The sequence below is a fragment of the Oncorhynchus mykiss genome, chromosome 20 (assembly GCF_057628025.1).
Source record: "Oncorhynchus mykiss isolate SJ-2025 chromosome 20, ASM5762802v1, whole genome shotgun sequence".
Taxonomy (NCBI): domain Eukaryota; kingdom Metazoa; phylum Chordata; class Actinopteri; order Salmoniformes; family Salmonidae; genus Oncorhynchus; species Oncorhynchus mykiss.
The window spans coordinates 37,959,917-38,184,946 of record NC_143041.1 but is presented as its reverse complement, the minus strand read 5'-3'; the positions used below and the strand labels follow the sequence as shown (position 1 = coordinate 38,184,946).

At 41.3% G+C, this 225,030-nt stretch overlaps 1 protein-coding gene and 1 long non-coding RNA gene across 2 annotated transcripts; both read right to left on the bottom strand.

Moving 5' to 3' along the window:
* Window positions 1-26,316: 26,316 nt before the first annotated feature.
* On the bottom strand, window positions 26,317-37,186 carry LOC149974590 (uncharacterized). Its single transcript, XR_016489246.1, has 3 exons — window positions 37,142-37,186; window positions 30,670-30,770; window positions 26,317-28,148 (listed from the first exon to the last, which is right to left on the bottom strand). It is a non-coding gene; the product is annotated as an uncharacterized LOC149974590 (long non-coding RNA).
* Window positions 37,187-38,146: 960 nt separating this feature from the next.
* On the bottom strand, window positions 38,147-149,572 carry LOC110499362 (KH domain-containing, RNA-binding, signal transduction-associated protein 2). The gene is made up of 10 exons (XM_036956221.2): window positions 149,191-149,572; window positions 128,748-128,875; window positions 95,520-95,636; window positions 70,625-70,771; window positions 61,758-61,888; window positions 59,313-59,511; window positions 43,768-43,850; window positions 42,264-42,322; window positions 39,106-39,189; window positions 38,147-39,011 (listed from the first exon to the last, which is right to left on the bottom strand). The coding sequence occupies exons 1-10, from the start codon at window positions 149,279-149,281 to the stop codon at window positions 38,986-38,988; spliced, it is 1,065 nt and encodes a 354-aa protein (XP_036812116.2). The 5' UTR covers window positions 149,282-149,572; the 3' UTR covers window positions 38,147-38,985.
* Window positions 149,573-225,030: the final 75,458 nt, after the last annotated feature.

Here is a 225,030-nt window from a genome sequence, read left to right as displayed (position 1 = left end):
ACACACAATTGGCCTAGCGTCGTCCGGGTTAGGGAGGGTTTGGCTGGTAGGGAAATCCTTGTCTCATCGCGCACCAGCGACTCCTGTGGCGAGCCGGGCGCAGTGCGCGCTAACCAAGGTTGCCAGGTGCACGGTGTTTCCTCCGACACATTGGTGCGGCTGGCCTCCGGGTTGGATGGCACTGTATTAAGAAGCAGTGCGGCTTGGTTGGGTTGTGTATCGGAGTACGCATGACTTTCAACCTTCGTCTCTCCCGAGCCCGTACGGGAGTTGTAGCGATGAGACAAGATAGTAGCTACTAAACAATTGGATACCACGAAATTGGGGAGAAAAGGGGTAAAAAAAACAATAAAAAAATAATTAAAAAAAAAATGTCTTGCCACAACCAGAAACCCTTTAATTTCCTTATGGCCATCTGTATCAGCGTAATAGTGGTGTGCGTTGGTCAGTCCTTGTGCGGGAAAGTTCTCTGTCTGGGAAAAGTGCATTAGTGGTATGTGGTTACTGGGAAACACTTTATTTGGAAAGTCCATCTGTAGATGCACTACAGACAATCTACATACTATCGGTAACATTTAAACTATCTACTAACCCTAACCCTTGCCCTAACCATAACTCTTATCCTTATCCTAAACCTAAACTTAACCCTAACCATAACCCTTATCCTAAACCTAAACTTAACCCTAACCCTAGCCCTAACCATAACCCTTATCCTAAACCTAAACTTAACCCTAACCCTAGCCCTAAACATAACCCTTATCCTAAACCTAAACTTAACCCTAACCATAATCCTTATTCTAAACCTAAACTTAACCCTAACCATAGCTCTAACTCTAATCTTTACCCTAACCATTATTCTAAACCTTACCCTAACTGTAACCTTAGCTAGCAGTTGCTTATGAACAAATAGTTTTTTGAAAGTGTGACCATCTGTAGAGAATCTACTATCCAAATGAAGTGTGACCTTGATTTCCTATTAAGCTTTGATGTTTCATGAAAATAAACCATGCAGGGATGACTTTAGCTATTTATAGCCAATAAAACCACTCATTCCAAGGCGCAGAAAACTCAGAGACATGTTGACAACTCCATGTGAGTCAAGTGTTCTCTGTTTAGTTATCAATAACTTGTACATACTTAATCCCATATAGCACATGATATTGTGAAAAAAAGCAGCCACATCCAAGCTTACGTTTAGAGTCACTGGGCCTGATTTCTAGTGTGAAGGGATTTTACAAACATCATTTATTTTGCTTTGATGTGTTTCTGTCACGCCTGCTCCTGCACTTCCCCTGGCGCTGGAGGGCGACAGGCTGTCCTGCATTACGCACTCCTGCCACCATCATTTACGCACACCTGCCTTCCCTCGTCACGCTCTTCAGCAATACTGGACTCACCTGGACTCACTCAATCACCTGTTTATTACCTCCCCTATATTTGTCAGTTCCCCAGCTATGTTCCCTGCTGCTGCATTGTTTGTCAGATGTCCGTGTTACCCGTGTGCTGACGCTGTTCCTGTCTTGTAACGAGGCTATATACAGGGGGTACCGGTACTGAATCAGTTTGCGGGGCTACAGGTTAGAGGTCATTTGTACATATAGTGACTTTTATCGTGTTTATCTTTACCTTTTCTGTACAGAAAGTTTATGCTATTATCACACATGACCTCCAAGCACTTTTGGACATCAGATCGACAGTTACTAACCTCGATGTCCACTTCAAATACGACTCCAACTTCTGACTAAGATGTTCCACTGTTCATACCGGACCATATTCCTATGTTCCATGAGCTACCAAAATGCCACATGCTTAGACACAGGAGACGAGGTGGAGTCCTGGTTAAGAGGCGAAGAGAAAATCGAATGGTGCTCCCCTCTGTTCTATTGGCAAATTTCCAGACACTTGAGAATAAGATGGATGTGCTTTGTTCGAGAGTCTTCTATCAGAGAGACTTGAAAAGCTGCCATATTGGCTAGATAATATTACTGGCTAGATAATGTTGCCATGCACGTAGTACTCTGTGGATTCTCAATGCAGCGGCATGAATGTACACCGGCTTTGGAGAAGTCGAAAGGATGTGGAGTGTATTTTTTTATCAGTAACAACTGGTGTGCTACTTCAAGTGTGAAGGAAATCTCAAGCTTTTGTTCACCTGAAATAGAATACCTTATGGTAAACTGCAGACCCTTTTATCTACCAAGAGAGTAATTAATTATCATGGCTGTCTACATCACTCACCAAACCAACACCATTCTGGCTGTCAACGAACTGTAAGGGGCCATAACCTGGGGAGACTTAAAACTCTCCTACATCACTTCTAACAACACATCTCCTGCGCCACTAGGGGCTTTAAAACTCTAGACTAGACCACTTTTATTCTACCTACATACATGCATACAAGGCCCTCCCTCATCCTCCCTTCGGCAAATCTGACCATGACTCCATTCTTCTAATTCTTGTTTACAAACAAAAGCTCAAACAGGAAGTACCTGTGATGCGCTCAATACAGAAGTGGTTTTATTTTCATAATTTAACCTTTATTTAACTGAATGAAGCAGATGCGAGGCTGTTTTGCTAGTACATGCTGGTATATAGCATACTAGAGCTACCACTTACAAAGAATGGGTCACGGACATGGACGCATACAAGAAAGCCTGCTACGACCTCCGACAAGACATCAAACATGCAAAAGGAGAACATAGGAGTAAGGTGGAATCCTACTACACCGACTTCGACACTTGTCGTTTGTGGCAGGACTTGCAGATGATAACAGACTACAAAGGGAAAACCAGCCATGAGTTGCCCAGCGATGCAGAACTCCAAACGAGCTAAATGCCTTTCATGCTCACTTCGAGGAATATAACACTGTGCCTTGCGTGAAAGCCCCTGTTTTTCCAGGTGACTGTGTGATCTCACTCTCCATGGCTGATGTGAGTAAAAAGTTTAAACAAACATTTTCAATCTGTATTTGTCCCAGTCTGTAATCCCAACATGTTTCAAGATGTTCAGCATTGTCCCTGTTCTGAAAAGCTTCAAGGTAAGCTGCCTATTAACTATTAACTATGACTATTAACCTGTAGCGCATCTGTAATTATGAAGTGCTTTCAAAGGATGGTCATGACACACATCAACACCCTCATATCAGACACCCTAAATCCACTCCAATTCACATACCGCCCCAACAGATCCACAGATGATGCAATCTCAATTGCACTTCACACTGCCCTCTCCCACCTGGACAAGAGGGGAAACAAACTATGTGAGAATTTTGTTCATAGACTACAACTCAGCGTTTAACACCGTAGTCCCCTCCAAACTCATCACCAAGCCAGGGACCCTGGGACTGAACCCCTCTTTCTGCAACTGGATCCTGGACTTCCTGATGGGCCAGCCCCAGGCGGTGAGGGTAGACAACAATACCGTAACGCTGACCCTCAACCCGGAGGCCCCGCAGGGGTGTGTGCTTAGTCCCCTCCTGTACTCCCTGTTCACTCTACGACTGTGTGGCCACACAGGACTCCAACACCATCATCAAGTGTGCTGATGACACAATGGATTGATGATGAGCTGAGTAATGTAATGATTCAACAATATAAAATGCCCAAAAACTTCCAGATAAATCTGGCACTCTGTTTGATAAGCAAAGCTATTGTAAATGTGACCAAGCTAAACAAAGGAAAGAAGGGATTCTATAAACAATATTTTGCATCTGCAAAGTGGTAGATATGTTGTGTAAATCAATTTTAATTCCAGGTTGTAAGGTAACAAAATAGGAAAAATGCCAAGGGGGTGAATGGTTTCGCTAGCCACTGTACCCTTATAAAATATTGTGTCATGAAGGAGAGGCAATGCATGTTTGAATTTCATCAAGTAGAAAGGGACGAGATAGAGAGGATGCTGCTGTCTCTTTCAGATGATAAGTCACCTGGTGCAATAATCTTGAGGCCAAATTGCTTGGAGTTACAGCTAACCAAATATCTACCCAAATCTCTCATATTTTTTATAAGTGCTTGATGTATGGGGTGTGCCTAGAAGTCTGGAAAGAGTCAAAGGTTATTCCACTACCTAAGAATACAATTCTGCATTCAGTGTTCGTCCTATAAGCTTGCTGCCTCTGTTAAGTAAATCTCTAAAGTTCTATTTTTGTTTAATCTGACCAGAGGACATTTCTCCAAAAAGTTTGATCTTTGTCCTCATGTTATGTCGATATAGGACTCGTTTTACTGTGGATATTGTTTTACCAGTTTCCTCCAGTATCTTCACAAGGTCCTTTGCTCTTGTTCTGGGATTGATTTGCACTTTTTGCCCCAAAGTACGTTCATCTCTAGGAGACAGAACGCGTCTCCTTCCTGAGCTGTATGACGGCTGCGTGGTCCCATGGTGTTTATACTTGCGTACTATTGTTTGTACAGATGAACGTGGTACCTTCAGGCGTTTGGATATTGCTCCCAAGGATGAACCAGACTTGTGGAGGTGTACAAATGTTTTTCTGAGGACATGGCTGATTTCTTTTGATTTTCTCATGATGTCAAGCAAAGAGGCACTAAGTTTGAAGGTAGGCCTTGAAATACATCCACAGATACACCTCCAATTGACTCAAATTATGTCAATTAGCCTATCAGAAGCTTCTAAAGCCATGACATAATTTTGGGGAATTTTCCAAGCTGTTTAAAGGCACAATCAACGTAGTAGTGTATGTAAAGTTCTGACCCACTGGAATTGTGATAAAGTGAATTATAGGTGAAATAATCTATTTGTGAACAATTGTTGGAAAAATGATGTGCCATGCACAAAGTAGATGTCCTAACCGACTTGCAAAACATAGTTTGTTAACAAGAAATTTGTGGGGTGGTTGAAAAACGAGTTTTATTGATTCCAACCTAAGTGTATGTAAACTTCCGACTTCAACTGTATGCTTGCTGATGATCCCCAATTGAATATGTCCATTAATAGAATGCATGTAGGTCAAGTGAAAACAACGAAACTACTAGGCATCATGTTGGATGCAGTTTACAGTGAAATGCTTACTTACAGGCTCTAACCAACACTGCAAAAAACGATTCACCTAATACCTTTTTTGCAGTGTTGGTTAGAGCCTGTAAGTAAGCATTTCACTGTAAGGTCTACACCTGTTATATTCGGCGTATGTGACAAATAAACTTTGATTTGATTAGATTTTTTTAAAATTTATTTAAAAATGTTTTTTAAATACATTTTACCCCCTTTTCTCCCCAATTTTGTGGTATCCAATTGTTAGTAGTTACTATCTTGTCTCATCGCTACAACTCCCGTACGGGCTTGGAGAGACGAATGTCGAAAGCCATGCGTCCTCCGAAACACAACCCAACCAATAGGTAAGTAAGGAAATAAAACAACAGTAAAAAGACCGTGAAAAAATACAGTAGTGAGGCTATGACAGTAGTGAGGCTACATACAGGCACCGGTTAGTTGGGCTGATTGAGGTAGTATGTAGATGTAGATATAGTTAAAGTGACTATGCATATATGATAAACCGAGAGTAGCAGCAGCGTAAAAGAGGGGTTGGGGGGGCACACAATGCAAATAGTCCGGGTATCCACTTGATTACCTGTTCAGGAATCTTATGGCTTGGGGGTAAAACTGTTGAGAAGCCTTTTTGTCCTGGACTTGGTACCACTTGCCATGTGGTAGTAGAGAGAACAGTCTATGACGGTGGTGGCTGGGGTCTTTGACAATTTTTAGGGCCTTCATCTGACACCGCCTGGAGGTCCTGGATGGCAGGCAGCTTTGCCCTAGTAATGTACTAGGCCGTGGGCACTACCCTCTGTTGTGTCTTGCGGTCAGAGGCCGAGCAATTTCCGAACCAGGCAACCATGCTCTCGATGTTGCAGCTGTAGAACCTTTTGAGGATCTGAGGACCCATGCCAAATCTTTTTAGTTTCCTGAGGGGGAATAGGCTTTGTTGTGCCCTCTTCATGACTGTCTTGGTGTGTTTGGACCGTTCTAGTTTGTTGTTGATATGGACACCAAGGAATTTGAAGCTCTCAACCTGCTCCACGACAGCCCCGTCATTGAAAATGAGGGTGCGCTTGATACTCCTTTTCCTGTAGTCCACAAGAATCTCCTTTGTCTTGGTTACGTTGAGGGATAGGTTGTTATTATGGCACCACCCGGCCAGGTCTCTGACCTCCTCCCTGTAGGCTGTCTCGCCATTGTCGGTGATCAGGCCTACCACTGTTATGTTGTCAGCAAACTTTGGAGTCATGCCTGACCATGCAGTCGTGGGTGAACAGGGAGTACAGGACGGGACTGAGCACACACCCCTGGGGAGCTCCAGTGTTGAGGATCAGCGTGGCAGATGTGTTGCTACCTACCCTCACCACCTGGGGGCGGCCCGTCAGGAAGTCCAGGATCCAGTTGCAGAGGTAGGTGTTTAGTCCCAGGATCCTTAGCTTAGTGATGAGCTATGAGAGTACAATGGTGTTGAACGCTGAGCTGTGGTGAATGAATAGCATTCTCACATAGGTGTTCCTTTTGTCCAGGTGGGAAAGGGCCGTGTGGAGTGCAATAGAGATTGCATCATCTGTGGATCTGTTTGGGCGGTATGCAAATTGGCGTGGGTCTAGGGTTTCTGGGATAATCAAAACACTTCATGGCTACGGACGTGAGTGCTACGGGTCTGTAGTCATTTAGGCAGGTTGCCTTCGTGTTCTTGGTCACAGGAACTATGGTTGTCAACTTGAAAGATGTTGATATTACAGACTCAATCAGGGACATGTTGAAAATATCAGTGAAGACACCTGCCAGTTGGTCAGCACATGCCCGGAGCAAACATCCTGGTAATCCGTCTGGCCCCGCAGCCTTGTGAATGTTGTCCTGTTTAAAGGTCTTACTCACATTGGCTACGGAGAGCGTGATCACACAGTCGTCCGGAACAGCTGATGCTCTCTTGCATGGCTCAGTGTTGCTTGCCTCGAAGCGAGCATGGAAGTGATTTAGCTCGTCTGATAGGCTTGTGTCACTGGGCAGCTCGCGGCTGTGCTTTCCTTTGTAGTCTGTAATAGTTTGCAAGCCCTGCCACATAAAACGAGCATGGGAGCCGGTGTAGTACGATTCAATCTCAGCCCTGTATTGACTCTTTGCCTGTTTGATGGAGGGCATAGCAGGATTTCTTATAAGCTTCCGGTTTAGAGTCCCTCACCTTGAAAGCGATAGCTCTACCCTCTAGGTCAGTGCGAATGTTGCCTGTAATCCATGGCTTCTGGTTGAGGTATATACGTACAGTCACTGTGGGGACGACGTCCTCGATGCACTTATTGATAAAGCTAGTGATTGACGTGGTGTACTCCTCAAAGTCATCGGAAGAATCCCAGAACATGTTCCAGTCTGTGATAGCATATAAGTCCTGTAGTTTTGTATCTGCATCATCTGACCACTTTTTTATAGACCGAGTCACTGGTGATTCCTGCTTTAATTTTTGCTTGTAAGCAGGAATCAGGAGGATAGAATTGTGGTCGGATTTACCAATTGGAGGGCGAGGGAGAGCTTTGTATGTGTCTCTGTGTGTGTAGTACAGGTGATCTATATTTTTTTTCTCTCTGGTAGCACATTTAACATGTTGATAGAAATGATGTAGAACTGATTTATGTTTCCCTGCATTAAAGTCTCTGGCCACTAGGAGCGCCGCCTCTGGGTGAGTGGCTTCCTGTTTGCTTATTTCATTATACAGCTGACTGAGTCCGGTCTTAGTGCCAGCATCTGTCTGTGGTGGTAAATAAACAGCCAAGAAAAGTGTAGCTGAAAACTCTCTAAGCAAGTAGTGTGGTCTGCAATTTATCAGAAGATACTCTACTTCATGTGAGCAAAATCTAGAGACTTCCTTAGATTTCGTGGAGCAGCTGTTGTTTACAAATATGCACAGACCGCCCCTCCTCGTCTGTTCTATCTTGCCGGTGCAGCAAATAAATGTGTTTCCTGTCAGGTATTTTAATTGTCTGTATTGTCTACTTGTTGAATGTTTGCGAAGTCTTGATTAGTGGTTGTTAGTAATATCGTGTTAATTGTGTTCGACCCCAGGAAGATTAGCTTGCGTTACGGCGTTAGCTAATGTGGATCCTAATAAAAAAAATACAAAATGACAACGGTGGTAGGCTTGATCACAGTCTTAGCAGTGTGGTGCCAGGACAACAACCTCTCACCTCAACATCAATAAGACCAATGAACTGATCGTGGACTATAAGAGAAAGAGGGGTGAGCACTCCCCCATCCACATCAACGTGGCTGTTGTGGAGCAGGTCGAGAGCTTCAAGTTCCTCCCTCAAGCGGCAGGGTAGAGTGTTGGACTAGTAACCGAAAGGTTGCAAGTTCATATCCCCAAGCTGACAAGGTACAAATTTGTCGTTCTGCCCCTGAATAGGCAGTTAACCCACTGTTCCTAGGCTGTCATTGAAAATAACAATTTGTTCTTAACTGACTTGCCTAGTAAAATAAAGACTGGAAAATAGTCAAATAAAGATACCCAACTATCTGCACTGACTCTATCTTGCACACTCACTTGACTATATATACTGTACAAACCATATACAGTACACACACTTTTACACTCATCATTTGCTGCTGCTCTGATCTTTACTTTACTCTTATTATTATCTATCCTGATGTCTAGTCACTTTACCCTGCCTTCATGTACATATCTACCTCAAATACCTTATTATTATCTATCCTGATGCCTAGTCACTTTATCCTGCCTTCATGTACATATCTACCTTAAATACCTTATTATTATCTATGCTGATGCCTAGTCACTTTACCCTGTGGATACATATCTACCTCAAATACCTTATTATTATATATCCTGATGCCTAGTCACTTTACCCTGCCTTCATGTACATATCTACCTCAAATACCTTATTATTATATATCCTGATGCCTAGTCACTTTACCCTGCCTTCATGTACATACCTACCTCAAATACCTTATTATTATCTATCCTGATGCCTAGTCACTTTACCCTGCCTTCATGTACATACCTACCTTAAATATCTTATTATTATCTATCCTGATGCCTAGTCACTTTATCCTGCCTTCATGTACATATCTACCTCAAATACCTTATTATTATATATCCTGATGCCTAGTCACTTTACCCTGCCTTCATGTACATACCTACCTCAAATACCTTATTATTATCTATCCTGATGCCTAGTCACTTTACCCTGCCTTCATGTACATACCTACCTTAAATATCTTATTATTATCTATCCTGATGCCTAGTCACTTTATCCTGCCTTCATGTACATACCTACCTTAAATACCTTGTTATTATATATCCTGATGCCTAGTCACTTTATCCTGCCTTCATGTACATATCTACCTCAAATACCTTATTATTATCTATCCTGATGCCTAGTCACTTTATCCTGCCTTCATGTACATATCTACCTTAAATACCTTATTATTATCTATGCTGATGCCTAGTCACTTTACCCTGTGGATACATATCTACCTCAAATACCTTATTATTATATATCCTGATGCCTAGTCACTTTACCCTGCCTTCATGTACATATCTACCTCAAATACCTTATTATTATTTATCCTGATGCCTAGTCACTTTACCCTGCCTTCATGTACATACCTACCTTAAATACCTTATTATTATCTATCCTGATGCCTAGTCACTTCATCCTGCCTTCATGTACATATCTACCTTAAATACCTTATTATTATCTATGCTGATGCCTAGTCACTTTACCCTGCCTTCATGTACATATCTACCTCAAATACCTTATTATTATCTATCCTGATGCCTAGTCACTTTATCCTGCCTTCATGTACATATCTACCTTAAATACCTTATTATTATCTATGCTGATGCCTAGTCACTTTACCCTGCCTTCATGTACATATCTACCTCAAATACCTTATTATTATATATCCTGATGCCTAGTCACTTTACCCTGCCTTCATGTACATATCTACCTTAAATACCTTATTATTATATATCCTGATGCCTAGTCACTTTATCCTGCCTTCATGTACATACCTACCTTAAATATCTTATTATTATCTATCCTGATGCCTAGTCACTTTATCCTGCCTTCATGTACATATCTACCTCAAATACCTTGTTATTATCTATCCTGTTGTTACTATTTTATTTCTATTTCTGAACTATGCATTGTGGGGAAGGGCTCGTAAGCAAGCATTTTAAGGTAAAGTCAACACCAGTTGTATTCGACCCATGTGACAAAATAAAAATTTTATTAGATTGTTATCATATAATAACACTCAACAGTTTATAACACCTGTATGAACTGCATTTATAGTTATATGACAGTAGTTTAGGTTGATTATAATTCAATTACAAAATGTATGATACCTTACTTTTATTTTCTTGTATAAGTAAAAGCAGGAAATGAATACCCTATTCCTCTACTGCCATTCAATCCAATGAAACTTGTTTTGGATTTCTCCCTGACCAAGATGGCTGCTTTTTTGAGCCTATTATGGATCTTTGAGGGTTTATGACATGTCCCCTCTAGTAATATAACAGGATCTCTATGGGAGTAATAGTCCAAACTAAGATAGTTAATTAACATGGGAACCCCTATGCAGGCAGATTGATTTGATTTTGTTTTAGTCTTATAAGTCACATTTCTCATAAACGTTGTTTGTTTTTAGTCAGGAGTCTGTCTGTTCAACATCTCCCTAGTATGATTAGAATACTGTGAGTGAGAAACATGAGTGAACCATGCCAGTGTTGTTATTGACCAGGGCTGTTACCAAGTCGTTAGATAATACCTGTTTATTGTTTACCTTACTTGAGTGGCTTTGGGGCCCCTGCTATGCCTACGACAAATTTTCTGATCTGTCTAGAATGAAAACATAAATAAATCACATTCATTTTTTAAAGACATTTTTACATCAGTAGTAGATACAATGTGCTTTACAGATAGATACCTAGCCTAAAACCCCAAAGAGCAAGCAACGCAGAGGCAGAAGCACAGAAAACATTGTTTTTCCTTCTCCTACATTTATATTTCTGTTTAGGGACAGATACGGTTGAAAAGTAGAAGCCCCCTTCAACCCTCACACAGCAGCAGTGGCAATTTCCATCATGTGGTTCATACAGTAGCTCCCTGTGCCATTCCCCAGGGAGCATGGCGTTATCACTTCTGACGGCCATATTCTCTGTCCTGTCTACAAGGGACTCCAGCAGCACTCAGTACAGAGAATTACGATGAGGAGCTTCCGTGGCTTAAGAAAACCCTCCCTCTCACAGTGTTTCCACAATGTTCCCTAGTCGTGTGGTTGTGTGCGGTTTGATGTCAGAGCTGTGGTATGCCTCGCACACATGTACAGCCTTCAACCAACATCTACATTGGAATTTAAAACAAACATCAAATATCAGAATACAAAACAGTCTCGGATGCTTTCAGACTCCCATTGGAGGATCCCCGGAACTTATTCTCAATTTATTGACTGTATCATTTGCAGTAGGTCAGGTCAGTGGAAAAAACAGCACACAGTTCCTGTGCACATTGCACTGCACTTCAGCACCAAATTCATGATTCAAATATGAATCAAAACTGTGTGTGACACCTGTGTCCAGTGGGAATATTAAGTACTGGCAAGAATACATCTCATACCAGAATGCTCTTGGGTATTGCAAAGGCTGCAATACTGAAACAAGAAGAGAACTCTTGGTAGACTATTAGTGTAACCTCTCACAGAGCTTAATTTCACTCATAGCAGTAATTGTCTTTTTGACATTGCGGGGTGGGAGAATCATTCAGCAATGTCAGGAAGACAAATCCATCCTTGCTGAACTGAACAAGAATATATTACCAATCAATTGAGCTTGGCTTCCCTTGTTGAATGTAATTTGTTAATTATTTCCCATAGCCAAGTTTCATGGAAGTCTCTAGATTATTACACTAGAAGTGCCCCATGAGGTACACAATTATTCCTCTCCGTTGGTGTTCTTGTCTCCTTCAAGAATGAAAAATCCTGTCATATATTTCATTTAGGTGATGGGCAAATTGGTCATATTTTGAGAGTGAAAGGAAACTGCAGGGAGACCAGCAGCAATTATCATCTGACTGATTCATTATAGGAACATGGGAAAATATTAGAGAAGTATGTCCCCCAGAGATGAACCTTACCAAACTCTCGGATTCTTCCCGGTCTGTATGACATAGTTCTTCTCAGTAGGTGGTGGTTTACTGTTCTGGAACCTCTCAGTAGGTGGTGGCTTACTGTTCTAGAACCTCTTAGTAGGTGGTGGTTTACTGTTCTGGAACCTCTCAATAGGTGGTGGCTTACTGTTTTAGAACCTCTCAGTATGGGCGGTTAACTGTTCTGGAACCTCTCAGTAGGTGGTGGTTTACTGTTCTAGAACCTCTCAGTAGGTGGTGGTTTACTGTTCTGGAACCTCTCAGTAGGTGGTGGCTTACTGTTCTAGAACCTCTTAGTAGGTGGTGGTTTACTGTTCTGGAACCTCTCAATAGGTGGTGGCTTACTGTTCTAGAACCTCTTAGTAGCTGGTGGTTTACTGTTCTGGAACCTCTCAATAGGTGGTGGCTTACTGTTTTAGAACCTCTCAGTAGGTGGTGGTTTACTGTTCTGGAACCTCTCAGTAGGTGGTGGTTTACTGTTCTGGAACCTCTCAGTAGGTGGTGGCTTACTGTTTTAGAACCTCTCAGTATGGGAGGTTTACTGTTCTGGAACCTCTCAGTAGGTGGTGGTTTACTGTTCTGGAACCTCTCAGTAGGTGGTGGCTTACTGTTTTAGAACCTCTCAGTATGGGAGGTTTACTGTTCTGGAACCTCTCAGTAGGTGGTGGTTTACTGTTCTGGAACATCTCAGTAGGTGGTGGCTTACTGTTCTAGAACCTCTCAGTAGGTGGTGGTTTACTGTTCTGGAACCTCTCAGTAGCTGGTGGTTTACTGTTCTGGAACCTCTCAGTAGCCAGTCGTTTACTGTTCTGGAACCTCTCAGTAGCCAGTCGTTTACTGTTCTGGAACCCACTGGTGTAGGAAGGAGAGATACTTAGAGAGAACTTTTGTCCTGATTCCAATATTTTAACAGCTGGTACAGAAGGGTTTGGAGGGATTTGTCAACCTGCAACTAGAACATTGTATGGACTGGGATTATTTCAATAGTAAAGTGACTGTTGTAGAATACCCCATGAGAGGAAACAGGGTCTGTCCAATAATCAGGCAGTCAACACGACATATTCTCTTTCACAGCCTATTAGTCTTTTGAAACCACTCAGGAATTTTGGCAGGGATATTACATTGAAGTCCGAGGACTGAGAAAGGTTGCTGGTGAGGAAAAAAATGCTCATTAGAAAATGTCAGTTCTTCTGTTCTGTTTGTAGTTCCCACACATTTATCTTTTGTTCTTTCCGAAGAAAATGAGGTGCAGTGTTTTCACTGGAGACAAAGCAAAGCACATGCAGCTCCAGAGGTTGCCACATTGATAAGGTGAGGTCAATGTAAGCTGGTAATCGACTTCAACAGCTTATAGCACTAACCCCTCTGGGCATTTCTAGCCCAGAAACAAAGCACTGCAAAGGAAGTAATAATCCAGTAATATGTGGACTGGGGCTGGGGACTGCCAATACCATGGCTGTTAATAGGAAAAAGGTTCTGAAGCTAAATAAGAATGTGAAAGTAGAATGTGGAGCGTTACAGTTTATTGACACTATGAATGATTGGATTTAAGACATTTCCAAAGTGCATGGGCATTACAGTACAAATTGAAATTTCCCCAAACAGCTTCCCAAATGTCATCAAGCCCAGTGTTAACTAGTCATCCCATGTTGTGAATGTAGAAACTACATAGTCGCTATGGTTCAATGCATTTTACTGGAGGTATCCAAACTGCTTGGACCCCACAATGAATGACCAATTAAAGTAAAATTCCACCTAAAAACATTTGGTATTTGTTTCATTAATCCATTGTTGAAGAATTCCCAACATGTTTTGCATGGACTATGTGTGGAGTACAGGGCCATGTGTGGTGTACTGTAAAAGCTTCAAAGCTCTATCCAAAAAATACAATGGCAGCAGCCTTAAGCGATCTGAGGCTCAAATCTACAGCATGTGCTGCGGTGTGATTAGTGCATTAGTAGTGGAGCCAGTCTCTTGTCTCATGTAGCCATACATCAAAGAGAAGGCTTCTAATGGACATGATCCCATTTGGAAATAGGTCAATCACTAAATTAATAATGTCCTCATTGCCATGTTGATTGCCTATGGACAGGGTGTACAGATAATCCTAATGCAGCATATTTACTGTTAGTGAAACAAAGGAAATTACACTGCTTGCTACAGATGTAGGATTTTATTTTGAGACAGTTTGCTACAGCAGGAAAATAATCCTGCAGAAACAGGAAATGTGAATTATTATGTTGATTATAATTAATGGAATTTTTTGGAAAGGGTTGATACATTTTTCATTAGTGCAAATCAAGTCTGTCATTTTAAAGTGGAAATTACAAACTTCAGAAGCCTTTTTAAACCTTGAATAGACTACAAGTTTGCATTTCCTGCTGTGCTCAGCAACAAAAGAGTGATCAACTTAAGACCTTACATCTGTTTATGTATGAGTGTGTGAAGTGAGACTGTCAGGCTGCAATTACTTCCATGGTTCAGTTGTAAAAATTTGCTGCTGGAGATGATAGTTATGGAGAAAATGTGAGATCACCGACTGATCATATTCATTGCAGTTGAGCTCCTGACACCGACACTGAATGTTTCAACAAGGTTAGGCAAGTTAAGAATCTAACAAACAGATTCACAATAGAGTCCTTGCTAATGTGCACATCTTGTCACCATAGAAGTAGGGGACATACTATCCCCCTGGCTAGTGTCCTGTTTTGAAAGGAGAAGACATCACTTTGATTCATTACAGTAAGACAACTGTCATGCGCTGGACATAGAGAGGCTTTTATTCTCTATTTTGGTTAGGCCAGGGTGTGACTAGGGTGGGCATTCTGTTATTTTTCTATGTTTTTGTATGTCGTTGGTTTTGGCCGGGTATGGTTCTCAATCAGGGACAGCTGTCTGTCGTTGTCTCTGATTGAGAACCATACTTAGGTAGCTCTTGCCCACATGGGTTTTGTGGGTAGTTGTTTCCTGTTTTGTGGTTTTTCACCTTACAGGACTGTTTCGTGTCATTCACTCTCTTTGTTGTTTTTTGTCATTCAGTGTTCAGTTAATTTTCTTAAATTTACGATGAACACTTACCACGCTGCACCTTGGTCCTCTTCTCCTTCTCCCGATGACAATCGTTACAACAACCTAGTATTTGACACTAGAGATATATATTACTGTAGTCACCTGTGTGATTTGACCAGTTTGTCAGTAAGTAATAGAACAACTGAATAAGTGAAAACGTCTTTGGAAGGGATGTTTCACACATCCGTCTTGGCATGACAGACTTGACTTGGATCAAATCCAACAATGGGGCTTCTTTTCTTCAACTGTGAGGGTTGAAATAAAAATCTCTCTATCGCAGATGTCTCTGTCTCGGAATCTGGTCTGTTACACCAAGGCCTGACAGTTGAGTTGTAATGTTAAAGAATTATAGTTGTTTAAACTCATTATTATTAATTAACTGAATTATAGTTGTTTAAACTCATTATTATTAATTAACTGAATTATAGTTGTTTAAACTCATTATTATTAATTAACTGAATTATAGTTGTTTAAACTCATTATTATTAATTAACTGAATTATAGTTGTTTAAACTCATTATTATTAATTAACTGAATTATAGTTGTTTAAACTCATTATTATTAATTAACTGAATTATAGTTGTTTAAACTCATTATTATTAATTAACTGAATTATAGTTGTTTAAACTCATTATTATTAATTAACTGGTTCCACAGCCGTTTTCAGTTTACTCAACTTTTTGGTTAAAGTGTTAACTGAACTAAAAATGTTTAGTTGGCCGAAAACGGCATTCCGAGAAAAAAGAGAAGCAGGAAGATTGGTATGCGGTGAACCAAGAGATTATGACTTCAGATCCCAGGTGAGGACATGTTGAATAATAATTACTGTGTAAATGCACATGCGTGATGTAATCATGTGTGAAATATGAACACTACCGTTTGGGGTCACTTAGAAATGTCCTTGTTTTTGAAAGAAAAGTACATTTCTTGTCCATTAAAATAACATAAAATTGATCAGAAATAGACATTGTAGACAGCGTAGACATTGTTAATGTTGTAAATGACTATTGTATCTGGAAACGGCTGATTGTTTATGGACTATCTACATAGGTGTACATAGGCCCATTATCAGCAACCATTCCTCCTGTGTTCCAATGGCATGTTGTGTCAGCTAATCCAAATACAAACCTTATAAAACATATAGGCCCATGGGCTAGGCTATATGAGGTGTGGGACTATGATTAGAAAAAGTAGAAACAGTTGCCTTATGCTGGGCATCATTCACAATTGTCACCCATCACACTATTCTTGATTTAATCTTGTCTTTACATATACTAAATTACATACGTGTGGAATTAGTTTTGATTTGGAATGGACCATTATCATGCACCTGGCTCAAAACAGGTGCAGTGGAAACAATACATGCCTTCTTAGAAATTAAATAGTTGGATGCTTTTCCCATGGTTCATTTTCATGCCAGGTAGGCTATGCCCCTTTTGTAAAGAGAATATGCTTAATATTAGGAAAGTTGAGAAATAAATATACTATGCCTATAGAAAGCTGATGGGATCCTCTTTTTAATAGAGGCCATCACTCTGTTTTCTCACGCAATTGCGTGTTGCGCAACATGAGCTCCTGGGCTGTCATGAGATGTTTGATTCAATTTTCGATAACATTTGCATTGATATCAGAGTGGTTAGAGGGACAATATAGTGCTGAGTACCAGGCAGTTAGCAAGTTTGGTAGGCTACTAATTCCGATCAGCAGCATTAGAGCTTGGAGAAGCCTAATTACCATTTCTAAACGGTCATGTGGAATTTGACAGCTGTCATGACTCATGACCGTTGGTGCAGCGGTAATACAGTCACCTTAACAACCCTAGGTGCAGTGGTGATTTTAGATTTATTTTTTATTTTTTATGCATGCCAGCAAAGCCACTACATAACACAACACATCACTAAACAATACATTAATTGGACTATAACAGTGACAAATGGTTCCCACAAACTGTTAGGGCCTACATAAAGCTGTCCCAACAGCAGAGTCCCAACAACAGTCCCAACATCTTACCACTGTTACACCTGGCTATCAGCAGAGCCTTGTCTGGCAGCGAAACAGTTCATTCAGCCTCATTTACTGACATTTAAAAAAACATATCTGGTATGGCTGACTTGCTTAAACGTGTGGTTTCTACTGACAATTGAGATGTACAAACTATAGCATAAGGGGACGACGAGCAAATATGAGGCAATCCATAGTTTTGATTAAGATATTAATCAGCGAGCTAGGACGGAAGTAGTCAATGTAACTATTTGTTCAGCCCTTTTTAAATTTACAGCGACAGAATTCAGAACATGGGCCGTTCTTACAGTGTTCTCCCTGCACACCAAGTCAGAACCATAGGATAAGTAAAGGGGGCATATAAGCAGACAATGAAAGCTCTTACAATGTTTGATGATGACATTTCTCTAAAACAGGCTGTAGGCTACATGTGGAAAAGGGACCAAATTATTAGGGTGATCCACATGGGCTACTAACAGCTTACTAAACAACATACACTTAGTATTACTTTCTTAGCTATAGTATATATATCTCCCTGGCATATTACATCATGTGTTATTTTATTTAATCTTTATTTAACTAGGCAAGTCAGTTAAGAACAAATTCTTATTAACAATGACGGCCTACCCCGGCCAAACCCTAACGATGCTGGGCCAATTCTGCACCACCCTATGGGACTCCCAATCACAGCCGTTTGTGATACAGCCTGGAATCAAACCAGGGTCTGTAGTGATGCCTCTAGCACTGAGATGCAGTGCCTTAGACCGCAGTGCCACTTGGGAGCAGAACATGAGCAGCAGCATACAAGACATTTTTGGACTCACCTTGTTGCGTTGTGCTCACTTGAACAGGAAGTTGGTGTGGCGGTCCTTTGTGGGAAAATTTTGTCATCAAACTTTGTCATCAAAATCTGTCATTCTCTGGATTTATGGTGCTTTCAAGGCAACTGGGAACTTGGAAAAAACAAGGTTGAATCATGACGTTAGAGATCTTCAAGTCGGAGCTCGAGAAAGAGGCCCGAGTTTCTGGCGTGGAATCCCGAGTTGGATGGCCGTTCAAAACACATTTTCCCAGTCATAGCTAGTTTTTTTCCGAGTTCCTAGTTGTCTGAATTCACTGATGTCTGAGATTTCCCAGTTACGAGTTTCCAGATGTTTTGAAAGCGGCTGAAGTCATGCTGGATTGACAGAGCGTTGAATGTTGAATGTTTATCCATATAAGCTTGGAAAAGAGACCGTTAAACCCAGACTTGGATCACACATCCACTCCACTGAACAGCAGAGTAGTGATTGCTTTGCAAAGCTTGCAGTTAGCCACTGATTCCTTCCAAACCACTCGTTGTTGAATTTGCAATTTCCAACTTGTTGTGTAATGTTTATGTCCAAAGGCTGATGAGCAGCAATACATTTTATCGATAATTTCTCCTCTTATGACAAGGATTGAAAAGCATTTGCCAGTAGATTGTTGACTTAATTCATGATGATGACTGCTAGCTAAGATTTTGAAAGTTGAAAGTATGATGTTGACATGATCAGTCCAATCAAAGCTACTGTAGATATAACATGATTTGATGTCATTTTATCTGTGGCCAATGACCTTGAGGCTTCTTGGGTGGGCACTTTGAATGTAACGCTATGGCAGCACCCAAGGGGCTTGAATTTTTGAGATCACCCTGTAGATTTTTTGGTGACGTAGTGTACAGTGATGAGTGACAGAACACAAAGCCAATCACGGTGCAACTAGAGAACATTACCAACCCCTATGCTCCATATTTTATCCTGACTGCCCCACCACCACAGAAAGCACTGAGCTAGGCTGAAACACCTACATTTTTAGAGCTGCCTTACTTAAGAAAGTAAAAAAGAGACCATGTTTGTATGCATCTTTATTGACTCAATTAAATACTGTAAACATTTGTTTGCATTGTTTGCGAACTGACATGTGACACGTATTAACGGCAAAATAACATGCGTAACAGGCATATATATATATATATATTTTTTAAACAGTTACGGCTCAAGGAGTGACCTGAATGATGGGTTGCCACTGTCTAGGTGTAACAACCTGATCAGTTTTGGGATTTGACAGCTCCAACCAGTTACACTTCTGACACGCCTAAACAAAAGCAATGATAAGCTATGCGTTTGTTGGCTACCGTGGGTTACTGCTGATCTGATTTAATCCTGACTTTAGTCATAATTTAGTACAATAACAAGTTGCTGAAGTGCACCCTGTAGAATTGAAAATGTCTTTATTGCTTGCTGCATTGTACACCATCAGCACTCGGCTCAATAACTGCCTTGCACAGCTTTTGTAGCTACTGTATCTGAGGCTAGTTCTTCTTGTCTTTTGCTCTCCTTGTGGAATAATTCAGTTGAAACCATGTCTTAATTTATGGATAAATTGCGGAATGTGAGCTAAGGGTGACTGGAGCGGTGCTGTGGTGGGCAGCAGAGCATGGGATGTCAACAGGGCATATGAGAGAGAATCCGTAATGATGACCAGCTGGTGAGAGCTGTCGTGAATCTCATTAAATAAATATTCTCCCTGCTCAGATGTGCCTCCATGGTGAAACTTGTGGAAGGAACCACGTGGAGATTTATACACTTATAATATCTGTGTGTAAATCACAGATGTTATTATTTTATAATATCTGTGAGTAACTGTGTTGAACAGCTTTTTGGTTTCAAGGTATGTGGTCGATATTCTGCATTTAGGCTGCATTTGTTGGTTTTAGATATACTGTACTTTGTCGTTTCAGGAAAGTAATCCCAATGTGAGACTGCAAAGGTGGATGTACCATCTGAAACGTAGCTTGTTTTGAGCTCCTCTTGTCTGTGGGGTGTAAAGGTATAGTGCTCAGCAACCTCCTCTGACATTCACACGGTATCGGACGTGATAGCCCAGCAGTTCATTGATCTTTTGTGACCTATTCAATCCTATTCATATCAGAATTGTTAATGAGAGGCATGTCTCATAAGTAATATGACAACGTCATGCTCTTGAACGCTCACCAGTTACGTGTACATGATAATACATACTGTTGGGTTTCTAATGAAAGTTTGAACATTTAGCAGACCCTCTTATCCAGAGCAACTTACGGGCGCAATTATAAGTGCCTTGCTCAAGGGCACATCTACATGTTTTTCACCTAGGGGTCAGCTCGGGGATTCGAACCAGAAACCTTTCAGTTTACTGGTCTTAACCACTAAGCTACCTGCTGCCCATTCCCATTTCCTGTGGTCTAGGTAGAACATCCATATATAACCGTCACAGGAGAAACATAGTAGTAGCCTGCGAATAACGCACGAGTAACACAAATAAATAACAATAGTAATGTGGTTGTGGAGGCGATACAAACTCTGCCAACAATACGAGTTGATTTCGCACACATTTTTCTGTTGCTGAACATTACTTTGGGCTGGAGTCTATCTCTGTAAGAGTGTGTATTTTTAGGATTCATTATATCTGTACCTGTGGCCAGCTGGTGTCAACATCACTGAGCTGTGTTTTGGCCTGGTGTATTCGAGAGAGAAGGTGCGGCGGGCTGAAAAAGAGACTGCCCGGGGGAAATGCAGCAAGGGCCATCTTGGAAAATGATGCAAGGCTGAGCTGGGTTGTCAGTTTGGGGATGGTGGTACGGAGGTGAAAACCAAAATCACCCAATTATCCCCGAAATTGAAAGATAAACCAGGCCTTCACACAGCCTACTGCAGGGATCATCAACTAGATTCAACCGCTGGACTATTTGTTCTTGAGTGGATGGTCAGCGGGCCAGAACATAATTACAAATCATTCGTAGACTGCAAATTGACTGCAAGAAGCCCAGACAGATATATTTGACTAAAACATAATATTTTAAACGCCTACATTTGTATGCGATCTCACATATCTCTCTCATATGTGTGGGAATACTTTGGAACATATTTCCAAAATTAAAATCACTTGGAGCTGATTTGCAGGAGTTTTTACACTTGTTTATGTCTAACAAATTAAAAAAAGTTGCTCAGAAAACTTGTGGGGCCAAATAAAATCACCTACATGCAATATTCGACCCATGGGCCGCCAGTTGGTGAACAGTGTTCTACTGTATGTTATACAGTATGGTTATGGTACTTGAAAGCACAGCTGTTGTGCTATATTCACTGTATTATTACTGTATTGCTGTATTACTGTATTGTCTTAAAAATGTATGTACATTCTGTGACCTAAATTATAGACCAATGTTTTTTTCTGCATTTGCCCTATGTAAATGTCCATAACTAATACAAGCCTATGTTTTTAGACTACATGAATGTCTTGAGATCACCTCAGAAGAATCCCATTGAGAAGTTTCTCCATTGGACCTGGCTGTATACTGTAATAGCACAAATAGCCAACATGTCAACACTCACTATCAATCAGCTCTGTGAAATATAGACCTGGTAAGCTGGAGAAGGGCAAGACCTGTGCAGAAGGTAACCTTCATCTGATGCACAGAGCCAGAGTAGCACAGAACTTCTTTGGAGCTGTCAGCTCACCTTGTAACACCCCAACATTATGTCACCCGTGCCTGGATCCCGGCCAGCCATCGAGAAGAGACGAAAAGTCATCAAAACGTGTCAAGTACTCCGCATACTCTGCAAACCCGCTTCATTACAAATTCTACATTGGGGAAGCGCTTTTTCAACTGGTGATGATCAGCGCTCCCTTCCATTCTGGCTCATCAAGCGTGAGCAACTATTTAAACAAAGCTAAGGTTTGCTCAGGTACCTGTCTCTACCAGGCAGGGGGAATTCACCGCTGCTGTGTGTTTCAACTGCGGCCCTGCACTGTTTTGCATCATTGAACATTTCTTCTGGAACATTTCTTCTGCATTTTCAATATTTAGATCAAGAGATATGAAGGCAGGTAAAATGTAGAGTCGGAGTGAATCAGCTTTTATTGAGGGAACATATCAATATCAAATAAAAGTCTAAATTATGAACGTCTTTATGGGAGATGTTCACAGTTGGCGGTTCATGGGGCGAATCTCTCCTTATAAAATGTGTAGCCTAAGTGAAATGGGATTCTGTTACGCAATTAGAATCCAGATCCTTATTATAGTTGTACACGTTGAATAGCATCAGTTTTCCTTATCCACAATTCCTGGTACTATTTCAAGGCTCACGTGGTAATCTTCATAAAAAATATATAGTCCTTGACAAGGTTAAATACTGTAATCAGAAGACATTGAAATAAACAGTCCGAATGATTTGTTCTGCTTGCATCAGGAGAGGGAAAAGGTGGTTATAGTACTATAGTACAGAACATGTCAAAACCCCTACGTGCCAGCTGTACCATCACTCCCTGGGTTGCTTGTTTTAAGGCTGAGGGTAGAACGGCCATGTGTTTAATGTATTTGACACCATTCCACCCATTCCGTCCAGCCATTACCACCAGCCCGTTCTCCCCAAACTCCTGTGGCCCAACCCCTTCAAATATATAAAAAAAAAAAACTAATTTGAGAAGTTGTGGGTGGGGGAAATTGCACATAAATATTCATTTTTGGGGTGATTAAACGTAGTTGTACGTAATCCCAACACTTTTTCACTAAAGCATATTTACCAGAAGTCTACTGGCACGCTCTGATAATAAAATAATGTGCATCACGAGAAAATACAGCTCTGGACAGTTAGTCTAGAGTGGTAAAGGTGCCAAATTCCTTTTATCTGTGGCGGTGGACTGTAAGTTTGAATCCCCCATGGGGCGCAAAATCTCTTTGAAACGTGGACTCACATTTATTGCGGTATTGTGTTGTGAAGAAAAGTGCAATCCTCACCTTGAAAATGAAATCCAAACCACACTGCAGTATTTACGAAGTAGTTGTTTTTTCCCCAATGGTCAAATGAACTCACAGATTGGTTTTGGGTACTGTATAAAACTCTACTAATAATACTAGGGTGACCACTCTCACAGATATGCTTTCACTTTTCAGAATTAGAATTGTGTGAGCAGGGGATGAATATTGTAAATAAAGACAACTGCCTCATGTGGGATTAGAACTCACAACCATGAGTTCATGAGCCAACCACTTTTGCAGCAGACTGCACCACCAATCAGTTATAGTAGATAGGGAAAACATAACAAAAAAATTCATGACCACCATTGTCATCTATTTCTTAGTTACAATGGATGTAGCTACAAATATAAATGTATAATCCTCATAGCCTACATGTTTATTTTCTTCGTAAAAACACGTGTATGAAACGGTAAGCCAAACATTTCAATTTGGTCATATGCGGAAATGTGCCTTACTGCCTTTTGTGTAACGTCAGTAGTCTGGTCAAGGACGCATATAAAAACATATTGGTACATCCCACTTACCAAGACCATTGCCAAATAAGGCATGCTGTCACCTGCTCCATAGTAAAGCCTTGAGGTGGTTCCACCCAGCACATAGAAGGGAGTGGATTGATATCGAACCCTTCCCTTGAAATTATGTAGAGCAGTGGTCACCAACCGGTCGATCGCGGTCGCTCTTCAAGGCATTCCTAGTCGATCACCAAACATTTCTGTAGAAAACCCAACGATAAAGTCTGTGATAAAGGCTTGCGTTCCTTTTTTAAATTTGTGTTGCGCTGTTGGCGGTAGGTGCACTTGATTCAGAAGCCCTGTACACCGGGTAGGCAGATTGAAAAGGTTCAAAATGGGAACATTTGTCTGAAAAGACAAATCCACCTACCAGGCACACCTGTAACTAAATGAGGTGTTCCTACTGCGCTGGCCAATCGGATAGCTCATATCACCATGCCTACAGCTTCCACAACCCCAGCCACAGCAAAGTTTGATAACTTTTAAAACCTTGACCAGAGAGGGATTGTCAAAGAATACAGCGAAGAACTGCTGTTTTTATGAGGGAGTTTCTACTCAGCACTGTCAACACTGTTTCTACTCAGCACTGTCAACACTGTTTCTACTCAGCACTGTCAACACTGTTTCTACTCAGCACCGTCAACACTGTTTCTACTCAGCACCGTCAACACTGTTTTTATTCAGCACTGTCAACACTGTTTCTACTCAGCACTGTCAACACTGTTTCTACTCAGGACCGTCAACACTGTTTCTACTCAGCACCGTCAACACTGTTTTTATTCAGCACTGTCAACACTGTTTCTACTCAGCACCGTCAACACTGTTTCTACTCAGCACCGTCAACACTGTTTCTACTCAGCACCGTCAACACTGTTTCTACTCAGCACCGTCAACACTGTTTTTATTCAGCACCGTCAACACTGTTTTTATTCAGCACCGTCAACACTGTTTTTATTCAGCACCGTCAACACTGTTTCTACTCAGCACCGTCAACACTGTTTTTATCAGCACTGTCAACACTGTTTTTATTCAGCACCGTCAACACTGTTTTTATTCAGCACCGTCAACACTGTTTTTATTCAGCACTGTCAACACTGTTTTTATTCAGCACTGTCAACACTGTTTTTATTCAGCACTGTCAACACTGTTTTTATTCAGCACTGTCAACACTGTTTTTATTCAGCACTGTCAACACTGTTTTTATTCAGTACTGTTAACACTGTTTTTATTTAGCACTGTCAACATTTTTTATTCAACACTGATTCTATTCAACACTATTACAAAACATAAAACACACTTCTCCCTACCTCCACTCACGCTGCAGCTGTATTGAATGAGTAGCCAAGTGTATCGACGGCCCCAAGTTTTTAAATTATTATTAGCAGCTCATCGTGTCTATTTTAATATCAAGGAATATTTCACTTTTTCATAGGAACAACATGGTCAGTCTCATAGGAGGAAAGGAAGGAGAGAGCAGGGACCGTAAGAGGCTTGCCCTCTGCTGCTCTCTCCCTCGCTTCGCTGAGACTAAATGCTGTGTTCAAAACAACTGGGAACTGGGAAATCTAAAAATCTCTGACTTCCGATTTCAGTGTGTTGAAGACAACTGGGAACTCGGGAAAAAAATGAGACCCGTCTGGGAAAAATATTTTTTTACGGTCATCCAATTTGGAATTTCTGAGTTCCCAGCATTACCATTAATCAGATGCTGATACAGATCAGTCCAGTAAAATAAAAAGGTAATTATTTAAATTATGCTCAGCTGTGCCTTGCAAGTGCTACAACAACTGATCTATTTTGTTATCAAAGCTTGAGTTTTGAAATATACGGTCTGAGAGGAACAATATTGTCAGGCCAGGCATATAGCCAACATGCTGTGGAAATGTACTAGGCCTACTGCCCAAACCTAATTTGTATTAGATTAATGTTACATTTGTTTAAGTCATGTTTAACTAAAACAAAACCTGAGTGATGGATCTCAGCTTGCTTTTTGACTGTGAAAGTGATCTTGACTCAGAAAAGGTTGGTGACCTCTACATCATGATTTCATTGGTAGTTGAACCACTAGGGGCCAAAAGAGATAGATGTACTACTAAAATACCAATATATATATATATATATATATATATTGCAACAAACTGTGAAAATGAAGACCGGAAATGATGTCTTTCATTATAACTAAGCCTAAGTTACTCTTTTAATCATGGCTTAGCATATGCAGATGTCCAGACGGCATCATTCTTTATCCCAAACACCCCCCACCCTGAGAGAGCAGTCTGAGGAATGTGCCATACTGTAGCTGGCCTCTGTCGTTTGCTCAATTTTGACTTTCCTGACAGGCCTCTACAGTAATGTGCCTGTGACATCTGGCCTGGGTGCCAGCGGTAGGCCCCGACTTTCCTAATGAATTAACACGCTCATGCTGGCACTACCAAGCACATCATTTATTAGCAGACCTGGCTGGAACACACCCAGGGGGCACTCTATTTGTTTATGACAACAGGCTCCAGGTGACAATACCTCTTAGCCTGTCCGGGATTCAAGGTCGCAGTGCTGTGCTGCCGTTTGGTATAAAGCAGGACAATATATTGCATTTTTGTTGTTGTTGAATATAGTTGCCAAGAGTGAGTTGACAATTAAGAGGCCATGTCAACGGTATTTGTCAACGGTATTTGAACAATGAGGATATCAGTTTCAACAACAATACATACTGTCTAACAAAAACAATTGCTCCTTGCAAATAAACAGAGGCAAATTCTGTAGGATAAAAAGTGATTTTAATGTAAATACACTAACATTGGCTGAATTATACATTTTGACCTATTGTGAAATGGCACTGCACACTTTTAACTGCACAGTTTTAGTTTACCTACGAACTTCATTACATACGAACCTCATCACATACGAACCTCATTACATACAATGTCAGCATTTAAGTGAAAGCAAATGTAGAATGTATTTGTCCTGTTTGTCCCCTCGTTCAACACAGTAGAATGGCAGCAGAGGAAATACAATACAGAAACAGCACGTATATTTCACTGCCTGCAGTGAGGGGAAATAGAAAGAAATATCTCAGTTCGAGCTACAGTTGAGTAAACATCTATTAGTCCTGAATGCTGTAATACATATTTGGGGGCTTTTGTGTAGAAAATGAAATTATAGACAGGATGCTTTAGCAATGATCTGCTCTCTGGGATGAAAAAGGTAGGAGAGGTGATACTGGTGAAACTACAGTATACTTACTATAGTACAACCCTGGTGAACGAGTGAAACCCTGGTGAACGAGTGAAACCCTGGTGAACGAGTGAAACCCTGGCGAACTGGAAAAACCCCTGCGAACTGGAAAAACCCCTGCGAACTGGGAAAACCCTGGCGAACTGGGAAAACCCCGGTGAACTGAGAAAACCCCGGTGAACCGAGAAAACCTCTTATATTGCTTCAAGGGAAGAGTATAAGTTCTGCTCAAATTTTCAGCTATAACAAAATGAAAACTACCAATCAAAACTACAGTATAAGCATGCAATGCAATGGAAATGAAGGTTGTATGGAAACACAACAAACTAGTATGGCACGGCTAACTTAATCACAATGATAAAATACATGCATGATAAAGTGTAGGCATTCATCTGGCCAAGTTGACTTGTTGACATGGACAGGGAAGATGCTACACATCCACAGAACCATTTGCACATCTGAAAAACAGGCAAGAGACAAAGCTTGACAATCTTCTTGATGGTGTTATTGTAGTCTTTGGATGAGTTAGAAAACATGGCTTTGTGGCTATTCTTTGCCATTTGAATTTGAAACTGCAATCAATTTGACACTGCAACAACTGAGTGCTGTAAGTTTGTGGATGTTCCTGAATAAATAAGACAGTTGTGGTGATGAGCAAAGGCTCACTGACTGCTGTCTGGTCTAGACACCTGTTCTCTTCTCCCCCTCGCCTCCCCATGCCAGTCAGCCAGTCTGTAAGGGCAGACGCTGATAGACGAGAAGCAAGTACAGGGAGTGAATATTTAGTAAATAACCGACATGAAACAAAACAAGGACAGCGTTTGGACAGGGGGAACAAAAACGACATTAGTGCTGCAACAGGGGATGAAACTGGGGAATAGACAGATATAGGGGAGGCAATCAATAAGTGATGGTCCAGGTGTGTCCAATGAAGCACTGATGTGTGTAACGATGATGACAGGTGTGGGTAATGATAGGCCGCCTGGCGCCAGAGAGCGCCAGAGAGGGGGAGCAGGAGCAGGCGTGACAGTAGCCCCCCCTCTAGGGGCGCCACCCGAGGCATGGGAACCCAACCAGCCGGCTGAGGCGTGGGAGCCTGACGAGACCTGGCTGAGGCGCGGGAGCCTGACGAGCCGGCTGAGGCGCGGGAGCTCGACGAGCCGGCTGAGGAATGACGTGGGATGGGAGCCTGCCGAGCCAACCGAGGCAAGAAAACCTCTCGAGCCAGCTAAGGCATGGAAGCCTGACGAGCCAGCTGAGGCACCCCCGGTTCCTTCGGAAGTGGCACTCGACGTCACCAAAAAAAAAGAATCTCTCTGATGTTGTGGTGTCAACATTCTGTGAGGACAGACGCTGGGAGACGAGAAGCAAATACAGGGAGTGAATATTCAATAAATAACCAACATGAAACACAACAAGGGGGACAGGGGGAACAATAACTACATTAATGCTGACATGGGGATGAAACTGAGGAATAGACAGATATAGGGGAGGCAATCAATAAGTGATGGAGTCCAGGTGAGTCCAATGAAGCGCTGATGCGCGTAACAGTGGTGACAGGTGTGCGTAATGATGGCCCTCGAGCGCCAGAGAGAGGGAGCGGGAGCAGGCGTGACACAGTCAGTCACTTGGCAGTGGTTGGCATGAGACACTTCCTTGCGTGCTGAGCCTATGCAGACACCATCCTTGCCATGCAATCGACCCAGATGCCAAGCTCATTTGTGAACTGGCAGGACTGGGGAGCTGTACACCTCAATAGGTTCAACAACAGTAATTCCGTTTTCTTTCTCTATCATGGAAATGATCAGGGAAAACAAACAGTGATGGAAAATGAAACCATTTCATGCATGGCCTGGGTAATGCGCTCAGCTGAAAACTCAACAACTGGTGTTGCTTATTAACTTGTGTGAGTGAATCTTTCCCTGGTAATACCCACTACATCTGCTCCAAATAATCTCTCTCTGCATGCCAAAATGGTGGAGAACATCCATATGCGCATTTGAGTACAATAAGGGTTAACTGCAGTGTTACTATGGTATATACTGTACTGCATTTTAACATAATAATGCAGAATATAACATGGGTTTACTTATTTGACTTATTTTACTGTGGTTAGTCTTGGACTGAAAGACTTGCAAGTGTCTTTGATTCCTTCCCAAATCCCCAGGTTGACTCTGCCAAGCCAAGTGCATTATGTCATGTTTGTGTTTGTGTGGGGAAAACAAGCCAGTGCCAATGCACTACAAACAGATGGTGTCATTGTATATCACTGTCAAATGTTTGGATTCTGTCAGCTTGGATTAATATAATTCATCTCCAATCATAAAGTACACCCCTCCTTTGTTCTCCTGTGCCGTCAACTCCTTTCCACTACCAACGGGGGATAATGATCCATTTGAACATTACACACACTCAGAAAAGTCAATAATTATTAGATTCATTTGAGGGACGTTAAAGGAATTAACATGCCATATCTGACCTGGTGACTCATCGCATTGCACCCCGGTACAATTATTCAACATTGGTCAATTTATAGGCGTATTCAATAATTTTCTACACAAAATAAATTGTGATCTGAGAAGCCTTGAAGCACCTCGGCTTCTGACAATGGCATACATCACATTTAACCGAACAGTGACTAATGCTATTGTCTTTGGGAATCCAACTCTGGTAATGACTCATTGGTAATCTGTATGTGAGACAACTCTGAACAATGGTACACACTTTAAGAAATGTACACCAACATTCATAACAGGCTGGGGGATTTGAGCCCTTGGCTTGTGTCAAGCTGGCAACACGCTTGTTATGAAAATGGATCTGAGAGTGGCTTTTGGCAAAGGCTACACGAATGGAACTGGCAGACGTCTTTCAGCCCAGCAACACAAATCAGTCCTTAGTCATAACGGCAAATAAACAGCCACCATGCAAATCTGGTCTGGGGCACTCCTAACAGGCTGCACCTGCTGAGAGCCAAGTGGCTCAGGCTCAGGGAGAAGAAGATGGCTTTCAAAGTCAAGGGCAAAGAGGAGGCCAGCTGTTCACAAAGACAATTTCAAGCTTTGCTGTAATAGAACACAACATTAGGCAACCATGTCTTGTTGCCTGTGGACCAGACTTGGTATTCATGATTTACCCATTTTATACCCCAAAATTGACAAGACAAATTGATTAAGATAAAATTGCAGATAGAGGGTATGATGAAAGAATTAAACTAAATGTTTGTTTGATTACAATCTACAAATGCCCCCCCCCCCCCCAACCCCACACACATACATACACAATTCATCATGAAAAAAAAATACTATTTAGGGAGTTATTCAAAAGCCTTTCAAAGTGGCCCAATTGTCCTTCAGCAGTTGTCCTTCAGCAAATCTTTTGATGTTACAAGAGTGTGGAAAGATAGGAAGTAAATCCCTCTCCACAGGCTAAATGTAACGGTTTCAAAAGCTTTTCAAAGTCAACAAAGAACCCACAACAGATGAATCAGTAGCCTTTTACTGAAACCTGAATATGTATTTGATTGTATGCACGTTATGTTTTCCACTCTTATATGTACCTATTCAACCCCTACTTGCTGGGAGACACAACTGCTGTGACATACACAGCCTTTTATTCGTGTTATAAAGATGTTTTGTAGCCCACGTACTTTTCAGATGTTGGATTGCAGCAGAAATATAAGTTATGGTTCAGAGCAGAAAGCTAGAAGCACTGGCTTCCTCTCCTAATGGCTGATAGGGTTCATTAACAAAAGGCTGTGCCCATTCTTTGGCAACGCAACCCCTATAGTTTGTCGAAAGGTTTCTTTGTAACAGGTATGGAGGACAAAATGTATTAATTTTACAGGAGGCGTGCAAGAAAGCTTCCAGATACTTACCATGCTCATTCGCACAAGGCTAATTTCTGGTTGTGCCCAGCACTTCAGATAGGCGGAGGCACTCTGCGGTCCCCAGGGAAGAGTTTACTGTGTTTTCCATACTGAGAGTTTTGAGAACAGGAAAGGAAACAGATGTGTAAATGGTATGGAAATATTAAAGGAAATAGAGAGAGGAAGAAGGGACATACCTAAGGAAATGTGGGAGACAAAGTGCTCAAGGCTTTTGTAAATGCAGCGATCTGAAATCTACTACTTCATGTGCTTCTTCAGAAGTGTGTTCATGTATCCCCTTGTGGTAAATGAGCAAATGTGCAATGGTGAATTCCCTTATGGTGAATTCCCTTATGGTGAATGAGCAAATGTGCAATGGTGAATTCCCTTATGGTGAATGAGCAAATGAGCATTTCCCCGAATCCCTTGAACTAACATTAATTGACTTATGAATGTAGTCAACCAAAGGCATAATTTATGGATGACAGTGGCAGCCTCCTCTTCCTTGGGAGCTGCTGCAGCTCCTCATCAGCTGATTGGTCTGTTTTTTATCCTGCCGTGTTAAAACTGAATTCAATTACAGGATCAGTAAGACACTTCTCTGGAACCGTGCTGCTCAACTAGAAACCTTTTAACACTCGATGAGGTGTTATATTTTCTATAAACAACGGTTTGATCTCTTGCATTATTTTTTTTTTTTACTGGAACCTGATATTAATCACAACTGTCTTTTATGAATTTGGCATCATACTGAAAATAATAAAGGATGTTAACTTATAGTCCAGATACATTAAGACATTTATAGCACAGTTTAGTGTTTCTTTATGGACTGTTTAAATTAAGCGAGCGTGTTTTCTGAGCCATGTTTTCACACAACTGTGTTATCTTGGCCAAAAAGAAAAGTCAATTCTCCTCAAGGTTTTAGTAATCCAGGCCTGTGTGTAGCTCCTTCATTGACTAACATGGCACTCGACAGAGAAGACAAATTAGATGCTCAGGAAATGGTTTTGGAAGTGTGGCTGTGACAAGGCTTTACTAGAAGCGTGACTGCAAGAGGAAAATGTTTCCACCTGTACGACACTGATTAGAGCAGACTGACAGTTTTATTTAGCAGACCCAAAGCCACGTGTATAGTACTGTATGTCAAACCTATCTGGTCCAAAATATATGTCCTATCCCTCTCTTGGCTCAATCAACTCCCAGCTTACAGGATCCGCAGACGTTGTATTCAGCCCAACTCAGGGTTAAATGTCGTCATTAGTAGAGTCTGTTGTCTATTAAATATTTTGTTAAAATGGACTGACATTTCAATGAACATCCTTTTGTGATAATAAATAGCAAGACTAGAGACCCCAGGGTTAACTAATCAAAATGGTCAAATTCATTTTTTATTGCATTTCATTTATTCCATAATAATGAGAACTGATGTACAAGGATTTAAGGTAATCTAATCACTTTAAAGGTAATGCTCTATAAAGACACAAGTGTGCTACGTTGTCTTGCCCTCTACACCAAGCACATGCCCGAAGCTACTGCAACATGCTTTAACAAAGTCTATGCAAGAGTAAATTATTCATGATCCTTCGCACCTGCAGTAATACACATTTAAACCAGATAGATGTTACATATTGAAGGATCTCATTTTCAGAGTTGAAGCCATAGCAACAGCTGGTTCACATCTTAATAATCAGCTCTGCAGATGAGGTTTGGTGTTAAATGAATGGCGAGTACAGTACTTTTGCAATCAATTCATAGAGAATAGTTTGCAGGAGGTTTATCTAATATCTAATTCAGATATGAATGAAAAATCTATTTAGTGGCTAGTCCTCATCAAGATCAGTCTGCCCACTACACCACCCCTGCTTCAGAAAGACAACAATGACAGGAAGCATCTGAGCTGGCCAGTGGCCACTCTCACTGCATCTCTTTAAATCTACAGGTAATGGACAAAATAATGGAAACACTAACACCTCAGTAAATGAGGATACAAAGGGATAGATTCTGTCAGATTCTGTCAGATCTGCACTAGCCGACACCCGCAGGTGAAACTGCATAAAAGCAGTCAGATCCACAAGCGGCACCCAGTATTATACCTAAAGCAGACATTGCCATTGGCTGTCTCATTAAGAGAAATCTAATACAGCTTTTTTTACAAGTTTGAACACTGAGTTGTAGGCTAGCCTAATCTACACCTCAATTAGGCTGATAGAAATCCTCATTATTTTGTTGAATGATTTTACATTTGAGTGTCATTATTTCTATATAGCAGACACGTTCTCATTCTGAATTTCTAACGCGAGTGGGACGGGTGTGGCTTCGTGACAATGACCACACGAGCAGCAGCTCACCGATGTGACATTTCTAACGCAGTTCCACCTCCGACACTGCCAAAACACCAGCTATGTGTGTGTCGGCTATAGCGGGTTAATGCCTGTGCTGATTGGATCTAGGCCAAAATATATGGAAAGCAGGTGCTTCCACAAAGGTATGGTTCATGAGTTAATAAAGCAATTAACATCCCAACATGTTTGGGGTCATGAATAAAAATACTAGGCAGGCCATTATTTTGGCTACCATGGCTATGCCCCCATAGGATGACGACGCCCCCATCCACAGGGCACGAGTGGTCACTGAATGGTTTGATGAGCATGAAAACGATGTAAACCACATGACACGGCAGCTTCAGTCACCAGATCTCAACCCAATTGAACACTTATGGGAGATTCCGGAGCAACACCCGAGACAGGGTTTTCCACCACCGTCAACAAAACACCAAATATTGGAATTTCTCATGGAAGAATGGTGTTGCGTCCCTCCAATAGAGTTGCAGACACTTGTAGAACCTATGCCAATGTGCATTGAAGCTGTTCTGGCTCGTGGTGGCTCAACACCTTATTAAGACACTTTATGTAAAGGTGTTTCCTTTATTTTGGCAGTTACCTGTACATTGTAAGAAAAGATCCCAGCTCAGCCCTTAAGGCATTTAAGATTAACACATTTATACTTCATGTTCCTTGTATGACCTCAGGTAAGACATATAATGGGATCCTACTCCAGAAAGGTATGGAAAGTGTTATGGGTGTATTATGTGAGTCACCAGATGTTAATAAATCCACTGGCATGCGCTCTAAACTGCAGGGGATTTAAGCCAAGCCAGCTGTCCCTCAGTACCGTGAAAACCCCCCAAAATAAAGTAGAGGTTAACAGCATGGAATTCATTCGGATGGAATGTCAATCTCAATAATTACCTTGCGTTCACATAGATAAACACCATTCTGTTTTTTAATCTCTTTGTTTAAGGGAGATTTGATGATAGTGACGCCAATCATGAGGAAATTAATGGTGAACAGAGAGCAGTTTAGCCACATATTAATGCAGAGGTTTGAGGGCAGAGAATCACTCTATCCCAGCTATTTTAGGGTAGAGATGCCTACATCTCTATTGTTTATGTTTGTGGTTTAATCTAGATTGAGGGTAGCCTCGTATTTACCAGACTAATTACCGATGGGACCCTGTTTTAAAATAGGCAACCAGTAGGCTACCATAAAAAAAAAATACCTAAAAAAATCTTCCACAATTCCTATGCTTAGTTAAGTGTTCTCTAACTAAGGGATTTTCAAACTTTTCTTGACCAGGGAACCCCGCCCAGACAAACCGGAGACCCAGGGATCCCCAATCATTATGTTAGGAAAAAACAATATTATCATCAGGTGAATGATAATGGCAAGTAGAAGTAAACAACATTTTAAAATTAAGATATTTGGTAGACAGTTAGTTGGAAGAGGAAGTATGAACTAAATAGTTTATTGCTGTAGCTCAAAATGTATCTTGGCGATGTAGAGAACATTTAGAAGTTTTGAAGCTCATTTCCAGCAATTCTACAGTTTGATGGAACAGAGAACATTTTGCAGTTTTAAAGCTAATTTCCTGCAATTCTACGCATTTTGTCATGGCTAATGCTGTGTTCCTCTTTATAACTTTATAACAAAATCATTGGGCATGTATGTGCCCTGAATGCCCATACATTTTTTGAGGGGAACTGTCTAGCTTTTATTTGATTGTTAGTTTTCAAGATGGTACTGTCAAAAAATATATGTAGTTCAATATAATGTCTGCATGCTTTCTATCTGGTTTTGGTCATTCAAGTTGACATTGAATCATTTTTTTCATCCCGAAAATTACCATTTAGACGGCCCGCCTAAGAATTTTCTATACAGAACAAAACTGTAATTTGCTCCAATTACTGTAATTTCCTCCACATTAAAGGGATAGTCTGAGATCTTGCCCTTTATCTACTTCCCAGAGTCGAATGAACCGGAACAGCTAGCATGATAAGTGTTCATGTAGAGTTCCAGTCATTGTGTTAAGCCTAACTGACATTGGCTGGGGAAACTAACTAACTTCCTTCATACTGGAGGACGTAGAGACATAAAAATGGTATCCACGATGGCATTCTGAAGCAGCTAGGAATATTCATGAAATAATACTTTTTCACATAAAAAAAATCCCAACAAATGTTTTTGCTAAAAATATAAACATTTGTGGACCCCCTGCAGTACCTCTAGGGGTCTGCGGACCCCAGTTTGAAAACCCCTGGTCTAACTAGATATTACTATTTTACTTTACCATTAGATTTGCCTTGCTAAAATAGCGAAGAAGGATGTATCATTTTTTATTGAACTGTCAGGCGTTCTCAGCATTGCAGTAGAAGGGTTCCATTAGAGCAGAGATACTCCCCAAAGACTGGCATTCGTGTGCAATTAATCTGTACATTCTACCCAGCAAGACTGCATCCTTCAGCACAGACTTTACCTTCGAGCATGTATCTGCTGCTATGCATTTCTGTTGAGTATATGATTCATTGTATTGTGTTACTCAAACATGCAGTTCTTCTACTTGCTTGATTTTTAAACCAAGTCTATCATTTAAAAGAAAGGAAAAACATTTTCTCCATTTGAGGGTTTTTGTCAAGGGAATGCTATGGTACTTAGCAATAGAAGCTGCAAATGTCCAACAGCAAGCTAGTCCTGTGTTTGCTAAGCATCATTACAGCAACCTATCTTGTTTTATTCAAATTGCAAAATGTTGTAGCTAAAAATGAACATTGTCATTGAGGTGTCATTACTATGGTAATGTTTATGGTAGGTGTAATTTTTCTTTTGTTATGTTAATGTGCCTTTTCATATTCTGAATGTGTGTGTATATTAGTTTATGTTAATGTACAATGTCATGTTTTGAATGTGTGTATTTTGCTATATTTCCAAAGGTACACAATGCAATGAGCAAATGCATTAAGATGAAAATCCCTGCAAAGCATTGTGCACAGAACAACAAACAGGGTCACAGTCTGCTTCCCCATCACATAATAGACAGATGGACCAGTCCCCTTCCAAGGAACAACAAGCTAGCGTTAGTATTCAGCACTGTTTACTTTGCACTATTGGAAATGTACATATTAATTGCTTTCTCCTTTTGTTGTGTTGAAGTAGCACTGCCCAGAACTCAATATCATGGTAGAATTAATCCTTTTAAGAAATCGGAGCAGCAACACCGAAGTTGCAGGTCTCTCAGGCTTGCTCTCTGTCTAACTAACATGTTTATTCTAGAGACAACTATCCCCTTCCCTTGGGCGAAGTGGGGACTGAAATAGGATGCTTGCCAAACAACTTCAAAGCTCTTTATCATGGCAAATTGCCTACTCATGCAACTACTGGACGCCAGAATACAATGTACTTTATATCTCTTCCTTTATAACGGTAGTTTAGTATTCATTAATCTAGCAAGAAGGCAATATTGTAATAATGTATTAGTGTTTCCCCTCCCTAGAGAGCTACGACCTTTGGCTTTCACCTGGAATTGTTTATTTATGTCAGAGAAAAAAAAACGTTTCAATGTATATGCTCTAGTACACAAAACAAGTAAAACAAACCATATAGAAATATGATGATATCAGCCTTGTCATACTTTATAATATGTCTATATATAGTTTCAGTTTTAGGGACATCTAAACAAAATATTTCACCTTCTTTATTACTTTACTCAAAATATCATGACGTGAGTGAATGTCCAAATGTGTGACATTTGTGAACATCTAAACATTTTGGCCATTTAAATCCTATCGACAATGGGAGACGTGCTGTGAAAAGGATGCTTTTTCTTGGCTCTACTGTGCTTTGTGTCTAAGTCAGGCTTCCACGCAAAATTACGTCTTTACTTATTTTAGGTTTCAATTATTATTTAATTGTATTGTTTATCGTAAAGCTATAAAAGTTATATATTTCCATTCGAGAGGAAATCTGGGGATGTCTGTGTCTTAAACGAGTCGATCTGCTGAGCTGTTTTTCTAAGGACCATGTATTCTGAGTTAAAAAAAACAGTGGGAAATGAATCAAATAAGTCATGTAAACATCTAATCAGTAATTACCAGTAAATCGAGTGCACAAAAAAATTGGGCACTGTAGTCTTAAGAGGTTCAACTTACCTCTCACACTCCCCTTATTGAACAGTTCACACAATATGTTACACCTGCAGGGGGAAAACAATGGGATTAAGATTGGACAAATCATTTCATACATTATCAAACATGATGAAATACAAATGTGTCAGACTATGGAAAATAGCAATTATTGGAACTACTTCCTGTTTGCATGCGATGCAACATTGTGGACTGTACACAGGATGTAAAGCCTACAGTATGTTACTGTCAAAAAAGTAAACCAATTCAGGGTAGGACAAACGCCATAGAATTATGACAATTTGATTTCAGAAGAACTACTGCATTGTTTTGTTTTCTGGTTATATGGTTCAAGTTTAGCTATTAATATTAGTTTTAGTGTCTTTTATGGATTGTTGTGTTATTTTCTTCATTTTGATCAGTCATTTTTGAAGTCTCTAGTTAACATGAATTAGTGGTTTTAGAGTGTCTATGCTCTTATTTGGGGGTTAGGAGAGACAGGTTTACTTTTTTAAGTGTAAGTAACTTTTATAATCATTTATAATTGGCAAACGCAACATTATAGTTATTATTAGGGTTACCTGCTTAAGGTTAAGTCATCCTTTGAGTCCCACGATCTACTCGCTTAATAAGCCCTCAGAATTCAGATCTCTAAATGGCCTTCAGCAGAGGTGATATTTAAAAGCACTGGAAATTACAGTACAAATGCAGCTTTCTAAGGTTGAATAACAAAAATGCAAAAGAGAGAGATAGCAGAGACACTGATGGATTGCTGATAAAAGACACGGCAATCTGAGTCCATCCCATTCATTCTTTCAGTGATGGCATAAGAGTGTGAATATCTACAATATTCACATACTGTATGTCGAGTACTGTATATGAGCCAAGTCCAAAAGGTTGAAGGCATTTAGACAATATTATGGTAGTATAGAGGGACTTTCTTACCTCTTTTATCGCCATATCATTCTCAGAGACATGCTAGTGCAAACAAGTCAATCAGAATTTGTGTTTAATAAGGTCAAACTTAGAAAATAGGTTAAAAATCCATTTATTAGTCTAAACATTATACATTTAATATGACTAACCAAGATTCAAGGAACAATTTATATCTTACTTTGAAATTATTTAACAAAAGATTCTTTATCGTGTTAATGCATGTTATCTTTACTGTTGCACAGAAATTACGAAAGACAAGTCTGGGAAAGTCTCGAAATGTCATTTTTTGTGGACTTTCTGTATAAAAAAAACCCAACATTTTTAGCAATGACCTGAAACCAAGCAGGCATTTAGTGCTCGAAACAAGTACTTCAAATGTTTCTGTTTTTACCCAAAAGTTTCAGCTTTATTAACAAATTATGGAAAAACAAATTTACCAATTTATGGCCACCTATTTAGAGAAGCTTACACATGGTGCTTTATGGTCTTTTTAATATACGTTTTTAGTTACAAATACAAGTTAAACACAGAACAGAGCACTTGTAGTAAGCTACAAACATAGCTGATTGCTTTCAACCCCAACACAAAACATTTAAATTAGTTTTACAAGATCAAATTCTAACATCATAACAAATGTTTAAAAATGATTTATAAACTTGGTTAACTTCACTCAATAGTAGCATCCTATTGTCACCCTGATGAAATCAAAGTTCACTAAGGGGTATCATGAAGCATCAAGTTCTGTGACAACTTCATGCTTTTCTTTTCTGAGGGACAAACAATTATGGACAACCAAGAACAACGTTACAATGTAGCTTATTGAAACACAAGTGTCTCTCTTTTGTTTTCTCTGCTCGTTGTTCTAAAAAAAGAGCCCACGTTATCAAGAACATCATAGAGACACTGTGTGGAAGGTTAAGGGTCATCTACTGTAGCTATGTGCTTCCTTTGTGGACAAATCCTGAGGGAGGAGAATGTAAAAAAACAACAAAAAAAACAATCGTAAGGTTGTCTTATGTCGGAGGTCACAGATGTGTAGCACCTTCAATATCTACCATAGGGATGTTCTCTGTAGCCCCCTCGTGAGAGCCTTGTTGTTGGGGCTTTGAGTGTCGGACGGGTTGTAGTCCACTCCTCTTCTGCAAGAGGTAGAGTTCAGACAACATTTACATAGTAAGATAAGAACCCAAACCAAGGTAAAAGTAAGGAACTACTATAATATTTTTGTTGGTACACTAAAGACAAACTCCAGTAGTTCAAAACAAACTAAGGGTTCAATCCAACCGGTCTGAGCAATGTTTTGTTTCCTACTGGCTGTATCTGCTACGTGTTTAATTGTGACTGGAAGTTTTGTTTCCTACTGGCTGTATCTGCTACGTGTTTAATTGTGACTGGAAGTTTTGTTTCCTACTGGCTGTATCTGCTACGTGTTTAATTGTGACTGGAAGTTTTGTTTCCTACTGGCTGTATCTGCTACGTGTTTAATTGTGACTGGAAGTTTTGTTTCCTACTGGCTGTATCTGCTACGTGTTTAATTGTGACCGGAAGTTTTGTTTCCTACTGGCTGTATCTGCTACGTGTTTAATTGTGACTGGAAGTTTTGTTTCCTACTGGCTGTATCTGCTACGTGTTTAATTGTGACTGGAAGTTTTGTTTCCTACTGGCTGTATCTGCTACGTGTTTAATTGTGACCGGAAGTTTTGTTTCCTACTGGCTGTATCTGCTACGTGTTTAATTGTGACTGGAAGTTTTGTTTCCTGAAGTGTAAGTAATAAAGCAGTTTGGACATTCCCCTGTAGAAACTGGCCTTGGTCTACGACCAACTCAATAATTCCCTCCAAAGACTTGCTTCGCTTCGTGCTCACTGTTCTTTCCACTTGAATGGTTAAGTATGCAGTGTCATACTCCTTTAATGATTAATTAGCATCTTCATAACAGCTGTGGTGTCATCATGCATCATGTGCTGGGGATCAAGGCTCCATGAAGCTCGCAGAACATAAAATACAGAGCAGTGTTCCCCTAGACACTCCTGTATGCCCTCATCCACATTTCATACCAAGTAATAAGACCAAGTCATTCTTTTTCTACGGGCAATACTGCGTCACATGAGACTATTACACGTTTAAGGCAATACCATGCAACTTGTTGTCACATGGGATCGGGCAACAGCTGCTGGGGGAGCTGGAAATGGATTACGCTAATACAGGCTATTCAAACCATAGAAAATCATTGTCATATCGCGGGCGTTAATCGTTCTAAACAAGGGCATGCATATCCATGGGAGCATTCTCAGGTCCTTGTTTTCTGCTGCCATTACCACTGGGGCTACTGTTCTCAGCACAGTAAATTAATGACATGAGCGTTCTGTCCTCTGTCGGCTGAAAACTGAGCTCTGGCTCATTCAGGATGTCGCTCCTTTTTTAGAATTATATAAAGAGCACAGTCTTTCTCTGTGCAGAGTGCTGGTTCCATGGCACAAAGTATTGATGGAGCAGAAAATCAAATAATTTCCCTTTTGGTTTTCGTTGTGTCCACACTTCAGCACCCTGGTGCACAAATCATGTTGCTGATAATGAATGACCATTCTGTAGCAGACCCACTGTGGAAACCAGTTTCAGTGGAGAGCAGAGGGCTCAGAGAACCAGCTTCAGTGGAGAGCAGAGGGCTCAGAGAACCAGCTTCAGTGGAGAGCAGAGGGCTCAGAGAACCAGCTTCAGTGGAGAGCAGAGGGCTCAGAGAACCAGCTTCACTGGAGAGCAGAGGGCTCAGAGAACCAGCTTCACTGGAGAGCAGAGGGCTCAGAGAACCAGCTTCAGTGGAGAGCAGAGGACTCAGAGAACCAGCTTCACTGGAGAGCAGAGGGCTCAGAGAACCAGCTTCAGTGGAGAGCAGAGGGCTCAGAGAACCAGCTTCAGTGGAGAGCAGAGGGCTCAGAGAACCAGCTTCAGTGGAGAGCAGAGGACTCAGAGAATCAGCTTCAGTGGAGAGCAGAGGGCTCAGAGAACAAGCTTCAGTGGAGAGCAGAGGGCTCAGAGAACAAGCTTCAGTGGAGAGCAGAGGGCTCAGAGAACAAGCTTCAGTGGAGATCAGAGGGCTCAGAGAACCAGCTTCACTGGAGAGCAGAGGACTCAGAGCCAAGAGAAGCAGCATCCCTGGTCCGGTATCCAATCTAATCCACAATGAGGGCACATGTTCAAAAAGCAGAACGCTGGCGGAACGTCCACCTCCATCTTTTCAATAGGCATCAGTCAGGCCTCTGGGCAATCACTGACACACCTTGTGCTGTGCTTCATCTCCAATCAAACCCTGACCTGTAGCTAGCTAGCCAAAAGGTACAATGGGCAATACATACAAACCCTGGCCTGTAGCTAGCTAGCCAAAATGTACATTGGGCAATACATACAAACGCTGATCCTTGAACCTGAATGACCAGGCCTAGGCCAAAACTATGGGGCATCTTTCTTTATCTCACATCTGTGAAACATTACCTCCTCTATGGAGAGTGATGGAGGAGCTGCCAGTACTCTCTAGTGAGGGCTCAGAGCCATGACTGTGTTTCATCAAAGCCTGGCAGGTAGTCCAATTTAAAGCCCACATGCAGTCTTTTTAATTTTAATTTTGAAATCTTCACTGTACTTGTAATAAATCACTGTGTGTGTTTATTTAATGAAAATAACTCCAAACATATTTTTATCCTTTATTTTCCTCCTTTTACCATTGAAAATGCTCAGTTGTGTGTGCGTGTTGACACACATTTAAATATATAGTATGTACATAAACAGCCCTGATAGGCCGATAGGACCGTCTAGATTCTAGAGCCTACTCGCTTATCCCCTTAAAAGTAGGAGGATACATATACAGATGAGGATGACTGGTCATTGGTCAGAATAATCAGATCAGATTGTGATGTCATGATGTGGGTAAAAATCTCTGAACACACTAAAATTCTAGGCATTTTATTTACACTAAAAGACCATTATCATAATTTCAGAGTGAAAATCAAGTTTGACTGCACTGCCTCTTTAAGGAAAGGAGAAGCTATAGAGGTTATATAATGGCGGTGGATTGAGGCCATGATAGCCTTGGTTTTAAAGAGCTCTCATCAATATTCAAGCTTTGGGAATAACACAGGGATATTGAGTCGGTTTGTGTCAATCATTTCAGGGCATTAGAACAGTATGAATAAAATAAGTAAAATGCGTTATGCTTTTACCATAATTGTTGTAGGCTTCGTCATTGGTTCCATGGCCATATTCGTAATATTCAGAAATGCTAAAATAGACACAAAAATCATTCAAAAACAATGTTGAGACCAAGAGGAGGATAATAACTTCCATTAGTCAAGCTCTTTACGAAGGGCAATGGGCCTGTCACTCATGCAGTACAGTTTATATTTAGTTGAGAACATCACAGAGAGGATGAGTCGTCATTATAAAACCACAACCAACTACACCACCCTCTTATGGCAGCCTCACAGTAAACCGTGCAGCGATGCCACCTCAAGATACTGTATTCCAAAATCGTTTTTGGATGAACTGCCATCCTGATTGGCTGTCTATTAACAATGGTACGGTTATTTAGAAGAGGGAAACTTGGGGCGCTGATACTATAGGGCTGATAAAAAATACTGGTTGTGTTAGTCCAATATTTACAGTTCGAAAAGAAATGAAAATAAATTCTCTGATTAAACAGACTGTACATAGTGTTCATTCTCTAATCACCATGAATGAGTTGCGCTGTAGAGTTCATTTGAAGTGATGTGTGAAGTACAGTATATGGATATACTATAAAAAATATATAAAGGAAACACATAGAGGTATAACTCTATGAATATGCAATAAGTTAAAAAGTGCTAAAAGTGCTAAAAGGGCTTATCTGAAACTGTCAAACTTCACCAAAAACCTTCTGAATAAGACAAAGTGGCGAGAGAGGGGACCTCGGGGAGAGGTTGTTTCACAGTAATATTGCAAATACTCCAGCTTAGAACAAAAATCAATATGTTGGGGAAGAGGATAGACAAAGACTGAGAAATTGACCATGTTCTAAATGAATGAGAATGGTCTGTGTACCCAGTATGTGCATGTGTATTCAACTGAGTTTCATACTTAATCAAAATACATTTGACCTTGCAATAAGAGGAATGCTTAAAGGAAAAATTCAGCTGTTTTTATATCAATATAAAATAATTTCTGTGTAACAATTAATACCTTACTGTAAAAAAACTAAAACAAATTCTCAAGCAATAATTTTGCAAGGACTGCATATGAGTGGTCTGAGATGGGAGGGAAAACAGAAAAATAGCTGTTATTGGCAGAGGTTTGGAACTCTCTTTCTTATTGGTCTATTAACCAATTTACCTCATGGATTTGTGTCTATTGTTTTGTATTGTTAAGTATTGCTGCACTGTTGGCGCGAGAAAAACACAAGCTCACACCTACGATAACATCTGCAAAATATATGTCCACGACCAATACATTTGGATTTGATGTCACCATAGAAAGCCAAAACACCCACCCATACAAACCTGCTGATTAGAAGGTCCTGTGTAGATTGCATTTTCAAACAGCAACTATCAGGAAATAACACTGATCCCATTTCTTCACACTTTTACTGAGTTAGTTTCATCAGTTGTTGTACAACATAATACAAGAGAAACATAATTTTGACTGCACTGGGCCTTTAAGTAAGCACAGCATGCCTTCTGTTCACTAACTCACCTCTTTGACTGATTGCTGTAGTTCTCCTCATAGGCATCATAACTCTGGTCATCATATTCACCGTCATATCCATCATCATAGCCCTGCGGGTCAAAGAAAAAGTAAGCATGCTACCTAAGAAAACTCTGACTATGTACAAGCAGCTTTTTTTCAAACCTATCAGGGAGTCTAATTGTTTAGGGTTGGGACATTTAAAAAAAAAAAAATCAATGCTTAATTACATTGGTAAAAGATCTCTGTTACACATAGAGCCCCTGAATGGGAGGGGTGACAACATTAAATCATGTCTAACACAGACTATTGATTAAGGTTTGCAGGGAAGCTGTCTTGCTAGCAGGGTGTACCAGACAATGTTCTCCTCTGACCGTGATCCAACACACATACAACCTTTACTATTGATCAATGACTATAGTAATGATCAACACAGAGAATAAAGGAACTTTTCCATAGACCTGCCGCACAATGAAGTACACAGTAATACTGAAGTAAAAATAACAATAAATATATATATATATACGGTACCAGTCAAACGTTTCAAGGGTTTTTCGTTTTTCTTTACTATTTTCTACACTGTAGAATAATAGTGAAGACATGAAATTATGAAATAACACATATTTCCATAGTCATGTAGTAACCCCAAAAAAGTGTTAGAAACATATTTTATATTTGAGATTCTTCAAAGTAGCCACCATTTGCCTTGATGACAGCTTTGAAAATTCATACAAAAAGGAGTATTTTACTGCCATTTCCTTCCTTACTATTTAGTTAAAGTCCACACTACAACACAGTCTATTCTCAGTTTTCCGTTTCTGTAGTTGTTGAAACAACACTTGTCATCCTTGAGTCATGATTGTGAAACACTTTCTTCAGACTCCACTGTCAAAAACACACACAATTCCCAGAGAGCGATTGTTTCAGCAACAGTCCTCTTATTTTAGGTCTAATATATATATATATATATATATATGATAATGTATGCCGTAAAGTCTACCTAGACACCGGGGAAGACCGTACAATAGGCCTACATTATCTCTTCCTTTAATGAGCCTGGCAGCAGTCAGTCGGTGTTCACATTATGACACGTCTGTTGAAGCAGACCCACAGGCTCCAGGCTGAGCGACTCATTTCAAAGCTGCTGTTTAATCCCCTCTGCTGTCACTGCCATGTGTATTTCTGGCCCTGCTATCTCCTCTGTCACATTTATGAAGATGAAGCCATTCTAATCGGATGGATCTTGCTTATTTAAAGCTTTTTGCTTGGTGTTCAAAGTGCCTAATTTATGTCAATCATCATCGTTCCGTAATCTCCCCGGTCTTCTAATCCTTGTACACTGGAAAAGTCTGACATTGCAAAACATAGTCTGCCATCACAGTAAAATAGTTCTCTTCCTTTTGGTCGATTTAGTAGCTTCAATATTCATCGAAGTTGGAGGATCTATTACAGTAGTTATAGATCTACTATAAATATAAGTATTTCAATTCAACTGATAATGATAAACACTTTGCATTCACAGCAAGTGTTTGTCACCGTCAGTACGAAGTTGAATCATAGAAAGTCATGAGCATCATCTCACTGTTGTAATAACCTATCAGAGCAAGTGTTTGCTGCTGCAATTATAATCCTCTTCTTCAATAATCTTCACCAAATATATTAATAACAATACTCTCCAACTACAGGGCATTCAGAAAGTTTTCACACACCTTGACTTTTTCCACATTTTGTTGTGTTACAGCCTGAATTTAAAATTGATTTTAAAAAAAAATGTTTTTTGTCAATTGGCCCCCTTAATGTCAAAGTGGAATTATGTTTTTCGATTTCCTTTAAAAACAAATTAAAAATGAAAAGCGGAAATGTCTTGAGTCAATAAGTATTCGATCCCTTTGTTATGGCAAGCCTAAATAAGTTCAGGAGTAAATACTTGCTTAACAAGTTGCATAATAAATGGCATGAACTCACTCTTCGTGCAATAATAGTATTTAACATGATGATGAATTTCAAACACAGTTTCAACCACAGGGTTGACCAGGGAGGTATACCAATGCCTCACAAAGAAGGGCACCTATTGGTAGATGGGTAAAAAATAAAAGCAGAGATTGAACATCCCTTTGGAGCATAAGCTGCTGTTTAATCCACTCTGCTGTCACTGCCATCTGTATTTTTTGAGCATGGTGAAGTTATTCATTACACTTTGGATGATGTATCAATACAGCCAGCCACTACAAAGATACAGGCGTCCTTCCTAACTCAGTTGACGGATGGGAAAGAAACCACTCAGGGATTTCCTCATGATGCCAATGGTGACTTTAAAACAGTTACAGAGTTTAATGGCTGTGATGGGAGACAACTGAGGATGGATCACCAACATTGTAGTTATTCCACAATAGTAACATCATTGTCAGAATGAAAAGAAAAGAAGCCTGTACAGAATAAAAAATATTCCAAAACATGCATCCTGTTTGCAACAAGGCACTAAAGTATGTTATGTCATGTTATGGGTATGCTTGTAATCGTTGAGGACTGGGGAGTTTTTCAGGATAAAAAATGAACGTAATGGAGCTAAGCATAGGCAAAATCCTAGATGAAAACCTGGTTCAGTCTGCTTTCCATCATACACTTGGAGATGAATTCATCTTTCAGCAGAACAAATAACATAAAACACAAGGCCAAATCTACATTAGAGTTGCTTACCAAGAGCTTGAAGAATTTTGAAAAGAATAATGGTTAAATGTTGCACAGTCCAGATGTGGAAAGCTCTTGGAGACTTACCCATAAAAGACACACAGCTGTAATCGCTGCCAAAGGTGCTTCTACAAAGTATTGACTCAGGGGTGTGAATACGTATATAAATGAGATATTTCTGTTTCATTTTCAATAAATTAGCAAACATTTCCAAAAACATTTTTGATTTTGATTTTGATTTGATTTTTTTCATTATGGGGTATTGTGTGTATTTAATCCTTCTTGAATTCAGGCTGTAACACAACAACATGTGGAATAAGTCGGCTTTATTGTTATGGAAACACCATTTCTGCCAAGACTTCCATGCTAGAATACTCAACAGCTGCCTATTGAGACAGTCATCATAAAACAAATGAAATAATTCCCTTCCCTCACAGCTGCTTGTAATAAATATGAAATAACATCCTCTATTTGGTGTTGTTGGCTTTGCCATTACTGTTATAAACCCATGCTAGAGAGGGGAAAAGTTGCCAATGAAGCTACAGACTACTGCGATACCGCCTGCCTCTTTTGTTGGCTCAAGCCGATTTAAATTCTGCTTTGGGCTCTTATGTGGCTTTATAAGAGTATGAACATGGATTTGACTTAATTAAAGTTAGGAATTGTGTCAGGGATTAAGTTGTTCAGGGGATCTTATGCCACTTCCTCTCTCTATGAGTCTTTTCCCATAATGACAGGGTCAGAGACCTACCTAGCTCACTAATTGACCGTTTTGTTAGCGCACCCGGCAGACAGAATACTCCACATCGCCTCGGCACTGTCCGCCGATGACATGTAAAACCAGTCAGTGGAGACAGACGTCCAGGATCATGTCAATTCTGCAATTACATATTACCGTAATTTCAAGGTTATCCTGTATCTGCGTTGTGAGAAGATGGAATGTAATTTTCCCTACATTCTCTAGACATCATGAGAGGTCCTATTTTTTTGGTGACAGATTATTTTCACTCAATACAAACAGTATATAATATAATACTTCTTTAGTTTGAACAAACTATTGTTGAAGTCTTTCAATGTACAAAAAACAATACAAAAATGAAACTGTGGCCTTATAAGTGAGCGTTTAACGCCACAATAGGATTTCAAAGATGAGATACGTTCTAGCAGCATTGATTGGATACTGTCCTGCTACAGTATATTGTGTCAATATCACTTATCTATAAAGTACATGTTTGTTTACAGAGCCCGGGATTTTCACCTCGCTGACCTTCACATGTCTTACAAGGCTCCGTGCATAATGGGTGCTGCGGTCGGCCGCGCCCTCTTGTTAATGAAACCTGATCCTTATATTTCAACACTCATTTGGAAAACCAATTAACGCTGGTGCTATTGAACAGGCCAGGAGGAAATAAATCAAGTATTAACACATGGACTGGAGAGTCCTGGCTCACTGTAATTAGGAGATAAAGGCCTTCAGCTCTATGCTTCATTATCAATTGACAACCTGCGCGTCCCCTGACAGTGACTGATCTGCACACGGGGCTGCCTCTGAATGCAGAGACCTGAAATGAGTGGTGGGTTCCTTTGTCTTTCTGCTGCAATCCAGTTTTTGTGGCTGCACGGACTTGATTTTACTCCTATGCATATTCAAGCGACACACTCCGCTTTACGCATTTCTCTTTTATTGCAGCATGTGAAAGACATAAAAAGGAAGTACTTCACAAGCTGTTATTCAGAGAGTTTTGAATCAAATTAGTAATATAAAGTAACACAATAACAAAGACTAAAACACCTTCTGAACTAAGGTCCTTAGAGAGGAGCATTCTCATAACCAAATAGGGTCATAACTGGTCTCATAGAAAAATTGGAATACGCTGCATTTGCATATTTGTTAGGTTTCTTTTGTAGTTTTCCAACTCTAAGGATGTTAGGAATCCCTTGGATTACAACTGATACCAAGGCTTTTGGGTATTCCGCTTAGTTCTAAGTCGGTATATAAAGTTATTAATCAATCTACCTGAGGTGTGTGTCTTACTTGTGTTTTATTAAACAGTGGAGTTGTGCATGGAGAATCACATTTCCATAATTAGTTCATCTCACAAATGGGAACTCAGCAGTGTAACCAAGCCTATTGTTAAAAAGCAATTACTCCAGATGTGCATGCCATCCTTAGGTAGCCCAAGAAAAGCTATTTTGTTCCATTTTGTCATGGATGGTGTTTCTAGAAGGCGAGCTGGATTTTTCCGTATGTAGAATAGTGAGCTTACAACATAGTGTGCATAAAAGAGCGACATCAATTCTGCCACCACATTTGAGAAATACACACATTAGAATCTCACGTATCTTAGAAAACCATTGAATAGATCGACAGATTATGCAATCTTTATTCCACACTGCGGTACCGGAGCCAAAAGGCTCTGGGACCAAAAGGCTCGTGAACAGCTTCTAACCCCAAGCCATACGACTAATGAACAGTTAAGCAAATGGCTACCTGGACTATTTGCATTGACCCCCTATCTTTTTCCCTGACTCTCCTGCACTAGCTCTATGCACACTCAATGGACTCTACCCACACATACTACACTGACACACATACTACACACACTACACACACTACACACACACACACACACACACACACACACACTCTGCTGCTACTCTGTTTATTATCTATCTGGATTGCCTTGTTACTTTTACCCCAACCTACATGTACATATTACCTCAATAACCTCAACACCTCGTACCCCTGCACATTGACTCTGTACTGGTACTCCTTGTATATACCCTCTTTATTGATATTTCATTGTTTTATCATATCCTTTTTTTGTGCAAATGTTTCTTACTTTTGAACTCTGCATTGTTTGGAAATGCTTGTAAGTAAAGATTTCACGGAATTTGTCGCATTTGACAACAACTATTTGATTTGATTTCGAGGAAAGAATCTGTGCCACTTCCACAGTGTGACCTTGTGCTATAATGTATTTATTCTGTTCTGGATAAATATATATTTTCTTCAAAGCCTCTCCAAGCCCTGCATTTAATTACATTTTGGCATCATGCCGTAGACCGCTGCAGTGCCTTAGACCGCTGCAGTGCCTTATCCCGCTGCACTGCCTTATCCCGCTGCACTGCCTTAGACCGCTGCACTGCCTTAGACCGCTGCACTGCCTTAGACCGCTGCCCTGCCTTAGACCGCTGCACTGCCTTAGACCGCTGCACTGCCTTAGACCGCTGCACTGCCTTAGACCGCTGCACTGCCTTAGACCGCTGCACTGCCTTAGACCGCTGCACTGCCTTAGACCGCTGCACTGCCTTAGACCGCTGCACTGCCTTAGACCGCTGCACTGCCTTAGACCGCTGCACTGCCTTAGACCGCTGCACTGCCTTAGACCGCTGCAGTGCCTTAGACCGCTGCAGTGCCTTAGACCGCTGCAGTGCCTTAGACCGCTGCAGTGCCTTAGACCGCTGCAGTGCCTTAGACCGCTGCAGTGCCTTAGACCGCTGCACTTCCTTAGACCGCTGCACTGCCTTAGACCGCTGCACTGCCTTAGACCGCTGCACTGCCTTAGACCGCTGCAGTGCCTTAGACCGCTGCAGTGCCTTAGACCGCTGCACTGCCTTAGACCGCTGCACTGCCTTAGACCGCTGCAGTGCCTTAGACCGCTGCAGTGCCTTAGACCGCTGCACTGCCTTAGACCGCTGCACTTCCTTAGACCGCTGCACTGCCTTAGACCGCTGCAGTGCCTTAGACCGCTGCAGTGCCTTAGACCGCTGCACTTCCTTAGACCGCTGCACTGCCTTAGACCGCTGCACTGCCTTAGACCGCTGCAGTGCCTTAGACCGCTGCACTGCCTTAGACCGCTGCACTGCCTTAGACCGCTGCACTGCCTTAGACCGCTGCACTGCCTTAGACCGCTGCACTGCCTTAGACCGCTGCAGTGCCTTAGACCGCTGCACTGCCTTAGACCGCTGCACTGCCTTAGACCGCTGCACTGCCTTAGACCGCTGCAGTGCCTTAGACCGCTGCACTGCCTTAGACCGCTGCACTGCCTTAGACCGCTGCACTGCCTTAGACCGCTGCACTGCCTTAGACCGCTGCACTGCCTTAGACCGCTGCACTGCCTTAGACCGCTGCACTGCCTTAGACCGCTGCACTGCCTTAGACCGCTGCACTGCCTTAGACCGCTGCACTGCCTTAGACCGCTGCACTGCCTTAGACCGCTGCACTGCCTTAGACCGCTGCACTGCCTTAGACCGCTGCAGTGCCTTAGACCGCTGCACTGCCTTAGACCGCTGCAGTGCCTTAGACCGCTGCACTGCCTTAGACCGCTGCACTGCCTTAGACCGCTGCACTGCCTTAGACCGCTGCACTGCCTTAGACCGCTGCAGTGCCTTAGACCACTGCACTGCCTTAGACCGCTGCACTGCCTTAGACCGCTGCACTGCCTTAGACCGCTGCAGTGCCTTAGACCGCTGCACTGCCTTAGACCGCTGCACTGCCTTAGACCGCTGCAGTGCCTTAGACCGCTGCACTGCCTTAGACCGCTGCACTGCCTTAGACCGCTGCACTGCCTTAGACCGCTGCAGTGCCTTAGACCGCTGCAGTGCCTTAGACCGCTGCACTTCCTTAGACCGCTGCAGTGCCTTAGACCGCTGCACTGCCTTAGACCGCTGCAGTGCCTTAGACCGCTGCACTGCCTTAGACCGCTGCAGTGCCTTAGACCGCTGCACTGCCTTAGACCGCTGCACTGCCTTAGACCGCTGCACCACTCGGGAGGCCCTCAACACGTTTTCTTTCATCCTTTTTCTTTCAGGTATATTATTTGTGGTCTAAGTGACAGAGTTTTAGATTTCGTTTATCAAGCACACATGAATCTATGGTGAGAGTACAGAACATTAAGAACATCTGCTCTTTCCATGACATAGACTGACCAGGTGAATCCAGGTGCAACTCAATATTAGGAAGGAGCTCTTAATGTTTTGAGCACTCAGTGTATGTTATACTTGTGGTCTTGGTTTGGGTCTTGGCTAAAGATCTTGGTCAAAAGTGTTAAGCTTAGCTTATGTCTGGATCAGACCTGGGTTCAAATACAGTTAAGTATTTCAATTAATTTCATACGTTTCAAAAATAATAATTTGGATAGTTTTTGCTTTGACAAAGTAATTGAACATTGGTTTAGGAAATCATTTGCAAAAGCATTGGCATGTATACTGAACAAAACTATGAACGCAAGATAATCCATCTACCTGACAGGTGTGGCATATTAAGAAGCTGATTAAACAGCATGATCATTATACAGGAGCACCTTGGGCTGGGGACAATAAAAGGCCACTCTAAAATGTGCTGTTTAGTCACACAACAATATGCCTGTAGCTTTGAGGGAGCGTGCAATTGGCATGCGGACTGCAGGAATGTCCACCAGAGCTGTCCAGAGAATTTAATTTAATTTCTCTACCACATTCAACGTTGTTTTAGAGAATTTGGCAGTACGTCCAATCAGCCTCACAACCGCAGACCAAGTGTAACCATTCCAGTCCAGGACCTCCACTTACGGCTTCTTCACCTGCGGGATCGTCTGAGACCAGTCACCCAGAAAGCTGATGAAAATGAGGAGTATTTCTATCTGTAATAAAGCTATTTTGTGGGGAAAAACAAATGATGTTGGCTGGGCCTGGCTCGCCAGTGGGTGGGCTTGGCTCCCCAGTGGGTGGGCTTGGCTCCCCAGTGGCTGGGCCTGGCTCCCCAGTGGGTGGGCCTGGCTCGCCAGTGGCTGGGCCTGGCTCCCCAGTGGCTGGGCTTAGCTCCCCAGTGGGTGGGCTTGGCTCCCCAGTGGCTAACCCTAACCCTAACCCTAACCCTAACCCATTTTTCAATTGACTGATTTCCTGATATGAACATTAACTCAGTAAAAACGTTGAACTTGTTGCATGTTGCATTAATATTTTTGTTCAGTATATTTGAAAGTACTCAAATACACAGACAAGTGCATTTTCAAATACAAATATTTCAATACTCCATGAATTTGAACCCCATTTTAAAATGGACTAATATTTGTGTATGAAAATACTTTCAAATACTTCAAATAGCAGTAGTTAATTTGGCCAAATGAAAAAGAAAAAAAAATACAGAAAATAAGTATTGAAAATGGTCTGGTCTGGGTCTCAAGAAGTCTGCTCTAGATCTTGTTGTATACTGGTACTGGTGTGGTTCTGGGTCTGGGTCTCAAGGGGTCTATTATGAAGCCCAAATCATGGAATCCTAATCGTAACACTGACCAAAAACTTTAGTGATGCTCTGAATTGTTTAGAAACAATTCTTTCGGCCACTGTCAGTTCTGCAATAGTTGGCAAGACAGTAAATTAGCTTGATGAAACAGCAAACTACCACATTAGCTCTGAAGTGAGTGAATTCACAAAATAGCTGGATCAATTTAGTCATTTTATGTTATTGTTTGGTTGAAAGTGGGAGTGGGTGACAGTGAAAGCAGGAAAATAACCCGGCTTCAGCTGTGCTGATCCACGGAAACAAATAGGATGTGTAAATGTTTATTCATATTCTGTTACGGCATAAGCCTGATAAATCTACAGGTTAGAAAAACAACAATTCGTATGCAGATCAATTATATAGACTGCAACTCGAGAATAGCACTGGAATACAAAGCACAACAATGAGGGAATATCTGTGCTGTCAAAACTAGTCAGGCATAGTAAAAATTGATTAATCTACTTGCGCGTCGACTCCCGGTGTCGACTCCCGGTGTCGACTCCGATTTCTGGGTGTCAAGCTTCGATTCCGCTAGATTCAGTATTTTCAACAGAGAAAACTAGCCAGGCATGTTGATGCGCTAGCTGAGTGGAACTGACCTTCCACAGAGTTGCATTATTTTCCAAAGAACGCATAGAACACCGAGTTGATTACCACTGAAAGAGCTAGAAAGTTTACTAGATAGCTACAGTAGTTTCTGTGGTAACCAAACATACTTGTTAGTTTTAGCTGATCAGTCCTAGCTTGCTTTTATGAAAATCGATTTCAACAATACCAATGTTTTCAATTGGACTTTTGCTTTAAAAAGCAGCTAAATCAAAACATAAGAACGTAAGAATGAACTATGTACAGTATATCAATTGAATGGTACAGTGCCGATATATTGTGCGTTATAAGGAAATAATGCGTGCTCTACAATGCCGTTCTAGTATTCAACAATGACATGGTATAAAGAGCAATAATAGTACCTTGAAATTCAACAACTCTCCTTCTCTCTCTGTAGCTATGCATTGCAGCTGTGAATCAATGCTATCCCTAACAGGTGCGATCATGGTCATTTTAACAGTATCAGTTTCATGAGGGAGACTGACAACTTGACAGAGACCATCAATCATAGCTTCCTCTGGAGAAATTCCCGTCATGCCACGATGAGCGTGCTCTGTGTTTGTCCTGTATATTCAATATTCAGCACATACAGTATGTCTTCACAAAGACAAATAGAAGAAAGTAGCGACAGCAAAAAGAACAAAAAACACTGACACTTGTTGTTGATTCCTCATGACCGTGACTATAATCTGCACTCGCACCAAGGAGAAGGAGGTAGTGTAACGCATCACAGCATCATGTATACTTCAGTGGGGAAAAAATACCTCGACCTTACAGAGAGAGGTCTGCCTACACTCTGGGAGGAACACTCGGAGAGAAAATTGAGTACTGGCGTAGAGGATAGAGCAAGGTGAGATTCATAGGGGGGCAAAATAGGAGGAAAACATTTTCAGGACAAACTCCTTCATTCTTTAATCCCCTGGTATCTGTCTCTGCGCTCCCATCGTCGCTCCCAACCCCCAATTACTGGGGAGAAAAATGTCCAGATTTTTGCCTCTCAAGAAATACACAGGCTCTCTGTCAGAACTCAATTCGGTTTTGGTAATGAGGCTGTGCTTGTGCATTTCCCCATGCAAACAGGCCAATCTGCCAATTGCCAGCGCACACAAGGGCTTTGAATAGCGGGAAAGCTCGGTGGAAATTGACTGGTAAAAATGTAGCTATTTTCATGAGGTCACAACTCAGTGTTCACCTTTAAAAGTCCCGAAATGGGAGGGATTTATTTTATATAACGTTTTAAAATGGTTCTTCATCTGTAAGCCACGTACTCATTATCATTATATTTTATAAAGCACATATTCTTTCTATTTAATCGAGTGGTAATGTGATTTTAGTTATATGAACTGAAAACAACTTGCCCACAACATTGAACTGTGTTTTTTTTAAAGTCTACCCTTTAAAGTCTATGCTTCATCGTTGTTTCATTCTAGTAAAAACAAACAACTATGTTTTAAGTGAGAAGTAGACACTGGTCTGAAGCCAAAAAAAAGGGAAATTCATGAGCACCACAATGCGTATTTCACCCATGCTCTACCAAGATTATCCAGCACCACAATGCGTATTTCACCCATGCTCTACCAAGATTATCCAGCACCACAATGCGTATTTCACCCATGCTCTACCAAGATTATCCAGCACCACAATGCGTATTTCACCCATGCTCTACCAAGATTATCCAGCACCACAATGCGTATTTCACCCATGCTCTACCAAGATTATCCAGCACCACAATGCGTATTTCACCCATGCTCTACCAAGATTATCCAGCACCACAATGCGTATTTCACCCATGCTCTACCAAGGTTTTCCAGCACTGCAATGCGTATTTCACCCATGCTCTACCAAGATTATCTAGCACCACAATGCGTATTTCACCCATGCTCTACCAAGATTCTCCAGCACCACAATGCGTATTTCACCCATGCTCTACCAAGATTATCCAGCACCACAATGCGTATTTCACCCATGCTCTACCAAGATTATCCAGCACCACAATGCGTATTTCACCCATGCTCTACCAAGATTTTCCAGCACACAGCTTTGACCTATGTATGTTGGTCTATTGTACTTCCAACAATGTGTAGGCAGGTTGCTTAGGACTCAAACGTTCTCAAGCAGCCTAATTCATACTCTTCATGGGGATAATGGACTTTACAGTGTCCTGCTATTAAAATAGTGTATATATCATTAGGCTGTATGTACTGTATTCTGTAGATGGAAACCTATTGTAAATGTGTATTATACAGCGTCATCATCTTTATTGCAATAAACAATACACGCATAACTTTAAGCTACATAGACATTTGACAGAGGTAATGAACTGTCCATTGTTCAGCACAGCAATTGATAAAACAGGAACATGTTTGAAAAACAAGTGATTCTGAGTTTATGTCAATATTACACAGGTAAGCTAATGGTTAGAGAAATAAGGAATGCAGACAGGCTCTATAGACCTCTATATCTACACTGGAAGCACGGCTCCATCCTGCAAAGTGGCACAGAACACCCTATGCCCTGCGTCCACTCCGGATGCACACCACACACCCTCTCTTGCGGCCTTCAAACTTCACCTGCTTTCAAATGAGTTACAACTCGGACCACATCCTGGTACCACACTCCGGTCTCCCCTCTTCCTGCCAATGTAGCCCTATCACAAAGTGAATGCACAAGCTGCATTTTGGATACCTTCAGGGACCAGCACCTGCAGTTTCTGGGAAGGGGCCTTTGCAGGTTCCCCCACACAATGTACCCATTTAGGATGGAAATGGAAATGTTGTTCCCCAAAACACATACTTTCACAATGTTCTGCTTGTGTCCAACATTGAAATAACTCCTCAAGTGGTCAAGATGGTCAACCCCGCCCATTTTCTTGTTTTAATCCATTACAAACTCTGGAACAGACATAAGCTCCTACCACTTTTAAAAACAACTCTAAAACCCCTGCCAGTGTCACATTAGGCCCAGTATGTGTGCTATGGTGAATGGTGGGACTTAGGGCAGACACACGCCATGGAAACGTGTGCTCTCCCTCTTCCTCTCCCTCTTCTTCCTCCTCTACCTCTGCTTTGTCCTCCTCTTCCTGCTCCTCATGTTCCTCTCCCTCCTCTTCACTCTCTATCTCCACTCTCCTCTCCTTCACTCTCCTCGTCCTCTCTCCTCTTCACTCTCCTCTTCCTCTCTACCTCCACGCTCCTCTCCTTATCCTCTCTCCTCTCCCTCTTCTTCACTCTCCTCTTCCTCTCTACCTCCTCTCCTCTCGTTATCCTCTCCTCTCCTCTCTCTCTCCCCTCTCCTCACACAACATCTCTATCCCCCCAATCATCTCTAACTCCTCTTCCTCCCTGCCTTTTGCTGCTGAGCTGTGGCTCTTCACATCACTTCCTTCTCTTTCACTGACCTAGAGAAACATAGTAACAGATGGACATCACTTCATTCTCTTTCACTGACCTAGAGGAACATAGTAACAGATGGACATCACTTCCCTCTCTTTCACTGACCTAGAGAAACATAGTAACAGATGGACATCACTTCATTCTCTTTCACTGACCTAGAGGAACATAGTAACAGATGGACATCACTTCCCTCTCTTTCACTGACCTAGAGGAACATAGTAACAGATGGACATCACTTCCCTCTCTTTCACTGACCTAGAGAAACATAGTAACAGATGGACATCACTTCATTCTCTTTCACTGACCTAGAGAAATAGAGTAACAGATGGACATCACTTCCCTCTCTTTCACTGACCTAGAGGAACATAGTAACAGATGGACATCACTTCCCTCTCTTTCACTGACCTAGAGGAATAGAGTAACAGATGGACATCACTTCCTTCTCTTTCACTGACCTAGAGAAATAGAGTAACAGATGGACATCACTTCCTTCTATTTCACTGACCTAGAGGAACATAGTAACATATGGACATCACTTCATTCTTTCACTGACCTAGAGGAACATAGTAACAGATGGAAATCACTTCCTTCTCTTTCACTGACCTAGAGGAATAGAGTAACAGATGGACATCACTTCCTTCTCTTTCACTGACCTAGAGGAACATAGTAACAGATGGAAATCACTTCCTTCTATTTCACTGACCTAGAGGAATAGAGTAACAGATGGACATCACTTCCTTCTCTTTCACTGACCTAGAGGAACATAGTAACAGATGGACATCACTTCCTTCTCTTTCACTGACCTAGAGGAATAGAGTAACAGATGGACATCACTTCCTTCTCTTTCACTGACCTAGAGGAACATAGTAACAGATGGAGAGGAGAGGAGCAACAAGTATTATACAATTGTAGTCAGGAACATCATCTCTCTCTCCTCTCACACAGTCTCTCTCTTCCTTCCCCTATTACTTTTTCTCAAAAACACATACACATCTCTTTCTAATCAGGGGTTTCCATAATAAATACACGACTCCCATTCCACACGTTCTCGTTCTCCCTCTCCCTCTCCCTCTCCCTCTCTCTCTCTCTCTCTCTTGCTCTCTCTCTCTCTCTCTCTTGCTCTCTCTCTCTTGCTCTCTCCCTTTCTCCCTCTCCATCTCTCTCTCCCCCTCTCCCTCTCTCCACTAATCAACTCTTGTTTTTTTGCCTGATAGACTAACTACAGGGTTCGCCAATGTTAGCTGATTAGTTACGAAACTGGGATTGTTTCCAAATAAATTGCATGGGTAGAAACAGGACAAAACAAGCAACTTGTTAGCTGGCTATGTAAACAAATATCCAACTCATCATATGAGCTCCACTGTGCAGGCATCTACTACCCTAACACGACAGCTAACGTGTCAACTAATAGGAAAATGAGGTAATGTATAGCCTATGAATATCTGCAGCTAGCGAACATGAAAAACCATAACCTCAGTCGAGCAGTGAATTTCAAGCACAAAGACAAGGGAGGTTCGCAAAGAAGGGCACTTATGAAATTGAAAATCCCTATGAGCATGGTGAAGTTATTAATTACACTTTGGATGGTGTATCAACACACCCAGTTACTACAAAGATACAGGGGTCCTTCCTAACTCAGTTGCTGGAGATGAAGGAATCCGCACAGGGATTTCACCATGAGGCCAATGGGGAGTTTAAAATAGTCACGAGTTTAACGGCTGTGATAGGAGATAACTGAGGATGTATCAACAACATTGTATTACTCCACAACACTAACATAAATGATTGAGTGAAAAGAAGGAAGCTTGTACAGCATAAAAATATTCCAAAACATGCATTCTGTTTGCAATAAGGCACTACAGTAATTCTGCAAAAAAAAGTGGCAAAGAAATGAACCTTTAATCCTATGTTTGGGGCATGTCCAACACAACACATCACTGGTAATATTTTCAAGCATGGTGGTGGCTGAATCATGTTATGGGTATGTTTGTCATAGGCATGGACTAGGGAGGTTTTTTTGGGATAAAAATAAATGGAATAGAGCTAAGCACAGGCAAAATCATTGAGGAACACTTGATTCAGTCTGCTTTCCACCAGACACTGGGAGAGGAATTCACCTTTCAGTTGGACAATCGCCTATAACACAAGGCCAAATCTACACTGGAGTCGCTTACCAAGAAGACAGTGAATGTTCCTGAGTGTCCGACTTACAGTTTTGATATAAATCTTCTTGAAAATCTATGGCAAGACCTGAAAATGGTTGTCTAGCAATGGTCAACAAACTATTTGACAGAGCTTGAAGAATTTTGAAAAGAATAACAGGCAACGCTGCACAATCCAGGTGTGGAAATCTCTTAGAGACTTACCCAGAAAGACACACAGCTGTAGTCATTGCCAAAGTTGATTTGAATATGTATTGACTCAAGGGGTTGAATACTTTTTTCATTAATATTTGATTGTTGTTGTTGTTGACAATTTAAAATGAAATCCATTTTAATTTCACTTTGTAAATGAAGAACATGTGGACAAAGTCAAGGGCTATGAATACTTTCTGAAGGCACTGTACATATTCAACATATAACATATAAGTGAGTCAGACTTACGTAGTCGTCGTATGATTCGTGTGTGATGGGTAACAGTGGGGGTCTGTACCCGGTGTTCCCTGGTGTTCCCCTGGCCCTGGGAGCAGGTACTCCTCTCGTTAATGTGGCTTGTGGCAGGACACTCCGCTTACCCACGGTTCCCCTGGGTACAGCTGCCCCCCTGACTGGTGGAGGGGGTGGGGCCACACCACCCCGTGCCCTGTTTAAAAAACAAAACATTGATGAGATCACAGCATGATATAACTTAGTCTGGCCATCTCGAACATTGATATTGTCCCTTGTGAGTTAAGGACATTTATATCATAGCATACTCTGAGTACTGTATGTTGAACAACATAGATAAAAAACATCACTATGGTATTGATCGCATCTCGAAAATATTATCCAATGTGGAAATGAAATGCTGCTTTCTTGATTTCAAACAACTATGTGCAAAAGTGGAATAGTAGCTGGTTTCAACACTTGTTTCTAATGTGGGCAGATATTATACAGACTGCCTCAGCTGGTGGTGGTCACAAGCTTAAGTGTTGTCAAGTGGAGGAGAAGCATAACATTTTCTGCTTGGACAGATACAGTCATAATGATGTTTGAAGAAGACAGTCATCATACCACTTTTCTCCCTGACACTGCACTGTTATTCCAAGGACCTGGGAAACCGGTTCTACCTGCATTTGTAGAGGATCCTCATGTCCATCTGTCTCACATACCGAAGCAGCCCTGGTAGCAGGTTGGCATTTATTGGGATGACTCATGTACTGGAGGCAGCCCTGGTAGCAGGTTGGCATTTATTGGAATGACTCATGTACTGGAGGCAGCCCTGGTAGCAGGTTGGCATTTATTGGGATGACTCATGTACTGAAGGCAGCCCTGGTAGCAGGTTGGCATTTATTGGGATGACTCATGTACTGGAGGCAGCCCTGATAGCAGGTTGGCATTTATTTGGATGACTCATGTACTGGAGGCAGCCCTGGTAGCAGGTTGGCATTTATTGGGATGACTCATGTACTGGAGGCAGCCCTGGTAGCAGGTTGGCATTTATTGGGATGACTCATGTACTGGAGGCAGCCCTGGTAGCAGGTTGGCATTTATTGGGATGACTCATGTACTGGAGGCAGCCCTGGCAGCAGGTTGGCATTTATTGGGATGACTCGTGTACTGGAGGCAGCTCTGCAGTGCAGTCAATAGCAGGCACAACCACAAAGTTATACAATCAGATTTTAAACCTAACCCTAACCTTAACCCTAACATTAGCCACACTGGTAACCCTAATGCCTAACCCCAACCTTAAATTAAGACCAAAAAGCAAATTTTTGTTTTGATAATTTAAAAAAACTTTAGCCAATTTTGACTTTGTAGTTGGCCCATCTGGCGGAAATTGCTCAGTTCTGCCTCCAGAACGTCAACCTGCGTCCTGGCAGGGAAATGACCCTCTGACTCCCTGTGCTTATCCCAGCAAGGGAGGCTATAATGTTTAGGGTTCACAAACAGCTATTTGACTGTGCACACAACTCGCAAATGGGCCCTGGTGTGTCTGAGCTGAAATTAGGGTGTTGGGAGACAGATGCTGAGGTGCTTTCTTCTTTACTGCCTAGAAGGGCCAGAGGAGCACCACAGGGAGTTCAGGGTGGACTTAAGGTCATAAAGCTGTCTACATCTGGAGAATATCCAGACATTTTAACACTAGCAAGACGGAGGAGGCAGAAGATACAGTCTTCTGGCACTGCAGATCCTTCACTAAAGCTAGCAGTCCTTTATGATCGGAAAATACAAAGACTCCAAGGAGAATCACAGCCACATTACCGATGCATATTTCTCATGGAGATTTAGAGTAATGGCTTATCGAGGAGGCATAAGGAGTGAATCAGGGGAGGGACATGGTGGTGATTCTAAATGGGCAGAATCAGAATCATATGAGAAGAGGGGCTGTGTTTAAGCTTCATTACCAGCTGAGGTAGAATAGTGCAAGTCATCACCGCACACTCAAAATCCGACTGTCACACTGAAGACATGGTCGGGGTAGATGTATAAAATATGAATTATGAGGTGTGTCATGTCTGAGATAAAAAAAAATAATATGACATTAATTATGAAAACGTTACATCATGAATAATTAACTATATGTGCTTGAAACAAATGACGAATCATTCATCAAATGGGGTATGAGTATTAAACGCAATGAAGCCAAGATATGATCGCAGTTAGAGTTCACATGGATACGAAACAAAACCACACACATGCACACGCGCACACACACACACACACACACACACACACACACACACACACACACACACACACACACACACACACACACACACACACACACACACACACACACACAAGCCCAATCAATGACCATTAATGAGTTGGGATGGAGACCAACAAACCAGCGGATCATAATCAACATGGCTCATCTTGGCAAATGGTAGAAATCTAAATACGTACCGTGTGTTTGTGGTGGAAGCCAGTCGTAAGCCCCGCCCACGTACAGTCCTCCCTCTGCTGGTGTCTTCTGATCCTCCGTTCAAGTAGGAGAGCTCCCTCAGCTGCTCCTGTCTGATCTCATCATTGTAGTCCTGTGGGAACAGAATACAACAGGCCTCACATTAAATAAAAGAGGACATTTGTCTTAGGACCGCAACAGATGCTCGCAACTGCGGCAAAGCTCTCCTAAATAAAGAATTATCCTGATATGCACAGGAAATTCATGATTTAGTTTAACACGGAATATTAATTTAGAGGATGTTCGAGTCAGAGTAGTGTAGAGGAACAAGTCTCAGTATGCCGACAGTTGTTAGAACATAGACGAGGGGAGAAGCAGGGATATATAGTCAGTCTCAAAAGATAACACCAGACTGTTCTCCATAACACATCCATACAGAAAAATGGAGTGGAAATTTAGTAACACTTTCAATGAGGCATAAACATATAGCTAATGCCTTATAAGTTAATGTATCTACCCCACTAGTCATTCAAGGTCCATGGCCTTTGTTAGCTACATCATGTCCAGCTTCTGTTCTTCCTCCCTCAAGTGGGCCACTGATCTATATTTATATATAATAATAATTATTGTTGTTATTATCATATAAAAGGGCTGAATGGGTAAAAAACAACTTTATTAGGCACTCAGCATCTGGGTTTCAAAACTCTGCAGGGTTTTCATCTCCCCAGTATTTTCAGAGAGTCACGTAAGGAACCAGGGAAAACAACTTCCAGTTCCACTAAGACAGAGTTGGGAGGCCATATTGAAAGCGGCAATAACATTGTCCTCGTGTAAATATCGCATTGTTGTGTCTTGATTCGTGTGTTCGTATGTGTGTATGTTTTTCCCAGCCAATTATTGAACATGACAAGGATCTGAATCACAGGCCAGATAACAGACTGGATCAAATATATTTTATTATCTTGTCAACGTGCTTAGATGGGCCTCATTTCTTCCAACCACTTATCCTCATCTTGTTTGCAAAGAAAGCTTGGCTAAAACAAATTTGAGAGGTGGCATTGAGCACAGAATTTAACCCCTACTTGGCTTAATCTGCCGATTGATGTGGATGGCACACATTTGATCTATTTAACTTACAATATCATGCATAAACAAATGTATTTTATACCACAAACATATAGCTTTTATGCTCATCATATGGCATGAGATAATTAAGGTGCATTATTTTCATATCTACTGTAACTTCAAGAAAGGGTACAAAAAGACATTGCTCACAAGCACCCCCGTTGATTCATAATATATACTGTAGATATATATATATATATTATTTATAAATAAAACACACTTAACCAGCATAGCTACCACAGCATTCTGCAGCGATACGCCATCACATCTAGTTTGCGCTTAATGGGACTATCATTTGTTTTTAAACAGGACAATGACCCAACATACCTCCAGGTTATGTAAGGGCTATTTTACCAAGAAGGAGAGTGATGGAGTAATGCCTCAGATGACCTGGCCTCCACAATCCCCCGACCTCAACCCAGTTGAGGTGGTTTGGGATGAGTTGGACTGCAGAGTGAAGGAAAAGCAGCCAACAAGTGCTCAGCATACATGGGAACTGCTTCAAGACTGTTGGAAAAGCATTCCAGGTGAAGCTGGTTGAGTGAATGCCAAGAGTGTGTAAAGCTGTCATCAAGGCAAAGGGTGGCTACTTTGAAGAATCTCAAATATAAATATATTTGGATTTGTTTAATACTTATTTGGTTACTACGTGATCCCATATGTGTTATTTCATAGTTTTGATGTCTTCACTATTATTCTACAATGTAGAAAATAGTAAAAATAAAGAAAAACCTTTGAATGAGTAGGTGTATCTAAAACTTTGGACAGGTACCCTATAACAGTGCCTACGAGAAAGTATTCAGACCCCTTGACTTTTTCCACATTTTGTTACATTACAGGCATGTTCTAAAATGGATTTTAAAAAAAAAGCCTTAGCAAACTACACACAATACCACATAATGACAAAGTGAAAACAGACTTAAGTTTTTATGCAAATGTCTTACAAATAAAAAACAGAAATACATTATTTACTTAATTAAGTATTCAGACCCTTTGCTATGAGACTCGAAATTGAGCTCAGATGCATCCTGTTTCCATTGATCATCCTTGAGATGTTTTTACAACTTGGAGTCCACCTGTAGTCAATTCAATTGATATGACATGATTTGGAAAGGCACACAGCTGTCTATGTAAGGTCCCACAGTTGACAGTGCATGTCCGAGCAAAAACCATCCAATCAAAGTTCATTTGTCACGTGCGCCGAGTACAACAGGTGTAGGTAGACCTTACAGGGAAATGCTTACTTACAGGCTCTAACCAATAGTGCAAAAAAGGTATTAGGTGAACGATAGGTAAGTAAAGAAATAAAAACAACAGTAAAAAGACAGTGAAAAATAACAACAGTGAGGCTGTATACAGTAGCGAGGCTATAAAAGTAGCGTACAGACACAGGTTAGTCGGGCTGATTGAGGTAGTATGTACATGTAGATATGAATCTACATGTAGATTCGACCATGCCTTGAGGTCGACAGAATTTTTCATAGAGCTCAGAGACAGGATTGTGTTGAGGCACAGATCTGGGGAAGGTTACCAAAACATGGAAGAAGTTTGGAACCACCAAGACTCTTCATAGAGCTGTCCGCCGGCAAAAACTGAGCAATCGGGGGAGAATGACCTTGGTCAGGGAGGTGAACAAGAACCCAATGGTCACTGACAGAGCTCTGGAGTTCCTCTGTGGACATGGGAGAACATTCCAGAAGGACAACCATCTCTGCAGCACTCCACCAATCAGTACTTCATGGTAGAGTGGCCAGACGGAAGCCACTTCTCATCAAAAGGCACATGAAAGCCCGCTTGGAGTTTGCCAAAAGCCTGGCACTATCCCTACGGTGAAGCATGGTGGTAGCAGCATCATGCTGTGGGGATGTTTTTCAGCGGCAGGGACTGGGAGACTAGTCAGGATTGAGGGAAAGATGAATGGAGCAAAGTACAGAGAGATCCTTGATGAAAACCTCCTCCAGAGCGCTCAGGACCTCAGACTGGTGTGAAGGTTCACCTTGCAACAGAACAATGACCCTAAGCACACAGCCAAGACAATGCAGGTGTGGCTTTGGGACAGTCTCTGAATTTCCTTGAGTGGCCCAGCCAGAGCCCGGACTTGAACCCGATCTAACATCTCTGGAGAGACCTGAAAATATTTGTGCAGCAACGCTCCCCATCCAACCTGACAGAGCTTGAGAGGATCTGCAGAGAAGAATGGGAGACACTCTCCAAATACAGGTGTGCCAAGCTTGTAGCGTTACACCCAAGAAGACTCATGGCTATAATTGCTCCAAAGGTGCTTCAACAAAGTACTGAGTAAAGGGTCTGAATACTTATGTACATTTGATATTTCAGATTATTCTACAATGTAGAAAATAGTCAAAATAAATGAGCAAACATTTCTAAAAACCTGTTTTTGCATTGGTATTGTAATGTCATTATGGGGTATTGTAATGTCATTATGGGGTATTGTAATGTCATTATGGGGTATTGTAATGTCATTATGGGGTATTGTAATGTCATTATGGGGTATTGTAATGTCATTATGGGGTATTGTAATGTCATTATGGGGTATTGTAATGTCATTATGGGGTATTGTAATGTCATTATGGGGTATTGTAATGTCATTATGGGGTATTGTAATGTCATTATGGGGTATTGTAATGTCATTATGGGGTATTGTAATGTCATTATGGGGTATTGTAATGTCATTATGGGGTATTGTAATGTCATTATGGGGTATTGTAATGTCATTATGGGGTATTTGTGTGTAGATTGATGAGGGGGGGGGGAATGACAAAATATGGGTCTGAACACTTTTCAAAGGCACTGTATATAATTACATACATATATTCCAGGTTTGTATCAGCTGAGGCATAAATGTAGCATAACAGATGCATTAGACAGACTTGAATGATTACCACTTAAAGCAACTGGGACAAGACAGGTTTTCTGTAGGGGCTCTGTCTCCTTCTCCCTAAAGACCCATCTACCCTGGTTGTAGGCTAATTTAAAAGCAGATCTTGAGTGATGTATGATGTATTTATTCATTCTGATGGTATGGAAAAAAAAGCCCTGTGGTGGTGGTATGGAAAGGAGCCCTGTGGTGGTGGTATAGAAAGGAGCCCTGTGGTGGTGGTGGTATCGAAAGGAGCCCTGTGGTGGTGGTATGGTATTCTATTTAGTCGGTGGGTGTACAACAGAGCACACAGCAGAGAGACTGCACAGAATTCAGATCACTTATGGACACTGAAAAGGAAACGCTAACATCGTCCCACAGACCAAGTTTGCGATGTCAATGAGATTTACTCATTCATGTCTTTCCTTTTAAACAGTGATACATTGCATGTAAAATGTTTGCATTACCTGATTGACAGTGACTTGTGTACAAACAGACGTAATCGAAATGGCGGTATTCTAGCGAGTGAATGAAGTAAATTCAAAGTCTGTTTTGCTCTGCAAAACAGCAAGCAATGTCTTGAATAGCTTCAAGTTAAATCATTGTATTGCATTTGCACCAGTTTGCCCATAGCCAACGCTTGATGGGGTTAAATTGGTTCGGGAAATAAATATATTTGGCGATGAATAGATGTAATGGCCAGCCTGATGGGATCACTAGAGAGGCTGTTGGATGGTCAGGCTAATTAGCCTCCGAATGAAAACTGGTGGCAAAATGCGTTCAACTGAACCAGGAGGCGACAACTTGGAGAAAACACTGTGATTAAGCTCCGGTTGTAAGAATATTTCCAGAGAAGATAATGAAACACTGGCAGAAAAAAAGAGGCTCAATTCCCCACTATAATATGACAACCAAAATACCTGATAAAACAATATCATTTAAAAACATTCAGAAGATTTTTCATCCATTGTTTCACTTTTAGATAATAGTGGGGGTAATATTCCAGTATAAACGAAGGGGAATCAGACATTGCAGTGAAATACAGTATTTCAGCATTCTTACATTGGGGGTTGGTGGGTTGTGGTGTACAGCACCCTGTTAACCAGCGAGAGCGTCTCTACTGCCAGTCGCCTCCCTAACAACTCTTCTGTGGTCCATACTGTTGATGACTGAGACAGTGCAGATACACCTGCTATGCTGAACAGAAATATAAACGCAACATGTAAAGTGTTGGTCCAATGTTTCATGAGTTGAAATTAAAGATCCCAGAAATGTTCCATACACAAAAAGCTGATTTATTTCATTTTGTGCACAAATGTGTTTAAATCCCTGTTTGTGAGCATTTCTCCTTTGCCAAGATAATCCATCCACCTGACAGGTGTGGCATATCAAGAAGCTGATTAAACAGCATGATCTGTACACAGGTGCACCTTGTGTTGGTGACAATTAAAGGACACTAAAATGTGCAGTTTTGTCACAACACAATGCCACAGATGTCTGAAGTTTTGGGGGAGCATGCAATTGGCATGCTGACTGCAGGAATGTCCACCAGAGCTGTTGCCAGAGAATTGAATGTCCATTTATCTACCTTAAGCCTCCTCCAACGTCGTTTAGATAATTTGGCACTATGTCCAGGACCTCCACACCGGCTTATTCACCTGTGGGATCGTCTGAGACCAGCCACCTGGAGAGCTGATTGAACCGAGGAGTATTTCCATCTGTAATAAAGCCCGTTTGTGGGGGGGGGGGGGGGGGGTTAATTCTGATTGGCTGGGCCAGGCTCCCAGTGGGTGGGTTTATGCCCTCCCAAGCCCACCCATGGCTGCGCCCCTAGATTAGAGCTTAATGCAGTTATTTGAATTGACTGATTTTCTTATATGTACTATAACTCAGCAAAATTGAAATTGTTGCGTTTATATTTTTGTTCAGTATATTTTAATGCTATATATTTTGCTGCATGAATCACTACTCTCCTGGTACTAGGGGGCAGTATGTGAATCACTACTCTCCTGGTACCAGGGGGAAGTATGTGGTCCAAGTCCCAACTCCTCACACACAGTGAATGGTATTTTCACAGATGTCGCATGCCCCTATTGGGGAAAACCCTCTGTCTGACTACCATGACATTTTGTTTGCTTGCAAGGCAAGTTTTGGAAGAAGTCCATTGATTCTAACCTGCCAGATGAATACAGAGAATAACAGGATGGGTGGGCATGCCAAGGAAAATGCCAATCGTTGGATTGGCTACTTTGGTCCTCCTCCATACATCATTTGAACAAAAAAATCCTCCTCCTCCAACCAGGTTGCATTTAGGTGAGTTAATCATCAGGCTCTGGAACCTTGTATGACTGCAAGTCTCTATGTAGGAGATAAAAGACTGGGAAAAAATACATCCCCAAATATATTTTCATTCTAACCTAGCCAAAGCTGTAATATTTCAGGGGCAATGTTCCCTCTATTTTCTTTTCGGCACTGAGCAAATTTCAGTTCTGCTGAGAGCAAACTTGAACATTGTGAAAACTCTGTGGAACTTCCGGCGCACGTTTACTGTTAACACTGAGGCTGTATCCACTTTAAGTTACAGTTTTAGGCCCTGTGGCTATTTGATCATAATGTAGGCCTACCAGAATGGCCTACCATCAAAAACAATGGAGAAAATGCATCCCATAACATTTTAACATGGGAATAGCTGTTCTATCATTCAGCCTACAGTAGCAGCCAATGTGTGGTGTTCAATGTAAGACTTCTGAAAAAGACATGCATGGCTTGACATGAACCTGTTTATCCATGAGGTGACTGAAAATGTTGTTGTGTTGTTTGATGCAAGAAACAACTTTACAAAATAAAATGTATAATTATTCCCTTACCATTATTACAGAGAATCAGACACATTATGCTACCCTCTGCCTATACTTAGCTTATCAAGCCTGTCTCAAAATACAACACTGCCCCTTTAAGACAAAAAAAAAGGTTTTCCCCTGAGTCACTTTTCAAAGATGTGTAGAAATGCACGTTTGCGGTCTAAGGCACTGTATGGCAGTACTTGAGGCGTCACTACAGGGTTCGATTCCAGGCTGTGTCACAACCGGCCATAGGGCGGTGCACAATTGGCCCAGCGTTGTCCGGGTTAGGGGAGGGTTTGACCTGGGGGGCTTTACTTGGCTCATTGTGCTCTAGCGACACCTTGTGGCAGGCCGGGCGCCTGCAGGCTGACTGCGGTTGTCAGTTGAACAGTGTTTCCTACATGCAGCTTCCGGATTACGCGGACGGGTGTTAAAGTGCTCGTTTTGGCGGGTCATGTTTCAGAGCTCGACCTTCCCCTTGCCTGAGCCCGTTGGGGAGTTGCAGCAATGAGACAAGATTGTAATTGGATATCAGTTCAAAGTGAATGGCACAGATCCAGGCTACATATTGGCCTACTGCAACTCTGATTGATTATGGCGTATGGGCCTGAGTCGTGCCTGCCAACGCAATAGAATCCTACTCTGATGCGTTTTGCCTATAGCAAAATCTGTGCATGGTTTTGCATACTAAGCATTGCGTATTTCGTTTTGTTTCGCTATGTTGCACTGAAAGTGGCTAATATTGCATTGATTTGATCACAAATCCCACTGTAAAGGGAACCATTGATAGTATTAACTAACGGGGAAAACTCTAGTAAGTTGAATGAAGTTCAATCTCGTACTTCTCTGCCCAGGCTGATATTAATTCTGCATTGCAGCTTAGAGGGAACATTGTTCAGGGGTAGACACAAGTGTCCTTCTACTTGCAATTCTAGTCGGGTGGCCATTATGAAAATAATGGAGATTTGAAATATAGTCTTGACTGGGCTGGGGGGGTACTTTGACCTGATCAGTGCAGCTGCCGACGCTGAAACACATCCAGCTAAGCATATACTCTGTGATGTAAAAGCTACGGCAGGAAGGGGGAGGCACACGGAATGCCGTGAGGAGACTCATCCAGCTTCTCTACCTGAGGGACTGGCAGACGCTGCAGAGCTTTATTCATATTTACAGCTCAGTCTCAGCATGCCTATACAGTATGCACATTAATTACTGCTAACTGCTGTAGGCTCAAAGTCGGCAGAGCCTTGCAAGTTGCTCTATACCACACTTGTTAATTGTGGAATACATTAACTCACTCGTTAGGTAGATGGAGGGGGGGGGGGGGTACAGAGGAAATTGTAATATAGAAAATGTAATATAGCAACCATCCAGAAAATATTGCAAGTTATGTGAAAAATGTACTACATTGTCATTCTTGAGAGATTTCAGTTGGGGTTGTAACAAAATGTGTCAGTGTCGACCTTCCAACATTCAATCAGTCTGTCTGGAGCTGTTTTAATCACTTGCTTAACCTTGTAGCACCTTTCAATCAGTCTGTCTGGAGCTGTTTTAATCACTTGCTTAACCTTGTAGCAACATTCAATCAGTCTGTCTGGAGCTGTTTTAATCACTTGCTTAACCTTGTAGCAACATTCAATCAGTCTGTCTGGAGCTGTTTTAATCACTTGCTTAACCTTGTAGCACCTTTCAATCAGTCTGTCTGGAGCTGTTTTAATCACTTGCTTAACCTTGTAGCAACTTTCAATCAGTCTGTCTGGAGCTGTTTTAATCACTTGCTTAACCTTGTAGCAACATTCAATCAGTCTGTCTGGAGCTGTTTTAATCACTTGCTTAACCTTGTAGCAACATTCAATCAGTCTGTCTGGAGCTGTTTTAATCACTTGCTTAACCTTGTAGCACCTTTCAATTACATGTGAAAGTGCAAACAAGACCCGGTAGAGGATTCCACGAGACCAGAGGTGCACCGACCCATCTCAATGTACAATTAGAGTAAATGAAATGGTTTAAACGAACTTACTGGAACTAGGAATTTCTTAATCTCCTCCAAGGCATGGCTCATGCGGGAATAGGCCTCTCCGGGAGGAGCGAAGGCTTCAATTAAAACGTGGAGATCGTTACTCAAATGGGCATACTTGGCCTCTCCACTTTTCCTCAACTCTTCTTCCTGAGGAGAAAAAGAGAAGGAAAAAAAATCAGGTCAAGTATTATTGTCGGGTCTGAAAGGAGAAAGTGAAAGTGATATCACACAGTACAGTTGGTATGATGGATATATCAAGTGAAGCATGAAGGGTTAACAAGAATGAATTTGTTGCCCACAGCTGCCTATTAATAAATGAAATCTCATCAGCATGTCTTGACTTCCTCCCTCAAGCATTGGGGAAGTTGGGAGTGAGACGTCCCTGTTGCATGCCAGCCAGCCTGTCAGGCTGGAACCACCCACTGGGATTTACACCATGAAGCTATGGCTCAATCATATTGAAGGTTCTGGTTTACATTATAAACAAGATACTACAAACTTGAATTATGTGTTAACGGTCCATATACTTTTTGACCAATTGTGTTCTGAGCTAAAACGGAGCAATCGGCAACGTGAAAACAGACAGTTAATAAAAAAGGAATAATAATAATAATGAGAAATTGCTTGTTTTATGTTCTCATTTTTTGGATATATACAAAGCAACAACAAAAACAAATGTCATATTTAGATTTCAGAAGTGGGTGGGGTTAAATGTGGAAAACGTTGCAGGCTACTGAGTGGAGGACGGCTTATAATAATGGCTGGAATGGAGTGAATGGAAACCACGTTTGATGTGTTTGATACCATTCCATTCCCTCCATTCCAGCTATTGTTATGAGCCTGTCCTCCCCTCAGCAGCCTCCACTGGTGGAATGCTTGTCATTGGCCAAATGCACAGGCAACACTTCCTGTGCCTTCAAAATAGTTGTTCACCTCATTCTATGTATCTACTATCTATCTATTAAAAGCTATCAATTAGTCTCTTAATTACAAGATTGTGATATTTCTCCATTTTATATTTAAGATAAGATCACAACAATGACCATGTTTATCAACCTATTAATGAACTGCTGTTACTGTAAATGGTTAGATAACTGATATACCCTAGCTCCCTTGTTAATCATAGTCTACGATGCTCATATTAACATTGTGATTTCAGAAAATCGGGGTACTGTGGCTCTGCTGGGTTTGCTATTCTGTCTGTTGAGGGCTCAGAATAGGAGGTCAATGGAGGAGTCAGAGAATTACATCATTCAACAGAGTGACAATGAAGAGGCAAAAGCAGGCTGAGAGATTCAGATTAAGAGCAAAAGGCCTGAGGCTACAGAGAGACGACATACTCATGACTGACCAGGCCAGCACACACTCATACACACACACATACACACACATCTGCAGTGCACTCCTCTCCCTGCACCCTTCTCCTGCCTGCCACATACCTGCTCACACACCTAAAATGTAGGGAAGATCTAGGTCTGTATTCACCAAGTGTTTCAGAGTTGCATTGCTAATCTAGGATTACTGATCAGGTTCCCCTTGTTCATGTCATCAGCAGATGCTGACTCTATTTCAGCACTGAGGACCGGTCCCTGATTGAGTCATCATTACAGGAAAAGGCCCATAAAAAATATATATTGTGGAGATTATTTCTCTTTGTTGTGTCCAAACTCTTTATTTTCATACTTTATTCACCTTTTTTTAACCTTTATTTAACTAGGCAAGTCAGTTAAGAACAAATTCTTATTTTCAATAACGGCCTAGGAACAGTGGGTTAACTGCCTGTTCAGGGGCAGAATGACAGATTTGTACCTCCACACAAAATCATTTTTCTGGGTGTGCACCAGCTTATGTTTTTTTATTCCAAAATGTGTATAACATTTTAGTATAGGGAATATCATGTGAACTATATATGACACTGTATATTATGCAGACCTACAACTAATCAGTATTGACAATCAGAGATGTGCTTTCACGGATATAAACAACAGTCCTGGGGGTACTTATCAACGTTTCAGAAAAAGCCCTATTTAATTCAATTGAATTGTATGTGGCAGCATCTTTAATTCCACTAGATGGCAGTAATGAGCAGCAATTAACCCTGGAGTCTATTTGAACCCTTTTGGTATTTAAAGCTTTCAAATGGCAGAGACACACACACACACACACACACGCGCACGCACACACACACACACACACACACATATAGCATTTTACCCACCCACCCACTAGCTGTCAAATCCTTGCTTCCTCTGTCCTTTTTTCCTCACCTCCCTTTCAAAGTACATTGGAGGAGGAGGCACGAGGTGAGGAACCTTAAATCCTCTACACAAATGTGTTTTGGGAGGAAGGTGAGGACTGAATTAAATAAAATAATAATATAAGCCATTTAGCAGACACTTTTATCCAAAGCGACTTCCATAAGAAATAAGAACAGAGGAAGCAAAGATTTGACAGCTAGTCATTTTTTTGGGACTCTGAGTGAGTAGCTGTGATACCCAGGCCCTGTTCGACACAACCAACACCCTAGACACTTGTGGAGATCTGAGAGGATTGGATACGTGTAAGCAATATGAACAAAATTCCACCAAGCCTATCAGAGGGTAAGGTGGAGCTCTCACCATGTCACAACCCATCAATCCCTCTCTTATAATCTTGAATCTTAATAGAAATAGAGAAATATCATGTTATGTTGACATTAATATATTAATTAATAGCTATTAATAGATTACCAAATTGATAGTAGATTAATAGAATGAAGTTAGAAGGATAAACCTCTATTTTGAAGGGACAGGAAGGCGGTGCATTTGGCCAATGACAGGCATTCCACATTTAAAACCACGCACATGTGAAAATGTAAATATCAAGATTGTTATTTATATACAAAAAACAGGTAGTTTTTCTATTTTTCTATTAAAAAAAAAAAAAAAAAAAAAACAGGCCATTTTCATGTTGCTGATTTTTCGGTTTTAACTCAGAAAACAAATGTCAATCAATTAAATGCAACAATGCAAACACACCAGGTAAGATTTCCAAAGTGGCCTGATTGCTGAAGGTCGCCAATACAACAAAAATCTGAAAGCCGGTAATTATGACAGCCAGCATTACCTTCTTATGTTTATTACATTGGGCTCTGGCACACATTCAAACACTGGAGATGCTTTGATGTGAGGGATTCTCCCAGATGCTTGATTAGTGGTGTGGTGCACTCCTCTTATCACATCAGCCCTCTTCTCCAGACCGTACAACATGACAGGCTATATGTTACACGGTAGAGACAACCTCATTTGGCTCCAAGGTGGAGGATGTACTTGAGCAATCACAATAGTTTTGAAACCCATAGCCTCCTTGAAGGGAAGGTCTCTACTGCTAAGTCAGTGGGGCAAACTTATCATTAATGAGAAAGAATATCAATATAGAGCTGTAGGGTTGGCAATGACATAATAAACTCCTTAAATGATCTGTATTCTACACAGGTAGAGCACATATGGGAAAGAATAATGACTCTAAAGTCCTATCTGAAAACACTATAACACATTATTTCACCACAGATCATGTGCAAAGAACATACAGTTAATATCAGAAGTTTACATACACTTAGGTTGGAGTCATTAAACTCGTTTTTCAACCACTCCACACATTTCTTGTTAACAAACTATAGTTTGGCAAGTCCGTTAGGACATCTACTTTGTGCATGACACAAGTCAATTTACCCGAAATTGTTTACAAACAGATTATTTCACTTATAATTCACTGTATCCCAATTCCAGTGGGTCAGAAGTTTACATACACAAAGTAGACTGTGCCTTTAAACAGCTTGGAAAATTCCAGAAAATTATGTAATGGCTTTAGAAGCTTCTGATAGGCTAATTGACATCATTTGAGTCAATTTGAGGTGTACCTGTGGATGTATTTCAAGGCCTACCTTCAAACTCAGTGCCTTTTTGCTTGACATTATGAGAAAATCAAAAGAAATCAGCCAAGACCTAAGAAAAAACAATTGTAGACCTCCACAAGTCTGGTTCATCCTTGGGAGCAATTTCTAAACGCCTGAAGGTACCACATTCATCTTTACAAACAATAGTACCAAGTATAATCCCCACGGGACAACTCAGCCATCATACCGCTCAGGAAGGAGATGCATTCTGTCTCCTAGAGATGAGCGTACTTTGGTGCAAAAAGTGCAAATCAACCCCAGAACAACAGCAAAGGACCTTGTGAAGATGCTGGCGGAAACAGGTACAAAAGTATCTATATCCACAGTAAAATGAGTCCTATATCGACATAACCTGAAAGGCCGGTCAGCAAAGAAGAAGCCACTGCTCCAAAACCGCCATAAAAAAGCCAGACTACGGTTTGCAACTGCACATGGGGACAAAGATCATACTTTTTGGAGAAATGTCCTCTGGTCTGATGAAACAAAAATATAACTGTTTGGCCATAATGACCATCGTTATCTTTGGAGGAAAAAGGGGGAGGCTTGCAGGCCAAAGAACACCATCCCTACCGTGAAGCACGGGGGTGGCAGCATCATGTTGTGGGGGTGCTTTGCTGCAGGAGGGACTGGTGTACTTCACAAAATAGATGGCATCATGGGGTATGAAAATTATGTGGATATATTGATATAGCTTGGTTGCAAATGGGTCTCCAAATGGACAATGACCCCAAGCATACTTCCAAAATTGTGGCAAAATGGCTTAAGGACAACAAAGTCAAGGTATTGGAGTGTCCATCACAAAGCCCTAACCTCAACCTTTAGAAAATTTCTGGGCATAACTGAAAAAGCGTGTGAGCAAGGAGGCCTGCAAACCTGACTCAGTTACACCAGCTCTGTCAGGAGGAATGGGCCAAAATTCACACAACTTATTGTGGAAAGCTTGTGGAAGGCTATCTGAAGCGTTTGACCCAAGTTAAACAATTTAAAGGCAATGCTACCAAATACTAATTGAGTGCATGTAAACTCTTGACCCACTGGGAATGTGATGAAAGAAATACAAGCTGAAATAAATAATTTTCTCTACTATTATTCTGACATTAAATATTGTTAAAATAAAGTGGTGATCCTAACTGACCTGTCTGGGGATTTTTACTATGATTAAATATCATTAATTGTGAAAACCTGAGTTTAAATGTATTTGGCTAAGGTGTATGTAAACCGACTTCACCTGTACATCTAACAACAATGGCAATTGGCACTGAAAAATCTTTATATTTCCAACTAAAATGGACAGCAGGGTTGGGGTCAATTCCAAATTAATTTGAAGTTCCAAATCAATTCTAGAATTCACTCATGAGGTGGAGAATTTACATTGTTTGTATTCAAATTAAATTAAATCTTCAAGTTATGGAATTGGAATTTACTGTTTGGACTGTTTGAATTTAAATTGTAAAAACTTTCATCTTTGGAATTCAATATTCGTACACTTCACAATTAATACAATTAATGCACTTAGTATCAAACATGGACTGCAGGATTTGTTTTAAATCATGTAACTCATATTTCTAATGTTACAGTAAGCTGCCTGATCAGTGACATAATAAGCCTGAAAGCCTGAATGAATTGCAATCAAATTGGAATTTGTGAAATTTTGGGGGGAAATATTGAATTGAGTATTATATTTTGGGAATGTACCTAACATTGGAATTGAGAGGAATTGAATTACTGTATCTCTGAATTCAAAGACTGACCTGTATTTTGAATTGAATTAAATAGCATTTACAAGGAAAGGGAATTTAATTAGAATGGATGCTGGATGGTTCGAAATTCTACCTCCTTTCTCAGATTGGTCATTGTTTGTTCAAAGTACAGTAATCAAGTCAATATGTGTCTTTCTGTAAGTGGTTGGTCTAGGTCTGTGCTCAAACAGACAATTGAAAGCCTTTCAGGTGATTCATCTCGTGAGGAAGAACTGGGTGACATTTTTCTGTATTTTATCTGAAAGCTTTTCCTTTTATGACAATCCAATGAGCAAAATGCTCTGTTTTTAAAGCCGGGGCCTGTCTCAACATGAATGTCAAGTTTTTTTTTTTAAGTGGTTCAATATGAGTACAGCAGAATCCTTTTATAAATGAAAAAATTTCAAGTTTTCAGGAGGAGCTTTTAAAACGTGACTTTACGGATATGGCTGGTCTTGAGGGCAGCAGACGTTGAAGATAGTTGAAGTTAAAAATGAATAGGTCTCATACAGTGTCTTGCAAAAGTATTCACCCCCATGGTATGTTTCCTATTTTGTTGCCTTACAACCCGGAATTAAAATAGATTTTTGAGGGGTTGGTATCATTCGATTTACACAACATGACACATGAAACAAGAAAAAAAAGAAAAAAAACGGAAAACTTGACCCCCCCCCCCCCCCCGAGTCAATACTTTATAGTGCCAACTTTTGCAGCAATTACAGCTGCAAGTCTCTTGGGGTATGTCTCTATAAGCTTGGCACATCTAGCCGCTGGGATTTTTGAATGTTCTTCAAGGCAAAATTGCTCCAGCTCCTTCAAGTTGGATGGGTTCCGCTGGTGTACAGAAATCTTTAAGTCATACCACAGATTCTCAATTGAATTGAGGTCTGGACTTGACTAGGTCATTCCAAGACATTTAAATGTTTCCCCTTAAACCACCCAAATGTTGCTTTAGCGATATGTTTAGGGTCATTGTCCTGCTGGAAGGTGAACCTCCGTCCCAGTCAAATCTCTTGAAGACCGAAACAAGTTTCCCTCAAGAATTTCCCTGTAATTAGAGCCATCCATCATTCCTTCAATTTTGACCAGTTTCCCAGTCCTTGCTGATAATAAACATACCCACAGCATGATGCTGCCACCACCATGCTTCACTGTGGTGATCGTGTTCTCTGGGTGATGAGAGGTGTTGGGTTTGCGCCAGACATAGCGTTTTCCTTGATGACCAAAAAGCTAAATGTTTGTCTCATCTAACCAGAGTACCTTCTTCCATATGTTTGGGGAGTCTCCTACATGCCTTTTGGCAAACACCAAACATTTTTGCTTATTTATTTTGCTTTTTTCTGACCACTCTTCTGTAAAGTCCAGCTCTGTGCAGTGTACAGCTTAGAAATCCTATTGACAGATAATCCAATCTCCGCTGTGGAGCTTTGCAGCTCCTTCAGGGTTATCTTCAGTCTCTTTGTTGCCTCTCTGATTAATGCCCTCCTTACCTGGTCCGTGAGTTTTGGTGGACGGCCCTCTCTTGCAAGTTTGTTCATATTCTTTCAATTTTTTTATAATGGATTTAATGGTGCTCCGTGGGATGTTCAACGTTTTGGATATTTATTTTAACCGAACCCTGATCTGTACTTCGCCACAACTTTGTCCCTGGCCTGTTTGGAGAGCTCCTTGGTCTTCATGGTGCCGCTTGCTTGGTGGTGCCGCTTGCTTGCTGGTGCCCCTTGCTTAGTAGTGTCGCATACTCTGGGGCCTTTCAGAACAGGTGTATATATCCTGAGATCATGTGACAGATCATGTGACACTTAGATTGCACACAGGTGGACTTTATTTAACTAATTGTGTGACTTCTGAAGGTAATTGGTTGCACCAGATCTTATTCAGGGGCTTCATAGCAAAGGGGGTGAATACATATGCATGCACCACTTTTCAGGTTTTTATTTTTTAGAATTTTTTAAAACAAGTTATTTTTTTCATTTCACTTCATCAATTTGGACTATTTTGTGTATGTCCATTACATGAAATCCAAATAAAAATCTATTTAAATTACAAGTTGTAATGCAACAAAATAGGAAAAATGCCAAGGGGGTGAATACTATTGCAAGGCACTGTCGGTAGACAACGGCACAAACAAATATGACTGTATGACATGGATAACTGGTGATCTGATATGCAACATTACAGGAATGAGCAAAATAAAAAGACAACCCTCTAACATTTTCGAAATGTAACAAATGAATCTAGCTAATTAAAGTAACTATTAAAACTGATTAAATACACCGCTTAATAAATACAATTGCACAATTATTTTGATTACAAAATAATCAACTTCCACAAGTTATTTACAAAAATTAACAATTGACAGCTAGGTTAATAGCTACAATTATGGCACCATAAAAGAGTGTAATTAAAATGAAACTGGTGCATACAGTAGCACTGATATGACAAACATTCAGTCAAACATAGTGTCAAAGTATATCTGAGAACTGTGGAAATCCTATTGGAAGTTCTCATCTGACAGCCAGGGATTTTATTTATCAGAAAAAACCATACGTTTCTGAGGAATGCAGAGAAGTATATTTGATGTTGCCTACTGTACTATACTGTGCTCATAGAAACACATACCAATAGAGTGAAACAAACTTTTTTCTTAGTTCAAAAGAATCTTATATGATCCAGTTTCAGTTGTAGCTACCCAAGTACCACTTGCCAGATACCCCTTTTGTTCAGGATTCCCAGCTGGCACTGTGACTACTTGTAGGACTAGTTATGAAACACTGGAATCACGTCCTTACACAATACTCAAGAGTTTCACTTTAGTTGGAAGGTATTAAAAATCTGAAAAAGGTGGCTTACCTTGGGAAACAAGAAAGTGCAATGCATAATCTAAAACAATGAACTTAAACAACAAATTAATTGAGCTCTTGATTTGAACACACTTTTTATTGTTCGCTCATTATAGAAAATGCTTGTCCTACCATTATAAGCAATCATTGAAAGGAGAGAGGAGTTTATTGGAAAGTATGACATAAAGAAAATGCAGATAAAGGATCTAAATTAGATTAACCTGTTGCAGGAGAACTTTAAGTGTATTTGAGGTATAAAAAGGGTTCTGAAGTTTCATTTTTCCAATTTGAAATGTCAGTGTTGATTTTCCCTTACAAAAAAAATGTATCAACCCCTCCAAAAATGTCCATGAATTATAATCCATGTAATAATTCACATTTCCTGTTGCCTCAGGATTATATTCCTGCTGTAGCAAACTGGCTTAAATTAAGATCCTACAACTGTAGTAAGACTTCGTACATACGTTTGAAGTCGGAAGTTTACATACACCTTAGCCAAATATATTTAAACTCAGTTTAAAAATTCCTGACATTTCATCCGAGTAAAAATTCCCAGTTTAAGGTCAATTAGGAATACCACTTTATTTTAAGAATGTGAAATGTTAGAAAAGAAGTAGAGAGAATGATTTATTTCAGCTTGAATTTCATCATCACATTCCCAGTGGGTCAGAAGTTTACATACACTCAATTAGTATTTGGTAGCATTGCCTTTAAATTGTTTAACATGGGGCAAACGTTTCGGGTAGTCTTCCACAAGCTTCCCACAATAAATTCGGTGAAATTTGTCCCATTCCTCCTGACAGAGCTGGTGTAACTGAGTCAGGTTTGTAGGCCTCCTTGCTCGCACACGCTTTTTCAGTTCTGCCCACACATTTTCTACAGGATTATGGTCAGGGCTTTGTGATGGTCACTCCAATACCTTGACTTTGTTGTCCTTAAGCCATTTTGTCACAACTTTGGAATTATACTTGGGGTCATTGTCGATTTGAAGATCCATTTGCAACCAAGCTTTAACTTCCTGACTGATGTCTTGAGATGTTGCTTCAATATATCCACATGATTTTCTTTCTTCATGATGCCATCTATGTTGTGAAGTGCACCAGTCCCTCCTGCAGCAAAGCACCCCCACAACATGATACTGCCCCCCCCCCGTGCTTCACAGTTGGGATGGTGTTCTTTGGCTTGCAAGCCTCCCCCTTTTTCCTCCAAAGATAATGATGGTCATTATGGCCAAACAGTTCTATTTTTGTTTCATCAGACCAGAGGACATTTCTCCAAAAAGTACGATCTTTGTCCCCATGTGCAGTTGCAAACCGTAGTCTGGCTTTTTTATGGCGATTTTGGAGCAGTGGCTTCTTCTTTGCTGAGCGGCCTTTAAGGTTATGTCGATATAGAACTCGTTTAACTGTGAAAACAGATACTTTTTTTACCAGTTTCCTCCAGCATCTTCACAAGGTCCCTTGCTGTTGTTCAGGATTGATTTGCACTTTTCGCACCAAAGTACGCTCATCTCTAGGAGACAGAACGCGTCTCCTTCCTGAGCGGTATGAAGGCTGTGTGGTTCCATGGTGTTTATACTTGGTACTATTGTTTGTAAAGATGAAGGTGGTACCTTCAGGCATTTGGAAATTGCTCCCAAGGATGAACAAGACTTATGGAGGTCTACAATTTTTTTCTTAGGTCTTGGCTGATTTCTTTTTATTTTCCTATGATGTCAAGGAGGCACTGAGTTTGAAGGTAGCCCTTGAAATACATCCAAGTGAAATAATCTGTCATCCAAGTGAAATAATCTGTCTGTAAACAATTGTTGGAAAAATTACTTGTGTCATGCACAAAGTAGATGTCCTAACCGACTTGCCAAAACTATAGTTTGTTAACAAGAAAGTTGTGGAGTGGTTGAAAAATGAGTTTAATGACTCCAACCTAAGTGTATGTAAACTTCCGACTTACACTGTAGATATAACATGTGGGCCGACAGCTGACCTCTAAATATCTACGCCACACACATCCAATTAGTCAGCCTCGGAGAGTAGCATTTCAAAATGCTTCCCTAAGACTTTCAGCATAAATAATGTAACTTGTTTGGAATTAAAAATGGCTTTCGTTGCAGAATTTTCGTCAAAACCAAACAAGACACCCTAGAATCCCCTGGTGTGTAGTCATTATTATTAGCACAAAGCATGAATAGCTGTTTGTGTGGCTGCCCATAGGTTTTGAGATAGGCTACATTGTCATGCTGTTTTGATTTCCTCCCTTTAGAATTAGCATATGCTTGTCTCATGTTACCAGAGAAGTACTAGAAATAGAGATACAGTAGATACTGTAGATACTGCAGGGACACACACTATCATCCCAGTAAGTGGTATTTACCCCAGAGAAAAAAAACGAGACTATGTATCTGCAGGATGTTGCAGATTTGGGTCTTTCTATAAATAATGGGGCCAATGTGTGACATTTGCATCAACATTTCAAAATGGTTTGAATCAAATATAAAAGGATTTTCATGCAGTTCCACATGTACTTAGAGGAATTAAAGTGAACATTGCAAATTGGCCCACAATTCCACCTCTACAACAACATCCTTTCAGCAGGGTTCATACAGACATTGACAAGTCAAATTCAAGGACTTTCAAGGACTTTTTCAAGCACTTAATTGTACTTTTCAAGGACCCCAATGTTTTACAATTGTGTCATTTATATAATTGTAGATACAGAGCCTAATATAAAACCCTTCCACCTCAAAAAGATTGCAACAAGTGTCAAAAAAGTAGACCTTTATCACTTTAAGAATGGTGCATTTTTTGGGCTTTGCCAATGCGTTGATTTTCAAATAATTATTACCTTCTACAATATGAGAGAATAATGTGAACATTGTCTGACTAAATAGATTGGATGGATGCAGATTTTTCTGTACCCTATGTGGCTGACGCAGGCACACATAATAAAGCTATGAATAGCGACAGCATTAATCTCACTATTTGAATCTCACCATCACTGTTTTTATAATGAGAAAGTGACCAAGCACCAGGTTCCTTTTTTAATGGAAGGATTTGTATGGAAAGCCAAGTTGAAGCCGACAGATGTCTTCTTCGTAATAACCGCATGTGGATTCACTGCAACAGAGTAGCAAAACGCCAGAAACAAACTAAAGTGGACACATCTCTCACAAAAACAGATAAAAAATTAAATCACGGTAATTATAAGGGAGCAGGAGAACTTATAAATTGGTTGCAATAATTACAATTACTTTTCAAGCACCAAATGTAGGAAATATTAGATTTTCAAGGTAGGCCTATTCCAGTACTTGAATTTCTGAGCTCCAAATTCAAGACCAAGTAATCTATTTCAAGCCCCTTGTAGTATTGTCTAAAATTGCATGTGTGACATGGAAAACAAAAGGTATTTGTCATGTTATATCATTACCAATAAGACAACTAGGCTATGTAATGTGTTGTCATTATATCCAGAGTAATTAATAGGAAGAGTGTTGGGTGCTGCGCAATAGTCTATCCTACTTAATTGCCACAGTAGACTACGAGGCACAAAGACATATGAAAACATGAACTCAGTACCTTGATGCTTTCTCTGTTAAATCTATCAAGATCCTGCTATTAATCAAGCAGACAACAACAGATGATCAACATAGATTCGCTAGGGATATTAGATCCAATATGGATCCAGGCACTAGTGATATGTGGGTTGAATCATAACCCGCTGTCCCCTCGGTTATATCCGCGGGGTGGACGGATTTAGGGTCATTAAATATTGTGTGGCTGGTTGAATAAGAGAAAACAATACCTTAAAAATCCTTAAATGGATAATTATTGTGCAATTTATATCTATAGGCTACCTTGAGGTTTGGTATTAGTGCATAAGCCTAAGCTTTAGTGCTTTAGCCTTGCAGGCTTTTTTGTTGTGCATACAGTTAAGCACAACACAAAGCCTGCACAGCCAATTGCCAAGTCATGCTTTTGGGAAGGGGCAGAAAAAGTTCACTTCAATCCACAGAGGGAATAAATGACATTGTCGAAGTTTAATTCAATAAAACAAAAGTGGTTAAAGGTGAGTTGAAAATAAGGGGGGGAGGGGGGGGGGCAGAAAATACATTTCTGGATAAGATTAGGTGAAGTGGTAAAAGAGGATGATAGCAGGCTATGTTATGTGTGATGATTGTGAGGCGCTATATACACATTCCACAGTCACAAGACGGGACTTTAAATAGGCCTATGGCACGTCAAGGGAACTAACCGTAGCCTACTGTTTAGATGTGTTAAGTGTAAACTGAAATATGGAGACTGACTGAAGGTTTATAAGTTCTCACATAGCCTTAATAATAACTCCTGTAGAATTAAGCATTTCTTGCAGTGAAACAATACACCAAATGTAGGCAAAATATGGTCTTGGGAACAGGAGTGGAGAAATACGATTTGTCTCTTTCTGCATATTGAGAGAATGCAAGGCTCAGTTAGATACCATCTTTAGAGGTGCATCATAAAAACTGATAGTACTTCAACCGCATCAAATATGGATCGAATCCGAACTGAAATCTTATCACAATTACATTGGGTTGTTTCCACAGCTTTCATTTACCTTAGAACCAGTCAATCTGATGTCACTTGGACATTTTGCACATAAAATCTTTCCAGTTAAAAAAAATGATTGTATTTTCTCCCAGTCCATAAAAGTCTTTGCTTCGCGAAAGATGACAGCGAAAACTTTACAGATGTCAACTAGATAGAAGCATTCATTCTATCAACCTATTACATTATTCTGTTGAGGAAGGGTTCATTTAATCTTCTAGGACAACATATGACAGAAGAGAAGCTTTGACCGTAGTCTATAGCACATTTTCTATCTTTGACCGTAGTCTATAGCACAATTTTATATATTATCGGGTTGGGGTTGGGTTCGGGCCTCAGATTTTCACTTAACCACATACAGTGCATTCGGAAATTATTCAGACCCCTTACATTTTTACACATTTTGTTACGTTACAGCCTTATTCTAAAATTGATTAAGTTGTTTTTTCCCCTCATAAATCTACACACAATACCCCTATAATGACAAAGCAAAAACATTTTTTAAATTGTTTTATTTTTGTGAATGACCCTATAAGCTTGGCACACCTGTATTTGGGGAGTCACTTCCATTCTTCTCTGCAGATCCTCTCAAGCTCTGTCAGGTTGGATGGGGAGGGTCGCTGCACAGATATTTTCAGGTCTCTCCAGAGATGTTCAATCGGATGCAAGTCCGAGCTTTGGCTGGGCAACTCAAGGACATTCAGAGACTTGTCCCGAAGCCACTCCTAGTTTGTCTTGTGTGCTTAGGGTCGTCCCAATCTGAGCTCCTTGAGCAGGTTTTCATCAAGGATCTCTCTGTACTTTGCTCCATTCATCTTTCCCTAGATCCTGACCAGTCTCCTAGTCCTAGTAAACATCCCCACAGCACGATGCTGCCACAACCATGCTTCACAGTAGGGATGATGCCAGGTTTCCTCCAGACGTGACGCTTGGAATTAAGGCCAAATAATCAATCTTGGTTTCGTCAGACCAGAGAATCTTGTTTCTCATGGTCTGAAAGTCCATTCGGTGCCTTTTGACAAATTCAAAGTGGGCTGTCATGTGCCTTTTACTGAGGAGTGGCTTCCGTCTGGCCACTTTACCATAAAGCCCTGATTGGTGGAGTGCTGCAGAGATGGTTGTCCTTCTGGAAGGTTCTCCCATCTCCACAGAGGAACTCGGAGCTCTGTCAGAGGGACCAGCGGGTTCTTGGTCACCTCCCTGACCAAGGCCCTTCTCCCCGATTGCTCAATTTGGCCGGACGGACAGCTCTAGGAAGAGTCTTGGTGGTTCCAAACTTCTTCCATTTAAGAATGATGGAGGCCACTGTGTTCTTGGGGGCCTTCAATGTTGACCTCATGACTTGGTTTTTGCTCTGACATTATCTGTCAACTGCACTGTCAACCTTACATAGACAGGTGTGTGCCTTTCCAAATCATGTCCAATCAATTGAATTGACCACAGGTGGACTCCAATCAAGTTGTAGAATCAACTCAAGGATGATCAATGGAAACAGGATGCACCTGAGCTCAAATTCGAGTCTCTTAGCAAAGGGTCTGAAAACGCATGTAAATAAGGTATTTCAGTTTCATTTCTAAAAACCTGTTTTCGCTTTGTCACTATGGGGTATTGTGTGTAGATTGATGAGTTTAGGTTGTTACTAAAGAAAATGTGAAGGGGCCTGAATGCTTTCCGAATGCACTGTATAGTCTGGTGATTGTATAGTCTGACGACTGTATAGTCTGGTGATTGTATAGTCTGGCGATTGCGGATGGATTATTAGGATGGTTTACTTGACATTGCAGGTAGGTGGGGGTGAACAAAAAGCTGACCCGAGCCCAACTACCAGGCACAACTGTCTTCACCGGCATAACTAATGAGACTGCAAAATATTCTGGACATGCCTCACAAACACACTTTTTTTCCAGCACTTGGGCTGTTGTTGTATCCTATCACAACAACTGTTCACCACTTGACTGTCATTCTGAGAATTCCTTCCTGGATCAGATGATGAAGTGTGAAAATATCAGGGCGTAACTAATCAGCTGGACACCAAATGTGCATCCAACAATTATTATGCATAATTATTGAAGAACACATTAATGACAGTATCGATTTAGGTTTTAAGTATCAAGGTAAGGTGACTATTTTGGTTAGAAGCACTCAATTTTGCAATGCATACATTATTTTGGATTTGCGTGCCCATGGAAATGGTTTAAAATGTTACGTAGTTACACAACCTTTCTGAGATCTCTACAGGGTTCAAGTGCAATGTCTAATTTAACTGATTAATTATATATGTGTATATGTATATGATTTAATGACAACTTACACTGCCATAAATGCAAGAACAGAAAAGTAATGCTCTGTGTCATGTGATTTTGGATCCGTCAAGACAACCACCATGAGAAAGGATTAGACATACAGTGCATTCGGGAGGGAATTCAGATCCCTTGACTCTTTCCACATTTTGTTACGTTACAGACGTATTCTAAAATGAATATCAATATATTCTTTCCTCATCAATCTACACACAATACCCCGTAATAACTGAGTGAAAACTTTCTAAAAAAAAATGTATTTTAAATTTTAGCAAATGTGTTAAAAATGTAAAATAAATACCTTATTTACATAAGTATTCAGACCTTTTGCTATGAGAGGTGCATCCTGTTTCCATTGATCTACTTGAGATGTTTCTATAACTTGATTGGAGTCCACCTGTGGTCAATTCAATTGATTGGACATGATTTGGAAAGGCACACACCTGTCTTTATAAGGTCCCACAGCTGACAGTGCATTTCAGAGTAAAAACCAAGCCATGAGGTCGAATAAATTGTCCGTAGAGCTCTGAGACAATATTGTGTCGAGGCACAGATCTGGGGAAGGGTACCAAAACATTTCTGCAGCATTGAAGGTCCCCAAGAACACAGTGGCCTCTATCATTCTTAACCCTTGTGTGGTGTGCGGGTCTGTGGGACCCATTTTCAATGTTTACTAAAAGGAAAATGAAACAATTAATTATTTTTTCAACCTGAGACTCATTGGCCTTGGCTAATTATCTGTGAAGAACATGTAAAATAACACATTTTCATTGAGTGCACCCCACTACACATGTATTTGACATATCTGGCGTTCAGGTCCACTGGACCCGGCAGTAATAAAAATGTGGAAAAGTGTGTGTGTAGGTGAAAACAAGTAAAAATTCAACAAAAATGTTTGCCCTGTGCCTTCAGTCTGTCTTCCTCCTGCCTGGGCCTGCTGTTTCAACATAGCACCAATAACCCATCTCCCACTTTCCTCGCACTCTTTACCCTTTGTAGTGTGGGAACCTGCACAATGTTATTACAATACATTGTTTTGGTACATTATTTTGATACATTGTAGAACATTGTCTATTTTCCCACACTCTAGACCAGCCAGGTGCAAATTGGTGGAGGGACAAAACAAATAAATAGCTTTGCACGTGTGGCTCCTTACCACAATCAATCAGTATGGCAAAAATAATCTCTGCTTTGAGGGCCTTCAAAATTATTTTTGCAGAGAGAGAAGCTAGTGTGAAAGGAGCGTCTTCCATTTGAAAGGAACGTCTTGAATTTTCCAAAAATGAGGATCATGTCTCTGTCAATTCGGAGTCTGACAGTGAGTTGGAAGAAGAGGATGAGATTAACCGTCATCCAGCCCCAGGACCAGCCTGTCAGCAACCAGCCCCAGGACCAGCCCGTCAGCAACCAGCTCATCAGCAGCCTGCAGGAGGAGAAATATGGATGTTGAAAATTGTGAAATTGAGTGGTCTTCTTGCCCAAGGAATGAGCTATCCCGCATGGCTGCCAATGTGATAAGGATGCAACCAGGGCCGAGATGGATGGCGATTGCTCATGTGTAGGACATAAAGTGTTCTTTTGAACTGTTCATCCCAGACACCATCCAGAACATCATTCTGGACGGCACTAATTTGGAGGGAAGGCGTGTTTTTTGAGAGAGATCGAAGGAGATGGACCAAACACACTTTGGGGTTCTTATCCATACTGGTGTTTTCAGATCCAATCCACAGAATCTCTTCGGGATGCAGAAACTGGCAGAGAACTTTTCCATGCAGCAATGTCTCTGGAATGGTTGGAAGAGTACAAAAAAACAAGCCAGAGCTCCCAGCTCAGCTGTTAAACACACGGGCCTATCAATTCCTCTAAGTTTATGTTGACGGCTGACACGTCCCTATTGTCCTACATGCCAAAGAAAGGCAAAAATGTGGTACTTGTGAGTACACTGCATAGGGATGGGAGAATCTGTGGCCAGGAACATCAAAAACCAGAAATCATAATGGATAGACAAGCTGGTGACTGGCTACAGCTGCAAAAGAAGAACCCTAAGCTGGACACTTGTGATATTCTTCAACATCTAGGACATCTCGGCGTACAAATTAATTTGTCTTCAGAACGGCATAGGACCCAAATTGGAACAGAGGAAAGTTACAGACGAGACAGCTCTTCCTCGAGGAGCTGGGCAAGGCATTGGTAAGACCTCTAATCCAAAGGTGGCAACATACCCAAGGACCCCAGCTTCTGCAGCCATCGTGAGGAGGATTTAGGAGGAGGATGCTGGTGCCCCATCTGCCCGACCCACAGAACCTACAACTCCAATACTGGAAGTAAGTGTGAGTGATGTTGTTGAATGTGTGTGTGTCTGACTCTCCTACCTTGGCCTGCTGTAATTATATATGTGAGTGAGTGAGATGTTAGTAAAATTCCTGAACTAAGTGTTATCATCATTCTAGATTGCAGCCGGTAGCAACAAGAATCGCTGTGATGTGTGTGGACCCAAGAAGGACAGGAAGACACAATACACATGCATCAAGAAATACATTTGCATCAAATCAAATCAAAGTTTATTTGTCACGTTCGCCGAATACAACAGGTGTAAACCTTACAGTGAAATGCTTACTTACAGGCTCTAATCAATGGTGCCAAAAAAAGGTGTGTGTGTGTGTGTGTGTGTGTGTGTGTGTAGGTAAGTAAAGAAACAAAACAACAGTAGAAAGACATTTAAAAAAAGAGTAGCAAGGCTATATACAGACACCTGTTAGTCAGGCTTATTGAGGTAGTATGCACATGTGGGTATGGTTAAAGTGATTATGCATCTATGATGAACAGAGAGTAGCAGAAGCATAAAAGGAGGGGTTGGGGGAGGCACACAATGCAGATAGCCCGGTTAGCCAATGTGCTTGAGCACTGGTAGGTCAGGCCAATTTAGGTAGTATGTACATGAATGTATAGTTAAAGTGACTAAGCATATAAGATAAACAGAGAGTAGCAGCAGCTTAAAAGAGGGGTTGAGGGAGGGCACACAATGCAAATAGTCCGGGTAACCATTGGTGACCTGTTCTGGAGTCTTTTGGCTTGGGGGTAAAAACTGAGAGAACAGAGAGAACTGAGAGAACAGTCTATGACTGGGGTGGCTGGGGTCTCTGACAATTTTTTGGGCCTTCCTCTGACACCGCCTAGTGTAGAGGTCCTGGATGGCAGGCAGCTTTGCCCCAGTGATGTACTGGGCCGTACGCACTACCCTCTTAGTTGCCTTGCGGTCAGAGGCCGAGCAATTGCCGTACCCGGCAGTGATGCAACCGGTCAGGATGCTCTCGATATTGCAGCTGTAGAACCTTTTGAGGATCTCAGGACCCATGCCAAATCTTTTTAGTGTCCTGAGGGGGAATAGGCTTTGTCGTGCCCTCTTCACGACTGTCTTGGTGTGTTTGGACCAATCTAGTTTGTTGTTGATATGGACACCAAGGAATTTGAAGCTCTCAACCTGCTCCACTACAGCCCTGTCGATGAGAATGGGGACGTGCTCAATGCTCCTTTTCCTGTAGTCCACAATCATCTCCTTAGTCTTGGTTACATTGAGGGATAGGTTGTTATTCTGGCACCACCCGTCCCAGGTCCCTGACCTCCTCCCTATAGGCTGTCTCGTCGTTGTCTGTGATCAGGCCTACCACTGTTTTGTCGTCAGCAAACTTAATGATGGTTGGAGTCGTGCATGGCCATGCAGTCGTGGGTGAACAGGGAGTACAGGACGGGACTGAGCACGCACCACTGGGGAGCTCCAGTGTTCAGGATCAGCATGGCAGATGTGTTGCTACCTACCCTCACCACCTGGGGCACCCTGTCAGGAAGTCCAGGATCCAGTTGCAGAGGGAGGTGTTTAGTCCCATGATCCTTAGCTTGGTGGTGAGCTTTGAGGGTACTATGGTGTTGAACGCTGAGATGTAGTCAATGAACAGCATTCTCACATAGGTGTTCCTTTTGTCCAGTTGGGAAAGGGCCATGTGGAGTGCAATAGAGATTGCATCATCTGTGGATCTGTTTGGGAGGTATGTAAATTGGAGTGGGTCTAGGGTGAGCCATTTACCAGCATTTCAAAGCACTTCATGGTTACGGACGTGAGTGCTTCAGGTCTGTAGTCATTTAGGCAGGTTGCCTTTGTGTTCTTGGGCACAGGGACTATGGTGGTCTGCTTGAAGCATGTTGGTATTACAGACACAATCAGGGACATGTTGAAAATATCAGTGAAGACACCTGCCAGTTGGTCAGCACATGCCCGGAGCACACGTCCTGGTAATCTGTCTGGCCTCGCAGCCTTGTGTATGTTGACCTGTTTAAAGGTCTTACTCACGTCGGCTACGGAGAGCGTGATCACACAGTCGTCCGGAACAGCCAATGCTCTCATGCATGCCTCAGTGTTGCTTGCCTCGAAGCGAGCATAGAAGTGATTTAGCTCGTCTGGTAGGCTTGTGTCACTGGGCAGCTCGCGGCTGTGCTTCCCTTTGTAGTCTGTAGTAGTTTGCAAGCCCTGCCACATCCGACGAGTGTCGGAGCCGGTGTAGTATGATTCAATCTTAGCCCTGTATTGAAGCTTTGCCTGTTTGATGGTTTGTCGCAGGGCATAGCGGGATTTCTTGTAAGCTTCCGGGTTAGAGTCCCGCACCTTGAAAGCGGCAGCTCTACCCTTTAGCTTAGTGCGAATGTTGCCTGTAATCAATGGCTTCTGGTTGGGGTATGTACGTACAGTCACTGTGGGGACGACGTCCTCAATGCACTTATTGATAAAGCCAGTGACTGATGTGGTGTATTCCTCAATGTCATCGAAAGAATCCCGGAACATGTTCCAGTCTATGATAGCAAAGCAGTCCTGTAGTTTAGCATCTGCTTCATCTGACCATTTTTTTATAGACCGAGTCACTGGGGCTTCCTGCTTTAATTTTTGCTTGTAAGCAGGAATCAGGAGGATAGAGTTGTGGTCGGATTTGCCAAATGGAGGGCGAGGGAGAACTTTGTACACATCTCTGTGTGTGGAGTACAGGTGATCTAGAATGTTTTTCCCCTCTGGTTGCACATTTAACATGTTGATAGAGATTTGGTAGAACTGATTTAAGTTTCCCTGCATTAAAGTCTCTGGCCACTAGGAGCGCCGCCTCTGGGTGAGTGGTTTCCTGTTTGCTTATTTCCTTATACAGCTGGCTGAGTCCGGTCTTAGTGCCAGCATCTGTCTGTGGTGGTAAATAAACAGCCACGAAAAGTATAGCTGAGAACTCTCTAGGCAAGTAGTCTGGCCTGCAGGTTATCACAATATACTCTACTTCAGGTGAGCAAAATCTAGAGACTTCCTTGGATTTCGTGCACCAGCTGTTGTTTACAAATATGCACAGACCACCCCCCCCCCCTCGTCTTACCGGAGTGTGCTGTTCTATCCTGCCAGTGCAGAATGTATCCCGTTAGCTGAATATCCATGTCGTCATTCAGCCACGATTCCGTGAAGCATAGGATATTACAGTTTTTTATGTCCTGTTGGTAGGATATTCGTGATCTTACCTCGTCTAGTTTATTGTCCAATGATTGCACGTTGGCGAGTAATATTGAAGGTAACGGCAGCTTTCCTAGTTGTCTTCTGCGGGTCCGGACGAGGCATCCGGCTCTTTGTCCTCTGCGTCGCTTCCTTTTGCGAATAATTGGGATGTCTGCCCTGTGGGTTGTTTGGAGAATATCGTGTGAGTCCTGCTTGCTGCTGTTGTTGTTGTTGTTGTTGAAGAAATCTTTGTCTAATCCGAGGTGAGTGATCGCTGTCCTGATATCCAGAAGCTCTTTTTTGCCTTAAAATACAGTTTCAGAAACATTATGTACAAAATAGTTTACAAACATAGCGGAAAAAAACACATTATCATTATGGGGTATTGTGTGTAGATTGACAAAGGGGAAAAAAATCAAATTCAATAAATTTTAGAATGAGGCTGTAAAGTAACAAAATGTGGAAAAAGTGAAGGTGTCTGAAAAGTTTCCAAATGCACTGTATGTTTTAAATCTACTTGTGAATTTGACTGAATAAAGCTATGATCCCCCCTTATATCTTCATGTAATGACGTGAAAAATATTGCAAGATTATTATCAATGACTTATCAACAGCTGTAACAAGTTGTCCAGTGTAGAAAATCCTCACTGGTGCCCTTGTTTATAGAATGAACCATTTATTTTGACCCAATCAAAATAGGGCCCTCATGATTCTTTTGGTTCACTATTGGATTTACTTTGGCTGAAACAGTTGTGAAACATATTCAAGAAAACAACTATTTGAGCTGATATTTTCTGTATCCATTTGAAAATACTTACTCAGTCAGACTGCATATTCCTCAGACATAACAACACAGTGGTCTCTGTTGAAATTACCAGCAGCATACCACCCTGCATACCACTGCTGGCTTGCTTCTGAAGCTGAGCAGTGTTGGTCCTGGTCATTTCCTGGATGGGAGACCAGATGCTGCTGGAAGTTGTGTTGGAGGGCCAGTAGGAGGCACTCTTTCCTCTGGTCTAAAAAAAATATCCCAATGCCCCATGGCAGTGATTGGGTGCCACTGCTCTGTGTAGGGTGCTGTCTTCTGGATGGGATGTTAAACAGGTGTCCTGACTCTCTGAGGTCATTAAAGATCCCATGGCACTTATTGTAAGAGTAGGGGTGTTAACCCTGGTGTCCTGGCTAAATTCTGAATCTGGACCTCAAACCATCATGGTCACTTAATAATCCCCAGTTTACAATTGGCTCATTCATCCCCCTCCTCTCCCCTGTAACTATTCCCCAGGTTGTTGCTGCAAATGAGAACTTGTTCTCAGTAAAATAACGGAAAATAAAAATCAAATTAGTTTGTATTACACGACTCAAACAAGGGTCAGTTGGATTGTCTGAAATTCCCCAAGATAATTATTTATGCAAATATATGCATGCTCAAATATTCACCTTGTGAATCAGTACCTCTGTTGTACACACAATATGAAGTTTTCAAAATAAACTGATCTGGAGATATACCAATTGATACTGGATCTGTTCTGGGTAATATATGAAAAAATATGCAAGTGCAGCCTCAATAATCAAATTAAATATGAAATAAAAATGTCTGTGAAGTTCTGTTGTGGAGCTGAAATGATCTTACAACCAAGCAAAACCAACATGTTTATACACAGGGACTGATGTGTGTGGAGATATTATGCCTTGATGTTATCTATCACAATCTACTCTTCGCATGCATCAATGCAGACTTGAGTCGGAAGAGATGTCAAACTGTTTAGTATTAAGGCAAGAAGCAGCATCTCCTTTGAATACATAAATCAGTGTTCAAATCAAGTCTCAAGAACAGTAAACATTGTGTATGTTGACATTTTAGGGTGGCCTACTTCATGGCAAGCTTTCCTGAGCCCTGCCATATGGAAAAAACACCAGAAAAATGCAGATCAAGGCTGTCAATTCCGATTGTGGTCAAAACGATGGATCAAGTCTAAGATAATCATCAGGGTATTCATACATGATCCTATTGTTGGAGTTGAGGTGAAAAAAAAACATGTTGCAAGGGTGTTTACATTGCAATATGAGCACATCAGATGTGAGCTTTTCGCAATCCAATTCACCTCCTTCCCTCAGACTTTCTATTCACGCTCACTTCATATAAAGTCAATTGTAAACGTGTCTGCAAGGTTATTGCAATGTTGTGCTCATAAAGAAGGGACATTTGATTTGGTTCCAAAAAGAGCAAAACATGTTTACTCAAAGGCATCATCATTGCCTTGCTACAATGTCAATTGTTCACCACTGACAATAGTAACAACAGGTGTATTGTTTTATAGGCATGTTTACTGTGTGCATACCCATGGTGATACAGACGGTCGTCTACACAAGACGTAAGAAAATGTGAAATGTAACAAATACAGGAGATAACTGACGTGCTTGTAGAGTATGTCTCAAATAATCTAAACGAAGGCAACCTCCCATAAAAGGCTTTGACTATTATACATTCTCTAAGTACCAAATGCCAGTATGTAAGGGGGCAACATTCACTAAGCGTAAAACATTTAGAGCTTCAATGCTCAGTAGAAATACGTTTTTGCTCAATAACTCTGACAGCTATCAGAATTAAAGTGTCCACTGTGTAGGGTGTTAGAGAACACGGTTCTCCTTTTCCATCACTGAGGTGGTACAGTTCAGTAGTTCTTTTATCACCCTCTATAGATGTGTGTATTCATGTGTCCAGGTCTAACAATATCTGTTTTTATCATCCTCTATAGATGTGTGTATTCATCTGTCCAGGTCTAACAATATCTGTTTTTATCATCCTCTATAGATGTGTGTATTCATGTGTCCAGGTCTAACAATATATGTGTAACATTATACAGCTGCTGTACACTGGGACCTACTGAAGCTCCAGTAATGTCCTGAGTGAGCTACTTGGACCACCCAGACCTTTGACTTTGTTCTCTAGGCCGGTGTTGATCCTCAGATAAGGCTGGTTTCAGGGGACCACGAGTCAGTGAGAATGAATAGCCTGGCTGGAAAGCAAAATGCTCTCTATACGTAAAGCCCTATTACATTTATCTTGGCTATAGAAGCAGACATACTGTGGCACAGTTACTTTCATAATTTTGTATTTGAATGCATTTAAGGTTGACCTCTCAATTAAACATTTTGTGCATCAGGCTAGCATTTGACAAAATACCGGGATATTTTATGTAATGAATGTCATTGAGCCTCATTCAGAAATTTCTAAAGATGTTTTTTCGTTTTTTTTAAGCCCTTTTACTCCCAAATTGTTGTGGTATCCAATTGGTACTTACAGTCTTGTCTCATCGCTGCACCTCCCGTACAGCCTCAGGAGAGGCGAAGGTCGAGAGCCCTGTGTCCTCCAAAACACAACCCAACCAAGCCGCACTGCTTCTTGACACAATGCCCGCTTAACCCGGAAGCCAGCCACACCAACGTGTTGGAGGAAACACCGTACACCTGGCGTCCATGTCAGTGTGCATGCGCCTGGCCCGCCACAGGAGTCACTAGAGAACTATGGGCAAGGACATCCCTGCCGGCCAAACCCTCTCCTAACCTGGACGCCACTGGGCCAATTGTGCACCGCCCCATGGGTCTCCCAATCACGGCCGGCTGCGACAGAGCCTGGACTCGAACCAGAATCTCTAGACCACTGCGCCCCTCGGGAGGCCAAATATGTAATACATGTTTGGAATATGTTTGTTTTATATGCTTGTGTTTTGTTTTTATTTCATTTTTTCTTTGTACTTCCTATTTGTTGATTGCATTTCGTATTTGTACTTGATGCCTGTATTTTTGTATTCTGCATGGCTTAGTTGAAAACGAGACATTGGTCTGAACATAACTCCCTGTCAAAATAAAGGTAAAAACAAACCAAAAAAGGTTTTCTACATCATACAGTAGGTAATACATTGAAGGTGAAAACATACAGACAGTCAGGGACTACATTCCAAGGAGGTGTTGTCATCATACCTTTCCTTTGTCCCTCATGGAGCCTTTTCCGAGGATGGACATCTTTGCTCCTGTTTCTTCTTGTAATCTTTTCATGGAATTGCCCCGTGGACCCAACAGCTTCCCAACAAAATTAAACTGCAACAGAGGAGAGGAAAGGCAATGTTTCTAAAACAGCTTCCTTGACAGTTTTCAATTATATACCTATTACATACTGAAGTAAATGGAAATTAGGTTACATACTGCAAGGGGAAAAAAGATTAGAGAAAAATATAGATTACAGTTGGCTAACAATCAACCTTTTTTTAAAAACCTCTTGAGGATTAGCCCCTTTTTTTATTTTAATTTTTAATTTTCGCCTAAAATGACATACCCAAATCTAACTGCCTGTAGCTCAGGCCCTGATGCAAGGATATGCATATTCTTGGTACCATTTGAAAGGAAACACTTTGGAAATGTGAAAGGAATGTAGTAGAATATATCACAATAGATCTGGTCAAAGATAATACAAAGAAAATACCAACTGTTCTCTTGTATTTTTTTTGTACCATCATGTTTGAAATGCAAGAGAAAGGCCATAATGTATTATTCCATCCCAGGTGCAATTTAGATTTTGGCCACTAGATGGAATCAGTGTATGTGCAAAGTTTTAGACTGATCCAATGAACCATTGCATTGGTGTCCAAATTTTGTATCAAGACTGCTCAAATGTGCCAAATTTGTTTATTAATAACTGTTCATGTTCAAAATTGTGCACTCTCCTCAAACAATAGCATGGTATTCTTTCACTGTAAAAGCTACTGTAAATTGGACAGCGCAGTTAGATTAACAAGAATGTAAGCTTTCTGCCAATATCAGATATGTCTATGTCCTGGGAAATGTTCTTGTTACTTACAACCTCATGCTAATCTCATTAGCCTACGTTAGCTCAACCATCCCGTGGAAGGGACACCGAACCCGAAGAAGTTTTCACTATTGCTGAATAAAACAAAAAAAGACATGGAAAAACAATTCAACAATGTTCAGCCATGTGTGCTGCACAATACCCATGTGAATGGGTCTTAATCTCATCTGAGGTAGAACATAACAGCCTTTATGTTCCAAATGGCACTCCATTCCCTTTATAGTGCACTAGTTTTGACCAGGGTCCATAGGGTAGTGCACTATATATGAAATATGGGGAATATTTGAGACACAGACAGTTATCAGCTCCGTCCCTTAGTTAAACCGTTGAGGCTTAGTCAGTCATGTCTTATTATTGCTCAGGGTCATCAATGTTGTATGGAGAGGAAATAAAACATGTGCACCAGCCAATACAATTCCTGGGAATGATCCAGAGGTCAGAGCCAGGAAAGTGAGAAATAATGATTTTCTTCCCATTGGGAAATCAAGGAATCACTATCCAGATGAGGAACTATCAAATGCCTGCCTTCAGGCACTGGCTAACAGAACTAATCTCAGACTGTAGACTTGCTGTTGGACAAAACACTCAGGATATTACTGTTACAGTCTTTTTCTTTGTCACTGTTGGAGATTTGCAGTGACCACAATGGTGACCCTCAACATCATAATAGAAGTGATTTAGTTGAGTCCTTTGCTAATGGAAAAGTAATTATTCTCAGACTATTCATTCAATAAAACCACAATCAGAACACCAATTTGAAACACCCCATGGGTTATTAAGTCATTTAGATTTACAACTGCCATCCCCAAAAATCCTGTTGAGGTCTCTCCCGTTGTTCTCATTTCTCGACCACTCCGCCAACATTTTCAAATGAATGACTTGACCTTCAAATGTTTGTTGTGACCAGCTGATAACTCAACCTCCTCCAGAGCTGAACAGTTGGGCAACTACCCATCTAGACATCTCCTGCCCTGGCCTCACGAATTACTATAACCTATTCATAACATTACACGAGGACCCCCCTCCCCATCCACTGAGGCTCTACAGCCTATTCAGCCACTAGGAGCCATGGTCAACTGTTTTCTGTATTGCAGCTGCAAACTGGCGGATACCGAAGTGGCACATGACTGCTACTCAGCCTATCTTATCTCTGACATCATGAAGGACCGCATGAAAAGCAAAAGGATTCGGTTCGGAGAAGTCCAACATACATTGCCAACAGAGCTCCACTCTACCTCCATCCATCTCTTCTTTCTGAGGTGATTGAGTTGGGTATTCTGTCTTCTCTGGGGCTGCTTTGACAGGAATATCCTACAGCTGGCTGGGAGCCCTGGAGCAGATGGTCGCCACGACTACAGTGAGAAGTAGCTCGCTGGGCGGCAGCAGAACAGTGGCCTGTTCTCATTACGCTAATGAATGTCTGGAGCCACTCTTAGGCTCCGTGGTGGGCAATTTCGGCTTTAGAAGGGGGCATGGTTCAGTGTTAAATGAGGTTTGAAATGATGCAAGCCACCCCCTGCAGCCCCAACACCGATAAGGCTGAGGATGTTAGAAGCTGGGTGTGTTGCTGAAGCAGCAAATTTGTATGGGGATTTTTATTTTTTACTTGTGGAATTACGCAGGTACTAATCTAAATAAATAATGGGAAGATTGTGTTTATATCATGAGTATGGCTATGACTTTATGTACAAAGGCTGTGAGGTTTGTTGATGCAGATAAATAAAAACAAGTCTTATGTACACCTTCTAGTAAAGACTCGTTACAAATCATTTGTTCAAATCCAAATTACTACAAAGTGTAAATAGAATAATTTTGGACTTAAAGTCAGTATCTTCCAAAACAGAGATTTGCGAGATTTAGGGAAAAATATGACTGGATATTTGAGGGTTGGGTTTTGATTTCAATCATGCTCAGTCATGCCCACTTGTCCACTAGCACGGGATGGTAACGCCTAGGGGGAATGGTCATGCATGGAGAAACAGCTGCGCTGAGTACGCTCTATCCTGTAGTAGCAGCAGAATCAACCTACAGACAGACCTGCCCAATAGCATGCAGCGCCACTGACTTTACATGAGACAACATACAGATGTAGAATCTTAATTTGAGACGGTTTGCGACAGCAAGATAATAACCTTTCAGCAACAGGACATAAATTATTATCTGGATTATAATTGTAGGTGGACATTTTTGTAGGGGTTGATACATGTTTTTGTAAGGGAAAATCAAATGAAATCAATTTCAGGCTTGGTGGTCATTCGTCACAAATTATGATGGCCTTTTTGGGATATTTCAAATAGATACAACAGGTTTAGACTTTACAGTTAAATATTTATTTTTATTTAACTTGGCAAGTCAGTTAAGAACACATTCTTATTTTCAATGACAGCCTAGGAACAGTGGGTTAACTGCCTTGTTCAGAGGCAGAACAACAGATTTTTACCTTGTCAGTTTGGGGATTTGATCTTGCAATCATTTTGGTTACTAGTCCAACACTCTAACCACTATGCTACTTGCCACCCCAGGTAGCCTAGTGGTTAAATGCTTATTTACAAGCCCATTTCCAACAATGCAGGGTTAAAAAAGTAAGAGAAATATTTGCTTAATAAAAAGGAAATTGTAACACAATCAAAACAATAACGAGGCTATAAACAAGGTGTACCGTAACCGAGGCAATGTGCAGTAGCAGGAGGTAGTTGAGGTCATTGAGGTAATAGAGTATGTACATGTGGGTAGGGGTAAAGTTGACTAGACAATCAGGATGTGTTGCATCTACACTCTCTGAAAAAAGGGTACTAAAGGGGTTCCTCGGCTGTCCCCATAGGATAGCCCTTTTTAGTCCCCGGTAGAACCTTTTTTGGTTCTAAGTGGAACCCTCTATGGAACGCAAAAGAGTTCTACATGGAACAAAAACGGGTTCTCAAAGGGTTCTCCTATGCGGACATCCGAAGAACCCTTTTAGGTTCTAGATAGCACCTTTATTTCTAAGAGTGCACAGCTCAGGACAGTCATGCTCCTGTGAATCTGAGTACCTGTGAATGTGTGAGTAAATTATGTTTACACATGAGTCTCTGTGACAGAGAACTGCTCCCTTGCTCCGAGGGCATATGTTTTTTTTGAAGTGGCTGACATTTTTTTTCTTCTAAATGTTTTTACAGACGGTACACTGCAAACCAGTTTGACCACTCAACTCGAATCAGCCGATTTTCTTTCAAATCTATTAGAATCCATTTACTAAAAAAATTGTTAAACCACAGACTGAAGAGGAAGCGAGACATCCCAGTCCCTCATTTTTTCTGGTTCAAACACAGTCAATGAACCAAGCAGACCAGACCCAGCTGCTTTCGCATTGGTGCCTATGGGTGAACCCCCCCATCTTTATCTTCATTCATCCAAAATGTTTTGATTGACAATCCTATGTCTACTTGCTAATACACCACTTACATTTAGTTTTGTAATTTAACCAGTAGAATGTCTGCATGCTCTTCATCTAACACAAATATTAATATTTCAAGTATCATGTTGCAAGTTTAAAATTGTCCATAGATCCTGAGATCCATAGATCCTGAGGTCCATAGATCCTGAGATGTATAGATCCTGAGATCCATAGATCCTGAGATCCATAGATCCTGAGATGTATAGATCCTGAGATGTATAGATCCTGAGATGTATAGATCCTGAGATCCATAGATCCTGAGATCCATAGATCCTGAGATGTATAGATCATGAGATGTATAGATCCTGAGATGTATAGATCCTGAGATGTATAGATCCTGAGATCCATAGATCCTGAGATCCTGAGATCCATAGATCCTGAGATCCATAGATCTTGAGATGTATGCCCTCATATCAGCAATGTTGTTTGTGAGAAGTCACTGACGTGACCTTTAAACACACTTGAAATATGAAGAAAATAATCACAGTGACATAACCGAGACAATCACTACTAGCTAGAGCACATCTCCTTAGAGACGAGCCCCGAGATTTCAATAAAACAAAAGGTGAAACGTCCTCAATAAACACTGTGGCAACCTTCCCACTGAATGTCACACTGAACGGAAACGGCTGCAAATGACTGTCTTGTCATGCAGCTCACAAAGGAAGTTTACATGGCTGTAATCTATTGAGCCTCTCGCACAGCACATTTATCTTCCGACTTCAGCACTTCACAGTTGGTCTATTTGAAATGCATTGTTCTCTTTCCTTCAGTCAAATGGCCTAGTGGTCTAATGGGTGGAATGGTATTCATATTTTTCATAATTTCGTAATTAATAAAGGTTTTATTTTTACGCAGAAATTCCAGTGTTTCTATGTCAAACAGTTTTGTTATATTTCACTCGTCTGTGATGCATTTACAGTGTAATATAACCATGTGTGAGGTGTATACTTTTGTTTCAAAGTAGATTTGTTTAACACTACCAAGAATCACTCTGGTTTAGCCCACTGCAGTAAATTGCTGTCCTTGCCTTTAGTGCATTTGCTGCTCTCTGAATAGCTGTTGTTGTTCATTGCCCATGTTTACGGCTGGATTAACGCAAATTATGCGTTCCGTGAAGACTACAAATTGTTTAGAGCAGAAGACGCCCGTCAACAATTTCCCCCCCATTTTTTTCACTTAACATGTGGCGGCATCTCACCTGTGAATTGGTTGATGTTTAAAATGGCATTATCCTTAAGCAAAAGAGCTGTTTACCTCGTATTACAACAATATAGTGGTTAATCTAACTGTATTGTTGAACAGTGAATTCACTGCAATGCTGATGGTAATGGTACAAAGGAGTCATTGATATTCAGAATCCTCTTTGCCTATTCAAGAAGCAATGGTTTGAAATAGGCTTCTTCTTAAAGCTGGAATTGTCCTCCAGCGATTTTTGAACTTTTACTGTTTGAAAAGCAATATCACAAGTATAAATACAGTAAAGTACACACACTAAAGGCCCCCGAAAATATGTTTTGATCAAACTATAGTTTTTTACACACAACTGCAAACTTAAAGCTAAGCATCAGTATAGAGACAAAGTAGAGTTGCAATTCAACGGCTCAGACACAAGAGGTATGTGGCAGGGTCTACAGTCAATCACGGATTACAAAAAGAAAACCAGCCCCGTCGTGGACAAGGATGTCTTGCTCCCAGACAGACTAAACAACTTCTTTGCTCGCTTTGAGGTCAATACAGTGCCACTGACACGGCCCGCTACCAAAACCTGCGGACTCTCCTTCACTGTGAGGTGAAGTAAAACATTTAAACGTGTTAACCCTCGCAAGGCTGCAGGCCCAGAAGGCCTCTGCGCTCCTCAGCTCGGCAACAAAGACTATAATAACGGGGGTGGGGCAGCCAGTGGCGCTGTTTCCCCCTAGTGCAAATTACATCTTTAAGAAACAACAATAAAAAATGGAAACCCTATGAAACACTTGACAGATCAAGGGGACATTAGAGTAACATTAGAGAGTACTGTCCTTGGAGGAGGCTCTTTTAAAGACAGCTAAAACTGTCATTATGCTCCTTAAAGACAGCTAAAACTGTCATTATGCTCCTTAAAGACAGCTAAAACTGTCATTATGCTCCTTAAAGACAGATAAAACTGTCATTATACTCCTTAAAGACAGCTAAAACTGTCATTATGCTCCTTAAAGACAGCTAAAACTGTCATTATGCTCCTTAAAGACAGCTAAAACTGTCATTACACTCAGTTGGAGAGCAAAGAGGAGTCAGACTACAACACACTTAGGCTACAATACGCATAAACAACACAATTTCACACAGCATACCAGCAGACAATTGGAGGTGTAATCCTAATACAGGATTACACCTCAAAAAGGTGTTCCTCTTTGATGGATTTCAGGTGTGTGTTTGTGCACTGCACCCTAGCCCCCCACTCCAGTTTTGTGAGGCCAAATGAGATCTGCAGATGGTCTGAGACAGTCAGAAAGTCCCTGCTTGTTTAGCCAGCTGTGCTATTGGGTAATCCCAGTTCTGGCCTGATAGGGGGATTATAGCCTGAGGCGGAGCGGAGGTCTGTCTGCCTGCCTGCACTTTAATGGCTGAGGGATGACTGGGCGTCTGTGGACAGCGGCATTAGTTCCACAGAGCTTAGACACTGGCAGAGAGAGAAAGAGAGAGACAGAGAGAGGAGAGAGGAGAGAGAGACTTTGCACATCGTTACAACACCGTACATAACATTTGAAATGTCTCTATTCCTTAAGAACTTTTGTGAGTGTAATGTTTACTGTTCATTTTTAATTGTTTATTCCATTTGATTTATTATCTATTTCACTTGCATTGGCAATGTAAACATGTGTTTCCGATGCCAATAAAGCTCCTTTCAATTGAGAGAGAGAGAGCAAGAGAGAGAGAGAGAGAGAGAGAGAGAGAGAGAGAGACAAAGAGAGAGAGAGAGAGAGAGAGAGAGAGAGAGAGAGAGAGAGAGAGAGAGAGAGAGAGAGAGAGAGAGAGAGAGAGAGAGAGAGAGAAAAAGCACTCTGCTAAGTGGAGGCCAGAAAGAGATGGCTGAGACTACAGGGCTAATGAGCCTCCAGAAAGAAATGTCTTGGGTTTGTGGAATGGATGAAATGTACTGTATTTGTTTGGAGAAATGTTACTGACAGCGTAATGCTATTGTAAGGGTTCTGGCAATACTATATTTGAAATCTATACTTGGAATTAATTTGGAAAGGAGAGTTGAAGGCTACATTCTATCAACAGAACCGTTTGCTGACAACTAAAAAAAGCCAAATGGAAACGCCTCAAATAATGCTTAGTGCAAGTAATAATCATGAAAATCTATGAGATTCAATTACTTTTCATCCTGAACTTGGAAAAAATATGGAAAAAACTCAACAATCATGGGGACTATGTGTGTGTGTTTGTGTGGTTTAACATTCAGGGGATGCTGCGTTTTCTCACATTGTTCCCCAATGAAACAGGGATGTAAAGACACAGCACAGCAGGAACAAGTTTGTGATGAATCTGTTGCATTAACATACAGGGGGCTGGCAGCACAGATATAGACATGTAGCCTTGGTACAGGGGGCTGGCAGCACAGATATAGACATGTAGCCTTGGTACAGGGGGCCAGCAGCACAGATATAGACATGGAGCCTTGGTACAGGGGACTGGCAGCACAGATATAGACATGGAGCCTTGGTACAGGGGACTGGCAGCACAGATATAGACATGGAGCCTTGGTACAGGGGGCCAGCAGCACAGATATAGTCATGGAGCCTTGGTACAGGGGGCCAGCAGCACAGATATAGACACCCTTGGTACAGGGGGCCAGCAGCACAGATATAGACACCCTTGGTACAGGGGGGCAGCAGCACAGATATAGACATGGAGCCTTGGCACGGGGGGACAGCACCTCAGATATTGTGTAAACAAACAGGACATTAGGACTGCTTCCTGTGAAGGAGAATAGCTGACAGGTTATTAAAGCCATTATCCCTACAGATGAGACTCAACAACCCCACAATGAATGCTCCTGGTCTGACTGGACTAACTGAATGTGGACCGTGAAACAGAGTCAAGCGTGACAGTCTTACGCTCTCTAAGATCAGCAGTCAGTCACACAGTTTTCTGAAGGAGAAATAAAAAACACGATGATGAAATGTGTGTCTATAACTTGTTGTTCTATCTCAACATTTGCATATATTTGCTGGTTCTTTGTAGGGTTGCAAAGGGAGGGTATATTACTGGAAACGTTCAAAGTTTACTAGTAAACTACCAGAATTTTGGCATCTTTCAAAGATTTTATGTAATCTATCACAAGACATCTAGTGGCCCTTTTGGGTACTTCAGATTATCAAAGGTCTCTGTAATGATCTCTGGCCCATTGTATGGCCTTATCACATGTAAAATATAATAAATAATTGAATAAGATACATTTTATTTAAAAAATGGAATGACAAAGCTGTAAAACATTATCCTAAATACAAACCATCAACTTACTGAATACCATTGCTGTTAAATATGAGGGTTTCTGTAACGTCTGCTTCCAACTCACACCCTCAAACATGTAGATCCCCTGAACACAGCTCACTTTCCAGCCCACTTTCCAGCTCACTTTCCAGCTCACTTTCCAGCCCACTTTCCAGCTCACACTACTGTTGCCCTTTTGGGCCCCCTGGGTATGACCTTCTGCCTGCCCCTGGACCCAGCTACCTGCCTCCTCCTGTGTATGACCTTCTGCCTGCCCCTGGACCCAGCTACCTGCCTCCTCCTGTGTATGACCTTCTGCCTGCCCCTGGACCCAGCTACCTGCCTCCTCCTGTGTATGACCTTCTGCCTGCCCCTGGACCCAGCTACCTGCCTCCACCTGTGTATGACCTTCTGCCTGCCCCTGGACCCAGCTACCTGCCTCCTCCTGTGTATGACCTTCTGCCTGCCCCTGGACCCAGCTACCTGCCTCCTCCTGTGTATGACCTTCTGCCCGCCCCTGGACCCAGCTACCTGCCTCCTCCTGTGTATGAGCTTCTGCCTGCCCCTGGGGTCAGCTACCTGCCTCCTCCTGTGTAGGACCTTCTGCCTGCCCCTGGACCCAGCTACCTGCCTCCACCTGTGTATGACCTTCTGCCTGCCCCTGGACCCAGCTACCTGCCTCCACCTGTGTATGACCTTCTGCCTGCCCCTGGACCCAGCTACCTGCCTCCTCCTGTGTATGACCTTCTGCCTGCCCCTGGACCCAGCTACCTGCCTCCTCCTGTGTATGACCTTCTGCCTGCCCCTGGACCCAGCTACCTGCCTCCACCTGTGTATGACCTTCTGCCTGCCCCTGGACCCAGCTACCTGCCTCCTCCTGTGTATGACCTTCTGCCTGCCCCTGGACCCAGCTTCCTGCCTCCTCCTGTGGTCCTTTGCAATAAATACCTTCTGTTCCCTGCGCTTGAAACCAGCTCTCTCCCCTCGTGTTCATTACAGTTTCAGCATGAAATATCCTTATATATACATATTTTACAAACTTGCATTTATTTTACTATGTCAATATGAACTGGTTGTCAATGTTTTGTGGTCAAACTGGTGGCGGTTGTGACAAAAGTCATTTAATTGAACATAATGCCATTGTTGATTAGATGCTTTTTTCATGAATTAGGCTATTTTCTCTTGACCCGTATGGTCTATCTACTATACACCATTGAACAATATGGACACAGATATAATAAATTAACACTATATATGAATAAAAAAATAAGTTATTCAAGTATAAATGACCAAAGTTACAATGGATTGCCATAGATTTTATTTGAATAACTTTGGTAAAATACCAGTAGCTTTGCAGCCCTAGTTCTTTGACAAGCTGTTAGTATCCAGAAAGAACTGCCTGGCTATTACTAATGATTCTTCCTATGCAGTGTCAAAAGATTACACTCTGCAGTGCAACCCTTCTCCTTAGATCAGAATGTTTGGGGGTGTACAAGTTTTCTGCCGGAGGCAGATGTTCAACTGAGCTAACTACAAGCTAGGAGGAAGAAGCAAACACTCAAGACCTCTGCTTTGCTCTCAGAGGAAAACAATTTATGCCTGAAGCCTCTCTGCAGCAAGCAAAAACACAGTATCACTACTTTTGAATACTATCTCATAAACAGCTTTGTGTACAACAAAGTAACCAACAGGTCTGTCTCAGCAGGCTTCCAAAGAAAAACCCAAGATACCGTCTTACATCCACTTAACTTTTCCTACAACGTGTTGTAAGGTCCTATTCAGGGCCTTATCTATGTTTAACACCTTTCAACAAGGTCGGTCCTCCTTTGGGACAATGGATTTCTTTGGCAATACAATGGGATTATTCTATGTGCAAAGCACAGATACACCGCTATGTAAAGGTCACAAGAACTGAAGACTGATAAGCCTGAATGGGTGAGGCTCACAGGACCAAATGTCATTGCATGTGTACCTGGAGGGAGACTTTTCCTTTGGAAAAAACCTCAAAGGCTCTTTAAGCCAAACAAATGACTCGGAATTCTTTAAGGGCAAGAAGCTGGGGTTTTGCTTATCAGGCCACACAGGTAATGCAATTTTGAGATAATATATATGTTACATTTGTATCACTACTATAACATTTGTTTATATTGCAGGTTTATGTATTTTAAAGCTAGAATCCTTAATTGAAAAAAATGCCAAAGCAGGCACCCTGCCTCTGTTTTGGTATAAGCCTGAGGGATGGGCCTGGAGAAATGTTAACACTCTTAAATTCATAGACAGGGATATGGATTCATGGACTGACCATCCATGATATAAAATGTATAGTTTTAACCAGGCTTTGAGGATATACAATGTTTACATTTACATTGTTTACAAACATTGGAATAAAACAAGTTTATATTTTGAGTTCTCATGGGGTACAACCATTGAACTAAGCAGTGAGGCAGTTGTACTGTAGTCTTCAAGAATCATAATTAAGTTATGTCCAAAAATGGATGTAGCCGCTTTAAATGCAATTTAAAAGCCAAAAATACATGACTGGGAATATTTCAAGGGCAAGAAGCTGGGTTTTTTGTTTATCATGTGTCATGACTGTCCACGAGAATTCAAATAGGTCAGATCAGGTTTGCAGTGAATAACTTCAATCAGGGGGGAGAACTAGGGGGGATTAACAACTCACGTCTTGTTGTAAATCAAGGGGAGAATATGTAGGTCTCTCTCTCTCCAAATCCACCAAAGGAATGTGCTTTGTCTCAACAGACCTTTTTCCCGCTGAAACTCTAACATGTTCAAAAGCAACTACTGGAACAATATTTATAACCTAAAACGTGGGGAATGGTCAGAGGCCATCTATTGAACATTAGTGCCATTTTGTTTGTTATTTTGTGATGTCATTAACAATGTTATAAAGGAAATACTGTAACTTGGAAAGTATACCCACTACATGTACGAAGTTTCCATACTATGTATGGTGCATGTAACATGAAAAATTATGAAAGTGTTTTTGTTAAGAGATGTATGTGATTTGAGAAACTATAAGAGATAATGGTTTTACATTACTTTGTAACTGACAAGTCATGCCCCATGTCCGCCCCTTTCCTGCAAACTGTATAAATGATGGGCAAGAAACTAAAATAGCAGACCAGAGAGAGATCAAGCTGCAGCATGTTTAAAGTGGTATAGAACTTTTAATCTCGACATGAGGTAGAGACGATCAACTCACCTACCGGACAATCACTAGTACGGATGGTTAGCTGTCCTAAGTGAAGTATCTTCGAAAGAGAATTTAAGTAGGACTATCCCACTCTGCTCAAGTTATTGCATTATGCTACTCTCATCACCCCACTGGGAACCATCGACCTGGCTGGCTAGCCTATCTTCAAAGAAGCATATTCAGGAGCGAAATAAAATAAAATAAACTCTGTTCAGGAATACACGACAAGTCACCGGATACCGGACAACTACAAAGAAGGACAACAGTATGAAAACTGTCAGAACCATTTTGGACAATCAGAGCCTTACAAGCATGCCGTGAAAAGGCCCAACTCCCTTTCCAAGGCGGCCCTGTCCACCTAGAGAGATCTGGTGAACCAAGACATTTCACGTAAATACATTCATGATTTCTTACTCAAAGTGGCCGGTGGTTCGTGTGCAAAGTACATGATTACTGTAAGTGAGAGAAGTTTCTAAATGTACCAATGTTAAGTGTCTCTGTCCCTCTCTGCCCCCCCCCCCCCTCTCTATCTCTTTTGTAACAAGCAACCATGTTGTGTCATTCTGCTAGGGACCTGTTAACGTATTAAGTGTGTATGTTTATCCTATGTTACCATTAATTAGCTAGTACATAAATAATTCAACCAATTTGTCTAGCATTGAATCATAAGTAAGGCTCTGTTTTTTTAACATGCAAGGAGGTTACGACTGTTGAGAATGATGATATGATACGAGGTTATGAGGTCATGATTAATTAGTTGATTGTTTATATGATGTGATAGGTAAAGACCTTACAGAGTTAAATTTGGGAGATGGTAACTCTTTAAAGAACCGCTCTCGTGGTGCCCCAGATCCTGATGAGTTAATTGTTACATGATTACTTTAATCGGGACACAATTAATTATAATTAATAATTAATTATGGTTAGTTGATTAGATAAATAACAGTCATCAGATTAATGTTAAAGTCAAGTCATGACACATGGCAAACAGTTAATGCAATTTTGAGATAATACACGTTACATTTTTATCACTACTACAACAGTTTGTTAATGTTGCAGGTTTTACAGCTTTTAATCTGCAGTATAATTATATTTCTCTGCGCTGGAATGTTTCTAATCAGGAATGTGCACTTTTAAGCCAATTATAAACCAGCCGAACAGACATGGAGAAGTATATGCAACGTGTATGACAATGAGGCTAACCGTGTCAATGTCCTAACTGAGTAACATACTAAATGGGGTTTAAACAGTGCAGGTAAGATGACATTGTATAGGTAGCAGTGTGGTTAGTGTGGACACAGTCTGCAGCATTGTGTATGTTGAGACTTTCGTTACTGTTTTGGCTGCAGTTATCCAGGCGTGATGAGATTACTGCATGAACTAATTCACAGGGATGAATCTTGAATCTGTAGGTGAATAGCGGGATCTTGCTGTGATCAAACTGCATACAGGATGACAGTAAAACTCCACAGGTTTATTTAAGCAATAAGGCCAGACGGGGTGTGGTATATGGCCGCTGTAAATTGACTATACACCACAAACCCCAGAGGTGCCTTGTTGCTATTATAAAGTGGTTACCAGTAAAGTAGAACAGTAAAAATACATGTTTTGTCATACCCGTGGTATACAGTCTGATATACCACAACTTTCAGGCAATCAGCATTCAGGTGTCGAACCACGCAGTTTATAGTACAATTTTGAATCAAGGAGGAAATAGAAACATATGTTGCTTGTCAGTTGTTTTACTGCATTTATCTACATTTGATGAATACATTATTTCATGCAGCTTTGACATACAAGGTTTGTGTGCTCTTCCAAACCAAATCCCTGTCTGCAGAAAACAATAAAGAATCAACCGTTTCGTGGAGAGCAGAGCACCTGAAAATCTATTCCAAGCCTAGGGGGTATTTGATGTGAATCAATTAAATCTCATTAAGACAGCAAAGGGAAATAAAAACAAACTAAATTCAAGCAATGGTAGAAATAAATAATCAGCATTCAAAATGTCAATTAAGCCCAGCGAGCTGTTGATTATCATGGCAAAGGTATGTGGTGTAGACAGAGCCCCGAGCATCTGTACGTGGTGACTGTTTGTTGCATTGCAGCATTAAAGCCGAAGCTTCATCCTCCCATCTGGGCTGGAGAGAAAAGACAAATAAAAAGGACTTCACAAATGGGACGGATTGCCTCTCGGGGACCTGTAAAAAGACTGCACATGTCATGAGAAAGTTGGAGCGGCTTTATTAGTGGAAGGTGCAGCATCAGCAAAGAAGTCAAACAAGCCTGTTATGCCTGACGCAGCTTTGTAAAATGGGTGTATTTTTTCATCGTCTTCAGGGAGTGCTGTCCATATGCTTATAGATTTCAGTGAATCAATCAGGGGTAGCTAACGTGGTAATTCATTTCTCTCAAAGACCCAGACTGACGTCACCCGTAGAACAGAAAAGTGCTTCATTTGACGATTTTGGTCCGTTCACGCGCTGATGATTGACCGTCAAACACTGACATTATAATTGTTTCTCGCTGTTGTGCAGGAAGGTTGGGGAAAGAAATAACATACTATGTTAGCTCCAAAGGCTTTTGGTTGATCACGCTGTGTATCTGACAGCTTGGCCAATCATGTGGAAGGCCTCTGAAAACAATTGGTTTGATGGTGATGCAATAAAGGTCAATACAACACAAGCCAAATCTCTCTTTCCACAGCTATTGATTGTTTTCAAAACATTCACTGTAATCTGAGAGGTGATGAGATATGAACAATCTCAACTTCCTCAGTATAGCAGTTGTTGTTAGACAATTCTTCAGTAGTACAGCAATTGTTGTTAGACAACTCTTCTGCAGTAGATTATTGGTTGTTAGACAACTCTTCTGCAGTAGATTATTGGTTGTTAGACAACTCTTCTGCAGTAGATTATTGGTTGTTAGACAACTCTTCTGCAGTAGATTATTGGTTGTTAGACAACTCTTCTGCAGTAGATTATTGGTTGTTAGACAACTCTTCTGCAGTAGATTATTGGTTGTTAGACAACTCTTCTGCAGTAGATTATTGGTTGTTAGACAACTCTTCTGCAGTAGATTATTGGTTGTTAGACAACTCTTCTGCAGTAGATTATTGGTTGTTAGACAACTCTTCTGCAGTAGATTATTTGTTGTTAGACAACTCTTCTGCAGTATATTATTGGTTGTTAGACAACTCTTCTGCAGTATATTATTTGTTGTTAGACAACTCTTCTGCAGTAGATTATTGGTTGTTAGACAACTCTTCTGCAGTAGATTATTTTTTGTTAGACAACTCTTCTGCAGTAGATTATTTTTTGTTAGACAACTCTTCTGCAGTAGATTATTTGTTGTTAGACAACTCTTCTGCAGTATATTATTGGTTGTTAGACAACTCTTCTGCAGTATATTATTGGTTGTTAGACAACTCTTCTGCAGTATATTATTTGTTGTTAGACAACTCTTCTGCAGTATATTATTGGTTGTTAGACAACTCTTCTGCAGTATATTATTTGTTGTTAGACAACTCTTCTGCAGTAGATTATTGGTTGTTAGACAACTCTTCTGCACTAGATTATTGGTTGTTAGACAACTCTTCTGCAGTAGATTATTGGTTGTTAGACAACTCTTCTGCAGTAGATTATTGGTTGTTAGACAACTCTTCTGCAGTAGATTATTGGTTGTTAGACAACTCTTCTGCAGTAGATTATTGGTTGTTAGACAACTCTTCTGCAGTAGATTATTGGTTGTTAGACAACTCTTCAGCAGTACAGTCATTGTTGTTAGACAACTCTTCTGCAGTAGATTATTTGTTGTTAGACAACTCTTCTGCAGTAGATTATTGGTTGTTAGACAACTCTTCTGCAGTAGATTATTTGTTGTTAGACAACTCTTCTGCAGTAGATTATTTGTTGTTAGACAACTCTTCTGCAGTAGATTATTGGTTGTTAGACAACTCTTCTGCAGTAGATTATTTGTTGTTAGACAACTCTTCTGCAGTAGATTATTTGTTGTTAGACAACTCTTCTGCAGTAGATTATTGGTTGTTAGACAACTCTTCTGCAGTAGATTATTTGTTGTTAGACAACTCTTCTGCAGTAGATTATTTGTTGTTAGACAACTCTTCTGCAGTATATTATTTGTTGTTAGACAACTCTTCTGCAGTAGATTATTGGTTGTTAGACAACTCTTCTGCAGTAGATTATTGGTTGTTAGTCAACTCTTCTGCAGTAGATTATTGGTTGTTAGACAACTCTTCTGCAGTAGATTATTGGTTGTTAGACAACTCTTCTGCAGTAGATTATTGGTTGTTAGACAACTCTTCTGCAGTAGATTATTGGTTGTTAGACAACTCTTCTGCAGTAGATTATTTGTTGTTAGACAACTCTTCTGCAGTAGATTATTGGTTGTTAGACAACTCTTCTGCAGTAGATTATTTGTTGTTAGACAACTCTTCTGCAGTATATTATTTGTTGTTAGACAACTCTTCTGCAGTATATTATTTGTTGTTAGACAACTCTTCTGCAGTAGATTATTGGTTGTTAGACAACTCTTCTGCAGTAGATTATTTGTTGTTAGACAACTCTTCTGCAGTAGATTATTTGTTGTTAGACAACTCTTCTGCAGTAGATTATTTGTTGTTAGACAACTCTTCTGCAGTATATTATTTGTTGTTAGACAACTCTTCTGCAGTAGATTATTGGTTGTTAGACAACTCTTCTGCAGTAGATTATTGGTTGTTAGACAACTCTTCTGCAGTAGATTATTGGTTGTTAGACAACTCTTCTGCAGTAGATTATTTGTTGTTAGACAACTCTTCTGCAGTAGATTATTGGTTGTTAGACAACTCTTCTGCAGTAGATTATTGGTTGTTAGACAACTCTTCTGCAGTAGATTATTTGTTGTTAGACAACTCTTCTGCAGTATAGTATTTGTTGTTAGACAACTCTTCTGCAGTAGATTATTGGTTGTTAGACAACTCTTCTGCAGTAGATTATTGGTTGTTAGACAACTCTTCTGCAGTAGATTATTTGTTGTTAGACAACTCTTCTGCAGTAGATTATTGGTTGTTAGACAACTCTTCTGCAGTAGATTATTGGTTGTTAGACAACTCTTCTGCAGTAGATTATTGGTTGTTAGACAACTCTTCTGCAGTAGATTATTGGTTGTTAGACAACTCTTCTGCAGTATATTATTTGTTGTTAGACAACTCTTCTGCAGTAGATTATTTGTTGTTAGACAACTCTTCTGCAGTAGATTATTGGTTGTTAGACAACTCTTCTGCAGTAGATTATTTGTTGTTAGACAACTCTTCTGCAGTAGATTATTGGTTGTTAGACAACTCTTCTGCAGTAGATTATTTGTTGTTAGACAACTCTTCTGCAGTAGATTATTGGTTGTTAGACAACTCTTCTGCAGTAGATTATTGGTTGTTAGACAACTCTTCTGCAGTATATTATTTGTTGTTAGACAACTCTTCTGCAGTAGATTATTGGTTGTTAGACAACTCTTCTGCAGTAGATTATTGGTTGTTAGACAACTCTTCAGCAGTATATTATTGGTTGTTAGACAACTCTTCTGCAGTATATTATTGGTTGTTAGACAACTCTTCTGCAGTAGATTATTTGTTATTAGACAACTCTTCTGCAGTAGATTATTGGTTGTTAGATAATTCTTCAGCAGTACAGTAATTGTTGTTAGACAACTCTTCAGCAGTACAGTAATTGTTGTTAGACAATTCTTCAGCAGTACAGTCATTGTTGTTAGACAATTCTTCAGCAGTACAGTCATTGTTGTTAGACAACTCTTCTGCAGTATATTATTGGTTGTTAGACAACTCTTCTGCAGTAGATTATTTGTTGTTAGACAACTCTTCTGCAGTAGATTATTGGTTGTTAGACAACTCTTCTGCAGTAGATTATTGGTTGTTAGACAACTCTTCTGCAGTAGATTATTGGTTGTTAGACAACTCTTCGGCAGTACAGTAATTGTTGTTAGACAACTCTTCGGCAGTACAGTCATTGTTGTTAGAAAACTTTTCTATCAAGTGATCAGTCGCCTTGTAATGCACAGTGCTCACTTACTATGCAGTGCCCCATAGAGACTGTGATTTATTCTGCTTGGGTTTAGATATAATTTGTATGGTATTTTCAATACATATATAACCAGAAAGTATTCATACCCCTTGACTTATTCCACATTTTTTGTTACAGCCTGAATTCAAAATCACCCATCTGAACACAATACCCCGTAATGACAAGGTGAAAACATGTTTTAAAAATGTTTGCAAATTTATTGAAAATGAAATACAGAAATATCTCATTTCCATAAGTATTCACACTCCGGATTCAATACAGAATCACCTTTGGCAGCGGTTACAGCTGTGAGTCTTTCTGAGCTTTACACACCTGGATGGTACAATATTTGTACATTATTTTTTTTTAAATTCTTCAAGCTCTGTCACGTTCGATGATGATCATTGCTAGACAGCCATTTTAAAGTCTTGCCATAGGTTTTTAGGCCCTTTAAAGTTAAAACTGTAACTACGCCACTCCGGAACATTCAATGTTGTCTTGGTAAGCAACTCCAGTGTATTTTTTGGCCTTGTGTTTTAGGTTATTGTCCTGCTGAGAGGTGCATTTGTCTCCCAGTGTCTGTTGGAATGCAGACTGAACCAGGTTTTGCTCTAGGATTTGGCCTGGGTTTATTTCTATTCCACTTCTTTTTATGCTAACAAACTCCCAAATCCTTGCCAACAACAAGCATACCCATAACACGATGCAGCCACCACCATGCTTTATTACCATTTATTTTCCAATTTTTTGCAGTTTTACTTTAGTGCCTTATTGCAAACAAGATGCATGTTTTGGAATATTTGTATTCTGTACTGGCCTCCTTTTCACTCTCATTGATGTTGGTATTGTGGAGTAACTACAATGTTGTTGAGTTTTTTCCTATCACAGCCATTAAACTCTTTAACTCGTTTAAAGTCACCATTGGCCTCATGGTGAAATCCCTAAGCTGTTTCCTTCTTCTCCAGCAACTGAGTTAGGAAGGACGCTTGTATCATTGTAGTGACTGGCTGTATTGATTTACCAAGTGTAATCTACAACTTCACCATGCTCAAAGGGATATTCAATGTCTGCTGTTTAATTTTTACCCATATACCAATAGGTCCCCTTTTTTGTGAGGTTTTTCGAAAACCTCCCTGGTCTTTGTGGTTGAATCTGTGTTTGAAATTCACTGCTCAACTGAGGGATGTTACAGATAATTGTATGTGTGGAGTACAGAGATGAGGTAGTCATTCAAAAATCATGTTAAACACTATTACTGTACACAGAGTGAGTCCACTCAACTTATTATGTGACTAGTTAAGCACATTTTTACTCATGAACATATTCAGGCTTCCCATAACAAAGGGTTACACTTGGTAAATCAATACAGCCAGTCACTACAATGATACAAGCGTCCTTCCTAACTCACTTTTTGAATCAAGACATTTCAGCTTTTCATCTTTAATTAATCCGTAAACATGTCTAAGAACATAATTCCACTTTGACATTATGGGGTATTGTTTTGCAGGCCAGTGACACAAAATCTCAATTCAGCCTCTGTAACAAAAGGAAATGTGTAAAAAGTAAAAAGGAGTGAATCATTTCTGAAGGCACTGTATGTTACTGTATCCTTCAGGTATGTATTCTAACAAGAACAAAATAAGTAATAGGAATGTTTGAACAATTGTTTCAATACGACATAGCTGATGAAACTATGGCTGCGTTTAGACAGGCTGCCCAATTCTGATAGGTAAAAAGAACATTTTGTGAAAAAAATATCAGAATTGGGCAGCATCTCTACATGCAGTCATTGTGATAGATGGCACCCAGTTATCTTTGATGCCACCCCTACTGCCAAAGATGACATGTTCTAAAATCTCTCTCAAATTCCATCTGTGGTGGGGTCTTGCAGTATCATAATAATCTTTATAAATTCAAATAGTCCAGACGCTATAGCACTCGATCACTCGACCAATCAAGGCACAGATAACAGTATGGCAATTCGTTCATAAGATGTGATTCCCCATAATCAATTCAATTCAATGGGCTTTATTGGCATGGGAAACATATGTTTACATTGCCAAAGCAAGTGAAATAGATTATTATCTCCCACACAGATAATCTGATGACTGACTGTGACAAAGGAGATTCATTTCCCTGGATTGAGATAACCACAATACAATAAAAACAATTTGGGTAAAATACTGAGATATTCAAGAACTTCTCCAGTGATTCATAGATTTTCCCCCACGCCCCTTACACATTCTTAAATCTCCAACCGTAATATGAATGTTTTCAATTAAACCCTATCTCTTGAAATTACTAGATAGTTGTTTGTGCGCCCCATTCGTTTCTCAGACCCAGTTTCAGTCTAAGGGAAAGCATATATCTCTGCTCTAAGGGAAATCTTTCACCTTGACTTGAAGGCCTCTGAGGCCTTAGGAGCCTGTGTCAGCAGGGACCATCTCTTCCAGTGGTAGCCAGTAGATTTTGGTAGTGGCATACCAAACATTCTTAGAAATTCTTAGAATTCTTCTTGGGGATTCTTAGAAAAATAGACTGCTGTAAAAAACATTCAATAGCAGCCTTACACTAGCTGCTGCTAAAGAGGGATGTTAACAAAGAAGTCACATCTGATCTTGTAATGTGGTTGGTGAATGGGAGGCAGTAATTTGATATTGTGCTACTGTATAGTATTGAGAGGCTTTTCGTATTCCTCCTTTGGGCTTCTGTTCAGATTACTTTAGAGTGAGGGAAGGACAGGCAGTTCATTCTGTATTATCTCATTCTGAGTGTAAATCCGCTGCAGGATTGGCCATCGTCCAAGATGATTGGAATACTTGTAATTCTCAAAAGGATTTCCTTTTCTACTGTAACTCGAGACAGTCTGGTATTTAGTGAACAGCTCATCGATGTCTTGCCTATCTGACCCCACCTTATTTTCCAGAGATTCCAATGTACAGGTGTCGGATCTGAATTTGATCGCTCTTTTATTGCAGGAAATGCGTATGAGCTTTGTGATTTACATGAATTCACTGAAAACCCACACTAACACACTGTTAAATGAACAGTATTGCACTTTTCATGTAGTCTACTTTTGGCAATGTAATAGCCTGATAACCGATCGAGCAACATTATGGACTAAATCTGTTGCTGCAGGATAATGTTTCTGTGACAATGTAGGTCAAATTAAGATCCTACATCTGTACAGCTACAGTATTATATGGCTTGTGAAGAGTATTAAGTTAAAGCTGTGTTTTTCACCTTTATGTAATATAATATGAATCAAAGAACAAAACTAAAGAGCTGACTTGTTTTACTTTAATTAGTCAAGATGTCTCAGTGGAAACAGCTGTCCAGAAATACAGTACTGTGTGGGGGAGCTGATCAGTTTGGCACATCTCAGATGGGGTCCCAAACAGGAACAGCCTGCACTACTTTATGCAAATGCACAAATTAAAATCAACCTACTTTAATGAGGACATCAAAGGAAGTGGCTCCATGCAACTGGAGCTCTGCCTGAGTCCCCAACTGCAGAACCAGAGAGAGCCTGCTCCAGAGCCAGCTCTATTTTACACTTCCTGAGAGACAGGGCAGCTTGGCTCCCGCTCTTAGAGATTTGAGACTCGTTTAAATACAGAGAGGAGATCCTGAGCAAGCCAAAATGTACTTTCTCACAGATGGCCAACCCGAAGATGAGAAACACTGCATCTATACTACGTCATGACTTTATCTTGGCCAGGTCACAGTTGTAAATGAGAACTTGTTCTTAACTAGCCTACCTGGTTAAATAAAGGTGAAATTTATATTTTTTTAAATGACTGTGTTACTGTAAGGTTTCACAACAAGCAAATCAACCCATGGTGTAAAATACCATTCATATGTTGTATACATTGACCAATTACATTCTAAGTAACTTCGAAAAGGCCCCTTAACATCTACTATATACGCATTATGTTTAAATAGATCACCAATAATGCTCTTTAATAACAGTATTTGCAGTCAAGCCTCTCCTTAAAGCGTTCCAAGGAATACTCAAGCACTATCACAAGGATGCAAGCAAGAAGGGACAATATTAACCAGCAGCTGTTGAGTGGGTCAAAAGTTGACACTTACGATGCAGCAAAAATACACCTTAGCGTGTGTGTGTATGCGTGCCTGCATGTGTGTGTGTTCTTGCATGCTTGCATGTGTGCGTGTGTGTGTGTGTGTGTGTGTTTGATGGTCACTTGGCTGTCTCTGGGTCTCGCCCTCCCCCTCTTCACCTCATCACCTGTCTGTCTCGCGGCACCAATTATTTAGAAGAGGGCATGACCCCAGCAGCAGCACTGAGCCAGGTCAGTCCTACAGTGTTACCTCTTCTCTGCAGGAGCCACCCTGTCAAGATAGTACACAGCTCTCCTAGTGAGCTGCCCTGTGAAGATAGTACACAGCTCTCCTAGTGAGCTGCCCTGTGAAGATAGTACACAGCTCTCCTAGTGAGCTGCCCTGTGAAGATAGTACACAGCTCTCCTAGTGAGCTGCCCTGTGAAGATAGTACACAGCTCTCCTAGTGTGCTGCCCTGTGAAGATAGTACACAGCTCTCCTAGTGAGCTGCCCTGTGAAGATAGTACACAGCTCTCCTAGTGTGCTGCCCTGTGAAGATAGTACACAGCTCTCCTAGTGAGCTGCCCTGTGAAGATAGTACACAGCTCTCCTAGTGAGCCGCCCTGTGAAGATACTACACAGCTCTCCTAGTGAGCCGCCCTGTGAAGATAGTACACAGCTCTCCTAGTGAGCTGCCCTGTGAAGATAGTACACAGCTCTCCTAGTGAGCTGCCCTGTGAAGATACTACACAGCTCTCCTAGTGAGCTGCCCTGTGAAGATAGTACACAGCTCTCCTAGTGAGCTGCCCTGTGAAGATAGTACACAGCTCTCCTAGTGAGCTGCCCTGTGAAGATAGTACACAGCTCTCCTAGTGAGCTGCCCTGTGAAGATAGTACACAGCTCTCCTAGTGAGCTGCCCTGTGAAGATAGTACACAGCTCTCCTAGTGAGCTGCCCTGTGAAGATAGTACACAGCTCTCCTAGTGAGCTGCCCTGTGAAGATAGTACACAGCTCTCCTAGTGAGCTGCCCTGTGAAGATAGTACACAGCTCTCCTAGTGAGCTGCCCTGTGAAGATAGTACACAGCTCTCCTAGTGACTTTTCAAGTTATTCAGAACCTAAACCAAACATTTCAATACATTTCAACAGCAGTTTTAATTGTCAAGACTATCAACTCTTTTCCTCCAGTAAGGGTTTTATTACTCCATGATATTCCCATTCTTTAGACTGATAAATGTTTCCCCTATTAGAGAGGTGAACTGTGTGGTAATTGAATAGCTGGTCCAGTGATTTGGATAGCAGGACACCGTGTCTAATACAGATGAGCCAGATGCTAACACTACTACTATCTATCCCAGACAGGCCCAGAAAGTGTTACAATATTAAATGAGATACACTATGTGGTTTTGACATTATTGAGGCACTGGTTTTGGAATATCATTTTTGGCTCCAGTTAGTCAGTATAATTTAACATAAATCACCTGGGCCTAGTTTTTCAAGAGTTATCTTTACGGATTTTAAAGTTATCCTTTTTAGATAAAACTATACTAAATGTAATAACATTTTACCAAATAATTGATTAAAACACACTATTTTGCAATGAAGGTCTACAGTAGCCTCAACAGCACTCTGTAGGGTAGCACCATGGTGTAGCTGGAGGACAGCTAACTTCCGTCTCCCTCTAAGGAACACTGACTTCAATACAAAACCTAGGATGCCCATGCTTCTCACCTCCTTCAATAGACTTAAAAATAAATAATGACAAGTTCCGGAGGACGTCCTCCAACCTAACAGAGCTCTTGCAACATCAGCTACAGCTAGCTAGCACTGCAGTGCATAACATGGGGTGAGTAGCTGACTCAAAGAGAGAGGAAGACAACAGTTTTGAACAAAATAAAATGACGGCGAAGCAAGAGAGAAATAGAGAGAAAGAGAGATTTCGTAATGTTTTTCACTTTCAGTTTCACTTACATAGCTAGCAAATGCAGCTAGCTAGTTTAGCCTACTCAAACATCCTGCTCAAACAGAGGGATGCTATGCTAGCTAGCTGGCTATGACTATCCAACACAACACTGGAACTCTTCCAAGTCAAGGTAAGATTTTGTTTTGATTAATTTATTGCCGCCGTGGCCCACGGGTGTAAGTACTAAACTGCTTAACTGCTTACTGACTCTACACTGTAACGTTACTGCATGATTGTAGTGGGTTTACTAACGTGTTAGTTCTATTACCTATGTTGACTATGACGTTACTTTAGCTAATATGGTGACAACAATATGGGCTGTGTGTAGCAGTATTGACATGATTTGGCTTGGAAAGGTTTTTTCGCCTTGTCACATACAGCTGATGTGTTGTACATTGAAGTCCACAAACAAAGGGAAAAGGTATTTGTATTTATTATGGATCGCCATTAGCTGATACCAACGCAGCAGCTACTCTTCCTGGGGTCCTTCAAAATTGTTGCAGTTATACCATTTTTAAAACATTACAATACACTCACAGAGTTCACAACACACTGTGTGCCCTCAGGCCCCTACTCCACCATTACCACATATCTACAATACAAAATCCATTTGTATGTGTGTGTATAGTGCATATGTTATCGTGTGTGTGTATGCATGTGTCTGTGCCAATGTTTGTGTTGCTTCATAGTCCCCGCTGTTCCATAAGGTGTATTTTTATAATTAAAAAAATATATATATTTTACTGCTTGCATCAGTTACCTGATGTGGAATAGAGTTCCATGTAATCATGGCTCTATGTAGTACTGTGTGCCTCCCATAGTCTGTTCTAGACTTGGGGACTGTGAAGAGACCTCTGGTGGCATGTCTTGTGGGGTATGCAGAGGTGTGCGGCAGTAGTTCAAACAGACAGCTCGGTGCATTCAAAATGTCAATACCTCTCATAAATACATGTAGTGATGAAGTCAATCTCTGCTCCACTTTGAGCCAGGAGAGATCAAATCAAATCAAAATGTATTTGTCACGTGCGCCAAATACAAAAGGTCACCTTACAGTGAAATGCTGAATACAGGCTCTAACCAATAGTGCAGAAATAGAAATAAAACAACAGTAAAAAGACAGGCTATATACAGTAGTGAGGCTATATACAGTAGTGAGGCTATATACAGTAGCGAGGCTATAAAAGTAGCGAGGCTACATACAGACACCGGTTAGTCAGGCTGATTGAGGTAGCATGTACTGTACATGTAGATATGATTAAAGTGACTATGCATATATGATGAACAGAGAGTAGCAGTAGCGTAAAAGAGGGGTTGGCAGGTGGTGGGTGGTGGGTGGGACACAATGCAGATAGCCCAGTTAGCCAATGTGTGGGAGCACTGGTTGGTCAGGCCAATTGAGGTAGTATGTACATATGTACATGAATGTATAGTTACAGCGACTGTACATATATGATAAACAGAGAGTAGCAGCAGCGTAAAATAGGGGTTGGGTGGGGCACACAATGCAAATAGCCCGGGTAGCCATTTGACGTGCATATTATTAATGTAAGCTCTCTGTGAACATTCAAGGGCCAGCTGTGCTGCCCTGTTCTGAGCCAATTGCAATTTTCCCTTTTTGTGGCACCTGACCACAAGACTGAACAGTAGTCCAGGTGCGACAAAACTAGGACCTGTAGGACCTGCCTCGTTGGAGAGGCTTCCATTAAAGAACACCCTCTGTATTCTGTGAGGCAGGTAATTCTCTATCCACATTATAGCAGGGGGTGTAAAGTCATAACACATATGTTTTTTCAGCAGCAGACTATGATCGATAATGTCAAAAGCCGCAGTGAAGTCTAACAAAACAGCCACCCACAATCTTTTAATTATCAATTTATCTCAGCCAATCATCAGTAATTTGTGTAAGTGCTGTCCTTCACTATAAGCATGCTGAAAGTCTGTTGTCAATTTGTTTACTGTAAAATAGCATTGTATCTGGTCAAACACCATTTTTTTCAAAAGTTTACTAAGGGTTGGTAACAGGCTGATTGGTCAGCTATTTGAGCCAGTAAAGGGGGCTTTACTATTCTTAGGTAGCGGAATGACTTTTGCTTCCCTCCAGGCCTGAGGGCACACACTTTCTAGTAGGCTTCAATTGAAAATATGGCAAATAGGAGTGGCAATATCGTCCGCTATTATCCTCATGAATTTTCCATCCAAGTTGTCAGACCCCGGTGGCTTGTCATTGTTAATAAACAACAATACTTTTTTTCACCTCTTCCACACTCACTTTACAGAATTCAAAATGACAATGCTTGTAAGACAAGGAGAGTGCATAGATGCGAGAAGGAATACAACGTGGCTGCTATGAAAGTAACTGTGTTGACGCGTGATCATGGGTTTATTCATTTTGCCGATTCTGTTGAAAAAAATGTCTTAAACGGAAGTAAACGGAACATGAACATAGCTGAATTTTTCCAATAGAAACTTCCCTTTGCAACTGTTGGACTAATGATCAAAATCAAATCCACATTGACTTGTTACATGCGCCGAACACAATTCTTACTTACAAGCCCTTAACCCTGGGATGCATATGCTGGTCAAAATGACCCATCATAATGTTGTTTTGCTGTATTGATTACCTCAAAAACATTTATCATCTAATATTCCAGGAATTCCTTAAATTATGTGTCTTTAATGTTCTAACATCTTAGTTTTGTTTTTAATTTCTTATTTTTGTAAGTAAAAATTGTTTTTGCATCACTACCCCAAGTTTGATCTGTGGGTCAAATATGACCTGTATGTACTTCCAATGGAATTCACTGCACTGGTCAAACGGAACTATTTTTTTGCTACAGCAATAAAATCAAAGTAATGAATAACATGTTTATTAAATATCTTGTTTTTTTAAGTTCAATAATCACCGTTTTCATTTTTCCTTTTTAAGTCATTGAGTAAAAGGAGTTTCATAAGGATGCTCATAAGAATGATGCCAGATATACAACCAACATGGTTTTACAGATTAAAAAAATAAATAATTACCTTCATTTAACTAGGCAAGTCAGTTAAGAGCAAATTCTTATTTTCAATGATTGCCTAGGAACAGTGGGTTAACTGCCTGTTCAGGGGCAGAACGACAGATTTGTACCTTGTCAGCTCGGGGATTTAAACTTGCAACCTTTCGGTAACTAGTCCAACGCACTAGGCTACCCTGCCGCCCCAGATGCTGGATGAGGAAGCCATTGGTGCCTCTGACTCTGAGGTATCCAATTCAGATGACACAGACTATTTTTATTTATTTTTTTATTTCACCTTTATTTAACCAGGTAGGCTAGTTGAGAACAAGTTCTCATTTGCAACTGCGACCTGGCCAAGATAAAGCATAGCAGTGTGACACAGACAACACAGAGTTACACATGGAGTAAACAATTAACAAGTCAATAACACAGTAGAAAAAAAGAGAGTCTATATACATTGTGTGCAAAAGGCATGAGGAGGTAGGCGAATAATTACAATTTTGCAGATTAACACTGGAGTGATAAATGATCAGATGGTCATGTACAGGTAGAGATATTGGTGTGCAAAAGAGCAGAAAAGTAAATAAATATAAACAGTATGGGGAAGAGGTAGGTAAAATTGGGTGGGCTATTTACCGATAGACTATGTACAGGTGCAGCGATCGGTTAGCTGCTCAGATAGCAGATGTTTGAAGTTGGTGAGGGAGATAAAAGTCTCCAACTTCAGCGATTTTTGCAATTCGTTCCAGTCACAGGCAGCAGAGAACTGGAACGAAAGGCGGCCAAATGAGGTGTTGGCTTTAGGGATGATCAGTGAGATACACCTGCTGGAGCGCGTGCTACGGGTGGGTGTTGCCATCGTGACCAGTGAACTGAGATAAGGCGGAGCTTTACCTAGCATGGACTTGTAGATGACCTAGAGCCAGTGGGTCTGGCAACGAATATGTAGCGAGGGCCAGCCGACTAGAGCATACAGATCGCAGTGGTGGGTGGTATAAGGTGCTTTAGTAACAAAACGGATGGCACTGTGATAAACTGCATCCAGTTTGCTGAGTAGAGTGTTGGAAGCTATTTTGTAGATGACATCGCCAAAGTCGAGGATCGGTAGGATAGTGTGCCTGTGAGTGAAGTTGGAGTTGTGGATTCACCTGTGGATTCACCCCCCCCCCCCTGGGAGCTACCCAGGACCTGTGCCGGGGTCAACAGTTGTATCACCAAAAGTTGTCTGGGAGCTGTTTATTAGTGACATCATCATTGAGGATGTCCTAAAGTGTTCAAATTTAGAATGACGGAGAATAGCGACAGCAAAAGGGACAGAGTGGAGAGAGGTCAACAAAGAGGAACTCAAGGCCTTTATTAATTTAACCATCCTCGCTGGCATGAAGAAAAGGTGGGATGTCTCCACACGGGAGCTATTTGTGGATCCACTGCAGAATCCAATGTATAAGGCCACCATGTTGGTCGGAAGATATGAGGATATCCGTCGCTACCTGAGGCTTCATGACAAGAGGACCAGAGTGTTCAAAGAGGCAACGGGTCACCTGGAAGCCTTCTGGTATATGTGGGACCTTTCCCTAGCAAACTGTAGAGGAAGGTTCATCCCCAGCGACTGTGTCACAGTGGATGAGCTGTTTTCCTCCAGACGTGACGCTTGGCATTCCGTCCAAAGAGTTCAATCTTGGTTTCATCAGATCAGAGAATCTTGTTTCTTGTGGTCTGACAGTCATTTAGGTGCCTTTTGGCAAACTCCAAGCGGGCTGTCGTGCCTTTTACTGAGGAGTGGCTTTCATCTGGCCACTCTACCATCAAGGCCTGATTGTTAGAGTGCAGCAGAGATGGTTTTCTGGAAGATTCTCCCATCTCCACAGAAGAACTGAGACAATGGAAAGATGTGGGGTGATGCAAGAGAGCCATGCCACCACCACTCAGAGCAGCCAGGGCCTACAGAGGAAGAGGTGCCAGCTCTGCCCAAGTGCAAAGGATAGAAAAGTCAGCTGGTGGTGTTCTCAGTGCAACACACCCGTCTGTAAAGAGCACAGTCACATGCTTGTGGTTTGAAACAAATGCATGGACTAAGACAGCATCACACACATGCACACTTTGTGCCTTTTAGTTTGTAAATTCACAATGGTTAGTGTTGTCGTTTATATTGATGAGGATCTTTGGATTTTCAAATGTTTTGAAATATTATAAAACATGTTAAGGTGATTACATTTTTTTCTTCACACTAAAAGGTTGAATGTGAAACTTTGATTGAAAGTTTTATTGTAAGATAATATTTTCAATAGCTGTTATTACATTTCATAATATGTTATCATTGAAATGTGTATCAAACTGTTGAATAGTGACTAAAAACTTTCAAACAATAGAATAATTATTGAAAGGTCCAAATCATCACGCAAAATAATTATGTTCTACAAAATGGATAATATTTTATAAATAAAGCACAGATATTACATTATCGGAACAATGTAGTTCAAGAAATAGAGTTAAGAAAATATTGACTAAATAAACAAAAAAACCAAAAAAAGTTACACAATAAATTAACAATAACGATGCTATATACAGGGGGCACCGGTACTGAGTCAATGTGCAGGAGTACAAGTTAGGCAAGGTTAGTCAGGTTAGTTAGGGGGTAGATCCTGTTAAGGAGCCTTTTGGACCTATATTTGGTGCTCCGGTACCGCTTGCCATCCAGTAGCAGAGAGAACAGTCACACAAGTCATTGAGTCTTTGACCATTTTTTAGGCCTTTCTCTGACACTGATTCCTATATAGGTCTTTGGTGGCAGGAAGCTTGGCCGCAGTGATGTATTGGGCCATACGCACTACCCTCTGTAGCGTCTTATGGTCGGAAGCCAAACAGTTACCATACCAGGCCGTGATGCAACCAGCCAGGATGCTCTCGATGGTGCAGCTGTAGAACTTTTTGAGGATCTGGGGACCCATGCCAAATCTTTTCAGTCTCCTGAGGGGCGAATAGGCATTGTCATGCCCTCTTCACAAATGTCTTAGTGTGTTTGGACCATAATAGTTTGTTGGTGATGTGGACACCAGGGAACTTTTGACCAGAGGAACTACAGCCCTGTCGATGTAAATGGGGGCGTGTTCGGCCCTCCTTTTCCTGTAGTCCGTGATCAGCTCCTTTGTCTATCTCACGTTGAGGGAGAGGTTGTTGTCCTGGCACCACACTGCCAGGTCTCTGACCTCCTCCCTATAGGCTGTCTCATCGTTGTCGCTGATCAGGCCTCACGTCCTAGATCAGCTAGAGGCAGGAAAGAGTGTGTAAGGTGGTATTGAATGTGTCACTGTCTGTCCATGTGTCACTGTCTGTCACCTCAAATGTTTCTCTTGACCTTGTACACCTATGTTGTAACCTTCAACTGGTAGGCTAGGTTGTAGCAACCTCATGATGGGTATAGGGAACATTTGAGTATCATGAAGCCTAAACCTCTGACTGTTACATTGAAATGGGTGAATGGAATATGAATGACAGTCATCCAATATGCTGCAATAGAAATAGAAATAAGGCCATGCTCATGAAAACAAAAAATTGTCCTCCCTCATCTAAACGGTTCTGACCGCCACTGATTTCTATGCATTTAACCCTATCCGATAGGCGAAATCCAGATGAATAACTTTTGAAAAACTGGTCCTATGTGCATGCCCTAAGGGGCAACAGATCTCTCAATGACTTGTGATAACTAAAATGGGTTGATATACAATTTAGCTTTTTTTTGTTATCATTTGATAAATACAACATGATAAAGGACAAGATGTAATTTATTCCTCCTTAATCACCATGCAGACTTCGTTCAATTTAGGGAAAGGTCTTGCAAACATCAATCATTGACTTGCCTAGTATTAAAGGTTAAATTTAAAAATCTCAGTACAGTTACCTTCAAGACATGCAACAGAATGATAACCCACAATGCAAACTCTCAATCTCATTTCAGTCGGTTAAGATCTTGGTTGCCAGCAGCTACAGTAGTTCCCAGAAGTTGGTAGAATGAGGGCCCCTTAGTCACAGGTCACAGGTGGCAGACAAAGAAAAGTATGAAAGGAAAGGTGTTTGGTCTTGGTGTCCTTCAAAGATATGGTCAATATGTTTCATAGCGTCAATTATATTTCCAATCTGTGACCATTGATCACCTCTTCCTTCATTCTATATTGACAGAGTAGCATAAAAGCGTGTATCAAGGTCAGTAAACTGCTTAACTATAATACTTACTATTTTCAACTGTAAAAAATGTACTGCTTTGTATCTGTAGAGAGTGCATTGATGTAAGCGGATGTGCGCTGATGTAAGGGCTCCTGAGAGTCACAGTAGTCTAAGGCACTGCATCTCAGTTCTTGAGGTGTCACTATAGACACCCTGGTTCAAATCCGGGCTGTATTACAAACGGCTGTGATTGGGTGTCCCGTAGGGCGGTGCACAATTGGCTCAGCGTCGTCCGGGTTTGGCTGGTGTAGGCCATCATTGAATTTGTTCTTAACTGACTTGTGTAGTTACAAAGGACAAATAAAAAAGCTAGAATATTAATATTGTGCAGCATGTACAGTTGCCAATGATATAAATCTATGAATTTCACAAAATAATACACATGTAGGATCTTAATTTGGGTCAATTTTTAAATAATCCTGCAGCAACATGAAATGTGAATTATTATATCATAATAATTAGGGCAAATCAAGTCTGACATTAAAAAGTGAAAATGACAAACTTTAGAAGCCTTTTTAAAACTCAAATACACTACAAGTCAGCAACAAAAGAGTGAACGAATTAAGAGCCTACATCTGTATGGCCTTATTTCAGAAAATTCCGGTGAGCTGAATGTAATGGGATTGTAATGTTTTAAACATCATGGCGCTTTGTAACTACACTGATATCTCTTTGTCAGAGACTCAAAGTGGCACATCAGAAGAAAGATTTTATTTTTAAATAGTTGGTTTATCCTCTGCCAACACAAAAACAAAACACAAAAACAAAATCCAAATTTACTTCAGACTGCCATCACAAATTTCAGGGTTTGACTTTCCTTCTACTTTGTTTCCCAATCAACACTAAGAGTTGAGTGTTTCTGAAAGACCATAGCACAGACATTACCAATAAATGTACAGCTGAATACACAATAAATGCATGTCAAGGGATTTTAACCATAACTCTAATCAGGGCATAAGCCCATAAGCGACATAAGCGGTCAGAAAACTTGCTTTAAAACTGCAACATTTTCCCACACCAAGCATGGCAAAATGTGTAGAATTGTAGGAAAGGTACTTTAAAACATGCATTTTCAGTCAAAAGGGGTCCACACATGTATTTTGCCTGCTTGGTGTGGGGGCCCCACAGCCAAATTTCGCTTAGGGCTCCCAAAAGGCTAGAGCCGACCCTGACTCAGATACATACATTCTCAACATTATCTCTGAAGAGATGCCTTTCAGCGGCATACTAATGATGACTGTGGGTGAGCACACAATAAACGACAAACAAACATGATGATGACTCATGAATGAATAGCCTCAGCACGTCTCCCAGTCAGTGAGCTCTATTTTCTAGCACAGAGACAGCGAGGAGGGAAGCAGGCAGGACCCACCCTGATCCCATATGAGTCAGCTGCAATCATATGCTCCTCTCGCTGTGCCTAACACACCCACCATCTGCGGCTAGACACGGTGGATCAGACCCTGGAGCTTTCCCCACACTGTCCCACTCCTCCTGACAGAAGACTGCAATGTGATCATCAACACACACACACACACACACACACACACACACACACACACACACACACACACACACACACACACACACACACACACACACACACACACACACACACACACACACTGGCCAGTCAATCCCACAGCACAGCCAGATGCACAGATGTAGGGACCACAACATGGCATCAGTAATTATTTATTCTTAGCCCTCAAGATGGCCAATATGGTCCCAATTCCATCTGTCTTTCCACTGCCAAGACCCCATGTTGACGTTGTTTAGAGTTTCTAACAAATATGCATTTGGTGTTTCTTTAAAGCATTGGTATTCCTTCTTTGTTGGCTGTTTTCATTTGATGAATAAATAAACAGATCAAACGAAACAGTACAGGTGTGGTTGTCTTACCTTCGGGTACTGTTGAACTGGGATGAGTACTCTTTCCGAGAGCTTGATGTTTTTGTTACTGATGACATCGAGGTATTTCTTGACGTCACCATCTTTTCTCAACTCATCCCCCTCATACTTTTCAATTTCTGTAGGAAAAGGTATTCAAGAATAAATGATTAGATATGCAAACAGAACTTCCACAGAAATGTTCCTCAACATTCTTGTCATTGACAGAGAAGATCCGGTTTCATATGCTAGCTTATTTGTTTTCTTATTGTACAGTTTAATTGGTTCTACACTCTTAGAAACAATTGTTTTTCATCTCTCCCCATAGGAACCCTTTTGGGTTCCATGTAGAACCCTCTGTGGAAAAGATTCTACATGTAAACCAAATGGGTTCTACCTGGAACCAAAAAGGGTTCTTCTAAGGGTTTTAGATAGCACCTTTAGTGTGCCAGGCAAGCTCAATAGTGTTCCAGGTAAGTAGTGTGCCAGGCAGGCTTAATCTAGTGCAGTTAATGTATTTGTAAAAAGATATGAACCCAGGTCTGTTACAGCGTAAACCAGGATAATTCAGTCCTTAAGCATAACTTGCTCATCATCAAAGTTATTTATAGTGACCGGAGTAGTTGACATGAGCTGTCAGGTTAAGCATACGAAACAGTCATGAGTTGGAGAACCATTGTGCCGAACAATGATATTTGTTGATTGATACATTTTATTGCACTTGGGAGAGTTGACTGAAAGGCATACAGCCAGGAAACATTAAGGAGCTGGAAATGAAGCTGTCACCTGTCCTCTCTGGGGATCCCCCTCTGTCACTGGCAAATGAATGCTCTGCAGAATTAAGAATTATGAACCTGCGCCACTCTTGTAGAACAATACTAGAGAGACCTGGGCATGGTAGAGATAGGAAGACAGGCAGCAGGGGGTGGAGGTGATCTCTCACTTGGAGAGAGAGCCCCCTCCCCCTCCCCCTACTTTCCTCCTCAACATTTCTGATTTAGAGCAATTCAGCTCCATCTATTTATACACCATTATGACAAACAAAGCTGTGAGTAAGATGAGGGTAAAGTGCATTCTGTTGGCAGAGCTTCACAGCAGGAGGCTGTTGGCTGGTTGTATATGTGTTGCTGCTTTTGTCTCAGTTACAGACAAACCTGAAAGGCTTTGTTCCTTTTCAATGAACTCCAGGAATTCTCCAACAGAAAGCTGCTCCCATTCTACATTCCATTCAGGCCTTAAGCCTCTGTGTAGGATGATAGTTATGATATCCATGTAAGAATGAATAGTGAAAGCAATATAAAATAGCCTATTGCTTAGTCATTTAGCAGACTCTTATCCAGAGTGACTTACAGGAGCAATTAGGTTTAAGTGCCTTGTTAAAGGGCACATTGACAGATTTCTTTCAACTAGTCAGCTCTGGGATTCAAACAAGCAACTTTTTGATTACTTGTCTAGTGCTCTTAACCACTAGGCTACCAGCTTGTAAGGGTACAACAATGTTCATGAGACGAATACATACTGGTGCACGTACTGCATGACCATGTGGGGTGAATTCAGTCAATGCCTCTCTCATGCTATGCCGTACCAATGTTCACAATCTACCTGTGCCCACAGCACACACACAAAGTAGAAGTACCTGTGTCTAGTTGTGTTCTCAAACTGTAATTATGTTTGACCATGGGGCACAGCACTGCATACATGCTGCAAAACAAGTTTGATTGAATTGCGCCTCTTGTGGCCCTAACTGTTAGCGAGTGTAACAGTATTTTGGGGAAAGTTGTACATTGTGTCTCCATAGAGACATCCAAGTTAAGCTTACAAAGTCTGGAATGTTGGCGCTAGTTCAGGCTATGCAGTTCCCTGTGTGAAGAAGGAACCACATGGAATTTCAAAAGTCTGGCTGTAAAGTAATCAACTCATTATGGTTTCCAGTTACTGGTCCCAAGGAAGTTGGGTTTCCTTGATGTCTTTCCTGCATATTAAACATCTTGGCTTAATGATCCTTACATTTTGCCTCAGTCCTTGATCCTTTACAGTCATCAATGCCCTCTGAAAAATACTGATGTTGCTTTACATCTAGATACCAAGGGCTGGATTCAGGGTGGATTTAAAGTAGGTAATACTTAGAATTTACTTGAACGCATTTATCCGACATTGCAGATAGTGAGTTTCCCAGACTGACAGAAAAGTCCCAGTAACTTGGTTGATTCAGGGAGGTTTTCAGCAAATTGAACTGCATAGTTCTTTCAAACATGACAGAATCCCTTTGAGATTCTTTGGATTGGAACACACTGCCGGTGCTGTCTTGTTCCCATAATCTCATTCCTTTCAACTGAGTCTCACATAAAGGAGCTAAACTGAACTCAAAATGAGACACTTCCAGTGAGTGCCGCTTTGAAAACGCCACTTAATAATGATGTTGTGAATTTGATTCAGTGAAGCTACTGTCAAGTTGAAGGAGTGTTGAGGCTCCAGCAAACACCACAATTATAAACTGCCTTTGGGTATCAAACTGAATAGGGTTTAGAGATCTTTCCTACTTTGGAGTGAGACTTGTCCATAGCATTATTTCTAAACACTGTGAACGTTTTATTGTGCCAGGGACTCACATAGGATCCTTTCCACAAAAATTAAATTGTGCTCAGGTATCCAGATTTCTTAAATATCAAAAAAAAATCCCCTCCTCTCCACTTGCACACACGTACAGAGGCCTAGTTGAAAAGCCTTGAACAGGGAGAATAGTGATTTGAATGTAGCAACCCACTGCTAAGTGAAATCAGAACGCTTACTCATACACCTACCACTCTGTACCCCTCAGACTCCTTACTGACACCCCAGGTGAACTTCTCCATGACCTCTCTAGTCCCTTTAATCCCTAACATCTGCTGACTGCGTATGCTGTGGCTGGCTCGGTGACACCTGCCTTCTCCGGAGAATGCAGTAAAGTAGCCAGGTGACCCCAGCCCGCTAGCAGGAAGGTCTCGCACAGAAATCAAACTATTGAAATCTTTGAAAAAGCATGCTTAGACGGCAAGAGGTCAGGGACGATCTATATACCCTGCTGCAGCCCTTTGTGAATACAGAAGTTGGAAAGGTTTGAGTAGTTATTCGGTATGTGGGGTGGGAAGCATGATTTCCAGGTGGAGAGGGAGGATATGTACCTGTAATCCCCTCTGAAAAAGAAAAATTACAAATCTAAATAAAAAGTTAGTCACCAAAATAAAGACAGCTTTTAACTGCCTATGAGCCATTGAATTGAACATCCATTGAATATGAGCAATTGAATTGAACAACCATTGAATATGAGCATATGAATTGAACAACAATTGAATATGAGCCATTGTATTGAACAACCATTGAATATGAGCATATGTATTGAACAACAATTGAATATGAGCCATTGTATTGAACAACCATTGAATATGAGCATATGTATTGAACAACAATTGAATATGAGCCATTGTATTGAACAACCATTGAATATGAGCATATGTATTGAACAACCATTGAATATGAGCCATTGTATTGAACAACCATTGAATAAGAGCTTATGAATTTAACAACAATAAACACAAGGACACCCACTCTCTTGAGTCATAATGATTTTATAGAAAATGACTTTACCAACAACCATTGCGATATCAATCATAATATATTGTGCAACCCTAACATGGATTAGTTGTGAATGTACAGTATTGTAACCTATATATTCCTTTTTTAAAGCACAATGTGAAAGCAACAAACAAATAAGCCTTGCACGGATATTTTTGTAAAACAAGGTCATATTCTGCATTAACATGACAATCTTTGTTGATAATAAGACCAATCACCAAACCAGACAAAAGGCCAGATAGTTACTCAATTACCAATCTACCATTTTCCTCTTAACCATTAGAATTTAGAACTGAGGACATAGTACTGAGATGTGCATTAGAAAACAGTGCTTGACAGTTGGACACACTCATCTGTAACCAGTCAGAAGGGATACACGTAGTGTGTTTGACAGTTCTTCTCACTTGAAGCGTCCTAAACTATGTTCACTGGGAAAACTGTGACTCATTTGGCATGTGTGTGAGTGTCTGACTAAGCGTCTCTTTCCCCAATCATGAATATGTATGACCTAATATCTATTTCAGACGACAGGGTTCACCTTACTGTTCCACTGCGCTGCATAATAAAATGTTCTTCCTTCTGATGCCTCCTACCTATTGGAGGTCATTTTTTTATTATGGTGCTACGTCTTTGTGCATGTTACTGAATCGATGTAGTTGACCCCAAGGGAGTGGTATCCGACCAGTCTCAATGCATCAAACACAGCCAGAACAAGTCAAACAGCAGTCACCCAATGTGACGCATGCGTTTTTATTATCTCACAAAGGAATCCACACTAAAACACATAACCAAACCAAAAATGAAGCAATTCATGGTCAAAATGAATACACCAAGGTAAACAGTAAATTATAACCTCAGTGACCCCAATAAGGTGACTTGAGTGAATTACTGTACCTGTGTGTGCAATAGTTATGTACAACATTAACAATCTACTGCATAATTCATTTGACATTATTGTGAGTGGAAAATGTGCCTTATGTGAGTTACCTCTCTCCCTCGTTCCCCTCTCTCCCTTCCTCCCCCAATCCCTCTCTCCCTTCCTCCCTTCTTCCCTCTCTCCCTTCCTCCCTTCCTCCCTCTCTCCCTTCCTCCCTCTCTCCCTTCCTCCCTTCCTCCCTCTCTCCCTTCCTCCCTTCCTCCCTTCCTCCCTCTCTCCCTCTCTCCCTTCCTCCTTCCTCCCTCTCTCCCTTCCTCCCTTCCTCCCTCTCTCCCTTCCTCCCTTCCTCCCTCTCTCCCTTCCTCCCTTCTTCCCTCTCTCCCTTCCTCCCTCCCTCTCTCCCTTCCTCCCTCCATCCCTCCCTGATATGTTCATTGTCTGACAAAGAGCATTATCATTCAATAGGACATGTTATTTACCTTGCATGTAGGTAGAGGTATGCAGAGTTATAAGCATAGATTATATACCATTTAAAGTAAGTGCCAATATTGGATCGGATTTAATTGTTAATTACCTGCTTTGATATGAATACATCACACCACTTTAATCAATATAAATATAGCCTAACGGTTAGAGCGTTGGGCCAGTAACAGAAAGTGTTGCTGGATCAAATCCCCGAGTTGACAAGGTAAAAATCTGTCATTCTGCCACTGAACAAGGCAGTTAACCCACTGTTCTCCGGTAGGTTGTCATTGTAAGTAAGAATTTGTTCTTAACTGACTTGACTAGTTCAATTTATTTATTTAAAATAAGTATGACAAAGAACAGCATTCATAAAATATCATATACCACTTTAAGCATTACATTTTACACTCTCCTACAAGAGCTAATTGTTTTCTTTATCTTAAATCAATTCCTTCATTGAACCTTTGCCTTGGGAGAGCAATGAGAGAGCAATGAGAGAGCAATGAGAGAGCAATGAGAGGGAAACATGGAGCTGTCATACTCCTGGAGGTAAATGACCATGCTATGGGATTTAAGCTTACAACCTGCTGTGTTGCACAGCAGACATCTCTACTGTGGGCTCTGTGTTACTGAGCCTTATGTTATACCTAGAAGTAGCCTGCAGCCCAGCACCATCCCAGGTGGTGCCCCTACCAGATGTGAGGTTACAGCCACACTTTCATTTCCTGGTTTCACAACTCCACCAGTAGCTAAATGAACCACGGTGAGCTTTCTGCAACACCATTTAACCATTAAACAAAACAGAACTGACATTTCATCCACACCTTGTATTCACATTTATGACAGATAAGTTAAATAGACTGAAGTTAGAAATCAAACATTGATATATGTCTACTGGACTCTTTTGATCTACAGGCAATGTAAAATGTATGATATTTAATAACAATCTTTCAAAATTACAATTCAATAACATTAAAATGTAAGGAAAAAGGTTCTTCCAGCATTACTTATGTTTGTCAATCAGATGTAGGTGCTAAACTATTGGGTGGGGTAGATATGCAGCACCATTAGGATACCATTATTTACAGGTATGATCCCACTCTGTGCGTATGAAACAGCCTTGCGTAAATTTGGCAAAGGGCACCGTTGTTGACCAATGATGGTCCTGTGTGGTCCTTTATGGCTCAGTTGGTAGAGAATGGCGCATGTTATACCAGGACGGTGAGTTTGATTCCAATGGCCACCCATGTGAATAACATTATGCACTTATAATGAGCCGCTTTGGATAAAAACTGTCTGTCATATCAAAATAAATCGGAACTGACTTTCTGAATTGCAATTAGGAATATTCTGGGGTTTTATTAACACATTACTCAGGTGTTTCATGAACCCAATTTGCCGCAATTATGTTAGTCAGTCAGATTTACGTGCTAAGTTATTGTGTGGGATAGATGCAGTACCATTAGGACAACATTGTCTATGGGTCGTTATTGAATTGCGGTGGCATTTGGGCATGGCATTTTGGAAAAAAGGTATTCATCATTCCATTTTTTTAAAGTGTATTTAGGTACATCTAAATATGTCCGCTTAATGACTTTTCATTGTTTTTACCATTCTGATAACATTGTGCCACCAGTAGTAGTAACACCAATGATGGTAACACCAATGACCCATTTGAGGTAATTTAGGATATTCTTAAATGGAGATCTCAGATGCTCAAATCTAATGTCATTAACCATTTAAAAATCAATTATTTAAGTGATATGATAAATAATTTTGTTCACTATGAATTTTCCCTTCATTTAAATTGAGTATCACCAATGACACTTCAAATTTAGATGCAACAAATTATCAATGGAATCCTCAAATCTATGACCTACTAAAAGGGTGTGAATAGGTAATAATTGTGTTCAATAAAGACCCCTCCCCCATTACAGTTTGCCACTGGAGGAAATGTTCAAGTTTGTAACGTGTACGCTAAGAGTTGGGAAGCAGGTACGGGGAGTGAATGTAACAATAAATAAACTAACATGGAACAAACCAAACACAAGTAGCGTACAGACATGAAACCTAGAAACAATAACGCCTGAGGAAAGAACCAAAGGGAGCGACAGATATAGGGCAGGTAATCAGGAAGGTGATGGAGTCCAGGTGAGTCTCATGAGGCGCAGGTGCGCGTAACGATGGTGACAGGTGTGCATAATAATGAGTAAACTGGCGACAACGAGCTCCAGAGAGGAGGAGCGGGAGTAGACAAAGGTTCTTGTATATCTTTTTGTACTTCCTGATTTTCAAGGTGGTAACACCAATTACATAAAACTGAGGGACAGACATTATACTAGTGAAAACAAAATAGTCTTCTTTGTTTTATAAATTTATACAACATATGAAATACTTTTGTTTACTTTCTAGCTTTCAAAATAATAGATAACTCTAAATCCCCAAAACATCAGTACAACTCTACTGGCTCACTACTGGGACAAGACCATTGGCTTTCCCTAAGTACTGTAGCCTTTTAAACTCACATGCATACTACACACCCGTTTAGCCAAAATGTGCACTTCACATTTCCATATTATAAAACTAATGTAATTTACAGAATCAATGTTCATGATAACTATGTTTTATGCACAGTTACAATGATCATACACAGGATTGTTCCGGATTGTTCTGAACAGAATGAGCTTACAGTATGTTTACCGGTAGACCACTCGCTCAAGCCCTTGTAATTGTTTTGTCTGCCCCAAATTTTGGATGAATATTATTGTAATGTTACTGAATATATCCAGAGTATTTACAGATTTCATTATCAACAAATGGCTGCAGAAAGTACAGTAAAATGCACATAAGATCAACAGTGTAATGTTTAAATCCGGCCTTGTTTCAGGTGAACTGTTGCGTCCTCACCTTTGTTCTGAGAATTTCCCCATAATTGTTCCCTTTCAATTGCTACCGTGGTTATGCATATGCTCCTCATATTTCTCCTATTGGAAACATCGAATTGTGAACCTGTCCTTTGTGGTCTCCCATTCATTAGCTTTCCAGAGGATAAAGAATCTCTCAAAATGAATAATTATCTTAATTGTGTAGTCTGCACACTCAGTCACTGCTTTCAGCAAACACTATTGTTAACCTCAAATCCACATACTTAGGCTTTTCAGTTTCTGTGAATTGACTAAAGCAACTTCACATATCGACGTTAAAATGTTCTACACTCTCCGGAAAAAAAGGTGCTATCTAGAATCTTAAAGGGTTCCAGGTAGAACCCTTTTGGGTCCCATGTAGGACCATTTCCACAGAGGGTTCTACATGGAACCCAAAAGGGTTCTACGTGGAACCAATAACGGTTTTCCCTGGAACCAAAAAGGGTTCTCCTATGGGGACAGCCGAGGAACCCTTTTGCAACCCTTTTTTTCTACATCTACTGTGTGACGGCATGATACAGATCGCCTTTGAGGCATAATCAATGTATTGAATCATTTGCTTTGCTTGGGGATCTTGGTCTAAACATAACTTTTCTGAACAATTGGAGAGGTAGAGGTAGTATTGTCTCATTCACCTCTCCATTCGTTCATATCATATCATACAGTACACGTATTTCATAACAAAAAAGACAGTGACTCGATCATGAAGTGTTTTACTTTCTGTAGGACGGACATCCAGGGAGTTTGTCATCACCATTGATCAGATTTCCTGTGTGATTTCAGTGTGCCTGCTTCTATCATTACGGCTGTATAATTTATTTAACAGCGCAGAAACACATCCCTCTTCCTGGCCTGATGAATATCTGGTACAACCATTATCATGTAGCAGAGAAGAAAACAACAGACCTCCAATATTTAGCTCTGGACAAAAAAAGTCTATACACATCATAAGGCCATACACATCATAAGGCTATACACATCATAAGGCTATACACATCATAAGGCTGTACACATCATAAGGCTATACACATCATAAGGCTATACACATCATAAGGCTATACACATCATAAGGCTATACACATCATAAGGCTGTACACATCATAAGGCTATACACATCATAAGGCTATACACATCATAAGGCTATACACGTCAGGCTATACACATCATAAGGCTATACACATCATAAGGCTATACACGTCAGGCTGTACACATCATAAGGCTGTACACATCATAAGGCTATACACGTCAACAGGTGCAGCACTATGTGTAACATGAGACATGCTTCAATGGACAATATCCAATATCTACTATACTATATTTTCAGGTAAGGAAGTGTAGCGGAGGTGGTTGGATGAACTACACCTGTGTGATGAGTAGCGCTGTGGCAGTCACGTAATTTCGTCAGCCGGTGATTGTCAAGTAATCATTATTTATTTTAGACAGGTCTAAAGAAACATGACATGAAGAAAATGTAGTCTATTTCAGAATAACAGAATAGCATACTCTGAGTTGTAGGCTACACTTGTTCATTTCGCAGACAAGATTTGGTTAGAATTCCGTGGCATTTTTGATATTATTTTATAGCATGACAAATACAAAGCTGAATAAAATAGATAGGATATTTTCTCCAAACGATTTGAGGGAGTGTGCACATGCGGCTATTCTATGTTGAGCGGTTAACAAATAAATAGGTACTCCTATATGCTTAATTTAGAGTTATTAATCAAACTTTAGTTGTTCTACAAACGTTGGCCTATATGTTTTGATTTTTAATACATTCAAAGGCTGAATGATGCAACTCTCATGATGATTTGAAAAAGTTGGTTGAAAGGCAGGCTGTACACACTTCATCAGTCTCTCATTCACAATTTGACAAGCACTTGATAATGCCTCGAATTTCCTGGCGGCATCCCCTTCCCTTCTCCCTGAGTGCTGTGTGCTGCGTGCCCTGAAGCACTTCTCACTCATATGGCTCTCCATTACGTGATTGGGTCTTTCTCACAGGCTACAAGTGAAGACAGACACTTCAGGGACGCAACTGCCCGCATCCTTTTCATCAGCCAACAAGATGAGTAAGCCTAACAAACAGCAAAAGTGCTAGTCTACTATCAATCTACTATCCCCCATAGTACAAAAGGTGATCTATTCTATTCTGTGCGAGAAACAAATGTTACAAATTAATACAACCACTACCATCAAAAAAACGTTAAAAAAATGCAATGAGGCTGACAAACTGATCACAACGTTGAGCTTAAAATTTGATGAACTATTAGGCTATTTCTTCACATTATAAGCGCAGAAATGCGCACACGGCAGTTTTCCATTAGCGGGAAAACACCATTATCAAAAGTGACAGCAAATGCAATTATGCATGTAATGCTTTTATTATAAAGGTGCATTTTTATGGTGAAAATTATCTCCCCCAAACTTGAAACTCATGCGCTGCTTATGTATGCCAGTTAGGCTTTACACCCCTTTTAAAGAAGTTATTTGACCACTTTAGTTACAAACCTTATCAAAACATATAGTCCTATAGTCAATGTACACATGAGATGTGCATCTATGATTAAAAAAAGTCACAAAAATACATTGTTTCTTGCCTTATGCTGGGCATCATTCACAAGGGATAAATATACAGTATAATTCACAAGTGATAGGCTAATACTGACACCCATCACACTATTTATTGATTTAATCTTGTCTTTACATATACTAAATAATATATGTGTGAAATTTGTTTGGATTTAGAATGAACCACTATCATGCACCTGTCTGGAAGCAGGGGCAGGGGGGAAAAATACATGTAATCTCTGCACTTAAATAGCAAATGGAGGATGCTTTTCCTGTGGTTCATTTTCATGCCAGCTAGGTAGTCTATACTCCTGTTGTAAAGAGAAGCAATGTGATTAATATTTGCTTAATATTAGGAAAGTTGAGAAATAAATATAGTAGGCCTAGCCTATAGAAAACTGATGGGATCCTCCTCTTTTTAATAGAGGATTATCTCTGTTATCTCTGTTTCTCTCGGAATTGCATAGCCTATAGAAATATTGTGCAACATGGGCTCATGGGCTCTCAGTGTTTGATTCGATTTTCGATTACTTTTGTATTGATGTCAGAGTGATTCGAGGGTTTGCAATCAGAGCTTGGAGAAGTTTAATTACCGTGACTTAACGGTCACATGGAATTTGACTGCCTTCATGACTCGTGACCGCCAGTGTGGCGGTAATATGGTCACCGTAACAGCCCTAGTGACAAGTAACCTTCAGGGTTTTTTCTGCACAGAAAGGTTTTGGCCGCCTAAGTGTTTTTTCGGGCCACCTATGTCCAAACATAATTTTAAAAAAAAAAGAGTAATACATAAAGTATGTAGAAAGGATAATGGACCTATACATTTTTTAAATAAGATCATCTATGATCAAAAAATCACCAAAATAAAAGGTAGACCGTCATGGAGAATCTAAGGATAGCTTTTGTCATGGCCTTGGTCCCCCAGTGATTTTGTTTTAATGTTTGAGTAAGTCAGACAACAAAAGCCATGGCAAAATGTGTAAAATTGCAGGAAATATGATTTAAAACTGCAAATTCTTCTCAATTTTATCTTAGTAACATGGCAAAATGTATTGAAATGCAGGAAATTAGCTTTAAAAAAGCAACATTTTGTCACTCTCGGCCAACAGGAGGGCCTCTAAAATGCTTGGTCGGCAACCACATCATTAGCAACTACCCCCCATGCCCACCACCTATGCCACATTTTGATCCAGAAAAAAAACTCTGACCTTACCTAAGACCTGAAATGTTGTGCTCCCAGTGGGTTAACAGTAAGATAATGCGGTTTTGAGTGAATGATTTGGGATTGTGGACTTCAGGAAACAGCAGAGGGAGCAGCCCCCTATCCACATTGACGGGACAGTAGTGGAGAGGGTGGAGAGTTTTAAGTTCCTCGGCGTACACATCACGGACAAACTGAAATGGTCCACCCACACAGACAGAGTGGTGAAGAAGGCGCAGCAGCACCTCTTCAACCTCAGGAGGCAGAACAAATTTGTCTTGTCACCAAAAACACTCACAAACTTTTACAGATGCACAATCGAGAGCATCCTGTCGGGCTGTATCACCGCCTGGTACGGCAGCTGCTCCGCCCATAACCGTAAGGCTCTCCAGAGGGTAGTGAGGTCTGCACAACGCATCACTGGGTGCAAACTACCTGCCCTCCAGGACATCTACACTACCCGATGTCACAGGAAGGCCAAAAAGATTATCAAGGACAACAACCACCCAAGCCACTGCCTGTTCACCCCGCTATCATCCAGAAGGCGAGGTCAGTACAGGTGCATCAAAGCAGGGACCGAGAGACTGAAAAACACCTTCTATCTCAAGGGCATCAGACTGTTAAACAGCCATCACTAACATTGAGTGGCTGCTGCCAACATACTGACTCATCTCCAGCCACTTTAATAATGGAAAAATGTATGTAATCAATTTATCACTAGCCACTTTATATTATATAATGTTTACATACCCTACATTACTCATCTCATATGTATATACTGTACGCTATACCATCTACTGCATCTTGCCATCTTGATGTAATGTATCACTAGCCACTTTAAACAATGCAGCTTTATATGTTTTCATACCCTACATTACTCATCTCATATGTATATACTGTACTCTATACCATCTACTGCATCTTGCCATCTTGATGTAATGTATCACTAGCCACTTTAAACAATGCCACTTCATAGATGCAGAAAGTAAACATCACAGTGGGTCAATTTCCACAAAAACTAAGAGCGTTGAATCACAAGGCTCAACTTCTCCTCTATTTTAGTGCCCTGGCAACCATGCTGAAATAGTGTGACGCGAATTCGTTGCACATGTGCAGATACCATGTGGGACTGTGTGAGAACAAAGTCTTGCCTCTCCGTCATCTCAATATCTGTGGTGCTGCTTGTGAGAATGTATTTTCGATGAGTCTCCTTGTAGCCCTTTCTTGCAGTCAAATGACCAAATCGCCCTCTAGTGGACACTTGGGTAGAACGTTACTAACATTTTTCATAATTCATAATCAATAAACATTATTTCCAAAAACCTCCTGAAAATCCTGTGTTTCAATGTTAAACGGTTGTGTTTAATATAAAGTTTAATATTGGGATGCAAACTCAAAATGTAATATATTTTAACTCGATATCTGATGTGTCTTCTTTTTTTAAGCCCATAACCATGTGTGTGAGGTGTATGCTTTTGTTTCAAAGTGGATTTGTTTAAGACCACCAAGAAACACTGTTTGACCTTGACTTAGCCCACTGCAGTAAAAGGTTAAGACATATTTGTGAAGACATCTTGAGACAACTTAAGAAACATCTTCAAGTCCTCATTTCTCAAAACGTCTAAAGATGTCTCACATGTATGTCTCAAGACATCTTATGACGACAATGATGGCTGGGTCTGACCGGGGTGGTTTTGTTGTTGCTTTTAGAGAGGCAGGTGTTGTGATTCCCCTACACTATTTTGTGGTTGTTCAAATGTGAATAAACTACTGAGGATTCTTATTCATCTCAATTTTATCTAGCCTATAGTTGCAAATGATGCTGGTGTGTCTCACAGCTCACATACAGGGGGGGGGGGGGGGGGGTTGTGATTGTAATTGTGCCACTGACTCATTCTATACAATCACGGACCTGAAAATGAATTTGGCCCAAAACATGATCATTATTCTTCATGGTTTGCTAAAATATGCTGCATTATGAAATTTCTGGATTGTATCACTGGACATAATGATTCATCTTCACTGCACATACAAACTAAATTAAACAAAATACAGAATATTTAACAGACTATCATAACTCCTTGTCACCCGTTGAATCCATAAGATATTGTCGACCAAATGGAGCAGCAGCATCTGTCTCCAGGTACAGTATGCTTACAGTAGCAGTTAACTACAGATCAGAGGACATGAATATGCGCAGGACAACTTCTCATACTACAGTGATTACTGCGCATACAGCTCAGATAGAAGTAGACTATGACTTGAAACATTAGCACACTAAAGTCGTGACACGAACATGAGTCTATGTTCAAAACCCATAATGACAATTTAAATATTTTTTATGTAAAGATGATGTGTGCTCTTTAACATTAGAGGTGTATCTTACAATATTTTCCTTGGCTATCACGTTCACAATTGACTGGTGATAATATCACAGCGAATTATTCAGCTAATACCTCATCTGATACAAATGTTGTCGAATAATTATTGGCTAATGGTAAGCTGCACCTTCATGTTCCCTGAAACAAAATAGTCACCCAGAAATGCAGAATACTAACACTCAGATGACATGATGCCAATGATTTTTTGGTTAATATGCCTAATCCTGAGAAATGCACATCCAAAATTAGCAACAACATCCATCACTTTCAGACTGTTCTCCATTTTTCTGAAGGTGCGGTTCTCTATTTCTCTCTGCCGTTACATGCCTTGATGTCATGAGTCAGATGAAACATCAAAGTGTTTGTAATGACATATTTCACAATGATCCTGACTCATTTCCTGTATGGTAGTTACTTTAAAGGTCTTCAGTGCATTCGGAAAGTATTCAGACCCCTTCCCTTTTTCCATATATTGTTACGTTAAAGCCTTAAATTCTTCCTAGTCAATCTACACACAATACCCCATAATGACAAAGCGAAAATGAGACTCGAAATTGAGATTAGGTGCATTCTGTTTCCATTGAACTTCCTTGAGATGTTTCTACAACTTGATTGGAGTGCACCTGTGGTCAATTCTATTGATTGGACATGATTTGGAAAGGCACACACCTGTCTATATAAGGTCCCACAGTTGACAGTGCATGTCAGACCAAAAACCAAGCCATGAGGTCGAAGGAATTGTCCGTAGAGCTCTGAGACAGGATTGTATGGAGGCACAGATCTGGAAGGGTCCCAAAAAAAATGTCTGCAGCATTGAAGGTCCCCAAGAACACAGTGGCCTCCATCATTCTTAAAATGGAAGAAGTTTGGAACCACCAAGACACTTCCTAGAGTTGGCCGCTTGGCCAAACTGAGAATTCGGGGGAGGAGGCCCTTGGTCAGGGAGGTGACCAATAACCAGCTGGTCATTATGTCAGAGCTCTAGAGTTTCTCTGTGGAGATGGGAGAACCTTCCAGAAGGACAACCATCTCTGCAGCACTCCACCAATCAGGGCCTTTATGGTACAGTGAGCAGACGGAAGCAACTCCTCAGTAAAAGGCACATGACAACCCACTTGGTGTTTGCCAAAAGGCACCTAAAGAACTCTTATACCATGAGAAACAAGATTCTCTGGTCTGATGAAACCAAGATTGAACTCTTTGGTCTGAATGCTAAGGGTCACGTCTGGAGGAAAGCTGGCACCATCCCTACTGTGAAACATGTTTGTGGCAGCATCATGCTGTGGGGGATGTTTTTCAATGCCAGGGACTGGGAGACTAGTCAGAATCGAGGCAATAACAGAGCAAAGTACAGAGAGGTCCTTGATGAAAATCTGCTCCAAAGCGCTCAGGACCTCAGATTGTGGCCAAGGTTCACCTTCCAACAGGACAACGACCCTAAGCACATAGCCAAGACATTCCAGGAGTGGCTTCAGGACAAGTTTGTGAATGTCCTTGAGTGGCCCAGCCAGAGCCCGGACTTGAACCCAATCGAACATCTCTGGAGAGACCTGAAAATAACTGTGTAGTGACACTCCCCATCCAATCTGACAGAGTTTGAGAGTATCTGCAGAGAAGAATGGGAGAAACTCCCCAAATACAAGCTTGTAGCATCATACCCAAGAAGACTCAAGGCTGTAATCGCTGCCAAAGGTGCTTCAACAAAATACTGATTAAAGGGTCTTAATACTTATGTAAATGTGATATTTCCTTCATTTTTTATACATTTGCAAAAATGTATAAAAACCTGTTTTTGTTTAGTCATTATGGGGTATTGTGTGTAGATTGCTGACCATTTTTGATTTCCCCCCCCCCCCATTTTTGAAAAAGGCTGTAATGTAACAAAATGTGGAAAAAGTCAAGGGGTCTGAATACTTTCCGAATGCACTTTATCTTGCTGTTCTGTGTGGCTCCGTTGGTAGAGCATGGCACTTACAATGCCAGGGTTTTGGGTTTGATTCCCATGGGGACCAATATGGAGGGAAGTACAAAAAGGTATGCACTCACTACTAAGTCACTCTGGACGGGAGTGTCTGCTAAATTACTGAAATGTAAGAATTCCATGATACCTTTTCCCACACCTCTTTGAAACATTGACCATCAAACTAGAGAGAATGGCAGCTCCTGGCATGATGCATATAACTGTAAACATGTATAATAGTGTAGAACTACACACAGTACATTCTAATATGCAGTAATTAATACTAACTTGGTATTACTAATTCACAGAAATGCCAGTAGTGTGTTGTGAACCAAAGAAAGATCCCTTTTTGACCTCTACAGTGTTAGTCATATAATTACTTTTATTATCCTATATTTAAGCATTAAGGCCCGAGGAGGTATGGTATATGGCCAATATCCCACGGCTCAGGACCGTTCTTAAGCAGGACACAGCGAGGAATGACTGGACACAGCCCTTAGCTGTGGTATATTGGCCATATATCACAAACCCCAAGGTACCTTCTTGCTATTAAAAATTGGGTACCAATGTAAATAGAGCAGTAAAAAAAATAAATGTTTTGTCATACCTGTGGTATACGTCTGATATACCACGGCTGTCAGCCAATCAGCATTCAGGGCTCAACCCACCCAGTTTATATTACACCTTAATTAAGTAATTTGTCATCGTCTATAGGGGCACAAAGGGTTGAATGCCAGGCCAGCCAACCACTGTAAATGCACCAAGGCTTCCAAGTGTTTGATACCCCTCCATTCACTCCATTTCAGACATTATTAAGAGCCCTCCTCCCCTCACCAGCCTCCTGTGAACTCAATACATGATAACTCGCCACACTATCCCCAGGTCCTCTGCTAAGAACATAGAAACACTTACTGCTTCAGTGAGAGGTAGGCGACCTCTTGCCTGAGAATGTGAAATTGACAATGCACACTGGCTCTCTCAATGTGAGTGCTTATTTTCTCCAAGGCTCTGGCCGTTACAGATACAGTACAAGCATACCACACAAGATCAATGACTATACTGAAGAATACTGGTGAGCATTGATATAAACTAGTCCAGGTGAAAAGACGTCCTGGCTGATAACCAACAGCATTCTCATCTGTAGGACACTAGTATCTACCACTACCTGACACGCACAACAAAACCAACCCAGTGCTCTATGCAACAACTCCACCAGCAAATAGCCCTAAATGTCAACATCCCTTTGAGTAAAACTTTTAAAACAGTATGATGAGATATACTCTTATCACATGCACCTTAAGACAAATGTCAATTGCCAATTTAATTAATTTCACTGGTGCCTCCATGAAAATTACTGATTAGAACCCTTGTGGAAATCCTTCAATTACTTCAATTTGGGAAGAGATATCATCTCAATCAACCATGTAGATTATCACCGGCTAATTATTTCTACCAGTTAATGGGAAGGAGGAATTTGCACACACATATGGACTATTTTCTCCCCTTCAGACATAAGTAATAGCTAGTCTAATATACACATTCCCATAGATTATTCCAACTAGGCATGCATTTAAAAAAAAATGTGCAATGATGTACATGATGTGCACATACTCATAATGCATACACTACACACATGTAAGAAAAACATATAACTGAAGAGGTATATGTCACATTGGTATGAATGATCTGGAGACAGACGCAGGAATGCCTAATAGTTTTTTTTATTGCACCCAAATTCCGGCGTGCCGTGTAAAGGCATGGGGACGAAGACCAAATAAACACTGTACAAAACACAGGGTTGAACCCCTAACAACAGAGGGAGGAGTACCTCGAATAAATAACACATGCGCATAATGATTAACACACGGGACAAGACCCGTAATCATCTGCGCAATCCACAAGGACACGAAAGCCCAAAACACACAGCACAGGTACTCACACGCACCAACAGACATTGTAACAATAATCGACAGCCCAATGGAAACCAAAGGGCACACTTATACACATACTAATCAGTGGGAATAGGGGACAGGTGTGCGTAATGAAAGTTCCGGAGGGATCCGTGACAGTATAGGTGATATCATTGGTATAATTTCAGTCGTAATGGCAGCTGTGGTTACGGTGTGGTACAGTTATAGCAGCGGCAGCTTGCTGGTACAGTGGTAGCAGTGGAGGTAATAGCACATTTGTACCATGGTTAACTGAGGCATAACCTTTTTTAAAGCCAGTAATGACACATGGCTTAGAGGTCTTCTGAATTACATCAACTTTTTTGTCTGATTAAAGCTGCAATATGTAACTTTTTGGGGTGACCTGACATATTCACGTAGAAATGCCAGTTGTAGATCTGTCATTCTCAATGAAAGCAAGTATACAAAGTGGAAGATCTGTTCTATGTGCGCTATTTCTATGCTTCCGTTCTTAAGTTTTGTTTTTGTGTCTTTTTCTTTTGGTTTTGTACTCCAGCTTCAAACAGCTGAAAATGCAATTTGTTTAGTTATGGAAAATATACACTACCATTCAAAAGTTTGGGGTCACTTAAAAATGAAGACCAGCATCCCGGAGTTGCCTGTTTACTGTTGATGTTGAGAATGGTGTTCTGCGAGTACTATTTAATGAAGCTGCCAGTTGATGACTTTTGAGGCGTCTGTTTCTCAAACTAGACACTCTAATGTACTTGTTCTCTTGCTCAATTGTGCACCTGGGCCTCCCACTCCTCTTTCTATTCTGGTTAGAGCCAGTTTGTGCTGTTCTGTGAAGGGAGTAGTACACAGCGTTGTACGACATCTTCAGTTTCTTGGCAATTTCTTGCATGGAATATCCTTAATTTCTCAGAACAATAATAAACTGACGAGTTTCAGAAGAAAGTTATTTGTTTCTGGTCATTTTGAGCCTGTAATCGAACCCACAAATGCTGATGCTCCAGATACTCAACTAGTCTAAAGAAGGGCAGATTTATTGCTTCTTTAATCAGAACAACAGTTTTCAGCTGTGCTAACATAATTGCAAAAGGGATTTCTAATGATCAATTAGCCTTTTAAAATTATGAACTTGGATTAGCTAACACAACGTGCCATTGGAACACAGGAGTGATGGTTGCTGATAATGGGCCTCTGTACGCCTATGTAGACATTCCATTAAAAGTCTGCCGTTTCCAGCTACAATAGTCATTTACAATATTAACAATGTCTACACTGTATTTCTGATCAATTTGATGTTATATTTTAACAAAAAATGAGCTTTTCTTTCAAAACAAAGGACATTTCTAAGTGACCCCAAACTTTTGAATGGTAGTGTATTTCACAGTGGTTTAGATGGTACGATAATTCTCTACACTATAGTTGTTTGTTTTGTCAAATAAACTGAATTCAAGCAAACTATTCGAATTTTAGAAACCAGGAAATGACAGAGAGATGTTTGCATAGTGCACCTTTAAATAGCTGAACAAGCTGAATAGTTTTACTGTTGGCCTCTTGCCCGGTTTCACTGAAGTCAAAACCACTCCAATACAGTCCTGAAGCTCTCCCGATATATTATTTCTGTAAAAATACAGTCCTGAAGCTCTCCAGTATATTTCTGTAGAGGTTCTTTGATTCCATTTAGTTTAAAACAGATCATTTGTGCTCCCATAGTTCACAGTCATCACCACTGAAACATAAAAGCTTGGCTTCCAGGGTTTGGGGGCAATATTTAGGCTGTTTCAGGTCTCAGGGATGGGAATGCAGGATGGCGAAGCCCCACTATAAAGGAATCACCAAGGTCATATTTGCTTTTTGTAGGAACACAAACCCACGCCCCTTTCAAGGTGTAAGAACACCCTGACCTGCTATTCACACAGTCAAATCTCTAAATATTGGTGTGTGTGTGTGTGTGTGTGTGTGTGTGTGTGTGTGTGTGTGTGTGTGTGTGTGTGTGTGTGTGTGTGTGTGTGTGTGTGTGTGTGTGTGTGTGTGTGTGTGTGTGTGTGTGCGTGTGCCTGTCTAATCTTCATCTGAGGGTCGCTGATGATAGTCTGACATGAAGTGACAAGCATGGCAATTTTGTGGGAAACATTTGTAGCCTACTATTTAGTAAAATGGAGTTGAGGTCCAGGCTGAATTTTATTGTGGAAAGTTTCTCTGACTATCTGTCTCTCTTACAAATCCAGCAACACAAGCTATGATTAAAGTGTCTTGTATTTTCTCTTGGATGGCACTGACAACACCAACAAGGAATCTTTGAATAGATAAATTATATAGCTGGTTTTAATGTATTTTAACACACCTTTGATTCAATTTAACCAGTAAGTCTCGTGCATAATAAATACGACGTAGCTAATCAGTACAGGTATCCACCCCTTCATCTCCCAACATACTGTATGTGATGCCTGTGGACACAATGGACTGGTAGACAAAACCAATAAAATTATCTACAACACATTGATAATTGTAGCGATAAAGAACGGCCAAAACAATGACACGTTACCTTCGGCAAGCAGACGCATTGCATGAACAAATGAGGAGTCCAGCGTATCTTTCTCGGCCATCAGCTCCGGTAAGCATTTCTCCTGATCCATGATAAGGTACCTCTCCTGTTCACCGCTTGTGCAGGTGAGACGACAAAAGTGATGAGAGGGTCGGAATGCGCGTCTCTCTTCTACTTGGTAATTCTCTTTATAGGTAGGCTACCGCAAGAAAATCCGTAAGGAATCTCTTCAATTACACGTGATGCTTGACTGAGAACTGAACGAAATTCAGAGCTATAAACACATCTCTCCACATCCCACTCCCTCCTGGAGAATCAACCACCTTAGCTACAGAGAGACTGCGTAGCGCTCCCCGCCCCTCTGAAACACGATTGGTCATATGAGACAGACTATTCGCAAACAACAAATCTCAACACTGTTATGATAATGCGCTGTTGTAGTAGGCTACAGCGAATATTTTCCTTCAGCCGCTGTCCTTAGTGCTGAAAGTTTCTCACGTGTGGAACAAGCAGACACATTTTAGTCAATTAGCAGACACCCTTATCCAGGCTAACTTACAGTAGTGAGTGCATACGTTTTCATATTTACTCGTACTGGTCTCCCTTGGAAATCGAACCCACAACCCTAGCGTTGCGAGTGCCATGCTCTACCAACTGATCTACACGGGACTTAAATACGGTGAAGTTAGATAGGCAACACAATAAACCTGTTAGTATGAATGAAATGCAAGTTCTTAGGCTACCGTACCTAATGTCCATGTATTGTCACTACTTTATTCCTTTTCCTGGACAAAAAGTATTTTGACAATATACAGTGCCTTGCGAAAGTATTCGGCCCCCTTGAACTTTGCGACCTTTTTCCACATTTCAGGCTTCAAACATAAAGATATAAAACTGTATTTTTTCGTGAAGAATCAACAACAAGTGGGACACAATCATGAAGTGGAACGACATTTATTGGATATTTCAAACTTTTTTAACAAATCAAAAACTGAAAAATTGGGCGTGCAAAATTATTCAGCCCCCTTAAGTTAATACTTTGTAGCGCCACCTTTTGCTGCGATTACAGCTGTAAGTCGCTTGGGGTATATCTCTATCAGTTTTGCACATCGAGAGACTGAATTTTTTTCCCATTCCTCCTTGCAAAACAGCTCGAGCTCAGTGAGGTTGGATGGAGAGCATTTGTGAACAGCAGTTTTCAGTTCTTTCCACAGATTCTCGATTGGATTCAGGTCTGGACTTTGACTTGGCCATTCTAACACCTGGATATGTTTATTTTTGAACCATTCCATTGTAGATTTTGCTTTACGTTTTGGATCATTGTCTTGTTGGAAGACAAATCTCCGTCCCAGTCAGGTCTTTTGCAGACTCCATCAGGTTTTCTTCCAGAATGGTGCTGTATTTGGCTCCATCCATCTTTCCATCAATTTTAACCATCTTCCCTGTCCCTGCTGAAGAAAAGCAGGCCCAAACCATGATGCTGCCACCACCATGTTTGACAGTGGGTATGGTGTGTTCAGGGTGATGAGCTGTGTTGCTTTTACGCCAAACATAACGTTTTGCATTGTTGCCAAAAAGTTCAATTTTGGTTTCATCTGACCAGAGCACCTTCTTCCACATGTTTGGTGTGTCTCCCAGGTGGCTTGTGGCAAACTTTAAACAACACTTTTTATGGATATCTTTAAGAAATGGCTTTCTTCTTGCCACTCTTCCATAAAGGCCAGATTTGTGCAATATACGACTGATTGTTGTCCTATGGACAGAGTCTCCCACCTCAGCTGTAGATCTCTGCAGTTCATCCAGAGTGATCATGGGCCTCTTGGCTGCATCTCTGATCAGTCTTCTCCTTGTATGAGCTGAAAGTTTAGAGGGACGGCCAGGTCTTGGTAGATTTGCAGTGGTCTGATACTCCTTCCATTTCAACATTATCGCTTGCACAGTGCTCCTTGGGATGTTTAAAGCTTGGGAAATATTTTTTGTATCCAAATCCGGCTTTAAACTTCTTCACAACAGTATCTCGGACCTGCCTGGTGTGTTCCTTGTTCTTCATGATGCTCTCTGCGCTTTTAACGGACCTCTGAGACTATCACAGTGCAGGTGCATTTATACGGAGACTTGATTACACACAGGTGGATTGTATTTATCATCATTAGTCATTTAGGTCAACATTGGATCATTCAGAGAACCTCACTGAACTTCTGGAGAGTTTGCTGCACTGAAAGTAAAGGGGCTGAATAATTTTGCACGCCCAATTTTTCAGTTTTTGATTTGTTAAAAAAGTTTTAAATATCCAATAAATGTCGTTCCACTTCATGATTGTGTCCCACTTGTTGTTGATTCTTCCCAAAAAAATACAGTTTTATATCTTTATGTTTGAAGCCTGAAATGTGGCAAAAGGTCGCAAAGTTCAAGGGGGCCGAATACTTTCGCAAGGCACTGTATCTGTGGCAGGTGAGAAATGCATGGCCAAAATGGAATTAGGTTGAATTTCTTTAAGGCAACAGCTTTCTTACACAAATTGGTCTGCAATGGAAATAAATTAAATCAAACATCTCAAGGCATTCCTAAAATTAATTTACACAATATAAATGAGCCATTCCAGTTGATTGTCACAATTTAAATTTGACTTTTGTTTTGTTCCAACACAATGAAACATTAAGTGAGAAGAGGTGTTTGTTTTTATCTTCATTTTATATGTGAAATTATCATAAATACTCGGGACATGCTGTCCAAAGACTGCACACACTTCGGAGAAAATGTTTTGTCAATCCGTACACTCTTAGATAAAAGGGTTCCTAAAGGGTTCCACTGCTGTCCCTATAGGAGAACCCTTTTTTAGTTCTACCTGGAACCAAAAGTGTTCTTCAAAGGGTTATCATATGGTTACAGCTGAAGACCCCATTTGGGTTCTAGATAGCACCTTCTTTTCTAAGAGTGTAGGAAGGACATGTGAAAAATAACGTTGCATGTAATGTTCCCTCAAGCCTGCCTTGTGGTTTGAGTGAGCTTATTTTGCTATGCCTATGAATACTAATCAATGGATTTGTTGCAAGCTTCTACTTGCCAAGTTGGATTAGAATGTGGTGACAACAAACCTACAGAGGGGTCACACGCATGCAGGTGCGCACACACACACACACACACACACACACACACACACACACACACACACACACACACACACACACAATACAACTGTATAAATCCAGCTCGTTTCATTAATGATTGAATGGATTATAGACCTGCGTGTCATGAACGTAACTGAGCATAATCACCTATCATATAATTTCAACCCTTCTAGTATGAAACATTCTACATACTGCTACAGCCTCTTAACGGAGACACTTATAGACATTCTAAATGGTAGAAGCATTAGTCTTTTAACAGCTATCCTTGTCCTCCTCAAGGCCACATATACAGCAGCTTATACCAATGTCCATTACAAGATGGGCTCAGTCGTATTGGATTTGGTTTCTTGACGTGATGTGCTCTCTCTGGGAGGCTGAGAGGAAGAGAGAATGTTCCAGAACCCAAGGACAAAGACATCCTCACTAAAACACAAAGGTTGTGTGATCTCATAGCTTAGGCAGAGCTTACTACAAAGCGTATGGCTACACGGAGCGACCATTTACACAGAGAGCAGATTCTGACATTTTGTATTTATTAAGGATCCTCATATGCTACTGCCTACGCATCAGCCACTCTTCCTGGGGTCCAGCAACATTAAGGCAGTTATATTCAATAAAACATATTGCATGACATTACATTTCATAACACTTTTCACAACACATTAAGTGTGTGCGCTCAGGCTGCTACTCTACTACCACACGTCTACAATACAAAATCCATGAGTACGTGTGAGTGTTATCGTGTGTAATTGCACGACAAGACCAAGTCGATTTGTTGTGTAGTTTGCATGCTCCTGGGTATAACAAATACTGTAGCAACCTGCATTGTTATTATAATGATAACAGTATTTCAAAGCAATGAAAAAATGGTGATTGTTTTTTCCCAACTGATTTTTTTTTCTTCGGTATAAACTGTAAGCTGTATGCTTTCTGACATTGGTTGATGTTCGATGGTTGGTGGATAGGATAATCAAAGGAGGGAGACAAATTGCCAATTTGGTGATTTCTAAGAATTATCCACAGGTGGGATTGAGGGAATTAATATTCTCAGAAAGTTAGTAATAATGGTCAGCATCTTTCAAAAATATTTTGTGAGATGACTGCTGAGATTGTACTGGTTAGAGCTGGGCGATAAGGACAGAAATCCATATCACAATAAATTGAATTGATGTGATAACGATAAATATAATGAGACGTTTATAACATTAATGTGGGACACCATATTTTTGTATTAGCCTTTAAAATACTACTACTAGTTTGATGGTTGTAGCCATCTATTGTTCCATGAACAATCACCCATATTAGCAATAGTATTACATTTCAAACCTCACTGTTCTCTAATACAGGCTACTTATCGTAATGAATGATATCAGCAACATACCTGCGATATCTTTTCTCGGATTGGTTCCCCTATGTAATATCTGCTTGGTTGTATAGTTCAAAGACAGAGTGGTTGACAGATTTGTTAGAAGGTGCAATGCAGCTGTTTCTGGGTAACAATGAAGTACCTTACTGTGATTGTTTTCAATTCAAATGGTAAAAAAAATAAACAAAAACACTCTATCTTCTTAGCAAAGAACAATTTCTCAAGTAAGAATTTTGCTAGGACTGTCCGAGAGTTGTCTGAGTGGGGAGGGATAACGGAAGATGATCTGTTGTTGGCAGAAAGGTTTGAACCCGCTGTCTTATTTGTCTATTAACTCATTTACTGCCAGGCCAAAACTCCATCCCACCAAAACTGACGGAACATTTAAGAGGTCCTTCCAAACAGCTCTTACTTACACTAAAAAGGCATTATCATCATTTTCACAATTTCACAGTATTATTCCAACCTCGTAGTGTGGAAGTATATATAAACCACAGGAAATGGGCCATTAAGAATGTACAGACTAGAGGAAAAGGTCAAGTATAGCAAAAGGGACTATAACAACCATCTCTGAGAAGGAAAAACACCCATTAATGGAGAGCTTATTTGAACTTTGATCTGACAGTACCTTGAGTGCACCTTTATCAAAGCACAATACTTGAAAGGACATGCTACTGTGTAACTTTTGCAAGGTGTAAAAACTATCTCACAATTCCAGCAGTGTGCTCAAAGGCAGGTCAGCCAAGTTAGGCAGGCAGGAAGGTTGCAGACATATCGCAAATACTTTACTAAAGTTAACATTTATCTTTAAAACAACTTTTTAAATGGATGTTATTCCAAGAATAAGATCATGAAAGTATGTGAAAAATCACTTACACTGCCACAGTCTAAAATGCATTCATGTACTGTTTTAGTTTGCCACAGCTGCATAATGATCTGAAATGGATGGATTCTTGCAGCTCTCTGGTGGCCGAAACATAAAACTGCATATTCAGAGTCCCAACATGACAAACAGTCCACATTGATTGATGATTTGCGTTTATATTGTCCATATGATTCAGAAACAGGCAGTTTATGCTTTTGTGGCCTGCAATTACAGCACTAACAGCTCTGAACCATGTCAGCAGCGATTTTTTTAATCGCAAACCAAATGACTTTCTTTTTACTATAAGCTGAACATTATTGTCACGCCCTGACCTTAGAGATCCTTTTTATGTCTCTATTTTGATTTGGTCAGGGCATGAGTTAGGGTGGGCATTCTATGTTTCGTGTTCTATGTTTTCTATTTCTGTGTGTTTGGACAGAAGTGGTTCTCAATCAGAGGCAGCTTGTCTATCGTTGTCTCTGATTGAGAACCATATTTAGGTAGCCTTTTCCCACCTGTGTGTTGTGGGTAGTTGTTTTCTGTTTTTGTGTCTGCACCAGACAGAACTGTTTCGGTTCAGTTCGTTCTCTTTGTTATTTCAGTGTTCAGTTCAAATAAAGGTATGATCCAGTACCACGCTGCACCTTGGTCCTCTCCTCCCAACAGCCGTTACAATTATAAACTGATTTAATTAACACTTCTTGTATTTTCATTATATTGTATAAAAGACACCTCAAATTAAAGTCCACTGTTATTGCAAATACAAATGTCAAAGAAAATGTCTAATGATTACAAGCACTACAAAATGACATCTTATAATGAGATCTGGCGGTATAATTTTAACCTCTGTAAAGTCATACTGCTCTCACTAGGTAGGTGCAACATGGTGCAACCTTATATATGTGTCAAAAACCCAGTGTGAATGGAACAGAAAAGGAGATGATGAATTTGTTATTTTAGCAGGGACCCAGAATGTGGAAATCCAATATCCCCGTGTATGAATTATTAACTAGAATTGGACAGTGAAGGGAAGGTAATATTAAGGTTTGGTCAATTTGGGACCAAATGGCTCTCCTACACTCTTAGAAAAAAAAGGTGCTATCTAGAACCTAAGAGTTCTTCAGCTGTCCCCATAGGAGAACCTTTTGAATAACCCTTTTTCGTTCCAGGTGGAACCCTTTCCACAGAGAGTTCTACATGGAACCCAAAACGGTTCTATCTAGAACCAAAAAGGTTCTACTATGGAATTCAAAAAGGGTTCTCCTATAGATGCGGTGAAGAGGTCAATGGAATGCAGACAGTGGGGGATAAAAGAAGGACGCCGGATTTGCGCCCATTCAACAAATCTGATCTAACAAAGTGGATATTCGTCAACTCCATCATGACTGATGTATTGTAACAGATCCACAATGTGGTTACTAAGTCCTCTTTGGATATATTTACTGTAGCTGTTTTCATAACATTTAGAAGTTGTTCCTTTTCAGGTCTAGAAAAAGTGACTGCTAAATGCTGACTACCGTTTGTCCAGTATAAGCTAGTAGTATAACTAGCATACAGAAATCAGTGGTGGTAGGGTAATCAAAGTCATTTTTAACTGCAATACAGATGATTAGTGACGATGACAAGAACATGTATTGGGATTGACATCCATTTTTACCCGAAAATAGTGTGAAATACACATATAAACAGTAATCTAAATGTAGGCTCATTTTGCTGGGGGATTCGTCAACTTTCCCCCATGCATTTCTATTGTCTGGGTTGAGTTCCATTTACCTCTGCACCGCATCTATGGGGATGAACCCTTTCGGGACCCTTTTTTCTAAGAACTTCTCACTTTCTACAATTGTCCTGCAATCACTTTAACCTTATTTGTTACTGTATTGTTTCTCTTTTTTTTCAAACACATTTTTTTCAAAAGTGCACTCAGGCTATCCGGAAAGTCAAAGTTAGTTACTTTAAGGAGCAGTTCTCTCTCTGTGGGTATAACCCCAAGAAGTTCTGGAAAACGGTTAAAGACCTGGAGAATAAATCCTTCTTCTCACAGCTGCCCATGTCCCTTAGTATTAATGATGTGGTTGTTACTGACAAGAAGCACATGGCTGAGCTCTTTATTCACCACTTCATTAAGTCAGGATTCCTATTTGACTCAGCCATGCCTCCTTGCCCGTCCAACATTTCCTCGTCTCCCACCCCTTCTAATGCGACTATCCCCGATGCTTCTCCCTCTTTTTCCCCTTGCCCCACTACAAAGTTTTTTCTTGCAGGCCGTCACTGAGTCCGAGATGTTAAAGGAGCTCCTGAAACTTAATCCCAAAAAAACTATCTTGTCAGATGGTTTTAGACCCTTTCTTCTTTAAGGTTGCTGCCTTTATCATCGCCAAGCCTATCTCCAACCTTATTAACCTGTAACCTTCTGGGGAGGTTTCCATTGCTTGGAAGGCAGCCACGGTTCGTCCTTTATTTAAAGGGGGATATCAAGCTGATCCTAACTGTTATAGGCATATTTCTATTTTGCCCTGTTTATCAAAAGTGTCAACTGACTGGCATTATTGATGTCTATAGTATTCTCTCTGGTATGCAATCTGCTTTCCGCTCAGGTTATGGATGTGTCACTGCAACCTTAAAGGTCCTCAATGATGTCACCATTGCCCTTAATTCTAAGCAAGGTTGTGCTGTAATGTTTATTGACTTGGCCAAAGCTTTTGATACGGTAGACCATTTCATTCTTATGGACCGGCTAAGGAGTATTGGTGTCTCTAAGGGGTCTTTGGCCTGGTTTGCTAACTACCTCTCTCAAAGAAAATCTGCTGTCTCATCCACTGCCTGTCACCAAGGGAGTACCCCAAGGCACAATCCTAGGCCCCAAGCTCTTCTCAAATTACATCAACAACATAGCTCAGGCAGTAGGAAGCTCTCTCATCCATTTATATGCAAATGATACAGTCATAAACTCAGCTGACCCCTCCCCGGATTTTGTGTTAAATGCTCTAAAACAAAGCTTGCTTAGTGTCCAACAAGCTTTCTCTACCCTTAACCTTGTTCTGAACACCTAAAAAAAAAAGGTCATGTGTTTTGGTAAGAAGAATGCACCTCTCTCCACTGGTGTGATCACTACCTCTGAGGGTTTAGAGCTTGAGGTAGTCACCTCACACAAATACTTGGGAGTATGGCTAGATGGTACACTGTCCTTGTCTCAGCACATATCAAAGATACATATTAAATCTAGTCTTGGTTTCCTCTATTGTAATCGCTCCTCTTTCACCCCAGCTGCCAAACTAACCCTGATTCAGATGAAAATCCTACCCATGCTATATTACAGAGACATCATTTAAAGATCAGCAGGTAAGGGTGCTCTCAAGCGGCTAGATGTTCTTTACCATTCGGCCATCAGATTTGCCACCAATGCTCCTTATAGGACACATCACTGCACTCTATACTCGTCTGTAAACTGGTCATCTCTGTATACCTGTCGCAAGACCCACTGGTTTATGCTTATTTATAAAATCCTCTTAGGCCTCACTCCCCCCTATCTGAGATATCTACTGCAGCCCTCATCCTCCACATACAACACCCGTTCAACCAGTCACATTCTGTTATAGGTCCCCAAAGCACACACATCCCTGGGTCGCTCGTCTTTTCAGTTCACTGCAGCTAGCGACTGGAACGAGCTGCAACAAACACTCAAACTGGACAGTTTTATCTCAATCTCTTCATTCAAATACTCAATCATGTACACTCTTACTGACAGTTGTGGCTGCTTTGCGTGTTGTATTGTTGTCTCTACCTTCTTTCCCTTTGTGCTGTTGACTGTGCCCAATAATGTTTGCACCATGTTTTGTGCTGCTGCCATGTTGTGCTGCTTCCATGTTGTTGTCATGTTGTGTTGCTGCCATGCTGTGTTGTCATGTGTTGCTGCCTTGCTATGTTGTTGTCTTGGGTTTCTCTTTATGTAGTTTTGTATTGTCTCTCTTGTCGTGATGTGTTTTTTGTATATTTACAGTGCCTTGCGAAAGTATTCGGCCCCCTTGAACTTTGCGACCTTTTGCCACATTTCAGGCTTCAAACATAAAGATATAAAACTGTATTTTTTGTGAAGAATCAAAAACAAGTGGGACACAATCATGAAGTGGAACGACATTTATTGGATATTTCAAACTTTTTTAACAAATCAAAAACTGAAAAATTGGGCGTGCAAAATTATTCAGCCCCTTTACTTTCAGTGCAGCAAACTCTCTCCAGAAGTTCAGTGAGGATCTCTGAATGATCCAATGTTGACCTAAATGACTAATGATGATAAATACAATCCACCTGTGTGTAATCAAGTCTCTGTATAAATGCACCTGCACTGTGATAGTCTCAGAGGTCCGTTAAAAGCGCAGAGAGCATCATGAAGAACAAGGAACACACCAGGCAGGTCCGAGATACTGTTGTGAAGAAGTTTAAAGCCGGATTTGGATACAAAAAGATTTCCCAAGCTTTAAACATCCCAAGGAGCACTGTGCAAGCGATAATGTTGAAATGGAAGGAGTATCAGACCACTGCAAATCTACCAAGACCTGGCCGTCCCTCTAAACTTTCAGCTCATACAAGGAGAAGACTGATCAGAGATGCAGCCAAGAGGCCCATGATCACTCTGGATGAACTGCAGAGATCTACAGCTGAGGTGGGAGACTCTGTCCATAGGACAACAATCAGTCGTATATTGCACAAATCTGGCCTTTATGGAAGAGTGGCAAGAAGAAAGCCATTTCTTAAAGATATCCATAAAAAGTGTTGTTAAAAGTTTGCCACAAGCCACCTTGGAGACACACCAAACATGTGGAAGAAGGTGCTCTGGTCAGATGAAACCAAAATTGAACTTTTTGGCAACAATGCAAAACGTTATGTTTGGCGTAAAAGCAACACAGCTGAACACACCATACCCACTGTCAAACATGGTGGTGGCAGCATCATGGTTTGGGCCTGCTTTTCTTCAGCAGGGACAGGGAAGATGGTTAAAATAGATGGGAAGATGGATGGAGCCAAATACAGGACCATTCTGGAAGAAAACCTGATGGAGTCTGCAAAAGACCTGAGACAGTGACAGAGATTTGTCTTCCAACAAGACAATGATCCAAAACATAAAGCAAAATCTACAATGGAATGGTTCAAAAATAGACATACCCAGGTGTTAGAATGGCCTCTGTTCACAAATGCTCTCCATCCAACCTCACTGAGCTCGAGCTGTTTTGCAAGGAGGAATGGGAAAAAATGTCAGTCTCTCGATGTGCAAAACTGATAGAGACATACCCCAAGCGACTTACAGCTGTAATCGCAGCAAAAGGTGGCGCTACAAAGTATTAACTTAAGGGGGCTGAATAATTTTGCACGCCCAATTTTTCAGTTTTTGATTTGTTAAAAAAGTTTGAAATATCCAATAAATGTCGTTCCACTTCATGATTGTGTCCCACTTGTTGTTGATTCTTCACAAAAAAATACAGTTTTATATCTTTATGTTTGAAGCCTGAAATGTGGCAAAAGGTCGCAAAGTTCAAGGGGGCCGAATACTTTCGCAAGGCACTGTATATTTAATTGATTTCATGTATTTTTATTCCCAGCCCCTGTCCCAGCAGGAGGCCTTTTGCCTTGTGGTAGGCCGTCATTGTAAATACGAATGTGTTCTTAACTGACTTGCCTAGTTAAATAAATGTTAAAAACATTTTTTTTATATAATTGAAAAACACTTGCAAGAGAAATGCACTTAATCTTTTGATTCATCACATACACTACTATTTATTATCTATCCTGTTGCCTAGTCACTTTATCCCTACCTATTTGTACATGTCTACCTCAATTACCTTGTACCCCTGCATATAGACTCGGTACTAGTACCCCATGTATATAGCCAAACTATCATTGACTCTGTACTGGTACCTTGTGTATATAACCAAGTTATCATTGACTTTGTACTGGTACCCAGTGTATAAAGCCAAGTTATCATTGACTCTGTACTGGTACCCTGTGTATAAAGCCAAGTTATCATTGACTCTGTACTGGTACCCTGTGTGTATAGCCAAGTTATCATTACTCATTGTGTATTTATTCCTTGTTATTATTGTTCTATTATTTCTATTTTCCTCTCTGCATTGTTGGGAGGGGCCCGTAAGCATTTCACTGTTAGTCTTCACCTTTTGTTTACAAAGCATGTGACAAATGCTATTTGATTTGACTAAATCACTGAGATGGTTTCTGGAGTGATCTAAGGTGTTGTATCAACAGCATTGTACAATAAGTGTCCAGAGTAAGCTACCAATGGCTAATGTTTTGGAACACAATCATTGCATTGAAATAAATGTATTTGCTACACCGTGATATGAAATGTAACAGACTTCGGTATACGGATCAAGCTCCGCACTGTCTCTGCTGGTGTTTTTATGGAAGTAGCCTACATTGTATAGTGCTGTGAATCACAGCAACATGGTCAAGATTCAGGGCTATACCTCTGAATCTAGGCTGGTTCAGAGTACAGGCTTGAGCTAATAATCCCTGCTATTGCTGTTGGCTAAAAGTGGCAACACCACCAGCTCTACTTGGAGTGCAGCCTTGCAGGATTCAGACAAGCCAATGCCCTTTGTGACCCGCAATTATTTTCAGTGCTAGCTACCTGGTAAAAGTGAATTTAATAATTGCCTCCGGTAAGACAGAAAATGTGAAAATAATAAGATATTAGACCTCACAGAGGTAATTGTAATAAAAAAAATTGTACTTCAGAGCGCTACATTGCATATCAGCAATTACAATGGACCATGGTCCATCCATTTATGGCAAAAAATTCAGGGGAAATAACCATTTCTCATATTCTATTTCCTTGTTCAAAAGCTGTGTATCTTGTTTTGTGTTAAATTGTTTTCTCCTTTGAAGCAACGAAAAGAATAAACAGCTATGAGAATGAAAGGTAACACCTTGTCCTGCAAGGCAATTTGATAAGGCATTTTTTCCTAAAGCATAATTGTTTTTCACATTTTCTATGTGCAAACCAGTTGGTTACTGATATACAAACACTCTGTTTAAAGCCCTGCCTATATGTTGTCTAATATAACTGACAGATTAGTGGTAGATGGAATGAGCTCAGTGCGTTACCCAGTTTATTGTTGGATAAAGCCTCAGAGAATGAAAAATAAAATCAAGATGTATTTTTTGTCAGTAAAACTAAGTTAAACTGTGCCTCCATTTGGGAGAAGTATACTACATGACCAGAAATATGTGGACACTAGTTGAACACAAGTTGAACATCTCATTCCAAAATCCTGGGATCATTAATATGGAGTTGGTCCCCCCTTGCTGCTAAAATAGCCTCCCCTCTTCTGGGAAGGCTTTACACTAAATGTTGGAACATTGCTGTGGGGATTTGCTTCCATTCAGTCACAAGAGCATTAGTGAAGTCAGGCACTGATGTTGGGCGACTAGGCCTAGCTTGTAGTCGGCGTTACAATTCATCCCAAAGGTGTTTGATGGGGTTGGGCTTTGTGCAGGCCAGTCAAGTTCTTCCACACTGACCTCCACAAACCATTTCTGTATGGACCTTGCTTTGTGCATGGGAACTGTCATGCTGAAACAGGAAAGGGCCTTCCTCAAATTGTTGCCACAAAGTTGGATGCACAGAATCCTCTAGAATGTAATTGTATGCTGTAGCGTTAAGATTTCCCTTCACTGGAACTAAGGGGCCTAACCCGAACCATGAAAAACAGGCTTAGACCGTTATTACTCATCCACCAAACTTTACAGTTGGCTCTATGCATTGGGGCGGGTAGCGAGCTTTGCACCACTCCAGCCGACTCTTGGCATTGCGCATGGTGATCTTAGGCTTGTGTGCGGCTGCTCGACCATGGAAACCCATTTCAAGAAGCTCTCCACTAACAGTTCTTGTGCTGACGCTGCTTCTAGTTGCTTCCAGTGCTTCCAGTTTGGAACTTAGTAGTTAGTGTTGCAACCGAGGACAGGTGATTTTGACACGCTACACGCTTCAGCACTCGCCAGTCCCGTTCTGTGAGCTTGTGTGGCCTACCACTTCGAGGCTGAGCCCTTGTTACTCTGAGACGTTTTCACTTAACAATAACAGCACTTTCAGTTGACCGGGGAAGGTCTAGCAGGGCAAAAATATGACGAACTGACTTGTTGGAAAGGTAACATCCTGTGACGGTGCCACGTTGAAAGTCACTGAGCTCTTCAGCAAGGCCATTCTAATGTCAACGTTTGTCTATGGAGATTGCATGGCTGTGTGCTCAATTTTATACACCTGTCAGCAACGGGGGGGGGGGGGGGGGGGGGCTTGGCTGGAATAGCCAAACCCAGTCACTTGATGGGGTGTCCACATACTTTTTGTATATATTGTGTATATGAATGCAGCTGTTCGAATGTGATGTGTGACACTTTAAATCTAATTCAAAGCATATAACTCAATCATGTGTTGTTAGTGCTGCCATGAAATCAGGTATGACAGGTTGTTTCAAGGCTGTTCTGTTCTGATTATAAAGGTTAAGGGATATACAGTTTAGCCCTGGATTGAGAAGTACAACGAATGTATCTGACCACTTGGTTCCCTGAAATGTATGATCTTCGCTGACTTCTACAGCGTTAACAGTCATAGTTTATCCACTATCTGTCCTTCTAGGGTAAGAAGGCCGAACATCTCAGCTCATCTCCACATGAAACATACGTGTTTAGAAAAAGGTTAAAAAAGCCAATGAACAATTCCAGGAAATGAAAAGCAATGGAAACATTGAAAAATGGTGGTTTGGCCCTTTCAAGAAGTTGTTATCCTTTCAAGAAGTTGTTATCCTTTCAAGAAGCAGTGTGTTTGCGATGACTCTGAAGAAGAGCTGAGGAACAGGTTAGTGTGATGTTCATTTATCATTTTGATCATCAAACAAAGTGTGTAGTATACAGTATAACAACATAGAAGCAAGGGACAGTATCCAAGAGGTGAACACTATCTAATCTCTACTTCACATGTTTCATAATGTCCTGGGTACAGATCTTGTGCATTGAAGGTTCAACATTTTCACATAATGACTGTGCTGTATCTCTCACTTGCAGTTTCTTTGTAATCTTCATCTTGACACAATGATTCATGATTCTCTTCAGTTTCTTACACAATGAATTCAATGAAATTACATGGTGGACTTGAGCTACTACACTCTTATAAAAAAACATGTGCTATCTAGATCCTAAAAGGGTTCTTTGGCTGTCCCCATAGGATAACCCTTTGAAGAACCCCTTATGTTTCCAGGTAGAATCCTTTTGGTTCCAGGTACCGTAGAACCCTTATGGGTGCCATATTTTCCACAGAGGATTCTAAGTGGAACCTAACAGGGTTCTACCTGGAACCAAAAAGTGGTTCTCCTATGGGGAGAGCCGAAGAACCCCCTTTGGAATCTTTTTTTCTAAGAGTGTACAACCTCCTTGCTCATGCATGATGAAAAGTGGAAAACTAAGGAATGGAAAGATGGCCTGTTCAATATCATGACTTTAACAACATCAACACAGCATAGATCAATAGTATCAGAAAATCCCATTTGCTGTTGTAGTTAACTATTTGTCTTATTACTCCTAAAAAAAAATGCAATAGAATGAATTGCATGCAGGTACTATGAGTGGTTCTGTTGAGAAAATGTGCGAATGATTCTGAGATACAAATAGTTTTGAAGTGTAAATGAGTTGGAAGGAGCAGCTAGAGCCATGTATCAGAGGGCTACTCATACATCACATTGTATTTGGATACAACAATAACCAATACTCACTGGGAGAAACTTGCTGCTAGGTCTAAAGTATATTTCGACCTAGACTTGCTGCAGGAAATTAGTCTACTGTCACTCTGTGAACAACACCAGATTGTGTTACTCAACACATTAGTGAGAAGAACCACATCTAAGTAAGGAATCCATATCTTAAGTGTTTGATCCCCCAGAAGGCATCTTAAATGCAGAACGGTTTAGATCAATAACTATAGGTCTACCAGAAGAAATATGAAGGCTTTATTCATCATATCCCACTGAGATGGTGCTGCCGCACACATAGGACACTTGACTCTTTAAAATGCCTTTGCTTGCACTTCTCTTACTCTCACAGTCCCAGGGATGCTCTCAGAACTGAAAACTCAAAGAGACATTAAAGGCACTATTTCAAAAGGAGAGAAAGCTGTTGTAAGTTCTGTATAGACTTTTCAATTGGGGTATTTTAAATGTCATCATTTTTAAAACAGACATTTGGGAGAAGCCTTTGTATTCCTTTGTACAGCTGTAATTATTGAAAAAGCTAGAAATATTTGATGTAATCTTGATTTGTTTTATAACCAACTAAATGATCAGCGAGAACAGGCCAATCTGTCAACCTAAAGTCACGTGAAGCTGAAGTGCCCTGCAAACTAAATGAAACCCACCCACTGTATTTTTTTCACGTAAACCTTCAATTTAAACGGTTTTGTTCCGGAGCCATTAAGTGAGTACATTGCACCAAACACCCTAGTTTCAGACTCCTAACTATCCTTAAACATCTACAGACTCGAGCCACTTCCATGCCTGTCTGAAGAACTTTATCTCTGAACACTCAAAAGCTTGTTTCTCCACCGACTGTTGGATAACGGGAACCATGGGGGGGTAAATCTTGACTGCCAATGTCTCCAGCCTGATATCCTGATACTCCTCAACATCGTTACAGCCCCTCCCCATCGTGCATTTATTTGTAAAAAATTAAGTGTTCAAAATTATAAAATATATCGCTAATCAATTTTCTTTTTTAAGAAGTGTACAATATGAGACATAACTTGAGACAAAAATCTCAAACACCTTCCAAAAAAAACAAGCAATACATACATACATTTTTTTAAATCACCTTTATTTAACCAGGTAGGCCTGTTGAGAACAAGTTCTCATTTACAACGGTGACCTGGCCAAGATAAAGCAAAGCAGTGCGACAAAAACAACAACACAGAGTTACACATGGGATAAACCAAGTACAGTCAATAACACAAACATTAGGTTAAATACCACCCCAAACATTTTTTTTAAATAACAAGTGTTCAAAAGTCAAACAAATGATCAAATACAACATCTGTAATCAATTAAAGAAGGATAAAATGAGTCCAACATAAGACTATATTGGCTGTAGTACAAGGTTATTTCCCAAGGTTTTCACGATTCTACGTGCAACAATTGATAAACGACGTCGTAGTGTATAGAAAATAACAACAAGTAGGCAACTGAGAAAAGTTTCAGAACTTTGAACACCTTTCATGCAGTACATTGGATTGAGATAGTATTCTGTAGCGCGGGTTGTTGTGTTAGCAAGGCTAGGCTTTCCTACTTGATCACGTTTGCCCACTTGAGGTAAAAAAATATATATAAATGTGATAGCCTACTGTACACAATAGGCATATTGGTCTCTTTTGATAGTGAACCTAGAGCTACAAATAGCTATATGCACTAATTTGTTGAAGGGTGCCTGCAAACAGATGAAATGTGAGTGTGATAGTTTCATTGTGAAGACAGTAGGCAATAACAATATGCCATACCAGCGCATTCTGATGATAATCTTACAGGTGCAGGTTAGACCTACAGGATGTGCACCTGAATAGCCATTTGTACAGTAGGCTACATACAGTGGGGAGAACAAGTATTTGATACACTGCCGATTTTGCAGGTTTCCCTACTTACAAAGCATGTAGAGGTCTGTAATTTTTATCATATGTACACTTCAACTGTGAGAGACGGAATCTAAAACAAAAATCCAGAAAATCACATTGTATGATTTTTAAGTAATTCATTTGCATGATGAAGTATTTGATCACCTACCAACCAGTAAGAATTCCGTCTCTCACAGACCTGTTCATTTTTCTTCAAGAAGCCCTCCTGTTCTCCACTCATTACCTGTATTAACTGCACCTTGAAATCGTTACCTGTATAAAAGACACCTGTCCACACACTCAATCAAACAGACCTCTCCACAATGGCCAAGACCAGAGCTGTGTAAGGACATCGGGGATAAAATTGTAGACCTGCACAAGGCTGGGATGGCCTACAGGACAATAGGCAAGCAGCTTGGTGAGAAGGCAACAACTGTTGGCGCAATTATTAGAAAATGGAAGAAGTTCAGGATGACGGTCAATCAGCCTCGGTCTGGGGCTCCATGCAAGATCTCACCTCGTGGGGCATCAATGATCATGAGGAAGGTGAGGGATCAGCCTAGAACTACACAGCAGGACCTGGTCAATGACCTGAAGAGAGCTTGGACCACAGTCTCAAAGAAAACCATTAGTAACACACTACGCCATCATGGATTAAAATCCTGCAGCGCACGCAAGTTCCCCCTGCTCAAGCCAGCGCATGTCCAGGCCCGTCTGAAGTTTGCCAACGACCATCTGGATGCTCCAGAGGAGGAATGGGAGAAGGTCATGTGGTCTGATGAGACAAAAGTAGAGCTTTTTGGTCTAAACTCCACTCGCCGTTGTTTGGAGGAAGAAGGATGAGTACAACCCTAAGAACACCATCCCAACTGTGAAGCTTGGAGGTGGAAACATCATTCTTTGGGGATGCTTTTCTGCAAATGGGACAGGACGACTGCACCGTATTGAGGGGAGGATGGATAGGGCCATGTATCGCGAGATCTTGGCCAACAACCTCCTTCCCTCAGTAAGAGCATTGAAGATGGGTCGTGGCTGGGTCTTCCAGCATGACAACGACCCGAATCACACAGCCAGGGCAACTAAGGAGTGGCTCCGTAAGAAGCATCTCAAGGTCCTGGAGTGGCCTAGCCAGTCTCCAGACCTGAACTCAATAGAAAATCTTTGGAGGGAGCTGAAAGTCCATTTGCCCAGCGACAGCCCCGAAACCTGAAGGATCTGGAGAAGGTCTGTATGGAGGAGTGGGACAATTCCCTGCTGCAGTGTGTGCAAACCTGGTCAAGAACTACAGGAAATGTATGATCTCTGTAATTGCAAACAAAGGTTTCTGTACCTTCTTCTTTTCTGATGTATCAAATATGTCATGTAATAAAATGCAAATTAATTACTTAATCATACAATGTGATTTTCTGGGTTGTTGTTTTAGATTCCATCTCTCACAGTTGAAGTGTACCTATGATAAAAATGACAGACCTCTACATGCTTTGTAAGTAGGAAAACCTGCAACATCAGCAGTGTATCAAATACTTGTTCTTCCCACTGTAGATAAAACTAGTAATGTACCATTTAGTATTCAGAACATAGACAAGCACAACTTGAGCAGAAATATGTAATACTATAGTAGCCTATACTGTATGTGAAAATATATACATTTATTAGGCCTAATCAATTTAATTAGGACATTCTTCTGTCAGTTTTTTGTTTTTGTTGGCTTTGTCAGACTTGAAGATGAAGCCAGAAGTAGTCTCAGCCCTAATGAGATTGCTAAAGCATCTGTGGATAGGGTCTGCAGCTTCTGCAGGCTTTCTAGCTACCCTTTACTTAGTACTTTGTTGAAGCACCTTTGGCAGCGATTACAGCCTTGAATCTTCCTGGGTATGACGCTACAAGCCTAGCACACCTGTATTTGGGGAGTTTCTCCCATTCTTCTCTGCAGATCCTCTCATTCTCTGTCAGGTTGGATGGGGAGTGTCACTGCACAGCTATTTTCAGGTCTATCCAGAGATGTTCGATTGGGTTCAAGTCTGGGCTCTGGCTGGGCCACTCAAGGACATTCAGAGACTTGTCCCGAAGCCACTACTGCATTGTCTTGGCTGTGTGCTTAGGGTCGTTGTCCTATTGGAAGGTGAACCTTCGCCCCAGTCTGAGGTCATGAGCGCTTTGGAGTGGATTTTCATTAAGAATCTCTGTACTTTCCTCCATTCATCTTTCCCTCGACCCTGACTAGTCTCCCAGTCCCTGCCGCTGAAAAACATCCCCACAGCATGATGCTGCCACCACCATGCTTCACCACAGGGATGGTGCCAGGTTTCCTCCAGACGTGACGCTTGGCATTCAGGCCAAAGAGTTCAATCTTGGTTTCATCAGACCAGAGAATCTTGTATCGCGTGGTCTGAGAGTCCTTTAGGTGCCTATGTATACTACATTTCTAATATTTACTGTATATCAGTGAATGCTCTTTAGATGAGGAAGGGGAGTGCCATCCTCCTCAGTGAATTTCATGAAACTAAAAATAGTAAAATATTTAAAAAGTTAGACTTTTTAGATAAAACAATACAAAATATATTTCTGTCACTAAATAATTTATTAAAACACACTGTTTTGCAATGAAGGTCGACAGTAGCCTCAATATCACTCTGTAGGGTAGCACCATGGTGTAGCCGGAGGACAGCTAGTTTCCATTCTCCTCTGGGTACATTGACTTGAATTCAAAACCTAGGAGGATTGTGGTTCTCACCCCCTTCCATAGACATACACAGTAATTATGACAACTTCCGGAGGATGTCCACCAACCTATCAGAGCTCTTGCATTATGAACTGACATGTTGTCCACCCAATCAAAGGGTCAGAGAAGAAATGTAGTACTGAAAGTATGAGCTACAGCCAGCAAGAGAGAGAGAGCGCTAGCTATATTTCTTTTCACTTTCACTTTCTTAGCTAGTGAATGAAGCTAGCAAGTTTAGCCTACTCAAAAACCTGGCTCAAACAGAGAGGGATGCTATGTTACCCAGCTGGCAATGGCTATCCAATACTGGAACTTTTCCAAGTCAAGGTAAGCTTTTGGTTTTACTAATACATCCTGATGAGGTAGCACAAAAAAGGGCTCTGATGACACCTCCTTTACAGGATCCGCCCACACCTTCACCACTGGCTCCGCCTCTTACGTGGGAGCCAAATAACTGGTTCGATGAGATACCTTACTTTCAAGTACCGCCCCCAGATGAAGAAGAAGGCGAGTCATCGACAAAATTGGAAAAAGCTAAACCAACAGTAGAATGTGACTGGGTTAACCTGATGCAAGATTTGGGCTTAGAGGATACATAGACACTGTCACTGGTGATAGTTTCACAGTGGCATTTCACAGTGACATTTTCACAGTGACATTTTCACAGTGACATTTTCACAGTGACAGCTTGCCGCATCTAAAAGTGTGTCGGTGTGAGGTTGTCGGTGTGAGAGTGTCGGTGTGAGGGTGTCGGTGTGAGGTTGTCGGTGTGAGGGTGTCGGTGTGAGGGTGTCGGTGTGAGGGTGTTGGTGTGAGGTTGTCGGTGTGAGGTTGTCGGTGTGAGAGTGTCGGTGTGAGGGTGTCGGTGTGAGGTTGTTGGTGTGAGGGTGTCGGTGTGAGGGTGTCGGTGTGGGGGTGTCGGTGTGAGGGTGTCGGTGTGAGGTTGTCGGTGTGAGGGTGTCGGTGTGGGGGTGTCGGTGTGAGGGTGTTGGTGTGAGGGTGTCGGTATGAGGGTGTCGGTGTAAGGGTGTTGGTGTGGGGGTGTCGGTGTGAGGGTGTCGGTGTGAGGTTGTCGGTGTGAGGGTGTCGGTGTGGGGGTGTCGGTGTGAGGTTGTCGGTGTGAGGGTGTTGGTGTGAGGGTGTCTGTGTGAGGGTGTCGGTGTGATGTGTCAGTTTGACATGTCACACTGACCCTTTACAGGAACAGCTAGCCGCAAGATTAGAATGTGCCTCAGAGCTAAGGCTGACTTGGTCCTGAAGAGAGAGTATACAAGAAGCATGCTTTCAATGGAAAGGCATGATAGTGCTACTTGACTTATCACTGACAGACAGCTCGTGATACTTCAACTATCATCAACCTAAAAGGTAATATCTGACTTTCATACTCTAGAACAATTGTAATTTTTTGGTTCTGGATTTTGTAGAGAGACGAACAGAGACAACTACCCTGTACACTCCTATTGCCTACATAATCCACTCCGTAACTGGAGTAGATACACAGCATCAGTGGAGATACGAAGGGTCTTGATCTCGACACAGCCTTTTAACAAGATTCAGCGAATCATAGTACAACTTCTAGTAGGAGAAGCAGATACATTCATACTCTAGAACAATTGTATCTCTTGACTTCTGATTTCTGAACGAGACATACTGAGACAACTACCCAATACCCCCCTCATGCTGAATATATCCACCCCCTAACCGGAGTAGATAAATAGCATCAGTGGTGTTCCAAAGGGTCGTGATCTCGAACAGTTCTCTTCACTAATCAGTAAATCACAGTACAAACTTCTAGTAGGAGAAACAGACACTGAGTGATTGGATAAACCTCTAGAGAAATTGTGAGTGGAAGAACATACTCTTTGGGAAGCAACCAGGTCAGCCTCCACTAAGATAATTAACCGCTTGTTGTAATACATTTATAAGGCATTAATAGTAGTAAGTGTTTTGATGATTGTTGATGTTATAGATTAAGGACCAAAAAGAAACTGTAATAACGTGTACAACTGTGTGAACTGCAAACATTGAATAAAAAGTAGAAACTAGACCCAAAACCCTAGGGGAGAGAACAGCTCTCACACTCCCAATCTAGGGAAACAAGTCTAGTTCCTACACTAAAGACAATAAAACTGTTTGGACAGAACAATCATTTTATTGTAACAGGTATCCTCTATATTAATACTCAAGTAGTATTAGTCAACGGACATAGACTGTAAATCGTAACTAAGGTATAGCTTGTGTGAGTCTAGATATAAGAGCATACAAAGGGAAAGTGAAAGTAAAACAAGAGGTACTCTAAGTCTGATTGATATTACCTAAGATCCCAAAACAAGCCTAACGGCATCACACAAGGCTAATCTCCGAATAAAAGGGCAGGATACATAACCAGGTCAGTCCGGCGGACCTGTGAGTCACACCTGTTTGCCGGGTGCCATAAGAACTTGAGTGAGACAACTTGTCTTGTACTGCATGATTGTAGCGGGTTCAGGCAAAGCCCTGGAGTGGGCCAACGCCGTATGGAGTGAGGGAGACGCTGTGTTGGACCATTACGCAGAGTTCTGTTCCACCTGAGGCAGGGGGCGCGCAGGATTTCGCTTTGGACTTCCGGACCCTGGCCCCCAGCGTGGGATGGTTCGACAGGGCCCTGATAGGATCACTACCGGTGCAGTCTGCACAAGGCCGTCCATTGGGAATTGGCCTGCCGAGACACCACCATCAATTTGGACCAGCTGGTGGACCTGTCCATCCGGCTGGACAACCTGCTGGCTACGCGCGGACGTCCGGATCGGGGCCTGTCAGTTCCATCCCCCAGCCACTCCGCTCCGACGCCCATGGAGCTGGGAGGTTGGTGTGATTAGGGCGACCGGAGGAGGGGCCATGCCCTGCACCATCTGTGGCCACAGACGGCACACTGCTGGTCGGTGCTGGGGGGTTCCTCAGGGAGTCGAGGCAGCAGGCAGGGCACTATTGTGTCACCCCAGGCGAGTCGGCACCAGGCTCACCCAGAGCCCCCTGTTGCATGTATGTGTTTATTAAATGTCCTGAGTTTTCCCCGCATTCCCAGCAAAAGGCACTAGTAGATTCAGGCGCAGCTGGGAATTTTATTGACCGTTCATTTCCCCATAGTTTAGGGATCCCCCTTGATCCTGTGGATATGCCCTTCCCTGTGCATGCCCTAGAGAGTCGACCATTAGGGTCAGGGCTAATTAAGGAGGCCACCGCTCCACTAAGCATGGTTATGCAGGAGTTTCACAAGGAGAGAATCAGTCACTTCCTTATTGATTCTCCTGCAGTTCCCGTGGTGCTGGGCCTACCCTGGTTGGCCTCTCATGACCCCACTATTTCGTGGCATCAGAGGGCTCTCAAGAGGTGGTCACGAAAGTGCTCAGGGAGGTGTGTAGGGGTTTCCATCGGTACCACTACGGTGGAAAGTCCAGACCAGGGCTCCACCGTGCGCATCCCCTCAGAATATGCCGATTTGTCTCTCGCCTTCTGTAAGAAGAGGGCGACTAAATTACCACCCCATCGACGGGGGGATTGTGCGATAAATCTCCTGGTAGACGCAACACTTCCCAGGAGTCATGTGTATCCTCTGTCACAGGAGGAGATGGCGACTATGGAAACATATGTCTCCGAATCCCTGGGGCAGAGATACATTCGGCCCTCCACTTCACCTGCCTCCTCGAGATTATTTTTTGTGAAGAAGAAGGACGGAGGTCTGCGCCTGTGTATTGACTATCGGGGTAACAATCAGATCACTATGAGGTACAGCTATCCACTGCCTCTCATCGCCAGTGCGATCGAGTCAATGCGCGGGGCTCGCTTCTTCACAAAATTGGATCTCAGGACCTGGTGCGTATCCGGGAGGGGATGAGTGGAAGACGGCATTTAGTACCACCTCAGGGTACGGGGTTGATGAATGCTCCATCAGTCTTCCAGGTCTTTGTTGATGAGATTTTCTGGGAACTGCACGGGCAGGGTGTAGTGGTGTATATCGACGACATTCTGATATACTCCGCTACACGCACAGAGCATGTGTCCCTGGTGCGCAGGGTACTTGGTTGACTGTTGGAGCATGACCTGTACGTCAAGGCTGAGAAATGTCTGTTCTTCCAACAGTCCGTCTCCTTCCTAGGGTACCGCATTTCCACGTCAGGGGTGGAGATGGAGAGTGAACACATTTCAGCCGTGCATAATTGGCCGACTCCCACCACGGTAAAGGAAGTGCAGCAGTTCCTCGGGTTTGCCAACTACTACCGGAGGTTTATCCAGGAGTTAGGTCAGGTAGCGGCTCCCATTATCTCACTGCTGAAGGGGGACCGGTGCGACTGCAGCGGTCGGCTGAGGGGGACAGGGCTTTTGGTCACCTTAGGGCTCTGTTTACCTCGGCTCCCGTGCTGGCTCATCTGGATCCCTCTTTGGCGTTCATAGTGGAGGTGGACGCGTCCGAGGCTGGGATAAGATCCGAGCTCTCTCAGCGTTCGGGAATGCCACCGAAGCTCCACCCTTGTGCCTTCTTTTCAAAGAAGCTCAGCCCGGCGGAGCAAAACTGTGATGTGGGGGACCGGGAACTGTTGGCTGTCGTGACGGATCTGAAGGCGTGGAGACATTGGCTTGAGGGGGCGAGACACCCTTTTCTCATCTGGACTGACCACCACAATCCGGAGTACATCTGGCGAGGAGACTGAACCCTCGTCAGGCAAGGTGGGCCATGTTTTTTACCCGTTTTGTGTTCACCCTCTCCTACCGACCAGGTTCCCAGAACGCTAAGGCAGACGCACTGTCCCGGATGTATGACACAGAGTAGCAGTCCAGGGATCACACTCCCATACTCCCAACCTCTTGCCTGGTGGCACTGGTACTGTGGGAGCTGGGTGCGGACATCAAGCGGGCGTTACGTACAAAGCCCACTACTCTCCAGTGTCCAGCTGGGCGTCTGTACGTTCTATTGGGCCCACACGTCACCCTCCTCTGGTCATCCTGGCATCGGTCGGACAGTGCGCTGTCTTAGTGGGAAGTACTGGTGGTCCACCTTGGCCAAGGACGTGAGGGTTTATGTTTCCTCCTGCTTGGTGTGGGCCCAGTGCAAGGCTCCCAGCCATCTGCCCAGAGGGAAGTTAAAACCCCTACCCGTTCCACAACGGCCATGGTCGCACCTGTCGGTGGATTTCCTGACGGATCTTCCTCCCTCACAGGGCAACACCACGATCCTGGTCGTTGTGGATCGGTTTTCTAAGTCCTGCCGTCTCCTCCCTCTGCCCGGTCTCCCTACGGCCCTACAGACTGTGGAGGCCTTGTTTTCACACGTCTTCCGGCACTACGGGGTGCTTTAGGACTTAGTCTCTGATCGGGGTCCCCAGTTCACATCTAGGGTCTGGAGGGCGTTCATGGAACGTCTGGGGGTCTCGGTCAGCCTCGCCTCAGGTTTTCACCCCCGAGAGTAACGGGCAGGTGGAGAGAGTAAACCAGGATGTGGGTAGGTTTCTACGGTCATATTGCCAGGACCGGCCGGGGGAGTGGGCGGCGTTCATCCCCTGGGCAGAGATGACCCAAAACTCATTCCTCCACTCCTCCACTAACCTCTCCCCCTTCCAGTGCGTACTGGGGTATCAGCCGGTTCTGGCACCTTGGCATCAGAGCCAGATCGAGGCACCTGCGGTGGACGAATGGTTTAAGTGCTCGGAGGAGACCTGGGACGCCGCCCATGTGCACCTGCAATGGGCCGTGAGGCGGCAGAAGGCGAGCACCGACCGCCACCACAGTGAGGCCCCGGTGTTCGCACAGAGGGACCTGGTCTGTCTCTCAACCCGAAACCTGCCTGCCCTGCCGGAAGCTGGGCCCGCGGTTTGTGGGGCCATTCAAAGTCCTGAGGAGACTGAACGAGGTATGCTACAGGTTACAGCTTCCCCCAGATTACCGTATTAATCCCTTGTTCCATGTGTCTCTCCTCAGGCCAGGGGTGGCTGGTCCACTCCAGGAGTCTGAGGTGCGGGAGGTTCCTCGGCCCCCTTTGGACATCGAGGGGGCCCCGGCGTATGCTGTTCGAGCCATCCTGGACTTGAGGCGTCGGGCGAGGGGACTTCAGTACCTCGTGGAGTGGGAGGGATACGGTCCGGAGGAGAGATGCTGGGTGCCAGTGGAGGACGTCTTGGATCCTTTGTTGCTGTGGGAGTTCCACCGTCTCCATACTTGTTCATTATTTAACCCTCTGTTCCCCCATGTTTGTTTGTGAGTAATTGTTTATTGTATTGTGGTTTGTTGACGTGTATTATTGTTGAGTAAAATTGCATACATTACTCATATCTGCTGTCCTGCGCCTGACTCATCGACACCAGCTACACACAGACGCATTACACTATTGATGTTACATTGAGCTGGGGGAATAGAATATGAATGACAGTCATCCAACACGCTGTAATATACTAAATAAGGCCATGCTCGTAAAAAAAATAATCGTTCTCCCTCATCTTAAACGGCACCGCCCATCACTGCGGTATATATTCATTTTAATTGTGTTTTTTTAATGCTTCCTGGGCCCCCACGGGCCCGGGCCCAGGGTCTTCAGCCCCGGTAAGCACCTGCATTAAGCTGGCCCTGGGCAGTACATTGGATGCTATTGAGCTGGCAGTTAGGGCCTTAGAAGATGACCCAGCATTTGATGCTGGTAAGCTTTGCACAATCACTGCTCTGTCTCTGCTCAGACTCAGAGCTCACCCAGTTATTCTCCAAGTACGTCTCTCTGCGCTGCTGGTGTGGCGACTGATTTGGCCCTGTGTCTTGGGAATATAATTGTATCTCCAATGATCATAGTTCTATTTTCAAACTTACAGTAGCTAGTTAATTTTTCCAGAGATCAAATGTATTACAATTTTGTCTGGTACATTGGTTTAACATAAACTTTAACATTAATTAGGCTTCAATTATAAATATATAGCTTGCAAACTCAATTAGGGAGAGTGAATTCTCTCAATTTCATATTGAGATGCATTTTAGTTAGGGAGCTGCTCTGGACCGATTAGAGATTTTTTTGAATCAATAATTCAAGTTCCGCGTCTCTTGGATTTCAGCCAAGTGTCACATTTAAAACACTTTACTCACTAACCCTTTAACTTTTAATCTTAAGCATTTTTTCACAGAGGGCCTGAATGTTTTCCCATGTCATTTTATGATATAGTTTCCAGTGGTAGAATATGGTAGTATTCATATTAGAAGGACATCATGCCATTTGATAAGTGGTACTGTATGTAAAATACGTCCTCTACTCGTTCAAGTTCCACTGTATTTCCATTTGTACTTCTAAAGGAGTCGACTTAACAATCAGATGGCATTGAAAGGTTTGGAGCAATCATTGGGTTACACCGAACCATAGGGAGCACAACAAGACACTTCATTAACACACTCAGCTTGTCAGGACCCATCTCGTTTGTGATGGCTAACTGCCACATTGGGTGAAATGCCAGATCCTCTTTAAGGCATTGGAGCAAAATCAGCACTTCATCAAACGATAATTGTATACACTGAAGCAGTCGGCACTCAGGAGCAAAGTCTAATCAATAGACTACTAATGCAATCTCACTTTGGGAGGAAAGACTGCAGGGTTGAATGACCTCTGGGTTTTGTGAAGAGAACTGATATTGTGATATTACACAGCCATGGGCAGCTCATTGTAACTTTTTTATCAATACACTGTTAAGAAAAATAAAGTGTTTCAAAATATGCAACTTCGCTTCCACAAATATCAATATATTTGCACCCTGGCTGAAGTAAGGAATGGCAAAAACAAAAACAATTGATGTTGGGGTTGCATGACAAACTCTTGACCAACTCTTTCCTTTGGTCATGGGTCTGAGAGAGCCTGACCCCTGATGAACGTGACCAATCATTTTCATTTTACGTCATGGAGTGGTATTGAACCCTAATGGCAAGAGGTGGAGCTGGACCCTGGTTCACAGGCCCGCGCCATGACGGAAAAGGTTCTCTTTCTCTTATTTCCTCTTCCTCTTTCCTCTTTCTCTCAGCTGAACAATGCATGTCAGTTAAGTCTCCTAGAAGAGTCGGAACGCTAGGTACAGTATTGATCTGGCTGGAGCCTTGGTTTGTTTGGAAGAACACTAAGAAATGGTGGATTTTGTTCCCTCTTTGTCCTGATGCCAGGTTAATTAACCATCTTTAGAAACATTCCACCTTTGTTTATGGCACACTTTTAACACCTTTTGTGCTGCTTTTCCACTCAGTAACAAATTGATTTTATTCTGCTAACCAAATATAGCACTTCACTCCTCTGAGCTGCTGAAAGTGCAAAGTGCCAGGTCAGAACATTTCCTGGAAGAGGTATAATGCCAGGCAATGATTTTCTGAAAACGTTTGCAAAGCTGTGTAGATAAATCAAGTTGATCAGGCATACTGATTGACCAGAGTGAGACCTTGTGATTTATTGATACATCACATGATTGAAAGGTGAAGAGTCATTACATATTTATGAATTTGGATAGAACTGATATGGTTGTCAATGACACCATTTTCAGTGTGAATACCATTTTCTGGTAGATCTCCTGTTTTACGGTTGCAATTCAATAACGTATTTTGCTATAAAAGTAAAGTACATTAAAGATGGAATCCGCATTATAGGGGAAACAGCGCCACTGTCCGCCCCACCACAGTTGTTATTATTTTTGTTTTGTTGACGAGCAGAGGAGCGTCACACAATGTGGTATGAAAAAAATTATTTTGCTGTTCGATCGCGCGTGCAATGATGTCAGAGGGAAAAACATTGTTTGTTGTTTGCAATAACTTTGTTGTTGAAATATCGCCAAGAGACGTGGAGGTTTTACCGTTATGGATTCCATCTTCAAAAGTATAACCTGAAGGCCAGTTACTTGTGAATGGATTTGGTATGAACGCAATGAATAAAATAGCTACATGGCTATACAGGATCTACTTTCTACGGAAAGCAGTTTTTATCTCAGCTCTTGGCTAAAAGTGGAAACCTACAAACATTTAATTGTATTGACTTCAACACTACCATGTGAATTCTCTGCACAATATTATTGCCATCCTTGAACATTTCATTTTAGCTGGAATCAAAGGAAAATCAATGGAGGCTGGTTTATATTGATTTTAATCTCCATCCTTTCAAGTGAAGAGAATGAACGTTTGATTATATTATTTCCTCAGGCACAGTAAGGACTTGCTCCTTGAAGAATGTAGATCTATTATTTGATGTAGAACTGAAGGTGATGAAAAGTGGCCACATTATAGTGTTCGTTTCTGATTTCAGAAACAGGAGGATTTGGTCTAACGGCTAGGAGGTTATTACCAGGTAGAATGTGTTGGGAGACATCTTTGTACTCACTTGGCTGCTGGGTAATCTTGTAATGCTGCCAACTAATACCTCACTCAATAAGATGGAGTAATAAAATGGATGCGCAACACAACAGAGATGACGGCCTAGTCCGGAGCATTTGACAATTGTGGAAGAAAATGCAGATGTCTAGAGAGACTAATGAAGGCCTGGTATAAAAGACTGACAGAGCATCGTGTTAAAATAATACATACAGATCTTAAAGGACATGCAAACTTGTCATGTTCAGGGTTTAAAAAGGCTTCTAAAGTTTGTCATTTCCACTTAAACATGTCTGACTTTGTTAGCCCTAACAAAAAATGTATCAACCCTTACAAAAATGTCCATTCATTATAATCCACATTATAATTCACATTTCCTGTTCTTTCAGGATTATCTTCCTGCTGTGAGAAACTGATCAAATGATGATCCTACCATGTACTTCCTTGAAAATACGACTGGCTTCATAATTAATTGTTCGGTATACAGATTCTTCTCATTTACTCTGGTGAAGTCTGCTCAGCTGCAGCGAGATACACACACGATTATTTTATCTCATTAGTCCACTCTGTGAAAATTACTCTTCGAAACATAGCCATGCATTTATTCTGAATAGCCACTGTAAATAATCTAATCTTCTGAGTCCCTGAAGTTAGGCAAACCCAGACAAAAATAAACATTTTTTTGTCTCGTGTTTCAAACTTAACATTTAATTAATACCTTGCCTGTCAATTCACCCAGCAAGAACTGCGTGTTTATAACAATGAGATTCCAACCATCCTAGTTTACCCCTTTTTTCAGCATGGATTTATATTCTCAAAGTGTGCTTGTTTTGCCTTGCATAGAGCCCCACAGTGGAGGTGTCATAATAACCAACAAACCTAGCGGTCAAACAGGGAAATGGTTACAATCGTTTTTCCACCATTCATTTTTCAAGTTGGTGGTTTTTGAAGCACTTACAATATGTTTCGTGTAGGCTTACCCTGGTGGGACGAAAATGCTCGATTAGCATTTGAAAATGCCAATTAGTATTAAAAACTCCCTGCAAGCTCCTGCACATCATCTCACAGCTGACACCTTTACTATCAGGTATTGTGTCAATTTGAAACTTGCACAAGACAGTTCACAGAATTGTCAAATTAAATAAATGTAGCCAATTTATTAATTGCTGAATGTAGCTAACATTAGATAGTTAATCCAGAGATTCTTACCTTTGCCTCGATTAGGCAGTCTGGTCCAGATTGTCATGGCATGTATAGTAATTTATGTTAGCCACATTAGCAGATAACTAGCATTTCATTTTTGGGGGGTAAATACAGGCAAATATATTGATAAAAGTCACCTTGTCCTAGAGAGATTTACAGGGTAAGCCTACACTAAGTCCAGCCTTTGTTTTAAGTGTTTTTAAGTGTTTCAAAAATTCATGGTGTAAAGATTATTGGAACCATTTCCTTGTTTGACCGCTAGGTTTTATGGGTATTATGACTCATATTGTGGTACTCTGTTACCCTGACAATTAAAGATAAGATACGGACAAATATTTTATGAAACCTAAAAAACACGTTGAAGCTTCAAAAGACACAGTGGCCAAATGTCTGAGATGATCTTGGACACCTGTCACCACCCTGAAAGACCTTGGTCCTGCTCTGCTCTGCACTCACTGGCAGATCTATTTAACAGCTTGGAATTAAACATTTATCAGGGCATGATCAATGCAGCGATCAAGCTTCAGTGACCCTGTGTTCTTTCCTGTTATCTAGAGTGCACCCGGCCTGACAGAGAAAAATTACATGAATAACCATTTTAATATTTAATATTCTCAATAGGGCTAATGATGTTCTCCCGTCTCCCATTACATTACCCATGGGACAAAACAGAGCATTAAGACCGTTGCTATGTTGAGAACCATTGAGAATGTACAGTATGCATCAGCTTAGTAAAACTACTGGAATTTTAGTCTCTCTCTAGAGTGTGAGATTCACATTCCCTCCATTGCCGGAAATGAAAACAGTTTCAGCAAGAGAAAACGAGAGATGTAGGAGAGCAATAAAAAAAGCACCGCTTTTGGCCTCATTGGTTACAAGTGTGGCTCTAGAAACATGCACTTCTGTTCATAGTTTCAATACAATATAAAGATAGATGTTGCTAAATTGGTAGGTGCAGCAAGTGGCTAAACACTGAAGAAATATAATCCTAATTTCCTGGATAATGATGAAAATAGACATCACGATTACAATCAATTCCATCCGCCATAAAAGTTTAGCAACATCCTCCTCCGCATTATCATAAAGAAATGGGCTGTTTTGCCTTCCTCCTTGTCGTCCATAGAAATGTCATGTCAGCTATATCAGTGGAAATACCCAGAGAAAGGCTGATAAATATTAGATTGAAAGAGATGGAATTGCACTTTGGATGAATGACGGCCTTTGGCGGTTTTGTATCAGGGGAAGGTGTCAGACTCATGGCATTCACACAGCAGGTATGGATTTAAGCTCAGATGTGGCTCAGATGTTATGGATAGTGTTACTGCACATAACAGGCAGGTCAAGGTTACCTGCCAGTCTTGTGAGCCAGGCTTGCTGGTATGCTTAAATGGGCTGTGATGCCTCAGATGCTGTATCTTTATTTGACCCAGTTTCTCACAGCAGGAAAAAATTACTGTAGAAACAGGAAATGTGAATTATTATGTGGATTATAATTTATGGACATTTGGTACATTTCTCAATATAGGGCAAATTAAGTCTGGCATTTTAAAGTGGAAATTACAAACTTTAGAAGCCTTTTAAAACCTTGAATACACTACAGGCTTGCATTTCCTGCTGTGCAGTAAAATTCCTGCAACAACAGGATGATCAAATTAAGACACGGTATCGGTACATAACCAGGATACGTCTGAGGGAAATGTTGACTTAATATAATGGATGACAGCAAGGTGCGAATTACGGGGGAGGGAGGGGGGGCTCAACTCCCCTGAATGAGATGTTAGCTCCCTTAAATGTAACAAAAGTCTAACTTTGGAGGGGTTCTAAATAATGCTAATTGAACCATTCTCCTATTTGTTTAAATTGTAGTGGTAAATATGTTTTACAGTGGTAAATATGAAAATAAAAGCTTCCAAATGAAACCAACACCCCCACCGCTCCGTCATGGTATAAACTATTTATTTATTTGTGGTGGAGATTTTTGGCCTCAGCTGAGCTCTTTTAAAGGTGCACTATGCAGAAATGCCTCCTCCGTTTCATGGTTGCTAAAATTCTAATAGTTTGCATAATATCAGTTTATGTGACAAAACAAGCAAGCATAGTGTAGAGAATCATTGTATTATCTAAACTGCTGTGAAATATGTTTTCCATGACCAAACAGATTGTATTTTCAGCTGTTTAAAGCTCGTGTACAACATGGAAAGTAAAAGACGCAAAAAAATAAACTTAAGAAGGAGAAGCATAGAAATAGTGCACATAGACCAGATCTACTGCTTCTTATACTTGCGTTCAATGAAAGTGGCAGATCTATAACTCAAATTTCTATGTGCTTTTTGTCAGTTCCGCCAAAAAGTTATGTATTGCAGCTTTAAGCATAGATTTTCCTTGTTACTTCCTAATTCCCGTCATTTGTTTGCCATGCATCCTTGATTAAAAAAAATAGCCTTCATTCCAATGCATTAGATTCATCTGTTGATTTATCGTTGTTCGCTTTAGTCAGTCAGCTGTTTAGAGCGCTCATTGCTTTCAGTTTCGCGCGGGTAGGCTACTGGTGTTCTCCATGTCATCCATGGCCAGAAGTAGTAGACCGTTTATTTAGCTTTATTATTTCCTATCAATATTTATTTTATTTTCTGGATCAGCTGATGATGGTCAACAATATCACTAGACAACCAGCCTACAGCTAGACACAAATGTGCATCCCATCCATCCAAAAGGTAGGTTACATGTTATTGACAGTAGACCTACAGTAGACCTAACCTTTCTGTTAGAAGAGGTTCAAGTTCGGTTAGAAGCATTCGATTTTGCAGTGGTATAGTTCTACATTATTTTGGATTTGTGTGCCCATGAGAACTGTTTTCACGGCAAAGCATAATAAGATGTTACGTAGGCATTTTCATTTTATTTAACCAGGCAAGTCAGTTAAGAACAAATTCTTATTTTCAATGACAGCCTAGGAACAGCGGGTTAACTGCCTGTTGAGGGGCAGAACGACAGATCTTGTCAGACCTTGTCAGCTTGGGGGTTTGAACTTGCAACCTTCCGGTTACTAGTCCAACACTCTAACCACTAGGCTACCCTGCCACATAGTTACATTTGCAGTGCATTTTCCAAGAGCTCAAAAATCCAGGAATCATACAGGGTTTATTTTCACAAGTCTAATTAATTTGTTAAATGCGTAATAACTACAAATAACATTGTCATCAATGTCAAAATGTAAGGAAATAAAGGTAGTGTTTTATGTCACATGATCTGTGAAAACCCCAAGCATTAACTCATGAATTATGGACAACTCATAAACTAGGGTGTAGAACTCATGTATTATATTGAATGTACTGTAGGCTACCTGTTCTGGGTGTTCATGTATGTAAAATTGCCTCAGCTGAGAGGGTAGGCTACAGTCAGTGGTGTAGGCTTAGTGGAGGGTAAACACAACTACTCACCTTTTTCAGAAAAATGCATTGAAAGTAGAGGAAGCCTAACTTTTTCTTACAGCGACTGGAATTCAGAGTTTACCCACCTATTGTTTTACCACGACATCACTGGCTACCGGTGTGTAGTGAACTGCCTATTAGAGGTTCATGGTAATACACATTATAGTCTAGACTAGTAAATTGACAGTGTGTGTTAGGGTGACAGTTTCAGCCCCATTTCATTTGTCCCGACTTTTCAGGCTACAGAAAAGGTACATTTGTAAACAAGACCCATCAATTAATGTAGGCCTAATCAGTGTAGACTGAATTAATGTAGGCCTAATCAGTGTAGACCGAATTAATGTAGGCCTAATCAGTTTAGACCGAATTAATGTAGGCCTAATCAGTGTAGACCGAATTAATGTAGGCCTAATCAGTGTAGACCAAATTAATGTAGGCCTAATCAGTGTAGATCTCATTAATGTAGACCTAATCAGTGTAGACCGAATTAATGTAGGCCTAATCAGTGTAGACCGAATTAATGTAGGCCTAATCAGTGTAGACCGAATTAATGTAGGCCTAATCAGTGTAGACCTAATTAATGTAGGCCAAATAGGCCTAATCAGTGTAGACCTAATTAATATAGGCCTAATCAATGTAGACCTAATTAATGTAGGCCTAATCAATGTAGACCTAATTAATGTAGGCCTAATCAATGTAGACCTAATTAATTTAGGCCTAATCAATGTAGACCTAATTAATGTAGGCCTAATCAATGTAGACCTAATTCATGTAGGCCTAATCAATGTAGCCTAATTAATGTCTACCTAATAGTTAATGTGGACCTAATCAATGGCAAACGCTGAATGTCTTTAGACAAACTTTAGGTGTTTTGTAACAGACTTCTATTTCCTTTCATATACACAGTTATACATGCAGTTTGGACGCTGGAACGAACATGCCCAGGTAGCATTCTTTTTGAAGTGATTTGTTTGACATTCAGATGAAAATATCAGTGTTCATGCCACATTAAAAGGTAAACCATTTTTAACATTTAAATTACGTATTTATAATTAGGCCAATAAAAAAATATATATTTGAATTCTGGTTGACAGTATGTGTCCGAGCAACATCATCTCAGGATCTCACTGATACGTATATAGTGTGTGGCAGGTAGCCCAGTGGGTATGAGTGTTGAGCCAGTAACTGAAAGGTTGCAGGTTTGAATCTCTGAGCAGAATATGTGAAATATCTGTCTTTGTGGCCTTGAGCAAAGATCTTAATAACCCTAATTGCTCAAGTGAATCACTCTGGATAAAAATGAAATGACAAACATTTAGTGTCTGGCATTACAAAATGTCTTTAGAAGAGGGGGGAAAGAATCTCATTTGGATTATTGCTATTATTATTTTCACACATTTCGTCGCAAACAATTCAAACAAAATCAAATCAAGTTTAATTGGTCACATACACATGTTTAGCAGATGTTATTGCTGGTGTAGTGAAATGTTTTTGTTCCTATCTCCAACAGTGCAGTAATATCTAACAATGCATAACAATACATACAAATCTAAAAGTGAAAGTGTATATATAGTACCAATCAAAAGTTTGGACACATCTACTCATTCAAGGGTTTTTCTTAATTTTTTACTATTTTCTACATTGTAGAATATTAGTGAAGACATCAACGCTATGAAATAACATATAAAGAATCATGTAGTAACCAAAAAAGTGTTAAACAAATCTAAATATATTTCATATTTGAGATTCTTCACAGTAGCCACCCTTTGACTTTATGACAGCTTTGCACACTCTTCGCATTCTCTCAACCAGCTTCATGAGGTAGTCACCTGGAATGCATTTCAATTAACAGGTTTGCCTTGTTAAAAGTAAATCAGTGGAATTACATTCCTTCTTAATGCATTTGAGCCAATCAGTTGTGTTGTGACAAGGTTAGGATGGTATACAAAAAAAAGCCCTATTTGCTAAAAGAACAAGTCCATGTTAATAAGGCAAGAACAGCTGAAATAAGCAAAGAGAAACGACAGTCCATCATTACTTTAAGACATGAAGGTCAGTCAATCCAGAACATTTCAAGAACTTTTGCAGTCGCAAAACCACCAAGCGCTATGATGAAACTGGCTCTCATGGGGACCGCCACAGGGAAGAAAGACTCAGAGTTACCTCTGCTGCAGGGGGTAAGTTCATTAGAGTTACCAGACAGATTGCAGCCCAAATAAATGCTTCACAGAGTTCAAGTAACAGACGCATCTCAACATCAAATGTTCAGAGGAGACTGAGTGAATTAGGCCTTCATGGTGGAATTGCTGTAAACTTGCTGTAATTTCCAAAGGACACCAATAAGAAGAAGAGACTTGCTTGGGCCAAGAAACATGAGAAAAAAATCTAATCAAACTTTATTTGTCACATGGGCCAAATACAACAAGTGTAGACTTGACTGTGAATTGCTTACTTAACAAGCCCTTAACCAACAGTGCAGTTCAAGAAGGAAAAAATATTTACCAAGTAGACGAAAATAAAAAGTAATAATAAAAAGTAACACAATAAGAATAACAATAACTAGGTTATATACAGGGGCCACCGGTACCAAGTCAGTGTGCGGGTGTACAGGCTAGTTGAGGTAATCTGTACATGTAGGTGGGGGTGAAGTGAATATGCATAGGTAACAAACAGCGAGTAGCAGCAGTGTACAAAAGGGAGGGAGGGGGGGTCAATGTAAATTGTCCACTGGCGATTTTATGAATTGTTCAGCAGTCTTATGGCTTGAGGGTAGTAGCTGTTAAGGAGCCTTTTGGTCCTAGACTTGGCGCTCCGGTACCGTTTGCCATGCGGTAGCAGAGAAAACCGTCTATAACTTGGGTGACAGGAGCCTCTGACAATTTTATGGGCTTTCCTCTGACACCGCCTGGTATAGAGGTCCTGGATGGAGGAAGCTTGGCCCCAGTGATGTACTGGGCCGCTCGCACTACCCTCTATAGCACCTTACAGTCAGATGCTGAGTAGTTGCCATACCAGGCGGTGATGCAACCAGTCGGGATGCTCTTGATGGTGCAGCTGTAGAACCTTTTGAGGATCTGGGGACCCATGTCAAATCTTTTCAGTCTCCTGAGGGGGAAAATGTTTTGTCGTGCCCTCTTCACGACTGTCTTGGTATGTTTGGACAATGAAACTATTTAACAATAGTGTTAAGGATCAGCGTGGCAGATGTGTTGTTGCCTACTCTTACCACCTGGGCGCGGCCTGTCAGGATGTCCAGAATCCAGTTGCAGAGGGAGGTGTTTAGCCCCAGGGTCCTTAGCTTAGTGATGAGCTTTGAGGGCACTATGTTGTTGAATGCTGAGCCGTAGTCAATGAACAGCATTTTCACATAGGTGTTCCTTTTGTCCAGGTGAGAAAGCTATGGACATTAGACCGGTGAAAATCTGTCCGTTGGTCTGATGAGTCCAATTTTGAGATTTTTTGTTCCAACCACCATGTCTTTGTGAGACGCAGAGTAGGTAAACAGATGATCTCCATATGTGTAGTTCCCATTGTAAAGCATGGAGGAGGAGATGTGATGATGTGGGGTTGCTTTGCTGGTGACACTGTCAGTTATTTATTTAGAATTCAAGGCACAATTAATGAGCATGGCTAGCACAGCTTTCTGCAGTGATTAGCCATCCCATCTGGTTTGCTTAGTGGGACTATCATTTGTTTTCAACAGAACAATGACCCAACACACCTCCAGGCTGTGTAAAGGGCTATTTGACCAAGAAGGACAGTAATGGAGTGCTTCATCAGATGACCTGGCCTCCACAATCACCCGACCTCAACCCAATTGAGATGGTTTGGGATGTGTTGGACTGCAGAGTAAAGGAAAAGCAGCCAACAAGTGCTCAGTATATGTGGGAACGCCTTCAAGACTGTTGGAAAAGCATTCCAGGTGAAGCTGGTTAAGAGAATGCCAAGAGTTTGCAAAGCTGTCATTCAGGCAAAGGGTGGCTACTTTGAAGAATCTAAAATCTAAAATATATTTTGATTTGTTTAACACTTTTTTGGTTACTACATTATTACATATATGTTATTTCATAGTTTGATGTCTTCACTATTATTCTACAATTTAGAAAATAGTAAAAGAAATAAAGAAATAAAAACCCTTGAATGAGCAGGTGTGTCCAAACTTTTGACTGGTACCTTCTGTATATACAGTATGTGATGGGACATGTAGACAATATGGACAGTACAGTGATAGAATATATATTCAGTCTGAAGAATATGTGGATAGAGTAGTATATGTACAGCAATAGTTGAATAAGATAGACTTGACTAAAATACAGTATATACATTTAAAATGGATAAAGCAGTATGTAAACATTATTAAAGTGACTAGTGTTCCATTATTTAAGTGACCAGTGGTCCATGTCTATTTACATAGGGCAGCAGCCTCTAAGGTACAGGGATGAGTAAATGGGTGGTAGCCGGCTAGTGACAGTAACTAAGTTCAGGGCAGGGTACTGGGTGGAGGCCGGCTAGTGATGACTATTTAACAATCTGATGGCCTAGAGATAGAAACTGTTTTTCAGTCTCTCGGTCCCAGCTTTGATGCACTTGTACTGACCTGGCCTTCTGGACGATAGTGGGGTGAACAAGCCGTGGCTCGGGTGGCTGGGGTCCTGGATCATGTTCTTGGCCTTCCTGCGACACCAGGTGCTGTAGATGTCCTGAAGGGCAGGCAGTGTTCCCCCGGTGATGCGTTGGGCTGACCGCACCATCCTCTGGAGAGCCCTGCGGTTGAGGACGGTGCAGTTGTCGTACCAGGCGGTAATACAGCCTGATTGGATGTTCTCTCTGTAAAAGGTTGTGAGGGTCTTAGGGGCCGAAACGGATTTCTTCAGCCTCCTGAGTTTGAAGAGGAGCTGTTGCACTTTCTTTGCCACACTGTCTGTGTGGGTGTACCATTGCAGATAGACAGTGATGTGAACACCGAGGAACTTGAAGCTTTTCACCTTCTCCACTGTAGCCCATCCATGTGGATGGGGGCGTGCTCCAAGAATTGAATAATGCCTACACATGTAACACGTCTAATGCTTAAAAAACATAAACATTCAATTAAAATGTTTCTAGCTTATCCTCTGTGTTGTTGCCATGGGAATTTACTCAGCCCGACCACATCATGTTGACAGACCGAGGTGTAAACATCTTTGCTGAAAGAGTTGTACCTTCAGTCACAACTACACCCCACTGGGCAAAAACTGATTGAACCAACGTTATTTCCATGTCATTGCAACCAAAAATGTACACTGTATGTGATGACGATTTGCAAAAAGTCATCAACATAAGGGAATTTCATATCTTTTACCTTAAATCCAATGTCATGTTGAAATGTTTTGTTGAATTGACATTAGTTGACAACTCAACAAAAATGATACTTAACAAAAAAATATAACCTAACATGTTAAGTGTTGATCCAATGTCATGTTGAAATGTTTTGTTGAATTGACATTAGTTGACAACTCAACAAAAATGATACTTAACAAAAAATATAACCTAACATGTTAAGTGTTGATCCAATGTCATGTTGAAATGTTTTGTTGAATTGACATTAGTTGACAACTCAACAAAAATGATACTTAACAAAAAATATAACCCAACATGTTAAGTGTTGGTCCCATGTTTCATGAGCTGAAGTAAAATACATTTTCCAAACTCACAAAAAGCTTATTTCTCTCAAATTTGCCAATATAATCCATCCACCTGACAGGTGTGGCATATCAAGAAGCTGATTAAACAGCATGATCATTACACAGGTGCACCTTGTGCTGGGGATAATAAAAGGCCACTCTAAAATGCGCCGTTTTGTCACACAACCCAAAGCCACAGATATCTCAAGTTTTGAGGGAGTGTGCAATTGGCATGCTGACTGCAAGAGAATTTGGCAGTATGTCCAACCAGCCTCACAACCGAAGACCACGTGTAACCATGCCAGCCCAGGACCTCCACATCTGGCTTCTTGACCTGTGGGATTTTCTGAGACCAGCCACCTGGACAGCTGATGAAACTATGGGTTTGCACAACTGAATAATTTATGCACAAACTGTCAGAAACAGTTTCAGTAAAGCTCATCTGCATGCTCGTCTCCCTCACCAGGGTCTTGACCTGACTGCAGTTCGGCGTCGAAACCGACTTCATTGGGCAAATGCTCACCTTTGATGGCCACTGGCACGATGGAGAAATGTGCTCTTCACGGATGAATACCGGTTTCAACTGTACCGGGCAGATGGCAGACAGCGTGTATGGCTTCGTGTGGACGAGCGGTTTGCTGATGTCAACAGCCCCCATCCTCCACTTACAACACCTGTTCTGCCAGTCACATTCTGTTGAAGGTCCCTAAAGCACACATATCCCTGGGTTGCTCCTCCTTTCAGTTCACTGCAGCAAGCCACTGGAACGAGCTGCAAAAAACACTCAAACTGGACAGTTTCTTCATTCAAAGACTCAACCATGGACACTCTTACTGACAGTTGTGGCTGCTTTGCATGATGTATTGTTGTCTCTACCTTCTTGCCCTTTGTGCTGTTGTCTGTGCCCAATAATGTTTGTACCATATTTTGTTCTGCTACCATGTTGTACTGCTGCCATGTTGTGTTGCTACCATCCTGTGTTGTTGTCTTAGGTCTCTCTTTATGAAGAGAGACCTATGAAGTGTTGTGGTGTTTCTCTTGTGTGTGTTGTTGTCTTAGGTCTCTCTTTATGTAGTGTTGTGCTGTCTCTCTTGTCGTGATGTGTGTTGTTGTCTTAGGTCTCTCTTTATGTAGTGTTGTGGTGTCTCTCTTGTTGTGATGTGTGTTGTTGTCTTAGGTCTCTCTTTATGTAGTGTTGTGGTGTCTCTCTTGTCGTGATGTGTGTTGTTGTCTTAGGTCTCTCTTTATGTAGTGTTGTGGTGTCTCTCTTGTCGTGATGTGTGTTGTTGTCTTAGGTCTCTCTTTATGTAGTGTTGTGGTGTCTCTCTTGTCGTGATGTGTGTTGTTGTCTTAGGTCTCTCTTTATGTAGTGTTGTGGTGTCTCTCTTGTCGTGATGGGTGTTTTGTCTTATATTTGTATTTTTAATCCCAGGACCCGTCCCCGCAGGAGGCCTTTTGCCTTTTGGTAGGCCGTCATTGTAAATAAGAAAATGTTCTTAAACTGACTTGCCTTGTTAAAGAAAGGTTAAATGAAAAAATAAAAATGTTGTGAACACAGTGCCTCATGGTCACGGTGGGGTTATGGTATGGGCAGGCATGAGCTACGGACCACGAATACAATTGCATTTTATCGATGGCAATTTGAATGCACAGAGGCACCATGATGACATCCGGAGGCCCATTGTCGTGCCATTCATCCGCCACCATCACCTCATGTTTCAGCATAATGCACAGCCCCATGTCGCAAGGATCTATCTGTACACAATTCCTGGAAGCTGAACATTTTTCCAGTTCTTCCATGGCCTGCATACTCACCAGATATGTCACCCACTGAGCATTTTTGAGATGCTCTGGATCGACGTGTACGACATTGTGTTCCTGTTCCCGCCAATATCCAGCAAATTCACATAGCCATTGAAGAGGAGTGGGACAATACTGTGTTGCGCTGCATGAGGGAAATGGTGGTCACACCAGATACTGACTGTTTTTTTTAATCCACGCCCCTACCTTTTTTTTTAAGGTACAGTATCTGTGACTAACAGGTGCATATCTGTATTCCCAGTCATGTGAAATCCAATGATTAGGGTCTAAATCATCTATTTGAATTGACTGATTTCCTTCTATGAACTGTGACTCAGTTAAAGCTTTAGAATTGCTGCATGTTGCGTTTATATTTTGTTCAGTGTAAATTATAAGTAGACATTGAAATGACGTCTGTGCCCAGTTTGACCCTGGTGACAAAAAGTGAGAGAAAAGAATGGGAGAAGGCCATGCAGTATGCTGTTGGAGTGAAGGAGCTCTTCAACTCTCAATGGTAAGAAGAATCTCCATTCATTTTTTTATACCTTAGCTTTGACATGTACACTGAGTGAACAAAACATTAGGGACACCTTCCTATTATTGAGTTGCACCCACTTTTGCCCTTAGAACCACCTCAATTTGTTGGGGCATGTAATCTACAAGCACCTACTACCGTAACTACTACTGTACCCTGCTCAAAGGCACTTCAATATTTTGTCTTCCCCATTCACCCTCTGAATGGCACACATATACATATACATATATCTCAATTGTCTCAAAGCTTAAAAATCCTTCTTTAACCTGTCTTCTCCCCTTCCAATCTACACTGATTGGATTTAACAAGTGACATCAATAAGGGATCATAGCTTTGATCTAGATTAATCTGGTCAGTCTGTCATGGAAAGAGCAGGTGTTCCTAATGTTTTGTAAAGAAAGCCAGAACAGATAGAGCCTTTCTGACGAGTTGTACTCACATCAATTTAGGCTTTTCATCCCCCTAAAGATGACAAAGTAACAGCGGTAACTCAAGACATCATCACTGAGGTATTATTCCTGCCATGCAGCTGATCGCTGAAGAAATGTGTAACAACCACCCAGAAATCCTTGTAAATGAACTCTCCCCCTATGGAGACAGCTGCTCCGTCACTGCACACTGCCAAGGGACAAGACCAGTTGACACAGTAGGATAAGCAATCTGTGAGGCAGGCTGAATGCGAACGACGCAGCAGTGGACTCTGTGATAGATTATCTGACAGTTACGGTGTGGTAATCCTGGAGAAGGCTTCCATTCTCAGACTTCTCACTGCGTGACATGTCAGCGCTAAGAAACTCAGCAACACTCGCTGCAAAATGGAGTCATTGTTAAAACAACTCCGTTGACATTTGACAATGAATGATACGCTTTTTAGGGCATGAGAAATGGGAGAACAGAGAAGGGGGGTGGGGTGGGGGGGAGATGAAGCTGGGAATGTAACGGTCTTAAGCAAATCTGCAAGTACAGTAGAAATACCAGATGTTCCTGAATTCAAAGCTGACAATATGAGATAAAGTGGTTGTGCAATGTTTTTGGTCTTGTGTGTGAGTGTGTAAATGTGTCTAAACAATAGGATAGGAATACACCTGCAACACAACCCAGTCAAAGCCTTAGTTTAATGCTGAATTAATAGCTTTCACCCCAAAGGAGATGGGAAGAGCCTGGTTGTAAAGTTTGATGTTAGAACTGTCTGGTCAGAGACTCACTACCTTGCAATTTTCACACCTATTTCCCTTTCTCACCATTTCTCAGGGTCTGCAGTTATCTGTAAAGTCATTCTGGCAGCATGACATGGTGGAAGCACTAGACTCTACTGGGAAATTGTGAGTGTGTTGAGAGGTTGGAGATATACATAGCCTGGGGTTTATAAACTAACATTAAGGAGAATATATATGAAAAACTCAGTCCACTGGGGGTGCTGCAGATGGACATTATTGATTCAGCAGATATAATACTAAGGCAAAGATTTATTGCTAATAAATTGACATGTATTGATGTTTTCCGCCTAATTTGGCTTGATTCTCATGATCTTCACCATGTGAGAACTGAAGAACTGATTGTTATTCAGCCAGACTCTAACAGTGGGGTGTAATAACTACTTGTTATTCAGCCAGACTCTAACAGTGGGGTGTAATAACTACTTGTTGTTCAGTCAGACTGTAACTGTGGGGTGTTATAACTGATTGTTATAATCAGCCAGACTGTAACAATGGGGTGTTATAACTGCTTGTTATTCAGCCAGACTGTAACAGTGAGGATTTATAACTGAGTGGGTGACCAACATGAGCTTCTGGGGCTTGCAAGACAACAGCCACCACCAGTCTCAGGCTGGGCCTGTCTTATTAGCAGAGCCAGGACACGGCTAACACCTCAGAAACCCCTAGTTGTCACCTTTACTCCCAAGGAGCAGAGCTGAAGGGAAGAGGAACTGGAGCCATGGTGGGGATTAACTCCAACAACCCAAAGCCCGGTGGGAAGAAGCAGTGAAAATAGTGCACTGTCTGGAGGTGCTAAGTGACAGTTGGCTGAGCTACAGCCTTTCCTTTCTCGCTGCCTCACCCTCTGCTTTGTTATTAATGGTGTCCTGGTGTTCAAGTCCATGGCATTGGCTCTCTATGTGTTTTAATACAGAGTCCTTGAAACTCAATTACTCTCTGCCTTCATTTAGGGCGATTATGCAGAGACCCTTTGCCCAGACGAATTGACCCTGGTCCATATATAACATTGGTAGAGTGGAGATGACAGCACACAGCGAGGTGTGTGCTGCTGACAGAAGTCGGCAAGGCCATTAGAATGCTCCGTGGCTGTATTAAACTACAATGGTAATTAGCTGTGGCTTTCAGGGCCCATTAAGCAATCTTTCTTTCAGGGAAATTGTATCAGTAACATTTGGACCTCACCCAGCTAACGCATTAACGTTCTGAGAACCATATGTTTCTTAGAGCTTGGTGAGAGCATTGTTGGCCTTTGTTTCTTTTGCATACAACATTGCCAAAACGTTTTGGGAAGGGTGCAGGATAGTTGCTTGACTTTGGAACACTATATCTAATATCTAATAATACACACAATCTAAAGTAAGAAATAGAATTGTGAATATGTAAATATTTGGATGAGCAATGTCAGAGCGGCATAGACTAAGATACAGTAAAATAGTACATAATACAATATATACATGTGAGATGAGTAATGCAAAATATGTAAACATTATTATTTAAGTGACTAGTGTTACAGTTATTAAAGTGGCCAGTGATTTCAAGTCTATGTATAGAGCAGCAGCCTTTAATGTGTTAGTGATGGCTATTTAACAATCTGATGGCCTTGAGATACAGTAGAAGCTGTTTACAGTCTCTCTATCCCTGCTTTGATGCACCTGTACTGACCTCGCCTTCTGGATGATGGCGGGATGAACAAGCAGTGTCTCGGTTGGTTGTTGTCCTTGATGATCTTTTTGGCCTTCCTGTGACATTGGGTTCTGTAGGTGTCCTGGAGGGCAAGTAGTTTGCCATCGATGAAGCGTTGGGCAGACTAGTTGCCGTACCAGGCTGTGATGCAGCCCTCTGTAAAAGTTTGTGAGGGTTTTAGGTGCCAAGACAAATTTCTTCAGTCTCCTGACACACTCTCTGTGTGGGTCGACCATTTCAGTTTGTCAGTGATGTGTACTCACAAAGGCATTGCAAATTATTGAAGACATATCTCAACATCTGGAGAACGTCAGGCACCGAGCCACCAGCTCATCCCAGAGGTACATAAATAAAAATAATTCCGGACTTTACTCTGATCTCCTTTCCTCTCTTCTGTTGTCCTTATTCCCCCTCTCCATGCACACTGCTCTCCAGACACTCCTAATTTCCAACCTCTTCTCATCCTCTCCAGGTCCTGGCACCTCTAGCTGATTTCCTGGATGAACTCCTGCCAAAACTCTGGGAGGATTTCGATCACCAGCTGCATGAGTTCGTTAATGATTTCAAGAAGAGTACATGGACCGAACGACTGGGACTACAGTGAAATTAAGTCAGACACTTTCATTATATTCCATAGACAATTTTGTTGTATGGTTCTCAATCAGAGGCAGGTGTCGTTAGTTGTCTCTGATTGAGAATTATACTTAGGTAGCCTTTTCCCACTTGTGTTTCGTGGGTGTTTATTTTCTGTCTTTGTGTATGTCACCAGACAGGACTGTTTCGTATCATTCTCGTTGTTATTTTTGTTTTAGTGTTCTGAGTTGAATAAATATTGTCATGAACACGTACCACGCTGCGCTTTGGTCCGAACCTTGCGACTCCTCGTCAGAAGAAGAGGACGAGCGTTACACTGACACTTAGATTTTATTCCATAGACACTTGTTTACGTCTGTCCTCAGCAGACACTTTGCTATTGTGGTTTAATTTTAGAGCCCAGAAGAAAAAAGAAAGGTTTATTGTTGTGTGCTGAAAGCTCGGTTGGCATTTCTTTATCTCAATACAAGGTGTTTCAATGCATTATATTTGAATATCAAGTGCTGACAACGTACAGAACAGCTGTGTGTCACAGACTCTGATGGGCTTTCTTCTACTTGTGGTGTAGTTCAATCTAATGTGAATTACTGCACACTGAGACATCATACAATCAGGTTTCAACAAGATTAAAACTCTACTGGTTCACAATGCACACAAAGAATTGAGTCTGTGTTCATCAAGAATCCTCATCCTTGCAGCCATGATGCTGAATGCATTCTGACTCCGCGATAACGAGAGTGGTGGTAGAAACACTCCACCATAGCTCTGTCGGCCGTATGCCCCCTTCATCCACCATTGTAAGCCTGTAACAGGCATCTTCTCTGTCTCCGTATCTCGCCTATTGTATGTGTTACTAGGCACATCATATCTAGTTGGTCCCGGGCCATTTTCACAAATAAAATGTTCTCGCCAGTCAAGTGTCTCCTTCTTCTTTTTTAAAGTTGTATTGAAAGACTAAACCTATTGGTGTATTGCCACCACCTACTGTACAGGGTATTGAAACAAAAATAATACTGTATATTTCATTGCGGAAAGGGGGGGGGCTGAGATACTACAAAATATTTAATTAAATCAAACAACCATCCCACTCCTTCAGTCACATTCAAATCAAATCCCTACACAGGCCATTCATCGACAGGATTCCTTGTAATGCATCTGCAGAAAAGTCCCAGAGTCCCAAAAAACGCTCAGCCGCACTCACAATGATGATTCTTTTTCAGATGTCCTCTCTGTTTGCGCTGTTCAGTTGATAACCAAAGTAATAATCTCTACAAAGTCCACCTTCTTAACATGTAACATGTCAGGATCCTCTGTTGACAAGTAATAATCTCTACAAAGTCCACCTTCTTAACATGTAACATGTCAGGATCCTCTGTTGACAAGTAACATCATCTGGTGTCTCTACTTCCACTACCATTTATTTATTCTTCAACTTCACTCTTCTCAACGGCTCCGGATAGGAGACATTCTGGACAGGCCTTTTTATTACCAACTCCGTCTCCTTCACCCTAACAGGACACTTCAGAAATGCAGACGCATGTTCACCACCACAATTGCAGCATTTAGGCTCAGCTGGCATATAACACTCCTCCCGTCTACACACACACTTGACACATGAACAAATACTTTACATGTATCACACTGCATGTGTTTGAGCACGAAGGCTCTTAAAGGGAATCTCATATAACGTGAGAAGGGAGAGACTCTTCCAATAGAATGGATGGAGTGGGCTTCCACACTCCATCTACCATGCGAGTCAGTCATTGTGCACCAACCACATTATCCAATTCTTCACGCATATCCTTTGCATTTCAGTGAAGTGTCTCTCTGTACACTTTTATTCTCTAACACGTCTTCCTTGTTTGGGTGTGTCGTCACTTCCTCGTTTGGCCGTAGATGGCCATTACCAGCTCATCGCCCACTAATGTACTAATAATAATATTGCCACTTTCCCACACTTTTTTCGTTTTTCAAGCCAACATCTTTTAAGGGAGCATGCTAGCACTCTCCTTCGGTTCGACTACCTGAACGACAGCGGAACTAAAGCATGCTGATGCCTGAAACAACGTCTTTCTGTGGGAAGTTCAGTACTTCAGAATAAGGTTTCCTACAGGTTTCCACATGGATTTAATTAAAGTCACATTCCCTGAATGTTCAGAGAACAACATAGAATTTAAAATGTATTGTTGGAAAGTATTCATCCTAATCAGACATGTTTTTTACATGGACGATAAATTGGAGATAATATAAGTACTGGAAAAAATAGAACACTATGAAATATATGGGAAACCAAGCCAGGTATTCATAGCTGACTTTGAAAAGGTATTTGATAAAGTATGACTGAATCTCTTATAAAATGGGTTATAGTTATGTATAGTAATCCTAGGTGTAAAATTGCAAATAATGGCTACATCTCAAGAAATGTTTAAACTGTCAAGAGGAGTAAAACAAGGTTGTCCACTATCGGCACATCTATTTATTATGGCCATCGAAATGTTAGCTGTTAAAATCAGATCCAACAATATTATTAAGGGATTAGAAATCCAGGTGTTATTGTACGCTGATGATTCCTGATTTCTTTTAAATCCACACTTAGAATCCCTCTACAGCCACATAGTGGATCGAGATACTTTTTCTAACCTCTGGATTACAACCAAATTATTCTAAATGTACTATATTACGCATTGGATCCCCAAGCAATACAACTTTTACACTATTGTGTAGTTTACCAATGAAATGGTCTGACGGGGATGTGGACATACTCGGTATACATATCCCGAAAGAAAGAAATGATCTCACTACAATACATTTTTATAGAAAGTTAGCATAAATAGATAAGATCATCCTTAAAAATCATCCTGATTAACTCTTTAGTCATATCACAGTTTACCTATTTGCTTATGGTTTTGCATACACCTAGCAACCTGAATGGCAAGTCAGACAAAATTAAAAGGGCCTATTTATATAATGAATATGAATTCAGAGAGCAGAAATGATTCAATATTACAGTTTTTTTTACAATCGTTAGGACCCATTTCTCAATACTTAGGTCACTTTTTCAAAACTCTTCACACAGTGAGCACAACAGCAGTCTGTGTGGGCTAAACTGTGGATCATTTGTCATTGCTTTGGCACAAAATGACAACATCACAATGACTATGTCTTTCAAATTTCATGAATTATTTTCTCACTCAGACGCAACCACCACCAAAACTCTATGTACCTACAGGCAAATTTGTACATGTTTACATACTCTTTTCAAAACTGTTTAACTTAAGTTCAAAATCTAACATAACACAAAATTGAATGAGACAGCAATTTGCTACATTTCTACAGTAAATCCGTATTGAAATATATTCCAAGTCCAAATGAATTAAACACTATCAAAACAATTAGACCAACCACAGCTGATTCCCATTGTCGCTGAACACCTACCCAGGTGTTAGTCTTTCAATTACATTACCATCTATACAGAAGGGGACATCTTAGGAACAATGCTGTACTGTAATGTAAACATGGACCCAGCCAGAGATAGAGAAGTGGCTGACAGAGGAAGAAGAGTGGCTGGGAGAGGGAGCGGAGTATTTATGCGTGGTGGGAGAAGACTGAGAAGAAGATCAAGGGCTGTAGTCTCAGATGAGATTAGGGATAATATAATTGATCATGGTCTATCAATGAGAGAGGCTGGTCTGAGAGTGCAGCCAGATCTGCAACGCTCAACAGTGGTATCTATTGTGAGAAATTTCCAGAAAACAACGGGTAAGATGTGCATTGTGCAAGTTCATCTGACTGAACTGCACATTACAGAAGTAAATTGAGCAAAGCCTCCAAACCCACTTGTGTGTAATTGTTTTTGTATTTCTGCTTAGGACCCAACGGTTACCTCCCACAGGCGGGAGAGGTAATATTTTCACTGCTGTGCAGGAAACTGCAATTGTTGATGTTGTCATTAGAAACAATGGCATAAAACTCACAGAGATTCAGGACAGAGTGTTGCCAGAAAATATTACATTTTGAAATATTCACAATGTAAGAATAACAACTATTTCTAGAGTCCTGAAACAACATCAAGTCAGGATGAAGCAGTTGAACACTGTCCCCTTTGAGAGGAACTCTGAACGAGTCAAGCAACTCAGGATCAATAAGTCCAGGTAAGATGACTATGAAATACAGAACTGGTTTAGAACAAAACCAAACAGGGCCGAGGCACACAATGGCATGTTTTTAAGTATAATGTAAACTATTGTAATAGCCTAACTCTTATGTTGCCTTGTGTATTTATTTTAGAGAGTCATGGAGATTGAAGCAAGGCAAACACCCAACATATTCATCTTTGTGGATGAGGCTGGTTTCAACTTGGCCAAAACCCGGCAGCGAGGAAGGAATGTGATTGGGAAAAGAACCACAGTGGATGTCCCAGGCCAGAGGGGTGACAACATCACAATGTGTGCACCAATATCCTCTGATGGATGGCTGTTACACAAACTTCTAATTGGGCCGTACAACACCGAGCGTCTCATTTCATTCCTGGGTGACCTCTATGGAAGGGTTGTGCCAGGTGAGGGAAGGGTCGCAGTGAGGTGAAATCGGCCAACGTTTGTAACTGTATGGGACAATGTGGCATTTCACCACTCCCATACAGTCACAGAGTGGTTTGCAGCCCATCCCAGTCCCGTGCAGTCACAGGGGCTTTGCAGCCCATCCCACTCCCATACAGTCACAGAGTGGTTTGCAGCCCATCCCACTCCCATACAGTCACAGAGTGGTTTGCAGCCCATCCCAGTCCCGTGCAGTCACAGGGGCTTTGCAGCCCATCCCACTCCCATACAGTCACAGAGTGGTTTGCAGCCCATCCCAGTCCCGTGCAGTCACAGGGGCTTTGCAGCCCATCCCACTCCCATACAGTCACAGAGTGGTTTGCAGCACATCCCACTCCCGTGCAGTCACAGAGTGGTTTGCAGCCCATCCCACTCCCATACAGTCACAGAGTGGTTTGCAGCCCATCCCAGGATGGTGTCACGTTTCCCGTGCAGTCACATGGGCTTTGCAGCCCATCCCAGGATGGTGTCACGTTTCCCGTGCAGTCACAGAGTGGTTTGCAGCCCATCCCAGGATGGTGTCACGTTTCCCGTGCAGTCACAGGGGCTTTGCAGCCCATCCCAGGATGGTGTCACGTTTCCCGTGCAGTCACAGAGTGGTTTGCAGCCCCTCCCAGGATGGTGTCACGTTTCCCGTGCAGTCACAGAGTGGTTTGCAGCCCCTCCCAGGATGGTGTCACGTTTCCTCCCACCTTACTCTCCATTCCTCAAAAACAAGGACATTTCTAAGTGACCCCAAACTTTTGAAGTAGTGTACATAAATACATATATTTATCCCAAATGGGAGATTCGAAATGATGAAGACAATTACATTGATGGAAATCAATCTGCAATATTAAAGCTGATCTACCCCTTCAAGAAAAGAAAGAAAAAAAGAAACCACATTCTTCAGTGAGAATTTCAGTACTTTAGCATTTTTGTTTTTTTTCCGGTTTCCTCATGGTTCTATTTGAAGTCATATTCTCAGAGAAATTACATTGCCACGAGCAGCACCGCAGATATTGAGACGAGCGAGATGCAAGAATTCTCTCTCACCCATTCACACACAGTATCTGCACACGTGCACAGGTTTGCTTCCCGCTGTTCACTGCGTGGTAGCTTTGGCACAAAAACAGTGGAGAAGTTGAGCCTCACACTTCAACGCTCTTAGTTGTTGCTGCAATTTACCCACTATGCTGTTTACTTTCTGCATCTACGTCATATCGCTGAGTCTACCTTTAAGAAAACTTTACATAAAACCACAAGGAAATATTAGTAATGTTCAAAGAACATTATTAGAATGTTATTTAAAAACATATAGATTCCGTTCACAGCATCAATAAAACTCTCTCTATCCTCTGTCTTGTTAAGTGTGTTCAGGTGAGTTGGCCGCGGCCACTTATTGGCCACACCTGATCTTAATGAGTGCTTGTTTCCTTTTGAAATGGGATCTGTTTGAATAGACAAAAATGAACAGCTTCGTATGAGTTAAAAAACATGACATGCTAGCTCCATCCTGTGGTGCAGTGGACTAATTCTATTGCTAGAGAACAGAAGATCATAGGTTTGAATCTCATTGATGCCATGCCACAATAAAAAATAAATAGGTTTGCATGATTAATGCCTAAGAAAATGAGTTTTCATGTGTCTTATCTGTGCTTGGAGTTCAAAACAGTTCAACTAAGCTGGCAGTGTTGTTAAAAGTCTTATTGAAACATGTTCTCAGAACGTTATTTAATTACCTTCAAATAAACATTCATTTCTGTTCTCAGAACGATAATAAAACTTCCCAGGAAAACTTTCAGGGAAACATAGCAAAACCTTTTCAGAACAGATGTAACTTTCACTTTCATAAGAAAAACAAAAACGTCTGTTTTACTGGTCAGGAAATGTATGGCTCCATCCCCAGACCCAATGGGAAACCAAAACAATATGTTCCCACATCTTCCAAGGAACCGTATGTGCTAGCTAGCCAGCTAGCTACACGGCCCCTGGAAATCATGGTGCCCCAAGCTGTCGTTACACTTAACTGTTGCCTCATCACAATAACTAGAATGGTTGACTAGCACCGTCCTCCTTTTCTTTTACAGGTCATCATGTTATGACCTTGTTGGCTAAAGACACCAATGATGTGGATCAGTTTTGATTTTGCATAAATTGTTAGACTTATTACGGAGGTCTCACTACTAAGATCACCAGACATTAGATTATTCAAGTTGTATATATTCTCAAATAAAACCAGAATGAATAATGGCTTGGTGGGGATTCAAAAGTTGTATTGATTCATAGAGTACCATTTCAGATTAAGACATCAATCTTCCCTGAGGGTCCCAGTGTCTGCATGCTCCATCAGATTGTTTATGTATATTTAAAGATTTACCACAGAACTCCTCTTCAGTTACAGGAGTTGGAGAATAGAGCCCACCAAACACTTCTAAGATGTTGTTTTCACCTGAGCCGATGAGCCAGATCCAGCCATCAGTAGTGATATAATGGAGCAATCAGCCACCTGTCACATTTGATTGATGTCTGCCATCAGGACACTGACAAGTGATTCTCCCCCAACTGGTCCTAACAAATATTCATTTCAAAGTGGTTGTAACCCACTTCACATTTGTTTGATCCTAACATTTTTAGATGTTATTTGTTTTATTTCGTGCTTGACCTATATCACTTTCCCGTACATTTGCAATGTCATACATACAATACCGTCTGTCTTGACTGTTTTAGGTTGACTGGAACAAAGAAAGAGAAAACCCTAAAGTAGTGGCAGGTGTTGGTTTTGCCAGGGTCAACTACACCAAACAAAGTCAGAGCATTTCCTTTTGGTGCTACAGTGCCTTGCAAAAGTATTCACCCCAATTTTATTGTGAAAAAAATAAGAAATAAGACAAAAAGAAAAAACAGAAAACTTGAGCGCATAACTATTCACCCCCCCCCCCCAAAAAAAAAAAAACAATACTTTGTAGAGCCACCTTTTGCAGCAATTACAGCTGCAAGTCTTGGGGTTTGTCTCTATAAGCTTGGCACATCTAGCCACTGGGATTTTTTGCCCATTCTTCAAGGCAAAACTGCTCCAGCTCCTTCAAGTTGGATGGGTTCCTGCTGGTGTACAGCAAACTCGTTAGTGAAGAGCACTTTTTGCCAGTCCTGTCTGGTCCAGCGACGGTGGGTTTGTGCCCATAGGTGACGCTGTTGCCGGTGATGTCTGGTGAGGACCTGCCTTGCAACAGGCCTACAAGCCCTCAGTCAGTAGAAAGGCCTTTTTATAGTGTCCTAATATTTCATAACTGTGACCTTAATTGCCAACAGTTCGTAAGTTGTTAGTGTCTTAACGACCGTTCCACAGGTGCATGTTCATTAATTGTTTATGGTTCATTGAACAAGCATGGGAAACAGTGTTTAAACCCTTTACAGTGAAGAACTGTGAAGTTATTTGGATTTTTACGAATTATCTTTGAAAGACAGGGTCCTGAAAAAGGGACTTTTCTTTTTTTGCTGAGTTTATATGCCAATTTTTATAGACAGTCGACTTGATGCCACTCATTTATCAGCAGTAAAATGTTTATTTGAGCAATTGCAAGAAAAATCACTCTCAGGATGAATCTGAAGAATAATCTCCAGGATATATCGGACAGGGTCTCAAAGATTTTACAATCAAACATTCTTTATATACTTTGTCTACTCAAAGAGCTGTTTACAGACAAAAGAGATAAGGGGTAATTGGCTCCACTTCCTGAGAAAAATAATATTAATGAGAACAGGTTCTAACCAGGTCTCACAGCCTATATGTCTAAGATAGAGGAGTGATAGGATCGTTAAAACCAGAGGAAACTACACTGAACAAAAATATAAATGCAACATCAAATCAAATCAAATCTATTCAAATGTTGTTGGTCACATGCACATGGTGAGCAGATGTTAATGTGAGTGTAGCGAAATGCTTGTGCTTCTAGTTCCAACAGTGCAGCAATATCTAACAAGTAGTCTAACAATTCCCCAACAACTACCTAATACACACAAATCTAAAGTGGTAAAGGAGAATATGTACGATGGCTGAGCGGCATAGGCAAGGTGCAGTACGTGTGATATGAGTAATGTAAGAAATGTAAACATTATTAAAGTGGCATTATTTAAAGTGGCATTGTTTGACGTGACTAGTGATCCATTTATTAAAGCGTCCAGTGATTGGGTCTCAATGTAGGCAGCAGCCTCTCTGAGTTAGTGATTCCTGTTTAGCAGTCTGATGGCCATGAGATAGAAGCTGTTTCTCAATCTCTCGGTTCCAGCTTTGATGCACCTGTACTGACCTCGCCTTCTGGATGATAGCAGGGTGAACAGGCAGTGGCTCGGGTGGTTGTTGTCCTTGATGATCTTTTTGGCCTTCCTGTGACATCGGATGTTGTAGGTGTCCTGGACGGTAGGTAGTTGATGCGTTGTGACCATACCACCCTCTGGAGTGCCTTGTGGTTGAGGGAGGTGCAGTTGCCATACCAGGCTATGATACAGCCTGACAGGATGTTCTCGATTGTGCATCTGTAGAAGTTTGTCAGGGTTTTGGGTGACAAGCCAAATATCTTCAGCCTCCTGAGGTTGAAGAGGCGCTATTGCACCTTCTTCACTACAGTGTCCGTGTGGGTGGACCATTTCAGTTTGTCATTGATGTGCATGCCCAGGAACTTAAAACTTTCCACCTTCTCCACTGACTGGTGGAGAACAGTTACAGATCATATAAGAAAATTCATTAGGCCCTAATCTATGGATTTTACATGACTGGGAATACAGATTTGCATTTGTTGGTCACAGATAACTTTTTTTAAAGTAGAGGTGTGGATCAGAATACCAGTCAGTATCTGGTGTGACCACCATTTGCCTCATGCAGCGCGACACATCTCCTTCACATAGAGTTGATCAGGCTGTTGATTGTGGCCTGTGGAATGTTGTCCCACTCCTCTTCAATGGCTGTTTTTTTTTATTTTCACCTTTATTTAACCAGGTTGGCCAGTTGAGATCAAGTTCTGTGAGTTGAGAACAAGTCTGTGCGAAGTTGCCGGATACTGGAACTCGATGTCACACACGTCGGTCCAGAGCATCCCAAATATGCTCAATGGGTAACATCACTGGTGAGTATGCAGGCCATGGAAGAACTGGGACATTTTCAGCTTCCAGAAATTGTGTACAGATCCTTGGGGCCGTGCATTATCATCCTGAAATGAGGTGATGGCAGCGGATGAATGGCACCAGATGAATGGCACGACAATGGGCCTCAGGATCTCATCACGGTATCTCTGTGCATTCAAATTGCCATCGATAAAATGCAATTGTGTTCGTTGTACGTAGCTTATGCCTGCCCATACCATAACCCCACCTCCACCATGGGGCACTCTGTTAAAAAGTTTGACATCAGCAAACGGCTCGCCCACACAATGCCATCTGCCCTGTACAGTTGAAACCTCGAAAAGGACACTTCTCCAGCGTGCCAGTGGCTATCGAATGTGAACATTTGCCCACTGGTCGGTTACAACACCAAACTGCAGTCATGTCAAGACCTTGGTGAGGATGACCAGCATGCAGATGAGCTTCACTGAAGCTCATTGCAGAAAATCTTTGGTTGTGCAAACCCACAGTTTCATCAGCTGCATTGGAAGTGGCTTATGGTAGAGAGAAAAACATTAATTTCAAATTGTCTGGAAACAGCTCTGGTGGACATTCCTACAGTCAGAATGCCAATTACAAACTCCCTCAAAACTAGAGACAACTGTGGCATTGTGTTGTGTGATAAAACAGCACATTTTAGAGTGGCCTTTTATTGTCCCCAGCACAAGGTGCACCTGTGTAAGGATTATAGTGTTTAATCAGCTTCTTGATATGCCACACCTGTCAGGTGGACGGATTATCTTGGCAAAGGAAAAATTCTCACTAAAAGGGATGTAAATGCATTTGTGCACAAAATTTGAGTGAAATCAGCTTTTTTTTGCGTATTGAAAATTTCTGGAACCATTTCAGCTCATGAAACATGGGATCAACACTTTACATGTTGCTTTTAGATTTTAATTCAGTGTGGTATCTGAAACAAGTGTGTAAAAAAGACCGACACTGACTTCAATCTAGTTGTTATTTTTCATTACAAGGTGCATGAACAAACAACACATTGAAGCTACACAGGAAACACGGCGTTCATTCATGCACCTTGCAATTAAAAATACAAAATATTTTATTTTAAGGTCAAAAGGTCAACCGTCTACTAGTGTGTCGTTTTTACACTTCTTTTGTATGCTTGTATTATTGTTGTCACTAAATGGGTTTAGTATATTTCTGGGTATGCAGCAGGAATGCATACAGTAGGCAAGATACAGGACCTTGTATGTAGGCAGATGATGATAGGACTTATAAAGAAAGGCTTTCTGAATTGCAGTTTTGGTAAGGCAGTATTTATGGAAATGCTCACTCATAGCAAACATTTTTCTTGGCAGAACTGAAATTCCATTGCATATTTGTTGTAAAAAAACAAAGTATTGCCGTTCCCTCTGCCTGTACAGAACCAGAATAGTCCATGTTATTTCTCTTCTTGTGAAAGGACATTATTAGGTTTGGAGATATTGAGGTGCTAACAAAATGTACCATAGTGTCAACCACATTCTTTCTTTGTGTTGATCATTTTTTACCCCCACAGGGTTTCCACAAATAGATTTACACTATGTGTTGTATTAGCACCTAAACATATTACTCTTTCTTCATGTAGGGGCCATGATACTGTTGGAGACGTTGCTGTAGACTGTTCTGGTAATGTTGATACTGTTGGAGCCGTTGCTGTAGACTGTTCTGATAATGTTGATACTGTTGGAGCCGTTGTTGTAGACTGTTCTGGTAATGTTGATACTGTTGGAGCCGTTGCTGTAGACTGTTCTGGTAATGTTGATACAGTTGGAGCCGTTGTTGTAGACTGTTCTGGTAATGTTGATACAGTTGTAGCCGTTGTTGTAGACTGTTCTGGTAATGTTGATACTGTTGGAGCCGTTGCTGTTCGAGCCCAGGCTCTGTCCCAGCCGGCCGCGACCGGGAGGTCCATGGGGCGACGCACAGTCCGGGTTAGGGAGGGTTTGGCCGGCAGGGATATCCTTGTCTCATCATGCACCAGTGACTCCTGTGGCAGGCTGGGCACAATGCATGCTGACCAGGTCGCTAGGTGTACGGTGTTTCCTCCGACACATTGGTGCGGCTGGCTTCCGGGTTGGATGCGCACTGTGTTAAGAAGCAGTGCGGCTTGGTTCAGTTGTGTTTTGGAGGACGCATGGCTCTCGACCTTCGTCTATCCCGAGCCCGTATGGGAGTTGTGGCGATGAGAAAAGACAGTAACTACAAACAATTGGATATTACGAAAAAGGGGGTAAAAATAATACAAGTTAATGTTGATTGAAGTTTAATTTGTCCTTCTCTTGTCTCTGGTAAAATAGTCTGGTGGGTAGGCAGACAACCTGAGTGGTGCGCTCTCCTTTATTGGCCATGAAGAGTCCATCCTGAAAGTAACCCCGGGCAGACTCGTCCTCTTCCACGTGGAGCAAGGTAATGTAAGCCTAATCGGAAGCACTTTGTAATCATTCACAAAGCCACGTGGTTATCATAGTCACAATTATCTTAATATTGAATGGAATATTTCTACGCTTTGATATGTGAAAGTAGGGTTTGATAAATTGCTGCTATTGATGATCGTTTTGATTGCCAATTAAGGATAATCCTGAGACTGGACTATCAACTTCTTAATTGCTGGGTCTGGTTAATGAATGGTGGATCAGATCGATTATGAGCTGAAAGTTTTCCCTACCACATAATTGGCACACTTTACTCTTGGCAATTTAATTAGCAAAGTTCCAGACACTCTGGTACTCCTCCTCTTGCCAGACAGTGTGACGTGATGGATGTGGCAGGTCTTTGCATTAGGACATCGAATTATTCTATAACCAAAAACTCATATGTGAACACAGTTATATTGATTGATTGATATTGAGAGGCATTTGAAACTAATGCGCTGTCAATTACAGACATGTCACAATAGGAATAGTTAAATGAATAGTTAATGAGGCTGGGTTACATTCTCCTCTCTTTAATAGCTTCCATTAATTAAAGCAATTTTGTCATTTAAATAGTTAATTAGCAGCTCGTCTTGGAGGAACAGAATGTCTGGAGGCTCTGGGAAACTGGAGAACAAATAGATCATCTACTGATACAAGAGACAAATTGATGTATAATTGTATGTCTGGTTCCTACTTCTACCTGACAAAGCTCTATTTAACATAGGATCTCTGAGAAAGACTAACATTATCGAATCTATGCTAAAATTGAATAACAATCTGTCTCACACGACAACAGAGTCCCATCCTGCAAGTAATGCATTTTGTTTTGGCAACACTGCTGTTTTTTCCCCTGTCCTCAAAATGTCACTTATTGTCTTGGACTTTTACACCAATTTTCTTATGTAGCAATGGAACCTCGGACACAGAGACAGGAGATGAATCCAGCTAATATATTCTTCATGATGTGCTGTTTTCAAGCAGTGCTCATTATTTCATCCGAACTACCTTTACGACACCTGTTGTTGTGCATCGCCACATTGGATCTTTTTTTTTTGCATGGACTTGCACGTTAACACAAACAGCTTGTGCGTGACCATGTTAAATGAATGCAAACACTGTGAAGTTTTGACATTGCCATTGCCAATCATTTTTAATTGGCGCGCGGTAGACAGAGGTGACTGAGCAGAATGGGGCTGCAGTGGGCTGATAATGAGATAATGTCAATATAAGGTTCAGCGGGGCCAGTGTTTGTTGCTGTGTCCTCTGGGAAATGGGAAGAACGTCTGCTCTGTCTGCGCTTTCTGAGATGTTTTTCTTCTTTGTCAAATGGCTACACTGTCCACAGCTACAGTGCCGTTCCTTTCTCCAGGCTTTGAATTAGGAAATGTTTTTATGGTTGCTTTAGAACTAGCCTAGCTCTAAAGTATTTCTCCCCATGGACAAAATGATCTCGCACCCTTATTATCAGTGCAGTGGGTTGTTTTTAACTTCCATAACAACGTGTCGACAATAATGTCAGGCTGGCTTATGTTTCACTTCAATGAAAGGGAATGTTATATGTTATATCTGAATAGGCCTGCAACGGTACGCGATACGGAACCCTACAGAAATAATCAAATCTGTTTGCATGTGTGACCAACCCTCACTTTCCTTCCACTTTAAGGTAAAGGGTTCCCTGAGTCTGTAGAGGCCTCTCTGCACCAGAAGTTCACCACAGAGTGAATGGTGTGGGCAGCAGTGGAGAGAGGATCTGTGGTAGAAACTAACACAATAACAGCTTCATCTATATTTGTTAGGGTGGGGGGGGGCATAGACTTTAAATAAGTTTCAAGTTTCAAGTTATAATGTCATGTGCACAAATACAGAGAAATGCCTTTCTTGCAAGCTTCAAATGCAGTTATCAATATCAATGTAGCACTAAAAATAACATGAGGTAGAAGAAAAACACACAATAATTAAAGAAATAAGAAAAACACGAGAAGTAAGAAGATATATACAGGGTCATTTCCAATCCCATATTTATAATCTGCAGGGATTCAGAAATTATAAAGGTAGATACAGTGCCTACGGAAAGTATTCACACCCCTTGACTTTTTCCACATTTTGTTACATTACAGCCTTATTCTTAAATGGATTAAATACATGTTGTCCCTCATCAAGCTACACACAATATCCCAGCGTTGTTGTTGAACGCTGTCGAATGCCGAAACTGAAACCTGTCAAACGTTAAAACCTGAACTAAAGCTGACAGTGTTTTTATATACTTTATTTTATTTAGAATCCTGCTGTTGGGCTAAATTGCTGTGAGCGCTGCTATCTGTCTCGGGATCCTGCCAGATTCCGTACAGGGGGAGAGACGCGAAAGCCCAGCTTGCCTAGCTGGCTCGGCTGTCTCAAATAGAGGTCGCTATTGAACGTTTCCAGCGCTGAAGGAGCTGTGTTTACTTTGCTTTGTTCCCGGGACAATGAGGACCGCACTGACTTTCAATGTGGCAACTGCATTCTTGTGGAGGACTACAAGAGCGAAGTAGCTACTCTTAGCAAGCAAGTAGCAAACCTACATAACCTACTGGGGAATCCACGCCCACCTACATTTTATTTTTCTTCCACCCCAGTAGCCGGACGCCGCTCTGGACTGGTGAAAGTTTCACCTTCGTGTCGGCTCTCCACAGCCAACTGGCTGGTGCTAGGCAGTGTTCCATCCCCGAAGGGGTTTCAACCTTCCCTGGAGTACGGAGCTGATCTCGATCCAACCAACCAGCCATGGAGGTACGTCACTCGCCGTGGAAGTCGAAGAAGGCGTCCTCTGGCAACGGAGGTCTCCATGGAGATGTTGAGCCCGGACCTGACACAGACCAGAAACAGCTTTGCCGCCCTGGATCCAGAGGTTCCGGCACCTTCGTCTTTGGTGGCTTCCCAATCAAGATCGGATCCGAATGTACCTGCGTCATCATCCTCAGCTCTATCTCCCTCTCCGGTGGCTTCTACCTCTGGTTCAGATCCTCGGAGCTCCCAGCCACACCAGACCGTGAGGCTGCCTGAGAGAACGGCCCATTCAACATCACCAGCTGTCATCATAGGCAGCTTTATGGTGATTAACATCTCAGTCCCCAAGGCAAAAACCCTGTGCTACACAGGAGCACGAGTACAGGACAAAACAAGGCTGCTTCTGACTGTTCAACCACAGATGCCGGGAGCTGACATTTTCGTACGACATCTGGAGGGCTAGCTCGGAACATTTGAAAATAGATTTTAAATAACTGATTTTGGCATTAAAAGATTCCAAAAAATTGCCAATCATTTCAGGTCCAGTACCATCGTTGGGCCGCGGCATTACACATCTGGCTAAAAGACTACTGTAGCTCTGCTGGAGTCATTTTTATTGATATCTTTGACACCTTCTGGAAACAGAAGATACTCTACAGGAATGACGGAGTCCATCCAAGTCATCTTGGCTCCTGATGATCCTAGACCAGCTCAGTAAATCCCTACCATTGTGACAATGAGTCGTCATAATGCTGCATCAAATGTACATGATCTTAGGGGCAATGGCAAACACAATGTAAGTAATTTAATGTATGTACCCCTAATTGCACCGAATACATATGTTTATCCTACAGCTATTGTAAGCAGTAATCATGAGCCTATAAACCAGAGTTACACTGTTAGCACTGAGGCGGTGTGCAATAGTAGGAAGACCACTTTATGCAGCTCACCCTGCACTATCAGCTCCAATACAAATAACATGAGTGAGTCTACCTCTGATAAGCTTCCCAGAAAAGCATTAAAACAATCAAGCAACACAGAAAAGTCATAAAAAATAACCCATATTAACATGTAGCCTAAGAAACAAGGTCCATTAAGTAAATTACTTGCTTGTAACATATGACATTCATAATCTAATTATCGCCAAAACTCACTTTGAATATACCTTTGATGATACAGTGGTAGCAATACATGGTTATAACATCTACCAAAAAGACAGAAATGCCAACGGAGGCGGTGTTGCGGTCTATATTCAGAGCCACATTCTTGTAAAGCTTAGAGACGATCTAATGTTAAATACTGTTGAAGTAATATGGCTACAGGTTCCTCTGCCTCACCTAAAGCCCATTCTTGTGGGAACCTGCTAACAGTCAGTATCTGGATAATATGTGTGAAATGCTTGATAATGTATGTGATATCAACAGAGAAGTATATTTTCTGGGTGATTTAAATATTGACTGGCTATCATCAAGCTGCCCACTCAGGAAAAAACTTCAAACTGTAACCAGTGCCTGCAACCTGGATCAGGTTGTCAGTCAACCTAACAAGGTAGTTACAAACAGCACAGGAAGTAAATCATCAACATGTATTGACCACATCTTTACTAACAGATATATACTGCAGATATTTGCTTTAAAGCAGTATCCAAATCCATAGGATGTAGTGATCACAATATCATAGCCATACCTAGGAAAACCAAAGTTCCAAAGGCTGGGCCTAATATAGTATATAAGAAGTCATACAATAAGTTTTGTTGTGATTCATATGTTGATCGTGTAAAGAATTTTTTCTGGTCTGTGGTGTGTAATGAGGAGCAACCAGACGCTGCACTTGATGCATTTATGAAACTACTTATTCCAGTTACTAATAAGCACGTACCCATTAAGAAAATGACTGTAAAAATTGTTAAATCACCTTGGATTGACGAGGAATTGAAAAGTATATGGTTGAGAGGGATGAGGCAAAATGTATGACAATTAAGTGTGGCAGCCCAACTGATTGGCAAACGTACTGCAAATTAAGAAATCATGAGACTTAACTAAATAAAAATCAACTACACTATGAAAAATAGATAAATATACACTGCTCAAAAAAATAAAGGGAACACTTCAACAACACAATGTAACTCCAAGTCAATCACACTTCTGTGAAATCATACTGTCCACTTAGGAAGCAACACTGATTGACAATAAATTTCACATGCTGTTGTGCAAATGGAATAGACAAGAGGTGGAAATTATAGGCAATTAGCAAGACACCCCCAATAAAGGAGTGGTTCTGCAGGTGGTAAACACAGACCACTTCTCAGTTCCTATGCTTCCTGGCTGATGTTTTGGTCACTTTGAATGCTGGCGGTGCTTTCACTCTAGTGGTAGCATGAGACGGAGTCTACAACCCACACAAGTGGCTCAGGTAGTGCAACTCATCCAGGATGGCACATCAATTCGAGCTGTGGCAAGAAGGTTTGCTGTGTCTGTCAGCGTAGTGTCCAGAGCATGGAGGCGCTACCAGGAGACAGGTCAGTACATCAGGAGACGTGGAGGAGGCCGTAGGAGGGCAACAACCCAGCAGCAGGACCGCTACCTCCACCTTTGTGCAAGGAGGAGCAGGAGGAGCACTGCCAGAGCCCTGCAAAATGACCTCCAGCAGGCCACAAATGTGCATGTGTCTGCTCAAGTGGTCAGAAACAGACTCCATTAGGGTGGTATCAGGGCCCGACGTCCACAGGCGGGGGTTGTGCTTACAGCCCGACACCGTGCAGGATGTTTGGCATTTGCCAGAGAACACCAAGATTGGCAAATTCGCCACTGGTGCCCTGTGCTCTTCACAGATGAAAGCAGGTTCACACTGAGCACATGTGACAGACGTGACAGAGTCTGGAGACGCCGTGGAGAACGTTCTGCTGCCTGCAACATCCTCCAGCATGACCGGTTTGGCGGTGGGTCAGTCATGGTGTGGGGTGGCATTTCTTTGGGGGGCCGCACAGCCCTCCATGTGCTCGCCAGAGGTAGCCTGACTGCCATTAGGTACCGAGATGAGATCCTCAGACCCCTTGTGAGACCATATGCTGGTGCGGTTGGCCCTGGGTTCCTCCTAATGCAAGACAATGCTAGACCTCATGTGGCTGGAGTTTGTCAGCAGTTCCTGCAAGAGGAAGGCATTGATGCTATGGACTGGCCTGCCCGTTCCCCAGACCTGAATCCAATTGAGCACATCTGGGACATCATGTTTCGCTCCATCCACCAACACCACGTTGCACCACAGACTGTCCAGGAGTTGGCGGTTGCTTTAGTCCAGGTCTGGGAGGAGATCCCTCAGGAGACCATCCGCCACCTCATCAGGAGCATGCCCAGGCGTTGTAGGGAGGTCATACAGGCACGTGGAGGTCACACACACTACTGAGCCTAATTTTGACTTGTTTTAAGGACATTACATCAAAGTTGGATCAGCCTGTAGAGTGGTTTTCCGCTTTAATTTTGAGTGTGACTCCAAATCCAGACCTCCATGGGTTGATAAATTTGATTTCCATTGATAATTTTTGTGTGATTTTGTTGTCAGCACAAAAAGTATTTAATAAGAATATTTCATACATTCAGATCTAGGATTTGTTATTTTAGTGTTCCCTTTATTTTTTTTGAGCAGTGTATAAAGTGTATAAAAACCTTGGAGCACCTTAAATTACATTTTGGGGAAAAAAGCCAACTTCTTTATTCATTGAATCAGATGGCTCATTCATCACAAAATATTGAAAACTACTTTAATGACTTTTTCATTGGCAAGATAAGCAAAAGCCAGCAACAAAAGCTGACACTACACATCCAAGTATATCGGACCAAATTATGAAAGACAAGAATTGTACTTTTCAATTCCGTAAAGTCAGTCTGGAAGAGGTGAAAAAATTGTCTTCTATCAACAATGACAAGCCACCAGGGTCTGACAATCTGGATGGAAAATTACTGAGGATAATACCAGATGATATTGCCACATCTTCAATTTAAGCCTACTAGAGAGCGTGTGCCCTCAGGCCTGGAGGGAAGCTAAAGTCATTCCGCTACCCAAGAATAGTAAAGCCCCCTTTACTGGCTCAAAAAGCTGACCAATCAGTGTGTTACCAGCCCTTAGTAAACTTCTGCAAAAAATGGTGTTTGACCAGATACAATGCTACTTCACAGTAAACAAATTGACAACAGAATTTCAGCATACTTATAGGGAAGTACACTCCAGAAGCACAGCACTTACACAAATGACTGATGATTAGCTGAGAGATATTGATGATGAAATGATTGTGGGGGCTGTCTTGTTAGACTTCAGTGCAGCTTTTGACATTATCGATCATAGTCTGCTGCTTGAAAAATTTATGTTTTATGGCTTTCCACCCCCTGCTATAATATGCATAAAGAGTTAATTGTCTAACAGAAAACAGAGTGTGTTTTTTAATGAAAGCCATTGTCATTATGGGCTACTGTGATGTCATTATGGGGTATTGTGTGTGGATTGATCAGGATTTGTTTTTTTATGTCCATTGTAGAATAAGGCTTTAACCTAACGAAATTTAGAAAAGGTCAAGGGGTCTGAATACTTTCCAAATGTCCTGTATGTATAGGGATTAGGTGACTAGGCATCAAGATAGATAAGATAATCAGAGTAGCAGAAGCTTATATTATGATTGTATGTGAGTGTGTCTGTGTGTGTGAAGAGTCAGAATAAATGTGTGAGCGTGTTATGTGTGTGTTGTAGTGTCAGTGTGCGTGAGTGTGTACTGTAGAGTCCTGTTAGTGTGAATAGAGACAGTGCAAAAATACAAATGAAAAACAAGGGTCAACTCAGTCTGTGTAGCCATTCTGTTAGCTATTTACTGTTGCAGTCTTATGGCTTGGGGACAGAAGCCGTTCAGGATCCTGTAGGTGTCAGACTTCGTCGGTACCGCTTGCCGTGCAGAAGCAGAGAAAAGAGTCTATGGCTTGGATAGCTGGTGTCTTCACGATTTTCGGGGCCTGATATCAAGGTCCTGGATGGCAGGGAGCTCGGCCCAGCGTACTGGGCTGTTCGCACCACCCTCTGTAGCGCCACGTCGGAGCCTGTGTAATATGATTCCACCTTATTCCTATATTGTACTTTTGTTTGTTTGATGGGTGGTCTAGAACTGTATCGCTTAGTGTCAAAGTAGACGTGTTGCTAGCAGTTGGGCATCATGTGTCTTAAAATCCCCGGTGACAAATAAGTCTATCAGGTACCAAGGTAAGACCCAAGTGCAGACTGTGTGAAGTAACAATGTTTATTGTAACAACAGGGGCAAGCAAATGACAGGTCAAGGCAGGCAGGGGTCGATAATCCAGAGTAAAGGCCAAGGTACAGGACGGCAGGCAGACTCAGATTAGGCAGAGGTCAGTAATCCAGAGGTGGTGCAAAGGTATAGGACGACAGGCAGGCACAGGAAGAGTGGTCAGGTGGCGGGTACAGGGTCAGAAACGCAGGAGGACGAGAAAAGAGAAACTGGGAAAAAGCAGGAGCTGAGACACAAAACGCTGGTAGGCCTGAACAAACAAGACAAACTGGCAACAGACAGACAGAAAACACAGGTATAAATACACAGGGGATGATGTAGAAGATGGGCAACACCTGGAGGGGGGTGGAGACAATCACAAAGACAGGTGAAACAGATTAGGGCGGGACAAAGTCGGTCTCCGGGTGAACGTTTTCTGCTTGTTTATAGCCTCTTGAAGTTCGTTAAGTGCCAGCTTGTTATATTTATTTACTAAGATGAAATGTATACAACAGTCAAGTTGGATAGCCATGGGGGTATCTTGTCTGAAAGCCATGTTTTCAGACAAGCAGAGAATATCGCAGTTAAAAGGGCTCCTTTGGAGCAAATCCGTGATCCGAGGTCATCCATCTTATTATCAAGTGACCATTGACCAATAGAATGGAGGGAAGAGGTGGCCGGTTATCTCTTTGCCTTAATCTCGCCAGGCCTCCTCCTCTCCTGCCTCTGTAACGACGGCTTTTTCTCTTGAATATCCAAAAAGTTTGGGTCGGAATTCCATAAAATGCCCAGGACAGATGAGTGGAATTTGGAATTGTGGTAAGTAACTGCCGATCTGATGTTTAAAAGTTGTTGTCGGTTATAAGAAATTATAGCGGATACATTTTATGAAAATAAAGTTCAGATAAACGTTCTATAGGAGCTCGCAGAATGGCAGCCATCCATTACGGCACAATCTTATTAAGTGTTATTGTGAAACACAGTGTCAGATTGACAAATGGAGCACAATTTCTGTAATTTGATGACAAGAGAATGCCTAAATCTTTATCTGTTAGTGTTTTCAAACATTTGAGGCATTTTATCATAAATATATTTGAAAATATCTTGGTCAGTTTGAGAGAACAAGAGTTTTAAACTTGTTTATTGTTTTCTGTAAATGTCATGATTAATATGGTTTTTGTAATAATAACAACCTGCAGAAAAAAAATGAACCTCAATAAAGCAATTTTAAATAAATCAGCTTCTTCCATCAATCCTGTCATCCATCTTCTAAATGACTGAACAATACATGTCAGTAATTAGTAACTGATACAGTATATCAGTATATCATGTCAGTAATTAATAACTGATACAGTATATCAGTATATCATGTCAGTAATTAATAACTGATACAGTATATCAGTATATCATGTCAGTAATTAATAACTGATACAGTATATCAGTATATCATGTCAGTAATTAATAACTGATACAGTATATCAGTATATCATGTCAGTAATTAATAACTGATACAGTATATCAGGTGGTTAATTGAAAACAAACATCAAAGGTTACCTAGCGGTTAAGAGCTTTGGGCCAGTAAGCGGAAGGTCGCTGGTTTGAATCCTCGAGCTGACTAGGTGAAACATCTGCCGATGTGCCCTTGAGCAAGGCACTTAACTCTAATTGTTCCTGTAAGTTGCTCTGGATAAGAGCATCTGCTGAATGACACAAATGTATCTGTGTCTATATCTAGCTAATGATTGAGTTATTACAATAACTCTGGGAGGAAAGGAAACAAATCCTACACATGAGCCCAGACAGCCTCATCATTCCTTCATGTCAGGTGCACAGGCCAGTCATTAGCCTTAGTTCCCCTCATGGCAGCTTAATCCATGTCTGAAGCAAAATGTGTAACCGATGGCCTGTAACTATTTAATTTAAATAATTCAATCAGACTTCTTGCAGTCTCTGCGGTAGCCTTAAATACTGTTCATCGGTTCAACATCAGCCCAAGGGGGTTTCTCCAAGGGGAAGGTGTTTAACATCAGCCCAAGGGGGTTTCTCCAAGGGGAAGGTGTTTAACATCAGCCCAAGGGGGTTTCTCCAAGGGGAAGGTGTTTAACATCAGCCCAAGGGGGTTTCTCCAAGGGGAAGGTGTTTAACATCAGCCCAAGGGGGTTTCTCCAAGGGGAAGGTGTTCAACATCAGCCCAAGGGGGTTTCTCCAAGGGGAAGGTGTTTAACATCAGTCCAAGGGGGTTTCTCCAAGGGGAGGGGTTAATGTAGAAGAGCCTATAAGGAAGGAGACATAAAACATGAAATCAATATCAAGTTGGCCTCTGTATTCCTGTGTGTCCAATAATTAAGGTGTGTGTATTCATTATAGGTTAACATGTCCATTTATCAGTTAGAAGAAAGGCCTGCCTTTTGGATATGTAGCCTTGGATATGTAGCCTTGGATATGTAGCCTTGGATACGTAGCCTTGGATACGTAGCCTTGGATACGTAGCCTTGGATACGTAGCCTTGGATACGTAGCCTTGGATATGTAGCCTTGGATACGTAGCCTTGGATATGTAGTCTCGCTACATAACTGGTTTCATGACTGATCCAGTACTCATTTCTTCTTTCTGGTAAACATGGTTATACTGAATTGTGTGTTTGTGTTTCTCCCTTGACCTGACCTCCTTCATTGACTGTAATAGAACAGTTAAAGATGAATCCCAACAAAGCATAGTGATAAGTTTGAGTATCCACTCAGTGAACAAAACATTGGGAACACCTTCCTAATATTGACTTACTTGTTACTTTTATCTCTTATTCTTATCAGTATTTTTTTGAAACTAAACTGTTGATTAGTAAGCATTTCACTGTAATACCTGTTGTATTCGGCGCATGTGACTAATAACATTTGATTTGACTTGCACCCCATTTTGCCCTCAGAACAGCCTCAATTCACTGGGGCATGGAGTTCATCGGGGAATGGACTCTATAACGTGTCGAAAGCGTTCCACAGGGATGTTGGCCCATGTCGACGACACAGTTGTGTCCTTTGGTTGGTGGACCATTCTTGATACACATGGGAAACCGTTGAGCATGGAAAACTAAGCAGCGTTGCAGTTCTTGACACACAAAGCGGTGTGTCTGGCACCCACTACCGTACCCCATTCAAAGGCCCATTCATTCATGGCACACACACACAATCCATGTCTCAATTGTCTCACAGCTTAAACATCCTTCTTTAACGTGTCTCCTCCCCTTCATCTACACTGATTGAAGTGACATAAATAAGGGATCATAGCTTTCACCTGGATTCACCTGGTCAGTCTATGTCATGGAAAGAGCAGGTGTTCCTAATGTTTTGTACACAGCGTATTTTCAAACTCATATTTGGAAGGTTAAATTAACATAATTTATTAATCCATAGTTTTTTTATCCCTAGTTGAACAGTTGCAGAAACTTCACACAAATGAAGTTACAAATTTCTATCCCTGTCACATATCACAATGTCTATCCATACTGTACTCCAGGTGTCAACTGAAGCACTATATAAATACCATTCCACTTAAGGTCCACCAGGAAAGGGGAACTTTTATTCCACAAGAGCAATCCATCAAAATGATAACACCCCTGCTCCAGGATTGTATTTCCTTAATCAGTTTGGGATTGGGTTCACATTGGGTTTATGCTAATGTCTGCCCTTGTTAAGCGTTGTTTTCTTCTTTTGGAGAATGTTGTCTCACTCCCTTTTATGACTAATTGGATGACATTGCTCTACGGCAACCAGATGGGTCAGATCTGTAGACTGTGTTCTCTCTCAAAGCTATTGCTGTTCTCTCTGTTTTCATTGATCCTGTCCCTAGCCAATGACAGACTATTTTGTTTTGAGGAAGGTAGTGCTAAACTTAAATAATGAGCAATTCTACAGTTACTCAGGTGGCCATTTGGATGGTTTGTTGTTGGCAAGGCAACACATTTCACTTTCAGTAGCCAACAACCTTTGGCTCTTTACCGCATGAGTGTATTTGTTGTGGACCAGTACCTGCTCTCGTACGCATCATATGGGGTAGTTCTTATATCTGTTGTTTTGCCACATCAAACTAACACCAAACATCCGGGTTTGATTCCAGGATAAGCCATATGCAGGTTGGTTTGAATGGAAGTGTCCCCTAAATGATCATATTATTTGTAAGCACAGTTGACTGACCTAGTGTGCATCACTATCACTGCATGCCGTCTTGCTGACTGCTATTCTTGTTTCTCCACACATTTGCACAAAACTCTACTCAGTCAATCTTTAATCAGCTGAAGCTGGGTATATTTTGTGGCGATGGAGTGGAAATAGTGTCTCTTTTGCAGAAAAAAAGCTTTGCACTCTACATTTTGCCAATAAAAATCACATGGGAGTGTGACATTGCTTCAGACTTGATTCATAAGTGGGAGAATGGAGCTGGGGGGGAAGAGCAGCCGTTTTACGGGCTCCTAACCAACTCTATTTTGCGTGGTTTTTTTGTGCTGATCTTAACTTTTTGGATACATAATGTTTCTGCCATCGTTTCCTATGACCGAAAACAGCTTCTGGGCGTCAGAACAACAATCACTAACTTCAGGTTGGATGAGGATTTCTACTTCAATGAGTCAGCAGTGAAGAACATACTGTACTGCTCATCCTGGACCCGGCCCAAATCACTGACACTCGAAGAAGGAAGAGGTGCCGTTATAGAGGCCGGCGTGCGGGATACTTGACATAATTTAGTCTGCAAGTTGATATACTGCTTCTACCCTCTGTTCTAATGGCGAATGTGCAATCACTGGAGAATAAACTGGACGAGCGTCGTTAAAGACTATCGTATCAACGTGATCTGAAGAACTGTAATGTCCTATGTTTCTCCAAGACGTGGCTGAAGAAGGACAGGGGAAATATAAATATACTGCTCATCTAGCTGGTTTTTCTATACATCAGCAGGACAGAATGGCAGCGTCAGGTCCGAAGGAGGGTGGTGTGTGTCTCTTTACTAACAACAGCTGGTGCGTGATCTCTAATATTAAGGAAGTCTCGAGGTTCTGCTCGCCTGATTTAGAATACCTCATGATAAGCTGTAGACCACACTATTTACCAAGAGAATTTTCATCTATATTTCGTAGATGGCTATTTACCACCAAAAACCGACGCTGGCACTAAGACCTTACTCAACGAGTTGTATAGGGCCATAAGCAAACTAGAAAATGCTCACCAAGGGCCAAGCACGCTCCCATTCACATCGACAGGGCTGTAGTGGAGCAGGTCGAGAGCTTTAAGTTCCTCACTAAGAACCTATCATGGTCCAAACATACCAACACAGTGAAGAGGGCACAACAACGCATCTTCCCCCTCAGGAGACATGGGATGGGATCTCAGATCCTCAAAAGGTTCTACAGCTGCACCACTGAGAGCATCTTGACTGGATGCATCACCACTTGGTGTGACAACTACTTGGCATTGGACCGCAAGGCGCTACAGAGGGTAGTGCGTACTGCCCAGTACATCACTGGGGCCGAGCTCCCTGCCATCCAGGACCTCTATACCAGGCGGTGTCAGAGGAAGACCCTAAAAATGGTCAAAGACTCCAGCCACCAAAGTCATAGACTGTTCTCTCTGACCCCGCATGGCTAGCGGGACCAAGTCTGGGACCAAAAGGCTCCTGAACAGCTTATAACCCCAAGCCATAAGACTACTGAACAGTTAGTCAAGTAGCTACCTGGAGTATTTACATTGTCCCCCTTTTTTTAACTGACTCTCTTGCACTGGTTCTGTGCACACTCACTGGACTCTATATACACACACACACACACACACACACACACACACACACTCACACACACACACACACACACACACACACACACACACACACACACACACACACACACACACACACACACACTACATATATGCTCACACACAGAATGCACACACACATGCGTATTGACGCCACACAGACGCACTTTCACAGTCTTCACATACGCGGCTGCTACTCTGTTTATTATCCATCCTGATTGCCTTGTCACTTTTAACCCTACCTACATGTACATATTACCTCAATAACCTCAACTACCTCGTACCCCTGCACAATGACTCGGTACTGGTACTCCTTATATGTAGCCTCGTTATTGTTATTTTATTGTGTTACTATTTCCTTTATTTTGTAAACTTTTATTACTTTTTAACTCTGCATTGTTGGGCAAGGGCTCAAAAGCATTTCACTGTAAAGTCTAACACCTGTTGTATTCAGAACATTTGAGAAATACAATTATTTGATTTGGATTTGAATAATGAAAATATTGTATGTCAGATGGCATTTATATTCCGTGCAAAAAGTGTCACCTCTGAAAATGGGCACTTTAAAGACCCAGCTTTGGGAGCATTTGTGAGGTTTCACCTAAAGGTTAGTAAAGACAGCCAGGATACTCTGAACAAAGCTGCTTTCATCAACTGTTCTGACATTGCAATTATTATTCTATACCCATTCACTTCAAGGACCAAATGTAGAGGAAAAATAAAACAGGCCTACAACAAACTTTGTGTGTTGGTGACTGATGTCTACTCCTGTCTGTCTCTCCTGTCAGTCACCCATCCCCAACACCCTTGGTGACTGATGTCTACTCCTGTCTGTCTCTCCTGTCAGTCACCCATCCCCAACACCCTTGGTGACTGATGTCTGCTCCTGTCTGTCTCTCCTGTCAGTCACCCATCCCCACAGCCTTGGTGACTGATGTCTACTCCTGTCTGTCTCCCCTCTTGGCCACCCATCCCCAACACCCTTGGTGACTGATGTCTACTCCTGTCTGTCTCTCCTGTCAGTCACCCATCCCCAACACCCTTGGTGACTGATGTCTACTCCTGTCTGTCTCTCCTGTCAGTCACCCATCCCCACAGCCTTGGTGACTGATGTCTACTCCTGTCTGTCTCTCCTGTCAGTCACCCATCCCCACAGCCTTGGTGACTGATATCTGCTCCTGTCAGTCACCCATCCCCAACACCCTTGGTGACTGATGTCTGCTCCTGTCTGTCTCTCCTGTCAGTCACCCATCCCCACCCCCCTAATAACTGATGCCTATCTCTCCCTAGCTACGGTCTTCAAGGCACTTGGCAACCGTTCTACAGACTGAGATATCAACCAATGCTGTTACTGGTCCCCAGGTCATGGCAGCTGTGCTGAGCCAAAATAAAGAATATAAATAAATAAAGGCTTTCATTGTTGTTCCACCTGGCCAGATCATGGGAAAAATAAAGGTGCATATGTAAGCAGAGAGAGCGGGCCCCAGACTGCTGTAGGTTATCAGTAATCTCACTGAAAGCATGGCCTGCGGTGGTGGAAGAGCTAAGCACAGTGTTTTTGTGATAACGTACCTACCTCCATCCCTTCAGGGGCTGCCATATCATAACCATCATCTCTTTGAGTTACTGTTTAAATCACAGTCTGATGTCTTGCCAGGAAAGGCTGAGAACTTTTGTGAGTCACTGTTTATCTCCCAACTTGAAACTGTTTAACTGTAGGTTACTCAGTCAGAACAACTATTACAATGGATTGGCAGCATGTGCATTATGCATTCATGTTTGCATTTTCCGTGTGTGGTGATATAATTGGGAAGTTGAAAGTAATATGCAAATGTTGTTTTGAATGTTTACTTGCATTCGTGGATGTTGTTCTGCTGCACATGTTTCATCATATTGATAAGATTTGATCTGTTTCGATCAGAAGTAAAGAAGAAATGCTGGATTTGAAACAAAAGGTCCTTGAGGTAATTATTATTCATTGTTTCATTAAAAGGTCTCTTTTTCTAGCATAAAAAACATTCACGAGGGTTTTTTCCTGCGGTGTGATAAACGCTTAGAGGCAGGATTTTTTAAGACTTGTCAGCTCATACAGCTTTTGATCAAATATACATGAATCTCAGATCCATAATTTCACATTTGATCTTGGCTAGTAAGAGATTGAAATTGAAATGCCCTAAAGCACTGTCCAACAATTATATTGGAATGTAATTGCAGTAGTATTGCCAGGGAATGTGAATAGATTAAGGCCACATCTTCTGGAAATAAACACAAGTTCTGCAGCAGAACTATTCTGCTTGTATTCTGCAGGTCGCAATTGTAAATGAGAACTTGTTCTCAACTTGCCTACCTGGTTAAATAAAGGTAAAATAAAATAAATAAATAAATAAAAATATTTAGACAACTCTCAGGGAAACTTCTTTTTTAATGGGATCATTCAATCACCCAAATATGTTTATTTTTGTCCTACCGTGGATGTCTTTTATTGGCCAAAAGTGACAGCAACTGTGATAAGCATGTATTACTTTGATACCCCGTAAGTAGGCTGTGTCTAGGTTAATATAAATGTGTTAAATAAAAATCATAATTGTAGCATAGACTCACAACACACAATCAATTATTTGTATTCCTGTGTAAACAAATCTCTGTCTGTATGGTGTCTTAATGTTTTATAATGACCCCCCCCCCCCCCCCCCCCATTGAGTGTTCTGTGATCTGGAGGCATCATGGAGTCAGACTAGTGTAAACTTGAGAACATCTTCTAAGAACACATCTGATAGGGAATATGGATCAAAGCAAAAGCAAGGTCAGAGATAAACCTACTGTACATTATTAAACAAAGAATAACGAGATTACACTGTGGGATTCATAAGTGGGTCAAAAACAACACAATTTTGATGTTAGAAAGAGTTGTTCACTATTCTATCTTTCTAGACCGTTTTCCACATTGGACCCAACCGAAAATCCCAGAAAATAATTTGTCAATGTGGTATTTTTTCTTATAGTCTTTGTTCTGTAGGCGGGCAACTCTATGGTAACGGAATTGCGCTGAGAATGTATGCCAAACAAAAAACGATTGATTTCAAACTTTAACAAACCATGGAACTCTATACAAAATGACTAAGTTTAACAACTTACATTCAACATTCTACAAAACACATTTACTGGAAGAACTGTGCAGATGCTAAGTTTGGTAACAGAATTCTTCTAAAATCGCCCTCAGTTTTTTTATGTGTCAACGTTTTCCCCAAACTCTTAAATATTTGTAGAATCCTTTGCATCTAGGGAGGGTTCTTCCCAGGGAAACCTTGTCTTTTCATGTCTTCCCGAGAGGGAGATTATCAGAAAACCCACTAGATTGTAGCTTGGGCTAACCATGATTGGTACTTTGATAGTTGGGGCTTTGTGGTTCTTGCCCCAATCTCTTTCTTATCAAGGGTGGTGTGATATGATTAAATATCTGCTCTGAATTAAAATTCAACAATGTCTGCAGAAGGAACAGTGTGTCAACTATGACATGACACATTGACTGAAAAATCTATTCTGGTTATTGAGCTACAGTAAGTGAAGTTGATTTACACCCTGTAACGGAATTTCATCATTGGTCCCTCATCTGCACTACACATACATAAGTGCCTAATTTATGCATATGAAATGTTATTCCCTTCATGGTGGTATATCCTAATTATGTACGCAAATGTATAAATATTCGATATCCTCCTTTGCATATTTGAGTATAATTCTACACATTGGCTATTATTTGAATGCGCTCGGCCCCCAAACAAGACCCAATTTGGTTGGTCTGGACCGGTCTAAATCTGAACCAGTCATATGTTTCACAAGTTTGTACGTCAAAGTAAAGCACAGTATATCTCAGTAGAGTACAGTACAGCATAGCACAGAACACAAGAGTAGAGTTCAGGAGAGTACAGTAAAGTAGAATATAGTAAATTATAGTGTACTCAACTCTGGTGTGCTCTGTGTACTGCACTGAACTCTACAGTATATCCAACTCTGGTGTGTGACTACTAGGATTTCCCATTGAAGCCAATTCAATTGAAGAAATTCCGTTACTGATTTTTTGTGGGGAAATTCAGTAATGGAATTTCTAGTTTTGATAATTTCACAATTCAAAAACAAAATTGATATCAGTAAAAACACTAACGAAATGTCAAGGCACAAGGGAATGTTTACAGAAGGCAGAACATTTTATCAAAAAACTACATATAAGTGTTAATGTTAGTTGGCAGGGGTCTTGACTTCAACATTGTGTTTTGATGTATTCCTAGTAACTTTGAAGACTTTTTCCTGGTAGATGTTTTCCTGTTTGACAGGAAATAAATGCCTTTGGTTATTCCACTTTTTATTTTTAAATATAGACTCTTTGCTTGCATGTGACACCCAATTTGACATGCATGAACTTTACATGTTGGTGCTCACAGGTATTTTTAGGTGGGAATGACCAGGCCTAAACATTCACTGCCACATCAATATCTATCAAATGATAGTCTTATGTTTCTCAGATATGGATGAACTTGGGATTTCATGTTCTCGTGTTATTTGAAACAATTCAAATAGGCCACACTTTAATGTGCAAAGTAGGCCTACAACATTTGATTGAGTTTAGTATATCTCATGAGGAATTCCTTTCAAACTCTTGCTA

Excerpts from the sequence above, each read along its gene's own strand:
- LOC110499362 (XM_036956221.2), bottom strand. The coding sequence starts at position 149,281 with ATGGATCAGGAGAAATGCTTACCGGAGCTGATGGCCGAGAAAGATACG. Across the intron at positions 95,637-128,747 it reads CAGTTCAACAGTACCCGAAG|TTTAATTTTGTTGGGAAGCT; the intron begins GTAAGACAACCA and ends CCTCTGTTGCAG. Across the intron at positions 43,851-59,312 it reads ACGAATCATACGACGACTAC|GGCTATGATGATGGATATGA; the intron begins GTAAGTCTGACT and ends TTTGACCCGCAG.